The sequence below is a fragment of the Elephas maximus genome, chromosome 4 (assembly GCF_024166365.1).
Source record: "Elephas maximus indicus isolate mEleMax1 chromosome 4, mEleMax1 primary haplotype, whole genome shotgun sequence".
NCBI lineage: Eukaryota > Metazoa > Chordata > Mammalia > Proboscidea > Elephantidae > Elephas > Elephas maximus.
The window spans coordinates 131412760-131632843 of NC_064822.1; the positions used below are offsets into that span (position 1 = coordinate 131412760).

At 37.0% G+C, this 220084-nt stretch overlaps 1 protein-coding gene across 7 annotated transcripts; it reads left to right on the top strand.

Annotated features, from left to right (window-relative positions):
* Positions 1–50077: 50077 nt before the first annotated feature.
* Positions 50078–208611, top strand: CNOT2 (CCR4-NOT transcription complex subunit 2). 7 transcript variants are annotated; one of them, XM_049883880.1, is made up of 17 exons: positions 50078–50442; positions 128500–128642; positions 146835–146892; positions 164580–164702; positions 174348–174414; positions 184604–184751; positions 185478–185660; positions 187970–188049; positions 190600–190725; positions 192567–192691; positions 193715–193835; positions 193927–194083; positions 196899–196960; positions 197050–197099; positions 199121–199221; positions 200977–201121; positions 208522–208611. In XM_049883880.1, exons 3-17 carry the CDS (start codon positions 146872–146874, stop codon positions 208606–208608), a joined length of 1596 nt encoding a protein of 531 aa, XP_049739837.1. In that variant the 5' UTR covers positions 50078–50442; positions 128500–128642; positions 146835–146871; the 3' UTR covers positions 208609–208611. The 7 variants fall into 7 exon arrangements, with proteins under 7 accessions (XP_049739837.1, XP_049739835.1, XP_049739834.1 ...); XM_049883878.1 differs by lacking the exon at positions 146835–146892 and adding an exon at positions 91289–91406 and having other exon boundaries at positions 50079–50442; XM_049883877.1 differs by lacking the exon at positions 146835–146892 and having other exon boundaries at positions 50079–50442.
* Positions 208612–220084: the final 11473 nt, after the last annotated feature.

Below are 220084 nucleotides of genomic sequence, written 5' to 3' on the forward strand. Positions count from 1 at the left end.
CAGAATCAACTCCATGGCAACTAACAACAAGAACAAAGTCAGTGTAAAATGGTATCTCATTATGGTTGTGATTTGCATTTCCCCAATGGATAATGATGTTATCCATCTGGCATTTTTTCATATGCGTATTGGCCATTTGTATAGTCGATAAATATTTAATGAATGAATGTATATAATAATAGACACTGTGATAGGCTCTTAAGGACACCATTCATAGTTATTCAGTTACTATCTAATTACAACAAATGACCTTAGGGATAGGGAGTGTTTTATGATCAGGTGATTGCATACTCAAACATTTCACTTAGTTAATGCAACTGATGACCACGGTTGATTTTCCTTTCTCAGTATTGACAGCTGATTTAGAAATTATCAGAGATGATTATTGCTCTTATTCTAAACCATTTAAAGCAAATGGAGAGAGAAGGAGAAAAATACAGAAAAAAACCCAGCAATTATTAGAGAAATGATGCAGCAGTTTGATAGGGAAGGCCTGAAGTGAAGTGACAAGACATGAACAATTTAGCATACTGCAGAATGCTTTCCTTCATAGCATCACATACAGAAAAGATCAAGGAGTCATCTTTTTTTCTGTATCACTCTGAATATCTAGAAAAGATATTGAACAACTTGCCTCCAAACTCAATCCAATGTTAGTTGTTCTTGACTAAGTACTTTTGAACTGAGCCCACACTTAAAGATGATTTTTTCCTCTTCCTAAGTGAAAATTTTATATCCATGTGTTTCTTGTACTGCATCCCTGCTAAAACCAAAAAAAAAAAGCCCACTGCTGTTTTTTTTTTTTTTTTTTTTAATAGGTTGAGTCGATTCAAACTGCCCCACAGGGTTTCTAGGGAGCAGCTGGTGGATTTGAACTGCCAGCCTTTTGGTTAGCAGTGAGCTCTTAGCCAATGAGCCACCAGTGCTCCGTATCCCTGCTAAAGTTTCAATTCTAGAGTTTTTTCTCTTTAAGATTCATTATTAGGTGTCCCCTAAACATTCATTTTTCGAGGAGAAATTATCTAAATTAATTTTATTTAATTGTTCTACTGTACAGAGAGGAATATTAGAACAATGTTTTGAGTGGATCAGAGATCACACTACATAAAGGTAGAACTCTGGAAGACCTATAATACCACGGAAAGAGTGAACTGGGTGGTGGGGGAGAGGGAAGAAAGAATCATCACCCTGTTGTAGTAAAACAGATGACCTGTCTCAGAATTGACTCCAGGTAGAAGTTTAAAAAAAAATCTCCCCACAAAATTGGGGCCATTATGTGATCTTCACAAGGTTTGGGAGGCTAAATCTACTCTACTGGAATGTTGAAATTTAAGTGAAGTTGAGTGTGTTGTGTTTCTAGGCTTCTAGAATAAGAAAACACAAACTCTCCCTGGAAGAGCATACTCTTAACACTAGCCTCAAGAAATTCCTACAGATAGAGATCCAAGAATCATTTGACAAACAATAAAAAGAACCGCAGATACAAAAGGAAACAAGCCAACAGAAACAAGAGTAAACAACATCCTGGAGAATCACATCCTGACAGATTGTAGATATTGAAATTATCAGATAAAAATATAAAATAACTATGTTTAACATGTTTCAAAATATAACAGGGAGTGAAAAACATGAGCAAGGAGAAAAGGACAATTAAAATCGACCAGGAAGATTTGAAAACTAACCACTTGGAGCTTCTGAAAATGAAAATGTAATAAATGAATTTTAAAGCTCAACTGAAGGGTTAAAAGGCATATTAGATACAGCTGATGAGAATTCATGAATGGATTACAGAACTACAAAAATATTGAAATTGTATCTTAGAGACACAAAGAGGTGTAAAATATTAAGAGATTTGAGACTCAAAGTATAAATGAGCCAGTATATTCAGAAGGAGGTACCTCAAATACGGAAAAGTAATATTTGAGGAAATAATGGCTAACAATTTTCTAAAATTGATAAAACACATTGTCACACTCAAGATGTCCAAAAAATCCCAAACAGTATAAATAAAAAGAAATCCAGACCTGAACACACAGAGTAAAGCTGCAGAACAAAGACAAGAAGAACATCTTAAAAGTAAGTAGAAAGAAAAGAGTGATTATCCACAAAAGAGATAATTAAATTGACTGCTAATTTCTTAATAACAACAATGGGAGCAGAAGTTAATGGAATATTGTACAATTGTACACTTAATGAAATGATCATCTTAGAATGAAAATGAAACAAATAATATATTATCAGATTTAAAAAATGAGAGATTTATCACCAACAGATGCTTATTGGGGGAACACCTAATGAATGGGCTTCAAGAGGAAGGTAAATGATCTCAGTAGGAAGTGCTAAGATGCAAGAAGGTATATGGGGACTTCAAGAAAATTAGGTGTACATATATTTGATTTTTCCAGCAGGTTAAAAATCTTTTGTCACTAATAACTTAGTATGCTTTCTTGGCAATATATATCTTTAAAAACGATTTTTAAAAATGTCGCTAGATGGGATGAATTTTATATTTCTGTGGCCCAAGAGACTTGCTTTTGGCTAACAAATACATTTCTAGGACAGCTTGCTCCATCTAAATCAGAAAACTGAGAAAAGAAGCGGTCAGATCAGCAGGAAGAGCAAATGCTGCAAATGGAAGAAAACACAGACAGATGGTTGAATCTGTGTTAGATCACACTGAACCACTGTGAAGGCAAGTAAGGACATTAATAGTTCAGAGAGCATTTACATGGTGAAACGAGAGAAAATGATTCAATATTTGCAGATGACTTTCCTTATAATCTATACACAAGAACCACGGGTGTACATGTATGAGGTTGTTGTCCTGGAGTAAATGAAAAGATTTGGCATTTTCCCCTAAACCCATCTTGGTGTTGCATATGTACAGAAAGAGTCCTCAGGGGACTATTTATCCTATGGCTATTTTTGTTTGATGGCTTTTTCCATTGATGCAAAGCTGGGAGATATTAGAAAAGAATTGGAGAGATTTGTTTCCTAAAAAGCCAGGTTAGAAGCCCCATTATTTCAGTTAATGCCAGATGTCCTTCAATAACTGTCATTGAGGAATGTGACAGTTTTGCCCTTCAAAGCAATAGTTTCTCTCCTCCATACCCTAAATAAAAAATTAACTTTTCTTGTTTCAGCATCCTTTTCCCCAATCTCCAGGGTCAAAAGTACTGTTCTTAGCTATATTTACCTCAGCTAGATACTAAGAGAACCCAATACTTTATAACTATTTATAGTATTACTAATTCATAGCTCTTCCAAGGTTGCATTTTTAAACAAATTCTTACCAGAATGAAACACTAATTGGTAAAATGTTCAGCAACATGGAAAATTTCTGAACATCTACTATATCAAGGTGGCATGATAACCCATTTAGGAAAGGACATTTTTTAAAATAACTGGCTAGCAATTTGTAGGAAAAGTTAACTCAAATCCCTAACTCAACCATAAGAAAAAAACAAACAGTTGCTGTCAAGGCAATTCCAACTCATGGCAACGCCATGTGTGTCAGAGTAGAACTGTTCCATAGAGATTTCAATAGCTGGTTTTTTCAGAAGTAGACCACTCCTACAAAATAAAAAAATTTAGATTAATGTACAGTTAAAAGTAAAAGTGTAAAAATTCAGAAGAAAATACAATAGGAGAATGTTTTTATTATTCTTGGTATAGGAAAGCCTTTCTTAGTATGTGTCTTAAGTTACCTGGTGTTGCCATAACAAAAAATACCAACGGGTGAATTTAAAGAACAGAAATTAATTTTCTTACAGTTCTGGAGACTAAGTCCAAACCAGGGTCTCAGCTGTGTCAATTCTTTCTGTGGACCTCTCTCAAGTTTCTGGTGACGGCCGACAATCTTTGGCCTTCCTTTGCTGTTTATAGATACATCTGTGGCATCTTCTCCTGTGTGCCTCTGTATCTATTTTGCTTAATTAAAAAAAAGACACTGCTCAGAAGTGACCAGGTTTAGGACCCACCCTACTCTAGTATGGCCTAATTAACATAACAAAAGAAAATCCCTATTTCCAAACATGGTCATGTTAATAGGTACATTTCTTTTGAGGGGACACAACTCAATCCATAACAGTATGAAACAAAACAGTAAAGTTAAAGAAAATATTAAAAATTTAACTACAGAAAAACTTAAATATCTGTACAATGAAAGATACAAAATAAAAAATATAAATGAAAAACGTAGAAAGTATTTGCAACATACATAATAGGCAAGTAAAGCCCAGAGCACATGCTCTGGAACTAGACTGATTAGGTTCAAAACCTAATTATACCACATTCTAGTCTTTGGGCCTTAATTTCTTCGCCTATATATAAAAGAGTCCCTGAGTCAAAACGATGGCACCTAACAACAAACAACAACATATTTAAAATGGAGATAACAGAATCTACTTTCTTGAGTAGGCAGGGAACTATTATTATTGCCCTTAACATGTAAAGAGTTATACAAATCAACAAGAAAAAATGCAAACAATCCACTAAATGCTTAACAGCAATAAAAAGCTACCTACCTTTTTCATTTTATTTTCAGCTACTCCCTGGCACAAACTCAATATATCAGTCAAATTGTCCTAGTCCATATTCTCCTTAAATTCGCTTTTTACTTCTTGATCCATACCTTTGCTGTCACTATTATCTCAGACTAAAAATTCCCCATCCAGACTCTTCAAGTGAAAATATTATCCATATTTTAAATCTTAACTCAAATCCTGCCTTTTCTATGAAGTATTGCTGATTAGTTAGCCAAAACAGCAGTCTCTCTCTCTCTCCTTCTCTCGCTCTGAATTTCTAAGTTGCCAACAATACTAGTTTCTGTTGTTAGATGCCATCAAGTCAGCTCCAACTCATACCGACCTTATGTACAACAGAACAAAACAGTGCCTAGTCCTGTGCTATCCTCACAATCGTTCTGTTTCAGACCATTGTTGCAGCCATTGTGTCAGTCCATCTTGTTGAGGGTACTCTCTTTCACTGACCCTCCACTTTACCAAGCATGGTGTCTTTCTCCAGGGGTTGATCCCTCCTGATAACACATCCAAAGCAAGCAAGACAAAGTCTTGACATCCTTACTTTTAAGGAGCATTCTGGCTATACTGCTTCCAAGACAGACTTGTTCCTTCTGGTAGTACATGGTATATTCAATATTCTTTGTCAACACAATAACTCAAATGACCCAATTCTTCATCTGTCTTCCTTTTTCATTGTCCGTCTTTGGGTTAGGCTCAAAGTGACATCTTCATTTTTTAACACTTTAAAGAGGTCTTTTGCAGCAGATTTGCCCAATACAGTACGTTGATTTCTTCACTGCTGTTTCCATGGGCATTGATTGTGGGTTCAAGTAAAATAAAATCCTTGACAACTTCAAAATTTTCTCTGTTTAACATGATGTTGCTTACTGGTCCAGGTGTGAGAATTTACATATTATCAAACTTTGTTTTGTCATTTCAGTGTGATATGTATACATGTTTTATCTCCTAAAGAAAACTGTGAGTTTTCACAGGCAAGAATCACATCTTCTACACCCCCACAGTGCATTGTATAAATGTTTAATTTTTTTTTTATTTCATGAAACATTAATCTACCCTAGGGCCATCAATGAAAATGTGGAATTCCCACCCTCATAGTCCATCCACACTCCCCACCCTACCCTCACATACACTGCGAAAGGTAAACTTTGCCTGAATGGCATATGACTCCTCTCTTTGTTTATACTTAACAACAATAAACACATGAGACATAATCTTAGGTATATATTTTTAAAGGCTGCTGTATGGAGAATTAGGCTGCAGAGTGGAAGAATTAAGGAGGCTATTTCAGTCATCCAGGTGAAAGATGATGGTAGCATGGACAGAATGGTAGCAGAGGAGAAATTGATAAGGGATCAGTTTCTGGAGACATTTTGAAGGTAGGGGCAACAGGCTTGCCTGCAGACTGGATGTAGTATGTAAGTGTCCAGGATGATGCGAAGTCCCAGAATGTTGCTGTGTAGCTGAGCCCAGAGAGCGACCAGTCCAGATTAGAACTGGAGAATGGAGGGATGACGTGCACAGGTCTCCAAATGGGATGGGCAGAATATCTCAGAGCTGGATATCTGTAAATTACATTAGTAGGCATATAACGGATCTAGTGGAACATGTCAAGAAAGAATACATGCATACAAAATGAATTGAACAAATCAGGCAATTATTAATCCAGGAAACACAACAATAAGTATGTAAGAGCAGATGTACATGCATAGATTTACCTCAGCTCTCCGGGAAACAATATTTTTATGGTTTTAGTAATGTAAACATAGTAATGTAATGTAAACATAGACTACTGATTTAACAAAAAGTTATGATATAACTCTGTTGGAAAGATGTGGGGAAGGAAAAAGATACAAATAACTAAACAAACCCTCATTTACTCTACTAGGAAGTCAATAGATGAAGTATAAAATTGTCAAATCAGGAAATAGGATCAAAAACATACTACTTAGAAATGGGTGTAAGTAAAAAGGAAACAGCTAAAAATAGTTGAACTTTAACACAAGTAAGAATAACAGTTTCTTTGGTCCCATACCCAGAAATTATGATTCAGTACGTCAGCATGGAGTCCATGAAAGTGTATTTCTAAGACACTCACAGGTGAGCCAACACTACTGATCTGAGGTCAAAACTTTGAGACGTACTGTAGGAAGTAGAACTAGAGAGTTAGAAGTGGTGGGACATAATACAGTTGTTTTTTTATTATAATTATTTTAGAACAGTGGTTCGCAAACTTGGCCACTCATTGGAATCACTCGGGGAGCTTTGAAAACTAAGTAACACCTGGATCCCATCCCCAAACATTGTGATGTAATTGATCAGAGGTAAATCCTGCTATTGGTAGTTTTAAAAGCTCCCTAGGTAATTTTAATCTGCAACTACTTAACTATGTGCATAAAATACTTTAATTACTTTTTAATACAAAAGTAATTCTCTATATAGTCATCATGGAAGTGGGAAGAATGCAAGACTAAGAGTCAGAAGACATGGGATCATGTCTGGGATGATCCTCTGCTGTATGTCCTTGGGAAAGTCACCTAATCTTTCTGGGTCTCAGTCTCCTCACATGTAAAATTAGGATGTTGGACTAGTTATTCTTAAATGTTCTTTCCAACTCCATATTTTTATGAGTAATAATTGTTATGATCTATGCTATAAAATTTGAAATATGGAATTTAAAAAGCAAAAATTACTTATATAACATGGAGAGTGATTATTATATTTATGGAACTATATCATATTTTATTATTTCCTTTTAACTAATATTACTGTTCATATATACACGCTACCCTCCCCACCCCATTATCTATTTATTGTACTCAGTACTATAATCAATTTACCCGAGGAAGTAAAGATGAAAACAGTTGAAAGGAATTTACACTTGATGGCAGAGCAGTTTATCGTCATTTCTTCAAACCAATATTTGTTATATCGCATTCAAGAAGCTAACAAAATAGCCCTCCCTTGGGTTCTTTTGAGTTGTTTTTCCAGTAGGGATTGTGAGCTGATCAGTTCCTTCTATTGGCCCCATGCTGCCTTCTACAAGCATCACGTGCCCCTGGCTAATTTTGAGGGGGCAGTGTGTGTTTACAAATTCAAGCAAAACAAAGTAACTGATTGGAGTGAGAGTTTAGCTCTCTAGTGACTCATTACTGAAAGGTCTTACCCTGATTATCCCAGAGGCTTGGAGTGATTGTGCTGTCAATTCACAATCATGAATACTAACAAAGGGAGATTTAGGGATGAGGATTGATACGGATAATCCAAGGGATTTTATATTGACCTTAGAACTCACTATACTTTTTTTATACATAGACAACTTCCAAGTTGCCCTCTTAATTATATTTTCTTTAGAATAATATAAAAATCAGGTTTCATTTCTTGAATCAGTAGAGATAACTGGTATTATGTAGGTGGAAAAGAGAAACTGGTCTGAAATAAAAATCGGTTGCCCATAATTACAGATGGATTATCAAGAGTAAGCTGTTCAGAAGTAAATATATTCATGTGCACATGTGTTTGCCTGTACCTTTAACCTCCTGCCTTATAAGACACTTTTTTGCCCAGGTGGAAATCAGAAGCCATATTAATCTCAGACTGAAAGAAAAGGTGAATTCTAAAATGGAATGAGGTCGGAGCCATGTGGCATGATTTTGCAGGTAGTTAAAAATGAGCTGAAAATTCACCATCTGGTGGGAGTCATTTTAGGGAAGCAGCTACCTTCTGTCACGCAAAAGTAGAATAAAGCTTGTTGAGCTATTTATTCTTAGGTGATTGTAGTCCTGTTTTGCTCCTCCACTGATACGCCTCTACTGAAATTTGCCCGTTTTACAATCTCACACTTTCAAAATGGATGTTCTTAGCTAAAAAAAAAAAACACTGGTCTAATTTCATAAACTAATTTGTGCTAATTGAAAAATTGTAGGAGACAGTCCCTTCTCCCAACACCTAAATTTGTCTTATCTTTCCAGGTAAAAGACGAACATGCTATCAAAAGTTAGACCCTTCTTGTCCATTGTTGTTGTTAGTTGCCGTCGAGTCAGATCCAACTCATGGCAACCGTTACATTGCAGACCAGAACACTGCCTAGTCCTGGGCCATCTTCATGACCTGTGGTAAACTGGAGTCCATTGTTGTGGCTATTTTGTCAATTCATCTTATTGAGAGTTTTCCTCATTTTCACTGACCCTCTACTTTACCAAACATGATGTTCTTTTCTAGGAATTGGGCTAGTTGATATACACGTGGCATACTGCATAATTTTACATTTTTAGGTTGTTCTGTGTTCCTTGATGTTCCTTGACATTCATATAGGATTAAACTTGCAACACCAAAACTAAACTATGTCATTTACAACTTGAGTGAAGTAGTTACATTGTTTTTTATTATTCAGAATAGATATAATACTGCATATATTTATTCATTTTTTATTTATACTCTGGCTCCTTCCACAAAGGATTTGAGTGATTATGTATAATTTTAGCATCTACATCTAAGAGTCAATAATTGTATTAAGCAAAGCTATTATTTTGCCATGCATGATTCTATTTTAAAGTTCCACCATATTGCCAAAAAAAGGAAACCATATTGCTTAAAAAAAAGGCAACTTCAATGTGTTAATAACCTTTCAAGACCTAATTATTTTCTGCTTTGAATTTTTCATCGATACCACGTTTTCAGTAGTGGAATACATGCCGAGTCATTCAGTGTATTTAAATTTTTGGCTGGTAATCTTGAGAAACATTATGTGAACATACACAAAAATACATGATTTGTGGGAGCCTGCCTGGTCCACTGGTCTTGGATAACAGGCTTTATTGAGGGACGACTTCCATTTGGGTATATGGCACACCTCTGGTTTTGCCTAATACCTCAGATATTTTGCATCAACGAACATTGCTTTTGCCTTTCACCTCTACACAAGTCCCCACTGGAAGGAAGCAAATACTTTCAGTGGGAAAATTATACTCCCAAAGAACTCCAGAGGCATAACAAGTGGATGGGATACCATATGTTCCACAAGTCACGAAAGTCTGCTGACAGGTAATTTAAACAACGGTATAAATTAGGTTAATAAATATTTGATGAAGAAGTTGGCTTGCAAAACTTAATTGCAGGAAACATTTTTTAGGTTGGCACATTGCTTGATATGTAGAGGGTTAATTTTCACATAACTAGAAAAGGACATCATGGTTGGTAAAGCAGAGGGTCAATGAAAATGAGGGAAACCCTCAATGAGATGGATTGACACAACAGCCACAACAATGGCGCAGGACCAGGCAACATTTCGTTCTGCTAAGCATAAGGTTGCCACCTTGCCAGCAATTAAAAACATCTGAAAATATTAATTACGTGAAAGAGCAGTGAGGAGGATCCATGGAGGATTTATCTCTCCCTTCCCCACTCCAGTGCATAATTTTCATCAATCCCCAATCTCCCTAAAGAACCATACAATCTTAGTAAAAATGTTTCCTATATAAACCTTGTATTAGCACCTTCTTCTAGTCAGATTTTCTCTCTAGTCCCTTTTTACGTAGAAATTCTGGAGCCACCACCAGCAATCTGCAAAATCATAGGTTTGAACGTGACCCACATCGGTTCAAATAAATTGCTACTTGCTGCTGAATATCTGTTTTCAAAAAGTAACTAAAAGAAGGAAAGTATTTTAAAGTTTAAAAAAATAAAATAGAATTCTGGCAGTTAAATTGGAGTGGGGGGTGGAAAATACATATTAAAATATTTGTTACAGAACAATATAAGTTTGAAGGAGAGACATACACTGAATGCAGATTCAAAATCAATCAGCACTGAAATAGGTCTAATATGCTACCTTCAATCATCAAGGTCTGCCAATTTAACCTCCTAAATATTTTGTTAATTCTTATCCTTCTGCTTTTGAAACTCAGGCCCTCATTTTTGATCCTCTGGATAACAATCTCCTAACTAGGTTCTCTGCCATCAGTTCTGTGCTCCTACTATTGTCTCTCACACTACTGCCAGAGAATTCTGAAATGCTACCGGTATGTTCTAAAATGCAAGCCTGTCCATGCCACACCACTGACCTATTTAAAATGCTTAACAGTTTTATGGAGATTTGTGCATTACCTCCAGCAGCGAGCTTCTCAGAACTTTAGTCCCAAAAGTGATCATTGATAAACGTTTCATGGTGAGAAACCGTATGTTGTTGTTGTTCTTAGGTGCCATACACTCACAGTGACTGTACTTAAAACAGAAGGAAACACTGCCCAGTCTTACACCATCCTCACAACTTTCGCAATGTTTCAGCCCATTGTTGCAGTCACTGTGTCAATCCATCTCATTAAGGGTCTTCCTTCTTTTTGCTGACCCTCTACTTTACCAAGCATGATGTCCTTCTACAGGGACTGGTCCCTCCTGATAACATGTCCAAAGTACGTGAGACAAAGTCTTGCCATTCTCTCTTCTAAGGAGTATTCTGGTTATACTTCTTCCAAGACAGGCTTGTTCATTCTTCTAGCACTCCATGGTATATCAACATTCTTGCCAACATCATAATTCAAAGGCATCAATTCTTTTTTTTTTTAATTTTCATTGCGCTTTAAGTGAAAGTTTACAAATCAAGTCTCTCATACAAAAATTTATGTACACCTTGCTATATCATCCTAGTTGCTCTCCCCCTAATGAGACAGAGCACTCCTTCTCTCCACTCTCTATTTCAGTGTCCATTCAGGCAGCTCCTGTCCCTCCTCTGCCTTCTCATCTCCCCTCCAGACAGGAGCTGCCCACATAGTCTCATGTGCCTACTTAATCCAAGAAGCCCAGTCCTCACCAGTATTATTTTCTATCTTATAGTCCAGTCCACTCCCTGTCTGAAGAGTTGGCTTTGGGAATGGTTCCTGTCTTTGGGCGAACAGGTCTGGGGACCATGACCTCCGGTGTCCTTCTAGTCTCAGTCAGACCATTAAATCTGGTCTTTTTACATGAATTTGAGGTCTGCATTCCACTGCTCTCCTCCTTCAGGGGTTCCTGTTGTGTACCCTGTCAGGGCAGTGATTGGTTGCAGCCAGGCACCATCTAGTTCTTCTGGTCTCAGGATGATGTAGTCTCTGATTTATGTGGCCCTTTCTGTCCCTTGGCTCATAATTACCTTGTGTCCTTGGTGTTCTTCATTCTCCTTTGCTCCAGGTGGGTTGAGACCCATTGATGCATCGTAGATGGCTGCTTGCTAGCGTTTAAGACCCCAGATGCCACTCTCCAAAGTGGGATGCTGAATGTTTTCTTCATAGATTTTATTATGCCAATTGACCTAGGTGTCCCATGAAACCATGGTCCCCAAACCCCCACCCGGGCTATGCTGGCCTTCAAAGCATTTGGTTTATTCAGGAAATTGCTTTTGGTTTAGTGCAGTTGTGCTGACCTCTCCTGTATTATGTGTTGTCTTTCCCTTTACCTAAAATAGTTCTTGTGTACTAATTAGTGAATACCCCCTCCCTCCCTCCTTACTCTCGTACCCATCAAAGAATACTTTCTTCTCTGTTTCAACTCTCAAATTCTTATAACAGTGGTCTCATATAATATTTGTCCTTCTGCAACTTACTAATTTCACTCAGCATAATGCCTTTCAGATTCCTCCATGTTGTGAAATGTTTCACCGACTCATCATTGTTCTTTATCGATGCGTAGAATACCATTGTGTGAATATACCATAATTTATTTATCCATTCATCTGCTGATGGGCACCTTGGTTGCTTCCATCCTTTTGCTATTGTAAACAGTGCTGCAATGAACATGGGTGTGCATATATCTGTTTGTGTAAAGGCTCCTATTTCTCTAGGATATAGTCCAAGGAGTGGGATTGCTAGATTGTATGGTAGTTCCATTTCTAGCTTTTTAAGGAAAAAAGACATCAATTCTTCTTCAGTCTTCCTTATTCATTGTCCAGCTTTTGCAGGCATATGAGGCAATTAAAAATACCATGGCTTGGATCAGGCGCACCTTAGTCCTCAAAGTGACATCTTTGCTTTTTACACTTTAAAGGGGTCTTTTGCAGCAGATTTGCCCAACACATCATTAGATTTCTTTTTTTTATATATAATCTTTATTGTGCTTTAAGTGAAAGTTTACAAATCAAGTCAGTCTCTCACACAAAACTTATATGCACCTTGCTACATACTCCCAATTACTCTCCCCCTAATAAGACAGCCCACTCTCTCCCTCCATTCTCTCTTTTCGTGTCCATTTCGCCAGCTTCTAACCCCCTCTACCATCTCATCTCCCCTCCAGGCAGGAGATGCCAACATAGTCTCAAGTGTCCACCTGATCCAAGAAGCTCATCCCTCACCAGCATCCCTCTCCAACCCATTGTCCAGTCCAATTCCTGTCTGAAGAGTTGGCTTCCTGGGCCAACAAAAGGTCTGGGGGGCCATGACCACCGGGGTCCTTCTAGTCTCCGTCAGACCATTAAGTCTGGTCTTTTTATGAGAATTTGGGGTCTGCATCCCACTGCTCTCCTGCTCCCTCAGGGGTTCTCTGTTGTGTTCCCTGTGAGGGCAGTCATCGGTTATAGCTAGGTACCATCTAGTTCTTCTGGTCTCAGGATGATGTAGTCTCTGGTTCATGTGGCCCTTTCTGTCTCTTGGCCTCATAATTACCTTATGTCCTTGGTGTTCTTCATTCTCCTTTGATCCAAGTGGGTTGAGACCAATGATGCATCTTAGATGGCTGCTTGCTAGCGTTTAAGACCCCAGACGCCACTCTTCAAAGTGGGACGCAGAATGTTTTCTTAATAGATTCTATTATGCCAATTGACTTAGATGTCCCCTGAAACCATGGTCTCCAAACCCCTGCCCCTGCTACACTGGCCTTCGAAGCATTCAGTTTATTCAGGAAACTTCTTTGTCATTAGATTTCTTGACTGCTGCTTCCATGGGTGTTGATTGTGGAGCCAAGAAAAATGAAAACCTTGACAAGTTCAGTATTTTCTCCATTTATCATGATGCTGCTTATTGTGAGGATTTTTGTTTTCTTTATGTTGAGGTAACCCATACTGAAGGCTGTAGTCTTTGATCTTCACCAGTAAGTGCTTCAAGTCCTCTTCACTGTCAGCAAGCAAGGTTGTGTCATACACATATCACAGACTGTTGATGAGTCTTCCTCCAGTCCTGATGCTGCATTCTTCTTCATATAGTCTAGCTTCTCAGATTATTTGCTCAGCATACAGACTGAAGTAATTATGGTGAGAGGATTCAACCCTGACACACAACTTTCCTGATTTTAAACCATGAAGTATCCCCTTGTTCTGTTTGAACAACTGCCTCTTGGTCTATGTACAGATTCCTCATGAGTATAATTGTTCTGGAATTCCCATTCTTCGAAATGTTATCCATAATTTATTATAATCCACACAGTTGAATGCCTTTGCAGAGTCAATGAAATGCAGGTAAATATCCTTCTGGTATTCTCTGCTTTCAGGCACGATCCATCTGACATCAGCAAAGATATCTCTCATTCCATGTCCTCCTCTGAATCCTGCTTGAATTTCTGGCAGTTCCCTGTTGATGTATGGCTGCAACCATTTTTGAATTAGTTTCAGCAAAATTTTACTTGCATGTACTATCAATAATATTGTTTGATAATTTCTGCATTCTGTTGGATTACTTTTCTTTGAAATAGGCAGAAATATGGATTTCTTGCAGTTGGTTGGCTAGGTAGCTGTCGTCCAAATTTCTTGGCATAAATGAGTGAGCGCATTCAGACACCATATACACAACCAATCAACCTGTTGCCATCAAGTTGATTCTAACTCATAGTGACCCTATAGGATGGAGTAGAACCGTCATATAGCGTTTCCAAGGAGCACCTGGAGGATTTGAACTGCTGACCTTTTGGTTAGCAGCTGTAGCACTTAACCACTACACCCCCAGGGTTTCCAGACACTGTATAGTTGTGCCTATTTTGGAAATTCACAATGCACATTAGTATATTTAATTCTCCAAGAGATCTTACATTGAAGGGGTCTGTTTAATCCAATTTTCCAAACTTGTTTTTCCCCTACAGAATCTCCTACCAGACAAAACCAAATCCATTGTCATCAAGTCAATTCTGACTCATAGTGACAGAAAAGAACTGTCCCACAGGGTTTCCAAGGAGCCGCTGGTGGATTTGAACTGCCAACCTTTTGGTTAGCAGCTGAATTAACATTCCATCCAGTATGTGGTAGGAAAGCTCCTGAACATGTCATAGAAGGTCCTCCATGATTTGGACTCTGCCTGACTCTTCAGCCATCATTTCCTTCCACTTATAATTTCCATTCTATGCTCTAGTACCACTGAAGCACTGGTTCTCAGCCCTTGGCCCTATCTCAAACTGCTGCTTCTTCCTTCTATCCTTCCCTGTGTAATTCTCTTTCATTCTTTAAGACTTGTGGGAAAAGTCACCTCCTTCAAAAAACCTTGCCTAACTCCTCCTCTGTATTTCCATAGCACTCCATGCTTGCCCATTTCATTACACTTCCCACATTGTTACTGAATGTAATTATCTATTTATGAATCTCTCTCCCCCACTAGACTGCCTTCTGAAGGCAGTGATTCTTATTTATCTTTGTATCTCCAATATGAGCACAATAATTGACATTTAAGAGAACCTGAAATGAAGTAAATAGTCCCTGGTCTATGTAGCAGGTACCCATAAATGAATCCCTTAAATGTTAGTTGAATCAGAAGCAGGTTTCCATCAACCATAAAGCACTTATTTGAAGGCGACCTTTGACTATATAATCAAACTTTCCAATGGTGATTGTGCATCTGATGCATTCAATGAATTGTTTATTCACTGTGCCTTCAGACATTAATGCCCTTTTTACTGCTCTGATAGCACAAACGATATTGTTGTTCTATAAATCTGAGCAGTTGAATCAGTCTTCCTTGGCTTTTCGTTGAGTTTCTTGTTAAACTAAATCTTACAGGTGCACGGAACTAAGTGGGCAAAGGAAAGAAGATGTGGTTAAGCATTCTCTGGATTGGTTCTTAAAGGATATAGTGAGGTAAATTAATGCTGACACAGAACCCACTGTCAAAACAGCTGCTAGTCTAAGGAAATGATCACAAGTAGCATATGTTCTGGTTGGGGAAGAGCAGAGCATTTGAGATGGCTATGTTACATTTGATTTTTAAACAGCTAGGCTTTCAGAAGAGAAAAAGGGGAAATCTGGTGTCCAGGTCATTCCTAACTCCTCTCCTGGGAAATCAACTAAAGTTGTTGCTTTTAAGCTACCAGGAATCCTGACTAACAAATACTACTTCACTTGTAAGGTTGATCATCCTCTTAAAATTGGAGGCTGGATGGATGTTTACTAAAAATAGTGCTAAAGTATCTTTGTTTTTGTTTTTCCTTTCAGTTCTGTTCCCTTTTACTTACCATATATCACTTATCATTTCTGTTACACTTTTGCAGACCAATTAAACCTCTACTTATCTGTGGCTTAGCGAGGATTGTGCATTTGGATTCTTTAGTATTTCCAGGTAAGTCAGCCTTTAGTTAAATATACTTTGCAATCTTTAATGAACTCCTTATACCATGAAATAGAGACATCTGCTATAAAACTCAACCCATGGCTGTTGAGTCAATTCCTACTCATGACGACCCCATGTGTTACAGAGTAGAACTGCTCCCTAGGGTTTTCTTGGCTGTAATCGCCAAGATCTTTCTTCCATAGCATGGCTGGGTGAGTTTGAACCACTAACCTTTAGGTTAACAGTAGAGTGAAGACCATTTGCACCACCTGATCTTTCACTATGAAGGGCACCTCAACTACTCCATTGAGTTGTGCAGGAAAGGTCCACCTCTGGTCCGATGGCAGGTTATTTCTGAAAGAATTATATTAAATAGCAATCCCATGTGCTGAATTCCATCATAAAATTACTTTTATACGCAGGAACAGACTGCTATGTGCTCTGATAAAAGCACTCTGGGAGAATTTTAACCCTACAAATTCCAAAATTGTGGGAGAACGAGAAAAACTGAATAGCAATGGTTCTAGACCCCTGGGACATCAAGAGTGGTCATAGGATTACAGAGGGAGCTGATGCTTGACGACCTGAACATGAGTCGTAGCTGCAGTCTGGCAGCTCTTTTCTAGGCCTAGCAGTTGGTAAGAATTTATTAAGAAGGAAATTCTGTTTGTTTTTTTCTCAGTGAAGCAACGGAAAAGCATAGTAGACACCAGAGGGCAGAGATATCAGTTTCCTTCTTTTCTTCTTTCTCTCTTTTTTCAATTCTTCCTCTTTTGTCTTTAACTTAAATGGAATCCTGAGGACGCTACCAACACCTTGACATTGTACTCACAGACCCTTTTGTGTGCAATTCATTCCTTTGCTTGGTTGATTTGATACTATCTCCAGTACCACATCCCAAATGTTTGTCTCTCCAATATAATAACAAAAATCTATTCATACATTTTTGAGAAAGAATATTTATGTAAATGTATGTGTATAGTTGCACCTCTTTGTTTTGGAGTATTTTTTTTCTCCATTTCATATTGTAACCTTGCATCATTTTGCAAACTGTTAACACCCCTCCTTTTTTAAAATCATTATCATTTTCTCTGACTCTTTCACCCCTAGAATTTCTGGAACCCAATTTCATTCCCAGCTGTTAGGTTTCTTTCCCAGTGAAATCCCCCTGGACCTTCTTGGAATATATATCTAAACTTGTATTATTTTACTCTCTGGCCTCATTCAAATTGACAATGCTTCCCAATTCAGGTCACCAATAGACTTATCATGCTCTCTTCTTTGAGTCTAGATAAGGAATAAAGGGTCCAATAGAATAAACATGACCTTATTCTTATTCTGGCTCCTATGACTCTTATGGCACTCCGCCAGCCTTTCTGACATAACAGGCTCATTCTCACTCTTTGCCTATGGCTAAAAAGAATGGCTCAATTCAGTTGAAGCCAGGTATCAAATCATTTTGTATAAAAGTCCCAGGGCACAAATAACTATTATCCTACATTCCCTTCTTTTGTTTAGGAATTTTAAGAGGTAAAATTATTTAGAACATGTTATAGATTGAATTGTTGCCCCCAAAACATGTGTCAAATGGGCTAGGCCATGACATTATGTAGTTGTCCTCCATTCTGTGAGCTGATGTAATTATTCTGCATGCTGTAAATAGTAACCTCTGTGATGTTAAGGAGGCAGAATCAGAGGCAGTTATGCTAATGAGGCAGGACAAAATCTACAGGATTAAGTTGTATCTTGAGTCAATCTCTTTTGAGATATAAAAGAGAGAAGTGAGCAGAGAGGCAGGAAGCAAGAAGAGCCAGGAGCAGATTGTGTCCTTTGGACCCAGGGTCCCTACACCAAAAAGCTCCTAGACCAGGGGAAGATTGATGACTAGGACCTTCCCCCAGAGCCAACAGAGAAAGGCTTTCCTTGGCGTTGGCACCCTGAATTCAGACTTCTTGCCTTCTAAAGTGGAAACTCTAGTGGCGTAGTGGTTAAGTGCTGCTAACCAAGAGGTCGGCGGTTTGAATCCACCAGACGCTCCTTGGAAACTCTTTCGGGCAGTTCTACTCTGTCCTATAGGGTTGCTATGAGTCAGAATGGACTCGACGGCAGTGGGTGGGCTTCCTCAAGTGTGACAGAATAAATTTCTCTTTGCTAAAGCCATTCACTTGTGATATTTCTGTGATAGCAGCACTAGCTAACTAAGACTAAACAGTTGATATAACTCACTTTTTTATAAAGGGCAGTATCTTAGTTATCAAGTGGTGCCCACGGAGCAAGGCAGTTACAGTGGACATGCCGACCCACGCAGTGAGAGAGCTGAGACAGTCTTTGGGCAGGAGGCTTCCTGGCAAAGTAGGGTGCCTCTGGGCCCTGATTGGCAGAGCTGAAGATTTTTTTCACACCTGACCAAGCAGGGCTGAAACCAAGCCAACGGGCTGAGAGGCCTTCCTGTGGGCATGGCCAATAAGCTGTCTTGACCAGATAACTGTATCCTGAGGCATTTCTAACTTCCCTAGTAAACCCCATAATCTTAAGTATTGTCTGTGAGTGCTGGGTGACCACTGCAGTTATCGAACTCAACAGAGAAGTAAAAAGTGCTGTAGGAGGGACGGCTGCTGTCAGAATTTGTGAAAAGTTTGGAGAGGAGGCATGTCTGACCTCCACCTGATAGGTATCAGCCTTGGGCTGATGCTGATCTTGATTCCCTCACCTCCTGCTCCTGAAGTCAGACAAGGAGGTGTGACGCCCTCACAATGCCATTTTTTACAATAGGCTTAACAGTGCTGAACAGATATCTGTTGAATGAATGAATGTAGAGTGATTCTTGCATCCTTATTTGCTATGCTCTCTCCTTTTTCTTTTTCACTCCCTTCTCCTCACTGACCACCCCCACAAAGTACCTAGCACCCTACAGAATTATACCTGGAATTATCTCTCTGTCAGCTCTATAGCCTAATGATATAAAGGTCTACAGCTTTGAACCTCTTTGATCTGGTTCCTCATGGGCTGCCTTGATTACTGAACTTGGGCATTTGTGAGACATAAGGGAGCTGCACCCACTTATCTGTATCCTTATTTGGTTATATATCCCTTGACTGCTTGTTTACTAGTTTAGTGGTACACTAAAGCAAAAGTAGCCTTGAATCGAATCATCATTTTCATTAGTCTTTGAAGTTAGACCAGACTTTATGAGATGGCCCAGTTCAAAAGAAAATAATTACTCTATATGTATTTCTAGTAACCTTCCTGCACTCTTTCCCTCCACATTTTTTTGTATCTTTAGGCCAGCCTGACTCACTCATAGATGGCTAGAAAAAGAGGAAAGCTAGTGATACTTTAGCTGTGGTCAATGTCTCTATTCAAAGATATCACTCAGTGTCATCTATTCCTTTATTCAACAAATATTCACTAAGCATTAGTCAGTGAACTATGCTCAACACTGAGAACACAATGAACAAGTGCTTAAAGGTCTCTTCTCAGAAATGCCTTTCCTGACAGTCCTATCCAAAGTAGTTTTCCCAAACAGCCCAGTAGTTTCTCTCTGCCTCTTACTTGCTTCATACATATTATCTTTCAGAAATTTGTCACTTTAATTCTTTTTAGTCTTAACTCTAAGTTCCATGAGATTCTATCTGCTCTTTTCACTGTTGTATCCCCAGTGCTTAGCACAGTGTTGTATATAAACCCTTAAATATTTCACTAATTAATTAACACACTGGACCCTCAATATATACTTGTGGTTTTTCTGCTAAGAGTGTAGAATACAGAAAATTTTCAAGAATAAAGGTTTCAGAAAAATCTACTAATAATTGAATAATTCAGTTAGTAAATCAAAAAATCACCGATTTCCACAATGGTTCTAATAACTAGCATGTACTTTATAAAAAACCAGTTATTTGTTCTCATCTCCCAACTGAACTCTTATTTTTGTTTGCCAAATATTATGACTTTATTTACCAGCAGGTGGTGCTCCAAAGTAAAACTGAGCATAAGGTTACCAAGCCCCCCTCCGCCACCTCCAACTCCACCAAAAAACTTTTTTCATTGGTTATACATTAATAAGTAATTGAGTATCAGTGAAAAAAGTCTTTTAGGTTTTTCTTCACAATAAATTCTTTACACTCTTACTTGGGATTTAGACAATTCTTGTTTACAGGAGAATCCCTAGACAAGCTCAGGGGTAACATGCAAGAAATTGTAAGGAAAGAGTTAAAAGCTAAAAAAAAAAAAAAATTGCGTTACATTCCAACAAAATTTATAATTGAGGAGAAATGGAATGTAAAAACACAATTAAGGAAATGGGAAAGAAATTAGGCTGTATGTCTTCCCAAATACAATCATTTAGAGGTCTGACAAACTTGAACCAAGTGACTGGCAGTTTAGGTTATTAAACTAAAAAGAGTTCTTAAAAATAACTCCACCAAGACTTCCTATTGCATCAGGTGGTCAGAATATTCTATTTTACATATAGCCATGATTGTATTAGCTGTTTAATGGAAGTGTGGCTTTAAAGTTGCAGTGCAATGGGGTTTCTCTTACATGTGGCCTTTCTGGCCGTGGGTTCATAATTCTGCCAAAAATAACAGGTTGGGCTGCGGACTGCCCTGTGACTGGTCTATCTTACACACCTTGCAGGGATTGGTCAGTCTACTATGCAAATAGGGTGTGTAAAACCACTCAACAGGACTAAGTGACCTTTCGAGAATTAATCAATTACTATGCAAATTAAGTGACTGTGGCCTCCCAAGGGGATTGGTCTTAGTGGTCCTGGAGAGGGTAGCATGCCTTGAAATTGACAAACAGTTTCCTTACATAAGGGCCAATCTCACAGAGGTTGAGGGAGACTTCACTATCATTAAGAAGAACATAGAGCGCAGTGCATCCTTTGAATCTGGGGTTCCTGTGCTGAGAACCTCCTAGACACAGTAGAGGGAGAGCTGTAACACTCCAGACGGTGAGAAACAGTGAGAAACAGCAGCAACCACAGCAGAGCCCAGCAGCAGAGAAATGGAGGCAGCAGTACAAATGGCAGGATCCAGGAGACATGCATAAGGTGGCTACAGTGGACTGGCCAACGCACAGAGTATGAGAGAGCCAAGCACCTTTGGGCAAGAGGCTTGCTGGCACAGCTGAGAGAAAGTCTGGCAGCACGCACATCCGAGAGAAGTCCTTCCTGCGGGTGTGGCTAAGAAGAAGTTGAGAGCTGTCTTGGTTGGAAGCTGTCCTGATTGAAGAACTGTATCCTGTCTGCTGAGTTGTAACCTGTTACTTCCAAGTTGAACCTGATCCCAAGTTGTAGCCTGTTATTTCCCTAATAAACCACATAATTGTCAGCATGGTCTGTGAGTTCTTCGTGGCTACTGCAATAAATTATCAAACCCAGCAGAGAAGTGGAGAGTGCCGGGGAGGTGGGGGGGGGGGGGCGGGGGGAGCAGCAGCTGGTGTTAGAAAGGATAAAAAAAAGTTGGAGAGTAGATGTATGTCTGATCTCCACCTCACAGGAAACAGCTTTATGCTGATCTTGATTCTCACTCCTCCTCCTGAAGATGAGGTCCGATGGTGGTAGGTGACAGAAGTAATGATATGAATATGTGTACATACATAATATATATGCCAAGTTTCACATATGAGACATTATGAAGCACTTTAATATACATTAGCTTATTTCATATTTGATCCTCACACCAACCCTGTCAAGCATGGCAAGAGTTTTTATATTCTTATTAATGTTGACTCAGAAAGGTTAGGTATTTATGTGAGGTAATTAGCTAGAAAGTTGCAGAGCGGGGCATAGAACCCAAAACTTTTGACAACTTTAATACTCATTTTTCAACACTACATCAACATTTCTTTTTATGCCACTAAGATTTTCTTTATAGTGCTTCAATTGCTCTGATAGACACAGCAGTTACACTTCAGGAAAAAAAAAATTGAAGTACACAATTAGTATAACAGGTAAAATATTACATGTTCAGATTTAAGGAAAAACAAAATCATCTCTCCCAAAAATTGACTCTGCTTAGAAGTTCCATAAAAGTCACTCTTCTAGGCTTAAGGTTAGCTAAAATATTAATAACATATCTGGAAAAAACTAAGAAAAAATTTTTACCCATTAATATTTTAGCAAGAATTAGCTTATCATATCAAGATTAGTTACTTAGCAAGATCCTAGGCAGAGGTCCTGGAAATTTTATTGGAAGTATAACATGGTCATTAAAAGTGAGGACTCTGGAAAGAAATCAGACACTATGATTGTACTTTTATGAAGTTCCAGAACAGACAAAACTAATTCATTGTGAGAGAGGTTAGAGTGGTATTTACCTTGGGAAGGTTACTAACTAGGAGGAAGAATAAGAGAGCCTTTCCACCTGGGAATTTTCTGAGTGATATATACAGAATTCATTGAACCATATACTTAAGATTTGTGCACTTTACTATATGTAAGTTACACCTTGGTTTAAAAAAGTGAAATTTTTAAAAAAGTGAGGGTTGTGAGGTTAGACAGATTCGATCAACCCAGGGTCTGCCATTTATTAGTCTTATGATCCTACACGTTACTTAACCTCCCTATGCCATAGAAACCTCATCTGCAAAATGGGAATAATAATATCTACTTCATGGAGTTGTTGCTAGGGTTAGGAAAGCTATCACGCTTAGTGTAAATAAATTCCACAATCATGATTATCTTCATTACTACTACTATTACAAAGAGGAGGAATAAATGCAGGACTGGATTAAGTGCGATATCATAAAAGGGATACGTTGGAAGCCAGTGGTTAGAATGAAAGCATGGTGTCTGAAGCTTGGGAATAGTGCCAGTATTAACAGTGGTTAAAAGTTCAGGCTCTTGAAGCCAGAATGCCTGAGTCTGAATTTAAGCTCTGCCTTTTACTGGCTGTGTAACTCTGTCCAAATTCCTTAAACTCTGTGAAAAATAGGGATATTAATATCTACTTCATATAATTTTTGCAAAGGATTTTGGGGTAAGAGAAAAAATAACGACTTTGTTTTAGAACTAGTAATTTTAAATACCTGTAGGGTACTTCCAGTGAGTTTGATTTTCCTCATGGCTGGCTCATTCTCATGACTCAGATTTCAACTAAAAGTCATATAATTTAAAGAAGTATTCCTAACTATCCTATCTAAAGTAGCTTTTACAAATAAAAATAAAAGTAGCCTCCTAACACATGATTGATTTTTTTTTTTACTTCTGTTTTGTCTGTCTTTTCGAACTAGAATCTCAGCTCCCTAAAGGCAGAAACCAGAATAGTGCCTGATATTCAGCTGAAGGTAAAAAAAAAAAAAAAAAATTGAAATGAAGAAAAATAATTCAGTATAAAATAAAGGTTCTGAGCCATTGCTCCAGGAACTTTTCCCTCATTTTCAGGTCATATTTTTATTGTTAGCAACGGAAGACAAAAATAAATAAGTTGAATGCTGAAAAAGTAAGCCGATCAACCAAGTGTTCCAGCCACAACATGGGTTTGAAAATGACATTATAAATCTTGGGGTTTATAAGTATTCCTTCAGAGATTATGTGGGGGGAACTGGGGAGGGAGTAGGGCAGGTAGCAAACAGAGCTACAACTCCACTCATGCCCACCTTTGCTTCAAACATTTTTGTTTATGTACTTCGTTTGGGGGGAAAACAGCTTCTTTAAAAAAGCCTGAAAATAACTGATCTGCAGACAATAAGCAAATAGTTCAACATATTTTTTCACTTAATTATTTTGTCCAAGTAGGTATTTTTTTTACAGTAAAAACAAATAGTCACTGTTTGATATTACCCTTCTAAAGTACCTAATGCTGGAGGTTCGAATCCATCTAGAGGCACCACAGAAGAAAAGCCTGTGTGATCTGTTTTTGAAAAATCAGCCACTGAAAATCCTACAGAGCATATAGTTATGCTCTGACACATGAGGTCACCATGAGTTGGAATCTACTCCTCTATAACTGGTTATCACCTTCCTGGTAATGCGAGCTAATTTATACTCTCACGTTTATCTTAGAATGTTTGAGTTTTATGAATTAAAAAATCATTTGGCTGGTAGGCTTTTTATACTTTTAATTTCCACAAACCACTTTTAGTCAACCTCAGATTCGTAATTTTGTCCTAAAGTTTGGACTTCAACCATTTAAACAGTGTGTAAAAAGTTAAGACTATGGGTTTTGGAGTCACAACTAGGTTTGAAATATATCTCGGTCACTTCCTATGTGTGAACCTAGGTTAAGTCAAGTCACTTAACTTCTCTTAATTTCTTTATCTGCAAAGTGGGGATAATAATACCCATTTCACAGGATTATTATGAGAATTATATACATATATCATGTAAAAATGCGTAGCATGTGTTGTTGCTAGGTATGTTGAGTCGGATCCAACTCATAGTGATCTTATGTACAACAGAATGAAACACTGCCAGGTCCTGTACCATTCTCACAATAGTTGATATGCTTAAGCCCATTGTTGCAGCCACTGTGTCAATTCACCTAGTTGAGGATCTTCGTCCTTTTCACTGACCCTCTACCTTACCAAGCATGATATCCTTCTTCAGGTACTGGTCCCTCCTGATAACATGTTCAAAGTACCTGAGACGAAGTGTCACCATCCTTGCTTCCAAGGAGTGCTCTGGCTGTACTTCTTCCAAGACAGATTTTTCTGGCAGTCCATGGTATATTCAGTACTCTTCGCCAACATAATTCAAAGGCATCAACTCTTCTTCAGTTTTCCTTATTCACTGTTCAGCTTTTGCATGCATATCAGGCGACTGAAAACACCATAGCTTGGGTCAGACACACCTTAGTCTTCAAAGTGACATCTTTGTTTTTCAGCATTGGCACATAGCCTGGCACACAGCAGTTACAAAAATAAATGTTAGTTTTCTTCCCATTAAAAGTACAGGTAGTTCCTGACTTACGAGGTTTCATTCCAACAACTCCGTCATAAGCTGATTCTAATGTAAGCTGAATATCTCCCTTCTTTTTTTAGTTTTCATTATTATCGGTACCTTTATAAATCTGTTATCTTTGGGGCTTGGCACGAGGATGATAACAGCAGCAAATTACGAGCTGCAACACTGTATGTACTACATATTGCTAATGACGATGTACAAAAAAAAAAAAAAAAAAGACAGTCCTAACTACGGTTCATTTAGAACTCTATTATGTCCTAAGTCAGGGACTACCTGTAAACTTACATCAAAACTTTTTTCAAAGATGTTTTACAATACTGTCATGGATTGAATTATGTCTCCCCAAAATGTGTGTATCAACTTGGTTAGGCCATGATTCCCAGTATTGTGTGGTTATCCTCCATTTTGTGATTATAATTTTATATTGACATGATTAGAGTGGGATTATACCACCACCCTTCCCCAGGTCAACTCCCTGATCCAACTTAAAGGGACATTCCCTGGGGTGTGGCCTGTACCACCTTTTATGTCTCAAGAGTTAAAAGGAAAGGGAAGCAAGCAGAAAGTTGGGGACCTCATACCACCAAGAAAGCAGCACGAGGAGCAAAGCGTGTCCTTTGGGCCTGGGGTCCCTGCGCCTGAGAAGCTCCTTAAACGGGGGAAGATTGAGGACAAGGACCTTCTTCTAGAGCTGACAGTGAGAGAAAGCCTTCCCCTGGAGCTGACGCCTTGAATTTGGACTTTTAGCCAACTTCACTGTGAGGAAATAAATTTCTCTTTGTTAAAGCAAGCCACTTGTGGTATTTCTGTTACGGTGGCACTAGATGACTAAGACAAATACTTTTCCTAATTTCAACTTTCTCATGGTGGAGAAGTCTAATATTCAATATACTACTTAGTAAAGTTAAATGTTAAAAATGTTTTTCTCTAAATGCCTAATTGAAAGTTATCTTAAATCAGTGTTTAAAACTCTTTTTAAAAACATAATTCAAAGAAATTAAAAGATGACTTATATTTCAAAAAATATACCTTGCCATCCTGATTTACACCAGTTTTTAAAACTGGTATAATAGGCAAAATGGCCTATTAACAGATGGATGTGAACGATCAGATGCCAGAAACCCAGCATGGCCACAGTTCACCTAGAATGTTAGGGTGGTGATTGTTTTCGCAGCTGATCCTCTGCTCCTGGTGATAACTAAGTCTACTGGAAACAGAATACAAACTCTGAAATACACGAAGGTTTATTTAATCTGCTACAGAAATTTATATTTAATATTGAAATATTTTTGGTACCTCTTAAAATCTATCAGTGTGGATCCAGTGTAGACAATCTCTTCTTTCTATGGTTATAGCTGGGAAAAAAATCAATCTAAACTGTCAGTGTATAGTAACAGTTCTGACTTCTGGCTTCTCTTTTCTAATTCAAATTCAGCAGTCATTCCTAAAATCAGAAGGCAGAGAATTCTAAATAATTATATTTGTAAAGATACAGCAATGAGGATGTTCACTGTAGTGGTATTTATTATAGAGAAAAACTGGAAAATACTTAATCAACAATAGAGGACTAATTAAATAAAATTTTTTGTACATTTTCTGTCTACCTATACAATGGCTACATTATGCTATATTCAAACTACGCTATGCAGCCACTAAAATTATGTTGTAGGAAAATATTTAAAGAAATGGGGAGTGAAATCATAATATATAAGTTCGAAACAAAACAAAAGCCCGTTGCTGTAGAGTCAATTCCGACTCATAGGGATCTTACAGGGCAGAGTAGAACTGCCCTATAGGGTTTCTAAGGAACAGCTGGTGGATTCGAACTGCTGACCTTTTAGGTTAGCAGCTGAGCTCTTAACCACTGCACCACCAGGGATCCATAAATAAAGATAACAGGTAACAAAGTAAAGATAGCAGGAAACAAAATAATGTTTGGCATGATCTCTTTTGAATATATATATGCATGTGTGTGTATACATAATATATATACATAAAAAAATGATATACACACATATTTAGAAGGAATAAAAGACCTGCATCAAATGTTAAGAATGACATTCTGGGTGGTTTTTACACTTTTCAAAGATTTACAAAAATAATATTTCAAATGATGATACACTAAACAGATTTTGGGGCTCTTGATTCTATATTCAGAATCTGACTGCTTCTTACCACCTCTTCTGCTATCACTCTGGTCCATGTCATCATCTCCTGCCTCCTAGATTATTTGCTATAGCATCCTAACTAGCCTTCCTGCTTCTGCTTCTTACCCCACTTCGGTCAGATCTTATTAAAGCTAACAGAGATCATGGAGACCCTCAGTGGTTTTTTATCTCACTTAGAGTAAAAGTTAAAGTTACCAAAATAGCTTACAGTGACCTACATGATTGAAATTCTGTACCTTCTCCTCACGATTCCCCCTACTCTTACCTCATTACCTTTCCTATCTTATCTATTGTGCTCCCACTTCTTCACTCCTTTCCAGTTTTATTGGCTTTCATGCTGAGCCTAGAACACAATACAGCTTTGCATTGTGGCTCCCTTTGCCAAAATGCTCTTCCCCCAAATATTCAATGGCTCATATTCTCTCCTTGTTCAGATTTCTATTCAGTCACCTTTTAAGAGAGGACTTCCCTCCCATTCCATTTTGTATTGCAATTTCCTCTCCACACCCTACTTCCTACCATGGATTACCTACATCCCCTCTTGTCTTTCTCTACAGTACTTAATCACATGTAACCATATTAAAATTTTACTTTTCTATTTTTGTCTATTGCCTGCCTCACTCTCCTAGAATTTAAGCTCCACAAAACAGGGATTTGATCTGCTTTTTTAACTGATATATCTTCATCTAGCATATAGATTGCTAGAGGGTAGTGTGAGAAGAAATTTCATTCAGTTATCCAATTTCTCAAGGCCAAGGGTAAGCTGTAAAATCCAAGGGAGCAATTTAGGAGTGCTCAAACTTAAATACTGTCTTTATACAGCCATTCATTTATTCTACAAAGACCTGTCACAGCGGAAAGTAGAAGGCCTATTTATCAGTTTCATCTACTATTTAATCAGGTAGCAACCTAAAAGGCTACACCAGAAGTTTTAAAAAATAATCCAGTTATGGCTTTCCTAACTTTTGGAAGGTTTTTAAGGCGAGAAGGGTTATTAAGTCTGCCATTGTAATAGATAAAGTTGAAAGGTTCTTGGCGAAATTCTACTTTTCACAGAATATGTAAACTAAACAAGCTTGACTAAGCACGTTGAAATCTAACTGCTGTAATTTCTAGGTTCTGAAGTCATAAGCTTGTCTGCAAAATGTAATATGTGCTTTTTTTCTCCCAGTTATTTGTCTAATGATTATTAATGAACATGCCAACGAAGCAGTCATTTGGCATAACACTAGAGTTCCTTCACTAAAGGGTAATTTCTTATTAATGAGGCCAAAAGAATGCTCTACTGAAACTATGATTAACTCAAGCTGATGGCATTCACTTACAGAAAATAAGACCTAAGACTGCTTATTACAATTTTATCCTTTGATAAACTTACAAAAAATAAACTAAATATGATACACCATAAATTTTTTCTCCTTAGGAAGTCTGAATTAACAGCTGGTGCTCAGAAGCAAAACAAAGAATTATGGCTTAACTAACACTGATTTCTGGATTTTTAATATAAGTATACATTTTATTTTTACGCATTTTAACTCGGACTGTGAGAAACAATGCTAATAGTAACTTTTTTTACAATTACAATATCAAATAATTTTCCAAATAAAAATTTTAATAAGGATAGATACTCTTAAGTACTCTTACAGGAAACAAGATTAGAAGTTGATTTTGTGTTTGTTGTGGTAGGCTTCTAGGGTTTTCATTATATATGTTGTGCTTCTTATATAAAAGGTTGGTTTCTTGGGTATGTATAGAGCACTGTGCTCAGAAGGTCCCTGTGCTGTTTGGATTATTAGATTAGCTACATGATACCCTTTTTAAAGTAGGGATAGCTAGACTCTGAGAAGATTATATACAGAACAAGTAAATTTCCATGGAGAATGTATATAGGCAGAGGGAAGGAGCAACACAGCAGCAAAAAATTCTGGGAAGCTGGAATGCTTAATCTCTCCTCTACCTACAGTTATGAATTTGAAGTTCACGTGAAACTTTGGCTCTGCCAAAGCTCAGGGGCCAGTGCTGTCCCTTGTCAGGAAACACTTAAGGAGCACTAAGTTCAGAGCTCAGGTAACTCTGCATCAAGCTAATCCTTATCTAACTAACTTTCCACAATATTTCTAATTAAAGTGGCCAGGTCTCCAGGCCTTGATAACTTGTGCAGTACTAAGTTGTCTTTTTTAAAAATCCTTTCCCCAATCTTCTCTGGAACTGAAGCACTACTGCAGTAAAGAAAGCATTCACTAGGTAGGAGGACTCAAAATGAGTAGGGGTTAAGCATCCAAGATAATCCAGTGAGTTTTTCCTAAGGTCATCTTAGACATAGCTGGATCTGGTACTGACCTAAGGAGCCGTGGAGGCACAACTGTCAAGCGTTTGGATGCTAACCAAAAGGTTAGCAGCAGTTTGAATCCACCAGCCGCTCCACAGAAGAAAAGACCTGGCAATCTGCTCCTGTAAAGGTTACAGCCTAAGGAACCTTATGGGGCAGTTCTACTCTGTCATATAGGGTCTCTATGAGTTGGAATCAACTCATGGCACACAAAAACAGCTGGAGACATGTGTAGTTGGTCAGGAACAGGGAATAATATTACCTTAATATTCAAAAACAAAGTCTACCAGGGAACAGGTTTCTCATGGCTGGTTTTAAAATACAATGGTTCATGTTTTAATGGCCAGAATGCATCCATTGCAATATTTAACATTTTGTGCAGTTCAGAGGTGGAAAATTTAGAAAGCTGCCTTTTCATTTGCTTATCTTTTCAATCTTTAGTCTGTTGATGTAAAGGCAAAACATTTTGGTGTCAAAAGCATTTGGGGCTTAAAATTTATCTCTACTTAATACTCCTCATGATCAAATTTTTATATTTTAAAGGTGGTGGTTGCCACTCTGGCTACACAAATTTTCAGGTAATAGAACCCCAGTCACTACAGAGAAAGAAGGGATGGTAGAAAGCTTTAGTCCTCTCTTCCCTGGCTTAGAGAGGTATATTTTAATCTCAGAAAGACTTCAATTTAGTGTATAGCTTGCATAGTTTAGAACAGTTGCTTTGTGAAAAATCATTATGTTAACTGACAAGGGCTGGATCTTTGTCCTTGGAAAATGCATGGTCTATTTTTGGAAGATAAAACACATACAAGACAGCATATACTACGTGTCAAATCAGTGGTATAGAAAGTAAGTTCAAATGAAAGTAGGGGACATTGTAGACTAGACTGGAAAGGAAGACTTTTATAGGGAAAAAAAAAACCATTAGTTTTTAGAAATTGTTTTTTAGTAAATCAAACATTAATTTAGTGTAGATAAAAGTACATAAATTTTTAGTTTATAAAACATTTATGATCTTTTCAGTAAAAGATACTATAGCTAATGTTACCAAAAATTATCCATTACTCAACACTGATTCAAAAAGTATAGAACCAAAGAGATGAAATACAATTTTGCCCTTAAAAGATTAAAACCAATAGCAATTTGAAAATGGAAAGGAAATATAGTTACTATATGTAAACTAGTTGTAATTGCCTAGTTACCTTTTTTTTAATGTCATTCCTTAGAATCATAAAAAATTAATTTCACTTAACTCTACAAAATACCCAACATTATATGTAGGTTAATGAGGGTTGAGTGTGAACAAATTTATGATAAGGTTAGTGATAACAGAAAGACACATGAGATGAAGCAGAAAATAAGGTGAAAGAATGTAAGTTATTTTAATTTTATTGAATGAATTCATAAAAGCCCATTTTTCTAATTGCTTATACCAACAAATCATCTTGCAATTAGCCCTGCACTCAATTTATAGCATAAAATGAGTAATCTACTATATTTTCCAATTTATCATATATTATTATTTGGGATTTCTATAACATAAACTTTGGAAAAACCATTACTTTTGAACAAGAAAGGATATAGTATATTTGCTGTGTAACTAAATATGCCAGTATATAAATATACACATATTTCTAATCATAAGTTACTTATCACTGCCTTTTAAAATGGTAGCTCTTCACAATCTCACATAATAAATTTTAATAATCATATATATTATAAAGGATATCTTTTAAGTAAACAAAAGAAAAAAGATTCACACCTTCAACAGTTATACATAGTGATGGTGTAACATTCACTTTATTTTTTACAAGCTAAGAAAATAAGAAACTTGAAAAAGAAAGTAACTTTTTTGCAGGTAAAAAGCATATGTATGCATATATGTGTGTGTGTGTGTGTGTGTGTGTGTGTATCAATGACAGCCTGTCTCTCAGACAGGCACTTGGCTAACTTCTACATCTCTTCAGGTATTTGCCCAGGTCTAATCTTCCCACGGGGCCTACCCTGAACAGCCTATTTAATTCTATAATCTATTTTTCTCCTAATGCTTATAATCTCCTTTTCTCTGGTCTACTTTTTTCCCCCACAGCACAAACCACCTTCTAACACAGCATATAATTTACTTATTATGTTTATTATTTATTGTCTGTCTTCTGCTAGAATGTAATTCCTATGTGGACATGGATCTTTATCTGTTTTATTCATTGGCATATGGCAAGAACCTAGAACAAAGCCTGACACAATCACCCAATAAAGATCTGTTGAATGATAATTAAAGGAAATGAGACCAGAAGCAAAAAAGCAAAACAAACAAAAAACTAGCAATCAATTTGTATGAAGATGTAACTGTCCAGGGCAACGTGCTACTTTTTGTAAGGGCAAGTGAGCTGTTTCTTGGAAGGTGTAATGGATTGAATTGTGTCTCCCCAAAATATGTGTCAGTGTGGTTAGGCCATGTGTGATTATCCTCCATTTTGTGATTTTCCTATGTGATATAAATCATAATCTCTGACTGTGGTTAAAGATTAGGGTGGAATGTAACATCCTTACTCAGGCCACATCCCTGATCCAATGTAAAGGGATATTCCCTTTCCAATGTAAAGGCCTGCACCACCTTTTCTCTCTCAAGAGATAAAAGGAAAGGGAAGCAAGCAGAGAGTTGGGGACCTCATACCACCAAGAAAGCAGCACCAGGAGCAGAGCGTGTCCTTTGGACAGGGAATCCCTGAGCCTGAGAAGCTCCTCAACTAGGGAAAGATTGAGGACAAGGACCTTGCTCCAGAGCCAACACGGAGAGAAAGTCTTCCCCTGGAGCTGACACCCTGAACTTGGACTTGTAACCTACTAGGCTGTGAGAGAATAAATTTCTCCTTGTTAAAGCTGCCCACTTGTGGTATTTCTGTTATGGCGCACTAGATGACTAAGACAGAAGCTGTTGTTGAGAATATACCAAAAAATAAATCTGTCTTTAAAGAATATTAAATTCATAGCTTGACCCGTAAATCACACATATATATCAACATGAACTTGGTGAAATCTCACTTCCTTCAGATCTCTTGCTCCAATGTTACCTCCTCAGAGAAGTCTTCACTGACCACCTTTCTAAAAGAGCACCCTATCCCCCTTGTTACTCTGTAGGCCTTATCCTGTTTCATATTCCTTCGTAGTTTTTGTCACTACATCGTATTATGTTGAATATTTGTCTACTGTCTATCTCCTCCAAGAGAGACCTTATCTGCCTTCCTTACTGCCCTACTTCCTTGTCCTTGGATCAGTGCCTGGCACATAGTAAATATTTGTCAATATGAATGCACTGCGAATTTGCATGCACTCATGTTGTTTTCAGATAAAAGAACAATCCTACTGTCTCCAGTTTTGAAGTTAAGAATCATTCACTTGTAAACAAACAAAACGTTCTCCATGCCTCAAACCATACTGAAAGTTAAAAGGTTTGCACAAAATATCAATGAAATTCAATATTGATCTAGAAGATAAAATCTTAAATGTTAAATATTTAAATTTACTGTCTGCTCTTTTTGGGTGTGTGTGTGAAAGTACATTAATTTTATTGAATTCTGTCAAATCTTGTTTGATTTTAAAAATTAAGGCCAATGCTAAAAGTAGAGAGGCAGTTAACCAAAACCAAACCCACTGCGGTCGAGTAGATTCCAACTCATAGTGACCCTAAAGGACAGAGGAGAACTACCCCAGAGAGCTTCCAAGGAGCACCTGGCAGATTTGAACCACTGACCTCTTGGTTAGCAGCCGTAGCACTTAACCACTACGCCACTAGGGTAGTTAAGACTCCTTTATTCCTTAATCCTACTATTCTCTTTAAAATCTGAACTGGGTGACAATGTGAAGATTGAATAACATGGTTGCCTAACAGGTGGCAAACAAACTAACAAAAAAAGACAAGGACTTTTAAAAATAACATTCTGCAAAGAATATTGTTTACCTAGTCTGTTCTTTCTGGGTCCCAGAATCTTCAACAGAACTATCAGTTAAGGATCTACCCTTAAACTACCTGTCAGGCTGTTTTAAATCACACACACACACACACACACACACACACACACACACACACAATTGAGGAAGAATGAATAAAGCCAAACTTAAGCATAACTTTTTAAACATTTCTGTCTGATTTACTAAAATGTTCAGAGTATCAATAGGGAAAGTCTTCATTTTGTCTAATAACTACCCTCAGCAATAATTAAACCAAACCAAATCTGTTGCTGTTGAGTTGATTCTGACTCACAGCGACCCTTTAGGACAGAGCAGAACTACCCTATAGGGGCTTCCAAGGAGCAGCTGATGTATTTGAACTGCCGATCTTCTGGTTAGCAGCCAAGGAATTCCCTTTTATTCACTGAGTGGTGGCTCCTTTAATAATTCTTTGATTTTCTGCCACTTCGAGTTATCAGGAAACTCACAATCCAGGATTAAACAATCAGTTTTACTAACTTAAAAACTTCCATCTCCAGCTTAATTCAAACCTCTGTCTTACCTTCAAGGAGCCCTGGTGGCATAGTGGTCAAGCACTTGGCTTCTAACCAAAAGGATGGCAATTTGAAACCCCCAGCTGCTCTTTGGGAGAAAGATGTGGCAGTCTGCTTCCATAAAGATTTATAACCTTGGAAACCCTAAGTGGAAATTCTATGCTGTCCTATAGGGTCGCTATGAATCAGAATCAACTCAGCAGAAGCAACTGGTTTATCTTATCTTCTCTTCCCACCTCCACCCATCCCCAGCACAATAAGCACTCTAGTGACTAGGAGGAGGTGGGGAAAGGCTGGTTCTCAGATACCTGTTTCTTTTCCCTGTTTGTGGCCAAGAGAAGAGACATAGAGAAAAGGTAAGTATTCCCTTACTTGACTGCATAAGCATGCAATCCTCATTGGCTACATTATTGATATTTTGTACAGAACAGTGTCCAAAACTGGATATCCCATATATATATGTATATAGGTTCTCTGACAATGCAAAGCCTTACCATTACCTAGTCTCCTGGTAGTAGTTATCTGGCTTCAGCTTACTAAACTCAACCCACCCTCAGCTTACTGGACCTCTTTAATTCCACTTAACTGAAAAGGTCTCCTCTTGTTGTCTTGGTGATGATGCTGGTGATAGGGCTGGTTTAGACAATACTCAGCCTTCATATTGACAAAACAGTTTAAGCCTTCCTCTCTTCCTCCATGTTCCACTATCCATGGGAAACTCTATTATTCTTGCTACACTAAATGATGGCTATGGAGGCTACTTCCCTGCGTCCTGGCCTCTCTCAGTCTATCATCTCTTTCAAATTCTCTTTTCCTGAACTCAGGTAGGTCCAGGAAATCAGCAAGTTCCCGGGCCAACCAGATGTCCAACAGGGAAAATAGCCTCTTCTTGTTTTAGCAATCTCAATCTCTAGAAATGATTCTCTTTGTGCACACTTCACCACAACTAGATATTGGGAATAGCACTTCTTTACAAACATTGCTTTCCCCCAAAAGGCCTCCTTTTTATATCTTCGGTCTACCTTTTTTTCAACTAAGGGTGGCTAGGAGTGGTGGTGATGATGCTAGTGATAGGGCTGGTTTAGACAATACTCAGTAAATACTGTGGGGTTATTCAAAGTTAACACTTTATTATACAATTTTGGGCATAATCACAATTGTAGGGCAATAGGAAAACTCCCACTGAATATTGTATTTTATTATGTATTATATTGTATTATGCCTATAAAACATATTCAGCCGTAACTGTAGTATCATTGTGATATTAAATGTCACTTAGTCCTTGCTTTAAAGCATTGGTGAAACTTTAGCCCTAAGGAGTTAACAGAAATATCTCAACTGTCCTCTTCAAAACATCTCCTGTGATACACAATTTGTATTCCATGTCAATTCCTTATAACAAAGTTGATGGAGAATTTTCAATCTCTGGTTACAGAAAACCGAAGTTTAGCTTTTCAAGTACTGTATCTTCATCAAGTGTAGTTAAATAGCTCATGCGTTTTGTGAGATATTAGATCAATTAGAAAACTAACACAGAGATTCACATATTAACATATTAAAAATTCTAGCAAACTTTGCAACAACGGAAACTTTTGTTTTAACTTAGCATTTCTTAGGCTTAATTTACTGTGGAATCCCTTTTTTAACAAAATATTTAACAGCATCCCATGTAACCAGTGTATTGAGGAACCTAGTCCTTCCTTCCTTCCTTTCCTCCTCCCTCCTTCCTTTCATCTTTTTCTTAATTTTTATTTCAATAAGCAACTACACAGATCCATGCAAGTTCTTCTACTTAAAGAAGTGTAATAAATATGTCTGTTGCTGGTTCATTCAAAATATAGACTTCATCCTCCCTCTGCTACTATACTAAGAGGGCTCTTTGTAAGATTTCTTGGCTTATAGCAGGAAAAAACTAGTTTTCGGCTACCAGAAAAAAGTCTTCCCTACTATTTACAACTCTTACGTTTTACGGTTTCTTCTTGTACTATACTATCAAATATCTCCCGAGGCAGCTGCAGAGTTTGTAAGTGATCTATCAATTGTCTCTCTGGGTTTTACCATTCAACTGTTCTATGCCCACTTACGTGGGTGATAAAGGAGCTCTGGTGGCACAATGGTTAAGTGCTAGGCTGCTAACAGAAAGGTTCGAATCCACCGGCAGCTCTGTGGGAGAAAAGACCTGGGGATCTGCTCTCATAAAGATTACAGCTTAAAAAACCCTATGGGCAACTCTACTTTGTCCTATAGTCTCTGTAAGTCAGGATCAACTCAATGGCACACAACAACAACTTGTGGGCTATGCTTTTTTTTTACCTTGTATCTTTTTTTTTTTTTTTAAATTGTACTTTAGATGAAGGTTTACAGAACTAGTTTCTCATCAAACGGTTAGTACACACATTGTTGTATGATATTGGTTAACAACCCCACGACATGTCAACACTCTCCCTTCTCAACCCTGGGTTCCCTATTACCAGCTTTCCCGTTCCCTCCTGCCTTCCAGTCCCTGCCCCAGGGCTGGTACACCCCTTTGGTTTTGTTTTGTTCCATGGGCCTGTTCAATCTTTGGCTGAAGGGTGAACCTTAAGAGTGACCTCGTTACTGAGCTGAAGGAGTATCAGGGGGCCATACTCTCAGAGTTTCTCCAGTCTCTGTAATTGCCTATAATTTTTGAGTATTTAAAAAAAATTTTTTTTATTGTACTTTAGATGAAGGTTTACAGAGCTTGTTTCTCATCAAAACAGTTAGTACGCACATTGTTCCATGACATTGGTTAACAACCCCACGACACGTCAACACTCTTCCTTCTCAGTCCTGGGTTCCCTATCACCATCTTTCCTGTTCCCTCCTGCCTTCCTGTCCCTGCCCCAGGGCTGGTGCACCCCTTTGGTCTTGTTTTGTTGCGTTCCACGGGCCTGTTCAATCTTTGGCTGAAGGGTGTGAGCTATGTTTATGGAGAGCTGTTCCCTAACAATAGACTGCCTCATTAAGAGGAAAATAAAAGGTTTTGGGATAATATTCCTCCAAGATTACCTTCACTGGTCAAAGGGATGGCAGATGTAGCAACTTTCATACTCTAGATTTTTTTTTTTAGATGTCAGTAAGGACTAACTTTATTCTTATTGATGAAATACAGTATTTTATGAAACAGTGTTTATGCAAGGCAGTGTTTTTAAAAACACTTTACTTGATTATGACTACAGGTTCTAACTGCTTCATATAGAATTGGACATCATGTTTAAAATCTAAAGTTGTTTGAAAATTATTATAAATATTTAGTAATTACCTTCTTGTAAACAGCATCTTTAAAAAGTGATAAGCCTTTTAAAACCCTATTATTCATTGTGGAAGGAATGCCATTACATAAACTGAAAAAAGATTAGCTAACATGCTTATTTTTTAAAAAAACAGCACTATTTTATTCCATACTATTATTCTTACGGTAGCAAAATAAAACAGGGTCACTAGTTGATGATATGAAATGTCATCAGTTGATAATATGCTTCATTTTGGTACTTTACCTGATTTTTAATTTCTTAAAAGAAAATATTCAGCTCAGATAGCACATTCATGCTTATGTGGTTTATTTGTGTTGTTTTATAAAAACAATAGCTACATATATATTCTATCATTTACTGGCATTTTCCCTTTCAGATGCCCCATTAGGAATTACTATGTTCTTCTCTTTAAAATATTGTTACATGTGATATTCCATATAAAAATATCATCATCATCATCATGGCAAATACTACTTATTGAATGTTTGCTTCATTCCATACTTTGTGCTAGGCATCTTACATACATCATTTCATAAACTTTTTATAACAACCCTAAAAGGTAATATTTTTGTGCACAATTTTCAAGTAACAATACTGAGGCTGGGGAAGGCAAGCATTTTGCCCAAGTGCACTTAGCTTGCATGTGTTTTAGTCGGATAAAATTCCACGTTTGAGCTATTCCAAAACCCCAAGCTTTTGACAGTTTTGTCTTAAATCCTTGATGAATATTTCTCATCAAAACCTTTAGTTTGTACTTTTGTTTAAAAATAATTTTAAAATTAACATAGCTATGTTTTGAATCACACAGAAGACCACTAAATAAATACTTTCACTTGATTTCAGTGCCCCTGTTTTAAGTGTTTATAACTGATTTGGAGCCAAGCTATATAAGTTAAATTGCCCTGGGCTAAAATAAAGAATGGAAACAAACAAATGAATGATGAAAACAGGCCAGCTAAAAGCCAAATCCTGTTATTGTTTGCTTCTGAAACAAAAGTTTTAAAAAAGTTACAAGAAAAGTGGTGGCAAAATTGGGTTATCACATAGCGATATGGGTATCCCAAATTCAAACAAATCTGTGCTGTATTACAGATGTATAAGGTCTTAGGTTCAGCAAAACAATATTGTTATATTAAAATTAATATTAGTAATTTTCACTGTTTTATTAATTTCACTTTTGCAGTTAAATAGTTGAATAAGTTATACATATAAGTGTATACCTAGTTTTCTATTTGTACATATTGGGTAGCTTTATAATAAAAATTATGTCACATCGGAGTATCCACTTTTTTTTTTTTATTGTGCTTTAGGTGAAAGTTTACAAATCAAGTCAGTCTCAAAAAAAAAGCCACATACGCACCCCCCCCCCCCGCCAGGCACTCCCAGCTGCTCTCCCCTTAATGAGACAGCACATCCCTTCTCTCCAGCCTGTACTCGCCGTGTCCATTCAAGCAGTTCCTGACCCCTTTTCCTTCTCATCACCAGCCAGGAGCCGCCACATAGTCTCACATGTCTACTTTAGCCACGAAGTTCACTCCTCAACAGCATCATTGTCTATCTTACAGTCCAGGACAATCCCTATCTGTAAAGTTGGTTTTGGGAATGGTTCCAATCTTGGGCTATCAAACGGTCAGGGTCCCTCCTCTCAGTCAGACCATCAAGCGTGGTCTTTTTACAAGAATTTAAGATCTGCATCCCACTGATCTCCTCCTCCATCAGGGATTCTCTGTTGTGTTACAGTGACGGGTGGTACCTGGGCACCATCTAGTTCTTCTGGTCTTAGGCTGATGGTCTCTGGTTTATGTGGCCCTTTCTGTCTCTTGGGCTCATATTTACCTTGTGTCTTTGGTGTTCTTCATTATCCTTTGCTCCAGGTGGGCTGAGACCAACTGATGCATCTTAGATGGCTGCTTCCACAAAAAATGTTCTGTATTACTCGAGTGTTATATAACTTGTATGGCTAGTACATAATAGAAATGCAATAAATGTTCACTGGCTCTGAATTTTAGTCACTATCTAGGTTCTCTGTGTTTATTCTTACTCTGTTGGACATACTCTGTGGTCAAACTAGGACAGTCACTTTCTTCCCCATAATAAATAGACCGAACTCACAATGAGGAGTTTAAGAGGATCTTGGACTTTTTTTTTCACGCACCAGGAGCCCCTTTGAGAATCTTACAGACTGTCTTCTTAGAAAAATGGATATATAAAAATATCACATACTTCTTAAAAAAGAAAATGAAGAGGACAGGCTCTAGCATTAGAAGACCCGGATTTCAATCCTACCTCTTTATAATCTGTGTAATCTAAGGTAATCTGTCTTTAAGCCTCCATTTTTTCATCTGTAAAATGGGGTTACTCTTGTTGTGATGTTATGCAGACTGAGTGAAATCATGCAATTATGGTGCTTGCAATTTAGTGTTAGTTATTACCAGACCAACATTGACTTCATACTTTATCTCTAATTACTGTTGCTGGAGATGTTCTTGTGCTGACTGGTTTGTTGCAGCTACTTTCTAGTTTCCAAAGATCTTGAACATATTCTCCCCACTGATTATCTCATTTTTTTGGTTGCTCCTTGGAGACTACCTATTTTTACAGATGATAGTGACCCATAAAGCCATTGGAGAGTAACAGCATATTTACTGCTGGGTTCAGAATATTAAATGGCTTTAATAGTGTCATGATCAATTCCAAAGGTGATGAGTTATAGACAGAAATTCAATATAAGGACACCGGTACTTGGAGGACAAAATAAGTTTAAAGAAGATCTACTACATACATGTAGCATATGATGAAATGGGGGAAATTACACTATTACACCTAAATCACATAGTTGTCTCGAGAACTAAATGACAATAAAACACAATACCTGACACATAACTGAGACACAATTCACAGTCGTTGCTTTTGAATAATGAATGACAAATGGATACTGAGTCAGAACATCACATTAAGATGAGATCACATTATTCTATTACTCTTAAAACTGGTTATATTAAAAGTATACAGTTACATTTATGTAGATCTGGAATACAATTAAAAAATTTACAAAGAGCCTGGGAAGAGTGGTAATAATGAAAAGCTCTGAAAACTCACAATTACAGGAGAAATCCTTATACAACAAACTCTAAGGGACTGACCAAATTCTTCTTTATTTTTATGGTCATTTTCGTATTTTAAGCTTCAAATATTGCTTGAAATGTATAGGTGAGAAGCTGAGCATAAAAATACTTTGGTTATGTATTTGATATAGCGTCACTATAGTCACCCTAACAGAATTCCACAAAAGGCTAAAGAGTTTAATAAAGATCCTAAATGCTATAAAAAGCTTTTATGACTTAACAATAACCTCAATCTGTATGGGTGATTTAGACCCACAAAATGATCTTAAAAAGTGTATAATGGAACATGTCCCCCTCTCCCAAATGATGGCATTATTAGAGATGTTGGCCATTTACTGTCAATTAAGTGTTACTTCAGTTAAAAGTAGAGTACATTCTAGTTTATGCTCTTATGATTCTATACAATTTCTAAAAATATGCACAGCTGAGCCTGTAATCTAATGTTTTATTATCTCTATTGAATTTATCACACAGATAGGGAAGGCAAGCCAAAGGCTTTAAATACAGATGCCATTTCTATTTCAAATGATCTCACAGTTGAACAGTAGTATAATCTGCTGCTCACTTTTCTTAAACCTTGGCAACTAAACGCATCCTGGTATACGTATTAATTAGTGAAATATCTGTCACTCTTAATGCACAGACTTGTGATCGTAACTGTTTGTTTAAATGAAACTGGACCATCTATGTCCTCAGAGCAAATTGCTAAAGCAGTTTTTCAGAACTATTCATGTTTAACCACATAATCCACAGGAGGTTCCTTTTTGAAACAAAATTCTCTTCAATTATTAACCAAGTTACTTACTTTTGATTTCAAAAGCAGCTGTTTCTTATGTGTACTGAACAAATGTGTTTAATTTTTTGTGCCAGACTTAACTTTGACTTCAAGCACTGTAATGTGGGATGGTTAGCAACAATATATTAGTGTTTCTATTTGACCCTTTCAGGACTGAACTGTATCTCCTTTTATTAATTTTTCTCTGAGCTGTGATAAATGCAGCATGCAGTACATTAGTCTAGGTGCAGGTTTATATGCTCATTTTTAGCTTTTTTCTTGTACCTTGCTGCATGTTCTACACATTGTCCTGAAAGGGTTTTACAAACTACATACCTGTAAGGTTTATTAGCAATAAGATAGGAAATCGAGCAAGTTCATCCCATAATTTTACAGGAAAAAAAATCTTTTCAGTCCATGAAAAATCTGCAATACTAGCAGTTTCAAGGAATAAATAAAAGTAAAATGCAAAAAAAAAAAAAAAGAAAGCTTTAGGTTAAATACAAAAAGTTCCTAACAGCAAGAATTTTTGAACAATAGAATGTAATCAACTTGAAGTGGTGGTTTCTACAGTGCCTCAGGCCCAAGATTTTAAGATCTATATATACTTTGTTGTCTTCTGTGTCACATTTTATTTGCATTTATATGGAACATGTTTTCCCTTTAAGTTCCTTGTTTAAAAAACAAGTTAACTTTCAGCATTTGCATGACCATCACTAAGGCCATCATTCTTTAAGAGGCACAATTTTTTCATTGACAGTTTTTTTCACTCCCAGTATCATTTATGTACTTAATGCTCATTCCCCCTTCTTTTTTTAAGATTTCAGTTCAATTTTCATTGCCAGCAAAAATGTCGTAGATCATTATACATGGTTTGTCAATACAGCTGAAATCAATTTACTGTGTTATATTTATTTAATCTGGTAACTTTTGGAGGATATTTTAAATAGAAGATATCTTATAATTAGTTCCTACATAGAATGTTTTAAGAAGGCCACAAACATGTATTTAAACATTCAACGAAGCTGATGCAGTTTAGAGAGCAGAGGATAAAATATTTTCTTTTGCATGTATGACGTGAGGAAAAAATAACTTCTTTCATTGTATGAAATCAATGTGAATAGGTAAAAACTTACCTCAAATTATTTTTGAGATGATCAGTAGACAAGTAATTTAAAGTAATTATCTTAGAAGTATGAGAGTGGCAACGTCAGGTGACAAATGTGGATATGATAAAACGTGTACTACATACCACTCTAGCGTTTCTTCTTTTTAGTGGATTGCCATGAGTCAGAATTGACTCAGTGGCAGGTAATCACCACCACCACCACTGCCACCATATATTTTAGCAATTTCTATCTCATAAGATAGATTTAAGGATTTCATGAGTTAATATCAGGGCTTCTGGTTCAAATCCCTGCTGGGAATTTGCATTTCTAGCAAGTTCCCAGGCAATGCTAATACTGCGGTTAGGGACCAATTCTGAGAACCACTAATAGAGCAGTGGTTCTCAAAATTTATTATACATAAGAATCACCTGAGATCTTGTCAAGCTGTAGGTTCTGATTCAGTATATCTGGGGTGGAAATGCAAATTCTCAGCAGGGGTTCGAATTGGAAAGGCCAGTTTGAAACCCTGATTAATATATAAGTAAAATGCTTAAATCAGTGTGTGGCATATAGTGAGCCTTAAACAAATGTTTCCTACTTCTGTGACTATTACTACTGTTTCTCCAAAATATTTTCCTTTAGTTCAATCATGTTACCATTGATTGCTCTTTTTTAGCATCATGCTGAACATACAATAAACGCTAAAAACACTTAATAACTAATAAACACACTTAGGACTAACCTTGTTCATTACAAAGCTATCTCTGGAGCATCTGCAAATCTGCTTTCCTAAGATACTGCGCTGAGGAGGACAAATCCATTGCTGTTAAGTCAATTCTAACTCAAAGCCACCTTAAAATAATCAATAAAAATACATGGTCTCTACTCTCAAGTTGCTTACAACAACTGATCAAAAAATTTTTCATTTCCTCTGACAAAATATTTTTTGAGAACTTATCACTTGCCAGTACTGTGCTAGAAACTGGGGAGAAAAAAATGAGACAATGTTTTTGCCCTAGAGCAGCTCATTGTCTAGTAGGGCAAAAACCAATTTTATAGAAAGGGTAAGTGAAAACAAAAGTGGGTTCTGAAAAACTTCACAAAAGATGAGTCCTGAAGGAAGATGTATTAGTTATCTATTGCTACATAACAAACTACCCCAAACCTAAGCAGCTTAAAACATTTATTATCTCAGAATCCAGAAGGGGATTAGCTGGGTGGTTCTGGCTCAAGGTCTCTCATGAGGCTGCAGTTAAGCTTTGGGCTGAGGATGGAGTCATCTTAAGGGGGCCTAAGGATTTGTTTCCAAGCTCACTCACATGGTTGTCGGCAGACCTCAGTTCCTTGTTGGCTGTTAACCAGAGACTTCATTTCCTTACCATATAGGCTTCCCCACAGGCTGCCTGAGTGTCCCCGTGACACAGCAGCTTGCTTTCCCCAAATTGAATGATCAGAGAGCGTACTTTGAGGAAGAAGTTCCAATGTCTTTTATTCCCTCATTTCAGAATCACACACTGTCACTCCATGTTACCCTATTCATTAGAAACCCCCATTCCACATACCATTGCCATCGAGTCGGAATTCAGAGACCCTACAGGATAGAGTAGAACTGCTCCACAGGGTTTCCAAGGCTGTCATCTTCATGGAGGCAGGCTGCCACATCTTTCTCCTGTGGAGCAGCTGGTGGGTTCGAATCGCTGACCTTTCTGTCAGCAGCCAAGCGGTTAACCACTGCACCATCAAGGCTCGTTCATTAGAAGCAAGTCACAAAGCCCAATCCACATTCAGGGGGAGGTGAATTAAGATCCATGTCTTGAAGAGAGAGGTATCAAAGAATTTTAGGATATATATTTCAAACCATTACAGAAGACTACAGGGAAATTTGTTAAGACATTTTGAGGCAAGAAATAGGTCAATTAAGGCAGACAGAAGAACACTGCAAAGGCATGAAGCATGAAACAGCATGGAATACTGGGATATAATCAGTAGTAGTACTTGAGGCTGCAAATGTAGGAAGGTGCTAGATCATGAAAGGCTTTATACCTCGGAGTTTGGACTTTTATCCTGTAGGTGATGAGCCACCATTAAAGATTTTATGCAGGGGAGTCTCCTAAGATGTGCACTGTAGAAAAATAAAAAAAACTCCTTTCGAAGTCTAAATAAGAGATTATAAGGGTTTGATTAAAAGAATGGCTAAAGGAATGGAAAGGGGAGGATGGATTCTAGACATATTTAGAATGTAAAAATGTAATTAGATGTGAAATGTAGAGAACAAAGATAAAAGATTTTTGGCAGATATAGACAACTGAGTACGTGGTGCTATTTCTCAGAATTATCCACTTATTTCTTTAAAAATAAAGATAAGCCCTTAATAATAATAATAATAATAATAATAAAATAACCAAACCCATTGCTGTGAAGTCAATTGACTCATAGTGACCCTACAGGACAGAGCAGAACTGCTCCATCAAGGAGCTGCTGGTGGATTTGAACTGCTGACCTTTTGGTTAGCAGCTGTATCACTTAACCACTGTGCCACCAGTGCTCCAAATAAGTATTATAAATCATTGTTATTCTATGAAAATTAAAAATATATACATGAATACACTAAAAACGATGAAAGAAAAAGTAACTGTACTAGTTCCTTCTGCAAGGTTGAATTAACACCATGTGCATATTCTGTTAGACCTTCTTTGTGAGACTTAAAAATTTTTGCAAAATTGGAATTTAAAACTTTTTCTTTGCACTTAACAATATGTCAATAAAAATTCCTCTACACCATTTTTAATGGCTGAGTACTGTTCTATTGTATGGATGTAGCTTAATTTATTTAACCAATCTCCTAATAAACAATGCAATAATGAAGATTCTTGCAATCTAATTGTTGCACACATCCTTTTTTCCTTGATATATTACTCGAAGAGGGACTGATAGATCAAATGCACATGGTCAAGGCTTTTGATATATCTGTTACCAAATGAGAAATATTCCTATTTACATTCTCAGCAGTATAAGCAGTTGTTTCTCTGAACCCTTTACAGTATTATCAAGACATGACCACTTATTAAAGTAACACCTGAAGACTAACTTAAGGTGTAACATGTCACTGATAAGTCAGGCTATTACACTTTTATATTATCACACAAAGTCTAAGATTCTTACATGTATTTTAGATGAGGTCCTGTAAGTCGCATAATAAATCAGACCCCTATTTAGTGGGAATTTCAACCCTGGATATTATATTGCAGTGCTCTTTCTGATATGCCTGTCTGCCTTACCAAGTTTTTTTTTTTTTTTTCCCTGTGATAACCACACAGGTTTCCCAGATAAGAGCATAAATTTTCATCTTCAAGGGCCAAAGCCTATGCTTATCCCATTAGTTTACCTGTTTTCCCTAGTTGCTTTCCAGCTAGGATTTTAAAATGGTCTTGAAAGAAACCTTTCAAGATACTGATTTTTTTAAAAGTCTATCTAATCTTAGATAATGATCTATTTTATTCATTCATTCATTCAATCAACAGCACTTATCTAACATCTACTATGTGTGAGGAATAAAGCAATGAACAAAACAGATGTAGTCCCTGTTCTCACGGAAATTACATTTTAGTTAGGGTGAAGGGAAACAGAAAATAAATAAAAGAACAAGGCAAATATAAATTATAAGCACTTTTAAGAAAATGAGGGGCACTGGTGGTTCAGTGATAGAATTCTCACAATACATGTTGGAGACTGGGCTTGATTCCTGGCCAAGGTACCTCCATGGGCAGCCATGACCTGTCAGTGGAGGCTTGTGTGATACTATGATGCTGAACAGATTTCATTGGAACTTCCAGGCTACAAAGAAAATCACAATGATCCAATCTGCAATCGATGAGAAAGCGTTTCCTTCTGCTGTGCATGGGGCTGCCGTAAGTCTGGGGGCCAACTAGATGGCAGCTAGCAACATTAAGAAAACAGAAGGTCATGTGATAGAGAATAAATGGGAAGGAAGCAACTTTAGGTACGGTGGCCATGGAAAGTTTCTCAGATATGATATTTGAGTTAACACCTGAAAAATAAGAATTAGCAAGTGCAAAGACCCTGAGATGGCAAGCCTATTAATATTGGATTTGGTTGAGAACAAAAGACCCAAATGGTGGCTTTAATAAGACAGTTTATTTTCTTCTCACATCAAAACCTGAAGGTAAGGCGTATAGGGCTGGTATGGTGCTCCAATTCAGAAAGTCTTCAAGGATCCAGGCTCCTGCCAGTTTATAGTTTTGCCATCTCTAAAATGGAAGAATTTGCCTATGGCCCAGAGATTCAAATGCTGTTTTATACAGGTTAAATTGGCAACTAGCATTCCAAGGTGTTGGATATAGGAAGAGAAAAAGAAGCGAAGGACTAAAGGTGCATACCAGCTTTTAAGGATGGTTCTGGAAAGGTGCCACATGACATTTCTTTTATATCCCATTGGCCAGAACCGTCACATGGCTAGACGACAGGCTGGAAAATATAGTTAGTGTTCATTCCTGACAGTCATGTGTCCATACCCATTATTATGAAAAAAATGGAGGAATTTTAGGGGACAACTATCAGTCTGCTACAGACTGGAAAGAACTTAGTATGTGACAAAAATAGAAAGGAGGCAATGGGAAGGATAAAAACAAGATGAAGTTGGTGAGGTAGGCAGGAGCCAAATTATACAGTCTTAAAGACGATGGCAAGAAATTGGGATTTAATTCTCTGTACATAGAGAAGCCATCGGACAGTTTTAAACAAGACTGACATAACCTATTGATATTTTTAAAATAACCACTCTGGCTATGTAAAGAATGGTTTGAAGGGGTAAGAGGCAAAGTGGAAGCAGATAATGTGGATTCTGCAGTGACCCAGCAAGAGAACACAGTGACTGGGACAGGGTGGTAGCACTAGAGGTGGTAAGTGGCTGAACTCAGAGTATATGTGTACAATTAAGGTGATAGTACTGGCTAATGAGTTGGATGTGAGTGTGAGGGAAAAAGCAATCAGGGAATTCTAGTTTTATGTGTGACCAAGTGGGTGAATGGTGGAACTACTTATGGAAATGAGAAAGATTAGGGGAGCCATGAACAAGGAGATTTAAACGTTCCGTTTTACACAAATTAAATCTGAGATGTCTGTCCTTTCTGTCCTTTGCCATAGTAAAATTTTCATTACTGTCCATTTCTTCTACAGCTAGTTATACACAAACTCATTCTTCCTTTAATAACATTCTTTTTCTTAATCTAAGTCAGTAGTTTTTCTATAAGGGGCAAAGTAATTTACCTTATGCATATTTTGAAAATAAACAAAACACATACTCATAAATATGGACTGTTTAACACTATCTACCAAATGGGCAAACACACTTAACATTTGCAGTGAAGATGAACTTGTTAATGGTATAGGACAATTAAAAAAATGCACCATTTATTGACTGCTTACTAGAAAGCCAGAAACATACTAAGCTCTTAACAGATGTTAACACATTCAATATCTAGAACCACTCTCTAAGATACGTATAAAGCAAACTTTACAAATTTGTAATAGATGAGAAAAACAAACCAAACCCACTGCTGTTGAGTCAATTCTGACTCATAACGACCCTGTGGACAGTGTAGAACTGCCCCACAGGGTTTTCAAGGCTATAAATCCTTACAGAAACAGTCTGTCACATCTTTCTCCCGAAGAGTGACTGGTGGGTTCAAACTGCCAACCTTTCGGTTACCAGCTGAGCACTTAACCACTGTGTCACCAGGATTTCTTATGGCACAACAGGATAATTAAAAACTTCTTCTTTGACAAGGTTTAAAGTAAATTCATCCTAAACATCATTTTCAAACGAGCAATAGCATCAGTGTATTTTTTCCTCACACTTCTTCCCTACACATTCAACGTCATGAAAATGTTTGCTGTTCTTTCTCTTTCAGTGATATACCCAAGGTAACAAAATCCTCATGCCAGCTTTGTCTCCTTTGGAAGTGATTTCTCTAATTTTCCAAAGTTTATACTATTTAAAATTCATGCTTTTTTGAATAAATATAGGGAGGTAAGAATAAAGTCCATCTTTTGGGCTTAAGGTCAGTAAGTAATGCTTGATACCCACACTCACTGCCGTCGAGTCGATTCTGACTCATAGTGACCCTATAGGACAGAGTAGAACTGCCCCATAGAGTTTCCAAGGAGCACCTGGAGGATTTGAACTGCCAACCTCTTGGTTAGCAGCCGCAGCACTTAACCACTACACCACTAGGGTTTCCACGCTTGATACATATAGGCATATAAGCATATTTGCTTTTTATCATTCCTTTTTATGTCTCGGTATTATTAATGGTTATATTTTTTTAATTAATAAATTCAAACGCTCAGTAATGCTAGGTATTACTAAATATCTTTGTAGATAAAGGCATATTTGGTCTTTTAACACACAATGTTATGGTAATAGATGCTAATAACATCAAAAGAGGAAGCAGAATACGTAGGAAGAAACGGGATGTAGGGTAGAAGGGAGCGAAGGACATAAAGAAACAAATGTTCTTCCTTGAATTTTCCTGAAGTTAAAAAACATGACGTTTAATGAAATGAATAATTGGATAAAACATTTTCTATTGGCTACATGAGCACCATTTGGAATTAAAATAAATTCACACGATATCTACTGAAAACATCTTGCATTTCAAAACATAACAAAGTTATTCTTTGTTTTATAGTATGCTTATTTTTCTTGCTATTTATGTCTGAAATGTCCTTGCCGTTTAGTGACAAATTTTGAATTGGATTATAGTGACTTTGGGGAGAGATTTTATATAACAAACAAAAACTAAAGTAAAATTTTTATTTACTTCAAATTAACTGTACTTTACATTTATTTGGAAATCCTGGTGACGCAGTGCTGAGGAGCTACAGCTGTTAACCAAAAGGTTGGCAGTTCGAATCCACCAGGTATTCCTTGGAAACTCTATGGGTAGTTCCATTCTGTCCTATAGGGTTGCTATGAGTCAGAACTGACCGGACGGCAATGGGTCTTTTTTTTTTTTTTTTTTGGTTTACATTTATAAATAAATTCTATCACTCAAACAGAAAGAAATTACAATTCTCATGTTCTGGAACTAAAGAATTCCAAGACACACACGCAGAGGGCCTTTTTCTTTCACTTTAAGTCCAAAAATGTCGAGTAACTATAAAAGAGAGAGCGTTTACCGACACACAAAGGAATAGAGCGCGATTATTGCAAGGAAAACAAACTTAATTTCACTTTTGAGCAACAATTAATTTCCAAGAAAGCACAGACTGCTGTTGTGCAATTTCCTCCAAAGCCACCATAATTACAAACGGTCTTGCTGATGGCCCAGTCACTCAAGCTTACGCGGAGACGGGGAAGTGGGGGCAATTTGTTGTTGTGCGCCCTGGAGTCGATACCGATTCATAGTATGAGTAGAGGCTAGACAAAATGCTATAAACCTAACTCAGCCGCTGCAAGCTCACAAAATAATGCTTTTAAAAACCTGCTTTCCAATATACTTCCTCCCACCACGTTAAAAAAAAAATAAGGGTGGCGAATAGAAAACAGCAATGGTTTCGGCAGAGAGGAACTCACTTCTCAGGAGGTGACGGTGAGGTGCTGCGGATCTCTGGATGTGCGTGCACAAGCACCGGAGGCTCCAGGGGCTGAGGGAGGAAAACGGGACAGCGATCAGGTTTGCTTCAGGTGGTGGGAGTGAGGAAGGGCCCCACTCAAGGCGGACGTGGGAGGGCGGAGTGTTGGACACAAACACAAACACGCTCCACGTCCCCGAGGAGGGCGGACCGATGCCACCTCACCATTCCCCGCCCCTGGACCCCGCGGTCCCCCTCTGACCTACAGCCCGAGCCCAGTGCGAAGCGACCCGGTCCTAGGAGGGCATTAAGGCCGCAGAGGCCCCCGCTCGCTGTAACGGCCGCGAAAGAGCCTCCCACGGAAAAACAAAAGACACGGCGGAGGCCGCGGTGAGGGCGATGGGGTAGTGAAGCGCTCCTCTCCACCTTCCTCTGAGAGCGCTGGAAACTGCCCACCCACCCCATCCTGTCGGGTCGGCAATCTATGCTCCCACCTTCCGCCGCCGCCTTGAGGCAAGCCGGAGCGACGGGGTCACGACGGGGGTCAGAGGGTAAAGGTCTTGCTCCCAGCAGCCTCCGCGGTGGATACGTCGCCATCTTGGATCCGCGGGACAAGAAAATTCATGCGGTGAGTTTTTGGCAAATTTTCGGAAGTCTGGCTGCGGGGCGCGCGGCGGGGGCGGCGGATTCGGGGCCCCCGCAAGGCGGGGGAATGCCTCGGGGCCGGGCCGGTGGCGTCCGGGGTCCGCGGGCAGTGTCCCGACCCACCGCTTCCCGTTGCTTTTGTCTAGGCTCCAATCGAGAGAGGGAGAGCGGAGCGGGCGGGGAGGGGGGTGGCGGCGGTGGAGGGAGGGAGGGGGTGTGTATACGGGGTGGTGGTGGACGGGACGTAAAGCGTCGCTTTACTCAGGCCGCTGCCGCGGCAGCTCCGGAGCTTAGGCCGAGTCCCACCCGCGGGCAACCGGGCTTTCCCTACACTCGGCTCCCGCCAGCGCGGAGGAGCCGCCGCCGCGCTGCTTCTTGGGGAAGACAAGAAGGCGGCCGCGGCGGTGGCCGAGGAGTCCGGGCTAGCTTTAGACGACGCTACCGCCTTCCTAGCAGCTGCCGCGGTCTGTGGCTCTTCCCAGCGTCTCACTACACGTACATCGTCCGCAACTTGTGTGTTTCTGTGTTTAAGATGAGGGGCATTGGACTGGCTAACGGGTTGCAGGCCTTAGGGTACCAAAGGCTGTAAATGGTGGAGGAGGAAGGAGTGCAACTGTGATGCCTGTGCCACCGCATCGGGAGGATGAAGCTTCCGTGGTGTCATAGGGACTGAGTCAGGATGATCCTCTGGCGGCGGAGGAACCCGAGACGATTCTGCCTGTGAAAGTTGCTAGCCCTCGGTTTCCACTTCCGCCGGGGCTGCTGCTCGTCTAGCTGTCTTGGGTCTAACTTAAAAGTTAAACGAAAGAATGAGTGGGGTTAAAGGCCCTCTTAGTTCTTAGTTGAGGTTCTGTGGGTCCAGAAGAAAGCTTCGTAACTCTAGGTAGCTATGTTCCTCAGCGAATGCGAATTGTAGTTTTCTTTCGGGAAAGCATTTCCTAGGTTTTAAAGTAGGCATTTATCTCAGGCCCTGTGGGTACTATATTTCCACCACAAAAGCGTAATATACGGGTGCCATCGTCTCGGAAGGAACCTAAACATCAACTTCCTTCCAGTCCTAGGAGAAACCATCACTTTTCAACATCCAGAAAAGGGGTGCAGCACATTTTCTTTTTTATAACTCTTGGTCAAAGGATTCTACCTCATTTTCAGTCATCTAAACGGTTTCTAATCATTAGATACATTGGTATCAACCCTTAGATTCTTGGCTAAATGGTAAAAAGTACTGAGTTAAAATCTGTTCATGAGGAAACTAGGTTTGAAATTGGAGTTCAAAGTTGGACACATTTCCTGTCATGGTTGATATTAGGAATTTCTAGAACTCTGGAGTCATAGGTGCAACTTTTGATTTGCCTTTGAAGCATCATAAGCAGAAATGAAAAAGTGTGGGATGGGGTAGAAATTTAAAAATACCTGTTTTTTCATACCCATTTTATGTTGTTTGGGAATGCTTGGTATATTTGACAAGTTAACTCTCAAAGGTCACCGAGTACATCTCGTTTGCAATTTTGGAAGGTAACTGCATCCCAGATTTAAAGGGTTGATACAGAATCTCAGTGCACTGAAATGATTGTCTGCTACGTTCAGATCTCTTTCATTGAAGTGTTTCTTAATGGACCAAGATCATTAATAAGTTTTGTATGTTGAACTTCTGTTTAGTTTGTAGTTCTTTTGTTATACTAGATACTAAAGGAAAAGCAAGATACATTTTAAAACAAGACAACTCCAACTCTGTCTGCTTCTTACTTGTCTGTAATATTTTCATTTAGTTTTAAAACGGCGTTTTTTTCCTTCTTTTTTCAGGGGGCATGAATTGCGGTGATTTCTGTAAACTGCTATTTTAGAGAGGAAAGGAAAAACTTTCACGTTTTTGCATTCTAATTAATGATGTATCAATACCAATAAGTTAATGTAAACATTACTTGTTGGCAAAATCCTTTTGTTCTACGTATATAGTGTAGAGATCTGTGACCTAATCTGATACCCTTGGGGAATGAGAATTGCTTATATGTTCAACCTAGCAACAGATAAAACTTTTAACATTTTTTTCGGCTTCTATTACACTTGCGTTTCAAAGTAAATTTATGTGGTGGAAAAATGAGGGCAAAATGCACAAGTGTGAGTGACTTATACCCCCTTTTGAGAAGGAGTCCTGGTGGCGCAGTGGTTAAGAGCTCCGTTGCTAACCAAAAGGTTGGCGGTTCGAATCTACCAGCTGCTCCTTGGAAACCCTATGGGGCAGATCTGCTCTGTCCTGTAGGGTCACTATTAGTTGGAATCGACTCGAAGGTAATGGGTTTGGTTCGGTTTTTGGTTTTATTTGATTAGTACTGATGTTGAAGATAATATAAAACTCAGAATGATATGCCTCCCCGTTTTTACTTTATAACTTTGAACTTTTAATTTACTTTTTGATTTTTCAGAGATGCTTTATCATTAGTTATAATCTGAAAATTCTCTTTGTTCAAAAGTGAATAAATACTTTAGATTTATGAGTAAATTTTCCCAGAAGTGCTTCTAACCCAGTTTTTTTGGTTTTTACCTCTTCAGTAGATACTGATATTAAAAGTACTTGTATTTTGAAAGACCATTACAGAATTTTTTAAAACCTATGAGAGGTTATAATTTTACTGTTTTTAGGGACAAATTTGCTTCATAAGATTTACTGATAATATGAAAAAGTAAAGAAAATGATGCTGCATGTGTATGTATGAAATACTGAGTGGATACTAATAGACTTGTAAAAAGAGCTTGGTTTATAATTTGTTTTTTTTTTTTCCTTTCAAAGCAATGTTAAATGATAGCATTTTTTTTCAAGTGTCTTAAAAATTTTGACTGTAGAAAGCTTATTCTGTTACGGTCACATATTTAAAAGCAGACTCTAACAATCCCATGTACCTGCCCTAATAGGCATTTGCTGACAGTTTATGCAAACAGCAATACAGTCTTAGGAAAAAGATACTACTAAATATTTATGATTTTATTTATTATCTGGACCTCTAGTGGATTTTGTAACACAAGGATAGGAAAGTTTCAGAGGCGGAGTTAAGATGAGTTGCACCATAATATGTTAATACAGTTAGGTTCATATCAATGGATCTAGTGCTATGATGGAGTCATTCTCCTTAATGGTACAGGTGATTGTTTTCCTTACTAAGGATGATTTCTACCTGCGATACTTAAAGGAATTGAAATTCATTATGACTTGTACTAGATATTTTGGGAAGTTACACTAAAATCGATGTTGCAGAAAGTCTGTTGAAAGAAAGAATGGAAGCTAGGGTTCTAAATTTTTTTAATTTTATCATTTTTACTTTGGTTTTGTTCGTTGAATCCTTCCTCCGTTTAAATAGTACTTAGGTTTTTTTCTGTTTGGCATCCTTTGATTTCTCTTTTAAAACTTGCATCTTATTACCGATCATATGATGTAGCTTGTTCGTTTATTTGGGTGGGGATGTCCTAGAAATAAAATTCCTAGTATGTTTTTCTGACAGCTTGTTCTCTGAAATACAGATGCAAATCGCTAGGTGTATCGCTTGGAGTATTCTCTATTATGAAGTAATGCAAAGATTTACAATGGTTATTTTTTGTTAAGACTTTTTAGCTTATATAATATGGAAATACAAAGAAGTGAGTTTTCTAGGAGAAAATGATATATTCACCTTTCTGAACACTAACATTTTGTATATGGTACACTCAGGATGTAAGTCTATTTAGATATAGTTAGATATATTGGACATGTTTACCACTTACCCTGTAGGGTTTTCTTTTCCTTTGCATTCATGGGTATGTTTTCCTTTGTGTGTGTGTGTGTATTTTAACTCTCTTCTCCATTGCTTGACAGACTTCTTATTCTTCACAGCTCAACTATGGTGTCATATTCTTTACAAAACCTTTCTGATATTCCAAATCCTTCTTTTGTACTGCCTTTTATTTTTGAAACTTCTGTTATTGAATGTGTCACACTTTATTGTAATTTACTGTTCATCCCCATCTCCCACTAATAACCTTCACTGACCAGTGAGCACCTCTGAGAGGTAGAGATCTGTCTTATTTAGGTTTATGTTTCTAGTGCCTTCTATGAGCCCTGGTGGCCTGGTGGTTAAAAACTTGGCTGCTATCCGAAAGACTGGCAATTCGAATCCACCAGCCGCTCTTTGGAAACCCTATGGGGCAGTTCTGCTCTGTCCTATAGGTCACTGTGAGTTGGAATCGACTTGACAGCAACTGGTTAGTGCTTTGTATAATGCATAGTATGTAGTAGGGTCTTAATAAATATTCATTAAACTGATGCCAGATTGTCATTTGACCCTTCATGCTGTCAGAGTACCTTGTTTCCAATCCAGAGTTCATAAGCAACAAATTGGGAAAAAAAGGTAGAGAGGAGAACATCTGTGTTCCTTTTTTGAATCCTTTCCTAGAGTTTTGCCTCTTGCCTGTCAGAAGTTAGGTAGGTAGTGAGCTATTTAAAGAAAGCATGTGTGTAGTGAGTGAGGAACTGAGGGAAAGATGTTGTAAATAAAGTGATTAATACCCTATTTGGCTTTTGGCAGAATGTTTAGGACTGTGATTCTCGCTGTATTCAGTGTGCTAACACCATGGTTGAAGGAGATAGTTTTGTATTTTTATATAATAATGTATATTTACCAGGACTTAACATACACTTCTATTAGATTTGGGCTTTTTGAAGTTAGATTCTATGTTGTTTTCACCTTTTTACTCTTAATGCCTGGCCCTGTGCCTAGTACAAAGTAAGAGTTCTTTACCGCGAATACCATTCTCCTTAAGGAAGTTAGGTGAGATGAGTTAACGTATCATAATTTACGGGAGGTCGAAAATCCAAAAAGCTTTGAGAAGTAAAATTTTTTTTTTTTTTAAATAAGCATGGTGCCAAAATCCAACTTCAAATGATAGTAGCTTGTTTATCATCTTTAGTTGTCTCTCTCAACCTTATTTTCCAATATTTTGATAAGGGAAGTGTTGTGTTTGATCATGGGTTTTGCCTAGATCACTCTGGGGGGGGGGGCGGTATCATGATATATATATATATGTATTATTCTACCTTTCTAAAATCTGAAAAATTCTAGTTCTGAGAAATGCTGTAATGTGGTCTTCAAGGATTTTGGATAAAAGATTGTGCTATGGTGTTGTGTCCATTTTAGAGATATAGATATCAAACCAGGTTAAATGTCTCCTGGAAGATGATAGAGATGCTAACATTTTCTTATATTTTATTTGCTTATATATTTTCTAGAGACATTTAACTCACAAACACACAGACAAAAAAATTTGATCCAGTACTCAGGACGCTAGTACTTTCTCTGCTTTTACTGAAAGGAAATGTTTTTCCTTATTTGAAAGTAGATGGGAATACAGACAGTAAAATTTTACTCTGCCAAGTAATGACAAAATAAACAAGAGAGAATTATGTGTCCCAGCAATGTAGATAACAGTGAATAGACTTGCTTTTTTTTAAAGCTTATATTACTATACCATTTTTCCATTTATATATCTGGATATGGAAATATAACTCCATTTTGTATCAGCATCTGGTCAAAATGTAATCCTGATTATGTAATACAGTATGTTTGAGAGAGGGACATTTGGTTTCATGTCATATCTGGCAGAAATGTTTTTGTGTTACTTTTAAAATTGCAGATTACAATGCTTATCTTGTATACTAGTTTGTGAATAGTTTTTTGTTTGTAAAGGAATCTTTCATAGATTAGTAAACTGATAATATTCAATAAATTTACTGTGCCATTCAAAGGACCTGATTCCTTTTGGCTTTATATTATTAGTACCAAATATTTTAAAAATGCTTTGTAACTTGTTAAGTATTTTCATATAAAAAAACGAAAAAACCCATTGCAGCCGAGTTGATTCCGACTCATAGCAACCGTAAAAGACAGAGTAGAACTTCCACATAGGGTTTCCAAGGAGCAACTGGTGAATTTGAACTGCTGACCTTTTGGTTAGCAGCTGAGCTCTTAACTGCTGTGCTACCAGGGCTCCATACTTTCATATACATTATCTCAATATCATATGATTGTCACTTTGATGTTTACTTTTTAAAGAAGTTTAAATTGCAACATTAATATTTATAAAAATAGAAAAAAATAAAGCTGTTTTGAGTAATATGAAAATTAGAAGTTGGAAACTATGAAGGCTGTTTCTGTCCTTTTAAATTGGACTCATCATCCAATTTGTTTCTTATTTATTTTAGTGCTACGCTATAGAGAAAATTCTGATTCTCAAATTAAGTAGGTGTAAATGGAAATTTTTTTCATCCTATCTGATCATCTTGCAGATTCGAGACACTTAATTAAATTGATATAACCAAAACCAAAAACCAAATCCAGTGCCATCGAGTTGATTCCGATTCATAGCGACCCTATAGGACAGAGTGGAGCTGCACCATAGAGTTTCCAAGGAGCACCTGGCAGATTTGAACTGCTGACCCTTTGGTTAGCAGCCGTAGCACTTAACCACTACACCACCAGGGTTTCCATAAATGGAAATAGAAGCAGTAGGAAAATACTTTTTTCAAGCTTGACTTTCTGGCGATAGCCAACAACTGCTCATGTTTTTAAAAATTATTAACATGTTAATAAAAAAAACTACCCGAATCTTATATGAGAATATTATTAAAATGAGAATAAATGATAATCTTGTATCATATTGATGCCACATATTACAGGTTTACTTATTCCGTACAATCCTGTGAGGAAACCATGTGCGGAGCAGACAGTCCTTGAGCTTTTCCTTGATTTTTGTATTATGCAGAGTACTGCTTTAGGGGTTGTTATGGATTGACTTGTGTCCTCCAGAAATATGTGTTGTAAATCCTTAACTCTTTGCCTTTGATTATGATCCCATTTGGGAATGGGTTGTTTTATGTTAATGAGACAGGATTAGTGTAGGGTGTGTCTTCAGTCAATCTCTTTTGAGATATGAAAGAGATTAAACAAGCAAGCAAAAGCAGCAGAGATGGGGGAAGAGAGATGCCGAGGCACATGAAGATCGACCAGGAGCAGAAGCTTACAAGAAACAAGGACCTTCCTCCAGAGCCAACAGAGAAAGAAGGCCTTTCCCTAGAGCCCTAGAGCTAAGCACCCTGAATTCGGACTTCTAGCCTCCTAAACCAAAGAAAATAAATTTTTGTTAAAGCCATCCACTTCTGTTATAGCAGTACCAGATAACAAAGAATTTGTTATAGAAAAGTGGGGCTCTAACAAATTCATACAGTGTGTAAGTGGTTTTGGAATTGGGTAATGGGTGTAGGCTGAAAGAGTTTTAAGGTGCCTAATAGTAAAAGCAGGAGCCCTGGTGGCACAGTGGTTAACACGATTGACTGTTAACTGAAAGGCTGACCGTTTTGAAACTACCAGCAGCTCCGTGGGAGAAAGATTTGACAGTCTGCTTCCATAGAGATTTACAGCCTTGGAAATCCTATAGGGTTGCTATGAGTCAGAACTGACTTGATTTGATGGCAGTGGGTTTGGAATAGTAAAAGCCTAGAGTGCCTAGAAGAGATGGTTGGTAGAATTATGGATATCAAAGGCAGCTCTGGTGAGGGCTCAGAAGGAAGTGAAAAGAGCTATGGAGACACTCTTATCTTAGAGAATATATGGTGTCAGCAACAGAATGTTACTAGAAAGGGGGCCATTGAATGTGCTCTGGTGAGACTTTAAAAGAAAATGAACATGTAATTGGACAGTGGAAGAAGGGCAGTGGTTTTTGTGCAGTGGCAAAGAACTTGTCTGAATTACGTTCAGATGTTTGGTGGAAGGACTTTGAAGTGATTAACTTGGATATGTAGTTGAGGAGATGTCTAAGCAAGATCTCAGTGGGGCTGTCTGGTTTCTCCTTGCTGCTTATAGTAAAATACGAGAGTAAAGAAGATGGACTTAAACATGGACTGTGCAAAATGAAAACAAAACTTAAAGATCTGGAAAATCCTGCAGTATTAGACTAAGGACACGTGTCCTAGAATGTTCACTGAGGACATGGCTATACAATCTTTTGTTTAAGAGGTTAAGCCTGTGGCTGATGGACCTAACCAAGTACAGCAGAAAATCCATCAGTTTAGACTGAAAGGGACAGAGAAATGATGAAAGAAAACTGTCAGCCCCTTGGAATTCTACAGGCAGGAAATAGGCCAAAGGACATACATCTGTTGTCCTCCAGGAAAAGAAAAGGACCATCCCTAGAGCCGCTTGGGGATCAGCAGAACTGTTGGAAGGAGCAGAGGAAGCTAGGCCTTCTGGATCTCAAAGGGTGGGGCCGTAGCCTCCTAGGTTGCAAAGAGTCAAATCTTTACCAACTTGGTTCTGTAGTGTTTGGCCACCCAGAGCTGAGGGGGCAGGGCTGCCACACCCAAGGGACAGAAGCACGGTGCCTGCTGGGGCTGAGAGTGTGGGGTTGCCATTCAGAGGAACTAGGAGAATGGGGCCTCCAAAGCCAAGGGAGCTGAGTTGCATTCTCAGTGGGCCTGGAAGGTGGAGCTGAAGCCCAGGGCTGAGGGGCCTCAACCCAGAATCCAGAGAGCGTGGCCAACACCAAGAGTCTGGACAGTAAGGCCATTGCCTAGGTGGTCTCAGAGAACACAAGATAATTTTCAAGCCTCGAGAGCTAATCTAAATTGTTGTTCTGGGTTTTGGATTTGCTTGGTGTCCATTATCCCTTCCTTCCCTCCAGCCTCTCCCATTTATAATGGAAATGTATATCTTGTGCTGGTTCCTCCATTGTATTTTGGAAGAAGATAACCTGTATTTTAGATTTCACAGGTTCACAGATGAAGAGAATTTTGCCCCAGGCTAGAATATGCCTAACACTCCAGGATGAAATATACCTAATGTCTCACACATATTTGATTTAGATGATTCAGAAGATGAGATTTTGGACTTGGAGTTGATTTAAGACTTTTGGGACGGGGTGAATTTATTTTGCATGTGTCAAGGACATGAATTTTGGACAAAATGTGGACGGGGTATAGTTTTTATAATTTCATGTGAATGAGCATGTCTAGCTTGAGTTTTAAAACAATTAGAGCTATAACCTTCTAATCTATGTGCATTTATGAGAGATTCTAGGCGTATTCAATGACATACCAGGCCAAACTTTACAACCTGGCAGCTGAGATGGTAGCCTTCAAAGAATTTAAATTTGGTGTGTAATGTACTTATGTGTACATGTTATTTGTGTGTATGTGAGTGAGAAAGAATCACATATCCTAAAATACGTGTAAAACAATTATATTCAAATACTTCAGGGACTTCTTGAAGTATCCTGAATAATCTAGGGTGTTTCATGGCATAGTTTGGAAACTATGGGCTAGATGATTGCTGAGGTCACTTCCAATCCTAAAATTCCATGTTTTTAAAAAGTCAGACTTTTTCTTCTCACCAGGGATGCGAAATTCACAGAATTTTCTCCAATGGCATTTGAATATAAGTTGCTTAAGTTAAATTTTAAGCTGTACTGGTTGGATATTAGCATAGTAGATGTTTATAGCTAAATTCTTTTGTAATTTGAATATTCTCTGCTAGACATTGTTACAAATGCTGGGGATATGATTGTGAGCAAGACAAGCCTTGTTCGAGGAGCTAACACTATAGAAGGGAAGACAGATAATAAGCAAGTAAATTAACATGATTTTAGGTAATGGTAACTACTAAGAAGAAAATAAGGTGGGATAAGGGTATAATGATTGATTAGGGATGGGAGGAGACTGTTTTCAGTAAGGTGATAAAGAAGGACTTCTGTGGAGGTGTCATTTCAGCAGAAACCAAAAAGAGAAAGCTAGGCAAAAATCTGGGCAAATGGTTTTCCAAGTAGAAGGAATAGAAGGCCTAAGATGGGATCAAGTTTAGCATGTTTGAAGGTGATGAGAAGTTTTATAAATCATTATGTAGTGCTTTTTACATAAATTGGAATAAATCTCTAAAGGTGTAAAGAGATGATTAAGACATAATACTTGTCTTTTAATTGCGGGAAATATTGTGAGGCAGTAATTTATAATAAATTTTATAAAGGGCTGCAGGGAAGAGTTCCCTGACCAGGAAACGAACCCAGGCTGTGGCAGTGAAAGCGCCAAATCCGAACCATTAGACCATCAGGGAAGACAGCTTCCTGGGCAACTGACTAGAAGAAATCCTTATTTATGCCTATTCCCAGGGAAGGTGATCCAACTGAATGCAGAAATTATAGAGCAATATCATTAATATCACACACAAGCAAAACTTTGCTGAAGATCATTCAAAAACAGCTGCAGCAGTATGTCGACAGGGAACTGCCAGAAATTCAGGCTGGTTTCAGAAGACAACATGGAACCAGGGATATCATTGCTGATCCTGGCTGAAAGCATAGAATACCAGAAGGATGTTTACCTGTGTTTTATTGACTATGCCAAGGCATTTGACTGTGTGGATCATAACAAGTTATGGATAACATTGCGAAGAATGGGAATGCCAGAACACTTAATTGTGCTCATAAGGAACCTTGACATAGATCAAGTAGCAGTTGTTCGGACAGGTCATGGGGATACTGATTGGTTTAAAGTCAGGAAAGGTGTGCGCCAGGGTTGTATTCTTTCACTATACCTATTCAATCTGTATGCTGTGCAGATAATCTAAGAAGCTGGACTGTTTGAAGAAGAACAAGATATCAGGATTGGAGGAAGACTCATTAACAACCTGCGTTTATGCAGATGACACAACCTTGCTTGCTGAAAGTGAAGAGGACTTGAAGCAACTTACTAATGAAGATCCGAAGACCACAGCCTTCAGTGTGGATTGCACCTCAACATGAAGAAAACAAAAATCCTCACAACTGGACTAATGAGCAACATCATGATAAAGAGATAAGACTGAAGTTGTCAAGGATTTCATTTTACTTAGATCCACAATCAACAGCTATGGAAGCAGCAGCCAAGAAATCAAACGACACATTTCATTGGGTAAATCTGCTGCAAAGGACCTCTTCAAAGTGTTAAGAAGCAAAGATGTCAACTTGAAGACTAAGGTGAGCCTGACACAAGCCTTGATATTTTCGATTGCATCATATGAATGAGAAAGCTGGACAGTGAATAAGGAAGACAGAAGAAGAATTGACACCTTTGAATTCTGGTGTTGGTGAAGAATATTGAATATACCACAGACTGCCAAAAGAACGAACAAATCTGTCTTGGAAGAAGTACAACCAGAATGCTCCTTAGAAGTAAGGAGGACGAGACTGTGTCTTACATACTTTGGACGTGTTGTCAGGAGGGATCAGTCCCTGGAGAAGGACATCATGCTTGGCAAAGTACAAGGTCAGCGGAAAAGAGGAAGACCCTCAGCAAGGTGGATTGACATAGTGGCTGTAACAGTGGGCTCAAGCATAGCAACAATTGTAAGGATGGTGCAGGACTGGGCAGTGTTTCGTTCTGTTGTGCATAGGGTCACTATGAGTTGGAACAGACTCAACGGCACCTTACAACAACAACAACATAGGGAAGTGGGATTTTTTTTTTTTTTTCGTTAAGATGCCATGAAAATGCTTACTGGATCAGATGAAACTGTGAGTCTGTCTGTATTAATGGAAAAGTATAAAGGAGGACAAACTTTTTTAATTCATGAAGTTACGCAGAATAATAAAAACATCTAAGAAAGAATTTTTAGTTGTGCAAAATTTAGATAGCGAGCTTTAGATATTGGTAATGATTTTTATGTTCAATTAGATTTGGTTGTATAATTTAAACATTGCTGTGTATCATGCACTTTAAAAACAGGTTCAGTTTTTGTGGTGCGTGATGTGGAAACATGCTAGAGAAGAGCAACAGTGTTTGTGGGAGTTAATGAGGGGGTTTCTGGGAGATAATACTGGAACTGGGTTCTCTAGAGTGATTTGGAGTTCACTCTGTAGGGGAGGTCATGGAAATAGCATTACAAATGCACGCAAGCCTGGGAGAATATGCTTGATTTGGCAAATGGCAAGAAAATCCCCTGAAGTGGTGGTTGGAGTTCTGGGACCTCACAGGAGAGGTTGGCTGAAGGAGTGAACTGGCTGTATCGTGAGGCCTTTATCTTATACATTGTGAGGAGCCATTTACTATTTTTGCCCTCAGAGGAAGTGATATTCAGATTTGTGCTTCAGGGGGAAATTTTAGATTCCATCGTCAATCTGTAATTAAAATTGCAAGCTTGATGTTGTGTACAGATATGCGCCACGTGACATCCGTTCAGGCAATGTCCAACCGGGTGCATGTCTGTGATCTCATAAGGTTCTAATAGAGTTTAGAAATTCCAGTTGAAGAATGGATCGTAGTGTATGTACTTTACTAAGTACTGTAGATCTTATCTTTCACTAGCTCTCCAGGTCCGGTGTCAGGAGCGGTAGGTCCTGGCGGCATCCACCCTATGGCTACCTGTCCACTTGTGCTTGCTTCAGGCAGGGACCATACAGATGCTGCAAGAGCTGCCAAGAGGGATGCCTTGTGAGGCTGGAAATAGCATTACAAATGCACGCATTTGTCTCACTTGGCCAGGGCGCCCTCTGTGACATGCCCGAGACCCTGTGATGGCAGCTGCCAAGCAGTCCTAGCTGCTGTGTTGGTGAGAGGAGGAGCCAGGAAGGTGGCTAGGGGAGGAGATGAAGGTAAAGGAGGGGTGGGCACCATTAGGGGTGGTGAGGAAGGCAGGCTGAGAGGAAGGAAGGGAAGGGAGCCAGCAGCCTGCCTAGAGGTGGCCAACTGGGCAGGAAGTGCTTGAGTCAGCGGGGGCCTGGCATGGCTCTCAGAGACTGGGTGGTAACCACGGAGGACCAGTTGTGGCAGAACCAAAGGTTTCTTGCAGTTCCTTGGCGTAGTGGTGGTGGCGCAGTCCCAGACCTGCCCGGTGACCGTCCTGCAATCCCCTTTCCTATATATAACGTGGTGTTCATACAACATCCAAATCACATAACATCCTATTTCACATAATGTATTGTGGACATTAAGCTATGAGTATCTGTGTTTTTTTTTTTTTTGAAGGATTATTTTTCTCCCCATTAAACAAATTGAATATTTTGTATTCATATTAACAAGGTTTTTATTTATTAAAAACTGTATGAATTTGAAACTTTGTAGTTTGTTTCTTCCAGAGAACTTACTCCTTACATACATAAACCAGTAGTTAAAATTTTTACATTAGTGAATAGAATTTGTTACTTAAGTTTTGGGGCAGGCAGTTTGAATGTTATCATTGCTGTGTGCAGTCCAGTTGATTCTAACTTATAGCGGCCCTGTAGGACAGAGTAGAACTGCCTCACAGGGTTTCCTAGGCTGTGTTACAAAAAAAACAGGAGCAGGTTAATAGGTCTTTTTCTCCTGCATGAACCACTGACCTTTCAGTTCGCAGCTGAGTGCTTAACCATTGTACCACCAGGGCTCCTTTGAATGTTATTATTTGACATTATTTGCAGGCATGAGACCTAACATTGCTCGGATAAATTAGAATAAAACAAATTAGCTATGCAGTCATAGAAGTTGATATCTGTATTATTGTTATTGTTAATTGCCGTTGAATCAATTCCGACTAATAGCGACCCCATGTGTACAGAGGAGAACTGCTCCATGGATTTTTTTTTAAGGCTGTGTGACCTTTTGGGAGCAGATTTCCAGCCTGTGTTCTGAGGCATCTGTGGGTGTGTTCGAACCACCAACCTTTCAGCTAGTAGTGAAGCACCTAACGCTTTGCTCCACCCAGGGACTCCATTATATTTATTACAAGTGCTTGTTTTAAAATGCTAAGATGTTTGTGTGTGTATATGTATTGCTCAAAACACGATAACGTAAGACTTACGCACTTATTCTAGGTTGCTATCATTAGTTTTTAATCCTAAAATGAAAAAAACTCAAGTGTTTGTAATTAGAAAGAATTGATAGTATTGTGATTATTTTTTTATTCCCTAAGAATGCAATTTGAGCAAATTATTACTTTGATAATATGCATTATGTACTGCTATCACAGCAAAAAATTCGTTCTACCAAGATGATTTGGAGCTGCTTAGGTCACCTAATTGTCCATTTAGTCCGGTTTTGGCTAAATAAAATGGAGCTGATGATAGCTATCGTATTAAAGAGTGTTGTATTTTGTTGGGATTTTACATGATGTGATTAAAGAGTCTCTGGACTTAACCAGCTGGAATCGGAATCACAGATCCACCACTTTTAACTAGCTGTGTGACTTCTCCCTATATTTCAGTTTTCTCATGTGAAAAATGAGGTTAAATAACAATACCTCAGGACTGATGTAAGGAATAAAGGTTATTTTTTTTGTTGTTGTTGGACTTCCTGTATTAAGGATAAGCTTCTGAGACATATATGAAAATTAGCCGCAGTTAATTCATATTCATAAATCAGATTTGTCAATGAAAAGAAGAATAATGCGGCCTTGCTTTTTGAGTCTAGATATGTTTTTCCTACCACAGATTTTGTTTAGGTGACATTCTGGTTAAGTATTTTGTGTAATATTTTGAGTAACGTATAAATAAATCTTAGTATTCCCCTATCTATAGCACTTGGCACAGTGCGTGACACCTAATAAGCATTTAATGATTTCTTTGTTAAATGGGCTAAATCTAATAGGAAGAGCACCAGCATTCAGTATCTACCACTTACAACCTGAGTTATATCTTATTCTCTATAGCAAATTTATTAACTTTTTGTATGTCTCAGGTTTCTTTCCCTTAAAATGGATAAAATATTTTCTCTTGTGCTCTTTTATAAGTATGATCATGTAAAGCATCTGACAGTAGGTTCTTAAAAATATTGGTTTCCATTTCTTTTCCTTTATACGAGTAAATACTTCTAATTTTCAGAGAAAATACTAAACATGACACCTATCAATTAATTTTTGAAGGTTGAGAAAATCAGATCATTTATCTACATTTGTGTGTATGCTTATCCTTAATGGTGAGGTAATATGTTAGTTTGGAAAAAATACAAAGAAGATTGGTTCTAGTCTGGGCTTCATAAATTTATGAGCTATGTGCCTGGCAAATCAATTAGTATTGAAAGCCTCAGCTTTTTAGTCATTTATACTTCCTAATGGATGACAAATGAGATGATAGCAAAGGTGTTTAACTGTAAAGCATGTAAAAGTATTATGATAATGATTTTGATACGATAATGGGATTCGAAATTATTAGTGGTTGTAATGTTACTAGTAGATTTCTAAGTCGTATGATTCATTCATTCATTTACTTCATGATGCTGCATTTATATGGTTTCCCATTTATGTATTTTTATTAAAATCTTACATAATTAAAGTTTAACGTGGCTTCTTGAAGTTTCGTGAGATACAATGATTCTACTATATGTTCATCATAGCAGGCTAGTTAATACTTGGATTTTTTTTTTTTAATTTTTATTGTGCTTTAAGTGAAAGTTTACAAATCAAGTCAGTCTCTCATACAAAAATTGATACACACCTTTCTATATACTCCTAATTGCTCTCCCTGTAATGAGACAGCATACTCCCTCCTTCCACCCTATTTTTGTGTCCACTTGGCCAGCCTCTGACTACCTCTGCCCTCTCACCTCCCCTCCAGACAGGAGATGCCAACATAGTCTCATGTGTCTCCTTGATCCAAGAAGCTCATTCTTCACCAGTATCGTTTTCTGCCCCATAGTCCAGTCCAATCCCTGTCTGAAGAGTTGGCTTTGGGAATGGCTCCTGTCTTGGGCTAACAGAATGTCTGGGGACCTTGATCTTCAGGGTCCTTCTAGTCTCAGTCAGACCATTAAGTCTCTCCTCTTTACGAGAATTTGGGGTCTGCATCTCACTGCTCTCCTGCTCCCTCAGGGGCTCTCTGTTGAGCTCCCTGTCAGGGCATTCATCAGTTGTAACGGGGCACCGTCTAGCTCTACTGGTCTCAAGCCGATGCAGTTTCTGGTTTATGTGGTCCTTTCTGTCTCTTGGGCTCATAATTACCTTGTGTCTTTGATGTTCTCCATTCTTCCTTGCTCCAAGTAAGTTGAGGCCCACTGATGCACCTTAGATGGCCTCTTGCTAGCGTTTAAGACCCCAGACGCCACTCTCCAAAGTGGGATGGGGAATGTTTTCTTGATTGATTTTATTATGCCAAATGACTTAGATGTCCCCTGAAACCATGGTCCCCAAACCCCCACCCCTGGTACGCTGGCCTTCAAAGCATTCAGTTTATTCAGGAAACTTCTTTGCTTTTAGTTCAGTCCAGTTGTGCTGACCTCCACTGTATTGTGTGTTGTCTTTCCCTTCACCTAAAATAATGCTTATCTACTATCTAATTAGTGAAAACCCCTGTCCCTCCCTCCTTCCCCCATCTTGTAACCATCAAGTAATATTTTCTTCTCTGTTTAAACTATTTCTCAAGTTATTATAGTGGTTTTATACAATATTTGGCCTTTTGCAACTGACTGATTTCACTCAGCATGATGCCTTCCAGATTCCTCCATGTTATGAAATGTTTCACGGATTCATCATTGTTCTTTATTGATGTGTAGTATTCCATTGTGTGAATATACCATAAATTATCCATTCACCTGTTGATGGGCACCTTGGTTGCTTCCATCTTTTTGCTGTTGTAAACAGTGCTGCAGTGAACGTGGGTGTATATATATCTGTTCATGTAAAGGCTTTTAATTCTCTAAGATATATTCCAATACTTGGATATTTTTGTATGCTAAAGTTCTGTTAATACCTGTGTGTAGTTATATAGCAGGAAGTCTACCTTTTCTTCCATTAGGAGTGAAAGATAAGAATCTTTGGGGTGTTCCCACACTTACAATTGTGTATTTTTTCTTTGTCATTGTAAGGTAAGCATTTTTGTGAGCACCATTCCCGTGTGTCCCAACAAATGAAATTCATTTTGATGCAATTAGAGCACTGAGAACGTTAGTGCAGCAGTTTGAAACTATTGTTTATTCTTTGTGTATGTAATGTGTATGAATAACGTGTATTGTTTTTTTCCTTCCTTCAATCTGTAAGATATCTCTTGACTGCTTAGCCTTTTGAAGCGTTAAAAGTAAATACCATATAAGGAAAGCAAAATAGTACTAAGTAGCTGCAGTAGCAAAGCAAGGAAAGTGAATCAGAGTAATGAATTTGGAATATGAGTGTTTTGGATTCAAAGGAAAGGCATTGTTTTTATTGCCTTTCTTGTAAAATCTAGCTATTGATACTATGTGCTTCTTAGGTCTTTTAATTATTTAATCTTGAGCTGTTAAAAGGAAGTTGCTTTCAAGTAAAATACTTTATCTCAAAAATACATACTAAAACCACTAGAAACTGGAATTCACCTACCGAAATCACTCAATTAGATTGTCCCTCCATTTTTCCATATGTACTGAGGCAGATAATTTAATAATTAAAATAGCTCATTCATGTCAAAAACTTATTTATGAAAATTAACTTCTAGGAGATAAACAGATCGTCATCAATCTAAGCCCACTTATAGTTTTTCGTAGTTTTAATAATGATTGTCAGGCATAGCAGTGTCCTCTAACATCACATATTCAGTTATTCTAAGAAAAAACTGATTTATTAGTACATCTTAGATAACTTTGACAAGGTTCTTAACACCAAAGCCTTTTTGTTTAGTTTTCTGGGATAACCTGAAGTAACTAGAGAATTTATTCTGTAGATTAGTCTACATCTGAAGCTGTATGATTAATAAGGCTTTTATTTTTAATTGTACATGCCAAGCTTGGAAAGGTGGTATATATGCTAAAATGGCAATACATGGAAAAGATAGGTGTTTTTGCTTTTATAAAGTTCTACTGTTAGTTTTAACATTATTTCAGAAATGCTTTGTCTTTATTTCTGGTTCATCTTCAATTGGCACAGAAAAAGAACAGTTAAATTCCTCTGATATCCAACATCTTACTCAAATTCATGATCCGAGAAGTTTAAATATACTTGGAGAACTCTAACTCAAGTAATTCTGAGTTGAAGTTTTTTAAGGGGATGGAAATGATTTTCTCTATAATTTATTTTATAGTTTTGGATTCCAGTATATAGATATATATTTCAGCATACACACACACACACCTGTTGCCATAGAGTCGATTGCGACTCATAGCGACACTATATACCAAGGAGGTGATACTGTTATTTATTGATTTTTAAATTTTTATATGAAGCAAATAAAATGTGGGGTCATGTGCTTAAAGGAGACCTGTGGTAAAAATTAATAATAAATGGCATGTGCTTATTATAAAAAAAGTAGAAAATAAAGATGAGAAAGAAAATAAAAGTCACTTGTAACTTGCAATCTAGAGAACTTTTAACAGGGACCAACATCATTTGTCCTTTTGTGTGTTTTGGGGGTGGGGCGTGTATGTGTGTGCATGTTAAAGCACTATAGTCACTTGTTTTTCTCCTTTATTAAAGCAGTGTAGGTTAATGTGGAAAATTTAGAGTATACAAGAAAGTATAAAAAGGAGGGGAACCTCCACCAGCCAAGAAAATCACTGTTAGCATTTCTGTAATAGAGAACATGGGGCATATACTCACTGCTTTGTAACCTGAATTAAAAAACAAACAAACAAAACTTCATAATCATTTTCAGTGTCATTTAATTTTTTTCAAAAACATTCTTCTTCTTTTATGTGTACTATTACATGAGCATTTTATTAATGCAGGTAACATCCGTTTGAAGTATATCAAGTGTGGATGTTATTCTGGAAGTGTACATATTCAAGAAATATTTTTTTTTCCATTTATTGTACTTTAAGTGAAAGTTTTCAAATCAAGTCAGTCTCATAAAAAACTTATATACGCCTTGCTGTGTACTCCTAGCTGCTCTCCCCCTAATGAGACAGCACACTCCTCCTCTCCACCCTGTATTCCCTGTGTCCATTCAACCAGCTCCAGTACTCCTCTGCCTTCTCATCTTGATTCCAGACAGGACCTGCCCACATAGTCTCATGTGTCTCTTTGAGCCAAGAAGCTCACTCCTCATCAGTATCATTTTCTGTATTATAGTCCAGTCCTGTCTGAAGAATTGGCTTTGGGAATGGTTCCAGTCTTGGGCCAACAGAAGGTCAGGGGACCGTGAACTCAGGGGTCCCTCTAGTCTCATTAAGACCATTAAGTGTGGTCTTTTTAGGAGAATCTGAGGTCTGCATTCCATTCTTCTCCTGCTCCATCAAGGATTCTCTGTTGTGTTCCCTGTCAGGGCAGTCATCGGTGGTAGTCGGGCACCATCTAGTTCTTCTGGTCTCAGGCTGATGTAGTCTCTGGTTTATGTGGCCCTTTCGGTTTCTTGGGCTTGTATTTAACTTATCAAAAACATTCTTAATGGCTAGAGTATAGCTGATCTAATGATTCCTTGGATTCCTTGGATGGTGGAAACAGTTAATGTGTTTGCATGCTAACAGAAAGGTTGAAAGTTTGAGTGAAACAGGTGTCTAGGAAGAAAGATCTGGTGATCTACTTTTGAAAAATATGCCTTTGAAAACCTTATGGAGTCTGGTAACGCACGTGCAGTCACCGTAGTTGAATTCCACTCGACAGCAACAGGAAAGAGAAAATGATTCTTTGTTATTAAACATTTAATTTTATTTTTATTTTTCACTTTTTATTAGTAGCAATGTGGTGAACATTCTTGTACCTGAATTTTTGTTTGCATATCTAATTATTTCTTTAGAAAACATTCTTATAAATGTAATTTTTATTCCAAAATATATAAATTTTTAAATTAATAGCCCCAGTGTTTAACTAATTGTTGTGTCATTAGAAAAATTACTTTCCAAGGTGTAGTGTCCTCTCTAGAAAAATAGATATAATAATGATACTAATTCATGAGAGGAGTAAATGACAATATATGTAGAGTACTTAGCATAAATACCAAGAGAGGCGTTTCCCAAGTACTCTTTCTTAAGTAATCTCCTTCTCTCATAGTATCTTATTACAGTTTAGCAATTATTAAAAAAAAAATTTTCTGTATCATTCTGCCACTAGATTATGAGTAGGAGCTAAGTCAGTCTTGTTCACTCATGTATGACTAAACTTCATACTATCCCTGGTAAGTATTTGTTGAATGCATGAAAGATTATTTTGCATAGCAAGGCTGTGCCAATTTACATTCACTTAATTGCCAATGATACTGAGTATGGTTGTGTAAAAAAAAAAAAAAAAACTTTATTCTAAATTTTGAAAGTGTGAACTGATAATTAAAAAAGTGTCTATTGCTCCTAAGATTGTTTTTTTTTTATTATAGGAGTAATAATAAAGTCTTATAATTTTGTCTCTGGTTCCCTCCTAAGGGTCATTCCATGCTTTCTAGAAAAAAGTAAGTATTATTGAACATCACAAATATGAGATGGGTTTAGAATACATAGATACTATACCAAAATTGACCATAAAATGATTTAAACTGGATAAACTAACAATGTAAAAAGCTTGAGAAAACCTTTGCTTAATTGAGTGTACTGTATCAACATTAAAAATGTAGCTAAGATGTTATGTTAGATGCTAAAATCAGTTGTATTTATACTATTAAGCTTTCTCTGAATGGCTTCAAAATCGTTTTGATATCCATGGATGTATTTGAAAATAGTAAGTGGTTTGTTAGTGGTGGGTAGACAAAGGCAAAGTAACATTTAGGTACTGTATTACTTTTTTATTCATTGTTCATTTGTTTCACACCTGTTGTGTGCCAGGCACTATTCTAAGAGAAGATGTAACAGTGTATAAAATAAATAAACATATGGTATGGCAACCAAATACTTCCAGGGACAGAGTAGCAGGGGCAGGGATCTGGGGACCATGGTTTCAGGGGACATCTAGGTCAACTGGCATAACAAAGTTTATTAAGAAAATGTTCTGCATTCCACTTTGGTGAGTGGCATCTGGGGTCTTAAAAGCTAGCAAGTGACCATCTAAGATACGTAAATTAGTCCCAGCCCACCTGGAGCAAAGGAGAATGGAGAACAGCAAAGGCATAAGGAAAACATGAGCCCAAGAGACAGAAAATGCCACATAAACTGGAGACTCCATCAGCCTGAGACTAGAAGAACTAAATGGTGCCCGGCTACCATCAATGACTGCCCTGAAAGGGAATACAAGAGAGTCTCTGATGGAGCAGGAGAAAAGTGGGGTGCAGAACTCAAATTCTAGTAAAAAGACCAGACTTGATTGTCTGATTGAGACTGGAGGGACCCCAGAAGACATGGCCTCTGGTCTTTCTGTTAATTTAGAACTAAAACCATTCCTGAAGCCAACTCTTCAGACAAAGATTGGACAGGAGTATAAGATGTAAAATGATACTTGGTGAAGGGTGTACTTCTTGGCTTAAGTGGATAAAAAAAAAAAAAGTGGATACAAGAGACTAAATGGGCAGCTCCTGTTCGGAGGCGAGATGAGAATGCAGAAGGGACAGGAGCTGGTTGAATGGACACCAGAAATACAGGGTGGAGAGGAGGAGTGTGCTGTCACATTGTAGGGAGAGCAATTAGGGTCACATGAAAATGTGACCATAAGTTTTTATATAAGAAACTGACTTGAATTATAAACTTTCACTTAAAGCACAATTAAAAAAAAAAAATGGTATGGCAAGTAGTGGTAAGGGGATGGAGAAAAACAAATCAAGGGAATATGGAGTATGTACGGAATGCATATTGAAGTAGTGTGGGCAGGGCAGCCCTTCCCTAGAAGGTGATCGAGTGAACCTGTGGTGAGCAAGCCTTTGTACATCCAGGAGAAAGAGCTTCTAAGAAGGGACAGCCAACAAAGAGCAAATGCCTTAAGAGAGAAGAGTGTTCTTGATTTATTGTGATTGAAAACTACGAGGAATTCTGGCTGTAATAGAGTGGCTAAGGAGAAGAATGAATACAAAAACTGTGAGTACCAGAGGTGGATCAGAAGAGGCTTTTTATAAAGCCATCATCAGGGCTTTGGATTTTACTCTTGAGTAAATTCTTTCATATATACTGCTCACAGTTGTTCCCATTTTACAGTTGATAAATAAAGGTTCTGTGGGTTAACCAATAACTAACTTCTCCAAGGTCACGTATCTAGTGAGTGGCAGAACTCAGATCTGAACTTACTTTGATTCCAAAGCCCATGCTTTTTTCATTACACTTACTCTAATGTATTTCTAGAGGCCTTCACTTTTTTTTTTCTTAAAACCAAGATCCATACTGTGATTTCCTAAAAAAGAACTCAGAAAGTAATAGCCTTTACTATGCAGTGTATCCTGTGTTATGTTTTTAAACATGCTGATTTTGACCCGGTAAATTGATTTCACAACCCACTGTTGGGGTGCAGTCCACAGTTTGTAAAACACTGCACTATATCTTGGTACAAGTAGTTAACGTGTTTGCCTACTAATTGAAAGGTTGGAGGCTTGAGTCCACCTAAAGGTGCCTCAAAAGAAAGGCCTAGCAGTGTACTTCCTAAAAATCAGCCATTGAAAAGCCTATGGAGCACAGTTCTACTCTGACACACATGGGTCACCATGAGTCTGTGTCCACTTGAGGGCATCTTTTTTTTAACACCATGTTACCAGTAAAATAGGTGCATTTTAAATCTTATTTCTCTTGGAATACCAGAAGTCCCAGTTTGTCTATGGCTCTGAATCATAATGCTAAGAATGACTCCTTTGTTTATATTAAAAAAAAAAAATTGTGAGGAATAGCTCTTAAATTGAGAAGCAAAATGTAATGAAATTCAGAGATTTTAAAAATATGTGTTGTTACATTAGAAGTCCATAATCTGTTGCCATGAAGTCAATTCCGACTCATTGCCACCCTGTAAGTATATTTTTCAGTGTGTTATTACAAATACCTGTGTAACCATAACCACGATCAACATAAGGGACATTTCCGTTACCCCCAAAGTTTTCATCCCCACTCCTGGTCTCAAGCAACCACTGATCTGCATTTTGTCACTATAATTTTTTCCTAGGGTTTCAAATAAGTGGAATCTTACAGTGTGTATTGTTTTGTGTCTGGCTTTTTTTGCTCATTATAATGTATTATTCTGTTGTGCACTGCTATTCTAACAGATGCCTGAAACACGTTTGTTGAATGAATGCATGTTTGGTATAGTAAATATCCTACTTCCCCCGTAGTTTTATTGCATTTCTTTCTAAATCACAAGGATGCTAAAACCTATTCTAGATTTTACGTGTCTGTCAGTTTGTCTACTGTGGGGGCTTGTGTGTTGCTGTGATGCTGGAAGCTGTGCCACCAGTATTCAAACACCAGCAGGGTCACCCATGGCAGACAGGTTTCAGTGGAGCTTCCAGACTAAGACAGACTAGGAAGAAGGACCTGGCAGTCTACTTCGGAAAAGAATTAGCTGGTGAAAACCTTATGAATAGCTGCGGAACATTGTCTGATATCATGCCGGAAGATGAGCCCCTGAGGTTTGAAGGCACTTAAAAGACGACTGGGAAGAGTCGTGTCCTCAAAGTAGAGTAGACCTTAATGACATGGATGGAGTCAAGCTTTTGGACCTTCATTTGTTGATGTGGTATGACTCAAAATGAGAAGAAACAGTTGCAAACATCCATTAATAATTGGAACATGAAATGTATGAAATATGAATCCAGGAAAATTGGAAAGCATCAAAAATGAAGTGCTTAAACATCAATATCCTAGGCATTAGTGAGCTGAAATGGACTGGTATTGGCCATTTTGAATCGGACATATTGTATGGCTTACTGGAAATGATAAATTGAAGAGGCATAGGATTGGCATTTATTGTCAAAAAGAACATTTCGAGGTCTTTCCTGAAGTACAGTGCTGTCAGTGATAGGATAATATCCATACACCTGCAAGGAAGACCAGTTAATACCACTATTATTCAAATATATGCACCAACCACTAAGGCCAAAGATGAAGAAATTGAAGATTTTTACCAACTTCTGCAGTCTGGAATTGATCAAACATGCAATCAGGATGCGTTGATAATTACTGGTGATTGGAATGTGAAAGTTGGAAACAGAGGAAGGATTGGTATGGCCTTGGTGATAGGAACAGTGCTGGAGATTGCATGATAGAATTTTGCAAGACTAATGACTTCTTCCTTGCAAATACTTTTTTTCACCAACAAACACAGTGACTATACACGTGGACCTCATCAGGTGGAATACACAGGCGTCAAATCTACATCTGTGGAAAGAGATGATGGAAAAGCTCAGTATTAGAACAAGGCCAAGGGCTGACTGTAGAACAGACCATCGATTGCTCATATGCAAGTTAAAGTTGAAACTGGAGAAAATTAGAACAGATTCCATGAGAGCCAAAGTATGACCTTCAGTATATCCCACCTGAATTTAGAGACCATCTCAAGAATATATTTGACACGTTGAATGCTAATGACCAAAGGCCGGACAAGTTGTGGAATAACATCGAGGACATCATACCAGTAGGAGATCATTAAAAAGACAGGAAGGAAAAGAACAAAATGTATGCCAGAAGAGACTCTGAAATTTGCTCTTGAGGGTCAAGTAGCTAAAGCAAAAGGAAGAATTGATGAGGTAAAACTGCTGAACAGAAGATTTCAAAGGGTGGCTCAAGAAGACACAGTAAAGTATTACAATGACATGCACAAAGACCTGGAGATAGAGCATCAAAAGTGAAGAGCATGCCCAGCATTTCTCAAACTGGAAGAGCTGACGAAAAAATTTCAGCCTGGAGTTGCCATACTGAAGGATTCTACAAGGAAAATATTAAATGATGCAGGAAGCATCAAAAGAAGATGGAAGGAATACACAGAGTCACTATACGAAAAGAATTGGTTGATGTTCAGCAATTTCAGGAGGTATCATGTGATCAGGAACCAATGGTACTGAAGGAAGAAGTCCAATCTGCAGTGAAGGCAGTGGCGAAAAACAAGGCTCCAGGAATGATAGAATACCAGTTGAGATGTTTCAGCAAACTGATGCATCGCTGGAAGTATTCATTCCTCTATACCAAGAAATTTGGAATACAGCTACCTGGCCAACTAGAAGAGATCTATATGCTTATTCCCAAGAAAGGTGATCCCAGCAGATGTGGAAATTATTGAACAATATCATTAATATCACATGCAAGTAAAATTTTGCTGAAGGTCATTCGAAAGTGGCTGCAGCAATATATCAACAGAAAACTGCCAGAAATTCAAGCCGGATTCAGAAGACATGGAATGAAGGATATCATTGCAGATGTCCGAGGGATCCTGGCTGAAAGCAGAGAATACCAGAAAGACGTTTACCTGTGTTTTATTGACTCTGCAGAGGCATTCAACTGTGTGGATCACACCAAATTATGGGTAAAATTGCAAAGAATGGAAATTCTAGAACACTTAATGGTGCTCATAAGATTAAGAAGCAGTCATTCAAACAACAAGGGGATACTGCGTGGTTTGAAGTCAGGAAAGGTGTGCCTCAGGGCTGTATTCTTTCACCATGCCTATTTGATCTGTATGCTGAGCAAATAATTGGAGAACCTGCACTATATGAAGAACAATGGGGCATCAGGATTAGAGACTCATTAACAACGTGGGTTATGCAGATGACACAGCCTCGCTTGCTTTAAGTGAGGACTCGAAGCACTTACCTAAGGAATATTAAAGACCATAGCCTTCCATATGGATCATACTTCAACGTAAAACAAAAATCCTCACAACTGAACCAATAAGCAACATCATGGTAAACGGAGGAAGACTGAAGTTGTCAAGGTATTTCATTTTACTTGGATCCATAATTAATGTCTGTGGAAGCAGCAGTCAAGAAACTAAAAGACACATTGCATTGGGCAAAGCTGCTGCAAAAGTGTTGAAAAGCAAAGAAGTCACGCTGAAGACTAAGGTGCACCTGACCCAAGCCATTGTGTTTTCAGTTGCATCATATGCATGTGAAAGGTGGTTGATGAATAAGGAAGACCAAAGAATAATTGACTCCTTTGAATTGTAGTGTTGGCAAAGAATATTGAATGTACCATGTACTGCCAAAAGAACGAATAAATCTGTCTTGGTAAAATTACAACCAGAATGCCCCTTAAAGGCAAGGATAGGGAGACTATATCTCTCATACTTTGGACATGTTATCAGGAGGGATCAGTCTCTGGAGAGGGACATCATGCTTGATAATGTAGAGGGTCAGCAATAAAGAGGAAGACCCTCAATGAGATGAATTGACACAGTGGCAGCAACGGTGGGCTCAAGCATTCCCAAGGTTGTGAAGATGGTGATGGACTGGGCAGTGTTTCGTTCTGTTGTACATAGGGTAGCTGTGAGTTGGAATTGACTCAACAGCACCCAACAGCAACAACAACAGACTTAAATATGTATATAGATAATGTGAAGTTAGGATTTATAGAAGTTAGCCAGGCGTAATGTAAAGTGTACAAGTTTTAGAGCTAAGTGACTTTGACATGAACCCCTTTTCCACCACCCTATGCTTTTAGGCAAGTTAGTTAACTTTTCTGAACCCTAGTTTCCTCTTTTTTAAAATGTAGGTAGTATTATACTTGCTCTGAATAGTTATTGAAGTATTAAATACACTGAGTATTATATGTAAAGCTCACACATTAGGCTCTTGTAAAAATGGTAGTTTAATTTGATGGTAATTTTGAAGGCAGTAGGATCTAGTCTACTTTTCATCTACTAACAATTTTACCCACCCATAGAGTTTCAATTTTATATCTTATTAATATTTAGTTTGAAGAAACACATGCGTATGTTATTTAGTTTCGCCTAGCAGAACTGATTTATAATTCTCTCTTAATTAATAGTGTAATTAACATTAATATCTATTATTAATATTATACTGCATAAAATCTATCCCTCTCATTATAAAAATAATACTTTTAAAGTTTAGAAGGATTAGTTAAAAAAAAGCAACATTAATCTCACCGTTTCATTTTTGGTGAATATAACACGTTTCTCTCCAGAAAGCAACCAAGCATTTATTTGAATCAGATTCTGTAGTAGGTGCCTTTCAAATGCCATTCATTGATTCAGCAAATTTTAATACTATGTTCTAGGCATTCTTCTAAAAACGCAAAACCAAACCCACTGCCATCGAGTCAGTTCCAACTCATACGGACCCTACAGGACAGAGTAGAACTGCCCCATAGGGTTTCCAAGGGGCGGTGGCATTCTTCTAAGTACTGAGGATACACTTGACTAGATTGTGGGCTTTTGAGGTTGTTGTTATTTTTTTTTAATTCCCTGTGCAGCTTAGAGCTTGATACTTATTAAGTACCATATAAATGTTTGCTGAACGTATTAAGGTTTCTTCTAGGCCTTCGTGCCAAGGAGAGTTAATGTAGTTATAGCAGATTAAATTGATAGTGAGTGCTTGTGACCGTCAGATAATTTTAAACTGGCCCAAATAACCAAAAGGTTATTAAAGGTTATGCTTGCCTGTAAACATTGATATGGTTTAAGCGACTTCCTAATTGTGCTTGTATCTAATTAGCCTTAACCTTTGTGCAAATGACTCTGACACAGACTACCAGGAGTTAGGCCAAATTTTACAGGTTAAGGGCGCAGTCCTTCCAAGTCTGCCCAAGAATTCAGATACCAGCCACAAGTTCAGAGGTTCCCAGGCCACCTCTACTTCTAACCGGCTAGGTTCAAATTTGGGGGTTTCCACTATCCCCTCAGGTTCAGTATTTGCTAAGAACAACTCACAGAGCTCACTGAAAGCGCCATACTTACAGATTTATTATAGCAAACGGATACGCATCAGAACAAGCCAGTGGGAGAAACAGAGTGAGGTGTGGGAAGGTCTAAAACGCACAGCTTCCGTTATCTTCTTGTGGAGTTTGGACACGTCACCCTCCAGGCACATTGCTGTGTGACAGTATGCAGAGTATTGTGACTCAAGGAAGCTCACTTGAGCCTCTGTGTCCAGAGATTTTATTGAGGCTTCATTGTATAGGCATGATTGACTGAGTCATTGCAGGTGACTGAACTCCATCTCCAGCTTCCATCCTCTTTTGGGAGGGCTGACATCACAGTGGTCAAAGCTCCAGACTTTTGATCACATAGTTGGTCTTGCAGGCGTGATCAGCTCCCATGAGTCATCTTATTAGCATAAATTATTGAGGAGCCTAAAATGACTCACCTCATTATATAAACTGTCAGATGTGGGCCAAGAGATCCACCATCAGTAACAAAGATACTCCAATCACTGGGGAAATTCCATGAGTTTAGAGGCTACCACCCAGAAACCAGGGACAGAGACCAGACCTCTCTGTGTAAAGTTAATTCTTCGCTACACACTTGAAAAATTTGAAATGTTGAAGGAATGATAGTAAGTTTCTCTGTGTATGGTATTGGATTTTTGCAATAAGGGTACCAAGGTTTTAAAGGGTATCTTTTGGTGTTTTTTGTGTGTGTGTGTTTTCAGTATAAAATTTTACTGTTTGCCATTATGTCACATCTTTTTCTTAAAATTTACAGGGTAAGTCTAGTTGATTCATTGGCTTATTGATAACTGCTTAAACCAAACATGTAACCACACATTCAGTAGCCTGAGTTGCCAGATGAAAACAGTAATAAATAAATAAATAAATAAATAAGATGGTTCAGTCTGTAAATGTATTATGTAGAAGAAAAATGGAAGTCATTAGTAGAAAAAGTACAAGTGGGAGATTAAATAGCGTTATGGGTGATAATGAAAGAGGGACAATAATAAATTGTGCCTTTAAAAGTATTAAAAGTTTAGTTAAAAGCCTTAAAATTAGTATTCTGATTTTAAACATTCACATAGCACAGAAACATTTTCATTTAGGCATGTGTTTCTCAATTTTGAGTGCCTTAAACTCTGTGGGGGTCAACAAAGGTAGGGATAGATGAGTTATTTCAGTATTTAAAAAACTCAGACCTAATGAAAATTGTTTATTTACTTTGGGTAAGACTGACCAGACTAATTAAAATTAGTGTTCTTGGCTTTTCATAATAAATATATTAACTTATGGGCATGTTAGTCATTTTCTGTGGATTAGAATATTTTGTTGGTAGTTACAGGTGTTTAATAGAAAAACACCTTTGTTTAAAAGGAAAATACATAGAAGGAAAAAACGTTTTTAAGAGAATTCTTATTGAAAAGGTGAGGTATCTGTTTTGGGATAGCTGGCGTATCAGTTGTAACCTCAGAAAGATCATCCCTGATCAATTTTATCTAGTAATACTTCTTGGCATTCCTCCCCTCAATATCTTCATACCCTCTGTCCCAGCATTTATCACTGTCAAACATCATTTCTTCTAACTACTTGTTAACTAGAATTGAAATTCCACGAGAGGAGGTACCGTGTCTGCCTTATTTTTATTTAGTGTCTTGTCTTTAATTCCAGTACCTAGAACAGTGTTACATTCTCATCAGCAGTGTATGAAGGACCCAGTTTTTCACTGTCTGGTCAACATTTGTTGCTTGGTGAACATTTGAATATAGTTATTCTAGTAGGCTTGAAGTGATATTTCATTGTGGCTATAATTTGGATTTCCCTCATACCTAATGGAAATCTGTTCATCGTTACCTTAAAAAAAAATTCTGCTGAGATTTTGATTGACATTGTGTAAACTCTATAGGTCAACTAAGAGAGAGTTGATATCTTAATTTTAGCAAGCCTTCTAATCTATGAATATGGTATGTCTCTCCATTTATTTATTTCTTTGATTTCATTCATTAGTGTTTTGTAGTTATCAGTATACAGATCCTGCATATGTTTCGTTAGAGTTATACCTAAATATTTCATTTGGGGGGAACTATTTGGAACTATTACCAGCTCTTACTGGTATACAGAAATAAGATTATTATTTTTTTAATTTTATTAACTTTTATTGAGCTTCAAGTGAACGTTTACAAATCAAGTCAGACTGTCGCATATAAGTTTATATACACCTTACTCCGTACTCCCACTTGCTCTCCCCCTAATGAGTCAGCCCTTCCAGTCTCTCCTTTCATGACAATTTTGCCAGCTTCCAACTCTCTCTATCCTCCCATTCCCCCTCCAGACAGGAGATGCCAACACAGTCTCAAGTGTCCACCTGATAATAAATAGCTCACTCTTCATCAGCATCTCTCTCCTACCCACTGTCCAGTCCCTTTCATGTCTGATGAGTTGTCTTCGGGAATGGTTCCTGTCCTGTGCCAACAGAAGGTTTGGGGACCATGACCACCAGGATTCCTCTGGTCTCAGTCAGACCATTAAGTATGGTCTTTTTGTGAGAATTTGGGGTCTGCATCCCATTGATCTCCTGCTCCCTCAGGGGTTCTCTGTTGTGCTCCCTGTCAGGGCAGTCATCGATTGTGGCCGGGCACCATCTAGTTCTTCTGGTCTCAGGATGATGTAGATCTCTGGTTCATGTGGCCCTTTCTGTCTCTTGGGCTCATAGTTATCCTGTGACCTTGGTGTTCTTCATTCTCCTTTGATCCAGGTGGGTTGAGACCGATTGATGCATCTTAGATGGCTGCTTGTTAGCATTTAAGACCCGAGACGCCACATTTCAAAGTGGGATGCAGGATGTTTTCATAATAGAATTATTTTGCCAATTGACTTAGAAGTCCCCTTAAACCATGGTCCCCAAACCCCGCCCTTGCTCCGCTGACTTTTGAAGCATTCAGTTTATCCCGGAAACTTCTTTGCTTTTGGTCCAGTCCAGTTGAGCTGACCTTCCATGTATTGAGCATTGTCCTTCCCTTCACCTAAAGCAATTCAGAAATAAGATTATTTTTATGCAGTGACCTTATGTCCTGCCACCTTGCAAAACTCACATAAGTAGTTCTAGGAGTGTTTTTATAGACTTTGTTTTGCCTCTTTTACACAATCATGTCATCTGCAAATAGGGAAAGTTTCTTATTTCTGCCTTTCCAATCTGTATGCCTTTTTTTTTTTTTCTGTTTGTTTTGCGCTGCAATGTTTAGGACATCCTTGCCTTGTTCCCAGTCTTAAACCAGTTGCTGTCGATTCCAACCGATTCCGACTCATGGTGACTCCATGTCCTGCAAAGTAGAACTGCACTTCATAGTGTTTTCACTGGCCGTAACCTTTTGTAAGTGGATCTCCAGTCCTTTCTTTTGAAGTGCGTCTGGGTGAATTCGAACCTCCAACCATTCAATTAATAGTCAAGTGCTTAACTGTTTGTGCCACCCAGGGACTCCTGTTTTTAGAGTAGAAAAATTTAGTCTTTAATCATCAAGTATAACGATAGGTATGAGTTTTTGTAAATGCCTTTTATTAAATTAAGGAAGTTCCAGCCAATTCCTAGTTTGCAATAAATTTTTTATGATTGATGGATGTTAAATTTTATGAAATGATTTTTCTTTGGTAGTTCATATAATCATTTGGCTCTTTACTGTTTTATATGGTGGATTATATTGACACTTTATGTAATAGGTTTATTGAATTATAATCACTTTTATACAGTTAATCAATTTAAAGTATACAGTTCAATAGTTTTCAGTATATCACATTATGTTCAACTTAAAAAAAAAACTTTTATTACCCCAAAAAGAAACCTAGGGCCTATTAGTAGCCCCTCCCCACTGTTTCCCAACCCCTTCCTCCTAGTGATTGTTATTGTTAGCTGTTGTTGAATCAGTCCCCAACTCATGGTGACTGCAGGCACAACCGAACAAAATGCTGCCTGGTCCTGTGCCAACCGCATGATCAGACCACTGTGATCCATAGGGTTTTCATAGGCTTATTTTTGAAAGTAGATTGCAAGGCTTCTCTTCCTGGTTTGTCTTATTCTAGAAGCTCCACTGAAACTGTTTCAGCCTTGCAGCACCATGCAGACCTCCTCTGACAGGTGAGTGGTGGCTGCGCATGAGGTGTGTTGGCCAGGAATCAAACCCAGTCTTTCTGCATGGAAGGAGAGACTTCTGCCACTGAACCAGATGCTTCTGCTGTTGGTAGGTGCTGTCAAGTTGGCCCCTGACTCATGACGACTCCACGTACAACAGCATGAAATGCTACCGAGTCCTGTACCATTTCCATGATTGGTTGCAGATCAGACCATAAATCTACTTTCTGTGTCTATATTTGTTTATCCTGTACTTTGCATTTAAATGGAACATGTGTTTTTTGTGACTTAGCATGTTTTCAGGTATCATTCACATGAAACATGTAACAGGGTATCATTCCTTTTCATTGTTGAATAATTTCCGTTGTTTGGATATACCACGTTTTATTTATCCACTTATCAGTTGATGAACATTTGGATTGTTTCCACTTTTTGGCTGTTACGAATAATGACTTGGGTAGTATTATCTTCTATTTTCTGGAAGACATTGTGTTGAGTTGGCATTATTTATTTAAATTTTTGGTAGAATTCACTCATGAAACTATCTGAGCCTGGAGGTTTTTAAAGTACAATTTTTTTTCCCCAGTGCATATGAGACTGTTCAGGTTGATATCTCTTCCCTCTGAATTTTGGTTGCCTGAACTGATTGTGGAATAGGTTCATTTCATCTAAATAATATTTTTTTTTTTTTTTTGCAGAGTTGTTCTGATATTCCTTTATTATGGTTTTAATGTCTGTGGGTTCTGTAGTGACAGAACTCCTTTTTTCCTGATAATGACTTGTCTTTTTCTTTGTCAGTCTTCCTAGTGATTTTTTTTAAAGAACCAAAATTTTGGTTTCATTGATTTTTCTTTATAGGTTCATTGTTTTTAGTTTCATTGACTTTTCTTATCTGACATTATTTTCTTCTGCTTTCTTTATATTTATTTTGTCATTTTTATAGTTTTTAAGTTTATATTAGGTTGCTGATTTGAGAGCCCCCCCCCTTTTTTTTTTTAAATAGAAACACTGAAAGCCCTAAATTTCTTCTGGAATGCTGCTTTGTCTGTGTTCCACAAATTTGTGTTTATCGTTTTTAATTAGTACAGAATATTTCTGATTTTCTTTGGTCCTTGTCTCTTTGACCCATGGATTATTTAGATGTTTGTAGTTTGATTTTCATTTTTGTAGATATTTCAGTTACCTTTCATCAATTTCTAGTGTAATTCCATTATAGTCAGAAAACATCCTTTATGACACAGTAGGGTTTATTTTGGTGAATGCGCCGTCTTCCCCTGAGAAGAATTTGTAATCTGCTGTTGTTGGATGTGGTGTTCCATGTATGTCAGTTAGATCCAGTTGGTTGATGATGTTCTGTTTTTCTATATCCTTGTCAACTTCTTGCTTGTTCTGTTATTATTAGGGAGGGGTGTTGAAATCTCCAAATCATGTTTTTGTCAATTCCTTTTTTCAGATCAGTTTTGGGTTGTATTATTTTGAAACTTTGTTGTTAGGCGCATACACATTTAGGAGTGTTATGTCTTCTTGGTGAATTGGCCTTTTTATTATATTTTTATCTGATACTTTTTCCTCCTGAAGTCTTTTTCTGATATTAATATAGCCACTCTAGCTTTCATTTGTTTACTTTTTGCATGATACATGTTTTCCATCCTTTCACCTATGTGTCTCATTATATTTAAAGAAAGTTTCATGTAGACCGCATGATTCTCATTATTTGTGGTACTTATGCCTTATAAAGTACTGCAAACACTGAGTTAGTGAATATTAAATCTTTTAAATCATTGCTCCTAGAGAAAATTCAGGGTCAGGCTTCTGCAAGCCCCTGGTCACAACATTTTTATCAACAATCAGTACATCACCATGTTTTATGTGTGTTTCTGCTTAAAGACACCTTAGTTAATACATATTGTTAAATATTAGCATTGAACTCAAGGCCAGCAGCATTGTCAGTCATGTCTGAATGAAACTTATCTAACATATTTTCCTGTAAGGCATTATCACAACCTTCTTGTGCTTAGGAACATCAGACAGTACTTCAGCACTGTGCTTCAGGGTCATTTTAAACAGCTAAGTCACCAAAACAAAAAGTACAAAAATGCAATAAATGTGCACTAAACAGGCTGCAAAAAGGACACTTGTTTACAGTATGAGATCTGAAACAGTAAGGTAGAGCATTATCTTGTTTGACCTCAGTTGGGAATCTGCGTGTCAGGCAACTCAAATTTTTAGTCACTTTACAGGTCTGTAAATGGTGGTGAAAATGTCCTGATATGGGGGTTATAAAGTAAATTTTTATGAATAGGCAAATTCTTAAATACAGACTCGGTGAATAATGAGGATAGATTAAAAAAAAATTTTTTTTTTGACAGTATCAAATTAGTATCATTTCTCTTTGTCCAAAGTAACTTCCTTTCTTTTTGAACAAGTCTGAGAATGTGTATTTCATCATCACTTTTTGTGCCATAAAGAATTCTGGGTTGACAGTTGTTTTCTTGGCAGCCATGAACTAGAGTTGAGTAGAAGCACCTGTCTTCTCTAGGCAGTTCGCTGACTCTCCAGTTGCCATTGTTCTTGCTACTTTCTGTTGTCTCCTTGACACTAATACTGTCACTTGATATTTATTATTGTGATTATGCTGTTCTGTTTTTTATAGTAGAGTCAGGAGGAAAATATTCATTTTTACCCACATCTCAAAATCAGAAAAAAGAAATGCATGTTTAAAGGGAAAATGGAGGAGACAATGTATTTTAATGGCATTCAGAATATGTATATATATTCAGTATGCACAGAAAGCGCTCCCAGTTTGTTTTCTGACCAGTTTTTGTAAACATTTGGATTTTCAACTCATACTGTAGCCTTCATTTTTAAAAAGCTTCAATGCCTCAGTCCATCATTTTCTTTTCTAAACCAGCTCTTCCTCCTCTATAATTTATTTCTTTACCTAATGTCTTTCTGGTGTGTATTTTCAGAGTTGTCTTTGCCTTGTCTAGCTTTCTCATAGCAAAAACACATCAAAGTTGATTTATTCCTGGATTGAAAGTCAGGACACCAGGATTGTTTTCTCTGGCCGTATAGCTATTTAACTGTATGTGTGTGTGTGTGACCTTCAACAAGTCACTTACTCTCACCAGGCCTCACTCTGTTTTATCCTTAAAATAAGAGTTTTCAGGTAAATGTACTCTGAGGCTTTTTACATCTCTTAAAGTACTGTAGTTTTTACGTAACTTCCTGTCATCAACCCAGCCCATTCTCAGATGTTCTAAAGAGGGGTTCTTAAAATCCTTTTTTGTACAATGAACTCTTTCGGCTCTCTGGTGAAGCATGTGGACCCCTTCTGAAAATAATATTTTAAAGCACAAAATTAAACGTGTGGGTTTATGAGGACACTAATTATATTGGAATGCAGTTTGCAAAATGTTGAATAAATAAATTTAGTAATATGGACATATTAACACCAAGTTGAATGGTATATGGTAATTTTAGGCTATAGTAATGAGCATAAGTGATAATGTGAGATTTGGAGCAACTAAAATGGTATGAAAATATCTGGTTTATATTGGTGACAAAAGTTACAGGTATAGCTGTAGCTTGTTGCCTACATTTTTAACTAAGGAAATACTAAATTTCAGTTGCCCACTGCCGTCAAGTCAATTCCAACTCATAGCGACTCCATAGGGTCTGTAAATCTTTACAAAAGCAGACTGCCCCATCTTTCTCTCTGAGAGTCAGTGGTGGTTAGCTGTTGATTGCTTTACCCACTGTGCCACTGGTTTTCCTTAAATTTTAGTTAGTGGTTAGTAAAAATAAAGATGTAATTTTTTTTTTTCTCATCCAAGTTTATGGAACTCTCAGTCAGCAGCCTCTTTGAGGATTTGTAGGTCTCAGGATAAGAACCCCTATTCTTGTCATTCTACCAGACATTTACTCTGTCTACTCCATGTTAGGGATTACTGAAATGGTAAGATAGAGGTAAATAAGCTTTATAGCCTTTCAGGTGCTTTAGTCTAATTGGGAAGGGTAATGGTTAGAAAACAAGGCATGGAGACTCCAAATAACCTTAGCCTTTCCTCTAATTTAGTCAGTCATCATTGGCAGATGAAGGCTTTTTTCAAGAGGTCTCTTTGATTATGAATAAAGTTCAAATTCTGTAGCTTTTCTAGGAAAATCATATTTGGCTTTTAATGTTGAGGATTCTTAACTTCAACACAACGGTAACTGTATTCTGCCTAAAATTGTATCCACATTCTGCCATTAGTTTTTCTTTCCAACCTTATCAGTCAGTTCTCTACAAAAACATAGTACTTTACTTTCCAGTGTTGTTCAACCTTGAAGGGATTTGTAAAAAAAAAAATTTTCATCACAGTATTTGTGTAGATGCTGCTGGCATGGATAAGGGGTTCTAACTGTCTTTCAGTGCAGTTCCGTCCCAAACTCATATAGTATACCTGTTCTTGAGAAACACTGAGCAGCCCAAACATACTGTTTTGCTTTTCTTAATCATATCTAGTACCTTTACATATTAAAATCTGAGGAAATGCTTACAATGCCCACCATGGTATCCTGCTCTTCCCACAGTCTTTATCTAAATTGCATCATTCCTTTAATATCAGTTCAAAAAGGTCAACACAAATGTTTTTTGGGCCACAGAATCAGAAAAAAATCTTTATGTTCTAAACACAAAACATTACATTCATGGCACTTGTTTTATAATGCCTGTATATTGTTGATATGTTGTTACTGATAATGATAGCTTTTATTGAGGGTGAGTGGGCTTATTTGGTTACTTGGGTAGGTGGCAAAGCTCCTTCACAATCTGTATGTTTGTTGAAGACATAATTTTATCCTTATCATCATTCATTTGCTTGAAAAATATTTACTAAATATCTGCTATATGAAAAATCCTCAGGATACATTGGTCAGTAAACATTGCCCTATTCTGTCTCTTTGCTTAACTAGATACGAAGCAAAAGTAAATATGAGTATTTGTTTATTATTGTTAAATATTTACAAACAAGTATTTAATTTAAAATAGCAATAAATTCCATAAAGGAAACAATATGGAAGAATAATGGCATAATTTATTTTTAGTTTGCATTTGTTTTGACATGATTTTAACACCTTTTCATTCTCAAAAGTATCACATTGAGTTGTTAAGGTACATGATAAATATGGTGAAGGGGGATTGGGAAAGAGGATTTCTTTTTAGAAAAAAATATACTACAAAGTACTGAAAGGAATGTGTAAGTGAGCAAGGAGGACAAAGGTGAGGAATATGATCAGGAGGCGAGAATCAGATCATTCAAGGCCATGGTTAAAGTTTTGATTTTTAAGCACAGTGAAAAACTATTGAAAGGTTTTGAGCAGGGAACATGTGATCTTATTTATGTTTTTAAAAATTCGTAACTATTGCAGTTTGGAGAATAGATTGTAAAAGAGTCAAGAGGAGAAGGGAAGGAGATGAGTTATGAGGCTTGTGATAGTTCAGGAAAGAGATGATAAAGATGGAAAGTAGTGGTCTTAAATATAAATTGTTTAATAAAAAATACATTCCTTTGTGAATGAATATCACTATTAAAGATCTGAATATTACTAACATTTGTGACCTTGTGTTAATCAGTAGTTTAAAACTTATTGGAGAACAATTCAGAAACATTTCTGACCCTAGGATGTTTACAAATGGTGTTTTTATTCCAGAAATAGATTCTCTTTCTACATTTCTTATGGGCAGTTTTCAGTGAGTTCTCTTTCTTTACTACCTGACATATAGATGTTCAGTAAAAGGGAGTTAGGAAGACATCTGCGATTGTTAGTATTAGGACCTTTGAGTATTTTGAATACTTGTTTCAAAATCTGTGATAAAGTCCTAGTTGAAATAATCTGTATATTTAGTTGCTTAGTGGAGCACTAGGGGCACAGTGGTTAAGGGCTCCACTGTTAACCAAAAAGCTGGCAGGTCAAATCCACTAGCTGCTCCGTGGTAACCCTAATGGGCAGTTCTAGTTCTACTTTGTCCTGTCGGGTCGCTATGAGTCAGAACTGACTTGGAGGTACCTAACAACAGCAACAACAGTTACTTAGTATTTCTTAGCTGGAAGTAAAAGTATCCCTTATAAGTGGCAAACTGCTACAGTTACTTAAAGGGGTATTCTGGCTGTGCTTCTTCCAAGACTGACTTCCTTCTGGCAGTCCATGGTATATTCAGTATTCTTAGCCAACACGGTAATTCAAAAGCAGCAATTCTTATTTGGTCTTCCTTATTTGTTGTCCAGCTTTTACATGCATGTGAGTCAGGTGAAAATAACATGGGTTGGGTCAGACACACCTTAGTTCTCAAAGTGACATCTTTGCTTTTTAACACTTTAAAGAGGTCTTTTGCAGCAGATTTGCCTAGTGCAATGCGTGGTTTGATTTCTTGACTGCTGCTTCCAGGGACACTGGATCCAAGTAAAATGAAATCCTTGATAATTCAGTCTTTTCTCTGGTTATCACGATGTTGCTTATTGGTCCAATTGTGAGGATTTTCGTTTTCTTTATGTTGAGGTATGATGCATTTTGAAGGCTGTAGTCTTTGATCTCTATCAGTAAGTGCTTCACGTTCTCTTCTTTGTCCTTTTTGTTTTCAGCAGGCAGGGTTCTGTCATCTGCATATCACAGATTGTTAATGCGTCTTCCTCCAATCTTGATGCCCTGTTCTTCATGTAGTTCAGTTTCTCAGACTATTTGCTCAGCATACACTTTGAATCAAAGCATGGTGACTGTATGTATTCCTTCTATCTTCTTTTGATGCTGCCTGTGTCGTTTGATATTTTGCCCATAGAATCTTTCAATATAGCACTTGAGGCTTGAATTTTTTTCTTCAGCTCTTTCAGCTTGAGAAATGACTAGTGTGTTTCTCCCTTTTGGCTTTGTAACTCACGCATAATCTTGATCCACACTTTTCCTGATTTCAAACCAGGCAGTATCCCCTTGTTCAGTTTAAACTACTGCCTCTTGGTCTATGTATAGGTTCCTCATGAGCACAATTAAGTGTTCTGGAATTCCCATTCTTCGTAATATTATCCATAATTAATTATGATCCACCCAGTTGAATGCCTTTGCAGATTCAATAAAACACAGGTAAACATCTTTTTAGTATTCTCTGCTCTCTCCAAGATCCATCTGACATCAGCAGTGATATCCCTTGTTCCACGTCCACTTTTGAATCTAGCTTGAATTTCTGGCAGTTCCCTGTCAGTGTACTGCTGCAACCATTTTTGAATTATCTTCAGCAAAATTTTATTTGTGCGTGACATTAATAATATTGGATAATTTCCATATTTTGTTGATCATCCTTTTTGGAATGGACACAAATATTGATCTCTTCCAATCGGTTGGCCGGGTATACCTGTGTTCCAAATTTCTTGACATAGATGTGTGAGCACCTCCAATGGTGCATCTGTTTGTTGAAACATCTCAGTTGGTATTCCGTCAATTCCTGGTACCTTGTTTTTTGCCAGTGCCTTCAGTGCAGCTTGGACCTCTTCCTTCAGTAATGTTGGTTCTTGATTACATGCTACCTCCTGAAATGGTTGAACGTCGACCAGTTCTTTTTGGTACAGTGACTGTATGTATTCCTTCTATCTTCTTTTGATGCTGCCTGTGTCGTTTAATATTTTGCCCATAGAATCTTTCAATATAGCACTTGAGGCTTGAATTTTTTTCTTCAGCTCTTTCAGCTTGAGAAATGACTAGTGTGTTTCTCCCTTTTGGCTTTGTAACTCACAGTCTTGGCACATTTCATTGTAATACTTTGTCTTCTCGAGTTGTCCTTTGAAATCTTCTGTTCAGTTCTTTCACTTCGCCATATCTTCCTTTCACTTTAGCTGCTCCACATTTAAGAGCAAGTTTCAGAGTTTCATTTGACATCCATTTTTATCTTTCTTTTTAATGACCTTTTGAACTTTATGTGTGATGTCATTAATGTCATCCCACGAATCATCTGATTTTCGATCATTAGTGTTCATTGTGTCAAATCCATTCTTGAGATGGTCTCTAAATTCAGGTGGGATATACTCAAGCTTGTATTTTGGCTTTCGTGAACTTGTTCTAATTTTCTTCAGCTTCATCATGAACTTGCATATGAGCAATTGATGGTCTGTTCCACAGGTGGCCCCTGGCCATGTTCTGCCTGATGATATTGAGCTTTTCCATCAACTCCACATATGTAGTTGATTTGATTCCTGTGTATTCCATCCGTGAGGTCCACGTGTATACTCATCGTTTATGTTGGTAAAAAAAAGGTATTTGCAGTGAAGAAGTTGTTGGTCTTGCAAAATTCTGTCATGCCACCTCCGATGTCATTTCTATCACAAGACCATATTTTCCAACTATTGATCCTTCTTTCTTTCCAACTTTTGCATTCCAGCCACCCGTAATTATCAGTGCATCTTTTTTGCATGTTTGATCAATAGCAGACTACAGAAGTTGGTAAAAGTCTTCAATTTCTTCATCTTTGGCTTTAGTGGTTGGTGCATAAATTTGAATAATAGTCTATATTAAGTGGTCTTCCTTGTAGTGTATGGATATTATCCTATCACTGACAGCATTGTACTTCAGGTTAGATCTTGAAATATTCTTTTTGATGATGAGTGTAACACCATTCCTTTTGAATTTGTCATTCCCGGCATAGTAGACCATATGATTGTCCAATTCAGAATGGCCAATACCAGTCCATTTTGGCTGACTGATGCCTAGGATAGTGATCTTTCTGTGTTCCATTTCATTTTTTATGCCTGCCAATTTTCCTTGATTCATACTTCATGCATTCCATGTTCCGATTATTAATGGAAATAATAGTGTAATTGTTGTCATGCAACATCAGCAAATGAAGCTCCTAAAAGCTTTATCCTATCTATGTCTTTAAGGTCAACTCTACTTTAAGGAGGCAGTGCTTCCTCAGTCGCTCTTGAGTGCCTTCCAACCTGAGGGGCTCATCTTCCAGCAGTGTATCAGACAGTGTAATGCTGCTATTCGTAAAGTTTTTACTGGCCAATTTTTTAAGAAGTAGATCACCAAGCCCTTCTTCCTGGTCTTTCTTAGTCCGGATGCTCCATGGAAACCTGTCCACCATGAGTGACCCTCTTTGTGTTTGAAATACCAGTGGCATAGCTTCCAGCATCACAGCAACATGCAAGTCACTGCAGTATGATATATCAGGGTAAGAGTTCTTTATAGTTTCTGTGCTGTCTTATCAGTGTGTTACTTGGAGTTGAAACTCAATAGATTTAGACACCTAATACTTTAACTGTAGTTTTACTCTAATTTTAGTTTTTCTTCTGAAAGTGTATGTCCTGTGTTTTTATAGGCTTTTTTACGCTGTCTCCCCCTTCTAGTTGCTGATCCTATCAGACAAGATGCTTCTGATGTAGTCCTTTTAAGGAAAATGATGTTTTAATAAAATTAAAGTTAGTGAAGCTTTTAGTATATTTTTTATGGCTCATTTGTTTAATGTATCTACTATGTGTTAACCATTTTAGGTATTTGATATAATAGTGATAAGCAGAAAAGACATGGTTCCTCTGGTAAGGAGATTACATTCCAAGGGATTGAGAGAGACAATAAACAAATAAGGACAAAAATCAAATAATGGGTGTTCAGGGGAGGCCTCTCTGATGAGAGATAGTTAAGCAAAATGTTAATCTCAAGAAGAAGCCAGCCATTTGAAGATATGTGATAAAATCATTGTAAAGAAGCAGCAAATGTAAGGACCCTAAATTGAGCACTGAGTTGATATGTTTGAGAAACACAAAGAAGTCCAATATAACTTGAACCTGGTAGGTTAATGATGGCCTCCCTTATACTTCATTCACCTGGCAGAACCCTCACCGTGGTTAAATCCAACTCTGTCTACCCTGTTCCTACATCCCTACAGCAACATTGGCTGGAGAACACAGTGATGAACACGGACCTCAAGTGGGACTTTAGTGCTACTTGACAATTCTATTTTATTTTTCTAATCTGTTCATACTCCTACTTTCTTAGAAGACTTTCTAAGTCTTTTTCACACCATTTCCTCCTTCCTCAACACCACCTGTATTTCTCAGTCTCAACTGATGACCTCATTTCTTATTTTACTAAGAAAACAGAAGCCACCAGATGAGAACTTCCCGTAAGTTCTCACACTATATTTATTCACCTACATGAACCTGTACTATTCTTCTTTCTATTACTATTAATCATCTGTCCTTGTGCCTTTTAAGGCCAGTCTTTTCTTCTAGATTCCATTCACACCTGGTGAAGGTCGTCACTCCAGGAATTCACCCTTTATCTTGCGCCATCAGTTTTTCCTTCTGCTATGTTTCGTAGCTTATGAAAGTTTTCTTTTGACTCCATGTTTCCTTTAGCCACTCCGCATTTCTCTGCTTACTTTTATGACAAAAAAAATCCTTTGGAAAAAATGTCTATATTTTGTTTCCAATTCCTCTCTGCCTATTCTCTAGTGAACCCTATCTAGTCAGGGATTTATTTCCACCACCCCATCAAAACAGTTCTTGCCAAGATTGCCAGGTAACCACTGTGTTGTTAAACTCAAAGATTAGTTTTCATATATTTTTTTATCAACAGTATTTGAAACAGTTTAATACTCTCTTCCTTGAATCTTTTTTTTTTTTTTTAATTAACTTTCACGGTATGTAGCACACTCTGTTTGGTTTTCATCTCTTCACTAGCTGTTCCTTCTCTGTTTCTCTTTTATATCTCAAAAGAGATTAAGTTATAGCCTAATCTTGTGGATTGAGCTGTGCCACATTAACATAACTGCCTCTGATTGTGCCTCATTAACATTATAGAGGTGGGATTTACAGCATAGGAAAATCACATCAGTTGACAAAATGGCAGACAATGACACAATAATGGTTTAGCCAAGTTGACACACATTTTGGGGGGGCACAATTCAATCCATAACAGAGTCCATGTAGATAGTACTTAAAAGAGCACAATGCTCAAGGCAGACATTTTTTATTAGTGTAGCTAAACTATTGTTTGGTTTTAGGAAGACATCGGGATTTTTTTTGTTTGTTTAAAGGTTATCTCAGGGCAATGGTTTAGGAATTCTTCCATCCCCGTGGCTCTAGAAAGTCTGAAGCCCATGAAAATTTGAAATTCTGTTCTAAATTTTCCCCCTTTTGATCAGGATTCTTCTGTAGAATCTTTGATCAAAATGTTCAGTAATGGTAGCCGGGCATCATCCAGTTCTTCTGGTTTCATTGCAGAGAAGGCAGTTGTTCATGGAGGCAGTTGGCCTCACATTCCATATCCTTCTCCCATTCCTGACTCTCCTTTTTCCTCTGTTGCTTTGGGTGAACAGAGATCAGTTGTATTGCCTTGCAAGCTTTTAAGACACCAGGCACTATGCACCGACCTAGAAGGTAAAATGGAAGTACTAAACACTATCACTGGTTAACTGGGATGTCTCTTGAAACTGTTACTAGTCGTCAGTCTGACACAGAGGGTCCTTGTCTTTTCTATAGTAAGAATACACGTGAAAGACAAATCTTTATCTTCATTAAGATTTATTTTGCTTGAGTCGAGCAAAAGGAGTCAGCGGGGGACTAAGCCTTTCCAAAAGACTGACTCGAAAAGGGAAGCAAGGCTAGGGCATATATAGGTTCGGTGGAGACAATAGAGTAATTAATATTTAGTGAGCTTCTTTCAAGGGGCAGTAGTACTTCTCAGAATGTCAGTGCATGTTAATTAGGTCACGCGCATCTGGAATCTGAGATGGAACCCGCTGGTATTCAAGATGGAGTCCTCTTGGCAGCCTTTGGCATCTTTATTATGGGATATAGCACAGGTGCACTGATCTTTGGCGCTACATAGCCATCTTCGGAGGTCTAAGGAAGGTTAAATAGTGGTCACACTTTGTTCTGCCCATGCGGGAGCTTGTAAACGGGGAAGGGACTAGAAAAACACTTAGAAGGAGATACAGTAATTCCTGGGTTGTTTCAGCCTTATCTCATGTTGACAGGGTGTGGTTCCTGTTTATCCAACTTCTAGATGGTAATCTTATAACAGCTCTTTTGTTAACCCTGTCTGTCTCAAAACCATGACCCTAAACCTCCAAACCAGATAACCAGATCCCATGAGTTTTTTGGTTGTACCTAAGCAGCTTCAGTAGCTACACTTTTTTTGTTGTTGTTGTTGTAAATATATCTATCACACAGTTTTTGCCAGTTCAACTTTTTACGAGTATATAGCTTATTGACAGGAATTACAATAATTGGTGGTACAAGCCTACCCTGAATCATTGAGATTTTTCCACTGCCCTAGCCCCTCATTTCCCTGTTCTTCCCATCCCCAGTGACCACTAATAAACCTTGGTTTCTATACATTTGCCTTTTTTTTAAATTACTTTTTATGTAAGTAAAGTAATACAATATTTTTCCTTTTGTGATTGACTTATTTCACTCAGCATGTCTTCCAACTCCATCCATATTGTAGCATGTAAGACTTCATTTCTTCTACCAGCTGAGTAGTACAGATAGTCCCTGACTTGTGAAAAGGATCCATTCCTACGACTTCATCATTAAGTTCATTTTGATATAAGTTGAGTACCTTTTTTTTTTTTTTTTTCTTTTCAGTTTTCATTGTTATTGCCATAGCCTGCTATACAGCAGTGTTTTGGACAGTAAATAATAGTGTTTAACATTGGTGAGTGAACATCTAAGAATGATGACATCAGCAAATCATGCGCTGCAACTTTGTATGTAGTACACATTACCAATGATAAGATGTATAACGAAAAAAAAAGACAGTTGTAAGTGTGGTTCTTTGTAACAGGAATACGTCGTAAATTGGGAACTACATCTGTGTATGTAGCACGTTTTGTGTATCCATTCATCAGTTCATGAGCATTTAGGTTGTTTCCACCTTTTGGTTGTTGTGAATAGTGCTGTAATGAACATTGGTGTACAAATTTTTGTTCGAGTCTCCGCTTTCAAGTTTTTTGGGTATTGCTGGATCACACGGTAGTTCTGTTTTAGTTCCCCCCCCACAAACGGCTGTTCTATTTTGCATTCCTACCTTCAATGAATAAGGTTTCCAATTTCACCACATTCTTGCCAACATTTATTATTTTTTACTTAGCCTTTCTAGTTGGAATGAAATGGTACCTCGTTGTGATTTTGATTTGCATCTCTCTGATGGCTAAGGATGTTGACCATCTTTTCATGTGTTTGGTGCCCATTTGAACGTCCTCTTTGGTGAACTGTCTATTCAAGTTCTTTGTCTATTTTATGATCAGGTCATTTCTCTTTTTGTTGGTAAGTTGTTAAAGTTTTATATATATTTTGGTTATTAGATTCTTATCAGATACAATCATGTGGTGCATAATGTCTGGGCAACATCTGAACACGTATACGTTCATGGTCCCGTAAGGGTATGATGAGTTCAGAAATCCTGATTGGAGAATGGGACATCTATCTGAGAACGGGAACAAACAAAACAAAAGGAAACTTGCATGGTCCTTTGGGAAAGCCAGAGTGTTTGGTTGAGGATAACCTGTGCTGACTGTACCGGGCCACCCTGGGCCCTGGGGGTCTCCAACACCGAGGTTTCATGGGCCATGCCCTCCAGGCCAACCTGGACAGTGTTACAGCGGCCGCTAGGGACCTGATTTGGCACAATGTTTGCACAACATCCAAATCACGTAACATATCATGGATGTTAAGTGGTGTATAACTGTATATGGTTTCGGAAGATATTCTCCAAGTCAGTAGCTTGTCTTTTCACTTTTTTGGTAAAATCTTTTGATGAACAGAAGTTTTTAATTTTTATGAGGTTCCATTTATTTATTTTGTCTTTTGCTGTTTGTGCTTTTGTTTCTGTATTACATAACTCATTGTTGAAAGCTAGGCCCAACAGCGTTTCCCCTGCATTTTCTTCCAAGAATTTTATGGTTTTAGTTTGCACATTTAGGTCCTTAATCCACTTTTAATTTGTTTTTGTGTATGGTGTGAGGTATAGATCCTATTTAATTTTTCTGCATGTGGAAATCCAGTTTCCCCAGCAGTATGAAAGAGAGATTTCTATCCCCATGAAATGGACTTAGCACTCTTGTCAGAAAACAGTTTTGACCATAGATGTGTGGGTTTATTTCTGGACTCTTAACTCTGTTCCACTGGTCTGTATGTCTGTTGTTATACCTGTACCAGACTATCTTGATTGCTGTAGTTGTATAATATGTATTAAAAAATCAGACGTGTTAGTCCTACTTTGTTCTTCTCTTTTAAACGCTGTTTTAGTTATTTGGGGCCTCTTGCCATTCCACATAAATTTGGGAATTGTTTTTTCCATTTCTAATAAGAAAGCTGTTGGAGTTTTGATTGGGATTGTGGAAAACATTTATTTATATTTATTGTACTTCAGATGAAGATTTATAAAACAAATTAGTTTTTGATTAAACAATTAATATACTGTTTTATGATGTTGGTTGCTAATCCCATGATGTGTTAACACTCTCCCCTTCTTAACTTGGGTTTCCTGTTACCAGCTTTCTTGTCCCTTCATGCCTTCTCATCCTTGCCCCTGGGCTGGTGTGCCCATTTAGTCTTGTTTTGTTTTATGTGGCACTCTAATCTTTGGTTGAAAGGCAAACCTCAGGAGTAACTTCAGTGCTGAGTTAAAAAGGTGTCCAGGGGCCATACTCTCGGGGTTTTTCCAGTCTCCATAAGACCAGTTAGTCTGGTCTTTTTTTGTGAGTTAGAATTTTGTTCTACATTTTTCTCCAGCTCCGTCCAGGACATTTTATTATGGTCCCTTTCAGAGCAGTTGGTGGTGGTATCCGGGCACCATCTAGTTGTGCTGGACTCTGGTGGAGGCTGTGGTAGTTGTGGTCCATTAGTCTTTTGGACTAACCTTTCCCTTGTGTCTTTAGTTTTCTTCATTCTCCCTTGTTGCAGACAGGGCGGGATCAGTGGAGTATATTAGAGGGCCACTCAGAAGCTTTTAAGACCTCAGATGCTACTCACCAAAGTAGAATGTAGAATATTTTCTTTACAAACTGTTAATGACAGTTGAGCTAGGAAAACATTTCTTAATTTCACTTCCCTGGACAGTCTTAATCCTGACAGCCTTAACCTTGGCTGTGTGTTAGAATCATCTGGAGTTCTTTAAAAAGAGTCTGATGACCAGCTTTCATCCATAGCCAGTTAGATTAGGGTAGAGAGATGTGTTGGGGGAGGGGATAGCAATATTTTTTAAAGCTGTCTATCTGATTCTAATGTGCATCCTGGGATAAGAACAACGTAAATACTTTAGTCTACTTCTGCCCTCTCTAAATATGCCTTTTGTTGACTTCTGCTTTGTATGTGCATTCTTTGACCAGTCATGTACCACCATTCCTGCAGAGTATCCCAGTCCGTTCCCTTGTCTGTCACAGATGAAAAAGTGTACCAGTGCTCCTTTTGTCTTTTTCAAGAACTAAGCTTTAAGAGGTTTGGAAAATGCCCATTTAGTGTTCTCAGACTATTATAGTATCTTCTTTAAATGTATAGCGATAATTACTTTCTGCACCTTTTTATTTCAGCTTTCTTTATTTTGATAGTCTTTTTAAGAAAACTGGAAAGATAAATATTTTTAGTATTAAAAAGTATACTTTAATGCATATATATATATTTTTAATTTTAGGAGCAACTTTCACAATACTTTTCCTTAAAAAAAAAAAAAGCTACATAACTTTCCCCCATCACTTGATTCATCTTTTTTTTTTTTTATGAGGAAATTTGGTAAGCCTAATGGGTTGGTGGAAACCCTGATGGTGTAGTGGTTAAGAGCTATGGCTGCTAACCAAAAGGTTGGCAGTTCGAATCCACCAGGTGCTCCTTGGAAACTCTATGGGGGCAGTTCTTCCCTGTCCTATAGGGTCGCTATGAGTCGGAATTGACGGCAGCGGGTAATGGGTTGGTACGAATTAGTTTTTAATAACCTCATTGATAGAATAAACCATTTATATAAAGTGTTATGAGAAAAATATGTATTACCTGCAAAAATTGTTAGAGCTGTGACTTTTCAGGTTTCTGATTAACATCTAATGTGGTATGTTCAGTTGCTGACGTAAAATGCAATGTTTAATGACCTTAGAGCCATTCTACTGAGGTGTAGTAAGAATAATGTATAAACCCAAACCAAACCCACTGCCATCGAGTGGATTCCGACTCATAGGGACCCTATAGTACACAGTAGAACTGCCCCATAGAGTTTCCAAGGAGCGCCTGGTGGATTCGAACTGCCGACCTTTTTTGGTTAGCAGCTGTAGCACTTAACCACTACGCCACCAGGGTTTCCAAGAATAAGATATGCCAAACCCCAAACCAAACCCATTGCTGTTGAGTCGATTCTGACTCATAGTGACCCTGTAGGACAGAGTAGAACTACCCCATAGGGTTTCCAAGGAGAGCCTGGTGGATTTGAACTGCCAACATTTTTGGTAAGCCGCTGAACTCTTTAACCACTATGGCACTGGAGTTTCCGAATAAGGTATAAGAAAGCTGTTATTTGTGTTTTAAGCAGTTTTACTTATACGTTACAACTCATACAGGTTCCTTTGTGGAATTAATAGAACCAGTGTGTCTGTTCCACGGTGGATTGTGGGGCTGTTAATTTGATTTGGTCATATTTTAGAGGGACTGCTTTGGAAGATGTTACTTCACCATTTGGAAACTCTTGTGGATTTTTAGCCAATTTTTATTTATGTATTAAATACACTTTACTAATCTTGATATATATATTTTTTAATCTTGATACTTTAGCTCGAAACTTACAGGCAATTAGTACTAATTTGGTTATTTAAACACTGAAATAAAAAGTTGAATGAATTTTACACTTAAATGAGGTTCTGTGTACTATAAATGTAGTTCACAAACTTATTTGATCATAGCTATGAAATAAACCATGCAGATTACTAACTTCATGTATGAGGAAATTCAGTCATTGAGAGGTTAAGCAACTTGTGTAGACATAACATATGTTTTAGGCAGCACTAAGTCTAGAAAGACCCCACTGTCTAATTGTCTTAATTTTGAACCCCAAATTCATTTAAGCCTAAGACAAAGCTTTTAATTTTCAAGTCTGTTGATCAAAAGTTATTGAACTTTTGCCATTTAAGTTCAGTCATACCTTATTATAATTTTGGAGACTTTTAAGACTTGGTAATAGAAAATGTCTATATCTTGGGATGCTGGACCTTTTAAAAGGACAGATCTGCGGATTCCCTGCTTATAATGATTCTGTATTATCAGATGCCTACACCTGCCCTTGAAATATGTGTGCTAGAACTTCACATGTGTATTGGAGCTAGTGCATCAGGAAGGCTGCCACTACAGAGAATAGGAGATAAATACAAAATTGTCATAAGACATTAAATTATGACAGCCAGAGAGTAAATTGATTTCAAGGTAATACTGTTGGTTTACTTCTTCCTTTATATAGACACGTTTTCATTTTATATGTTAATTACAGACTTCTGAAACCCGTACGTAACATTAGTTTTCTAGGGCTATCATAACAAATTACCACAAACAGTTTGACTTAAAAAACAAATTTATTCTCTTGCAGTTCTGGAGGGTAGAAGACTGAAGTCAGATTCATCAGGGCCATGCTCTCTGACCACTGTAGGAAAGAATCCTTCCTTGCTTCTTCCAAGGTTTTGGTTGAATCCTTGGAGTTCATTGGCACGTAGCTTTATCACTCCATTTTTTGCCTCCTTCCTCACATGACCTTTTTCCGTCTGTGCATGTCTGTGTGTCTCCAAATTGTCCTCTCCTTATAAAATGAAACACCAGTCTTTAGATTTAGAGTTCATCCTTTTCTAGACTCTCTTTCCAAATAAGGTCCTGTTCACACTCACTGAGGACATGTTTTTGGGATCACAGTTCAACCCACTACACCTATATTATTAAAATGTTCAAGAAAATTATTTTTAGTTAATATGTTTTAGTTAATATGTGTGTATGACAGTTTTCCCAGCCGAAGTATGCTGTGTAACAGAAATTCTTTAATTTTACTTTGCCTGCCTTGGTTTCTTATGTGTGTTGTTGTTGTTAGGTGCCGTCAAGTCAGTTTGGGTTCATAGCCACCTTATGAACAACAGAATGAAACATTGTCCAGTCCTGTGCCATCCTCATAATCGTTATGCTTGAGCCCATTGTTGCAGCCACTGTGTCAGTCCATCTCATTGAGGTCTTCCTCTTTTTTGCTGACCCTCTCCTTTACCAAGCATGATGTCCTTCTCCAGGGACTGGTCCCTCCTGACAACATGTCCAAAGTGTGTGAGACATAGTCTCTCCATCCTTGCTTGTAAAGAACATTCTGGTTGTAATTCTTCCAAGACAGATTTGTTTGTTCTTTTGGCAGTCCACGGTATATTCAATATTCTTCACCAACACTGCAATTCAAAGATGTCGGTTCTTCAATCTTCCTCATTCATCGTCCAGCTTTCACATGCGTAACAGGCGATTGAAAACACCAAGGATTGGGTCAGGCACACCTTAGTCTTCAAGGTGACATCTTTGCTTTTCAACATTTTAAAGAGGTCTTTTGCAGCAGGTTTGCCCAGTGCAACGCGTGGTTTGATTTCTTGACCGCTGCTTCCATGGGTGCTGACTGTAAATGAAATCCTTGACAACTTCATTCGCTTCTCCGTTTATCATGATGTTGCCTATCGGTCCAGTTGTGAGGATTTTTGCTTTCTTTACATTAAGGTGTAATCCATACTGAAGGCTGTGGTGTTTGATCCGCATCAGTAAAATGTGTCAGGTCCTTTTCATTTTCAGCAAGCAAGGTTGTGTCATCTGCATAACACAGGTTGTTAATGAGCCTTCCTCTAGTCTTGATGCTCAGGTCTTCATATAGTCCAGTTTCTCAGATTATTTGCTCAGTATCCAGATTGAGTAGATATGGTGAAAGAGTACAACCTGACACACCTTTCCTGACTTCAAACCATATAGTATTCCATCATTCTGTTTGAACAACTGCACCTTGATCTGTGTACAGGTTCCTAATGAGCACAATTAAGTGTTCTGGAATTCGCATTCTTTGCAATGTTATCCATAATTTGTTATGATCCACGCAGTCGAATGACTTTGCATAGTCAATAAAATACAGGTAAACATCTTTCTGGTATTCTCTGCTTTCAGCCAGGATGCATCTGACATCAGCAGTGATATCCCTGGCACTGCGTCCTCTTCTGAATTGTGTTTGAATTTCTGGCAGTTCCTTGTCGATATACTGCTGCAGCCGCTTTTGAATGATCTTAAGCAAAATTTTACTTGCGTGTGATATTAACGACATTGTTCAATAATTTCTACATTCGGTTGGATCACCTTTCTTGGGAGTAGGCATAAATATAGATCTCTTCCAGTCAGTTGGCCAGGTAGCTGTCTTCCAAATTTCGTGGCATAGATGAGTGAGTACTTCCAGTGCTGCATTCGTTTGTTGAAGCATCTTAGTTGGTATTCCATCAATTCCTGGGAACTTGTTTTTTGCCAGTGCCTTCAGCGCAGCTTGGACTTCTTCCTTCAGTACCATCGGTTCCTTCTCATATGGTACCTCCTGAAATGGTTTAATGTCAACCAGTTCTTTCGGTGCAGTGACTCTGTGTATTCCTTCCATCTTCTTTTCTTGCTCCCTGAGTTATTTAATATTTTCCCCATAAAATCCTTCAGTAGTGCAGTTCAAGACTTGAATTTTTTCTTCAGTTCTTTCAGCCTGAGAAATGCAGAGTGTGTCCTTCCCTTTTGGTTTTCCATCTCCAAGTCTTGGCACATGTCATCATAATACTTTGTCTTCTCGAGCTGCCCTTTGAAATCTGTTCAACTCTTTCACGTCATCATTTCTTCCTTTCGCTTTAGCAACTCGATGTTCAAGAGCAAGTTTGAGTCTCTTCTGAAATCCATTTTGGTCTTTTACTTTCCTGTCTTTTTAATGACATCTTGCTTTCTTCATTTATGATGTCCTCAGTATCATTCCACAACTCGTCTGGTCTTTGGTTATTAGTGTTCAAGGTTTCAAATCCATTCTTTAGGTAGTCTCTAAATTCAAGTTGGATATACTCAAGGTTGTACTTTGGCTGTCGCCAACTTGTTCTAATTTTCTTTAGTTTCAGCTTGAACTTGCATATGAGCAATTGATGGTCTGTTCTGCAGTCAGCCCCTGGCCTTGTTCTGACTGACGATATTGAGCTTTTCCATCGTCTCTTCCCACAAGTGTAGTTGACTTGATTTCTGTGTATTCCATCTGGTAAGGTCCACGTGTATAGTTGCTGTTTATGTTGGTGAAAAAAGGTATGTGTAATGAAGAAGTCGTTGGTCTTACAAAATTCTGTCACGCGATCTCTGGTATCATTTCTATCACCAAGGCCGTATTTTCCAGCTACCAGTCTGTCTGCTTTGGTTCTAACTTTCGCATTCCAATCACCAGTAATTATCAATACATCCTGATTGTGTGTTCGATCAATTTCAGGCTGCAGATGTTGGTAAAAATCTTCAATTTCTTCATCTTTGGCCTCAGTGGTTGGTGCCTAAATTTGAAAAATAGTCATATTAACTGGTCTTTTCTTGTAGGTGTATGGATATTATCCTGTCACTAACAGCGTTGTACTTCAGGATAGATCTTGAAATGTTCTTTTTGTGTGTGTGTGTGCTTTAAGTGATAGTTTATGATTCAAGTCAGTTTCTCATACAAAAACATATACACACATTTTTATGTGACCCTAGTTGCTCTCCCTGCAATGTCATAGCACATTCCTCCTCTCCACCCTGTATTTCCTGTGTCCCCTTCTGCCATCTCATCTTGCCTCAGGACAGGAGCTGCCTATTTAGTCTCATGTATCTACTTGAGCCAAGAAGCACACTCTTCACCATATCATTTTATATCTTATAGTCCAGTCTAATCTTTGTCTGAAGAGTTGGCTTCGGGAGTGGTTTTAGTTCTGGGCTACCGGAAGGTCTGGGGGCCATGTCTTCTAGGGTCCCTCTAGTCTCAGTCAGACCATCAAGTCTGGTCTTTTTACTAGAATTTGAGTTCCGCACTGCACTTTTCTCCTGCTCCTTCAGAGACTTGCTGTTGTGTTCCCTGTCACGGCAGTCATCGCTTGTAGCCGGCACTGTCTAGTTCTTCTGGTCTCAGGCTGATGGAGTCTCTGGTTTATGTGACCCTTTCTGTCTCTTGGGCTCATATTTTCCTTATGTCTTTGACGTTCTTCATTCTCCTTTGCTCCAGGTGGGTTGAGACCAGTCGTTGAATCTTAGATGGCTGCTTGCTTGGCTCACTACCTTTTTAGACCCCAGATGCCACTCACCAAAGTGAGATGCAGAATATTTTCTTAATAAATTTTGTTATGCCAGTTGGCCTAAATGTCCCCTGAAACCATGGTCCCCAGCTGCATGGTTCACCCCTGCTACTCTGTCCCTTGAAGTGTTTGATCGTAATCAAGAAACTTACTAGCTTTTGGTGTAATGTGGTTGTGCTGACTTCCCCTGTATTGTGTGTTGTCCTTCCCTTCACCAAAAATAATTCTTGTGTACTGTCTAGTTAGTGATTACCCCTCTCCCTCCCTCCCCACCCTCATAATGATCAAAGAATGTGTTACTGTTTAAACCTTTTCTTGAGTTCTTATAATAGTGGCTTCATACAGTATTTGTTCCTTTTGTGACTAATTTTAGTCAGCAAAATGTCTTCCAGATTCATGTATGTTTTGAGATGTTTCGAGGATTCACTGTTGTTCTTTATCATTGCATAGTATTCCATTGTGTGAATATACCATAATTTGTTTATCCATTTACCCGTTAATGGGCACCTACATTGTTTCCATCTTTTTGCTACTGTGAACAGTGTTGCAGTGAACATGGGTGTGCATGTTTCTATTGATGTGATGGCTCTTACTTCTCTAGGATATATTCCAAGGCATGGGATTGCTGGATCTTATGTTATTTCTGTTTCTGGCTTTTTAAGGAAGCACCACATTGATTTCCAACATGGTTGTACCATTTTACATTCCCACCATCGTGTGTAAGTGTTCCAGCCTCTCCACAGCCTCTCCAACATATATTATTTTGTGTTTTTTACATTAATGCTAGCCTTATTGGGGTGAGATGGAATCTCATTGTAGTTTTGATTTGCATTTCTCTAATGGCTAATGGGACACCCTGGTAGCATAGTGGTTAAGTGCTACAGCTGCTAACCAAAGGGTCAGCAGTTTGAATCTGCCAGGCGCTCCTTGGAAACTCTATGGGGCAGTTCTCTGTCCTATAGGGTCGCTATGAGTCGGAATCGACTCGATGGCACTGAGCTTGGTTTTTTTGTTTGGAATGGCTAATGATTGTGAGCATTTCCTCATGTATCTCTTAGCCACCTCGGTATCTTCTTTGGTGAAGTTCCTGTTCATATCCTTTGCCCATTTTTTAATTGGGTTATTTGTCTTTGTTGTTGAGGTTTTGCAGTATCTTGTAGATGTTAGACATTAGACACTGATCAGATTTGTCATAGCCAAAAATTTCCCAGGCTATAGGTTGTCTTTTTACTCTTTTGGTGAAGTCTTTGGATAAACGTTAAGTGTTTGATTTTTAGGAGCTCCCACTTATCTAGTTTCTCTTCTGGTGTTTGTGCATTGTTACTAATGTTTTGTATTCTGTTTTATGCCATGTATTAGGGCTCCTAGTGTTGCCCTATTTTTCTTCCATGATTTCTATCGTTTTAGATTTTATATTTAGGTCTGTGATCCATTTTGAGTTAGGTTTTGTGCATGGTGTGGGGTATGGGTCTTATTTCGTTTTTTTGCAGATGGATATCCAGTTATGCCAGCACCATTTGCTAAAGAGACTGTCTTTTCCCTGGTTAACAAACTTTGGGCCTTTTTTAAATACCAGCTGCTTGAAATGTTCACTTTGATGATGAATGCAATGCCATTCCTCTTCAAGTTGTGGTTCCAAGCACAGGAGACCGTATGATCATCTGATTAAAAATGGCCAACACCAGTCCATTTCAGTTGACCATTGGCTAGGATATCAGTGTTTATTCATTCCATTTCATTTTTGATGACTTCCAGTTTTCCTAGATCCATACTTTGTACATTCCACATTCTAATTATTAATGGATGTTTGCAGCTGTTTTCTTCTCAATTTGAGTCGTGCCACATCAGCAAATGAAGATCCTGAAAGCTTGGCTCCATCCACATCATTAAGGTCAACTCTACTTTGAGGAGGCAGCTCTTCCCCAGTCATACTTTGAGTGCCTTCCAACCTGAGGGGCACATCTTCCAGCAGTATATCAGACAGTGTTCCACTGCTATTCATAAGGTTTTCACTGGCTAAACCTTTTCAGAAGTAGACCGCCAGGCCTTTCTTTCTAACCTTAGTCTGGAAGCTCGCCTGAAACCTGTCTGCCATGGGTGACCCTGCTGGTATTTGAATACTAGTGGCATAGCTTCCAGAGTCACAGCAACATGCCAGCCCCCACAGTATGACAAACTGGCAGACACTTCTCATATGTACCAAGGAGTGATTAACTCAGAACATTTTTTAAATCATTTTATTCTGGTAAAAATACATGTAAACAAATATTTGCCTATTCAGCATTTTTATATGTACAATTCAGTGACATTGCTTAGGTTCATAACTTAGAGCATTGTGAAAACATTCGTCTGTGTTATCAAACCAGAAATTAGTTCATAAGGGCAAGGAAGTGTTTTTGTGGCTGTGATTCATTTACTAATCAGAAAAGGTTGATTGACATAGTTAGGGAATCTAAAAAACCTTTGAATTTTAAGGGTAAGAGCACAGTGTGTTTACTTCAGCTTACTCTAGAGTTCCATTGAAATTGGCCACATCTGGTAGTCTGTTCTAATTAATAGCCAGCCTGGTATATAAAATTCTCTATATCAAAAAAGAATGGTGACGCAGTGGTCGAAAGCTCGGCTGCTAACCCAAAGGTCAGCAGTTCGAATCCAGCAGGCACTCCTTGGAAACCCTATGGTGTAGTTCTACTCTGTCCTATAGGGTCACTATGAGTCAGAATTGACTTGATGGCAGTGGGTTTGCTTTTTTTTCGGAGTTTATTTCAGAAAAAGAAAACTCGTCCAGCTGGTTCAACAATCATAACTTGACCAAATTCCTCACGTTTTAGCTCAAAGTTGAGTATGGTAATGACTACCATGTTTTACTTATTTCAGATAGCGTTAAAAGAAAACCCATTGATGTCAAGTTGATTCCAACTCATACTGACCTGTAAGACAGTAGAACTAGGGTTTCCGAGGTGTAATCTTTACAAAAGCAGGCTGCCATATCTTTCTCCCATGGAGCAAGCCGTTGATCTTTTGGTTTAGCAGCAGAGTACTTAATCACTGTGCCACTGGGGCTCCTTTCAGATACCATTAAACCAAAACCAAACGAGTTGCTGTCAGGTCGGTTCCAACTCATAGTGACCCTATAAGACAGAGAAGAACTGCCGCATAGGGTTTCGAAGGAGCAACTGGTGAATTCACACTGCAGAAGTTTTGGTTAGCAGCTGAGCTCTTAACCACTGTGCCACGAGGGCAACCGTAAAATGTTGGGGTATTTTTTGTATACTATTGAATAGTGCAGTGGGAAGAAAAAAAGACAACATAGAAAAGGACATCTGTAATTGTCCACTTTCCTGTGAGCATTGCCTTGACACCGAACATTGAAAATAGACAATTTTGGAGTTGGATGTGTTTTCTAAATTCATTTGGATCAACCACCTTATTTTACACATTAGGAAACTAAGACTAGAAAGGAGAAATTGATCAAGCTAATACTTCAACTCAGACTTCCTGATTCTTGTTCCATTAGCATATTTTATTTGGTGACATGAAATTTAAAAGAATAAACTTTAATAAGTATTTCCCCTCTCCAATAAAGTATTTTCTAGAAATTTTACTCAAAATATATTGATTTCCTGTTTTGAGAAATTCTTTTTTTTAATTATTTTCTGAAAGAAGTTGGGGTTCAGTTAATATTCATTAATCCAAGTACTGTTTATTGCATGCAACATTTTTATTAGGCTCTGATTTAGAGAAACTTAGAGACATATAAGTTTGTTTCTTTCCATTAATTAACATTTGGTTTATGTATTTCTTTTAATTAGATTCTTGTTGGTCTTTTTAAAAAATATAAATTTAGATTTAGTGTCTCATTTTCTCACCTCTCCTTTGGAATCCATTTGGTTGATAATCTTCCTTTTCCTTTAACTATGATATTCTTCAAATGGTGTGTTTTGTTTTTTAATTAATAGACTGTTTTTTAGAGTGGTTTGTTTACAGAAAAATGGAATTGAAGGTAGAGTTCCTGTATACTTCTTCTTACCTTACCTACCATTTTTGCTGTTATTCACATCTGCGTTGGTGGGCTGTATTTGTTGCAGGTGATAACCAATATTGATACATTATTATTAAATAAGACATTATCTATGTTTTATTCATTATGCAAAGGCATTTGACTGTGTGGATCATAAAGAATTGTGGATAACATTATGAAGAATGGGAATTCCAGAACACTTAATTGTGCTCATGAGGAACCTGTACGTAGACCAAGAGGCACTCATTCAAACAGAACAGGGGATGCTCTGCGTGGTTTTAAATCAGGAAAGGTGCGTATGAGGGTTGTATCCTTTTATCATACTTATGTAATCTCTATGCTGAGCAAATAATCCCAGAATATGGACTATACAAAGAATGCTGTATCAGGATTGGAGGAAGAGTCATTAACCTGCGATATGCGGATGACGCAACCTTGCTTGCCGAAAACGAAGAGGACTCAAAACACTAACTGGTGAAGATCCAAGACTGCAGCCTTCAGTATGGATTACATGTCAACATAAAGAAAACAAAAATCCTCACAACTGGACCAATAGGCAAGATCATGATAAACAGAGAAAAGATTGAATCCTCAAAGATTTCCTTTCAAGTTCTCAAGGATTTCGTTTTACTTGGATCCACAATCATTGTCCCAGGAAGCAGAAGTCAAGAAATCAAACTATGCGTTGCAGTGGGCAGATCTGCTGCAAAAGACCTCTTTAAAGTGTTCAAAAGCAAAGATGTCACTTTGAGGACTGAGGTGTGACTGACCCAAGCCATTGTATTTTCGGTTGCCTCATGTGCACGTGAAAGATGGACAATGAATAAGGAAGACTGAAGAAGAATTGATTCCTTTAAATTATGGTGCTGGCAAAGATGATTGAATATATACCATGGACTACCAGAAGAACAATCTGTTTTGGAGGAAGTACAACCAGAATGCTCCTTAGAAGTCAGGTTGGCGAGACTTCGTCTCACGTACTTTGGACATACTATCAGGAGGAACCAGTCCCTGGAGAAAGGACATCATGCTTGATAAAGCAGAGGTCAGAAAAAAAGAGGAAGACCCTCAAGGAGATGGATTGACTCAGTGGCTGCAACAGTGCGCTCAAGCATAGCAAAGATTATGAGGCTGGTGCAGGATCAGACAGTGTTTCATTCTGTTGTACATGTGGTCATTATGAGTCAGAACTGACTTGAGGGCACTTATCAACAACAACAACATTATTAAAACCCATAGTTTACATTAAGGTTCACTCTTTGTGTTGAACAGTTCTGTGGGTTTTGACAAATGCATAATGCTATGTATCCACCATTACAGTATTATACAGAATAATTTCACTGCCCCAGAAATTCCCTGTGCTCCACCTATTCACTCTCCCCATCCGCTACCACTTTCTGAATTGGAGGCATCCACTGATCTTTTTATTGTCTCTGTATATTTTTGCCTTTTTTAGAATGTCATATAGTTGGAATTTTACAGTATGTAGCTTTTCATACTGGCTTGTTTCACTTAGCATTAAGCATTTAAGATTCCTTTTTCCTGACCAGGTTAGCTCATTTCTTTTTGTTGCTGAATAATACTCCGTTGTGTGGGTGTACCATAGTTTGTTTTACCATTCGATTATAGTAAAGCTGCTATAAACATTCTTGTGCAGTTTTGTGTGGACTTAAGTTTTCCGTTTATTTGGAAAAATACCTAAGAGCATGATTGCTGGATCATATGTTAAGTCTGTGTTTAGCATTATAAGAAACTACCCAAACTGTCTTTCAAAGTGACTGCCAACTTGCATTCCCACCATTGATAAATGGGAGTTTCTGCTGCTTCACATTCTCTCCAGCATTTGGTATTGTCAGTTTTGGGGTGGTGCAGTGGTTAACGTGCTCAGCTGCTAACTGAAAGTTTGGCACATTGAACCCTCCAGCAGCTCCACAGGAGAAAAATGTGGCAGTTTGCTGCTTTAAGGATTACAGCCTTGAAACCGTATGGGGAAGTTCTACTCTGTCCTATAGAATCACCATGAATTGGAATCGAGTGGACTGCATCTACTTTTGTTGCTTTTTTAAATAGATGTAGTGGCATCACATTTTTATTTTAAAGTACAATTCCTTAATGATACATGATTTGAATACTTTTTCTATGCTTTTTTGCCATCTGTGTATCTTCCTTGGTGAGGTGTCCACATCTTTTGCTCACTTTCTAATTGGCTTGTTTGTTTTCTTAATGTTCAGTTTTAAGACTTCTTTGCATATCTTGAATACAAGTCCTTAATCAGATACGTGTTTTGCCAACATTTTCTCCCAGTCTGTGACTTACCTTTTCATTCTCTTAGCAGTCTTTTGCAGAGCAGAAGTTTTTAATTTTAATGAAGTCCAATTTAGCTTCTTTTTTTCTTGCATTGTGCTTTTGGTATTGTATCTAAAAACTCATTGCTAAATTCAAGATCACTTAGATTTTCTCCTATGCTATCTTATAGAAATTTCATAGTTTCATATTTTACATTTAGGTCTGTGATCTAGATTCACTTTTTTGCACGTAGATGTCCAGTTGTTCCAGCATCATTTGTTCAAAAGACTCTTTATTGTACTGCCCCTGCTTTTTTGGCAAAGATCAGTTGACTATATTTGCATGAGTCTATTTCAGAGCTCTCTATTCTGTTCCACTGATTTGTATGTTTATTCCTTCACCAGTGTCTTCATCACTATAGCTTTATAGTAATTTTTGAAGTCTGATGGTGTCAATCCTCCAGCTCCGTTCTTCTTCTTATGTTGGTTTTTCTTGATCTTTTGCCTTTCCATATAAACTTTAGAACCATTTTGTCATTATCTGCACAATAACTTGCTGTGGTTTTGATTGGGATTGCATTTCATCTATAGGTCAAATTGGGAAGAATTGACATCTTAATAAGTCTCTGTATCCATGAACAAGGTCCCTCCCTGGGTGGCTCAGACAGTTAAGTGCTTGACTACTAGCCGAAAAGTTCGTAGTTTGAACTCACCCAGAGATACCTCAGAAAACTGTCCTGACTGTCTGTTTCCAGAAAGTCACAGCCTTGAAAATCCTATGTTGTGGTTCTGTTCTACACACGTGGGGTCTCTCTGAGTTGGAATTAACTCAGTGGTAACTAACAACAACACTAACCTAAAAAGTTGGTGGTTCAAACCCACCCAGACCAACACTGAAGAAAGCCCTGGGGATCTGCTTCTATAAAGATTACGGTCAAGAAAACCCTCTGGAACAGTTCTACTTTGTAACATATGGGAGTGCTGTGAATCAGAACCAACAGGATGGCAACAAGTTTATTTTTGTTTTTATCCTTGTTTATGGTATATCTCTACATTTATTTAGATTTTCTTCTATTTCTTTCATCAGAGTTCTTGTAGTTTTACTCACATTGACCTTGTACGTATTTTGTTAGATTTATACCTAAGTATTTTATTTTTGGGATGGCTAAAGTATATGGTGTTGAGTTTTTTATTTCAAATTCCACTTGTTCATTGCTGATACATGGAAAAGCAGTAGACTTTTGTGTATTAACCTTGCATATTGCAACCATCTTAAAATTGCTTATTAGTTCCAGAAGTTTATTTGCTGGTTTTTTGGAATTTTCTCCATAGATAATCCTGTCACCTGTGAATAAAGACAGTTTTATGTCTTCGTTTCTAATCTATATGCCTTTTGTTTCCTTTTCTTATTGCACTAGCTGGAACTTCGAATACTAGCTATGTAGGATACTGCTGTGTTGAATAGGAGCGGTGAGAGGGAACATTCTTAACTTGTTCCTGATCTTGAGAGAAAGCATCTAGTCAGTCTCTCACCATTAAGTATGGTGTTAGCTGTTTTTTATAGGTGTTCTTTATCAAGTTGAGGAAAATCCCCTGGATTCTTAGTTTGCTGATAATTTTTATCATAAATGGGTATTGATTTTTATTAGATGCTTTTTCTTTGTCTCTTGGTATGATATGATTTTTCTTCTTTAACCTACTGATAATTTTTGAATGTTGAATCTGTTGAATAAATCACTTGATTGTGACATATGATTCTTTTTATACGTCATTGGATTTGATCTGCCAATATTTTGTTGAGGATTTTTACATCTATTTTTATAAGCTGTCTTAGTCTGTGGAAACCCTGGTGGTGTAGTGGTTAAGTGCTACGACTGCTAACCAAAGGGTCGGCAGTTTGAATCTGCCAGGCTCTCCTTGGAAACTCTATGGGGCAGTTCTACTCTGTCCTGTGGGGTCGCTATGAGTCGGAATCGACTCGAAAGCACTGGGTTTTTCTGGGTCTTAGTCTGTAGCTTTCCTTTCTTGTAATGTCTGTATTAGGGTATCCTGGTGTCATAGGATGAGTTAGGAATAAAGTGTTATCTGCTATCTGGAACAAATTGTAGAGAATTGATGTCATTTATCCCTAAATGTTTGGTAGAACTCACCAGTGAAACCTTTGGGGTCTGGAGCTTTCTGTTTGAAAAGGCTCTTAATTATCAACTTAGTTTTTTAAAAAATAGATATTCAGGTTGTTTCTCCTTGTGAGAGTTTTGCTAGATTGTATCTTTCAAGGAATTGGTCCATTTTATCTAAGTTATCTAATTTTTGCATATAGAGTTGTTCATAATATTCCTTTATTATACTTTTAATGTCCATGGGATCGGTAATAATGTTCCTTCTTTCATGTCCAATGTTAATAATTTGTGTCTTTTTTTCTCTCGGTTACCTGGCTAGAGGCTTATCAACTTCACTGATCTTTTCGAAGAACCAGGTTTTGTGGATTTCTTCTGTTATTTTCCTATTTCAGTTTCATTGGATTCTGCTTTGATTTTTATTGATAAATTGTATTTTCATTTTCATTTAGTTCAAAATGTTTTTAAATTTCTCTTTGAGACTTCTTTGACCCATGTTTTACTTAGAGATGTGCTGTTTAATCTCTAAATATTTTGGCATTTCCTAGCTCTCTTTCTGATTTCTAGTTTAATTCCATTGTGGTCTAAGAGCCAGAAACTCTGGTAGTGTAGTGGTTAAGAGCTACGGCTGCTAACCAAAAGGTTGCCAATTTGAATCCACCAGGCGCCCCTTGGAAACTCTATGGGGCAGTTCTACTCTATGAGTCAGAACTAACTCTATGGCAATGGGGTTTGGGTGGTCTAAGAGCATACTTTGTAGAATTTCTTTTTAAATTTGTTAAGGTGTGTCTCAAGGCCCAGAATACGGTCTGTCTTGGTGAATGTTCCATGTGAGCTTGAGAAGAATGTGTATTCTGCTGTTATTGGATAAAGTGTTTTATAAATGCCAGGTAGACCCAGTTGACTGGAGATACTGTTCTGATCAAGTACAGGTAGTTCCCAACATACAATGGGGTTCTGTTCAACGACTTTGTCCTAAGTCTAATACCTCATTTTTTATTTTTCATCGTTATTGCCTTTTATTGTCAGTATCTTTATAAATTCATTCTCTGTCTTTGGAGGTTGGAAACATTTTGTGTAAACTTACAGATAGGATGTCATCAGCAAATAACATGCTGCAACATTGTCTGCGGTACAAATTACTAACAATAAGATGTAAAAAACAAAAAACAGACGGCCCTAAGTGCGATTTGCTGTAACTTGAATATGTTTTAAGTCAGTGACTGCCTGTACATCTTCACTAATTTCCTGCCTGCTGGATCTGTTGATTACTGATATAGGGATGTTGAAGTCTCTAAATGTAATAGTGGATTTGTTTGTTTCTCCTAGTAGCACTACCACTTTCTGCCACACAGGTGTGTGCACATTAAGGACTGATTAATAGCTACCATATTTGTGCCTGTTTCTATTTGTTGCCCTTGTTCTTGATTTTCTGCAGTTTGAATGTGGCATGCTTACGTGTAGATTTTTTAGTGTTTATCTTGATGTTCTCTGAGCTTCCTGGATCTGTGCTTTGGTGTCTGGAAACAATTTTGGAAAAGCCTCAGCCATTATTCAAATGTTTCTTCTGTTCCTTTCTCTTTTTCAACTTCTTTTGGTATTCATATTATACATATGTCAGGCCTTTTGTAATTGTTCCACAGTTCATGGGTATTGTGTTCTGGTTTTCCTTTTGTTTTCTTCTCTGCTTTTCATTTGGAAAGTTCACTGATTCTTTCCTTGGTTTTGTCCAGCCTATTGATGAGCCCTTCAAAGGAATTCTTCATTTGTATTACATTATTTTTTACTTCTAGCATTTCCTTTTGATTCTTAGAGTTTCCACCTCTGTTTATATTACCCAACTATTCTTGCATGTTGTCCACTTTTTCCATTAGAGCCGTTAGCATGTTAATCATAAAAAAAAAAAAAAGTAGTTATTTTAAAATCACAGTCTGATACGTCCAAAATCTCTGCTAGATCTGAGTCTGGTTCTGAGGGTAGCTGTGTGTTTTCAGACTTTTTTTTTTTTTTTTTTGCCTTTTAACAAGCTTCAGATTTTTTTGTAGAAAGCCAGACATCATATACTGGATAAATGGAACTGAGGTGAATAGGTCTTTAGTGTGAGTTTTTTTGTTGTTGTTGTTAACCAACTAGTGATTAGGCTGTGTTTACTGATTGCTATAGCTGTGGCGTCATGGCTAAAATTTCCTCTAGTGTTCTTGTATTAGTCTCCTCTGTTATCTTTGGATTTGTCTAGAGACTTCTTGAATAGGAGCTGAGGCTTGTAGCTCTTTTTATCCCACATCCACGTGTTGATGCAATTGTAAGGTATGGAAAGAGGGAAAGTGTTCTCCAGTCTCTGATGAGGTCTGAATCTTTTAGTGAGTCTGTGTGCCTGGCCTCTGACCTTTACAACTGCTTTGCAGCTTTCCCCCCCTTTCTTAGGTGAGACAGGAAGGCTAGATGGAGCTAGAATTGGGCATTATTCTTCTCCCATGTTGAAGGCTACAGGGGGCTGGAGTTGCGTATTTTCCTTCCCCCTGATCAGTTAGACTTTGGTAAAACCCAAGTACATAAGATTCTGGTAAAATAGTTTTCCCTTGAAGGCAGTCCTGTTAAGGAGAACAGACAACTCTGGGCATATTTCAGAATGGTTACTTTTTCCGGTCTCCGTGCCAGAGCAGGAGATTTTCTTAGATCTTCACAGTGAGAACCTGGTGGGGCTGCTGGAGGTAATACCAAGAAAGTGTGGGGGCCTCCCTAAGAAGCCCACCCCGCCCCAAGATTTTAACTCTGAAGCTAGTGCACATTGAACTCGCAGCAATTATCAATTACACTTTAAAGTAATCCTACCAGTACTGGGTCCTGCTGATTCCAGTTTGGGCTTTTCTCTCCAGTTTTCAGGCAGCAGTTTGCCTTGTGACCTCAGTTCTCTGAAGGGATCTAAGAAGAGTTGTTGATTTCCAGTTTGTTTGGCTTTTTCTTGTTGTGAGGATGGGAGGCATGACTTCCAAGCTCTTTACCTGTTGGGCCAGAAACTGGAAGTTCTGACTGCATTTTAAGCTGATAGAATGACTAAATTTATATTGAGTTTTTCAATATAAAAAAGGTATAAATGACTATTCTTTACCACTTTTTGCTGTTGTATTCAGTAATTTGTCCTAAAAGTATCTCAAATTTGAGAGAAATTGTTGTACACAAGTATACATTAGTGATTGTTTGAGTTTCATCATTTGATTTGCTTTACATTTTTGAAATTTAATTCTGTTGCTAGTCTGTTAAATACATTAGAGATAAAATTTATTTAACCTACTGATTTGCAGACATTTAATAAAATTTGGAGCCTTCTTAAAATTAGTTTTCTCCACATTGTTAAAAATATTTTAAGTACTCTTATTTCGTTAATATTTACATTAGTTTCAACATAACCTGTTAATCATCTAGTGTTTTATCATCCTTTTTTCCATTTTCAAGAGCCGCACACCGATGGAACTGCCTATTAACAATCTGAATAATACAATGTATTAGTGTTTTGTAGTTGAAAACAAACTAATATCAAAAGTGCTTATTTTGCTCAGGTAGATTGTATTTTGGGGTTTGTACTTAGAAATCAGAGTCCCTGGGTGGTACAAGTGGTTGACACACTTGCCTGCTAACCAAAAGGTTGGAGGTTGGAGTCCACTCAGAAGCACCTTGGAAAAAGTCCTGGTGATCTACTTCCAAAAAACCAGCCATTGAAAACCCTGTGGAGCACAGTTCTACTGTGACACACATGAAGTCGCTGTGAGTTAGAATCCACAGGAACTGGTTTATGGGGGCAGTAGTGATTCAGTGGTGGAATTCTCGCCTTCCCTGCAGGAGACCCATGTTTGATTCCTGGCCAGTGCACTTCATACACAGACAGCATATGTCTGTCATTGGAGGCTTATGTGTTGCTGTGAATAGGTTTCAGCAGAGCTTCCAGACTAAGATGAAGTAGGAAGAAAGAACTGGTGATCTACTAAATCAGCCAGTGAAAATCCTATGGATCACAAATGGTTCGATCCATTGTACATGGGGCCACGATGAGTTGAGGGCCAACTCAGTGGCAGCTAGCAACAACAACAGGTTGGAAATCATATTCCTTGTGATTTCAGAATAGCATTTGGCAGTTTCTTTTACTACCTTGGGTTTTTATAGATCATTTAAAAATTTCTATAATTAAAACATTTCTTAAGTGCAAAACTTTGAATTTTACTGCAGTAAAAGTAACAAAACATCAATTTCTGAACTAGTTTTGTTAATTACATGTCTTTTACAAGTAGATTAAATAATATAGCATGTATGAAAAACAAGCATGTGTATATTCAGTGGTTCACTAAGTACAGAATATCATTGTCATTAGTACTAAGTGACTATCACTTGGAATGAAATTTTGACGAGGTCACGACATTTTACGGAAAATGAGTTTTGAGTCAGGTGGAAGGTGTTGAGAGTTATGGACTGGAACACAAGTTTTTTATGCACATTGAAGAATGTATGACATGGGAGAAAGAGCTGTATAGGAGAGCATATTAATCTGAATGGAGTAGAAAAACAACCGTTTGGTGCATAGTTTTGAATTCTGGATGTTTTAATTTGATAAGTTTATGTACATACAATATATATACAATTAATTTATTTTTGCAATCGCACAAATGAAGATATCCAGTGGATTGAAAAAAAACAGAAATTTTAGGAGAGTTGGAATGTGAGAAAAGAGCTGCTATGTACCCAGGACACACGGTTTTTATGCAGGGTATTAGGTCTTTAAAACTTAGAATAATCAAAGTAAGACAAATCCTGATAAAGAATGCTGGGTATTTTACTCCACCTCATAAAATGGAATTCTGATGAGCTTGTAATATTAAAAAGATTGTGGGTCATTCACCTTTGAGTTAGTAATGTTATAATTGATTCTTTTATATTTATATTTGCATTTATGAAGTGCTTCTTTTATAATTATGAAATAACCCTTTTTTCCTCTAGTAGTATTCTTTCCCCTGAAATCTACTTTGTCTGATATTAATATAACCACGCCAACATTCTTTCGGTTAGTGTTAACCTGGCACCCATTTTCTATCATTTTACTTTTAACTTACCTCTCTTTATATTTAAAGTGCTTTTCTTGTGGGACAGCATATAGTTCAGGCTTGCTTTTTTTTTTACCCAATCTGACCATTTCCATCTTAAGTGGAGTGTTTAGAATGTTTATATATAGTGTAACTATTGATTTTAATGGTTTTAGGTCTCCTTACTATTTTGTCCCTCCCTCACCCCCTTTATTTTGTGCCCTTTTTGGTATTAGTTGAATATTCTTCAAGATTTTATTTCCTTTGTTGGTTCTCATTCTCTCATTTCCTCCATCCTGACCTTTGTGCTGTTTTTTCTACATTTTGTATCTATGTATAATATTAATTCTCTAATACCTTGTTATTTTATCTTGAAACAATGATTTTTTAAACATTATTTTTATGATAAACAAGTTGTACTCTGTGTATATAAAGTGTTTTATATTTACTGACATATTTACCATTTGCAGCGCTCTTTATTTTTTTGGCACACATTCATATTTCCATCTGACATCATTTTCCTTCTTCCTGAGAGGTACCCTTTAACATTTCTTATAGTGCTAGCTTGCTGGCAATTAATTCTTTCAGCTTTGTGTTTTTACTTTACCTTCATTTCTTAGAAGTAAACTTTTTATTTTAATTTTGGATTTACCAAAACGTTGCAAAGATAGTAGAGAGCTTCTGTATACCCACACCCAGTTCTGTGGTGGCTTGTGTGTTGCTGTGATTCTGGAAGCTAGGCCACCAGTATTTCAAATACCAGCAGGATCACCAGCAGTGGACAGGTTTCAGTGGAGCTTCCAGACCAAGACAGATTAGAAAGAAAGACCTGGTAATCTACTTCCAAAAATTAGTCAGTGAAAACCTTATGGATAACAACAGAACGTTGCCTGATATGGTGCTGGAAGATGAGCCCCTCAGGATGGAAGATACTCAAAATACTACTGAGGAAGAGCTGCCTCCTCAGAGTAGAGTTGATGGAGTAAAGCTTTTAGGGACCTTCATTTGCTGATGTGGTATGACTCAAAGTAAAAACTGCAAACATCCATTGGTAATCAAAACATGGAACATATGAAGTATGAATCAAGGAAAATAAAACAAAAACCAAAAAAAACCAAACCCAATGCCGTCAAGTCAATTCCAACTCATAGCGACCTTATGGGACAGAGTAGAACTGCCCCATAGAGTTTCCAAGAAGTGCCTGGTGTATTCAAACTGCCAGCCTTGTGGTTAGCAGCCGTAGCACTTAAACACTACACCACCAGAGTTTCCAAGGAAAATAGGAAGTCATAAAAAAATGAAATGGAATGCTTGAAGATTGATATCTGGCATTAGTGAGCTGAAATGGACTGGTATGGTATTGGCTGTTGTGAATCAAACAATCATGGTTTTCTGTGTTAAGAACAACAAATTGAAGTGAACATCATTGCGCTCATCATTAAAATGCAGTGCTGTTGGTGATACAGTGCTGTCCTGAAATAAATGCTGACAGCGATAGGTTAATATCCATATGTGTCTTAGTCATCTAGTGCTGCTATAACAGAAATACCACAAGTGGATGGCTTTAACAAAGAGAAATTTATTTCTTCACAGTAAAGTAGACTAAAAGTTCAAATTCAGGGTGTCAGCTCCCGGGGAAGGCTTTCTTTCTGTCAGCCTTCTCATCAATATTCCCCCAGACTAGGAGCTTCCTTGCCCAGGAACCCTGGGTCCAAAGGATGTGCTTTCCTCCTGGCACTGCTTTCTTGGTGGTATGAGGTTCCCATGTCTCTCTTCTTTCTTTTATGTCTCAACAGATCACCTCAAGACACAATCCTGTCTTGTAGACTGAGTCCTGCTCACTAACATGAGTGCCACCCATATTCCCTCATTAACATCATAGAGGCAGGATTTACAACATATAGGCAAATCACATAATACTGGGAATCATGGCCCAGCCAAATTGATACACACATATTTGGGGGGAAATAATTCAATCCACATCAATATGCCTACAAGGAAGGCCAGTTAATATGACCATTGTTCAGATTTACACACCAACTGCAAATGCCAAAGATGAAGAAATTGAAGATTTTTACAAACTACTGCAGTCTAAAATTGAACGTGCAGCCAGGACGCATTGAAAATTATTGGTGATTGGAATACAGATGTTGGAAATGAAGAAGGATCGGTAGTTGGAGAATACATCTTGGTGATACAAACAGCACTGGAGATCGCATGGTAGGATCCTGGAACACTAATGCCTTCTCCGTTGGAAATACTTTTTCAGCAACACAAAGGATTATGCACATGGGTGGTCACCAGATGAAATATACAGGGATGAAATCAGCCACATCTGTGGAAGAAGACAATGGAGAAACTCAAAGTCATCAGTCAAGACAAAGCCACGGCACAACATAGTGCTACATCCTGCTTTGGTGAGTGGCGTCTGAGGTCTTAAAAGCTTACGAGCAGCCATCTAAGATACAACTATCAGTCTCTTCCAGTCCAGAGTAAAGGAAAGGGAGGAAAACTAAAGACCCAAGGGACCAATTAGTCCATAGGCCTAATGGACTACATGAACCATAGTCTGTACCACTCCAAGACCAGAAGAACTAGATAGTACCTGGCTACCACTACCAACCACTCTGACGGGTGTTACAGCAGAGAGTCTCAGACAGAATGGGAGAAAAATGTAGAACACAACTGATCAAATTTTCAAAAAAGACCAGACTTACTGGTCTGATGGAGACTGGAGGAACCTCCAAGTCTGTGGCCCCAAGGACACAGTTCTATCTTGGACTTAAAGCCATTCCTGAAGTTCACCTTTCAGCCAAGGATTAGGCAGGCCTTTAAGACAAACAATAACACAAATGAGGAATGCGCTTGTTATATCACTCAAGTATACAAGATCAAATGGGTAGCACCTGCCCAGGAACAAAAATGAGAAGGTGGAAGGAGACAGGAAAACTGGATGAGTGGACATGGGGAACCTGGGGTGGAAAGGGAAAGGGGGAAGAGTGCTGACACAATGCAGGATTGCAGCCAATGCTATGAAACAATTTGTAAATTTCTGAATGAGAAACTAATTTGCTCTTTAAAGTTTCACCTAAGTCACAATTAAAAAAAAAAAGACAAAGCCAAGGGCTGATGTGGAACGGACCATCAGTTGCTCATTTGCAAGTACAAATTGAAGCTGGAGAAAATTAAAGCAAGTTCACAAGAGCAAAGTATAACCTTGCATACATCTTGCCAGGATTTAGAGAACATCTCAGGAATAGATTTGGTGCACTGAACAGTAATGACCAAAGACCAGAGGAGTTGTGGGAAGACATCAGGGACATCATACATGAAGAAAGCGAAAGGTCGTTAAAAGACAGGAAAGAAAAGACTAAGGTGGGTATCAGAAGAGACTGAACAGTGCTCTTAAGAGCAGAGTAACTAAAGTGAATGGAAGAAATGATGAGGTAAAAGAGCTAAATAGAGGATTTCAAAGGGTGGCTCGGGAAGAAAAGGTAAGGCATTTTAATGAAATGTGCAAAGACCTGGAGTTGGAATACCAAAAGGGAAGAATACAATCAGCATTTCTTAGGTTGAAAGAACTGAAGAAAAAACCCAAGCTTCCAGGTGCAATATTGAAAGATACTGTGAGCAAAAATTTGAATCATATAGGAAACATCAAAAGAAGACAGAGGGAATACACAGTGTACCCAGAATAGTTGGCAACCATTTCAGGAAATAGCATATGGTCAAGAACAGTGGTCAAGAATCATGAACAAGACAACTCAGTCAGTGGGTTCACAAAGTTCATGTTCTGTGTCCTAGTGAAGTAAATAACATCTGGTGTCTTTAAATATTGTGAGAAGCCATCCTAAGATGCAGCTATTGGTCTCTGTTCCTTAGGAGCAAAAGAGTAAGGAGCTAACCAAAATCTCAAAGAAGAAACAAGTCTACAAGGCTGATAGCCTATATAAGCCATGGCTCATCTACCCTGAGACCAGAAGACCTACCGTATTTTTATGCAAATAACACACACCTCCACATTTGTTTGCCAGCTGTGCCCTCCCTCCACAAAGTATTTTCATAAGCATCGCTATGCCAATTTGTTTTAACATGTTGCTGTAAAAAATTAGCATAGCATGCTTAGAGAAATACCTCTCAGGGGAAGGGCACAGTTGGCAAACATAGAAGGCACGCATTATTTGTATAAAAGTATGGTAGATGGTGCCCGATCACCAGCACTGACTATTCTGACTCGGGTCTCAGTAGATGTTCCCTGATGGAATGGGAGAAAAATGTAGAACAAAACTCAAATTCTTGAAGAAGACCAACCTAAGTGGACCAGTTGAGGCCAGAGGACTGCCTGAAACTATCCCCTGAGATCACCTTTCAGCAAAATAGCAGAGTGGCACACAGAATAAAGGATATTACCTGTAAGAATAGTGTTGTACTAAAACACCACTTGTAAGAGACCAAAAGGTCAACATTTACTCTAAAGCAAAGATGAGAAGAGGGCAGGGAAACTAAAGTACTGGAAATGGAACAACCAGATCACAAATAAAGAATATTGACGCATCGTGAAACATGTAACTAATGTCACTGAACAATTTGTGTGGAAATTGTCAAATGGGACCCTAACTTGATGTGTAGACTTTAACAAAAAATGCAATAATATATTCAAAAAAGAATCGTGACTGCTGGTACCGAAGGAAGCAGTTCAAGCTGTAGTGAAGACGTTGTTGAAAAACAAGGCTCCAGGAATTGACTGAATACCAGTTGAGTTGCTTCAACAAACTAATGCAACACTGGAAGTGCTTACTCGTCTATGCCAGGAAATTTGGAAAACGGCTGCCTAGCCAGCTGACTGGGAAAGAGCCATATTTGTGCCATTTCCAAAGGAAGACAATCAGATGGGATGTGGACATTATCAAACAGTATCATTAATATCACATACTAGCAAAATTTTCCTAAGGCTAATTAAAAAAAAATGACTGCAGCCATACACTGACAGGGAGCTGCCAGAAGTTCAAGCCAGAATCAGAAGAGGGAGTGGAATGAGGGATAATATTGCTGATTTCAGGGAATAACAGAAAGCAGGGAATACCAGAAAGATTTTTACCTCTGTTTTATGGACTGTGTGAAGGCCTTTGACTGTACAGATCATAATATATTATGGATAACATTGTGAAGAATGGAAATTTCAGAACACTTAATTGTGTTCACACAGAATCTGCATGGGTCAAGAGGCAGTCATTAGAACATAGCAAGGGGATATTGCATGGCTCAAAATTGGAAAAGATACCACGTGGTTGTATCCTTTTGAAACCCTTACTTATTCAGTCTGTATGCTGAATCTTAGTAGCTGGACTATATGAAGAAAAACGTGGCGTCGGGATTGGAGGAAGATTCATTAACAGCTTGCAAATGATACAACTTTATTTGCCGAAAATGAGGACAATTCGAGCACTCAGTGATGAAGATAAGACAACAGCCTTCAGTGTGGATTACACCTAAACATAAAGAAAGGGAAAATCCTCACAACTGAACCAATAAACAACATCATAAGTGGAGAAAAAATTGAATTTGGCAAGGATTTCATTCTTCTTGAATCAATGGTCAACACCCATGGAAGCAACAGTCAAGAAATCCATATGGTATATTGCATTGGGCAAATCTGCAAAAGACCTTAAAAATTTTAAAGGGAAAGATGTCACTTTGATGACTGAGGAGTATCTGACCCAAGCCATGGTCTTTTCATTCACCTCATATGCATGTGAAAGCTGGACAGTGTAAAAAGGAAAACAGAAGAAGAATTGATGCATTTGAGTTGTCATATTGGCAAAGAATATTGAATATACCATTGACTGTCAGAAGAATAACAAATTAATCTTAGAAGAAATACAGTGGGAATGCTCTTCAGAAGCAAGGATGACAGGACTTTATCTTGCTTTCTTTGGACACATGATCAGAAAAGAACAATCACTAGAAAAGGACCTCATGTTTGGTAAAGTGGAGGGTCTGTGAAAAGGGAAAAACCCTCAATGAGATGAATTGACACAGTAGCCACAACAATAGACTCAACCATATCAACAGTCATGAAGGTGGAGCAGGACTGGGATACTTAAGGTTGCCATGAGCTGGAGCCAACTGGAGGGTAACTAAACAACAGGGAAAATATGTTTCATTATCATGATACATTTTTCTAACTAAGACACCAACATTAGTACATTTTTGTTCTTAGTTTTCATCAAGTTGATTCAGATTCATGGTGACCCCATATGTTGCAGAGTAGAACTGCATCCATAGTGTTTTCAAGGCTCTGACCTTTCAGGAACAGATCACCAGGCCTTACTTCTGAGGTGCCTCTGGGTAGGTTTGAACCACCAACTTTTTGGTTAATAGTCCAGCGCTTAACCCTTTGTGCCATATTACTCTTATCTAAATTCCACGCTTTATTCAGATTTTACTAGTTCATTTACTCGTCATTTTTCTGTTCCAGTTTTCCATCTATGGTCCAAAAAAAAAAAAAAAAAAAAGCCTGTTGCTGTTGAGTCTGTTCGACCCTCTAGGACAGGGTAGAAATGCCCCATAGAGTTTCCAAGGCTGTAAATCTTTACAGAAGCAGGCTGCTACATCTTTCTCCTGTGGAGTGGCTGATGGGTTTGAACGGCGGACCTTCCAGTTAGCAGTTGAGTGCTTAACCACTGCATCACCGGGGCTCCCATCCGTGGTACCTGCTATATGGTATTCAGTTATCACATCTTCTTAGACATGATGATCTGTGACAGTTTCCTGACAGTACTGGTTAGGTATTTTATGGAATGCCCTCAATTTGGGTTCGTCTGATGTTTTCTTTATGTTTAGATTTTGGGTTATGGGTTTTCTGGGAAGAGTGGCACAAAAGTGAAGTACCTTTCTCTCATATCAAAGGAGTGATGCTATCAACCTGATTTATCACGGATGATGTTAACTAAGATCACCTGGTCAAAGTAGTGTTTGTCAGGCTTTTTCCGCTGTGTTTTTTTTTTTTTAATATTTAACCTTTCCATAGTCTACCTTTTGGGAGCAAGTCTTTATTCTTGGTTAATTTCATAATTTCAGTTTTATTATTAATTTATAATATCATTGTTATCACATGCATAAACTCATCTAACCATCACCACAAACAAGATAAAGAACCTCTCTGTCACTACAAAGAAACACCTTTGTGCTACCAACTTGGTTCTTTTTATATCTTGCATTTCTGTCTTAATGTTCACAGCAGTGTTTTCTGTCATTAATGTATGGACTGTATTTCCAATACCTGTTTTAACATCCTTGTCTACTTATTTTATCATCTGTATCATTTTTCCATCTGTTTCCGTTTATTCTGTTTCACCTTGTTATGGGTTGTGTTTCCTGCTATTTTGGATGCTTGTAATATTGATTGGATGCCAACCATTAAACGTTACATTATTTTGTGTTGTTTTAAATATTTTGGTGTTTTTTCTTAGATAAAGTTAAGCTACTTAGAATCAGCACAATCATTTTGAAGCCTGGATTTAAGCTTTGTTAGTGCAGGCTCAGAACATCCTTTAGTCTAAATTGTATTTGGTCTTATTACTGAGGCGTTACCTTCTGAATTCTACCCATAACCCACGTTTTAAGAGATTCTTCCATTCTGGTTGATGGGCTCATGAGTTCTGGGATTGTTCTGAGTACTCCTTTTCTGAGGCTCTTTCCCAGGAAACACTGGTGGCGTAGCAGTTAAGAGCTATGGCTGCGACCCAAAAGGTCAGCAGTTCAAATCCACCAGGTGCTCCTTGGAAACTGTTGGGCAGTTCTCTTCTGTCCTGTACGGTCACTATGAGTCGGAATCAACTCAGTGGCAATGGGTTTTTTTTTTTTTCTTTTCTTTTCCCCAGATTCAGTAATTTTTTTTTTACAGGCATTCACAGATGCCAAAACCTTGAAGGGACTTTGTCTACAGATATTTTGAGCTTTCTATCTGTAGCTTCTTTCTGAAATCTGCCCTGCAAATTCTACCTGCCCCAGCTCTGAACTCCTTAACTCAGTGTGACTCCTGGGCTCTGACTGTGTTTCCTCTCCTGTCCTTCAGCCTCAGAACTCTACAGGCCATGAGCTGGGGCACTGGTAGAGTCAGTTCATTTGTTCCTTTCTCTTAATGACCTCTGTCCTGAGTTGGCTGTTGTCCAGTGCTTGAAAACCATTGTTTTATATATTTTTGTCTAGTTTTCTGGTTATTTAAGGTAGGAGGGTAAATACAGTCACTGTTTTTCCACCGTGGACTGCATACCCTGTCTTATAGAAAATTTTAGTATAGTTTTGCAAATATTTGCTTGTTCTGACTTCTCAAATATTTGTAGGACTTTGTGGGAAAACCAGTGTACATACAGATCTTACTAAATTCAGGCAGCTAGAGTGTATGTTCTCATGCTTTTTCCTTTTCACTTGCTCACTCTCTTTTGCTCATATATAGCCACATCCTCTTTCATCTATTGTGCATCCTTTCATTTCTAATATGAAGAGTACCAACAAAATCTATCACAGAACATTTTATTTAATACAAGATAGTGGTGACAGATGTTAGCTTTTCGTATTTACTAGGAAGAAAATAAAGTGCCTTCTGTCCTTTTTCCCTTTGTTTACTATAAAGAGATAATGATTTTTAGGTTATTTTTTATTGGTTCAGGTATATAGTGACTATCACTTGAAACTCTCGGGCATGAAATACTTGAAGTTTTCCCTTCCTACTGAAATTCATAGCTCTGCAAAGTAAATTAAGCAGATTGATCGTTAATAGCATGTAAAATTCAAACCTAATTATCTTTTTGTGTATAGTGATTAGGTTGTGATATTTAAGGTGTTGAAAATTACCTTGCCTGATTTTAGATTTCTAACATATCTTTGATGAAACTACTATAATTTAAAGGTAATGCATGGCTTTAATTTGAGCATAATGTATTTAAGAATACCTCTTATTCTGTGAGAAATGGTTGAAAATTTTCCCTAGTATCCATTGAATTCAGAGTTGCCAGAAATACATTAATTAATGGTAAGGCAAGTACTCTTTTAAAACATTAATATTATAAAACACTAATATTAAGACAGAATTAATGTTTAGGGAATGCATAATAAAATGTTTTTGTTCTCTTTTTGTGACAATCACGAAAATTTAAGTTGCAGCTGAGTATGTGTCATTTAACTATTCTTGGACATCTAGTATGCTTGGTAATTTTTCCTTATGAGCAACCTACTTTCTTGCTAGATGGTAAGAATTACATTTATAATAGTAATGGTAAGGATTACATTTATAGTAGTAAATATACTTATGGTTTAAAAAACTTTACCTCTTTAACGTTTTTTGTGAGAGATGTACTTAATTCAAAAGCTACATGTAAGCTTGGTAATAATTAGTTACATTTTTGCTGTGGAGCAAGGTATTTTGATGTAATCCAGCCAAATATGTGCAATGTAAGGTGGTCAAAATTAAGTTAAAACATAGCACCCGAATGTGATCAAACATATCTTAAACCAAAACCAAATCAAATCCATTGACATTGAGTCGATTCTGACTCATAGCAACCCTATAGAACAGAGGAGAACTGCCCCACAGGGTTTCCAAGACTATAATCTTTACAGAAGTAGTGCCACATCTTTCTCTCACAGAGCAGCTGGTGGGTCCAAACCACCAAGTTTTTGGCTAGCAGCCAAACGCTTTACCACTGCGCCACCAGGGCACCTTAAACATACCTTAAACAAAAATCAAACCCACTGCTGTCGAGTCGATTCCAACTCATAGCGACCCTATAGGAAACAGTAGAACTGCCCATGGAGTTTCCAAGGAGCACCTGATGCATCCAAACTGCTGACCTTTTAGTTAGCAGCCGTCGCACTTAACCAGTACGCCACCAGGGCTTCCAAACATACCTTAAAAAAAAAAAAAAAAATGGGTTTTCATTACATGAGATTATTTTTAAAACTTTAATACTAGTTTTTAATGTTTTATTTTTCTGAAGGTTTTTTCTGTTTTTTTTTTTTTAATAAATAATGTCTTATTGTGTTTTTGCTGAGAGGTTACATAGCAAATTATGTTCCCATTTAACAATTTGTACACAAATTATTCAGTGACTTCGATTACATTTTTCACAATGTGTGAACATTGTCATTAATTCCGTTCAGGTTATTCTGTTTCCAATAATGTAGTTTCCCAGCCCCTTACCTTGTCATCTTTGCTTTAGGGTCATCGTTGACCATTTGGTCTGCTAGGTGATTTTTTTTACAGGAATGTAGTACTCACAGGTGAAGTCCTTCTTAATAGATCGCTTTTTAGAGGTAATTTACTTGTATGTGTGTGTATGTATGTGTTGTTTTTTAAATACTGGTTCACACTCCTTACAAATTAGATTTTTTTTTTTTTTTTTGGCTTCTCCAGTATTGTGTACTCTTTCCGCTTAAATTAGATATTTTTATTATCCCCTCCAAAAGTAAATTTTGTATGGTATTAAAGAATCACTTTAAATTTGAATATAATTTTTAGTGGTTAAAACTATTATTATTTCAATAGGTATTTGTACTAGTTGTCTAGAATAAATACTCTATTAAAACTTAAGTGAGAGAGAGTTGTCTTGAGGACATACATTTACAAATGCTTTGCGGACATCTGCCCTTTTCAGTTTTTGAGCTCTCTTGCTTTCAGTTTGAGTTTTTGAATTAGCATCTCTGGTCTCTATCATCTCTACTTCAGGTACACAGTGCAGTTATTTTGGACTTATTTATCTTGGTTAAGAAATGAGCATCATTTTTCTTCACTAATATAAACACCTGCGTTCTACTGGACTATGCATAAAATTGGAAGATTGGTTGATAAAGGCATTGAGAAACTTCACATTTATTGCTACTCTTCAATGGATTAAAATTTTAATAGACTGTTGAGTTAGGTTTGCATCTGTCATCGTTTGAAGACTATATGATGTATTCCCATTTTATGTCATAGGAGTAAACTTCATAAACTGTATTGGATCAGCAACTACATAAATAACTTATACCCATCTATCATCCATATATATAAGCACATGGAGGGGAGAGATTTGAAGTTGAATGACTGAATCTGAATTAATTAGATATTTCTGAAATTATGAGAATATCTATTTAAGAAAAATATGTATGACAGTTTTGCAGAATTTGTTGTCCATTCATTTTTATTCACTATAATTTCATCTTTGTGAGGTCTGGCGGACAGTTTTAATTGGAGAGAGTAAAAGTGGGAGAGAAGGGTTTTTCATATTTATTAGTTTTTATCTCAAGTAAAGTATGTCTGCCAGTCTAACCTTCTCTAAATTTACAAAAGGAAAAACCACTTTGGGTATAAAGCAAGTACTTTTTTCGGTTTATTTTTTTCCTTTTTTTTTTAATGTATCATATTGGATATTTTTACTGCTGTTCGTATGTTTACATGTTAGTAATTTTGACGGCTTTTGGATAATTCCACTCTAGAGGGAGAACTGGTGGGCGGTCCTTCCTGTGACACGATCCTTGAGTGACAGTTCTATTTGATTGCCTCCAGTACTGTGAGGAAAGGACACGACTCTATGGTGAGGACTGATGGACATACATTATCTGAGAAAAGAAACTACCAGGTAAGTACAATTTTTTTTTTTCCTTTATTGGTCATTTAGCTATATTTAACTGTTTAATATGTTATATTTGACTAGAACCAACAGATTGAATACATCTCAATTTGAAAAATTCAGTTTGTAATTTAAAATACATTATCTTTAAAATAATTTGACAATTGAAATAATAGGGAAGATACATTCAGAAATGTTTGTTATTGGAATACTGGGTTATTGGGATATACATGTATGTACATTGGAAAGATATATAGTAAATGTATCAAGTTATATTCTGTTAGTGTCAAAATATAAATTTTCTGATATATATGTCAAAACTTGGATTATATAACTGGATTCAAAGCTAGTGTTTCATAAAACAAAGTGTTGATTGCTTTCGTATGTATTATACCCATAAGACTAAACCCAAAGTCTTGAGCTGTATTCTAGGTAATAGAATATCACAGAATTGTAGAGAAAATTAGGTAGAACATAGAAGAAATAGAAATGAGAAACTCAGGGTGCTCAGAGACCCACATTCTATTGAATTCTAAGTTATTAGCTTGCTGTCCTTAAAATGCTAGATTCTTGTTTTCTCATTTATTAAACAGTTTAATAATATCCATTCCTTATGTATTGCTTAGGAATGCTGAAAGAATGGCTGAAATGTAATATTTATATTTCTGTCCAAGCTTTTAAACGATGTTTAATTTTCAAGGTACATTTATTTAATAGTGGTTTTTTTTTTAATAATAATGTTTTGAATGTAGTTTTTCAAAGAGAAATGTGCTTTATTCATTTGAAAATGATCCATTATCAAATTATGTAGTGATGTAGAATACAGAATAGTTGAAAGCTCAAGTAGGAATAGGCTTTTAGGCTTCCTGTACAGATATGTGTCTGATCTCCCTTTCCCCTCACCAGTTCCATTCCCTCTAGGCTTATAAAGGCAACTATTGTGATAGCAGCAGGCCTGATTGTCTAATCATTTATCTGCTAATCGTTTATTTTAGCTTAATTAATCAGTTGGAAAAGTGAACAGCTGAGAAAGTTGTAAGTGGGCCTTCACAGTGTATGATAGCAAAGAGCCTTTGGTTTTAACACCAGGTTCGGGTTCAGGCACTGTCCCTAAAAAGAAATGTGTCAACGTTTAACCTTTCTAGAGTTTCAACTAACTTGATGTTTAAAGCTTTTTGCCAGATCTTAATGATTTTAATAAACCAGAATAAGCTGGGATTGAGGCTATGCTGAATCAGTTTTCCCTGTAGCCTTTTCTGTTCTGGGTTGACCTCATGGACTTGACCAACATGGCCTTTGCTAATTATTTGTACTTGACATAGCTCCTCCTGCCTTACAACCACTTCCAACTACCTTGACCTATAAGCTTTTAATTGTTCACACTCTTGGGCTGTTGCAACTTTTTGTAGGCTCTGCTAGATGTTTTAAGAATATGGTGATTCTAGGTTATATATGTCTCTCAGTGCTCATAATCCAGTTTTTAAGGTGTGAGTGTGGAAGTTTTGTATGATTGTGCAGTATAATTAATTTATCTCATGGAATCATGTTAATGTAGGATTCCAAAATTTACACTTGAGAAAGGGGGGAAAAAAAAAAGGAATTATATTTACTCATAAAGAGATTTGCTTAGCCCTGCTCATTCCATACTAAAAATATCCCATTGTTCCAGTCATTACTTACACCTCACCTGAAAGATGCATTCTGAGATAGGGTTTTGGTGGCTGAAAATATTTTTCCTTTTCTCTTTTGTTGTTATATAGTGTCACTTGATGCATTTTGAAATATACATGGAAACAGTTGTTTAAGTCTGGATTGTAAAATTATATTTTTGCAGGCTTCTCTGAAAAGCACGTGTGTAGAAATATAGGTCCTTCTTTGGTATTGTGATGACTGTAGTAAGAGCATATGGGGGAGCTCAAGGGAATGTCAAGTAAATCACTGAAGTAAAATATGTATATCTGTATTGGTAACTCTTAATAGTAGTTTTGTATATGCTGAGATGAAAATGATTTGGACTTTTTATTTTGTGGGAACTTTATTCATTATTTTTCATGGACAGATAAGGATTTTTTTGCATCCATGTTTATACCCATTTTCACTTACCCTTGAGGGCTTTTGTATTTGGAGGGCACCAGATGTCTTATAGTGATATGTAATAATAGGTTAATATTCTAGAGTTTAACAAGAAGGAAAAAATTCCTCCAATTCTCATTTCCTTGTAGACCTCATAAACCCTTGGGAATTTCATTTAGGAAGGTGCATCTGTGCTAAAGCTTGTGACTTTAAAATGGACGTTGGTTAACATTGGTATCATTTTTTCCTATAAATTAAAACCCAGTTAGGATTTTTCTAAAATTTTCATATCTTTCTGTAATTTACCCCAGCCATTAACATCCAAAACCATGTTAATTACCAACTTAACTCCTCAGTGGTTTTCTTTCTCTTATGTAACAAAGCCAAGGTCCTAATATTTACATATAAGTCTTTCCACATTCTGGCCCCTCCCTGGACTTACCTTTCCAATTGTCTTTCCTGTTATTCCTTTATAAAAATGGCCTGGCAGAGGTGTCTGACCTTCTCTAACTTCACAAGGTGGAAGGAATGTCAATATCAACAGCCTAAAGCTGATTCCTGTGAGGTAGAGGTCAGACATAGCTCCTCTCTACAACCTTTTTACCAGTTTTGACACCAGCTCTTCCTCCTCTGGTACTCTCTGCTTCTCTGCTGGGTTTGATAATTCATTTCAGTGGCCACACAGAACTCACAGACAGTACTCATGATTATGAGGTTTATTAGGGAAGTAATAGGTTACAATTCAGGATACACTTCTTCTATCAGGACAGTCTTTTCTCAGCCTTTCCAGCAGGCAGAGCTCTCTCTGGCCCTTGGCCTCTTGGCCTCTTGACCTCACCTCTGCCCTGCTTGGGCAAGTGCTACAAAACTCCTAGCTCCATCATTTTTCAAGCCCCACCACAGAGCTCCCTCGTAATGGCCTCCTGGTACTGCTGGTTCTCTGTTGTGCTTACTATCAGTTCTCTTTATCTTGTGCCCTCTCATGTGTTACAGCTCTCTGTCTCCTGGGTTTAGGAGGCTTTCAGTGCAGGGACCCTGGGCCCAAAGGATCCACTCCACTCCCGGCTCTTCTTTCTTGGTGGTAGTTAGTGGGAGTCCGCCCTTTCCACCTCTCAGGTGGCTCATTTTAAGCTTAGCGGGATGGCAAAACTGACCAATCATCTCTTTACATTTCCATATACCTTATTTGCATGGGCCACCTCCACAGGGAAGCCATGCACCTTATTTGTATTATTAGCAAGCTGTCTAATCCCCTTAGTGGGTCACAAGCATCTTATTTGCACAGTCCCACCCAATCTTTTGGTGGGAATTAACAAGACCATGGCAAAAAAAAAAAAAAAAAAAAGACCATGTAAAAGCAATCCATTGCACCACAGGCCACCCCCTGGCGTTTCTTCATACTTGGGGGATAACTTGCCCCTCCGTCATTTTACCAGTCCAAAACAGTCATTAACGATTAGTCCTTCAGTAGGGCAGAGAGTCCTCAGGTTATTCAGGTACCAGCCATTCAGGTCTACTGAAGGTATCCATCTGATCAGGTCAATTTCTCCAAAGTCATCTTGTCTTCACCCTTTCTGGCTGGTAAAATTTAACTGAGAGAAGACTGTTACTTTGCTCTGAGCCTGATGAGGTTTTAGCATAGCTTTAAGGGACTTTAGGTTTGGCCACTGTACCCCAGTCCAGCAGTGCCTCCCCCTTAATTCACTGTTTCACACTTACAGCTTCTACAGTTAACAGTTTTTACAATCGCAAGTAACCCTGTTAACAGTCAGCACTCACAACTGAATCATATAATCCTATCAGCATCTTCCCACACCATTCCTTCCCCAGACGTATCAGGAAAAGAGGAATCAATTCAGTGGGGATCCTCCCTTGCCCTCGTCATTTTTGAGTGTAAAAATACCCACGAAAGCATGTAAGCCAGCCACTTCATGCCTTTATCTCTCCTCATTTTAGACAGCCAATGTTTAAATTGCCAGTTCCTGCCAAACCAGTACTCAGAGGAGACAAGCACGTTCCTTGATCTGAAGATTGTTCTGTTCTAGTTGGAACTTGGAGCATCTTCAGCCACAAGCAAAGTCCAATCCGGAGCAAGCCATCAAATTGCAGCACCCTGCGGTGCAGCAGCTTACCATGTCAAACACCTTTCTCTTCATTTGGTCAGGTTCTGGTCAGCTCATCCCTAGCCCCTGTGGGCTAGATCAGTGGGTACTACCCGTAGACTCTGGAGTCCACATACTTTGCGGCATTTCAGACCAGCCAGCCCCTTTTGTCTCTGTCTTTCATCCCTAGCCCCAGTGGGCTAGGTCAACAGGCACCACCTGTAGGCTGAAGAGTTCACACAACTCCCTGTGCATCAGACCAGCCAGCCCTGTCTCTCTCTCTCTCTCATCCTTAGCCCCAGCAGGCTAGGTCAGTGTGTGCCAGTGGAACATGTCCAAACTCAGCCCATCTCTTTACATAGCTGCACCTCCCCCACTTCCACACATCTCGAGGCCCCAGGTGGTCAGCTTAAGTGAACATACCAGGCTTTCTGCTCGCCGGCTCCCTTTAACTTCCAGGTCTGGAAGGGAGTTCTACTGATGGGCACTGGCCTTTCCTGCCTCAGTGCATCCAGTGGCAAACTGCTTGCTCAAATTCAAAACACAAAACATTTTTTTTCCTGCGCTGTCCTTCCTTCAAATGCAAATTTTCTGTTGTCTCAGTAGTTCTGAGTAGGTGGGCATGTCTTTTCAAATGGAAATTTCCTAACTCTGAAGGTTCTGGGTGGGGCTCAGGTTTTCTACCTAAGTTCTCAATACTCTATATATAGGGCTCCTGCATTCAGACCAACAGTTGTGTTTCTTTCAGGCAAACCTTAGTTTGTCTTTTAGCATATCCAATCAAGTATTGGCTGAAGGCAGAGTTAAACACTGTAATACCCAATATTCGTTTCTATCATACATTTAGGTCTGTTTTACAACACTAGGTAGGAGAAATATTTCAGTGTCCATAGCACAGTCAAATAAACACATAACCCTGTTTAAAACTTGCAGTTTCATCTTCTCTTCCCTACACATTGACTATCTTCCAATTCATATGCATACGGCCTTGGGGCTCTGGCTAGGTGGAACCAGGCAGCCCTGGCCCCCTATTAATCATCTTGTTTAACCAGCCTGGCTTTTGCCCCAAGCTACTCCAGATGTAGGTGGAGCATAACATCTCTTACTTTCGTTTGAGCCATTACAGGTAACAAAAGACAAAGTAACCATCTAAGAATCAAAAGTTTCACTTCCCACTCTCCTTCCTGTTCTTTCTGTTACAAAATCCCATGCTTCCATGAGTCTAGAGCTGTTGCCACGAATCCTGCTTCTGATGCCAACTGTAAAAATGGCATAGCAGGGGTGTCTGACCTCTAACTTCACAAGGGGGAAGGAGAATCAAAATCAACAGCCCAAAGCTGATTCCTGTGAGCCAGAGATCAGACATACTGCCTTTCTCCAACCTTTTTACCAATTCTGACACCAGCTGCCCCTCCCTTGGCACTCTCTACTTTTCTGCTAGGTTCAATAATTTGTTGTAATGGCCACACAGAACTCATAGGCAATACTCATGATTGTGGAGTTTATTAGGGAAGTAACAGGTTACAGTTCAAGATATATTATTTTGATCAGGACAGTCTCTTCTCACCTGTGCCTGCAGACAGACCTCTCTCTGGCCCTTGGCCTCTCGGCCTCTCAACTTTGCCTCTGCCCTTCTCGGGCAAGTGTTACAAAGCTCCTAGCTCCATGGATTGGCAAGCCCCATGAAGCTGTCTCCTGCTGGTCTCTTGGTTCTGCAGCTGCTAGTTCCCTGCCATGCTTACTGCCACTAATTGCTGTCTTATGCTGTCTTAGGTGTTACAGCTCTCTGTCTCTTAGGTCTAGGAGGTTCTCAGTGCAGGGACCTTGGGTCCAAATGATGTGCACTGCTCCTGGCTCCTTTTTTCTTGGTGGTACTGGGGTCCCCCATTTCTGCCTCTGGGATTGCTTATTTTAAGCCTAGTAGGTTGGCAAAGGAAACCCTGGTGGTGTAGAGGTTAAGTGCTATGGCTGCTAACCAAAGGGTTGGCAGTTCGAATCCACCAGATGCTCCTTGGAAACTCTATGGGGCAGTTTTACTCTGTCCTATAGGGTTACCATGAGTCGGAATCAACTCAACAGAACTGGGTTTGGTTTTTTTTTTTTTTGCGGGGGGGGGGGGTTGGCAAAACTGACCAATCCGCTTGTTAGGGTTCCATATGCTTTATTTGCATGGGCCCACCCCTACAGCGGTGCCATACACCTTATTTATATCATTAGCAAGCTGTCCAATCCCCTTGGTGTGCCTTATTTTTATAGTCCCACCCAGTCTTTTGATGGGAATTGACAAGACCGTGGTGAGAAAGGCCATACATAAGCGGTTCGTTGCACCACATCCCTATAGTGGTGTTTTTTCCATTTAGTAATACAAAACTGCTTTTAATCTCCCTACCATGTTCTTTCACATCTTCTAGCCTTTACTAATCAGTTCCTCTTGTTGGAATGCCTCGGCTTTCTTCACATGATTCAAGAATTAGATATTGGTTCTTCCAGAGGCCATTCTTTGATGGGCTCTGTGCCTTTCCCTTGTTTTCATAGCACCCATACCTGTGCTTGTTGTTAGCATAATACGTTACTGTTATTTGTCCTTGTGTTTCTGTAGACCTGTGCTGTCCAATATTGTAGGCCACAGGTAACTATTTAAATTTATATTTCGATTCATTTAAATTAAATAAAAAAATTCAGTTTATCAGTTACATTAGCCGCATTTAAATGCCCAGTAATCACATGCTGCTAATGGTTACTGTATTTGACATTGTGGATATAGGACATTGCTATCATTGCAGCAGTTTGTATTAGACAGTGTTGTTCTATGTTACGAGCTTCTTGAAAACTGGAAGCATATCTATTTTTTTTTAGTACCCAGCACACTGTATGGCATATGATAAGCATTCAGTGCTTGTTTTAATAAAATTCTATAAAGCAGTGAAAGAAGGGAAAGGAAGAGGTTGGAAAGTGTGCTGGGTAAAATACTACTGATATTTCCAAGATTTTTAGATGTTACTCTGAATAGAACTTTTTAACAGGAGGTCATTGGTCACATCATACGCTGGACTGTTCTTCATGTTATCCGTAAACTGATCTAGTGTATCCCAGTCCATATGTTCCTGAAGAATACCTCAGAAATAAAATGCAGCTTCAACTTGGTGGAAAGTGCCAGAGAACTGACAGAACTATAACAGGAAAGTATAGCTTATCATTCTCTACCCCCTCACCATTAAATGTTTTATTTCTTTTTTATTAGTTCTTCTTTTATTTTTTTAATTATAGAAGTAATAGATGCTCATTGTAGAATCTTTCCAGAACAATGCAGAAATATACACAATACATTGTGTGTCTTTCCAGGCTTTTTCAAGGGATTTTATGGGGGCAAATGTGATTATCTTTGTTTTTAACATATAGAGGTTATAGTATGTGTATTTTTTTGCAGCTTGCTTATTGTTATTAATGGAGATGATTCCAAGTCTCACTTCTCATCCCTTACCCTACCTCTTTCCCCAAAAGCAACCAGTAGTTTGAGTATTTTGTCTCATTCTTTTAATTTTCATATATTTTTTACATATGTGTTTCAGTATATACAGGCATCCCTCTTTAGTGTTGTGTGGCAATTTTTGGGAAAGTGGTGCCAGATATTTGGTTATTTTGGATGGAATAACTAATGTTATGGATTGAATTGTGTCCCCCCAAAATGTGTGTCAACTTGGTTATGCTATGATTCCCAGTGTTGTGTCATTGTCCACCATTTCGTCATCTGATGTGATTTTCCTGTTGTTGTAAATTCTGCCTCTATAACGTTAATGAGGCAGGAATGGAGGCAGTTAGGTGAATGAGGCAGGACCCAGACTACAAGATTAGATTGTGTTTTTGATTAATCTCTTTTGAGATATAAAAGAGAGAAGCAAGCAGAGAGGCAGGGGGACCTCATAGCACCAAGAAGCAAGGGCCAGAAGCAGAGTGCGTCCTTTGGACTCAGGATCCCTGTGCTGAGAAGCTCTTCAGCTGGGGAAGATTGATGCCAAGGACCTTCACCCAGAGCGGACAGAGAGAGAAAGCCTTCCCCTGGAGCTGGCACCCTGAATTCAGACTTTCAGCCTACTAAATTGAGAGAATTAATTTCTCTTTGTTAAACCCTTCCACTTTGGTGTTTCTGTTATAGCAGCACTAGATAACTAAGACAACTAATAATGAATTTTCAGTCCACCAAAAACTCTCTAAGCAATTTACCAGATACCTCTAAAACACTCAATATGTTAATTACTATCTACCAAGGATTTCTGCATTATATAAAGCATTTAAAATAAAAGTTATGTAATTATATAGCATATACAGATTCAATAGGTGTGTTTGTTTACTTAGCATACAAGATTTTTATACAATACTGTATACAAGTTATATTTTTTCTTTTTCACTCCAATAAAGAAGGAATGTAAATAAACAGTGAAGTACCCTGTTTCTTTGATTCTAAGTTGCTCATGTTGAGCGTTTTTATCTCTGAAATCAAGATGCATCTTAAAACTGATAGTGTCTTAGAGTCATAGTTGTGAAATAGTAGCTCGACAACCTTGTGTTGACTCATTCTTGTAAGATTTTAAAAGCACCAACATAAAAGCATCTTATAACCTATGATACATAGTATGTTAAAGATACATAATTCATCTTTAAAGATGCTTAATAAAGAACACTTAGGAAAAGTAAAATCAACAGGAATTTTTAAAAATGAATACTTAGCAATTGAACAGTTGTCAGAATAGATCTGGCATCCAGAGCAGAAAGATGGAATCATTAGTCATTGTAGCTGTTTGGTGTTGAGTGAAGGTGAGCAAGGGTAAGCTGGTGAAACCCGTTGCTTTTGAGTCGATTCTGACTCATAGCGACTCTACGGGACAGAGTAGAAGTGCCCCATAGGGTTTCGAAGGAGCACCTGGTGTATTCGAACTGCTGACCTTTTAGTTAGCAGCCGAAATGTTTAACCACTGCAAAGCTGGTGGAGGAGTGAGTTAAACAATAAATGCCAGAATCCAAGGCATTTATTTTTCTCTTCTTTGCCCTTGAAGCTCTAGAAAAAAACGGCTGTGACCTATTGTGTGTAACCAAGTGTGAAGCAACCCCCCAAAAGACCGCTTGCCATTGAGTCAATTTCTCAAATTGGATGACTCTTCATATTCCCTTTGCTTACAGTTATACAATGACTTCTAAAATGCTCTTATAATTATATTATTAATGTAATGCTTCCCATGTCAAGATCACACTATTAGCAGTAAGTCATTGTATCAGCATGAACTAAATTTTTCTTATAAACTTTGACCTTTTGTTTGACGTTCCTCTTCCTATATCTGAGAACATCAATTTCAATGAATTCCTAAGGTCTTCAGAGGTTGGTTCTTTGCTATGTGATGCTAATAGTGTTAGCTTTTTGTTGTTGTTGTTGACATGCATATTATGATACTTTTTTCTGTGATCTTCTAAAATCATCAGATGAGGCAACATTTGTTTTTCAGAAAGTCCAGTTTCACTAAGATACTCAAACTTTCTTAAACCGGTTTAAGGCACCTTACTCAATAATTTTTTTCACAGCACCCCTAGGGCAAAAGAAATACTAACAGCTTTTTAAAATGCATAGTTAGCTCCAAGCCTAGTCATGGTTCACATGGCATCTGACAGACTTTGCTGTGTTAACCTAGAAAATTTAAAATATTCCATGACACCCTGTGTGTTCACTGTGGTGCCCCTTTTGGGAACTCTTGACTTAGACATTATGCACATGAAATATTATTAAGTGTTCTCTTTCAGAAAAATATTCTACATATAATTGACTTATCTTTGTCCTAACTGTGGACCTTTGAAGCATTGTGTTCATCGTTAAATAGAAAGTTACAACATTAGTGCAAATATTTCTATAAATCAGAGAAAATGTAGAAGAAAGTTACCTTTCAGATGTAATCTTTGCTATGCTTGTGTTCTGGGATGATAGCAGTAATGTTGACAGTTTGCTCTCTTATCTTTCCGAATTCCCACATAAACAGGCAGAACAACTAGATAGCAAAACCAAAATCTATGAAAACATTTACAGGAAAACTCGGTGATTGAGGTATCACCATGAACTTCAAAATATAAGTAGGTGCTAACTGACTTGCATGTTAACAGTTTCTGTGAGGAAGAATGTACAAAGAGACGTTGGAATACCTAATGGATATCTATCTCAAAATAGTAGCACTCCAAAGTTGTTGTTGCTGTTGTTAGGTGCTGTTGAGTCAGTTTCAACTCGTAGCGACCCTGTGTACCACAGAACGAAACACTGCCTGGTCCTCTGCCATATTCACAATCGTTAACGTTTGAATCCATTGTTGCACCCACTGTGTCAGTCCATCTCGTTGACGGTCTTCATCTTTTTCATTGACCCTGTACTTTACCAAGCATGATATCCTTCTCCAGGGACTCATCCCTCCTGACATGTCCAAAGTATGTAAAATGCAGCCTCACCATCCTTGCTTCTAAGGAGCATAATGGTTGTACTTATTCCAAGACAGATTTGTTTGTTCTTTTGTTAGTCTATGGTATATACTCCAAAGTAGTTAACATGTATTCACTGGAAAATGGATGAGTCAATTTGAGAGCAGCAGGTGAAATTGGCAGAGGTTTCGCCCACTCCATTAGATGAGTGAGACCCATGGCAAGGCCTGAAGTGATGAGGGCAGTCTAGCTTTGTGAACTCTCAAAACTGAACCACCACCAGTGCTCACTTTCAGGGCCCTACTGCAGAGAACAAATTTTTAAAGTGATGGAACCAAAATTGAGCAGGATAGGAACAGCAGTGACATAAGAAAGAGAAGATCCAGAAAAAGGAGACTAGAGCCAGATGGCCTCATAAAGCAAGCCACCATATTTTTAAGCACTATGTGCAAACAAAAGAAGAGGGAGCTTTATGAAGTTAAAAAAATTATCTGAACCAGACCACTTTCTAAAAATTATTAAATTCACAATAGGTCTCCCAGGAATATGTTTGGGAGTGTTTGTACCGACTTATATTCTGATCACATATTGATCTGACATTTGATAATGTCAGAATTTTTTTTTTTTCCCAGTGTATTAGAGTTATATTTGAGATCTTTCCCTATTGAACCAAGTAATGAAGATATGCTTCTGTATTGTCTTTTTAGACATTTTTTGATTTTGTCCTTCATGTTTAAATTTAGTCTGACTGAAATTAATTTTTGTACATGGTATGAGTTGGTTCTAGTTTCCTTTCATTTGCTTGTAATCAATTACAGTGTTACTGTATGCATACATTTTTTATCTTGCTCAGTTGATCAGTAGTGCCAGCTCTGTTGTAAATCAAGTTTCCTTATATGCATGGGTCTGTTTCTCTAGTTTGTTTCTTCGATGTATTTGTCTATGCTTGCATCAATATCATGTTTTATTATAGCTTTGTGTTAGAGCTTCATGTCTTTCTACATTGGTCTTCATGAGTGTCTTGACTTGGTGTTTTGTTCTATGACAAATTTAGAATATTCTTGAAAAACTCCCTCTCACCCCAAAAAGTGTTGGGTTTGTAAATAGAATTGCACTTATGTTTTGTTTGGGGATGGATTAATATCTTTATGCTGTTCTTCCTATTTCTGAATTCATATATCAAGGTCTTCTGTATTTTCTTTTAGTAAGGTCATTTTTTTTTTTTTTTTGTAATGAGCTTGTAAATCTTTAGTCAGATTTATGCCTAAGTGCTTTTTCGTTACTATTATAAATGATATTTTTAAGATTATGTTTTATAGGTATTACTGTTGTGTTGAAATGCAATTCATTTATCTTACAGATTTTTACTTAATTTTTTTATCTGTGGATGTTGCTGAACATTTATCTTGTAATGTATATATAGGTTCTTTGAGGTTTTCATGTAAATAAACATATCTGGGAATGACAGTTTTGAGTCTTCCTTTTTTAGTTTTATAACTTACATTTCTTTACTGAACTTATTAACACTTCTAAATACAATGTTAAATAGAAATGTTAATAGTGGATATTTTTCTCTTGTTATTTGTCTGACAAGGAAAGCTTTACGTTATCACCATTAAATGTGATGTTAGATATAGGATATAGGATTTTTGTACTTTATCAGGGTAAAGAAATTGTTCTTAATATACTATACTCTTATACATATTTTTGTCTGCAGCAACTTTTTCATTCTTAAGATTGTATTCTGTGTGTCTTTTCCCTTTATTTGATCAGTCTTGCCAGAGATTTGTCAATTTTATTAGCAACCACCTTTTAACTTTATATTTTAAATTTAGTTTTTGTTTTTTATTCATTAATCTCTCTTTATTTAATACAGATATGTTCTACTGTTCTTTGACTTTTAATTTGGTTCCTTAGCTTAATTTTTCAGTCTTTCATCTTTTTTACTGTATTTAAGGATCTGAATTTCCCTTTGAGTACTGCTTTTATGTTTCATAAATTTTGAATTGTAGTGGTGGTTGTTTTCGCCTTCTCTTCCCCCCCTCCCCCCCACCGTGGTATCTTTTTTGACAGCAGATATTGTAACTGTTTTTAAGTTTCCAAACATAGGAAGTGTTTTTGTTTTTTGTTTTCTGTTGTCTATTTCTCATGTATTTCCATTGTGGTGGGATTGTGGTATTTGTTTATGTGCCTGAACAAAATGCTTGTTGACTTATTCGTGGGTGTGTTCTTTTTCTCTCCATTGGATCATGTTTCTTAGTCCTGTTGTCTAAATCTTATGTACCCAGTGTTTCCCATTTTTCAGCACTATTCAGTCCTTTGTTTAATTAGATTTGGTTCCCAATAGATCCTCTTTTATTTCATTAATCATTTTATAATTCTTATGTTCTGTGTGTGATAATTTCAAAAATTAGAAGTCACAACAGATCATTCTGATATTTTTTGTTTCTGTTGATTCTTTCTTATGGTGTCTTGTTTCCTTGCTTGTGTGTTAAACTGTCATTTCATGTTTCCTAGAACTCTTTCTGTGGGAATTCTTTGAGGCCTAGGTGGAAGGGCATTGTTCCAGAGGAGATTTTCATTTGCTTTTTCAAGTGCCTAGGGGTACTATCAATCCAGGACCAATTAAAAGTAAAATAACTTGAGATTGTAGTCCACTCAGGTAATGCAAATTTGGCCTTGCTTGTGGCTATAGTTTCTTAGAGGAGATTTTCTTCTAATCCCTCTGGTTAAAATCAAAGCCATCAAGATTTTTTGTTGTCCTCTTCCTGAAGGGGTTATTACAATTATGTTGTAGCTTTTCAGGGTACTTGCTTTATGAAAAAGTTTTCTAATAGATTTGCTGTCTGTGGCATATACCTGTCTGGGACTATAAGCTTATTGGCTTCTCCGAATTTCTCCTTTTACTTAGCTTTCAGGTGCTGAGTATTTCTTTTTTCTTTTCCTTCCTTCCTTAGTAATTAAAAATAAAAATGTAATCTCTTTGTTAGTTTTCACTGATAATTTGTTCACTTCTGTATCTTTACACGGGAGTAGTGCCGGACTTAAAATAGGTACTCCGTAAATATTTGTTGGTTAAATGAATCAGATATTTCATGGAACATTTGTAGTTGTTTTAGAATAGAGCATTTTGGTTTTGGTATAGTCTGCCATATTGCCGGAAAAAGATATAATCGTTCTCCAGATTTTGCTGAAATTTTACTTCTTAAGGATCACATTTCCTGTCTCCATTTTGTTATATATGTTCATTGTAGTTTTTTGGGGTGGTGTTATTTTGCTTTTTATTATCATCCATAATTAAAAAGTCTTGGTATTTTTTTTTCTTCTTCCCATCTCTACTTTTTTCTTCTCTTCCTTTCTTGTTTCCTTTGCCTATCTTCTTTCTTTTTCCCTTCCCTTTCTTTTTCCTTCCTTCCCTGCTTTCTTTATGGTATCATTTTTTTTTCTATCTGGGAAGGACTTTTTAAAATAGGAACATTTTTATAATGTAGTGCTGAGGTGGTAGATCCTTTTAACTTTGTATGTCTTAAAAAGTCTTTATTTTACCCTCATTTGTGAAAGATATTTTCACTGGGTATAGAATTCAAGGTTGATAGATTTTTCTTTTTGTACTTTAAAGATGTTATTCTTTGAAGTAATGCCATAATTAGTGGGTGAAATTTTAAGTAGAAACCGGTATGACATGCTCTGAAAGTGCTTTCTTTGAAACGTTATTGTTTACAAAGGGAAAAATAGTAATTTACGTTGGGAAAACTTGGCATATGTGCCATTTTAAATAAGATAAAGGTTAACATTGCCTGTAATAAAACATATTAACAGCATATGTATAACATATTGATATATATGCATCATATATGATGTACTTGAAAAAACACATCACCTCTGGTAGTCTTCCTAAAAATGCATAACTTCATTCTAGTCGTGAGAAAACATCAGACAAACCCAGTTGAGAGACATTCTGTAGTGTGATTGGCTATTACTCTTCAAAAGCATCAATGTCATTAAAAGCAAGGAAGTACTGAGGGCAGTCCCAGCATGGGGAATATTAAGGAGACCTGAAATAAATGTAGTCTGGGATCCTGGAACAGAAAAAGGACAGTAGAGGGAAAACTGGTAAAAGCCATATAAAGTCATTTAGTTAATAGTTTCTTCGTTTTGATATTTGTACTGTGGTTATGTAAGATTCTACCATTATGGGAAGGTAGGTGAAAGGTATATCGGAGCAGTGTACTTTTTTTGTAACTACTCTTTAAGTCTAAAATTATTTCCAAATAACATGTTTTATAAAAGCTAAATGGTAACTGCATTTGTGGGCATAGCTTGTTAACATGCAGTTGAGTTAGCATTTTCTTTGGGAAACTCCATTATGATAGTGTGTTGCATTTGTTTCTCTGGAGCCATTAGGTTTTTCCAGAAAATTGGTATATATAATTTGAAGATTTTGAGATGGTGGGAGAGTAGGTGGTTCTTAACATCTGATTGGCAGTGTTTTGGGAGCAGGGTAAGGAAAGAAGGCTGAGGATCCCACAGTTTAGAATGTAGAATCTTTACTTTATTCTTTAGTTTTGAAGCCCATGCCCCATTCCTCATCTCCATTTTGGTTAAATTTCTAAGTTTGAAGTCTGTATGAATTTTTCTGGAGAGTAAACCTTTGGTATTATATTGGGATTTGAGTGCTGGGTATTCTCTGTGCTCAGTGTGATAGGGAAGCATCTTCGGCCCAACCACTTTATAGATTCTACCTCTCTGTGCCTCAGTTTCCTCATCTGGAAAATAACAACGAGGTAAAAGTAACCATCTTACGGAGAGTTTGTTATGATTAAGCAAGGTGATACACATAAAGTACTAACTAGATTAGTAGGTTGTCATTTGGTAAACGTTCAGTACATATTAGTTCATATTTGTATGAGGCCCACTATGTTACACTATTAGGCTGTGTACTGTACAACTGATTCCAAGTGGGGCCATTCCCATGGACTGCAGTGCAGCCCAGTGGCCCTGCTATGATTTTTTAGTGAGATTTTGTAACAGAAAAGAAATATGTGTTGTCACATCATATTAAACTATAAGTCTGAAATATTTTCAAAAGAACTTTTTTTAAAGGAAAAACTTATAAAAGTAATTAACTTGAGAAACAATTTGATAAATGGTGGAAAAAAAATTTACAATCTCCAAATCCTTATCTGATATTTTTCATAGTGCGGCCTTCTAACCAATGAAAGTTTTGGATAATCTTTTAGGTATTTTGGAAGTGGTTGTCAATTTCAGTGTAGAAAGGTCGAAAACAATTTAATTTTGCACATGTTTCTGAAATACAAAATTTAACAATTTTTGACATAATTTTATTACTTTTTAAAAATAATTGTTACGCTCAAAGTTTTTGCATGTGCTGTAAGCGTTACATTGGTCAGCTAATGTCAACACTCAAATAACAGCATGCATGGAGTAAGATGGGATACATTCATGTTATGGCCTGCTATTTACCACGCAATTCTCCAGACCCTGGATACAGAAATGAACAAAGAGATAAAAAAAAAAAAAAAAAAAGAATTCCGATTCTTATGAAGCCAATGTTTTAGAGCATAGGTAGATATTAAAAAAAAAAAGAGAAAAGCGTTGGCCGTGGAGTCGATTTCGACTCATAGTGACCCTATATCTCAGAGTAGATAAGACCCATAGGATTTCCAAGGAGTGGCTGGTGGATTCGAACCGCCGACCTTTTGGTTTCAAGCTGAGATCTTAACCACTGTGCTGCCAGGGCTCCATATGTAGATAGTAAACAAAATAAGTAAAATGTGTTGTGTGTTATTTGGTGATATATGTTATGAGGAAAATAAAGCAGAAAAGTGGAATGGGGAGCTTTCATGGGCTTGGGGGAAAGAGTATTGTAGTTTTAAATAGAGGAAACAGGGAAGGCCTCACTGAGACGACTCAGTACCATAGGTGAGGTAGGAAACCATGTGGGGATACCTAGGGAAAGCGCACTCCTAGAGGATACAGTAAGTGTAAATGCTGGGAGACAAGAATGCCTAACATTTGAGGAATAGTAAGGATGCCAGTGTGGCAGGAATACAATGAGAGAAGGGGAGAGTGGTAGGAGATTAGAAGTAATAAAGGGTAAGGTCACTAAGGCCTTATACACCACAATAATGATACAGGAACCTATGGTAAATGTGTTTTCCTCTTTCCTCCTTTTGATTTGTGATGCTCCTTTATCTTGAGCATCAAATGGGTATATGAGAATATAAAATATATAGCAGTTTGCATAATAGATGGCTCTCTGAATGTTTATTGAATTAATTTATATGGCAAGTTACTAAGTAGTGTGTGTTCAGTGTCCTGTGTTCACTTGATGAAGTAGTGCTTTTTGTTTTTAACTGCTTCCTGAAGCCCTGGTGGTACAGTGGTTAAGAGCTTGTAACTAAAAGGCTGGTGATTTGAATCCACCAGCTGCTGTTTGGAAACCACATGGGGCAGTTCTACTCTGTCTTATACAGTCGATATGAGTAGGAATCGACAGCAACGAGTTTTGTTTTCGTTTTCTTTTAATAACATAATTCAGGATTCCAATATGCCTGTGTGTATTCAGTTGAAGGTTTTTAAATATTTGTCACCTTTAATAATGTCTATTTGTACTCTTGAATAGATCTGTTATCTCGAAAGAACTTAAACAGACGTTTTTATTAGCTTTGGCAGTGGGTTTTTTTTTTTTTGGTATTTAAATAGTCAAATCATAACCCAGTCCAGTTTTCTCTGAATAAATAGTTTACTTTTTATATTATTAAACAAGGACTCACATTTTTATAAACGTGATTAAGTCACATTTTATTTAAATTCTCTGTTCAGATTGATTGTTAAAGTATCTTTAATTTTTACTCTTTATCATCTAGTTTGATTTAAGTGTCATATTTTTTTAATGGGAGTTTTTATTTGTTTTAATCAGTGGAACAATTTTAAGAAATTCATTTTTTCCCCATGGAGTACACTTACACCAAAAGTCATCCTTAGGTTTTAAAAAAAGTTTACTAGGCCACTTTTAGGAATTAAGCACTCCCATTTTTTTATGTAGTCCAGCTTTCAATTCTGCTGGTTGATGGAGTTAACATGTTTTAGAGCCTTAGATTTAATGTTGAGTACTGAAAAGAGCAAAGGAAGTATATAAGCAGATAAACAAAGTGTTTGAAATATTGTCTTAGATATTTTTATGGTGGTCAGGTAAGCTTTCCTTCAATTTTTCTGGAAAAGTATGCAAATTTATAGAAAATTATGTTTTTGTTTTTTTTTAAGTTCTTTGAATAGTTCTGAGAGGTGGTTCTGGGGTTGGGAAATAAAGAAGAAGTGAACAGGGAGTCATAATATTGAAACTGGACATTCAGAGTTTTATAGCATGATTTCCTTATTTTTCAAAGAGCAGAAGAATCCCATCGTTTATCATGTTCTGGTTGGACTCCTTTCTTATCGTTTGCTGGAGTTTGAACTTCAGAGCTATGGTGTCAACCCTGCTGTAGTATCTCAGGGGAGCTCCTAGTGTGGGGCTGGTGCCATGGCTCACCCTCCAACCTTTCCTTCTTCACTTCAGCCTCCAGCTCTGAGCTTTCCAATTCCCAGAGTAGCAAATGTTGAAAGAAGTTGCACAGGTAAGTATGCGGTGGGAAAGGCTGGGGAAAATACGGTACTGTTGTCAGTATTTTGAGGGTGGATATTGGACCGTTTTACCAGTGAGGCATTTTGTTAGTTCAGAAATATAACAATATTTCTTATAGATTATTTTTCTTGTAAAACTATCTAATAGATTACTGAAAATCAAAAAAATCCAATCAGTTTAATTCTTATTAATTAGAAGTCAATCTGGGAAAACCTTAGGCTGAATAAAACATTAATATTTAATGGAAAAGTTGTTAGATTGCTTTAAAACTTCATATTCTCCCCAGTGTATTACAGGACCAGAAAACTCATTTTCAGAAAAGAAACGAAGAAAAAAAGTTGGGGGAGGCATAAACGTGTAGAGTACAATTTTGCCACATGTAACTTGATCTCAGAATGAGACAAGTTGTTTCCTTTCAGTAGCTTTAGACGCGCTGTTCTTCTCTGTTTTGAGGTTTTAGGTAGCGACGTTTTTAATCTCTACAGGAATAGAAACTTCTTCAAGCATCTTTTTCTTTGAAGTCTAGACAGGAGAGCTGGAACATTTCCACTCGTCTCATCAGTTTGAGGTTAACATAAACAAGTACCGAAGCATCGAAGGCACAGTGTCTGATACATAGTTCAGCAAATATTTGTTGAATAAATCAGTGAATTCACCAAATCTTGTGTGTGTATATCTGTGTAAAAAATGCCAACACCCCTGATATTTTCTGCTTGTCTGCCTTGCATCAAAAGTTATGATCTGACATTACAGATTTTTTTTCCCCCTTAGTGCATGATTTTTAGGAATAAATTTGGAGGTGTGTAGCCCTTGGTTTTCACTACCTTATTTACTACGTTTTGACGTTCTTCTCAGGGAGCCTTCAAAAATTACTTGTTTCTTTAGTTCTTGTAGATCTTTTCCATATAGTCTAGATTCATGTGCTTTATAGCTTCTTCTGCACATTTATAATTATACCCAGGAAAAGTAGACTCTTATCATGGCCTATGATTGCTAAAATTTCTTCAGAGAGAGTGTGTCATGCTTAAGGAGATTGAGACACCAAGTATTTGGCATTTCAGATCTCAAAACAGATCCTCAAAATACATAATCTTTAGCAGTTTGTCTCCCCTTTCTGTCTCTTAAGCTGTAGGGTTTTTTAGCTTTCTGGGAGCCTTTTACAAATACTATATCCCTCAGTAAAGTAAACCATGTATCTAGTTTCTTCCACTGAAAAATAAGTTTTTTCTCAGTGTATATTCATATTCCCTTCCTCTTCTACTTTTTATTGGACCTATTTCTTCCTCTCTTACTTTTTATTAAACCTTAGGAGTGCTTTAAAATTTCACCTTCATTGAAATATGTCATTTATGCTTTGAGGATTTGTTTTGTATCCTATACGCATATGTTTGCTAGTGTTGTATATCCTTCCATTTGTATAATTTTACATCCTTTTTTTAATATTTAAGGGTAGAGTACTACTTACTTTAGGCCATATTATGTGAGTTATCAACTCTTAACTTATTATTGCTCATAAAGTCCACCAGTTCTATTATAGTTGTTCTTTAGTTGGTGTAAGATCATGTACTTTTTTCCTATTTGTTGGTACTATTTGAATGATTAGAGTCTTGACGTTAAGATGATGCACGTTTAAAGCTTATATGCTAATGATTCAAGTCTGGATCTATAAAGGCATATATGTACAGGAGATTTTAAGATTTTAGAAACCCAGGAAATCTGTTTCTTCAAGTTGAAGTATGTACAATATATTCTTCATAAAGTTAAACCGAGAAGGGGAATTATTGGTGAAATCTGTATAGAACATATGGTCTTTTTGATGACACTTCTTATGGAATATGTAGATTTTTGGCAAATATTAAGGAATGGTACACATGACTTTGGGGAACATGATCTGAGTAACAAGATTTTGGTAAATGATTTTTGGATTAAGGAAGAGTAATGCGTACTCTTGTCTCTTTTGGTTATGTACCTACTCCACTTTTCCTTCAGATGTGGGCCAACCTGTCTTTTTTTTTTTTTTTTTCCGTACCATGCCTCTAAAAAAGAATTTTTGCAGCCCTTGGAAAGGACTCTTTCAGAATGTTTACCTACTCTCCAGAATAATGGCTGTGGAAGTGTTTATATAGACGCCTAGTTTTCTGCTAAACCACATGTCCAGACAGAACTACGTTTTCTGTGGTAACTGCTTTCTCAGTATTCATTAAGACTTTTATTGCTCGCTTTTTGGGCATTTGGTATTTCTAAAACTATGAAATGAATTGCTTTTATTTATTTCCATGCCCTAGATTCAATCTGATGAAACAAAAATTCTAGACTTTATCTAAACTTTCATTTTTCTTAGATCCATTCTAAGCAGACTCATAGACTATTCATTATATATTTATCATATTAGAAATACCATATCACAAGATTATAGAACTAAGAAGACTTCAAGAATCATATTCTTCAATATATAAAGATAGATCATTTGTTCTTTTCCTAAAGATTTCCAGGGATTAAGATCCTGGTTTTTTGAGAAGCTAGAATATTTTTTATCCTTGTATGTGCCCTTTTCTCCTTTACTTAAACCCATTTTTCAAGAATGAAATATAATTAGGATCATTTATAACAGTTGTGAAGCAGGATAGGTGGCTCAAATGCTATTACAAAAAATACTGTACACCAAAAATTCTTTGGGTTACATATATTCTCAGATTGTGGCAAGATAATTATCAATATAGAGATACTCTAGTTCCATAGAATTTGGGCAGTTTCTCAGTGAGATTTGACCTAGCATGTTTTCCCTCTAAAGGGCAATAATAAAAACACCAGATCATCTTTGGCACGTACTATGGCTCCTTGTTATTGACCGCATCTTGATAAAGGCAGATAAGTCTTAATAGCAGTGGTTCTGATTTTCAATAATTAGTTTCTGCTTACTTTGTAGACAAACAGGAACTTGTGCATATACCTTATGAAGTCCTTGCTGATATTGAATATGGAATTGGGAGGGAAAGCAAGAAGTCAAATTCCATTAGGAAAACAGAAAGAAATTATCTGTCTATCTATCTATATATTTTTTAATCTCCAGCACTGTAATGACCTGCAATTATCAGTCTTTCCTTTATAATGTAATTTGAGTGCACATCCTATAGTTAGAAATGAAAAATTGGTGGCTATGAAGATGTGAAAAGTTTTAAAACACATTTTTTTTACCTAGTCAAATAGTTAATTAATTTTATGATGGGACACTTCTGTCAGCATGTGTCTTAGGCTGGGTTCTCTAGAGAAGCAAAACCAGTAAAGCGTATAAATACATAGAGATTTATATCAAGGAAACGGCTCACACGACTGTAGATGCTAAAATGTCCCAGTCCATGGATCAGCATAGAGGCTTCTCTCACTTCACATAGTCACAGGGGCTGGCGAACCCAAGATTGGCAGGTCAGAGAGCAGGGCTCCTGCTCTCAGGCTGTGAAGATCAAAGAACCCTAAGATCTGCAGATAAGCTGATAGCTTGAGTCCCAAAAGCCAAACGTCAGATGAACAGGAGGAAGCTACAGGATCCAGAGTGAGCAAAAAAACCAGAACATCTCCTTATATTTGGATGCAGGCCACACCCCCAAGGAAACTCTCTTTCAACTGGCTACTCACAGCAGATTCAGTCACAGGAGTGATCACGTATAAACACTGAGAATCACGGCCCAGCCAAGTTGACATACAAGCTTAACCATCACAGTTCACCCCTTGTCAACTTGGCACATGTACACATGTCCTTAAACCTTCATAATCTCTGAATAAAGACAGTTACAGAGTCATACTTGTGCCTAGCATGATACAACTAACATGTGTACAACCAAAAATGCACTAGCCCTGTTTACATCTTATATTTTATAAGTTAAGAAAAGAAAACTATTTGATGCACACATACAAAGCAGAAATATTCATAACAATTACAGTCCCCATTTCTGCAGCTGGTCACGTAACTGTAACTGGTCTTTAGAACTGCCTTCTTCCACCACCCATTCCGTATTCCCTTTGTCCTCAATAAGCACCTCAGCTGGTTGTGGTTCTTTGCCTGGTGGGGTGACCCAAACCTTCACTCTTGAAGGGACTGGGTCATTAGTAGTCATGTTGGAATTGGGTTGCTGTAGTTTTCCCTTGACTTTAATCACAGGGCATGGTAGTAATACCTAAGGGATCTCCTGCGTTCCAAACATACTCTTCTTTACCTCCATTATGTAATATCAATCCAATGTTCTCTTGGTAATCATGGTCAGTCACACCAGCCAGTATGGTAACTCCCTTCTTTGCCTGTTGATCCAAAGGCATAAGGAGCCCAAAGTGGCCAGGTGGCATTCTTAGCTTACAGTGCAATGGAATCAGTGATGTGTCTCCTGGTGGGAACATTCATGTCTTTGAAACTAAGACCTCTAAACCTGTAGGTTGTGGGGACAGGGAACAAAGATCTTGTGAGTGGTCACAAGGGGTAATAGTGAGTGGTACCACTCCCATTTCCACCCCTTGATTCCTGGGCCCATGAATCCTAGCTGTGGGAAAAACAGCACAATATACTGGACATTGGTTTAGAGCATATGTAGCCTCCTGGAGAGCATTGCCCCAACCCTGCAAGGTATTGCCACCTATCTGGTGCCCTAATTATATCTTTAGAAGGCCATTCCATAGTTATATCAAGCCAGCTGCTTCAGGATGTTGGGGAACGTGGTAAGACCAGCGAATGCCATGAGCACAGGCCCACCATCACACTTCATTTGCTATGAAGTAAGTCCCTTCATTCAGTGGCTAAGGCACTCTGTAAGTCCATGGGTTGTAGTTTTGGCAGAAACATTGCATGCATGGAAGGCAAATCCATATCCAGAGTAAGTGTCTATTCCAGTAAGGACAAAGCGCTGCCTTTTCCGTGATGGAAGTGGTCCAGTGTAATCAGGTTGCCACCAGGTTGATGGCTGATCACCTCAAGAGATGGTGCCATAGCGAGGACTCAGTGTTGGTCTCTGCTGCTGGCAGATTGGGCACTCAGCAGTGGCTATAGCCAAGTCACCCTTAGTGAATGGAAGTCCATGTTGCTGAGCCCATGCATAACCTCCATGCCTGCCACCATGGCCACTTTGTTCATGAGCCCATTGAGCAATGATGGGAGTAGCTGGGGAAAGAGGATGACTGGTTTCCACAGAATGCGTCATCCTATCTGCTTGATTGTTAAAATCATCCTCTGCTAAGGTCACCCTTTGGTGGGCATTCACATGAGACACAAATAATATTCACTTCTTTGGCCCATTCAGAGAGGTCAGTCCACATACCTCTTCCCCATAAATCCTTGTCTCCGATTTTCCATTCATGTTCCTTCCATGTCCCTGACCATCCAGCCAAACCACTGGCCACAGCCTGTGAATCAGTATACAGTCACACATCAGGCCATTTCTCCTTCCAGGCAAAGTGAACAGCCAGGTACACTGCTCAAAGTTCTGCCCATTGAGAGGATTTCCCTTCGCCAGTGTCCTTCAGGGAGGTCCTAGAAAGGGGCTGTAGTGCTGCTGCTGTCCACTTTCAAGTGGTACCTGCATATCATGCAGAACCATCTGTAAACCAGGGATGGGTTTTTTCTTCTTCAGTCAGCTGATCATGAGGAACTCCCCATGAGGCCATAGGTGCAGAATGAGAGATGAAGGATAATGTGACAGGAGTGGAGACTATGGACATTTGGGCCACTTCCTCATGCAACTTGTGCCTTCAGGTCCTGTTCAGGCCCAATCTTGTATATACCGCTTCCATTTAATGATGGAATGCTGCTGTGCATGTCCAACTTTATGACTCCGTGGGTCAGACAACACCCAGTTCATGATGGGCAGTTAAGGCTGCGTGGCGACTTGGTATCCCATGGTTAAGCATTCAGTCTCTGCTAAGGCCCAGCAACAAGCCAAAAGCTGTTTCTCAAAAGGAGAGTAGTTATCTGCAGAGGATGGCGGGGCTTTGCTCCAAAATCCTAAGGGTCTGTGCTGTGATTCACCAATAGGGGCCTGCCAAAGACTTCAAACAGCGTCTCTATCTGCCACTGACACTTCAGGCACCATTGGATCAGCTGGATCATATGGCCCATGTGGCAGAGCAGCTTGCACAGCAGCTTGAACCTGTTGCAGAGCCTTCTGTTGTTCTGGGCCCCACTTAAAACTAGCAGCTTTTCAAGTCACTTGATAAATATGCTGGAGTAGGACACCCAAATGAGGAAGGTGTTGCCTCCAAAATCCAAAGAGGCCCACTAGATGTGCCTCCTTTTTAGTTGTGGGAGCACCCAGATACAATAACTTATCCTTTGCTTTAGAAGGAGTATCTCGACATGCCCTACACCACTGGACCCCTAGAAACTTCACTGAGGTGGAAGGCGCCTGAATTTTTGTGGGATTAATTTCTCACCCTCTAGCATGCAAATATTTTACCAATAAGTTCAAAGTCGTTGACGCTTCTTCCTTACTAGTTCCAATCAGCATAATGACATCAGTGTAATGGGCGAGTGTGACGTCTTGTGGAAGAGAAAAGCAATCAAGGTCCCTGTGGACTAAATTATGACATAGAGCTGGAGAGTTGATATAGCTCTGAGGTAGGCAACTGAAGGTGACGTATTGCTGACCTTGCCAGCTGAAGGCAAACTGCTTCTGAATGTCCTTAGAAACAGATACGAGGGATCAGGAGATGTATCAGTTTGCTCAAGCGATGAAACTGCATCTGGAACAGCAGCTGCAATTGGAGTCACCACCTGGTTAAGTTTTTTTTAATCTCCTGTCATTTTCTAGGATCCATCTGTTTTTTGCACAGGCCAAATAGTCAAGTTGTATGGGGATGTCCTTGACAGTGGCAGTAATCTCTGCAGTTTACTATTTTCCTAGGTAGGGGCAATTCTAATGGCTTCCACTTGGCTTTTCCTGCCGTGATTTAAAAAAAAAAATGGCCCTTATTATATTTGTCAAGGATCTGTTGTGGTAGTTCTGCCAGTTGCTGAGTAGTATATCTATTCCATTTATGCATTCTGGAACTGGGGAAATTACTACAGGATGAGTTCAGGGACCCACTGGACCTTCTGTGAGATGGACATGAGTCAAGACTCCATTAATAACCTGACCTCCATATGCCCGCACTCTGAGTGGTGGGCCACAGTGACATTTTGGGTCTCCTGGAATTAGGGTCAGTTCAAAGCCAGTATCCAGTAATTTCTGAAAAGTCTGATTATTTCCTTTTCCCCAATGAATAGTTACTCCTGTAAAAGGTCATAGATCCCTTTGGGGAAGGCTGGGAGAAAGATTAACAGTAAAAATTTTTGGCAGAGTATTGGAGTCCTTCCTCAAGGGGACCTGGCCTCCCCTTTATTCAAGGGGTCATAGATCTTTAAACTCGCTCAAATCTGGGAATTGACTGAGGGACCGTGACTCTCTATTCTGGCAATTTGAGTTAGACTGCTTTTCACCTGACCTAGAATTCATCTGTTTATACAGATCAAGTAAATGTTTAGTAGATTTCCTATCTATTTCGCTCCTAGGGACATCATGACTAAGTAGCCAATGCCATAAGTCCATACAAATCAGGCTATTCTGATTACTGTTTTGACTCCTGTCCATTATTGTAACTACACCTACCCTGTCTTTGTCTGTTGAGTGCAGTCACTTGGCCCCTACTCCATGGGGTCCAATCAGTTCATTGTAGTTAGGTGTCTTAATTCAGTTATGGCAGTTCCCACTGTCAAATCTGATTTACGTAAAATAACAATGACAGCAGCCTTCAAGGATGCTGGAGCTCCCTTCACAAATTTGTTCCTTACAGTTGTGGTAAAAGGTGTGTCCTCAGGGCACTCCACGTGTAGGTGTGTGGGTCTAACCTGATAAATCCACTCTAGCATGCCAATTTCCCTAAGTCTTTGGATGCCTTCTTCTACAGGTCTGGAACTTCAACTTGATTTCGTGTAGGCTACCTCATAATCCCTGCTTCAGCAACCCACTCAAATGAGCTATTAAATCCTTTTGTAACTTCTTAAGCTGAAACATTGAATGAAGAATCTGCTCTGTGGACCATCAGTAAACTCAGACTGATCCATCTCTGTGTTCCTTGCACCATTATCCCACACCTTTAATAACCATTCCTGCCCATATTTCCTAGGTTTCTGTACGCATTAGAAAATCCAAGCAGTTCTTTTGGAGTGTAGCGTACTTCCTCCTGGGTCACACTTTGTACTTCATCTTTTGGGGCTTGCTGAGTCTTAAGTCTTGTAATAGGTCTAGAAGCCAGAATGGCAGTCTGGAATTGTTTTGAGAACATTGAGCATTGTTTTCTAAAGCATCTGCCTCAGGCGATGCCCCCGGCAATGACTCAGGCAAGGGCTCTTTAGAGGCAGCTGGGCTACAGCTGATATTAGGTGGGAGTGGAGGGGCTAATGGCTTTTCTTGGCAGGGTGGTTTAGCAGACAAACAAGAAGTAATCTCTTCAGATGGGAGTGGTTCTGCTGGCAGGAGTGGTTCCGTGGAATTTAGGGGCTCAGTGTCTCCAGCTTCCTGATTATCTTCCCATATGTCCCCATTCCAAGTTTCAGGATCCCATTTCTTCCTGTTCAGTGCCCTTACTTTAACTTCAGTCACCTCTCAGGGTTGGCAGTTGAGCTAGCGTTGTAGTTCAGCCACTCTTACAATAAGACTTTGGGTTTGGTTTTCGGCAATTTCAGCTGTTACTGCAAGAAATTAGGCTTTCTTTCAAAGCACAAGTGGAAGCCTTAAGGTCATTTATGAGGCACCTGAGCTTTGACTCTGAAGCTCTCAGTGCATATCTTTCTTTCATCAGTTTGTCTTAACGAAACTAGGACCAACCAACCAGCTTCCTTATGCTTCTCATTCTGACAAGCATAAGGAGCCTTGCCTTTCACCAGTACCTGATCTACTGGTGGTGATACTTTGCGTAATTGTAGCACCACATCACGCCATGGATTAGCAGTGTCCTCTTTACTGCCGGAAGCAAAGTCATCAACATCTTTAAGACTAACCAGACTTGGGAATCATTTTAGAAAACTCATCCTTACAATTTTGTTTCTCTAGAACTACTCTTGGTACCAGATCTTAGCCTGGGTTCTCTAGAGAAGCGAAACCAGTAAAGCATATAAATATATATAGAGAGAGAAATTTATATCAGGAAAAGAGCTTATGCGATTATAGAGGCTGAAACATCCCAAGTCTATGGATCAGGATAGAGGCTTCTCTCAGTTTACGTAGCCACAGGGGCTGGCGAACCCAAGATCAGCGGGGTGGCAAGCAGGGCTCCTGCTCTCAGGCTATGAAGATCGACAAATCCCAGGGTCTGCAGATAAGCTGGTAGCTCAAGTCCCAAGAGCCGGAGGTCAGACGACCAGGAGGTAGCCACAGGATCCAGAGTGAGCAAAAAAGCCAGAATGTTTGCTTATATTCAGATGCAGGCCACACCCCCAAAGTCCCTTTTAACTGATTGACTACTCACAGGAGATTCAGTCATGGGAGTGATCACACATAAATACTGAGAATCATGGCCCAGCCAAGTTGACACACAATCTTAGCCATTGCAGCATGTTAACAGTAGAACTCTTCACTATGTTAAGATAATTCACAAGAAAATATTATTAGGGGTTTGTTTTTGTTTTAACCTCCTTTCTAGATGTTTAGTACTACAGTGTCTACATCAATAGCTTCATAATGAAACTTGGAGTTTTGTTATAATCATCCTAATTCCTTGAAGGATTAAATTTTATTCACTGTATTTAGAAAGTACTTTAAAAATGTTAGTTCTTTTGGAACACAGTTTTTTATTTTGTTTTGTTTTTTTAATTCATTTCTACTTATCTGAAGGCCTCCTTGGATAATAATAAGGAAAAAGACTACTGGTGTAATAGTCTTTTTCCTTTTAAGAGTAATTTTATTCTAAAATTAATGTAACTTTAATACAATCAGTCTTGTAGAGACTGACTTGTCTCACATACCTATAGTCAGTCAGTCCATTCTCATTCTTCAACTAAAGTGATCTTTTGGCATACACAAATATTTGATTCCAGTAGCCCTGGCTTACCATTTGTTGTTAGCAGCCATTGAGTTGGCTCCTGACTCTAGTGACCACAGGAGCAATGGAGTGAAATGCCTTGTCTGTTGTGACCCATAGGGTTTTTATTGGCTGATTTTTGGAAGTGGATTGTCAGATCTTTCTTACTATTCCATCTTACTCAGGAAGCTCCACTGAAACCTGTTCAGCATCATAGCAACACACAGTCCTTGTTGACAGACAGGTGGTTTCTGCACATGAGGTTCATTGGCTGGAAATTGAACCTGAGTCTCCTGCATGGAAGGCAAGAATTCTACCGCTGAGCCCTGGATGCCCTCAAACCAGTTACCTTCAAGTCAGTTCTGACCCGTGGCGACCCCATGTGTGTGTTCAGAGTAGAACTGTGCTCCACCGGGTTTTCAGTGGCTGATTTTTCAGAAGTAGATTGCCAGGTACCTCTGGGTGAGTGTGAACCACAACCTTTGGGTTAGTAGCTGCCTTAGTCATCTAGTGCTGCTACAACAGAAATACCACAAGTAGATGACTTTAACAAAGAGAAATTTGTTTTCTCACAGTCTGGTGAGAAGTCCAGATTCTGCTAGAAGTCCAAATTCAGGGCATTGGCACCAGGGGAAGGTTTTCTGTGTTGGCTCTGAACGAAGTTCCTTGTCATCAATCTTCCTTTGGTCTGGGAGCATCTCAGCACAGGAACTTCAGGTCCAAAGGACGTGCTGTACTCCCGGCACTGCTTTCTTGGTGGTATGAGGTCCCCCGTGTCTCCCTGCTCACTTCTTTCTTCTGTATCTCAAAAGAGTTTGGCTTAAGACACTGTCTAATGTTGTAGATCTGATCCATATAACTGCCACTAATCCATCTCATTACATCATAGTGATAGGATTTACAACACTTGGGGAAATTACATCAGATGACAAAAGGTAGACGGTCATACAATACTGGGAATCATGACTAGCCAGGTTGACAGATATTTTGGGGAGACACAATTCAATCCATTACAGCAGCCTGGCATGTTAACTGGTTGCACTACTGGGGACTCCCTGCTTACCATTGTTCACCGCTAAATAAGGCCCTTCTTTTATTTTTTGCTCTTGATTGCTTCTCCCTTTCTGAAGCTTACAGTTCAGAAGAAGATAGAAGTTAAACTATTAGTTGCATTTTTAGGAGTCAATGTAAGTTAAGAGTTAAAAATGGGGACTCTGTAGCAGCAGATTGTCTGGGTTCAAATCCCATCTCTTCTACTTAACACATGGGCAAGTTACCTAAGTTCTTTTGTTCTCAGTTCTCCCATTTACAAAATATAGTACTTGTTGCTACCTAATTTTTTTTTAATAGAATTATCATGAGGATTCTATATGTAAATGAATTTAAAGTTTTTAGAACATTGCCTGCAAATAGTAAGTGCTCATAAAAGTTATTATTATTGTATAATTATAGTTACGATAAAGTATTTTCGCTGACTGTATAAAACAAGAGTCCTAAGTTAGTGTGAAAGTTTGAAAGAAGGAAGAATGAGAGAAAGGTAATTCTAAGTAGAGGAATCAGCATATTCAAAGGCCCTGGCATGCAAAAGAGCTTGATGTGGCAAGAGTTTAGTGGTGGCAGAAGACCTGTGGAGATGAAACTATAGAGGTTACATAGAGTCTTCAAGCCTTATTGTTGATTTGGGGAGCTGCTGAAGAGTTTCAATCAGCAGGGCCATGAAAATAAATACATACTTTAAAAAATCACTTTGGCTAACATGGGAGAGTAGACTTGAGGCGAGTTAGAGTGGATGTTGGAACGCCTTGTACTGGAAGGTGACTAGGAAAGACATGGATGATTTCAGTAAATATTTAGAGTTAGTTTGATAAACTTGGGTTTGGATTGTTGAAGGCTGCGGAGGTTAGGGATGGTATTTTTCACAGACGAAGTGACGTTTTTCAGGGATTACCATGTACAGAAACAGCTGCAAATAAAATTAGGCTGAAGTATAAGGTTCGTGTTGGTTTAAGATAATTATGTAACTAGTTATGTTGAGGCTAAAATCTTAGGAATCTTGGTCTGTATTACCTAGATAGGGGATGTTAAGAGAGAGGTGTGGGAGCATGAGAGTGATAAGATCAGTGTAGCCGTTATTAATATGGGGCCATAATAAATTGATAGTAGAGGGAGGTCTGACTTAGTTCATCACCTAGAATTTTGTACCTGGTTCCCCTGCTTGTATTCCTTCCCTCTTAATCTGGCCTTGAAGCCCCATCACCAGTTACCTTCCTTCCAGACGCCCTTTGTGATGGCTAAATTGAAAGTTGTATTGTTTCCTGAGCTTTCCCTCTCTTCTGAGCATTTGTACACACTCTTATGTCAAAGTTGCTGTCTGTTTCATCCAAATGTACTTCTACTTTTTTATACTAAAGCCTTTCAGTCATTTGCCCTCAGCCAGTTAGATGTTCACTAATTTATGTTCCAGAAGCACTAATACAGATTTTCATATTGTAATTGCTTATTTACAGTTTTGTCTTCTAGCTAGACTGTGAACTTATTCAAAACTGAGACCGATAACTTTTTCAGCTTTTGTTTTCATTAGCCCAATTCTTGGCACATTTCACATAGTAAGCCCTCAATCTGTTTGTTGAAAAGTAAAGGGAGACCAGTCAGGAGACTACTAAAACTAGTCCAGGGTTTCAACTAAGATGGGGATAAGAAGAATGGCAAAACAGACAGAAGTGAAAGCCACTGTGAAAGAGGGATAGAACTTGATGGATGTGCAGAACAAAGGAAGACAAAGTAACTTGGGAAGTCAGTTTTAAATATAGCACTTTAAAATATGCTGCTGGAACTTTGAGTGTGAGACTAAGACTGGAGATAGATTTAAACCAACCTACGTTTGTTTATTATCCAGGAAGGACCACCCTGCCATGGGATGTATTTATGTTCCCTGGTAACAGGATTCCATACCAGGCCCAGCATTTGCCGACATGATAGTGAATAAAAGGATCCATGGCAGTGCAGTGGTTAAGTGCTGGGCTGCTAACCGAAAAGTCAGCAGTTTGAACCCACCAGCTGCTGCATGGGAGAAGGATGTGGCAGTCTACTTATGTAAAAGATTATAGCCTTGAAGGATCCCTGGTGATGCAGTGCTTAAGAGCTATGGCTGCTAACCAAAAGGTTGGCAGTTTGAATTCACCAGCCATTCCTTGGAAACCCTGTGGGGCAGTTCTACCCTGTCCTACAAGGTCGCTAAATGTCGGAACCGACTTGACGGCACAGGGTTTTTGTTTTTTTATAACCTTGAAAAACCTATAGGGCAGTTGTATTCTGTCCTATAGGATCACTGTGAGTTGGAATCGACTCAACGGTAATGGGCTTTTCTAATCAATAAAAGGTTTCAGAGTAAGTTTCTCTCCAGAGGCCTGATATCTTCCTCCTGGTGGTGTAGTGGTTAAGAGCCATATCTGCTAACCAAAAAAGGTCAGCAGTTCGAATCCACCAGGCGCTCCTTGGAAACTGTCTAGGGCAGCTCTGCTCTGCCCTGTAAGGTGACTATGAGTTGAAATCGACTCGATGGCAACGGGTTTGGGTTTTTGTTTGTTTGTTTTCTTTGGATATGGTCTGAGTCTATTTTTTATTCTTTCCCATTTATCTTTATGCTTTTTAACATATAGGATATAAATATTTATATGTAAATATATATTTATTTTCAAGTTCCATTTATACAGTGACTTAGTTTTATTTCCTTGACCATTTAAAAAGCTCTGGGCATTTTTTGCTTTGTCTCTTAGCCCTTCTGTTCTCTAATTGCCATTCATCCCACCTGGATCAGGAGCCACTTTATCAGTCCTCTCTGAAGTTGTTGGTTGGTGAATTATCTCAAGTTTGGTGCTTTACAAATTATTTTCCTGTGATTATTCTGGGTTCCTACATTTGGCTTTGAAATTCTTTGTTTAACTATTTAGAATGGCATATCTTAGGAATTTATAACTAGTTCAAACTAAATAACGAAGGAAAAGTTATACCGGGAAAACTCAGCCCACTCAGTGCTTCCATTCTTCCTACCAGATTAATTTTCCTCTCTCTTCTACTTCATTCTGAGGCTAGCGTTTTTTTGTTTCTTTGTTTTGTTTTGTTTTGTTTGGGTGGGGTGGTCAGGCTGATAGGTAGAGCATTAGTGTAAGATAACTTGTCTACTTAAAAAAAATATGCATTGCTTTTAATAAAATCAGAGGAAGAATAAAATGTCTTGATTAAATGTTTTAGATCTGTGTTCAAAACAAACTTTAAGTAACATTACTTTTGATATATACATATGTCATATTCTTTCTTATTGAGTCTTTATATCCATCTCTTCTTGTCCTTTATAACATTTGCTATGAATCAGAATCTAGAGAGAGGATGGTTAATTAGCAAAGCAGATGTAAGCCCACAATGTGTGCTTGAAAAAAACTGAAACATTGTACCTACCAAAGGTTCAAAGTTAAATTTTATATGTAATGTAAAATGAGGTATGATTTTACTTTTAAACTAGGCTGTTGGGTCGATTCTGAATCGTAGCAACCATATAGGACAGAGTAGAACTGCGCCATACAGTTTCTAAGGAGCACCTTTTGGTTAGCAGCTGTAGCTCTTAACCACTATGCCACAAGGGTTTTGTTACTTCAGGAGAGTATTGACATATCTTCTTTGAAATTGATACCTTTTCATAACCCAACATCCATTCATTATTGCATTCTGTCAGCTTTCCCTCAAAGTATATCCTTTATCCAACCACTTCTCACCACCTCTACCACTACCACCATAGTCTGAGTCACTATGACCTCTCATCTAAATTACTGTACCTAGTTTTTATCCATTCCTATTTATATTTTTTGTATATTATATAGCCTCCTAATCTGTTTCCTTGTTCTACTTTTGTCCCCTCTGTAGTACATTCTTCACAGAGTAGCAAGAATCATTTTTTTTAAATATATGTCCAAATTATGTCACTCTTAAACTGCTCCCACACCTGCTATTAACTTCCCATCATACAAAGAATAAAATCCAGAGTCTTTCCTCTGGCCTGTAAGATGCTACATGTCTTGGCCCCCACCAGTATCTCTGACTTCAGTTCCTACCATTCTCCACTTAGCTCATGCTGCTTGTGCCATACCACTAAGGGTCTTTCTGTCCCATCTGTACTGAGTCTCTTCCTCCAGGTTTTTGCCTAATTGGTTCCCTTATTTCTCTGCTTAATTATCATCTCCCCAGTTATACTTCTCTGGCTATTTTAAAATGCCCTCCTACTCCATTCCATTATTCTATATGGAATAAAGGACAGCCCTTTAAAATTACATAAATCTGGCTTTATGAAAACTTTGTACATTGTCATTTTTCTGATTTTGCCATGGGTCAGAGAATTCTTTGTCTCATTCTAGCACCCATTACTGGACTACAAGTTGCATCTGGGGAGAGATTACACTCTTACCTCTCTTCTTTGCTTACATCATGTAAAAATAATCAGTATTTTTACTGATGTGTAAATAACTTCATTATTTAGTTTCTGTGGTGAAGCACACAAACCAAAGATGAAGTTCTGCATATTTTCTCTCTGTCTCTCTGTCTCTCTCATACACACACACACGCACACACACACACAATACAAACTATAACCTTTGGGCAAATCTGGTATTGATGGAAGAAGAACATTCTGTGTTTTCCTCTGTCCTCAGGCATTTCACATGCTTAGTTTTACTTTCAAAACTCTAAAACACCTTTGCATGGTATTAAAGCCTCTCTTTTTTTCCCTATACAGTTACTTTTGATTTTAGAATTCTTGTTTATAATTGATTTTGATGATAATGTTATAGAAGAATTGTCAAAGAACTCACTTTGTGTTCGAGTTGATTTATGTGTGTAAAATTTGATGATAGATGCTCTAGTAGTCACTTGAAATTTTATTGAATTATGTAAGTTCCATGCCATTTTTCCACATTTATTCTTTGTTAGAATTAGAACTCACTAGTAAAGGGACATAAAGGGAACTAAATATACCCTTAAATTTTGAAAAACAAACTTAAAATATAATATGTAATGAGTCTTAATTTACAGATTGTAAAATCCTTTTTTGACACTGTTTCTTTTCTGAAATATAGTTCATTAAAAAAAAAGAAAACTTGTTCTAGTAGGGACTACTCTGGGGATTGATGAATAGGCATGTAGGATGGTCGTCCCTGAAATTATATTCAGAATTATAGAATAGCTTTCATAAAATTCACCAGGGAGTCCACTGCACAAACAATATTAAGTACTTATGTTTTACTAAATTAATAGACTATTTAAAAATATCTTCCTGTGTTTCAAACCTACAGAAATTACTGGTCCAAAGATACAAAGCAAAATAGTTGTTTAACTGTCCTCAAACTATTGTTCATATCTAACTGAATAGCTTTTTCTCAGACTTCAACAGGAGGGGTTGTTAAATACTTGTGCTTTCTACACATTTAACAGAATTTAAAATATAAAACATTTATTTAACAGCATGGTGCTTTCAACAAACTTACACATAATATTTGGCCCTTAAAATCTGTAACACGTCTGTTCACCTTAGCTACTGATAAACAGTAATAACTAGTGTTTCATTTTGAAATGATAGATACATAGGGAAATTCGCTACTTACTTAGAGTTGAAGAAAGCATTCTTAGTCATGAATGTACAAGACAGATACCAAATAGTCGAGGGGAAATTGTCCCCAAAATTGGGCCTATGAAAAAAGTTAGTCACCTTTTATTCAAGTCCTTGAAAATCTCTCATATCATGGGCATTTCATTTTACCTTGAATTACACAGTAGTGTTAGGGAGAGGAAGACACATTGACCTTAAATAACCTCAGTCAGTTGCTAGTTTTGAAAACTTTAGAGGTCATGTTAAAAGAAGGACAGATAAAAGTTATCCTTAAAAAAAAAAAAAAACCATTGCTGTGGAGTCAATTCCGACTCATAGCAACCCTATAGTAGTAATTTATCTTGATGTGGCCTCAAAATTGCTAGTGGTGGATGTTATAAAGAGCTAAAAAGCAATAGAGTTAAGTAGTGAAATTATTGAGATCATATATTTACACCAGTATCATGAATGAAACAGCTTTCCTACTGTTAAGTTGAGTGAGTACTTGTGGCTTGAAATAAAATTTCCAATATGGTAATATAACCCTATTCCGAAAATGCTGTATCTCAGTTAACTTATAAGTGAAGAAAATTTGCTCTGGAAAACAAATAATTTAAAAAGTTGATCTAGTGATGACAAAGACACTAAATTTGAAGATGAGTGTGAAGATTTTGAGTAATTAGCCCCAAACATAGTTTTTTAAAATGTTTACGTTAGAAAGTTACGTTTAGGGTGGCCAGTTTTCAAGAGTAAGTAATACTTAGTTCTTTAAAAGTAAGTGGAACTGTTGCACGAGGTGGGCTTTAAGATTCTTCTCTTACTTTCAAGGCCTGGAAATTAATGAATGCTGTGTTGTTATAATCAGATTTTATCACATGCCCCATTAGCCCTTAGTTTTTCTGTTTCTATATCTTTCCAGTGCTTCCTTCATTTTTGTTTTTCCACACAGAAACAAGGTTAAGTTGGATATTCGCCAAAATATTACACTTGATAAAAGTAATATTTTTGTTTAGGTGACAAACAGCATGTTTGGTGCTTCAAGAAAGAAGTTCGTAGAGGGGGTCGACAGTGACTACCATGACGAAAACATGTACTACAGCCAATCTTCTATGTTTCCACATCGGTCAGAAAAAGATGTAAGTTAATCAATTACACTGTATTTACTCAGCGTTGTATGTCTGTTTTGGGTTTCTGAAAAGCTGCATATGACCTGCAGAGTACTGTCTTTGAGTACCATTTTGGTCATAGTGACTGTTTTAGGCATAGTGCTAGGCCCTAAGGATATAAAGATAAGGAGCTTACATTCTCATGGGAGAAACAGAACTGTACCTATGATTGTCAAGTTGGGATATGGTAATACTGTAGGACATACTGAAAGATATGGGGTAGACATGGTACAACTTCTGGGTCATCAGTTTTTTCTTTTTCAGTTGGAGAAGTAACTTGTTATTTTTGAATTAAAACAAACAGATACAGAGTATAAAGCAGATTTGAACACATTTAAAGATGAGACTTCAGTAAACTTTATCCTGTTTATTTTTTTTAATTTTCTAGCTGTAATCCTAAACTTCAGGCAGAACGCCTCTCCGAGCTATTAGGGATGCTGCAGTAAAAAAATTATTAAAGAAGTGTATTCAGAATATGAAGACAATGTATTATTAAAATGTGAATTAGTGTTTTGAAAGGCTAATAGTTCTTAGAAGTCCCTGGGTGTCACAAACGGTTAAGCACTTGACTAGCCAAAAGGTTGGCAGTTTGAGCCCACCCAGAGGCACCTTGAAAGACAGGCCTGGTGATCTGCTTCTGAGAGATCACAGCCATTGCAAACGCTATGGAGCAGTCCTACGCTGCACACGTGGAGTTGCCACAAGCCAGAATCTACTTGACGGCAACTAATAACAACAACAACAGTAGTTCAGTAATCCCATTAGAATTAAAAGGATTTAGAACACAGCCAGGTCATAATTAGCAAATTTATAAAATATTTCAAAATGAATTCAGTTGTTACCATTATCAAGTTACTTTAAATTATACCTCATACGCTGTAGTCAAGCCAGTTGCATCCTTAAACTTTGTACCTGCCCAACTTTTTTTCCTTTCAAACCTTTGTAACATTACTGTTCCTAATTCCCCTAGCTTTTGTAACAGTTTACTCTAGCTATTAACCTAATGAGATTCTTACTGATGCTTAAAGCACTTATGAAGTTCTAAAATATGTAACAAATGCCCTTATTTTGTTTAGAATTGATATTTCTTTAGTTCTTAAGCCTTTTAAAAAATTTTACAAATTAACTTAACCTAGGTTTACTTTTTTTTTTTTTTTTTTTCCTGTTTAGAGGCTCACCTACCCCTCTTTTAATTTGAAATTTATATCATTTGGCAACAAATTATCAATTGCATTGTTAGGGCTCTCTTCAAATTATGTGTGGTGGCTTTCTTTATAATTAGTGTGCAGCCTAATAGCTGATGGAATTGTGTCATTTAATCAATTTGCGTTTATCTTACTGTGCTTTTAGCTATTTGACATAAATTATAATTGAATTATTCTTTATGCATATTTATTTGTTTAACTGTTGATCTTGTAGGTAAAGAATTTGCGGTGTTTTTCTGATAACATCACTGCAGAAACTACAAAACTAATTGTGTGTGTGTGTGTATGAAGGAATATGTATTGCTGTGATTGTATTGTGAATATTAAGTTTGATATAAAAATTATAGTGGAACACTTTTGATAAAAAGTATTCTGATTAGGAAGATATGAAACTTTCAGACTGAAATCTGAAAGTATGTGTAGGGCATGAATGACAGAGATGCAGTCTATCTTCTGGTAAGTAGAAATACTGCACGCCTGAGGTTTTTTTTTTTTTTATCAAAATCATTATATACACTCACACATACATACATACATCTGTTGGTTACATTCAGATCTAGTTATTTGTCACAGAAATAGCACAGAATGATTTGCTCCACAAAACCTTTTTTTTTTTTTTCCAGTATATAAAGAAGATACTATGGCATTAAAAAAAAAAAAAAAAGGCACAGAATGATTTGCTCCACAAAACCTTTTTTTTTTTTTTCCAGTATATAAAGAAGATACTATGGCATTAAAAAAAAAAATGGCATTAGGGATTAAGAATTCAGACCCTAAAGCAATACAGATCTATGTTTTAATCCTGGCTTTGCCTAACTTCTCTAAGCCTTAGATTCTTTGTCCATAAAATGGAAATAGTAGCTGCTGCTGTTGCTGAAATGTTTTTCTTGTTATAAATAACACAAGGGAATTATTGAACTTTAGAAAATTTAGATGGATTTGAGAAGAAAAATTACCCATAATCTTGTCAGTGATAACTTATTCCTAACACTTTGAATTTATAGTTAAAATATTTTGTCTTTATGTAATAAAATACAGGTATACATGTTAATATTTAAATCCTCTAAGGATATTTTGGCATATTTTCCTTCAAAAAGTTTGTGCCAATTTTTACTCTAATCAGCAGCATCCGTACTGTCAAGAACACTAGCTATTACCTTTAAACCTTTGCCAAGAGATAAAAAAAAAAGCTTAGTTGTTTTAATGTACATACATTAAAACATCACTAATTTTATATACACACACAGTTAGTGATATGTCTTTTCCATGTATTTATTGGCCATTTGTATTTCTTTTTTATGGGTTACCCATTTTTATGCCACCTTGTGTTTCTCTTTTTGAAACAGTAAGCCTTGTTTTTGTTAGTATTCTCTGTATGTTGTTATTAGTAACCCCTTGTTTGTTACAAAAATTTTCTGTTTTTTCGCTTTAAATTTGGTTTATGGTACCTGAATATACACATATTTATAATTTATATTGAATGTGATCTGTTAGTCTTTGTGTGTGTGTGTGTGGTTTCTGTTTTTGAGATCGTGCTTAGTAGAAAGACCTTTCCCAACTATAGGTTAATTAACTATTTTATCTCTGTTTTCTTCTGGTAATTTTATGTTTCATTCTTCACATGTAATTTACATCCAGTAGAAATGGCTTAAGGTGTGAATTGTATGGTGACAATTTTTTTTTCCCCCATGAGATTATCCTGTTGCCCCAATATCATTTATGGCTTAGACCAGGGGACAAAAATTTTTCCATAAAGGGCCAGATAGTAAATATTTTAGGCTTTGTAGGTCAATCAAGGGGAGAAATCAAGGATATTATGTGGATATTTATATAATCACTGAAAATGTTAAAAGCATTCTTAGTTCACCTACCCTACAAAAACAGGCAGTATATTCACTTTGGTCTGCAGGCTGTGTGTTGTTTGACTACCCTTGAGTTAGATGATTCGTTCTTGGCTAATCCCTCCCTTAATATATACTAATGTCAGTGTATTCTTGGGCTTGTTTATGAACTGTTTTGTTGTTTATCATTCTGATTTGATGTCAGAACTACATTTTAAATTACTGAGCTTTATAGACAATTTTAACATCCTAGATAAAGATCTTTCTCATTTCTCATTATTCTTTATAAAAATGTTTTTGACTATTGCACATTTATACCAATATTGACATAATGACTCTTCTGAAGAATGTCTTTTTTTTTTCTTATTCTTTCTGCCTTTTTAATAAGTAGAGTTTGTAGTTGATGTTTTCATATTGGTTTTTACTGATATGTAGAATACTTTGTGTGTGTGTTTATTTTATAAGCAACTGCCTTATGAACCAAACCTATTGCCATCGAGTCAATTCCAACTTTTAGTGACCCTGTAGGACAGAGTAGAACTGCCCCGTAGGGCTTCTAAGGAGCAGCTGGTGCATTCAAACTGAAGACCGTTTGGTTAGCAGCCAAGCTCCTAACAGTTCACCAACAGCAGTTTGAATCCACCAGGCATTCCTTAGAAACCTTATGGGGCAGGTCTTCTCTGTCCTATAGGGCTATGAGTTGGAATTGACTCTCAACTGCAATGGGTTGTTACCATATCGAACATTTATTAGTTCTTATTGGAAATGTGGACTCTGGGAATCCTACTATCTTGTTCATATCCCAGCTATAAGATTTACTTGCCCTTGAGTAAGTTAGTCTGTGTGTCATATTTTTTCTCATTTGTAAACTAGGAATAATAATACAGTAAAACCTGTGAAAGCCGGAACCTGTGTAAGGCGGAAATCTGTCAGCGTAGGAAAACACAAATATTTTCCACTAATAGAGAGCATAGAAAAGTGGTAAGATTACACTTTGTCAAAGGTGGAACACTTACGAGACTCGGAAAAACAAGGCAGTCACATCGAAATCTGGCTCTCACAGCTTTCACTGTATGTGACTCCTGGGTGGTTGTAAAGGTTGAGTATTTATGTGTAAACTTTAGAAAATGTTAGGGTTAAATGTAAATAAGTCAGAATACAAAGACATGGAATTAAATGTTAAATCTTTTGATGGGAACTTTCTAAAACCTCTTAAACTTGTTTGTGTATGTATAATCTTCAAACTCAGTATGTTAAAGACAAAAGCGTAGGTATAAAAACCCATAAACCTACTGCCCTTGAGTTAGCTCTGACTCATAGTACCCTATAGGACAGAGTAGAGCTGCCCCATAGGGTGTACTAGGCTGTGGTCTTTATGGAAGCAGACTGCCACATCTGCTGCTGGATTGGCTGGTGAGTTCGAATCACGGGCCTTTCAGTTAGCAACTGAGTGCTTAACCAGTGTGCCACCAGGGCTTCTTCTAAGTATAAAAGAGAATTACACAATGATATATCTATAAAAATAATTATAAAATGTTTAATAGTAATCATTAAAACTGTGAGAAAATACTATTTCATTCCTGTCAATTAGCAAGGATTTTCTTTAGTGAAAGAGAATAGCCTGCATTGAAGTGACTGCTGTGGGAATGTAATTAGTAAGATGTTGTAGAAAAGAGTTTAGCAATACATATTAAAAGCATTTAAAACGTGAACATTCCTTCAGTCAGTCATATGCTGTTCTATAAATTTGTACATTGGCTCTAACCTAAAAGTCAGGTAGTGTAATATGAAAGTGTTCATTACCATTACTTTTTAAAAGTAAAAAAATCTTAATCTTAAGTGTTCAATACTGAGGAATTGATTACAGTGAATATTTCTGCATGTATTATTATGCTATTTTTTAAATGTTCCTTTTGAAAACTTAAGAATATTTTAGTCAGAATTACTTGAAATACCCAGTAAATTCATAGTTAGTTGATTATCTGATTCATAAAGTACCAGAACCTGAGACTTATTGGCTTGTATTTTTCTGCCTGCCCCTTTTCTCTTTTGATGTTTTTAATGTATGTATTATTTTCTTATAGTCTTCTTTTTGTGCCTGCTTGCTAGAATTCATTCTGATTTCACTCTTTAACCATATGTTTTTAATTTTGAAATAGTCTTTAAATTTTGTCTAGATCTCGAACAGTGTGTATGTATGTGTATGTATGCATATGTGCAGATACACAGACATGCTTTCTTTCCCCTTTTCTCTCTTTTTTGTGGTAGATATGATATAGTCAAAAATCACATTTACTTTTTTATGTTTCTTCCTGGAATAATAACATAATGCTAGGAATCGTATCATGGTCTTACCTTTAAGTATATTGTACAATGAATTGTTAAAGAACATTTTAAAATTTGAATTTTTTTTTTTTAATAGCTTTTGTGGTCAGAAATTTTTATTTAGCAAAGTTCTGTTACATTTTAAACCCATTTATTCTAATGTAGGAAGTAATTTCCTGACCAAGCTGCTTTAAATGTTTCTTAAAATAGGTTTTGTAATTGAAGGTACATTCATTGGAGGGAGTGATTGTGAGAGGTAATCGCTACTAGGAAGCATGAGCGAGTAGTTCAGTAGTTGTGGAGAGTTGGCAGTAGCCATTAAGTTTTTCAAATGTACATTTTTTAAAACAAGAATGTTTTGACAGTTTTTTTTTTTGTTTGTTTATTGACCTTAGAATTGTATCTAGTAGCAGTGGAGGTAATTTTAAAAATACAGTTGTTTCAAATTTGTTGATTTTTCTTAACATTCTGTATACTAAAGAATTAGGGAGTGTTTCAGAGCCCTGGTGGTACAGTGGTTAAGAGCTTGGCTGTCTGAATCTACCAGCTGCTCTTTGGAAACCCTGTGGGGCAGTTCTACTCTGTCCTATAGGGTTGCTATGAGTTGGAATCAACTCGATGGCAACGGGTTTGGTTTTTGATTTGGTTTTTGATTTGGTTTTGGTGGGTCAGGGAAATAAGTGGAATCACATTACTATTTCTTGTAGTTGGCTTCCTGGTTCAGAATCGACTTGACGGTAGTGGGTTTGGTTTGGACATTGTTGTTAGACCACAGTGTGTATTAAAGATTTCTTGAATGATGGGGAAAATATATAATTGTTGGTTTTAGGCTGAGAACACAGTAACCTAGTTGTTGGTCTCAGCATTCTACTGATTATGTGACATTTAATTTTTTTTTTTTTTAACCCATGTCTTGCCACTAAGAACACAAGTTCTACTCCTTATTTTTCCTGGGATTTGTGAAAATAAATGTCTTTCTTTAGTTTCTTGGGCCAAAAGTTATATAAATTTAGAGTATTATTTAATAAATTCCTCAGAGGCGGAATCCCCCTCTGATTGTCTGCTGTTAGTGAAGTCTTACATTCAGAGGAAGATTAGATTATTAGCAGCTACTGCTACCATTTATTGAGCACCTACTATGTGCCATATCTTATCTCGTTTAATCTTCACTTTAACTTTCTGAGGTAGGTGGTGTTACTTCCGTCTCAGGGAAGGAAACTGAGGCTCTGTGGTCCCATAGGTAAGTTGCAGAGCCAGGATTCAGTCCAAATTTTTCTGACTCCAAAGTTGGGTCCTTTCTTCTTATGCTGCATTCCCTACTGTGGTGTATTTCTAGATCCAAAGTTCTGTATTTTTCTAAGAAATTCACCTTTTTATTAACTTTCAGCTTTTAAAAAATTTCAGTGTTCTCTCGTCTGTTAACTGTAGCCATTACTCTGCTGGGTACATTTCTTGTGCATTTTCTTTGCTCTTGTAAATAGCATTTTTGTCTTAGTCACATTCCTTCATTGTGTGTTAAATCCATTTTTAGCAATCATTTATTACATGAACCATGTCTTCAGAGTATATCATTAGGGATAGATTTTATATGAAATCATACATTTGCATTTTGGCATTTTGAGACAGTCACTTATCTTTCTGTATAGCTAATTGATTAATGCTTATTTTACATGGATGTTTTGAAGGCTGTAAATTGAACTACTTTTATGTTCCTCTAAAACTGTTCTTAGTCCAAATACTTTGCCAAGGGAGCCCTCCCACCTCCCCATATCTTCATACAGTCTTTTCCTCCCATACGTACTCCCCCAGGACTGAGAGGGCTGATAACTTGGCATGTGTATAACTTCTTTGTTAGTGTATAACCTTTATGAAAAAAAAAAAAATGTTGCTGTCAAGTCAATTCCGACTTATAGCGACCGCATGGGAAAGAGTAGAACTGCCCCCGTGGAGTTTCCAAGGAGTGCCTGTTGGATTCAAACTGCCAACCTTTGGTTAGCAGCTGTAGCTCCGCCAGGGTTAAAGTATACTATAAAATGTCTGTTCTTTAGATTTAAGTGTTCAATAAATATATACATTTCTGGGAAAGGTAAAGTTTTGAGTGATCCATTCTAAAATGTTTACATTGTGGATCATTCAAAGTCATGTACTCATGTTGGCCAACATTTTATATTTGAAGCCTTTAGAAACAGCTATACTCTTACTTTCATTTATGGTTTATGGTTTATAATGATAACAGAAAATTATGATTCTTAAACCTTTTACTTTTTGTCACCAACTAAAGCCTCATTACAGTTTGGAAATGAATCTTCAATGTGTTAATGAAAGAATTACAGTTATGTGGTAACCGTAATGACTGTAGTACCTAATTGAAGGACTTGATCAGGCGTAAAATGCCTATTAACTTGATCTGTTGGATTGTATTTGATAGAGTATATAGTTTGAATGTTAGTTTAATTGTCTATATCATATACCCCCTGGATTTGAAAATGAATATTTATAAGGTTTGATACTTTTTATAGAAAATACTGTGTTATAAATACTTATGTTTTTAGAGTAACTCAGACCTACCTCAGGACCATCAACAGTTAAAACTATTTTATTAAAAATTTAGTCCACTTCAGAATAATTAAAACAACTTAGAATTTTGACATGAAAATAGCATAAATGTGTATTATGAGACCTTCATTGTTTTAATGTTTCTCTTCTTGCTTTTCCCAAAGTGATCAATGTCGGCATGATTCTTCTTCATTGAAAACCACAGACTGACCTCTTATAGTTCCCTGTCTGGTGATCTCCCACACCCACGTAACCCCCTTTCCTTATTGCCCCAGCCAGTTAAACTGGACACCAAATACTATTGCCTCTATCACCAAATGCCTCTCCTTTCTAATCCCACTTGTGCTGTTTTAGTTCTGTATCTCACCCTTTCCCTTTTCCAACCATTTCTGCTACTAGAATTTTCTTCCCAAAGCCCAGTTTGTGTCACTTCCCTGCTAGATATTTTTTTCTCTTTTTTGTCGTAGTTGGTAGCCATTTCTGTATAATATTCAAGAAAACCCTTTACAGTCTTGTCCTGACATACTCTTTATCCCCTAAAAGGCATAGGGGTGAGCCCTGTCCCCTTCCCCCAATTACTGTATTATCCAGTTACCACTATTTTATATTTGATTTCCTAATCATGTCATTAACTTTTATTATACTTACACTCACTACATAGTCTTAGCCTGAAAAAACTCTTATTTGTATCCACATCAATGTAATCCTAATACCTCATCCTTGTTCAGAATTATCTTCCTCTAGTGATGCTTTATACTCCCTTTAGAGCATCTACCATCCTGCATCTGTGGTTATAATTTGTTATATAATTCCTTTGCTTCCCCCACCATATTATAAGCCTTTTGATAACATGCTTATAATGTCTTATTTAAGGGTTTTTTGATGGTTTTCTAATATAGACAGGGAATACACGTACACACATTTTGGTTTACTCAGCTTAAGTATCCACTTTGTATATAGCACTGCTATGCTTAGTGCTAATCTCTATGAGGAAATATGACATTGAATATACCAGTTTCATTAGTATAACACGCCTTACAAAGACTTTATATTCTACTAGGAAAAAAAGACATTGATGCAAAAAATTCAAAGGCATTATGCAACAAATACCATGAAATTCACATCAACAGTGTAGTTTACATGCCATGTCTAAGCATTTTTCTAAATATTTTTGACTTGTCTTTTGCTTTTTGTGTCATCTTTCAATTTATTATGTAGTCGTATGTTTATTGGGTAGGTTTTCCTACCTATTTGATATACATCATTTGTGTATAATAATCAGGAAATATTCTTATAAAGTACAAAATTTTTCTTTTTAAGCATTTCTCAATTTTAGTAAGCTGAATTCAGAATTTAGCTTAATATTATTTACATATCAAGTAATTTCACTTAAAAATTTGTAGAGGTTGACTTTGAGATAGCCTTCATGTTTTTGTTAGCCTAGTGTTTTTTTTTTAAGTGAGGTAGTGGTGCTGCTACAGTTTTCATTCAGTGTAACTTTAAAAACCCCTATAGTAACCAAAAATTAAGGAACATGGAATTTATTATGTAACATTTGTTTTGTTTTTGTGAAGAGTGAACAGTGTAGGATCAAATCTTACATGTTATAGTATGACATATAGATGGTAACATGTGTACAATGCTATGTGTACTTTCTTTATGCTCTAATATAATTAATTTGTTTCTAGATGCTGGCATCACCATCTACATCAGGTCAGCTGTCTCAGTTTGGGGCAAGTTTATACGGGCAACAAAGTAAGAATTTTGCATTTATTCTGGTATACTTTATTTAAAGAGAAAAATACCTAACTATGAAATAAAAAGCAGCCAGTGCTTCCCATGTGGGTTTATCCTAGGATTTAAAAGGAAAGATTTAATTTTCAAAGTTTCCTTATTTATGTAGCAAAATGTCATTATTTCAGACCTTAACTAAACCAAATTTGCTTTTATTGGATATAGGACAGTTTGAAATCTGTTTCTACATCTTTTGTATTTTTATGTCCTTGGTAGTATTTTTGAAGAAGCATTTGCCAATCAATTAAAAGTAGATATGCTCTATGTTTTCAGTTAGAGGAAGTTAAAGGTTTTTGATTGGTTGGTTGGTTAGGTTGTTTGTGTTTTGGGACGATTGATGAATGTAAGACCATTGCTTAGCAACAGTTTGTGAAATATTCTCTTTGTTTTAGCAGATATTTCTTCTTTTGTTTTAGCTCAGTCTAGGTATAGAATCTAGATTTTTTTGACTCACAGCCAGTACTTTCTCCATTACACAAGGTTCTATTTAAGTATTGTAATACTTTTAAAGTACTTAGCCCAGTGCCTGGCGCATAGTAAGCTCTCAATAAATTTGTTATTATTATTACATAAAATTTTTATAAAACTCCAAATCATAAAAAAATTTTCATTTTTTTAAAATAAATTTTCCGAATTATTATATATTAATAAAGTTTTACATCTCTGGTGTCATTTATGTGGTGGAGGAGTAAAAATGTTATAAGTTCCCATCAGAGATTATAGAATAATGGACTAACTGGAAGAGACAATCTGATGGTTGACAGTTTTAACCAGCTTCAAATAAAAATTAGTTATTTTATTTGGAACTCTTTCCCATTGTAATAAAAAGCAAAAATTTGATAGGTATCAGAATAGTTTGTCATACCACTTTATCCTTCAAATTCATTTTGAAGTTTAGTATGGGGAAGAAACTTACTTTGTAGATAATCATAGTTTCCATCTACTTTTCTCTGTCTTTTGTGACTTTCCTCTTTTGCATGGAACACAATTTTGTTAATACAGATTTAGTAAATAAAATTTACTAATTGCTTATTAATATTAGCAATTTTCCCTTGGTTATGCAGAAAAACAAGCATTTTTAAAAATTTTATTACATTAAAAAAAGTGTTATTTATCCTCAGATGTTTATTTTAGTTATTAAGGGAATATTATCAGCTAGTAGTTTGTTCCATTTAGCTTGTGTTCTAGCATGGACTTCCAGCTTTCTGGTAACCGTTATCATGGAAGTATCTAGCTATTTAAAGTTACAGTTTATTTCTGTAGAGAAGCTGCAAAGTCCACAGTTTATCACAGCAGAAATTAAATATGGAATGGAGAAAAATTGTATTTGAGAAACTAAGGTTATTTCATAATTGGAATGGCAGTGGTTTCATAATATAATTCACTGTGTGGATTTTTAAAAACAAAAAGAAAAAACTTGCTAATCTAATTTTTTTAAACCTGTAAATGTGAAATTGTAATTGAGATAAGATAGAAAATATATTGGGTTTAAAATAAAGTTACCTCATTTGAATGAGAGGTACTTATTGACATGTGCAACTCATTATGTTGGTTCTTAACGATAAAAGAAAACCCTGGTGCATAGTGGTTAAGAGCTACTGCCTGCAGTTTGAATCCACCAGTCACTCCTTGGGAACCCTACAGGGCAGTTCTACTCTCTCCGATAGGGTTGCTATGAGTCAAAATCGGCTTGATGGTAACGGGTTGTTTGTTTGTTTGTTTTAAAGATAAAAAAATAATAATAAATTAGCAAATTACTTTCATTAGAAAAAGTATTTTTAAGGCACTTATTAATTCAAAAAAGCCATATATGACAGAAGTACTTCCTTTTGGAGCTCAGTATATAAAATGGCTATATAGCAGTCTCTGGGTAGCACAAGCACTTAAATGCTCAACTGCTAACTGAAAGATTGGCATCTCGAACCCATCCAGAGGCACATCTGAAGACAGGCCTGGCAGTCTGCTTCTGAAAGGTCACGGGCTTGAAAATCCTAAGGAGCACAGTTCTGCTGTGTATACACGAAGTCACCCGGAGTTGGAATTGACTCAACAGCAACTAACAACAATACTCCTGTAGCATCAGTGAAGCAACATTTTGAACATTGGACCTAAGACCAGCTGGAACTTAAATGTTTCCAGAGTACAATTATTCATATCCAGAGTATAGCTCTAGAAACTGCAACTAGTGGAAAAAAAAAAAAACAGAGCCTGGATTGCCTGTCTTCTTCCAGTAGGATAGGCCCAAATGGGCCAAATTAAAGAGGTCGTTTAGCTAGTAGTCTGAATAAACACCTTGTCTGAGAAGACACAAGCTTATAATATGGGGCTTTAAGGTCAAGGTTTCAATAGCACAGGCAAGTCAGAATGATAAAACTTGAAGGACCAACTTTAAGGAATGATGGGGGATAGCAGGAATAGGTAGGTTTGAGTACATCAGAGGTGTTATTCTTATGACAGGTTGTCTTTATCTAGGGCATTGAGATTGAAATAACAAAGTTCTTTTTTCCTCCCAGATGCATTGAGTACCACCATTAACTGTTATTCAGATTGGCAAAATTCAATAGGAATTTATGCCCTCAAAATGTGAGATCTGCTACGCGTTGTATGTTCTTGATGGTTGGAAATAAAGGTGGAGGAGATTGGGAAGGAAGAGTGCCCTCTCCAAAACGGAGACTCTGCTGAGATTGAACGAGGCAGGCAATGGCTACAGAACTCCTACATTTTTTTGCTTATTTGGGTGAAAATGATTGTGCAGTGCATTAGGGTACCCAGAAAATGCTGGACTAGAGGCTTGTATAACCTTTGTATCCAAATGCACAAGTAACATCTCATTCAGGAGTTTATGTGAATACTGTTCATCAGATGATACCTCTAGAAGCCAGTAACTGTGGCCTGGTATTCAAGTTGCGTGATGTTCTCTGTCTTTTTTTAGTGTCTGCATAATATTTTAAACATACCTTATAAGTTTGAAGACCCCTGGGCTCCCAAAGCTGCCTACTAGATTGGAATAAACAGGGAGCCAGGAATTAAGTTCTCCTGGATATTCAGCGCATTCAAATTGAGTGGTGGTGTAGGGTCGCTGTGAGTCAGAATCGACTCGACGGCAGTGGGTTTTTTGGGTATAGGTGGAGTAAGGAGCCCTAGTGGTACAGCGGCTAAGTGCTTGGCTGCTAACCAGAAGGTTGGCAATTCAAACCCACTAGCCGCTGCATGGGAGAAAGATATGGCAGTCTGGTTCCATAAAGATTACAGCCTTGGGAACCATACGGGACAGTTCTATTCTGTCCTGTAGGGTCGCTGTGAGTCAGAATTGACTCGATAGCAACAGGTTTGGTTTTTTGGTTGTCTTTTTTTTTTTTTTTTTTTTAATAGTTGGAGTGACTTTTTCTTATTTATCAACAGGATTTAGAGTCTTGGAGGATAGAAAAAAAAAAGAATACTACTGTTTATTGAGTGTTTCCTGTATACTTACCTTATAGGCTCATAGGTTAGCTAGTCGTCTGGATGATTCCGTTATACACATTTGTATCTGAATTCTCAGAGGACCTGGGCTTCTAGATTGGAAAGGAAATAAGCCTTTTTGTTACCTGGACTTCTGGCTTTGAGAGCAGTGATATAGTCCCATGCTTTCAACAGACATCCTTTCTGCTTTGAAAACAACGTGTGTGAAGGATGGAGTCCCTGGGTGGTGCAAATGATAAGCATGCTCAGCTGCTCACTGAGAAGGTTGGAGTTTTGAGTCCACCCGGAGGCTCCTTGGAAGAAAGTCCTGGTGATCTAAGTCTGAAAAATCAGCCATTGAAAACGCTGTCGAGCACAGTTCTACTCCGACACATGTGGGATCTGCATGAATTGTAACCGGTTCAACGGCAACTGGTTTTATGTGAAGTCTACTTGCTTTGTGGGGAGTCAGAGCATCAGTTGGGGGGGGGGGTGCTGCTATTGTCAGTGTAGATAGATGAGTGGCAAATTTTGTTAGCTTCAGGAAATTGTTGGACTGTATAACAGACAATTAGTAGCTATATACCAGATGCTGTGGAGGTTCTTGCTTTCAAAGAGCATGTGGTATATTTGGGGAGGACAAGACATTATATGTAATATATTAAATAACGGCCTACGATGCCTAATACATCGGTTAAAAGGTATCATGTATCAAGTGGTATGGACATTCTTTTAGGACTTTGGGAGAAAAGCACAGTCTTGGTGATACCAAAATAAATAAATAAGCCAAACCTATTACCATGTAGTCAGTTTGGACTCAAAGCAGCCCTATAGGACAGAGTAGAACTGCCCCACAAGATTTCCAAGGCTATAAATCGTTCCGGAAGCAGACTGCCACATCTTCTCGTGGAAAGCAGCTGGTGGATTTGAACTGCCAACCTTCTGGTTAGCAGCCAAAGCTCAAGCACTGCACCGCCAGGGCTCATAGTGGTACAGGACAGCTTCAAAAAAGGAGATAGGAATTTAAGTTACTTTTTAAGTGCCTACTATATATATTGTGCCGTGCTAGATACTGCAGAAGTGTGATAGAAGAGATCATTCTCTATTGCACTGTCTCTGTACAGTGTACTTGCCTGAGCAGCTATGGTATTACTGCATTTATTACACGTCTTCATTGTCTTTGTAGCCTCAGTGCCCTGTAAATGGCAGGCACTCGTTAAATGTTTGAATGCATGATAAGCAAAATATAACAAGTACACAAATTACTTTATTACAGAAGAAGAGTAAGAAGTGCAGAGTTTTCTGGATATTTCATGGGAGTAATCACATTTCTTGGAGAATGATTTGAAAAGGATTCACAGAGGAGGTCATGTTTGAGATTGGCCGTAACTGGGGTGTAGATTTGGGAGTTGATCTAGCTAATCAAGACAGGAGAAGGTTATTAGGCTGTTACTTGGTTTCAGCCAAGGGGTGCAGTCTTGACATTTCTGAGATCTCAAGATCTTTGTCACTTTCAGTGTACAACAACACTACTATAGTGTAAAGCTTTCCCCCATAAAGAATCTTTTCTGGTGAAAACCGTGAATTCATCAGACTACTTCATTTTACATTCACCTCAGGACCACTGTTGGGTGTCTTTGAGTAGGCATGTTTCACAAAAACAAAATAAAGCAAAAAACTAATATTTGAATATTTAGTATGTGTCAGATGCTGTTTTAAGTACATTATATGAATTAACTCATTTAATTATCCTTATTGCATAAATGAAGAAATAACCCAGAGAAGTTCAGGAACTTGCCCAAGGTTATATAGTAGTAAGTAGTAGAGCCAGGATTATATTTCTTTTTTCTGATCCCAGACCCATTCTACCCACAATTCTGAGTTAGCAGTCCCTCCTGTGTGTACCCCAACTATATATACTGCATGTAAGCACCTCAGTCGTAGCATATATATATATATATACTTTTATATTTCTGTAGAGCAGGAGAAGGGAAAATATTCTAGGTGGGAATAATGATAGTAAGTAAAGGTACAGGGCAGATTGGGGGGTTCAAGTGGGGAAAGAAGAAAGATTTTAAGTCATACAGGCAGTGTGTAGCAGGATTTCTATTGGAGTGGGTAAAACGTTAAGATTACAGATAGCTTTTGGGCCCTGACAGAGAATTTTAAAGACTAAACTGTGTTTGGATTTTGATAGAATAGTGGCTCTCAACCCTGATTGTGCCTGTAGAAACACCTACAGGGCTTTTAAAATTCCACTGCATAACAATTGCCCAGACCCAGACTAACTACATTCAGATATCTGGGAATGGGACCTAGACATGAGTATTTCTTATTTCTTTAAAGTTCTTTAGATGGTGTAAAAAGTAACAACTGTAAGCAAAGGAAAGCGAGTGATTGGTTGAAAAAGGGTGTTGAAATAGGAGTCAAGAAATTGGACCATTATCTTTATTTTTCATTACCCCTGACCTTGAGCAAGTCATTTAATATCTGGCTTTAGTTCTTCATCTGTAACTTTGTTCGGATGATCTTTTCTCTCTCTAAAATCCTTTGATTTTAATGAAGTGAATTGCATGATAAAATAATTTCTCAGGGAAGGTTAATCAGCTAAGTGTAAGACAGATTGAAGATGAGATGTAGGGTAAAGCAGTGTTTAGGACTATTGTCCTACATTAGTGTGGACAGGACAGTTAAGTCCTAGAGGGATCTAGTTGCTTTAGGAATGGAAAAACAAACATTTGGAGCCCTCTTGCATCAATTACAGATTTTTTTTTTTTTTCTTAGTAAAGATTCAAAGGGCTTCATTTAAGTATGAGTATTCAGGGATTTGGTTGCTGTGATTGAATTTTTTTTTTTTATCTCTAACAAAAAGTTGAATAAAGGATGGCACGTCTTGCCATAACTATTTAAAGATGTGCTTTTAATCAGTTTGTATGGTGAAAATAATTCATGGGATCATTTCTTAGATCATATTCTTTTGGGTTTCTGAAAAATTATCAGTAGAGAATCTAATTCATTCTTTGATTGTTTAGCACCCTGCCAAATAAGAGGAATCTTTTTAGAATATACTCAGATTTTCTTAGTAATACTGTATTTTTCTTTATCATCAATTTATCAAATTGAAAGGAAAATTTGATTTGGAAGTATAACCTTTTAAAGTGTTTTTGTTGTTGTTGTTCCTTTATTCGTTTTCTGTGTAAAGGGGTTAAATACTGTCTCTATAGGATTGCTGTAAGGAGAAACTTCGATGAAGTAGCATCATTCTGCTACTCTGCCAGTCAAGGCACCTACCCATACACAAGCTGGTGCATACAGAGTAACATTTTTGTTCCCGCATGTTTTAGTCTTTGGTGCCAGAAACCTCTGTGAGTTTTTTTTTTTTTTTTTTTTTTAGCTTGCATGTTGTCTTCTTGATACAATGTTTTGGAAGTAATTTGCTGTGATTGTTTCTATTTATACTGGTAAAAGATTAAATTTCTCTTCCCCTTTTCCTACCCACTTGTAGTAGTGTGACTCAAGTAACTCAAATTTTATGACTTAGTATATTTTGTTTTCTAAAAATAAGTCCTTGTGTGTTCTTGTTTAGTGCTATTAATTCTGTTTTAAAGAAATTCAGTTTTTTCAATTAAATTTAAAATAGATGGATTAAAAGTATTGAAGGTTGATGATCCAGTTTAAAATAATGCACTCCTTTTTGATCTTCTCACGGCTAGTTCAACAAGTCTTTTGGATTTTATTAGCTTTTTTGTTTGTTTTTTAAATCAAAAGGTTAAGATAAAAGTAAACAATAATCTTTAATTTTCTTTATTCCATACAGCCTTCCTCTTAGCACTATGAATTAAGTATGCCAATCCCTAATTGAGTAAATATAGTCTTATCCATTTTTGTTTCCTTTTCAAAAGCTTTTTGCTAATGTTCAGATTATCTCCAGTCTCTAAAATATTTCTGAAATTGTTAAGTTTCATGATACGATATAGAATAATACGTATGGAGGATTGAAGTGGACAAATCTCAATGAGTCTTTTGTAGGGCTTGTGGATTATTAGAACAGGCCAAAGGGTACTCGATTTTTGGAAAGTATATGTTTGTTTATAGTGATGCAGTTATCACCCATTGCAGTCGAGTCGATTGAAGCAGGTATAGAGAGGGTAAAAATGGAATGGAGAAGTAAAACTAGAGGAAAGAAAACTGGCAGCTACGGAGAAGAGAAAGAAAATGGAGGGAAGGAAGAGAACAAGAACTGATGAAGAGAAGGAAAGTATGAAAAAGAAAACTGAAGAAAATAGATAAGACATTTTGCAATTTTGGGGGCACTTACAGGGTACTATTCGAGTGTTGTATTGGGCTTCCATAATGCTATCTTTAAGAACACTAGGAGTTAGATCTAAATTCTAGTCCTGGTTCTTTGCGTCACTTTGGAGAAGTCAGCTTATCTGAGGCTCAGATTCCTCATCTGTAAAATGTGGACATTGGACTAAGTGATCTTTATGGTCCATTCTGGCTGTAAAATTGTATTATTTTTCTTTGTGGTCAGTGACTGTGAGAAACACATTCCTGTGGGAAATTTGCAGCTATAGCTGACTTTAGGACAGCATGTTTGGGGGGTAGGATGTAAGCTCCATGAGGGTAGGAGCCTTTTCTTTCGTGTTCACAGCAGTTAGTACAGTGCTTGGCACATAGTAGGCACTCAATAAATGTTTGAATGAGTGAAGTGAAAGGTATCACATGGGTGGTATCTTACGGAAGCATCTGAAGGGCCTAGGGAAAACCCATGTGCTTGAGCTTAAGGAAAAGACTTACTTCTTCTGAAGAAATCATATGTAGGCTGATTTTAGTCTCTTGTTCTTCCTTACGTAATCCTAGATTCAGAAAACTTGGCTGTAGGTAGGTAGTGGCATTCTCGTGGTCACAGTTTATGTGACTAGACATACAGTGACTAAACCAGTGTTTTTTTAGTTCCCTTCAGATGACTTAAATATAGAACCAAGCTTGGGTCTTCAGTGAACATGAATGAAAAGAATGCACATAGAATGTAGTAGCTATGTTGAATTGGATTCATTGCCTTCACTCAGTTGAGAAGAAAAGTTAGGTTGCAAGCTGAGTTCTAAAGCTGCCAAATTCCAGATGCAGTGAAACCTGTGAGAGCCAGAGCGCAACAAGACTGCCTTGTTTTTCTGGGTCTCTCAAGTTTTCTGCCTTTGACGGGGTGCAGTCTTATGAGAGTTTTCTATCACTCTGTATTAGTGGAAAATATTTGATTTTCTCTTTTCTGACAAGTTTCCACCTTGTACAGGTACCAGGTTTTACTGTACCTGTCAGTGAAATCTTTGTGATCTCCTAATATCCCTAGGTTAGAGAGTGGTGAATTGTTACACCAAGACATTAATGGCATATATATAGTACACCATTTATTTGGAGGTCACAGTTTCAAAATCTTCAGGTCTTTTAACTTCTTGGACCTAAAATTAAACCAAAAAGAAAATAAGTCAGTCTGAAGTCCCTAGGTGTGCAAACGATTAAGTGCTCCACTTCTGTGTAGAGGCTGGCAGTTCAAGTCCACCCAGAGGCACCTCAGAAAAAAGGCTTGGTGATCCACTTCTGAAAAATCAGCCATTGAAAACTCTTATGGAGCACAGTTCTTCTCTGGCCATGAGTTGCAATTAGTTTTTAAAGTCGTCCACTTACTCATTTAGCGCTCACTCTATTTTATAACTTTTGCTTAACCTCCAGTTCAGGATAAGCTAGGTTGACCAATGCTATTCCACAACATACTAGAGAAAGAAAGCATTAAAAGGTGTGGGTCAGGAAAATGAGGAAAGGCGGCATTCATAAATATGTACGTGATGACAACAGGAATGACAGCTAAACATCCTTACATTGAAGGATAAAAATAAACATCTAGAAAATTAGATATCCATAATAATATTCTGGGTTATCGAGACAATAATAATTTATCTTTCATATTATTTGAGCAAAAGGCAAGAAATATTGTTTAACACATTTTTGAAATAAGTTTATCCAATTTGGTTAATATTTTTTATGTTTTGTGTCTGAGTGGTAAATCTTAGCAGCCTTTAAAAATATACCTTTTGAAACATGTCCGTCACCGAGGAGTATTAGATTAATATAGGATCATTATACATTGAAATTTTTTAATGTTTTAATATTTATCTCTTATAGATATATCAGGTTGTGCTTTTAATAGTTGCTGACATTTTATGTTGGGTTTGTAAAACTGTAACATTGAGGACTAGGTAGGGAAGAGTCTTTTCTTAAATGCATATAAAAAGGATCATATAAAAATTAAAGCTACTTCAGCAAAGTAGAGTTAAGTCTTTTTTTGTACATCAATTGTAAATTAAAACAAAAACACACAGGATTGCAAAATTTCTTGACAGCCTATTTGTACATAATGTTTTTATTAAAAGGCAAGTTATCTAATTTGCTAAAATCATTGACATACTTTATTGTAAAATAAAAATGAAAAAATAGACATGAAAGAAATATTCATAATAATAAATTTCAGACTAGAACATATTTTTGTTATAAATCAAAGTCCATTTGGAATGAATAGAATATATCCATTTAAGATTTGCATATTACATGTTAGGTCATTTAAAAATGTTTTACATTGCCAACTCCAGAAGATGGATGACACAGTTTCATTCCTGATGGCAATGAATTTCCTTCTTCTGAATTTTTTTATTAGGTGCACTAGGCCTTCCAATGAGGGGGATGAGCAACAATACCCCTCAGTTAAATCGCAGCTTATCACAAGGCACTCAGTTACCGAGCCACGTCACGCCAACAACAGGGGTACCAACAATGTCACTTCACACGCCTCCATCTCCAAGCAGGTATTTATTGATGGACCAGAATATTTCTCAGAATGTATCTTTGTAGAGTAAGCAAGCTTTTTAAACTTCTGATAAGATTATTTGAATTTCTGGTTCAGTGCTTTTCACTGAGAAAGAGAAAGTTGATACCCTGTGCCCATTTTATTTCATTGCGAATTGATAAGTATAGTGCAAGATGTTTTTATCCTGTAGCTAGATGACACAGTGGTTGTCAACTTGGGTGGGCATCAAGGGTTAATCACCACCTGCGGAGTTTTTCAAAAGCCAGCTCTCTTCCTCAAAGCAGGATGTGCAATTTAAAATTGTTCCCCAGGTAATTTTAATTACTACTCCTTTCCCACATGTCCATTGCTCTAGTGAGAGCAAAATAAAACAGATGACACAGAAGTGCATAATAGTATAAAGAAGATAGAATGACATATTTGGAATGTCAGTTTCATAAATATGTATGTGAAATACATTTGTATTTTATGTCAGAGTCAAACCAGTAGCTCTGTCATCTTAGATATCACATTATATAAGTTCCACTATAATTTGCCTTTTTGTTTGTTTACTTTGATTTTTCTTTTCAAAGAGCTACAGTGATCAGACAAAAGAATTAACTTAAAAATTAGTAATACAATTTGAAAATAATTTGAGAGTCTAGGGTTGGACCAATTGATTTTATAGAAAATTTTAATGAGTAATTGTAGAGAGCTCATTTAGTGTAATGGACTTCTTTTTCAGGGGTATTTTGCCTATGAATCCTAGGAATATGATGAACCACTCCCAGGTTGGTCAGGGCATTGGAATTCCTAGCAGGACAAATAGCATGAGCAGTTCAGGGTTAGGTAGCCCCAACAGAAGCTCGCCAAGCATAATATGTATGCCAAAGCAGCAGCCTTCTCGACAGCCTTTTACTGTGAACAGGTAAGATGTTTACTGATACTGTGTATAATTGTTTTTCTGGGTTTCTTCAAATTTGCCTTTTCATTATCCACCGCTCTGTTCTTGAGTCTTGGCTTCTGTCTCATAAGTGTGTTTAATCATGCATTTATGATCAAAGGTTCTCTTTCTGTTACACATCACAACTCTAACCTCGCCAAACTGAAGATAGGTTCTTTTGAAAATCAGCTTGATTTTAGAAAGGACATTAAAACATGAATATTGTTTGTTAGAAAAGAATAGTTCTTGGGTTGTCACCAGGCAAATTTTTGTTGGTAGGTACTTCCTTGATTAATTGAAGTTGACCACCTGTATGATAAAGAGTTTGAGGCTTATGAGTAGGACTGGAGACATGTTTGACTATTACTACCTTGCTTCAGTTTTGCTTTGGTTAAATACTTTCTCGACGGAGATTAAGATTTGTGCTTTGGAGGATTATTGACCAAAGTTTTTTTTTAAGACTGTACACTATTGGAAAATAGTGTCATGTCTGGAATTCAAAACAAAAAGATAGGCTGTTGTGCTTTTTACTTTTTGCACTGTGAATGCGTATGCTACGCAAACAATAATATGAAATTAATTATCCATTTTGTTACAGTTTTCAAGCTGGTTGGGTAATTTATGTGGGAGTTATGTCTACAACATAAGGTTCTCTTGGACAAAAGCGTTTAAGCTTGATTGACTTTTTTTTTTTTAATGGGGAACTGTAGGGAAATTAAAGGACCTTAATCTGGCTTTTATCATCATATCCATTTGATTTTATTTTCTTCTATATGTAGTATTTGTAAAATCTGGATTAAAATAGGTTATTAGCACATTTCCTATTTAGTCTCCAATTCTTTTATTTAGACTTACTATCATTTCTTCTGTAATTTTACTACTTTTCTAATTTTCTTTAAAAAAAAAACCTATTATTTGTAAAGGTTATCAAAGTGCTCATCACCTTGATAGCTTCCTAACCATATAATGCTTCTTGGGCTTTGTCGCATCTTTCTGCATTCTTGTAGTATTGTTTGTTGAATGTATATTTAAATTTTTACCTTTCCATATTTTTTCACATTTTAATTGTTTTTTAAAAATATATTGCTTGTAAATTGTTGCAGCTTGGGTTTCTAATATACTGCGGATTTCTACTATTAATATGTTGTTTTTATTAAAAAACGTTTTCATCTGTAAGCACTTACTCAATGTTTGCAGGTACCTGTATCATCAGCAATTCTAACATGCTACTAAACAAAAATTTCCATTGACTTTCTTACTCTTCTATAGAGTGTTATTTTACCATCTGCAAATTTTATGAAAATATTGATTGTCCTTAATTTTACAGATTTAGGCAAAAAAAAAAACTATCACCTTCAAACAGTTTAACCCTAGTCATAACACTGACACACTATTAACTGTCTTTTATCAGAAGATTATTTTATGTTAAGTATGCAAGGTTTCAGTATACAATTTGTATTAACATTTCTTATTGACATTCTTAATCACTTCTGATCTTTCTTTAATTAATTAAGTTCAGCCTTACTTTTTGTTTTTTTCTTCCCATGCTCAGGCTCATGCAAAAAAAAAGGAGCATACGTAACTATTTACCAAGTACCAGTTGTGCATTAATTCAGAACTGGGGGCATTAAGGGCAGGTTTTGTTTTTTACCTTTTTAGTAACTGAAAGGTAAACTATATTTAGGTAAGAATGGTGTGTTTCAAAATACTGAATTTGATTAAACAAAAGCACCATTTAATTCACTTCATCTAAACATTTGTTGAGTGCCTATTTTATCCTCCTGAGCTAAGAGGAGAGGATGCAAAATTGAATATGACATTGACTCTGTCCATTAGAAGTTTATAGTCTAGTTGGGAAAGACACACTGTATGAGAGAAGAGCTATTATGAAAAGTAACTATAGCAGTCTTCACCAGTAGGGAAATATTCGGGAAGAATAGCCTCTCACTAACCTGCATATTTTTGAGGTTAATTCTTCCAGGATAAACAGTATGACTCCCAAAGTACACAAAATGGTAGTATTTAATCTCTGTTTTCATCAAGGTTCATATATAAATTGTTTTTTGTTTTTTTTAATTTGTTGAAGACAGTTGGTTCCCTGTTGTTCACAGAAGGGTTTCAGGGGATTTTTTTAAAATAAAAATTAGGATTAAACTCAGGCAAATAAAATTAGTATTGGTTTTTAAACATATTGTTGTCTTTTATGAGGAGATCAAAAGTGTACACTTTTGTTTTTCTTCATCTGAAAGTTAGTGTTCTTACCATATATCTAAAATTATTTTCTATGTACCCAGTATGTCTGGATTTGGAATGAACAGGAATCAGGCATTTGGAATGAATAACTCCTTATCAAGTAACATTTTTAATGGAACAGGTAAGCTTACTCTGGAGCTAGTACCGTATAAAAAACATATGGTAGATTTTTGAAATATAAAGCAATTCAACATACTGGTCTTCATATGTAGGATTTTTTTATTGTGTTAGATGGCAGAGTTTAATTTAGTGAAACATTGATAGGAATAGGATTTAATTTAGTGAACACTTAGGATATTTCTACTGAGATACAGTTTTTCATTTGGCATGGCAGCAGCATAGTGATCTGTGTTATAATATCAGGATTATTTCCTTAACATCTAAGTGGGAGCCTAAACATTAACTTAATGTAAATTTATACCTCAGAGACCCCCCCCCTTTTTTTTTTTTTTTTTTTTTTTTTTTTTTTGCTTCAAGAGCTTTTCCTGTCTTCAGCTCTGTCACTGTGAGAAAGAACTACAGTTTAGGTTGGTTATAGAGACCCAGATTCAGGAGAACCTTTAAAATTATATGGAACACTTAACACTTTTTTCTTAGTAAGTTTAATAATAGTAATTTTGGCATTAACTTTTTAGGAATTTTTGATCCATTTTTATGTATACAACTTAAGATTTAGTTATATGGAAAACCAGTTCTGATTCTGAAAGTATTCTTGCAGCCTGTTTATTTCTTTTATCAATTGCTTCAGACAGAAGAGAACAGGAAGCTTTGTTGCTACGCTGGTTCAGTTTTCATCCCCTTTACCCCTGCCTCCATACCCCTTCCTGAGGAGGAAGTAAAGGATGTTGTTATGACTATAGGAGCAAAAATGGATAGAAATGTTGAGAGAGAAATATATTTAAAGGAAGTGAAACATAAAAGAATGTTCAGTGAACTGGAGCATATTTAGAAGCACAAGAGAAGATTGAGGAAAATGTTACTTGTGGCTATAGGCTTTTAATTTTTAACTGTTGATGTACGTTTAGCAGCATAGATTAATAAAAATGAGATTAAAAACTTTGAAAAATTCCACATTTTAGGATTTTTAAATTATAATCTTATGTTCAAGATGTTCAAAATTACACAAAGTTCTATATTGTTCCTAATATGTACATTTTTTTCATACCTCAATGTCTCTGAAATCAGGTTGCATATCATAGTTTAACTGGCACTGTTTTTTACCCCCTCAGTGGGATATAAATTAACAGTGTGTCTGACACTGTCATTTTACATTCTGAATTACAGTTTTATACAGTGGTATAAAATTTTAGAATTAATTTTAAAATTCATTTTAGCTAAGTGTATTTTATGAGGGAAATTGCAAATCTCCAAAAAATTTAGGGCTTCATTAACTATTTTTCAGATTAAAATATAGTCTCAAATAATATATGGCAATTTAAAATTCCATCCTGGAGGAGCGAAAGATGTATATTTAAAGTTAAGATATATAATCAAAGTTTATAATTTTGTAATCAAATAATTCGAGATTACTTTGTAAATTGAAACACTAAGTTATTTTCTGTTGTTGTATCTTTTTAAAATTCAAAACCTATAAACCTCAGTTTTTGTAAACAATGGTTATGAATGATTTTGTCTTTTACCCTCCATTAATTTTAAATTGTCACCTGTTTTGGACTGTTACTATAGTCTGTGGTTTTTCTATCAATAATCTTGAAGGTAGTCTTGAGAGAATAGGTGCTTTCTGAGATTCTTTCAATTATGAAATTTGAAGAAAAAATACTTAACTGGAAAAGGGCAAAATAAATTGAAAATGGTTGTAAAACACAAGATGAAACAAAACTATGGTACAAGCTGAAACTGAGGTAGAAAATTAAATGCTTTAAAATTTTAAAATATAAGTTGTAAGAATAATAAAAACAAAAACAGAAGAATCAAGGTGATTAAAGTAGGTAAAATAGAGAAGATAGGTTAAATTTTAATTTATAAAAGGAAGTAAGCTCATTTTTTTATTTAAAATGAACAAAAATTCATTCATTCAATATATATTTATTGAGCGCCTACTGTGTGTAATAGGTAATATATATTTCTGGGCTTTGCATCATATTCCCCTAATTCCCACCTACTCACCAGCATATGGGACCCTTATGCCATTCCTACTTTTACCTCTACCCCCAAAACATACATACACGCATCTTGTTTACAGGACCAGTAGGTTGCATGGCCATTTCTGGTGCCTCAGGTAACTTTCTGGCCATTTGCAGATGGCACTGTCATTGTCAACACCTGTGTGTTACTGAAGGTCCAGGCATTCCAGGTATAACTTCCACCTGGATACAATGAAAAGAGCAGTTAAAACATAATAATCTTGTTAGCTTACAAACTGTAATTTTAGATTACCATTATGCACCACTTTACCCCTTATTCTCTAAAGTCTCTAGGATTTTGGATTTTTATTATGCTGGTTGCATATTGGTTTGCTGAATTGCTCATGAAACGTTTTCACATAAAATCAATGTACAAGTATTTATTGAGCACATACTGTATACCAAGTATAATTTTGTGCATTATTTAGGAAGAAGGCATTGTCATTTCAAATTATTTATGGTTGGTCTTTATAATCTCTTCTAAAAGTTCGTAGAATCAGTAACTAGTGTTCTATCTTATTGTATAGATGGAAGCGAAAATGTGACAGGATTGGACCTTTCAGATTTTCCAGCATTAGCAGACCGAAACAGAAGGGAAGGAAGTGGTAACCCAACTCCATTAATAAATCCCTTGGCTGGAAGAGCTCCTTATGGTAATTATACTTTTAAATGTCCAATAGAAACTTTCCAGTGAACACACACATTCATATATATCTATGTGTTTGTGCATATGCATATGTATGTGCACATATAGATGTATGTGCTTTCTATAAAGGTTAGTATAATTTTGACAGAGTTGATATGTGCAAAGTGCTTTTTTTCTCCCAGAATACCATAAAAACTAGGTTAAATAGGAGAAACTTAGTTTGTACAGAAACCCAAAAGAAAGTCCTCATTAGTATTCAAAAATTATTTTCTTTTGGCTTCTCTGCCTTAATACAAGACCTTAAGAGATTATTTTGTAGTCTGCCTTTTCTCCTCTTAATTCATCTCATATTTTCCAAAAGAACACATCTTAGTGATTAATCATACTGACCACACATTGAAGATGTTTCTCTAAGCCAAAGTTTCTCAACCTCTATACTTCTGATACTTTGGGCTGGATAATTCTTTGTTTTGGGGCAGAGGTTGTGATGCCTATGCCTATGCTGTGCATGGTAGAATGTTTAGCAACATTCCTGGTCTCTGATCACTAGATGCCAGTAGCACTATCAACCACAAATGTCTCCAGACATTGGTAAATGTCCTCTGGGGGAAAAAATTACTACCACCTCTTAGCCCCCTACCCCTGCTCATGGGTCATGTATAGTTTATGTAGATACTTGGCCACCATTAATGTCCTCCATCACCGTTGTTCACTGTCCCTAATAAGAAATTTGGATAATAGGAGCTAGATGAAAAGAAAGAGGGAGAGGGGAACCTGTGCAATAACAATTCAAATATGAAAACAGTATAATAGCAGTGTAAACATACTCTTTTTATCCTTTGCATCTAGTTGTTTCTTTCAGGAAAATCAGAAACAATGAACTTACAGGTCGTTATGAGTCGGAAGCGACTCAGCGGCAGTAGGTTTGGTTTTTTGGTTTAATTTATTAGTTATTCTAAGATAGAATTATAATTTTTTTTTATTTTTAACCAAGAAGGATTTTTATGCCTTTGAGAATATGAATACAAATAACAATATGTGAAGAAGGAAAAATTTTATTGTTCTTATTCTAAGGTTTCCAATCAGTCTTCTAAAAATGACAAAAGATGATCAGTCCTGGAAGTTGAGTACCTAGCTACTTGATTCACAGTTCAGACTCTAATATTTTTAACCTTTCCTCATAGGTCCATTTTTTCATCCCTTTAGTCGTTTCCGTTGCTCTCCTTGGACCATCTCTAGTTTCTCCATATCGTTCTTGAATTGTGGAGCCCCAAACTGGATTTGTTCTCCAATAAGGGCCTGACTAATGCCAAGTATAGTGGGAGAATTACTTCCCAGTTCTTGCATGTTTTACATCTGTAACATGGAGTCCAGAAAATCTGAAATAATATGGAGTTGTTTTATAATTGATTGCAATTTGCTCATTCTGTAAGTCACTTTCAGGTAGAATACTGACATGTTCTTTTTAAATTTATTGTGTTCATTTGTATTTGGTGGTTACTGGTGTTTATAGTACCTAGTCAAGTATTTACATAAAGCAAGCTTGTAAGCCAAAGTTTTTAATAATTACCAATATCAAATCATTAAGCATATATATATATATGACATTAGATTAGAATTACAGGATTACCACTTATTTCTCTTGTATTATTCTGTATGTTGAATTGTTAATCGGTATATAAAAATATAGTTCTTTATCATCCTGTATACTATTTTTTTGAAGTGCATTTTTATAGCATTAAAAAATAATTTTTATATATCATCATGAGAAAAGTTAAATTTTTATAAGCCGTAGCAAAAATATCATAAATATCAATTGCGACTCTTTGGGTTGTTTTCATTACATAGTTGGAATGGTAACAAAGCCAGCAAACGAACAATCCCAGGACTTCTCAATACACAACGAAGATTTTCCAGCATTACCTGGCTCCAGCTATAAAGATCCAACATCAAGTAATGATGACAGTAAATCTGTAAGTAACTGACCATTATATATGTGAGTTGTGTAGATTTTTCTCCTCATATTTCTCTTATATTAACAGTTCTATAGACTTATTAAAGGAATTACTAAATACTATTACAAAACTGCTTATCTTTGAAAATCTGTAATAATCTAACTTCTGAAGAATGTGGAGAACCTTTATAACTTAGAAGATAGCCTATTTTTTCCTATTTCATATAGGTTTGCAAATTTCTGTTGAACTTCTCAGAGTTAATTTAGACTTTTATTGTAGTCCCTGTCAGCTGGATCCCATGAAGTTTGATATTATAGCCTTCTAAGGAGCTGTGTTTTTCTTGAGTAAGTTTTCTCCTTGAAGAATCTTTGTACACATTTTTATTCCTGTGTTGATTCAGCCAACTCAGCTTCCTCTTTCTGACTTAACGAATTTGTTTATTTCTTCCACATTTCATTGAAAATAACAAAAAAATTTCCGATGTATATTGTTAAAATAATTGATAAGGAAGATTGTTGGGTAAGAATTAGAGTACAAATTAAGAAGTTCATACATTCTAACTTTTCTTGGAGGTTGTTCTGATGACATTTTAGGTAACGTACTATGTTTAGTTTCACTTCTAAATGAAAACATTGAAGAGTTTAACTTAAAGTGTATTCCAAAATACGAAGTCCTAAGATATATACATATATGCATACACACACATAAATACATATATTTAAACTATATGTTTATATACATTATATGTGTGTGTATATGTGTATATTTTTTTTCCTGTGACTAAAGATGCAAGGTAAATAAGAGTATTTTTCATAGACTTCTTGTCCTTTAAGTACTCAAATGTGAATGATACAGGATTTATTTGTATACCGTAAGACTACTGTGGAAACAAACAAAAAAAAATCCATGTAGAGCTTGAAAAACAGGTAATAATTTACTACCAATTTAAATGGAATAAAGAATGAATAGCAAGGTATTAATATATAAACTCGAATTTTTACACTTAAATTTTAATGTCACTTTTTTTGTTTTTGTTGTTAGAATTTGAATACATCTGGCAAGACAACTTCAAGTACAGATGGACCCAAATTCCCTGGAGACAAAAGTTCAACAACACAAAATAATAACCAGCAGAAAAAAGGGATCCAGGTGTTACCTGATGGTGGGACTCTAAAAATATGTCAAAGATATTATAAAATACATTTTCTTTACTTTTCTGCATATGTAAAAATGATTATGTTCTTCTTATACAGGTCGGGTTACTAACATTCCTCAAGGGATGGTGACGGACCAATTTGGAATGATTGGCCTGTTAACATTTATCAGGGCAGCAGAGACAGACCCAGGAATGGTACACCTTGCATTAGGAAGTGACTTGACAACATTAGGCCTCAATCTGAACTCTCCTGAGTAAGTTTTTACTTTTCCTTGCCCTTTGTATATAATTCCTCTCTGCAAATTTCCAGTTTTTAATTTCATGTCATCAGATTATATATATCACTGCTGTTCATTGTTGCTGTCATCTGCTGATTCTTAGAGTCATCCCCCTTCATATTAGCTCCTGGATTACTGTCACACTCCAGTATTATTCCTGTCATGATTTGGCAGTTTAAAAATACATGTATATGATACTTGCAACATCCTGAACTCCCAGCTTCTTGAATTTCTCTCCTCCAGTAATCTTATCTTCCACCCTACCTCAGCCACTTATTTCTTTAGTCATACCTTTGACTATGTCATTACCACTAACTGCAGTTTCTTCATAATTTTAAGTCTGGGCTTCCCATGCTCTCTCACTGTCACTTTTTCTATCTCTTTCCCTCTAGTACTATATGACTCCATTCTTCTACCTTTTCATATTTCTTCAGCATTTCTTCCTCTTCCCTGCCCCACCAAATGAACTTACTCCCTTCTTACTCAGTGAAATTTTATGGTCAATCATAATTGCCCCCTTATATACACCCTTGACCCCTTTGCCCCCCTCACACTTTGTCTCACTGTGTTACTTGTATGGCAAAAACCACAACTCTGATTAAATCTCTGTCCATTCCATTCCTGACCCATGCTCCTGAACCTAGCTGGAGAAAAATATAAAATTTCAGTGCCTGATCTCACTTCAAATTCATGGCTAGGAACCTCCAGTGGGCCCTGCCCTTAATTCTGCCAGGTAACCATACTTGGTATGCCTAATCTATTCACTCTTTTCTCCCCCCATCCTTACCCTCAGATAATTTCTGCTTTACTAAGAAAAATTGGAAGAGAACAGTGGACAGTCCTGCCACCAAATCTAACTATTACCATCCACACCCACCTTATTCTTATCTTCCACTCTATTACCATAGTTGATCCATGCCTCTGTTCAAAGCTTCTTTTAGAAACTCAATATCACGGTTCTAACAGTACACTGTTAACTACATCATTAACTTTTTTGTGCTTTATTGCATCATTTCCATCAGTAATTAATAGGCTGTTCTTCTCCCACCCTAAAAAATACCTTCTCTTGACCCAACTTCTTCTGCCAGTTACTGCTCCATTTCTTTATTCCCCTAAGAAGCAAAACTACTCAAGAGTCATATCTGTGTTCCCAATTTGTCTTTTCCCATTCCCTATTAAACCCATTTTGGTCAGGATTTTGCTCCTACCACTCCACTACAACTGTTTTCATCAAGGTCACCAATAACCTCCACGTTAATTAAGCTCAGTGGTCACCTCTAAGAACTCATCATCCTTGACCAAAAGAAGTATCTGTCATAACTAAATCATTGCTTCCTCCTTGATACACATTCTTCACTTGACTTGGAGAACACCTTTCTTAGTTTTCTTCTGATCTTGCTGGTTGCTCTTCCTTTTCTTCCTTACCTTTAGTGTTAGTACTCTTCTCTATACTCTGTTGATTTTTTCCAATCTCATAGCTTTAAATACAGTCTATATATTGAGGAAACACATGTTTGTATTTTCAGTGCAGACTTCTCTCCTGAACTTGAGATTTCTAGATCCAGTTGCTAACAAGACATGTGTTGCCCAAACCTGCTCCGTCTGTAGCCTTCTCCATCTCAGTTGATGGTAATTCTGTCTGTTCAGAAGCTTGGCATTATCCTTAACACTTCTCATTTTTTTTATAGCCTATATCCCATCTTTTTCCAAAATATATACAGAATTTGACCGCATCTTAACTACTTCCAAATACTCCCACCCTGGCTTAAATCACCATATCTTCCTGGATTTATGCCATTAGCCAACCACCAAGTGTCTCTGATTCTCCCGTTATGCCCTCCCATACAATCTCTTCATACAGCAGCCAGGGCTATCCTTTTCAAATAAGTTACTCCTCTGCTTAAAACCCAGTAAGGGTTTGCAGTTTCATTCTGAGTAAAACCCCAAAGTCTTTATAGTGGCCTGCAAGGTCCTGCATAATCTATGTCTCTCCCCTATTTTCACCTTAACAGCTTCCCCCTTTGTTCACTCCTCTTTTATCGGCCTTCTTCCTGTTCCCTATCTTAGTTGCTGTAGTAGCTCCCTCTGACTAGAATGTTCTTCTGCCAGATAATAAATATGGTTATCACGCTCAACATTCTTCAAATCTTTGTTCAGCTCTCACCTTCTCTATGAGACCTAACCTTACCACCCTACTTAATTATGCAACGAATATCCTTTCCCATCCCTCCACTAACATGGAATTCATTTATTTATGTATTTATTGTGTTCATTGTTACAAGCTCAGGGTGTCAGCAATCTTGTTTTGCTCACTGGTATATATCAAGCGCCTAGACCAGTGCCAGGCATATAATTGACGCTCAGCAAATATTTGGTGAATTTGAACTTTTGCTTTTAATCATTACAGATTTTTCTCTGGGCATATAAATGAAAAAGTTGTTTTACTTAGAAGCACGGTGTTAATGACTGTAAATCATTCTGAGTTAAAGTAAATTAAAAGTAGAAATATTTAAATCTTATGTTTGTGTATGGTGATATACTATCGTTGATACTGCAAGAATACTGAGAAGCAGTCTTTTCTTTTTCCTCTGTGTGTAACTTTCTGTTTCCTGCTGTAATTAAGTCATAGTAAATACAAGAAAGGGAGTTATAAGTAAAGATATTCATTTTACATTTGAAGTCATTGTTTTGCCTGATTTTCTTGAAACAAGATTAGAAATCTTTTTTTTCTACCTTGGACTTCAGAGTTTTGTTTTTCTTTTTTTCCTCCCCCCCCCCCCCCATTATTCAGAAATCTCTATCCCAAATTTGCATCACCCTGGGCATCTTCACCTTGTCGACCTCAAGACATAGGTAGGAGAATCTGTTTGTGTTCAAATCTTTTAAAAGGATATTTATAACTGAGAATCAGTTAATAAGGCTTTTCTCATTTTATTATCCAGACTTCCATGTTCCATCTGAGTACTTAACGAACATTCACATTAGGGATAAGGTGAGTGTAGTTTATTATTCTACTCAGTCAGCATGAATATATCTATTTTTTTAGGTGCTGTTTTTCATATCAGACAGCGTAATATTTTTCAAATACTTAGTAATGGCCTCAAGGGTATGCTTTCTTAAGTCCATTCAGTTATATATGACATAAGTTTATTTTTATTTTTGTTAATGATATTACTGTGTTAATGATGTCCTGGGGTTATACTTTAAAAATAAACAATGTTAGGACTGGTAAAATATTTCCTGTAGTTAATAACAAGGTACAACCATAACCACAGTTAGTGGGAGAATAAACTAATTTGGCAAGTTTGATACATTTCCTTCTGATATTCCCATTTTATGTCCTTATAAATAAGAAAGATTTTTCTTTACAGATATTACAGTATTTTTGATGGGACTATGTGTGTGTGTGTGTGTATAAACTATGACCTTCAACTTGTGGATTTTTCTGTTCCATGTTTTTGATTACCTAGAGTTCCACTTACAAAGTAACTACTGGTGCAGTGGTTAAAAAGCTATGGCTGCTAAACAGAAGACTAGCAGTTCGAATCTACCAGTTGCTCCTTGGAAACCCTACGGGGCAATACTACACTGTCCTATAGGGCTGCTATGAGTCGGAATTGACCCGACGGCAGCTGGTTTGGTTTTTGAACAACAGATTGTAGCTTTGATCTGTTTTTCTAAGAAAGAAAATGGTAAATAATTTTGCTTTAGGAAAGAACTAAGAGGATTCATTTCTTTTTGGGAAAAAATGTAAAGATGTCTAGATTTTAGCCTTTGATAGGCTATAATTTAATGAAAAATTTATATTATTCATATGTATATAAATATGTATAATATATATTTATATAAATGACAGTGTTTTGAGCCTATGCCATACAGATGTGTGGTTAAATGGACACAGATTTTGTGGACAGGAGAGTAAAGGAAGTATTTCTCACATCTTTCAACATCTGAGTGAATGGAAGGCAAGAAGTTTGAGATGAAGTGGGCTGGTTTTTTCTCTTTGTGAATTGTGCAGTTTGCTTCCACCTCCATTATAGAGGTGTTTTGCTCGTTATTATCTAAGTGTTCAGAACCTTTCCTCATGCCACTTTGAGAAGTTGTTGAGTTGAGGTCTGTTGCCTAAATGGGAATAATAACATGGATAGAGAGAAAGGTTGCATTCAAAGAATATGTCACAGCCAAATGAACATTTAGATATAAAATCTGATAAAGAGATAAAAGTATTTTTGTTTTGGGGAGTTTATGTGAGAATATGTGACTACTGAACTCACATTTACTAGTTTGATAAACAGTTATATTTCTGCATCACACTTTGTGGAGACAAATGTAAGGCAGTCATCTTTCGGTCATCCATGTAAACAAAATAAAAACCATCTCTTTATGATTTGTGTGCTTACCATCTGTAATTTGCGGGAAACATACAGCCTAACAATTTGTGAATTACTGTTGGTGTAGATTCAGTTAACATTCCTTATAAGCCTTCCACGTATCTGACACTGTACAAGCTGCTTTCATATATATTCACTCACTTAATTTCATTTACTCTCTTAGTAACTCATAGGTGCCATAGTTCACTTTTTACAATTAAAGCTTGTTGACATTAAGTAAGTCGGCCATGGTCATATTAGTAAGTAATGGAACTAGGACTTGAATATGAGTCCTGGATCTCTAAGCACAGTGTTCTAGTATTATTTCTACATTGGATATTAGTAAATCTTGGAGTGAGACAGACAACATTTGGTCTTGCTTTGGAAGATTTATGTAGCTTTTGTTCTTATTAGTACATCAATTGATGTACCAGAAATAGTTGTTAAATGACTTTAGTCTTTTAAATGAATAAACTCATTTTAAAATTATAAGTATTTATCTGTGTAATCGTGTAATAATAGTTACCTGCTACAAAAAAGAAGAGTTTCTATTTATCTTTCCATTTTTACTTGAGTGATGGCAATTATATATTAGGGTTTTCAAACATTTTACATTTTAGAATAATTTATGTTTCTTTTCCAGCTGGCTGCAATAAAGCTTGGTCGATATGGAGAAGATCTTCTCTTCTATCTTTATTACATGAATGGAGGAGATGTATTACAACTCTTAGCTGCAGTAGAGCTGTATGTTCAAAGTATCTTATTCACTTTTCTATTATAGTGAATCTTCATTATTTTGAAAGCATTTTTTTTTTAATTGAACATGGCTGCAGTTTTTTTTTAAGTGGAAATATTTCTTCATTGAAAAATTACATTTGTTTACTTTTACATTTAATAAACAATATAGATTGAAACCGTATTTTACCATGGGTTCATAATCACAGTGTACAGAAAAGGGAAGAATTTGAAATTTAACTGTAAAATTTTTAAGAAGACAAAACAGACTTGACTCATGGTTTGGTTAATCTAATTTCGGTAAATGCATGAAGTATAAAATCATAATTCATGACTGTGCCTCTTACTCCTTATGGAACAATATAAGTTAATGAAAGTGAATTTCATCATTTAGTGAACACTTATTGAGTGTTATTAGGCAAGGCACTGTGCATACTGTATTTTTACACAAATAACGTGCACCTTCTGCGTTTGTGTGCTGGTTGTGGCACCCCCCCACCCCTACCCCACCACATGAGGTATTTACATAAGCGCACTATGCTCATTTTTTTTACAGCAGTATGAAGAGGATTGGCATGGAGGTGCTTGCAAGGGTACCTTAAAGGGGCGGGGTGCGGCAGGCAAACAAACGCAGAAGGAGTGCATTATTTGCATAAAAACACGGTGTTTGTTGTGTGTTTTGAAGTTTGGTAAAATAAAGACCACATTCATTGTCAGCAACCTATTAACCAATATAAATGGAAGTTAGTATACAGAAATTTGTCCATTCCTTGGTATTTCTGTTTTCACCTGATGCTCTAAGGATGAAAGTTTTGTGTCACATTTCTCATATGTCCAACTGGTAACATAGTTATCATGCTTACTATATAGTGAATTATTACTAAAAATTTATGGCCTTAAGATTGGGAGAGCGTTTCTCATATTTAAGTATTTTATAGTATTCTGTAAATGACCTTGGATAAGATACTTAAAAATGTAAAACTCATGTGTTGATAATGACTTCTTTTTGTTTTCTTAATTAAGAGAATTTGTTTTCTGCTCATTTTTTTTTTTTGAGAGGAATTGTTACCAATCTTATTGTGGTGGTAGGAAGGTATTTATGTGGAGATTTATTCTGTCAGAGTTCTTTTTTTTCCCCCCCTTTGGCACATTTACCTTCTAGGAACTATCCTTTGGTTGTTAACCCCAGTTTACAAGTAGTGCAAATCCTAATTGCACTACTTTAGGATCAGCAAGACTAGAATAAAAAATAAAAGTAATACATTCATTAAAAATTTTCATCGTTGTAGATATTCTGTTTTCGACGTAGTTATAAAATTAAGTAGTTATTTTAAATAGACTTTGTATTTAGTTGGTTGTGAAATAATACGAATAGTTGGAATCTTTGTTTTAATAGGTATTTGAATGTCTGTTGAGTGTTAAGAAGAACAAGAAAGCAGTGAAGTTCCTAGAACACAATGTATCTTTATTTGTTCTACTTCAGTTTTTATTTCATTGCTTAGAGCTTTTAAGTTCTCATTTTGTTTGCATAAAATTTGTTCAGTTAAATAAAGATGTGTATATTCATTAAACACTATTTTCTGGGAAAATTCTTTTCCTTTTTCCTGTTTCAATAGGGCTATATTTAATAAGAGTCAGGATTAAGAAGCATCCATATTCATGTGTAATGTAATTATTTTCTGAGAAAAGTTTTGAGAAACATAGGAAATATCTGACGTGAGCCACAGAAAATACTTAATTGCATTTTTCTTTTAAAAATTGAAGTTTTAACCGTGATTGGAGATACCACAAAGAAGAACGAGTATGGATTACCAGGGCACCAGGCATGGAGCCAACAATGAAAACTAATACATACGAGAGGGGAACATATTACTTCTTTGACTGTCTTAACTGGAGGAAAGTAGCTAAGGTATATTTTTTTCCTTACGCAAATGTGTGAATGTATAAAACTAGACTTTTTAAAGAAAAGTCTTGCCTTTTATCAGTTTATATGTATCAATACATCCCTTCCAGTAATGTGCCAGATAATTGCTAAATCTTTTGTCTCCACCTCCTTGCCTTGATTTTAACTCTAGGAAGGTCTCCAGAAACAGTTCATTTCACCAGTGGTTAGGAAAAGGATTGAACTTAGTAAAGATAAAGAAAGAGATTTTGTAATTTTGCATGGTAACATTTGAAATATTTTTGTATCTACTGAATTGTAAAATAAAGATACCCTCTTGCAGTCCCAGTCTTGTATTCTTATATTAATTGTAACTTTAAGCAAGTAAGAGAGTTCCCTAAAAGCAGTATATATAGAGATAGAAGCATTTTATTTTACACTTTACATTATACTAATTGCAAGATAAAAGTCTGAATTTTTATTTCCAAGCTATTTAAAGATGAAAATTATGCAAGCATGAATCATGACCTATTCCTATGACTAGTATTCTGAATATTGGGGACAGTGGGCTGTGGGAAAAAGTTGGGTTGTTTTTACAACTTTTCCTTATAAAAACCTTTGGAAAGGTAGGATTCTTTCTGCCTCATGCAGAATTTCCGTAAGTGCCAGTGCATATTTTACATTTGCGTTCAGTACTTTGTGTGTGTGTTTAGTCTACCGACTAGAGAATATAACCCACATGATCTGATTTCACAACTCCAGGAATTCCTTGAATGCATTTTCTGCTAGTGATTCTTGAGATTTAGTAATTTTTTTTTCTTTTTTAATTTCATGTTTCATGATTTTGTTTCTCTTAATATGAAAGGCAAAGTATTATCTAGTACTGATCATGTTTTTGGCACATTTTCATCAGGATAATGAGAACAGAATATGATTTTGTGTCATGAAACAGTATTTCCACAAGAAAAATTGAAGATATTTCCTTGGTACCATGTTTTGTCTGGACTACTGTTTGTCCTTAGATTAGGAAGATAAAAAATCAGAAGAAGAATTCGCTAGTAAGTTGTCATTTAATTGTTCCTGTAGTACAGCCAGGGTAGAACTGTTTACCTCTGAGTGCCAGTACTTAAAACATTTGTCTCTATTTTCCAGGAGTTATTTTTACGTGATTTTTTTTTTCCTTCCTAAATGAGTTTAATTATGTTTTACTGGAGCCTATTAGAATATATTACATCTAATTAATATTTTTGTTTTTGCAGTTCCTATAAATTCTTTACTTTTATATCACTATGAAGACTTCATATTCCATGATTTTCACTGTTTTGATAAACTCCCGCCTGTAACCATAAGAAGTTATGAGAAGTTGTATAATAAAATTGTTTATGATGCTAATTTAGAATTCTTAATTCCTTAAGAATATAGATACATTTCTTTACTCTCATGTGAAGATCTAGAATATGTCTGGAAAAATGTGTGTATTAGATTGCCATGTAAATCCACATTTTAGGCTATAAGTATTAAAGAAGATATGAATAAGCGTATTTTATTCATTTAAAAAGTTTATCATCACATATACTTATTTTTACTTAACAGGTTTTCCAGGAAAGAGGAACAGCTACATGTTTTAAATAACTAAGCAGTTTAAAACTACAGTTAGTTCTGTTTATTTAAACAGAAGAAAAATATTTCTTGAAAATTAGTTCTTTGGATAATTTCTATAGTTAGTTTGGGGGGTTTTAATCAGTTTTACTAAATTTATAAAATGTAAAATATTTTAAGGAGACAATATAAAATGCTTATCAGGTATTTATCACAGAAGGATTTACATCCCAAGATTTCATATAAAACTTGAAAAAATAGGAAAGCATGAGCCCAAAAAAAAAAAAAAAAAAACCACAAAAATAAGACACACCAAAAAACCAAACCCGTTGTCATCAATTCTGACTCATAGCAACCTTGTATGACAGAGTAGAACTGCCCCATAGGGTTTCCAAGGCTGTAAATCTTTATGGAAGCAGACTGCCACATCTTTCTCCCACAGAGCAGCTGGTGGATTCAAACCACCAACTTTTCAGTTAGCCAAGCTCTTTAACCACTGCCCCACCAGGGCTCCTTCTAAGTCCTTCGTTATTATTATTATTATTTAGGTGTTTCTCAGTGGTAAATGTCATTACTTCTCAGACCAGGTTCATGTACTATATACTGTATTTGAGTTATTTTCACAGTTTTAATTCAAGTGAGTATCAGACCTGTGACTTAACCTTTTAGTTAAATACAGATAATTTAATTAATTACAGATAGTATATGCAATATTGTGTATATTACCTGTTCTTTAGGGAATATAGTGTAGTGGAAAGCTATAGCCATAGAATTTAAGTCTTGTATCTGCTATTTATGCTTTGACCTTGGGCAAGTAACCTTTCTTTACCTGTTTTCTTATCTGGAGATTCGAGATTATATTTACTTGTAGGTTATCATGAGGATTAAATGAGATTATACACACACATACATGTACATATACACTGAGTACAGCGCTTGGCACATACTGGGTATTCAGTATGCGGGAGTGGTTGTGGTAGTCTGTTGCTCTTGTTATTACAGCTTTAGTATTTTTCCAGAGATGGAAAAATTGCAACTGATTGTTATTAGGTTAGGTCAGTGGTTCTCAAACTTTGGTTTGCATCAGGATTACCTTAATAAAAAAAAAAAAAAAACCTTAATAGGGATTGTTAATACACAGATTGTTGGGCCCTGCCTCTATTGTTTCTAATTTAGTAAATCTGTGGGGTGGAGGCCTTAGAATTTTCATTAACAACTTTCTAGATGATGCCAGTGATGATGCTGGTCTCCCTCTGTGAGCATACTTTGAGGACCACTGGGTTAGATGATGCTTTGGCAGAGAAAAGAATATCTTCGGAGGGAAAAAAAAAAGTTGAAATTTTCCCTATACTAGCTGAGTAACATTGTAAATTTTTTTCTGCTAAGTATCATTGTAAATTCTTTCAAACCTATATATGTAAAAAGTAATGGATGTCTGCAGTAGATGCCTATATAATTTTAGTTAAATTTTATACATACCCAACTTACATAAGGAAATCAATTTTCCACACCTAAATTCTTTTATAAAATTAAGTGTTAAGAAATAACCTAAATATTAATACAGGACCCTTTAACTTTCCTATAGAAATTTCCCAGTAAGGTATCATTTTAAAGAAAGTTATTACTATCTTTATTTCCCCAGTTTTACCTTACAGTTCAGCTTTTGTCTTGACCTTTACCTTTAAAAATTTTAACTGTGAAGTTAGAAGATAAGACTTAAGAAATAATATTACTAAGCTATTTCTTAAGAAATCTTCCTTAAGGTAACAGTTTGCTGGCCACTTGCACTGACACTGTATAACAAAATCAAGAGCAAGCCAAATTGTTGGTTTCTATCAGGTATTAAGAAGCAGCTCACTTCTCTTTGTTATATTAAAATACAAACACATGAACTTAACATTTAAGTTGCATTATATTCATAGAATAAATTTTTCATAATGGCTTCTGTGTTTTTGAAGAATATTTAGTGCTTTCCCAGAAATTTGCTTAGGAATTTAGAAGTTTAGGTGTTACTCATAGTCAGACTTCATCATCTTGTAGATCCAACACTAAACAGGATTTTTTTAATGTTCAGGATTTTGAAATCATGTAACAGCTAGCCTGATATAAACTGTGATTTTTTTCCATTAATTTCGCTGGTACACATTAGCACATCTTTATACTTAGTTGGTAATATGTACTTTGCAAAATCATAGTTATTTCTAATAACTCTAAGATATTTTACTACTTCTTAAAACTTAATGAGGATTTAGGATGGTGAAGAGAAAGCTAACATTTTTGAGAATTTACAAAAACATTCCTGTAGTGTATGTTTCTGTAATGAGTTAAGTGATGATATTCATGCTTTTGTAATAATTTCATCTGATAATCTGAATCCAGTGTATGTTTCAGTTCATTCTCACAGTAACCTGCTGAGAAGACAGATCTTAATTTTATTAACAGAAAAACCAAGGCATTAAAAACTTGTTTAATGAAAAAATCTAGAACTTTTTCTCTCCTTTTTAATCATTAAACTATAAGCTAAGAATCTTTTTTTAATCAAAAGCAAGTATACATATAGACCTTCTAATACATAATTATTGAATATTATCTCACAAATTAAGTGTCATGTTCCTAAAACCAGTGAAGAAACTTTTAAGATTGCTTCATCAGTTCTTAATTACACACCGGGAAGGGGCCTGACAAGGAGCCTTATTGGCACAATAGTTAAGCACTCAGCTGTTAACCAAATAGTTGACGGTTTCAAACTCACCCAGCCCCTCTGCAGGAGAAAAGGCTGGTAATTGGCTTCCATAAAGATTGTTGTGTGCCGTCCAGTTGATTTCCCACTCATAGCAACCCTATAGGACAGAGTAGAATTGCCCCACAGAGCTTCCTAGGCTGTAATCTTTATGGGAGTAGATTACCAGGTTTCCTCTCCCACAGAGCCACTGGTGGGTTTGAATCACCAACCTTTTGGTTAGCAGCTGAGTGCTTAACGATTGTGCCACCAGAGCTCCTTTCCATAAAGATTACAGCTTAGAAAACCTTATGTGGCAGTTCTACTCTATCACGTAGGGTCACTGAGTAGAAATTGACTCAGTGGCACCTAACAACAACAGGGGTCTAGCACTAGTCCACTCAGGAGGTAATGGTATACAAAATGACAAACTTCTTGTCCCCACACAGTATGGAAGGGTGTATGTGAGTGTTGTGTGTGCATTCACATAACATAAACAGGTAATAGATAATCAATAATCAAAGTTAGGGAACAAAGAAATACCAGCGTGCTGCATTTTAAGAAGGGAAGGATAAAAATACATAGAAGACAAAATTTGACCTAGATAGTTTCAGAATCTCTGATAACAAGGGTCCGTGTGATTTTTTTTTTTTTTTTAGATGTTTATGTTAAAATACTTATACTCCATCAGGAAACCCTGGTGGCATAGTGCTTAAGTGCTACGGCTGGTAACCAAAAGGTTGGCAGTTCGAATCTGCCAGGCGCTCATTGGAAACTCTATGGGACAGTTCTACTCTGTCCTGTAGGGTCGCTATGAGTCGGAATCGACTCGATGGCACTGGGTTTGGTTTTGGTTTTATACTCCATCAGTTTAAATGGATCTTTTTAATAGGTAGGGGCATAGGTGCATTGATTAAGTTAATCTAGTTTAAACTCTAATAGTTTTGGTTTAAATTCTAATAATACATTTGGAATTTTAGTTTATATAACTTTGAGATAGTGGAGTTTATCATTTTTAGCAGTTATAAATTGACTTTTCACCCTATCCAAACCCTGTTGCCATCGAGTCAGTTCTGACTCATAGCGACCCTGTAGGACAGAGTAGAACTGCCCCATAGGGTTTCCAGGATTCGAACTAGTGACCTTTTTGGTTAGCAGCTGAGCTCTTAACCGCTGTAACAATAGGGTTCCTTTTATCCTATAGCAACATATATCTGTGATAACTAAGATGCTAATTTTAATTTCAAAAGAATAATAAAAATATATTTTCTTCACTAATTTAGATACTTCAGCCATGCAATAAAGTTTTTAATTTCTGGACAAAGATGGGGAGAGAGGGAGTAGTGGCTACACAATGTACAGAGAGGATGTGACAACTGTGGTGGTCATCCTGGTTTGGGCCAGATTTTACTGATAAGCAAATAACATTTCTCTATTTGTGCCTTAGTTTCTTTATCACATGAAGGGAGCCTTTTTAGGTTAAAGTCATCACGGTCTACCTTCTTTATAAGCATTTGTCAGGGGACTGAATTTTTTCTGCATTATTTCTGGATGGGGTATAATGTACTAATTCAATTTTGGATTGGCTAAAATTATTAAAAATAACATTATACTAAAAAAGGTACAGACTTTGGCATCACAAAGGTCTGAATCCTAATATAAGGTCTGCCACTTACTGTGTAACTTGGGCAAGTTTCTTCTGAGTCTCATTTTCCTCAGTGCAAAATGAGGATAATGTTACACACTTCAACAGGGTTGTTGTAAAGATTAGGATAAAATTTTGTGTGTCTCTAGTAGCCTTTCAATAAATTATATCTGCTATTTCTGTCACTGTTAATATAATATCCTTAAATTTTAAATAGTTTATTTTGTATCTTAAAGTTTACTACGGCCTAGGTTTTCCATTTTTGTTTCATTTAATAATAAAACATCCATTATGGAATCAGTTTGAAACAAGACAGGTAGGGTAAAATATGTTAACCCATTGTGCTAAAATTACTTATTGGCTTAGTTTTTAATGTTGTTGTGTGCCTAAGAGTTGATTTCCAACTCGAAACGACCCTATAGGGCAGAGTAGAACTGCTGTGTTTACAGCCTAGGCTATAAATCTTTTCAGGAGCAGATCACCAGCAAAGATTCAGTGGCACCACTGATGGACTCAGACTGTCTCCCTTTCCGTTAGCAGCTGAGCACTTGACCACTGTTCCACCAGGGATCCTTAAATGTGTATTTAGGTTCATAGTTCTTTAAATGGGATTGTATATTTAGTGCTAATTACATTCAGATTGTAGAAGTAGTAATTTTAGAATCTCTCGCTTTTGGGAGTCGAAAAGATGTGTTTGCTTGTTTAATATACAGTTATGTATTTTTTTCTACTCTTGATTTTTGAGGCAATACAAAAAAATGCTTCACTGTTCTTAAATTTTAAAATTCATGAAGTTAATAGAGGAGTATTTTGAAGATTTGATTAAAAAGCTATACAGTGAGTCTTCATACGTGCCTATAGCAAGACCACTGTTTAGTTTTGGATAGCAGTTGCATTACGTTTAAGTCAGGGTTTTGGGCTTGCGAAGTATAAAGTTTGGAGATGTGTAAGTTTTAAGTTCATTGTTTTCCCCAGATTTTAATGGGGTTAAAATAACTAAATGTGTTTTTTGTTTTGTTTATTTTTATAAGTGTGATACGCCAAATTGGAAAATTTACTCCTAAGCTTTTTTAATGGACAAAAAGTAAAATTTTAGGTTTTACACTTCATTGAAGGGTGCCTCACTTTTAAATATCATACACTTTTCAGTGCTTTTTATTAAGAAATTCAGGCTTTTTTTTTTTTTTTGAGCAAAGAAATGCGTAGAATTTCAGTGTCTTAAAATAGGTGTTCACAGGTAGTCTCTGACTTTTAAACAGAAAGTCTGTATTTTTTTACTTATCAGAAACTATAGCACATTATATTCTTTCAAGCTGCATTTTACTTAGAGGGAAAAAGAATTGGTATTATCTGTGCCTGTAGGTATTTTATTTGTTTACATAGCAAAACATTTTGACAGGAAACTGAGATCAAAGGAAGACGTTACAATGAGGTCACCTAAATTCTTTCATTTATTTTTTGTAGGAGTTCCATCTGGAATATGACAAATTAGAAGAACGGCCTCACTTGCCATCCACCTTCAACTACAACCCTGCTCAGCAAGCCTTCTAAAAAGACTTCCCTTTTCTTGGGGTATGGCTGTCTCAGCACAATACTCAACATAACTGCAGAACTGATGTGGCTCAGGCACCCTGGTTTTAATTCCTTGAGGATCTGGCAATTGGCTTATGCAAAGGGTCACCATTTTGAGGTCCTGCCTTACTAATTATGTGCTGCCCAACATCTAAATTTGTAATTTGTTTTTCTCTAGTTCGAGCAGGGTCTGAATTTTTTCATTTATTTTATTTTTGCCAGCAGACAGACTTGGTCTGTAAAGACATGCAAGTACACTGACAGAAGTTTACCAGTTAGTTTCTAAAATGTAAAAAAGAAAACCCGCAAAAGACTCAACAAAATTAGACCACAAAATTTGCATTGTTCATTGTAGCACTATTGGTAATAAAATAACAAATGTTTGTGCATTTTTATGTGAAGATCCTTCTCGTATTTCATTTGGAAAGATGAGCAAGGTCTGCTCCCTTCATTTTACTTCCCCTTCTGTTTTTGAAAGGCAGTTTCGCCAAGCTTAATGCAGAATATCTGACTGTTTAGAAGAAAGATATTGCCACAATCTCTGGATGGTTTCCAGGGTTGTGTTATTACTGAGCTTCATCTTTCCAGAATGAGCAAAACACTGTCCAGTCTTTGTTACGATTTTGTAATAAATGTGTACATTTTTTTTAAATTTTTGGACATCACATGAATAAAGGTATGTATGTACGAATGTGTATATATTATATATATGACATCTATTTTGGAAAATGTTTGCCCTGCTGTACCTCATTTTTAGGAGGTGTGCATGGATGCAATATATGAAAAATGGGACATTCTGGAACTGCTGGTCAGGGGACTTTGTCGCCCTGTGCATTAAAGGGCCAGATTTTCAGCAGCCAAGGACATCCATACCCAAGTGAATGTGATGGGACTTAAAGAAGTGAACTGAGACAATTCACTCTGGCTGTTTGAACAGCAGCGTTTCATAGGAAGACAAAAAAAGATCAATCTTGTATTTTCTGACCACATAAAGGCTTCTTCTCTTTGTAATAAAGTAGAAAAGCTCTCCTCACTGCAGTGTTGACTTTGATTTGAAATTGTGACATCATTTCTCCACCATAAAAAATAGAGGGAAAGAAAGTTTTACAAATATCAAACTGAATGGTGACTAAGCAATTTAAAATGAAGTCTTTTTTTTCCAACTTTTGCCAGGTAATGTAATGGATCCATATGCCATTTCATTTCTAAGTTTAAAACATAGACAGTATTAGCCAAGTTCAAAACAGAAAACTTTAAATGAATTATGGCAACACTAGAAATCAACCAATCAGAATACTCTTATAAGAAGTTTCTTGATAGACCTTTGGGATATATCTTTAAGAGGTAATGTGCAAATTTAAGGTAAGCCAAAAGGAGTGGGACAGAATTTCCCTTCAGTTTGCTGGCCTGGATATATGTGAGTTATGGATTCTTTTACATCTAAAGACAAATAATGTATTTTAAAATGCCTGAAGGCTGAAACTACCAAAGAACTAGAGATAGCAAAAAAAAAAAAAAAAAAAAAGGCAGGGTTTTGATTAATTAAATTTTCATTTTAACTTATATTTCTATGTAGAGTAAAAGTTGGTTGACATTTACCAAATCATGTTTGAAAATGAAATGTTTATGACATTGCTGTGCTTATATATCAGGAATATAAAATGACGTAAAATTTAACTTTTTCTATGTATTTTAAGGTATGAAAAACTGACATAAAAATAACAAGATTTTTTTTATCTTAAGGAATTAAACCAAAGCATTTCCTCAATAGGAAAGGTGGCACTTATGTAATTATAGTTTTAACTATTGTACAAAAAAAACTTCATAGAAAACTACACCATATTTGACATAAACCAGAATAAAATCCTAGAAATTGATTTCTTAAATAAAAATAAAGATTACATGTTTTCATAATAATTCACTTTGTAAAGCATAACTTTTCCTACAAAACTATGAGAAAGGTGGTGAGAAGAAAAAGACAATGGAAAGGGATCTTTATTCTTACCTTACAAGTACAGACATAACAAAGAATCTAAACAAAGTCTCAGCTGAAGCATGATCATGATTGGTACTGTATGGATGACTCAGAAAAACAAGATAGGTAGCCCTTATCAAGTGGTTTGTTATCTTAGCTCTAATTTTTAACTGCCACATACAGAGTTTTAAGTGTACTGTTTTCCAGTTTCCTGAGTTCTTTTTACCCTAAGCCATCAAAATAAGGAAACTTTTGCATGTAAACCAACTTTGAAATCTTTAAAAATACTACATTAAATTCTTTAATATAATACATTGTTATATTCCTTGGTTTTATGATTTGTGGTTAAACATGTTCAGAAATTGACATAAACTAATTATATCTCACATTTTCTTTCTTAAATTTAATTCTCTTAATTTTTTCCCCATATAAGTAGTGACATGGGTGTATACATTATGTTAAGTTTTTTGAGATAAGCCGTAATTGGCCTTCTGGAAACAAAAGCTACTTAGTTGCAGAGGGAAGTCCTTTAAGCTACTTAGTTGCAAGTATTTTTGCTTCTTGTGGTGGTACTATAATTTCTATAATAAAACTCCATTTTCCAAGATTTTTCATTGCATAAATAGTTTTCCTTAGATATAAAAAATTCTAATTAAGAACAGAAGGTTTTCTGAATTTTTACAGTATATATAAAGCCAGCCACTTAAATGGTCTTTTCCTTTTTGCCACTGAAACTGGGACATCATAGTTGCTTGATGAATACTTGTTGACTGAATGGTATAAGTTGACAGTTCAACTTGAAAATAAAATGTACATATTAAACCATTGGGCCTTGAAATAATTACTATCTTTTGCTGTAATTTCATTTTCACAAGAATTTTTTGTTTTCAATTAAGTTTCAAAAATTTCAGCTTTTTCTCACTCTCCCATTTCTAGCTGATTCCTCATCTGAATCTCCCTGCCTCTTCTTTCAAGAGGATCTGCCATTCTGTTATAGCCATTGGTCATAAAATATATGGCATCTGAGCATGGCTCCAAAGGAAGAATCTCTTAGTTCATTTAACTTAGATGTGCTTAGTAACATCAGTTTTGTAAAAAGTTGCTGAAAACCTGAACAAGCATATGTGTAAACAAAGAGGATATCAGTACTGAATGTTCTCTTAACCATGGCTTGTCTATGTAGTTAATAAAGAAGACCTAGAAATACCCACTAACTAGGTTCCATTAAGACAGTCACTGGAAAATAAAATGTATCTCAATGTCTTTACCTTCTAAGAGCTGGTTTCTAATGATGTCATAAGGCGAGGCTCTTTTTGCTACTGGAATTACCAATTAGATCGTACCATGCATACATGGCAAACCTGAGAGATAAAGCAAATAAACAATCGAAAGTCAAAATTCGGATCTAAATTGAACCCAGTAGTTTGGAATATTGAGTTGAATAACAGGATACATTGAATCAGGATAATTATTTGGTTTTTGCTCTTTGGTTGCTAAAACTATAAAAGAATAAAGGATGGCAGAGTATGACATGACTAAAGAGTGGTTCATATGTAGGTCAATGTGAACTGTGATTCTGCTGCCAAAAGCACTAGTGTAATCTTAGGCTACGTTAAGTGCTCAGAACAAGGTAAGGCACCTGCTACGCTTGAAACGGTCATGCCAGCCATTTGAAAGTTGAGGTCCAGTTTGAATGCTGTCTTTTAAGAGCTTCCTTGACTGGGAAAGTAGAAGGGCTGGGGCGATGTGGCATGCTTTCCAGCTGCCAAGCAACAGACTAAGTGTTGTACATACATTGTTGTGTCCCGTCTTTCGAATAGCATTATGAGGTAAATTTTCGTATGCCCATATTGCAGTTTGTAAATTTAAAATGTCAGACAAAAAGGAAGTAGTAATGTCACTAGAGAATAAACTTTGCAAACATGGTGTCTTTGTTCAAATAAATTTAAGAACTGTCAGTGAAAGGCAAATCAAGCTCATTTGTATGACTGAAGAGGACTAGGACCACTAAGAGAAAGATTTCAATGAAATAGAAAAAATTAACTGATGTAATTAGCTTCCAATTTTGAAGTGAGTTGCTATGTAGGATGTTAGAATCAACCTCATAGAACATAATCAAGGACAGACTGACCGAACAATGTTCTGTATATAAGGTAAGGAATTGAATTGGATGATCTTGAATGTTCCTGCGGTTCATTGAAAAAGTGCAGAGGGGAATGGAATAATTACTGTATTTCAGCAAATCTAATTGCCAACAGTTGTAACCAAAACTAAACCAAACCTGTTGCCATTGAGTCGATTCCGACTCATAGTGACCCTATAGGACAGAGTAGAACTGCCCCATAGAGTTTGCAAGGAGCGCCTGGTGGATTTGAACTGCCAGCCTTTTGCTTAGCAGCCATAGCTCTTAACCACTGGACCACCAGGGTTTCCAAACAGTTGTAAGGCACACCATTATTTTGTATACCGCTAAGGAAGAAAAAGTAGCTCAATTAAACTATGACATGCCATCAATTATAAAATGCATCCGAATTTCAAAGATGTGTAGAAAAAATACGTATCTGAGAACTGATGAGATGTAGTGCTTGGAAAAGAGACAACCAAAAGACAAGTTCACAGAAAACACAAAATATTACTTAAAAAGGGGGGGGGGGAGACATGACAGCTGTCTTCAAATATTAAAAAAAAAAAAAAAAAAAGCCCATATTAGAAGGACTTAAATTAGGAGAAGGGCAAGTCTCAAACCAACAGGTGGAAGTTAAGTGAGCAGATTATGGTTGTATATTAAGGTGCTGTCCCACAGCATTAACTGCTTCATAAAATAAGGACTGTCAATAAAATGTCCAAACACACACTGGATGACTGGCAGAACTGCCCGACAAGATTGCCTTTTTGAGTGAAAAGTTGGATTTGGTGACTTTTAGGTCTCTTTTCAACTCTTTTAGATGTTGATATCCTTTTCTTGAACTGAAATTGGGGAATATGATATCATCAAGGGCTAGAAAGTATATAAAGCACTGAATCAGCCTAAGACGTGCTGTTCTGTGAGTCATGGATAAGTTTACTTAAGATTACTACTGTATCTTTTTTTTTTTAAAGAAATGTAAATAACCAACAAAGGCTGGCTAAAGGCAACTTCATTCAGTTTACCTGCTTTTTTTCCCCCCACATTGGGAACAGGAACGTGAAACTTAACTGATAAATCACTTGTATATGTATATTCACATTTGTGTATTTAGGCTTATACTCGAAGAAGCAAAATTTCTGTTTTGGGGGTAAATGTTTAGCCTCAAATTATACATGGCATCATCAGTGTACCATCTCCTGTTTTCTGTTACAGTAGTGATCACATAAATTCCTATTATTAAGAAATTTGATCATTAAGTTTGATGTCTAAAAGGCTCAATTTGGATTGAAATAGTACCAGAAACTCACCAAAGTTATTCTCTAGTTAAGTAATTCTCAAACTTAACGTGCGTAAGAGTCATCTGGAGAGCATGTTTAAAACATCGATTTTAGGCCTCAATCTACAAGCATTCTGGTTTTCAAATGTCTGGGAGGTGCCACAGAACCGTGGTCGTACATTGGTTAAGAGCTATGGCTGCTAACCAAAAGGTTGGAATCAACTCACTGGCAGTGGGTGTGGGTTTTGGGTTTTTTTTTTTTGGTAGGGAGGTGTCCTAATACTTAAGCAAATACCACAAGTCATTTATCATAAAAACTCAACATTCACAGAGTCTTTAAAAAGCTGATATCCAATGTTTACAGTTTTCCCTCAGTCATTTAAATGACTTCTTGAAAATGTCATGAAATTCAGAATGGTACTGTACATTGTTATAATTTCCTATCTGCTTGTAAAACCCAAAATATTGCATAAGTAGTTTAATAGCTTATCATCGGTTAATATGCTAAAATACTTCAGCTAATATTCCAACTATCTTCTTTGTAAAAAACTCACTGCCATCGAGTTGATTTTGACTCATATCGACCCTATGGGACAGAGTAGAACTGCCCCGTAGGGTTTATAAGGAGCTGCTGGTGAACTCAAACTGCAGACCTTTTGGTTAGCATTCAGCTCTTAACCACTATGCCACCAGGACTCCAGGTGAAATAACCCAAAACTGAAAAACCAAACCCGTTGCTATCAAGTTAATTCAGACCTATAGGACAGAGTAGAACTGCCCCATAGAGTCTCCAAGGAGCTCCTGGTGCATTCGAACTGCCAGTCGTTTGGTTGGCAACCATAGCACTTAACCACTACACCACCAGGGTTTCCAGGTAAAATCAGCCTTTATTTATGACAGGAAACCCTGGTGGCATAGTGGTTAAGTGCTGTGGCTGCCAACCAAAAGCGTGGCAGTTCGAATCCACCAGGCACTCCTTGGAGATTATGGGGCAGTTCTACTCTGTCCTATAGGGTCGCTATGAGTCAAAATCGACTCGACGGCAATGGGTTTCGTTTTTATGACAAAAGAGGTCCTTTAAACAACAATTGAGGGTACTAGCTGAGGAAAACAATTTTTCACTATAAATCAGAGTCTAATTTGAATAAGCATTTTCTAAAACAATGTTATGGTAATTTTTGTTTGTTTTTGGCCTAAGAGACATTTTGACCACATAATTTAATTTTGAAACTTAAATGCCATTTTTTTTCTTCCTGGTTGATCTATTATGTACACAGAAGGTAATTTTGTTAGCACATGAAAGTTATTTAAATACTTTGGAAGAAATGCATCAAATTTCAACAGCAGTGTTACATCCAGAGGAGTCCTGGAGTGGTGCAGATGGTTAAGCACTCAATTACTAGCCCAAAAGTTGGCAGTTTGAACCCACCTAGAGGTGCCTCAGATGATAAGCCTGGTGATCTGTTTCTGAAAGTTCACAGACTAGAAAACTCTATGGAGCAATTCTACCTTGCAACACATGGGGTCGCCATGAGTCTGACAGCTAACAACAATTATGTCCAGAAATGACAGATTCTGCTTGGATTTTTTTTTTTTAAAATAAACTCATTTATAATGAAAGAACTTTTACATTGGTCATTCTTCAAAATTGTACAGATCAATGAGAAAAGATTACATGCAGCAATGATATAAATAGTATCATCTTCTTGTGTATAAAAATAAAGATTTGGGGCAGCCAGAATGTTTTCAAGCTACCTTTAAATCTTACATACTGAACATTTATTTTAAGATGTAGTTTTAATTACCATATGTAACAGTTGCACAAAAATGGTCTTCTTAAAATTTGAGCTATTTAATATTTCCTCTCAAGAGAAAGGCAGAAATGCTTGATTAATATTTGATTTTGAATGTTTAATTTATCTTTAAATGGTTAATAATAATGGTTCCCTAAAGCTACCTTGGAAACCCTGTTGGCTTGGTGGTTAAGTGCTACGGCTACTAACTAAAGGGTCAGCAGTTTGAATCCACCAGGCGCTCCTTGGAAACTCTGAGAGGCAGTTCTGCTCTGTCCTATAGAGTCGCTATGAGTCGGAATCGACTCGATGGCACTGGGTTTGGTTTGGTTTGAAGCTACCTAGTTAAAACAAGCTATGTTCATTTATTGTGTGAAAACTATACCTCAGTTTTAAAAATGCAAGTCATGTCATGTTTGCTAAAAAAAATTTCCAGATTTCCCGTTTTTACTGAAAATTTTATAATTTCTCAGTGAATGTAAACCTAAAATTTGAGTATTAGTTGACTTCCACACATCACTGTTCGGAATCCAACTTCTCTGTAATTGAAGAGGATCCAAAATCCACCATCCTAGAAATGTTTATGGCTTGGATAGCATGGAAAAGAAAGGTGCAGACTTTTAGAGGATGTTAAAGCTAGTCATTTTTTGTAGTAACTCGGAGGTATCCTTTCCAACTTTGAATTATCTATTTTCCTTAGCATTTTGGAGTAAAGATAAGACCTTAGTTTTATAAAACATATCAAGAGAATACTGAAGAATCTGGAAGGTTAGTATAAGAAAAGGCCTAGAAAGGACATGATAGCTGTCTGTAGGGGAGTCGTTTGTCCCAGGCAGATTATCCTCCATAACACCAGAGGGCAGAATACAGATCATTACATGGGTGTTATGGCAAGGTAGATTTCAATATACAATAAGTACCACCTGACAATACTTTAAAAGGTCTAAAATCAAATGGGTGGCATTAGAAGTTAATGAATTTTCTATCACTGGAAGTGTCCAAGCAAATGCAAGAAAAACTATTAATTTCCTGCATTAAGAGGATACACGCATTCATTCGACCCTGTTGTCAGGAGCCATCAAGTCAATTTCAACTCAAAAGACCCCATGGGACAGAACTGCCCCATAGGGCTTTGTAGGCTGTAATCTATACAGGCCAGGTCTTTCTCTTGTGGGGCCGAGCACTTAACTGTTGGGCCACCAGGACACCTCATTCTACCCTAGAGTTGTATTATTTAATGGCTTGTTTTATTAACGTCTAGTTATTCCCTGTGTTTACTTCTTTGAATGTAGCTTGAATTTCCAACTACTCCGAAACCTAAATACTATCCTCAATCTCCCTCTCCCACATAAACCAGCACTGCTTATATTTACTATACCTCTGAAAGAGCTATTCTCAACACAAATGTGTTTCAGAGCAAAACAGAGAACCCAGTAAAGTCCTTAGCTCTTTCATCCTCTACTCATTGTCCCCCGCATGGTCAAGTTTTACAATATGGATTTTACACAAGCCTAACTATATTTGAAAATAAATATGTAAACACATTTTAAACCTGTTATAATTTTTGTGTTACCTACCCTTTTTTTTTTTTTGCTAAATATGGAAATTTCTTAAATGTTGCATAGTATAAGGAGGAAAAGGATGGACCTGGTACTTTCCTGACCCTTTCACATAGTTGTGTGCGAACTTGGGACAGTTACTTAATGTCTCCCAACTTTGGTTTCCTCTTCTCATGGGAAGGTAAGAGCATTTGTAAATAACCTTGCTTATTTGTATTAGGTGCCCAGTAGATACAGGTACATTTCTCGAAAGGCAAACACTCTCCTTGCTAACCATTGTTCTAGCAGACCCTTCCCATATTTCAAAAAATTCTAGGCTTTTTAAGTTGATTAGGTGCTAGTAAACGGCAAGACCCAAGTTTTTAAAGAACCTGGAAAGAATAAAATAATCTTGCAATTAGAATCATAAAGTATTAAAAGTATTGTCTAGTCCAAACCTCACATATGAAAAGGAAGAAACAATCTTAGAACATCAATTATTTACCTTATGTCAGACAATTTACCATTAAAGCTGGAACCAAAAATCTCTTGGCCTTTTGCTTTCTAATTCCAAAGCTGATTTTCCTTTTACCAAATGTGTGTGTGTGTCATAGATATTCACTCCAATTCATAGGGAATACTAACAGTTGGCAAGAATTTAGGAACTCTAGCCAGTACTTCCAGTACAAAACCAAACCAAATCCATTACTGTTGAGTCAATTCCGACTCATAGTAACCCTATTGGACAGAGTAGAGCTACCCCATAGGGGGTTTCCAAGGAGTACTCGGTGGATTGAAACTGCAGACCTTTTTGTTTGCAGCCATAGTTCTTAACCACTATGCCACCAGGGTTTCCACTTCCAGTACAGCATTGTGAATTTACTAATGGCAAGTAATTACCTGTGCTTTTTGTTTTCCTTCCTTGATTGCGAACATACAAGCTGCATGGAAACATACATTTGAACTTTTTAAAAAATATATTTTTAATAATCATTACTACTTAAAATGCAAAGTCTTCAGGAGCTACTAGGTGATATTTAAGATCCCTTCCAGTTCTGATACGATTATAAATATTTAGAAACAGTAAGTAGTGTTCTCAGTAATAATTCTATGCTCAATATAACAGGTAAAGTTTATAAGTAAACTATATAAATAAAAATAATCAGAAAAATGTAATGGCCACATAGGAAATTTATTTCAAACTTAAAATTTTGAGGCTAATAACACATCTAACATTCACAATGGAGCATGGCAAGAGAGCCACTTTCTTGGTATCAGTAAACTGAAATGATTCAGTACAACTGTGAACATTTTGAAGACCAAAGAAAAAGGAAACTCAATTTTTGTGACAATAAAATCTGCATATGTGCTCAATCAAAAAGAAAAATTTTATATGGTTTGGTCATATACTTTCAGTCATGTTTGGTCATATACTTTCATTCATCTAATTATATTATTAGACCTTTATACTAAAGGTCTAAAACCCTACCCAGAATATGAATTTTAATGAGAAAAGGGTGATGATACAATATTAATTTCCTCATCTATGGATTTAGCTATTCAAGTGTGTAGTAGTTGTTTGAAAAACTTTTCAACATGCCAATTTTTAAAATAGTGCATAAGTATTTTCTCAGCATGCTCTGAATTCCCTTCTATTCCGAAGACACCAAAGCCCTCCTTATGTATGATAATTCTTTTTAGAATATTTTAATAAAAGTATAGACACACATGAAATTGTATATTGCAACTTCGAAATCACTCACAGGACCTTCTGAAGAATATTGATCATAAGAACAAATTATAAATATATAATGATGGTTTTAATGACCCTTGTTGGGATAGATTTTTCTTTTAAATGGAACTTAATTAAGGATTGGCCATGATTCTCCTGAAAACCCTGCTGCTGACAATGGTGTACATCAAATAAGTCATTCTGGCTCTGAGTATTAACATTTTTAATCTTCATTTTAATGGATGGAACACCATGTAGAGAAAGGATGGTTAAGGGGAGACATGCATTTTTTTGTACTGCCTCTGTTTTCCACAGAGAAGAGAGGATGCTAAGTAACCTCAGAGCTTAATGTTTCTGAGGTCCCTGGGTTCTTACTACTATTCTGACTTAGAAAGTCAATGGTGATCTGTACTCTGAAACTGAAAGACTGCCCTATCCAATCTTCCTTAGGAATATTATAAGCCAGCCCCACCTCAAACAAATTAATAACAAACATTACCAATGAACCATTAGGGATAAAAATAGAAGTTAATTTGTGAAGTCTTCTATGTGTTTTATTTTTATATGTTTGACTCTCAAGAAGAAAGATAATAAGAGCGTTTAGAGAAGACAAGCAAGCTAATTTAAAAATAAGAGAAAAGTAAATGCTGTTTAAAGAACATACTGCTGATAGCAACTGTTTCTTCAAATACTTTAGGAATAATAAATAATAATAATTGTAAAGAAGGGAACTGACTAAATGGAGAACTAGAAAAAAGGCCATCTTGCTTCACTTTTGAGACAGGGGGTTCATTCACAGAACTCTGAGCTCTTGGGGATTGAAAAATGAATCATTAAATTATTCTTAGATTCCCTCCTTGTGTCTTAAGAGCATTAATAAGAATTCTGTCTCAAAGTTCAGTCCTTCAGTATGCTGAGGTAGAATTACTGTATCTTGAGGCTCATCACTGCCTTAGATTAGGGGCTTCAGTCTGCTTAAAAAGGAAGATTATTATAACCTTCAATAGGAAAGA

Bases quoted from the DNA above. Each gene is read 5' to 3' on its own strand.
- CNOT2 (XM_049883875.1), top strand. From the start codon at position 107,736: ATGGGAATTCCAGAACACTTAATTGTGCTCATGAGGAACCTGTACGTA. The intron at 107,846-128,569 runs GTGCGTATGAGG...GATTGCCTCCAG, and splicing joins GTGGTTTTAAATCAGGAAAG to TACTGTGAGGAAAGGACACG. The intron at 190,726-192,566 runs GTAATTATACTT...TTCATTACATAG, and splicing joins GGCTGGAAGAGCTCCTTATG to TTGGAATGGTAACAAAGCCA.